The 288,358-nt window shown below is 48.0% G+C and overlaps 1 protein-coding gene, 1 long non-coding RNA gene and 1 other non-coding gene across 4 annotated transcripts; 1 reads left to right on the forward strand and 2 right to left on the reverse strand.

The window, feature by feature from the left end:
- Positions 1-1,695: 1,695 nt before the first annotated feature.
- On the reverse strand, positions 1,696-236,495 carry LOC135920485 (chymotrypsinogen A-like). Of its 2 annotated transcripts, none has more exons than XM_070529009.1 (9): positions 236,228-236,495; positions 208,974-209,140; positions 167,094-167,334; positions 161,535-161,654; positions 127,402-127,627; positions 76,106-76,205; positions 42,052-42,211; positions 32,924-33,075; positions 1,696-2,064 (listed from the first exon to the last, which is right to left on the reverse strand). In XM_070529009.1, exons 1-9 carry the CDS (start codon positions 236,265-236,267, stop codon positions 1,882-1,884), a joined length of 1,389 nt encoding a protein of 462 aa, XP_070385110.1. In that variant the 5' UTR covers positions 236,268-236,495; the 3' UTR covers positions 1,696-1,881. The 2 variants fall into 2 exon arrangements, with proteins under 2 accessions (XP_070385110.1, XP_070385111.1); XM_070529010.1 differs by lacking the exon at positions 236,228-236,495 and adding an exon at positions 214,169-214,311.
- On the reverse strand, positions 85,053-85,125 carry TRNAS-UGA (transfer RNA serine (anticodon UGA)). Its single transcript has one exon. It is a non-coding gene; the product is annotated as a tRNA-Ser (tRNA).
- Positions 132,579-153,312, forward strand: LOC139051956 (uncharacterized). Its single transcript, XR_011509629.1, has 4 exons — positions 132,579-132,703; positions 151,580-151,728; positions 151,854-151,938; positions 152,992-153,312. It is a non-coding gene; the product is annotated as an uncharacterized lncRNA (long non-coding RNA).
- Positions 236,496-288,358: the final 51,863 nt, after the last annotated feature.

Below are 288,358 nucleotides of genomic sequence, written 5' to 3' on the forward strand. Positions count from 1 at the left end.
TCTCAACGTGTAGACAGTCTTAAATATTACTGGTGAATAAATGACCAACCCTTAGTATTTCGACTCTGGTACGTACCCCAATAAATTTGCTGTAGAAACGTACCCACCTACTAGCAGGCACTGGATATCAGCCACACCTTCAAGTGCCACTTCATTATGTGCCTTTTCACTGCAAGGATTCGAAAAGTAACCTTCTGTGGGAGTGTAGTGCTCACAGGATTGACATAGCTACAATATGGGTAATAATGCACAACACAGTAAAGGCCCTTACCGTATGGTAAATAACGACATTAATTCCTCTTGCATCCTGCTTCACATAAGCAGTAGTAGATGAAATATCTTTACTTAGTTGTGTAACCTCTTTTATGTTCAGAAACAGCAACCAAAGCAGTGCATTATCCTGAAAATGTGAGCTGGCTTTTTTCTGACAGTTCTGTGAAACCAGTGTGGTGCATGGGTTTGAATGGGATCGAATAAAAAGCTTTTCCGCTTTCAGAGCGATTCGTGCAGACGGGAGCAGAGCACCTGGTCATTATATCATTCCGATGGGACTGCGCGGACACTGCGATGAACCAACTGTGAGATGCGCTGCGCACGTTGTGTTGTTTCTCCGCAGCTAGCGCGCACGCGAACAACGAACGCCAAGATCGGCCGGATTCGCTTTGAATTTGACTGGCGATAACTTGTGTCAATCCAGTTCGCTGCAGCGGCGGCGTCGGGAAATACAAAAATTGGCCCGGGCATCTGCTTCTCCGCAATGCACGGTTGCTTGACTACCACGTGATGACTCTCTGCCAATAGGGGCGCTAGCGGCGTGATAAAACAGACGCGCAGCTCTGCTACCTGCGGTAGCACATACAGTAACCCTAGCGAGAGTTAAGGCGATACATGTAAACGGCGTCGCATAGCCTTTCCCAAATGCGCTTGGAAATGCGATGCGCCACTGTCGCATTCATGTAAACGGGGCTTATCAAGCCCTTGTGAAGATGCGACGAGGGCTAGTAGCTGCGTGTGCGCTGTATTGTCGCCGCTTAGTTCGCGTTGAAGCGAGAGGCAGCACCAGGGTCTATTCGCTCGCTCCTGCTGCCGCGCTTCCTCACTCCAGCGTTTCGAAAGCGAGTTATGAAAGCAAGCCCGGTGTCGCGCGCGCGCAAGCGTGGACACCAGGCTTGCTTTCGCCAGGTTAATTCAGTTAGTAAGCAAATTTTTACAAATGTATGCGGCTGATACAGCTATTATCCTTACCTACTATAGCTATCTGCTACTTTGCTATCGCAATCGATGCTTCGCAGTTCGGGCGAAACTGTGACTGTTTCTCTCTGTTGATAGAGTTGCGCTTTCTATGATTACCTCAGTACTTACGCTGGAGTGTAAAATAATATCGAACGGAAACAGTACAAGTGGTTCGCAGATGGTTTGACGAAAGAGCAAGTACGCGTTCATTCTGCTTTAGTTTCAACAGTGTGTTTTGGTTTTCTTAGTTTACATGTTCTACTTATTACATACAGGCAAACGTTATTAACACAGTGTATACTACGGCAGAGTCGAGAATATTTGTCAGCGCTGTTTGTGCGGGCATGACCAAGTGTAACACCAAACCATGTAATTATTGCGTGACAGTACCCTTTCAGAAACTCGCACGGCTGGTGGTGGTACGCCAAATGTTTCTCTAGGTATTAATAAAAGACGCTGCAATAGTTTTCGAAATCCAATATTCCCGCAGCACTTTATTGCCGAAACGGTCATCTCTTCCTGCTAAAGAAAACTTGCCTAATGGCTCATTGACTCGATCATGCTAATCATAGTGCAAATTTTGCACGCCGGGCTGGCTGGACGCCCTGGATCAGCTATGGAACAACGCGCTACCAACTGAGGAAGGTGCTACAAAACGCGAATGGTACGGCGGATCCAGGTCAGGTGAGCGCTGACCCTGTTCCAGAACGAGTCGCTGCCAACGCCGCACAGCGTCCCCAAGTCGGTGCTCTTCAGGACGGCGTTGGCGACGCCCTGCACGCTCCAACCGGTGCCATCCTTGGCGCAGAACAGTGGGCCGCCGCTGTCGCCCTGCGTGAAAGTACGCGCTCCATGAGTGCAAGTTCGCACGCGCTGCTTTCCCATTTTACACCGCAAACGCGAGCTATCTAGTCTCTTCATCCTGATCCGATATACTAATAGTTACTGGAACGTGGCCTACCAATGACGTGTCTGACACCGAAGTTTTGGAAGACTTACCCGGGCCCGTATCTTCCGTAATATCGTCTACACGTGCCGGGAGGTGGCGTTCTTATTCCTTTCTGTGGCCGGCTGCATTGCTCCTTCATCGACAGTTCATTTGACCTCGAAATCCTATGGTTAATTTTTCGAGCTGCATCCCGAACTATCCTATACAATGCAATACAATAATAGTCAGGTAGCACTTTAGAAAAAAAGCGCGTTTACTCCTACGAGGCGGATGCACACGAGCCTCCAGCAATGAGCGACTAGACTGACGTCATGAGCCAGACGGCCGGTGACATCACCCCCGCCCCCGATTAACAAGACGGTCGCCCGCGCTTCGAGGCTGACTCGCGTCAGTCGTGCGCGTCTGCCCCTGGTCAGGGTGAGTTCCCAAACTGTTTGTGGTGGTCTGTCGCACCGATGCACAATTTGAGCCGCGTACTTTCATTCTGAGGCGTGATCCGGTGACGAAAGATTGCAGCGAGCATCGCTGACGCTACGCTACGCAAACTGGAGAAATTGCATGCTTAAAAAAAAATTGGAGGACGCTTAAGCTTCGCCTTCAAGAGTGGAACGCGACAGCGTTCCCGTCGACCCGCCAAGGGGTGTAAGACAATGGGCTACAGGGCAGCCATCACTTACGAGGCGCCCCGCATCGGACGCGGTGAGCGTCGAGCCATATGGTCGAGCAACGCGGCGTTCGGCGCAGCAACGAAACGTGCGCCTGAGCAAGCGGAACGAACCGAAGAACTCGGTATCTCGGAGGGGGAAATGATGCACGCCAGCCAAACGTCGTGATCGGCACGGGCAGAGAGATAGACAGATAGCGATCTAAAGAAAGGAAGGACGCTTGATTCTGCCGAGGGAGCAAGGCGAAGCGTTGTCAGGGGAGAGAGAGTCCGGGCAACGGCCCCCCTCGCACCGGTCCTTCCACAGCTCCAGTGCGCGCGTGGCGCACCATCTGTCGAGGCAGCGCCCTACATGGAGAGGAGGGGGTCTTCTGTGTTTGCCGCAAGATGGCTCTGCGTGTGCGGAAAGCGCAGAAGAAATGCAGCGGAAACGCACTTCGCTACTCTTGTAATTGCGACTTCTGTAAGTTACATGTTCATAATTATCTGTATACACTGCAGTATAACTTTCCACGGCTCGTTTCGAAGGCAACACCGCATTCACTAGAGGCGCGTTTGTACCGCTTGGAAGCATCAAACTCGTGGCTGAGTGGTAGCGTCTCCGTCTCACACTCCGGAGACCCTGGTTCGATTCCCACCCAGCCCATCTTGGAAGTTGCTTTTTATTTATGAAGTGCCTGCCGGTATTTATCGCTCACGGTCAACGCCGCGGACGCCGACACCCAACGCCGACGACACCGGCTTTTCTGCGACACGAGCTCCTTAACGCTATCGCGTTAAAATAAAATAAAACATGAAAAGGAAGGAAAGAAAAACCTGTTACATTCATGAAAATAAGTTTGTGAAAACACACACGCATACAAAATAATTCAGTGCCCTTCCACTCTGTAAAGAAGGATGACCAGCGAAGCTGTGTATGCGGGCCCCTTAATGAAGAACTGCATCTCCGCCGGGGGTCGGCCCGGCATTGCACTACGGGATCGGACCACGCATGGGGAGTGCTTAATGCTTGCTTCACCTCCGCCGCGGGTTGGCCTGACATTGCACTATTTTCAAGATCGGACCACATATGGGCAGTGCTTAAGGCCTGCGTCACCTCCGCCGCAGGTTGGCCCGGCATTGCACTATATTCGGAATCGCTCCATCACAGGCAGTGCTTAACGCCTGCTTCGCCTCCGCCGCGGTTAGGGCCAGTATTGCACTGTCTGCAGGATCGGACCCCGTATGGGGAGTGCTTAACGCCTGCTTCACCTCCGCCGCCCTTTGGTCCGGCATTGCAATATCTTTTGGATCAGATCACGTATGGGGAGTGCTTAAAGCCTGCTTCGCCTCCGCCGTGGGTCGGTCCGGCATTGCACTATCTTTGGGATCGGCCCACTTTTGGGGAGTGCTTAACGCCTGCTTCGCCTTCGCCGCGGGTCGGGCCAGTATTGCACTATCTTTGGGATCGGACCACGCATGGGAATGCTTAACGCCTGCTCCACCTCCGCCGCGAGTCGAGTCGGTCCGGCACTTCACTATCTTTGGGATCGGATCACTTATGGGGAGTGCTGAGCGCCTGCTTCACCTCCGCCGCGGGTTGGCCCGGCATTGCAATATCTTCGAGATCGGCCCATATATAGGGAGTGCTTATTGCTTGCTTCGCCTCCGCCGCGGGTCGGGCCAGTATTGCACTGTCTGTGGTATCGGACCCAGTATGGGGAGTGCTTAACGCCTGCTTCACCTCCGCCGCGGGTTTGCCCGGCATTGCACTATATTCGATATCGGCCCATATACTATAGGGAGTGCGTAACGCTTGCATCATCTCCGCCGTGGGTTGGCCCTGAATTACGCTATCTTTGGGATCAGCCCACGCATGGGGAGTGCTTAACGCTATTAGATTCGTCGGACGATCTTACCGCTGTCAAGCAGATGTAGGACTCGTCGGACTACCCCGCCGCTGCCACCATTTGAAGGAGTCGAAGGTCGTAGAGATGAATTCGGTGAACAGGATTTATTTACATATTAACATATTTTAAGACAAGACATACATCGGCAGTCTAGCGCGACTCCCATATGGAGCCCGCAAGATTAACATTCTGCAAACAGCATTCGAGCACACAGCTCACTACTACATTTTCAGCATAACAACGAGCACTCAGCTCCCAACGACGAGCACGACACGAGCACGAGCACGCTCTAGCAGCCGGCAAACGCTGCTTATAAGCCTCCGCTTGACGTCATCGTTCGGCGTGGACGGAGCACGAGTGGTCGGGAATGTTCGTCCAATCATTGTAAACTTGCCAGCGCCCCGCCGTTTAGCCCACACACAAAGGCTCCGGAGTCGACGTCAGAGGGCTTTGTAGAACTCTCGGTACAGCATAGCCCGCGGTGTCGTTGACCGAGGGCCTCGTAGAACTGTGCGACGTCCCGGGTGGCGCGGCGGCGCACCACATTCCAGAGCTGACCGCGTGCCACGTGGCCGCCGGTCATCCGTAGTTCTCAGAAGGCGCGTCGTCTGGGGGGGCTTGGAACACGCGCAGCGGGCTGAAAGCTGGCACGCTGCCACCCCGTACGGCCATTCCTAACAACGCCTGCTTGACAGGCGTTAAGCCGGTTAAGCCGTTAAGCCGGACGACGGCCGGACAGGCCGCCGTTGGAATAGGAAGCTGGCAACGTTTAACGCTAGAACGTTATCTAGTGAGGCGAGTCTAGCAGTGCTATTGGAGGAATTAGAGGGCAGTAAATGGGATATAATAGGGATCAGTGAAGTTAGGAGGCCAAAAGAAGCATATGCAGTGGTAAAAAGTGGGCAAGTCCTGTGCTACCGGGGCTTAGCGGAGAGACGAGAACTAGGAGTCCGATTCCTGATTAATAAGAATATAGCTGGTAACATACAGGAATCGTATAGCATTAACGAGAGGGTGGCAGGTCTCGTTGCGAAACTTAATAAGAGGTACAAAATGAAGGTTGTACAGGTCTACGCCCCTACATCCAGTCATGATGACCAGGAAATCGAAAGCTTGTATGAAAACGTGGAATCGGCGATGGGTAGAGTGAAAACAAAATACGCTACACTAACGGGCGACTTTATTGCCAGGGTAGGCAAGAAGCAGTCTGGAGACAAGGCATTGCATCGACCATTTGGGATATGGCATAGGCACTAGGAATAGCAGGGGAGAGTTATTAGTAGAGTTTGCGGAACAGAATAATATGCGGGTAATAAATACCTTCTTCCGCAAGCGGGATAGCCGAAAGTGGACGTGGAGGAGCCCGAACGGCGAGACTAGAAATGAAATAGACTCCATATCTGCGCTATCCCTGGCATCATACAAGATGTGGACGTGCTCGGCAAGGTGCGCTGCAGTGACCACAGGACAGTAAGAACTCGAATTAGCCTAGACCTGAGGAGGGAACGGAAGAAACTGGTACATAAGAAGCCGATCAATGAGTTAGCGGTAAGAGGGAAAATAGAGGAATTCCAGATCAAGCTATGGAACAGGTATTCGGCTTTAACTCAGGAAGAGGATCTTAGTGTTGAAGCAATGAACGACAATCTTGTGGGCATCATTAAGGAGTGTGCAATGGAAGTCGGTGGTAACTCCGTTAGGCAGGATACCAGTAAAATATCACAGGAGACGACATATCTGATCAAGAAACGCCAATATATGAAAGCCCCTATTCCTACAGCTAGAATAGAAATGGCAGAACTTTTCAAGTTAATCAACAGGCGTAAGACAGTTGATACAAGGAAGTATAATATGGATAGAATTGAACATGCTCTCAGGAACGGAGGAAGCCTAAAAGCAGTGAAGAGGAAACTAGGAATAGGCAAGAATCATATGTATGCGTTAAGAGACAAAGCCGGCAATATCATTACTAATATGGATAAGACAGTTCAAGTGGCTGAAGACTTCTATAGAGATTTATACAGTACTAGTGGCACCAACATCAATAATGGAAGAGAGAATAGCCTAGAGGAATTTGAAATCCCACAAGTAACGGCGGAAGAAGTAAAGAAAGCCTTGGGAGCTATGCAAAGGGGAAGGCAGCGGAGCAGGCACGTACCCAGGATTTTTTTTCGGGGGGGGCCCACCAGCTCCATCATCATCATCATCACATTCATCATCATCACCATCATCATCATCATCATCATCATCCTGTTTTATGTCCATTGCAGGACGAAGGCCTCTCCCTGCGATCTCCATTTACCCCTGTCCTGCGCCAACCGATTCCAACTAGCGCCCGCGAATTTCCTAATTTCATCGCTCCACTTATTGTCTTGTCGTCCTCGATTGCGTTTTCCTTCTCTTGGTACCCATTCTGTAACCCTAATGGTCCAACGGTTATCTAACCGGCGCACTTCATGACCTGCCCAGCTACATTTTGTCCTCCTGATGTCAATTAGAATATCGTCTATACCCGTTCGCTCTCTGATCCAAACCGCTCTCTTTCTCTCTCTTAACGTTATGCCTAGCAATCTTTGCTCGATCGCTCTTTGCGCGGTCCTTAACTCATTCTCAAGTCTCTACCCCATATGTCAGCACTGGCAAAATGCACTGATTGCACACCTTACTTTTCAATAATAATGGTAAGCTTCCAGTCAGGAGCTGGCAATGTCTGATGTATGCGATCCAACCTATTTTTATACTTTTGTGAATTTCCTTCTCATGATGTTACGAACTTCCAACCAGCGCCACCAGTGTTACGACATCCAACCGGTGCCGCCAGTGTTACGAACTTGCACCGCTGCACCACGAATACGGCTTTGTGGTCCCGTAGCGCTCGTCACCCGTTTCGTGACAGAGCGTTGGTAGCGAAGACTCCGAGCCTGGCGTCGATGAGAATAACAAAAGGGACTTTATACATTATATACAGGTTATCATACAGGACATGAACGGGTCGGCACTGGGGCCGAGTGCTCACAACAAACGCGACTGTTCTCGCACGACGACGTCCGGCGAAAACGCGTTACACATCTCACCCCAGTCGGGAGCGACACTCTCTCCCGGTGGGGTCGGCAGATCCTGTTTTCGAGCGGCGTGTCGCTGCTTTTATAATCCCCGAGGCCCATTGTCACTCAACCGGCCCAATACAAAGTCAGCACACGACGGTCGTCCGAGGGGTCCAACCAGCGACCGCGCTGGCCACCCGGTTCAAAGTTCGCGCGCGCGGTGACCTCCAGGCAAGGGAGGTGCGGCGCCGGGCCGTCTGGCACACGCGGACACGTCTAAACACGCTGCTTCGCCGAGGCTTCTCCCGCACGAAGGCGCAGCATCTTGACTTGTGAAGGGAGAATTATGGCGCTCGCAGGATAGATTCTGCATCTTGCAGATTCGGGATCCGGGCTTGTGGTAATGGCACAACAGCATCCCCGCCCTCAGATAAGGCGCCGGGAAGACGAGCTGCCTCCACGTGGCTCGGATGCCAGGCGCGCACGTTCGTCAGGCTCGTCCAAGTTCACGTCCAGTGTCGGGACGCCAGGTAACTTCACGTGCCCAGGTCCGACTCGCCAGGACAGGAGCTCTGCTCACCACGTCGTCGCCAAGGCACCTTGACCAGCTCCGCTCGGGTCGTTCCTAAGACCTTGCTTCTCGCCACTGGTCCCGCTTGGTCGTTCTGCAGCTTGCAAAACCGACCGGCAAAAGGCAACACCCAACACGAACAAGTGCCCTCTGTCTCCCGTCAAACACCAGACAAAGCCATAATTCAAATCAACCTAACTGAATCGCTATCCCCTTTTGCTCCCGCTGCAACAAGAGGCAGGTGTACGATCTAGCACACAAGGCTCAAACAATCAGTTTTCAAATTAACAACACACCAAAATAGAAACAATTAATAATCAGCAATAATAATGACAAATAGAATGGTCCCCTTGAAATCGCTTTGGACCGAGAACATACTACTGAGGAAGCAAATGAGGTCATTCATTTTTCCCGGCGATATTTTCGCGGAATCCGAAGCTGCTTATATTTGCGACCCTGCTTATCCGTGTAGCGGCGGTACGATAAGCCAGATTCTTTGCCAAATGAAACCCCCTTTTTTTTCACTCCCCGTTTGACGCTCTTCCTCAGATCGGCTAGTGAACAATCTTCCTGTTGCTCGCGAATCCGAGTTTCCCTTTCAACTGCAGCCTGCTCCTGCCAGCTGGCGGAAACCGGAGCGAGTGTGGAGCCCGCGTCGCCTAATTGCGGCGTCGCGTCTCTATCGCGGCTAGCACTGCACGCGTCACTCCCACTCACCTCCAGGACCCGCTCGCCTAGGCCAGCCTCCGAGCTCTGCCTCTCCCGCGACTGCTCGCCACTCAAGTTACCGTGATCGGTCCGTGTGCCGCACCGCCTTTCGCTCACCGACGCTAAGTCAAGTTCCCTCGACAGCGGGCGCGCTTTGGATCGCGTGGGGGCCATGTACGCCACGTCGGCAAAGAATGATTTGCCCTGATCCCTCAGCAGCTGCTCCGAGCTATTTGAGAAGAGGTAGGAAAATTGCTCCGGGAGGGCGGCTGACACAGCGGCTTCGGTGTTAAGTTTCCCAAACTCTCCTTCAATGATAACCGTTGCGATCGGTAAACAGACACTCTCCTTCTCGGCCACTTGCCGTATCCTAACGCACTCTCCAGTAAAATCACTCGAGGAGACGAAAGACGGGTGAACAACGTCCATAGTTGCTGCAGAGTCCCGCAGTGCTCGGCACTTCTTGCCGTTTACCTTAATTTCCTGCACATAGGGCTCCAATAGACGTATGTTCTTGTGAGTTTCCTGTATCGTTGCAAAAGCAATTCTCTCTGGGCAGCTTGCAGGGATGTGCCCTTGCTTTTTGCAATTGTAGCAGGTTAACGGTTTCCGTTTTTCAAAAGAACGCGTCATTTCGTTTCGCTGTTTCGGACCATCGTCATCATTCGGAGATGCATTCTGTCCATCCCTTACAGTTTCTTTGGGAAGCGACTCGTTTTCCCGAAACTCGCGACGCGTGATTTGCTTCCGTTCGTCGGGCTTTCCGGAAAACCAATCTCTCCTATCAGCTTTTTCTACGCGCACTGCCTTGCTGTGCAAGCTGCGGCGTGTGTAATACTCTTCCGCTAACTCTGCTGCCTTGTTTAGCTTAACATCCTTTAGCCTATCTTGCAGCCAGAGCCGGACATCCTCATCAATGCAACGGTAGAACTGCTCCAACGCGATGCATTCGACAATTTTGTCGCGGTCGTCGTAAACCTCTTCGCCCTTCAGCCATTCCACCAAGTCGGCTTTTAGACGAAACGCGAAGTCAACATTCGACTCCTTACCCTTTTTTGCATACCGGAATCTCTGCCGGAAAGCTTCGGGCGACAATTTGTACTTCCGCAGTAGCGCTTCCTTCACATCACTGTAGCTCTCAAACGCCTCTTTCGATAAGCAAGTTATTACGTCTGATGCCTCCCCAGGAAGCAACGCTAACAGATTCTGTGCCCAGAGGGATCGCTCAATGCTATTCCGTTCACACACGTGCTCAAATTTCACGAGGTATTTGGCCATATCCTCTCCGACGACAAAGGGTGGAAGTTGATCGCGTATTCTGGGAACATTAGAAGTGAGACTAGGCGCCGGCGAGTTATTTCGGTTCTCCAACTCTTTCATTTTAAGCTCGTGCTCACGAATCTCTCTCCTTTCCTCCTTTTCCTCCTCGCGACGTTGCTGTTCTCTCCTTTCCTCCCTTTCCCGTCGTTCATTGATATCCGCCCAGGCCTCAGCGGCCTCCTCAGCCGTTACGTCCCCAGTCCTCATGACCTCAAGGATCGCATTCTTTCTTTTGGTTGAGCCCAACTCAATGCCCAACTCCTCACAAATTTCGAGAAGTTCCTTCACCTTGTACTTCTCCATCGTTCACACTGTCCTCCTGCTGTTTACCCTTTTTGAAAATACCTGCCGTACGCTACTATAACACTACTAGTAAGACATATGCAAGTATTTCACACACTGCCCTGTTTTACCCCCTCAGCATCCCCTGGTTTTCAAAACACTCTTACTAGGCTTGAAACACACAAGGTTATCACAATGCAACACCAAATCCTTCCCTAAGCTACTATAACCTGTGTCAGAGAAAGTCTGGTGTTTGAGGTAAACTTCAGGCACTCACCGCGCCGAGGTAGCTGATGCCGGTCAATCCCGTAGCTGCCATCCAGTGTTACGAACTTCCAACCAGCGCCACCAGTGTTACGACATCCAACCGGTGCCGCCAGTGTTACGAACTTGCACCGCTGCACCACGAATACGGCTTTGTGGTCCCGTAGCGCTCGTCACCCGTTTCGTGACAGAGCGTTGGTAGCGAAGACTCCGAGCCTGGCGTCGATGAGAATAACAAAAGGGACTTTATACATTATATACAGGTTATCATACAGGACATGAACGGGTCGGCACTGGGGCCGAGTGCTCACAACAAACGCGACTGTTCTCGCACGACGACGTCCGGCGAAAACGCGTTACACATCTCACCCCAGTCGGGAGCGACACTCTCTCCCGGTGGGGTCGGCAGATCCTGTTTTCGAGCGGCGTGTCGCTGCTTTTATAATCCCCGAGGCCCATTGTCACTCAACCGGCCCAATACAAAGTCAGCACACGACGGTCGTCCGAGGGGTCCAACCAGCGACCGCGCTGGCCACCCGGTTCAAAGTTCGCGCGCGCGGTGACCTCCAGGCAAGGGAGGTGCGGCGCCGGGCCGTCTGGCACACGCGGACACGTCTAAACACGCTGCTTCGCCGAGGCTTCTCCCGCACGAAGGCGCAGCATCTTGACTTGTGAAGGGAGAATTATGGCGCTCGCAGGATAGATTCTGCATCTTGCAGATTCGGGATCCGGGCTTGTGGTAATGGCACAACAATGATCAGGGTTCCCTGTGATTAATTGACCTAAGTAAACGTACTCCTTCACAGTCTCTAGTAGCCGACTGGCGATACTGATCTCTTGTTCCTTTGCCCGGCTATTTATCATTATCGTCATCTTCTGCATATTAATATTCAACCCCACTCTTACACCCTCTCTGTTAAGGTCTCCAATCATTTGTTGTAACTCGCCTGCATTGTTGTTGAATAGTACAATGTCATCGGCAAACCGAAGGTTGCTGAGATATTTGCCGTCGATCTTTACTCGTAAGCCTTCCCAGTTTAATAGCTTGACTTCTTCTAAGCACGCAGTGAATAGCTTTGGATAAATTGTGTCTCCCTGTCTGACCCATTTCCCTATAGGTTTCTCCCTGCTTTTCTTGTGTAGAATTAAGGTAGCTGTAGAACCTCTGTATATATTCTTACGCGAAGGACGAGCCAGTAAGACGAGAAACTATTTACAGATTATATTTACAACAACGGTTGCAGCGCTGACCGGTTAGATTCACAGCGCAAGCCCAGTTCGTTCTTCCTCCTCTTTTCTGGAGTGATGGCGCCCACGCACCTCGTTCAAACAAACAAATACCAAACGCATGTAGCAATATTTTTCAAGCTTTTTACGTAAGCGTTCTGTAGTCCTTGATTACGTAGTGCCTCTATACTGCTGGTATCTCTACTGAATCATATGCATTTCCGTATTCTATATAAGCCACATAGAGAGGCTTATTGTACTCTGCAGATTTCGCGATAACCTAATTGATGACATGGATGTGATCCATTGTAAGGTATCTCTTCCTGAAGCCAGCCTGTTCCCTTGGTTGACAAAATCCAGTGTTGCCCTTTCTCTTGGAGATTACTTTGGTAAATATCTTATATGATACTGGAAGCAAGCTAATGGTCCGATAATTTTTCAATTCTTTAACGTCTCATTTTTTGTGGATTAGTATAATGTCTGCATTCTTCCAGTTTTCTGGGACCCTTGCAGTCGATATACACTTCGTATAAAGAGCCGCCAGTTTTCCAAGCAATATGTCTCCTCCATGTTTGATTAAATGAACTGTTATTCCACCTTATCCTCCCGCTCTTCATCGTTCCATGTCTTGCAGGGCCCTTCTGACTTCATCGCTACTCATAGGAGAGTTTCCGTATCCTGTTCATTACTGTTTCTAAGTGAGGTATCGGGACTCCTATGGGTACTGTATACAGGTCAGCTTAGAATTTTTCCGCTGCTTTTACTGTATCTTCGAGATTCCTTATGATATTATCCCTCTTATCTTTTAGTGCATACGTCATGGTTTGTCCTATGCCAGGTTTCTTTTTTACTGATGTCAGGCCGCGTTCATTTTTTTACGGCTTCTTCAGTCTTTCACATGTTATAGTTTCGAATATCAGTTATTTTCGCCTTGTGGATCAGTTTGACAGTTCCGCGAATTGCGTAACGCTCTGCGGCCGCCAGTCCCATACAAACGCGTAGAGCGCAGGACTCTGCGATTCTAGACGTACTGCGCTCACCGAGAAAGGTTAGAAAAACACCCACATAAGCACAGCAGAGAAGTGGCTGCGTGAGGCGGTTCGACCGATAACTGTAGAAGCGTCATTCAAAGCAAGTAATTATTCTCCACTTCCGGCGGCGTTTTCTCTACTTCCTTTTTAAATAAAAAGATGTTGATCCATAAATATTCTCATAAACAACGGTTAACATTTTTATTATTCGCTTTTGCTTGCGGTTTGGTTGTTGCGCGTTTGCTCTCTCCCTTTGTAGATCGCTTAATTTCTCAACTCCTTGCGATTTTTGTTTCCGGTTTCCAATTTTGCACGAAAAGTGCAATACAATTAAGGAAAAACAGACGAGGTAACTGGCGACAGTCATCTTGCTTATGGGTTTAAGGGTTATTGCAGGGTTTCATGATGGACGCTCTTTCACATCATTTTATTACCCACCTTATCTAACCCATATCACGTGTATATGGTTCCGGGCATCGGCCAGTCGCGGCGAGCCGTAACTCAAGGAAATAATGAAGCAAAGGGAAAAGTTAAACGCAATTGATATTTTCTCCGGCCGCAACTCGTTCCATGAGAGTACATACCAGCTGAGTAACAGCCGCATCCCTCTCCTGGTTCCAGGATAAGCCTAAACAAAGAAGGTTGAACTAACAAAAGCAACAGCTATGCGCGTGACGGTTGAATAGATGGTGACAACTGAGCGCATCTCGAGTTAATCGCGCGGGTGCGGAATCTATGAGAAAACTGTCCTTCACACTACAAGAAATGCCGATAACTACCGCCATCTAAAAGGAGTGAAAAAGGCAGCATAAGGCTGAACGATGAACCGCTGCCAAGTCTCAACATTAATCTGGCGGCGCTTTAGGAATGTGTGAGGAGTGGTGGCGTGGGCGGGGAGGAGGGGGGGGGGGGGGTATGCCACTTGATTTCGGGGGGGGCCCGGGCCCCCCCGGGCCCCCCCCTGGGTACGTGCCTGCAGCGGAGGAGGATCAGGTAACAGCAGATTTGTTGAAGGATGGTGGACAGATTGTTCTAGAGAATCTGGCCACCCTGTATACGCAATGCCTCATGACCTCGAGCGTACCGGAATCTTGGAAGAACGCTAACATAATCCTAATCCATAAGAAAGGGGACGCCAAAGACTTGAAAAATTATAGAACGCCTAGCTTACTGTTACAAAATAGAACGCCTAGCTTACTGTTACAAACTATTTGCTAAGGTATTCGCAAATAGAATCAGGAACACCATAGAATTCTGTCAAACAAAAGACCAGGCAGGATTCCGTAAACGCTACCCAACAATAGACCATATTCACACTATCAATCAGGTGATAGAGAAATGTGCGGAATATAACCAACGCATATATATAGCTTTCACTGATTACGCGAAAGCGTTTGATTCTGTCGAAACCTCAGCAGTCATGGAGGCATTACGGAATCAAGGTGTAGGCGAGCGGTATGCAAAAATACTGAAAGATATCTATAGCGGCTCCACAGCCACCGTACTCCTCCATAAAGAAAGCAACAGAATCCCAATAAAGAAAGGCGTCTGGCATAGAGATACGATCTCTCCAATGCTTTTCACAGGGTGTTTACAGGAGGTATTCAGAGACCTGGATTGGGGAGAAATGGGGATAAAAGTTAATGGAGAATACCTTAGTAACTTGCGATTCGCTGATGATATTGGCTTGCTTAGTAATTCAGGGAACCAACTGCAATGCATGCTCACTGATCTGGAGAGGCAAAGCAAAAGAGTGGGTCTAAAAATTATTCTGCAGAAAGCTGAAGTAATGTTTAACAGTCTCGGAAGAGAACAGCAATTTACAAGAAGTAACGAGGCACTGGAAGTGGTAAGGGAGTTGATCTACTTAGGGCACGTAGTGACGGCGGATCCGGATCATGAGACGGAAATAATCAGAAGAATAAGAATGGGCTGGGGTGCGTTTGGCAGGCATTCTCAGATCATGAACACCAGGTAGCCATTATCCCCCAAGAGAAAAGTGTATAATAGTTGTGTCTTACCAGTACTCACCTACGGGGCAGAAATCTGGAGGCTTACGAAAAGGGTTCTACTCAAATTGAGGACGACGCAACGAGCTATGGAAAGAAGAATGATAGGTATAGGTGTAACGTTAAGGGATAAGAAAAGAGCAGATTGGGTGGGGTAAGAAACGCGAGTTAATGACATCTTAGTTTAAATCAAGAAAAAGAAATGGGCATGGGCAGGAGATGTAATGAGGAGGGAAGATGAGCGATGGTCACTAAGGGTTACGGACTGAATTCGAAGGGTAGGGTAGCGTAGCAGGGGGCGGCAGTAAGTTAGGTCGGCGGATGAGATTAAGAAGTTTGCAGGGACAACACGGCCACAATTAGTACATGACCGGGGTAGTTGCAGAAGTATGGGAGAGGCCTTTGCCCTGCAATGGGTGTAACCAGGCTGATGATGATGATGTATGCACGACGTGAATTGCGCATTACTTTCTGGAAGCCACACTCGTACCAGCGATTACACTGGAACCTTCGACGAGTCGTGTATAACAGCCGACGCGTTTGACCCTCAGACCAGATTTTCGATGATCGCCGACTCCACCCACCGCTATCGTTGTGCTTGAGCGGGCCTCTTATTCCGTCCCGGACTGTCCGCAGACGGTCTGTTGCTTCCGGTCTGACAAGCGTTGACAAAAGAGCGCGTCTACAGTCACGTGATCCAGCTGTCAGAGATTGTCCGATGTTTCATTCAACATCACCGTGACTAGAAGTCATCCTCCTAGCTGCCGTCGTCTGCTTTTAGCTACTCGTAGATGTGCCAATACCCAGCGAATTCGATAGCGTGGCCTCCACAACGGTGCAGCGCCAGAGGCCGCGTCGCCGACACAATCATAAAGCTTGCATGATGGAATATAAGCAGCATGAGCGCATAATTCCCGCACGCACATAAGCAAAATCGCGGTCGTGCCACATCGCTGTTCTTGCGAAGAGCACCCACCGATATCCTCAAAGCTCGCGAGACCGTCTACTAAAGGCCCGACGCGTGTCTAGGACAGAGCGTATGTATACCGTCTACTAATCTTGCACGTCAAGAAGCAAACTCGAACATGGCCACAGAAGGGACCAACATACACGCATGTGAACAGCAACTGGCGAAGCACCGATGGCGTACCACCCCAGTTACCGGCGTGAAATAGCCACAAGCGATATGACATGCTTCCTCGCATTCCAGTTTCACTCACCTGAAAAGCAAAATCTACCTGTCTGCTACGCACAAAGCAATGAGCACGACAGCTTTCGCGAAACACATCAACAAAAGCAAGCATGGTTAATTATTCGCTGTGCTTCTCTCTTAAAAGGAACACGAAGACTAAAGCTGCAGCACTTAAAGCGCTCGTGAAAAAAAGAAATTGCATGATGGCACACAAAGCACAGATCTAATAGAAGCGATAGCTGAGTGTGCGATATTTGTCGTCTGGAACGCGCAAAGTACGCAGTCGCACACGGCATCTTTCATAACATGGCGTCAAACACCGAGCGCATCTTTTTACGACAGCCTTCGTCTCCTATCCCTCTGCGCTTGGTCAAGCAATATTCTGGTGACAGCTCCGCGAGTGCGCGGTCTGTCCGAGACTTCCGGTCCGTGAAAAACGAACGCCATTCTGGCAGCTCTCGGACTGGTGGGCAGAGCTTCCGCAGCTGTTAAAAAAATAAATTATGGGGTTTTGCATGCCAAAACCACTTTGTGATTATGAGGCACACCGTAGTGGGGTACTCGGAAAATTTCGACCACCGGCGGTTCTTTAACGCGCACGTAAGTCTACTAAGGTCACGGGTGTTTTCGCCCCCATGGAAATGCGGCCGCCGAGGCCGGGGTTCGATACTGCAACCTCGTGCTGAGCGGCCCAACACCATAGCCACTAAGCAAGCACGGCGGGTCGAAGCTGTTCGAGAAAATGGAATGCGGCACAGCACTCCCAAGTGGTCCGGCACTGCCATAGACTGATAATCGAAAAGGCCAAGTGCTACTTGTTTTGCGGAGCACAAGTTCGCCCAATAAAGAGTTAAACTTGTAACTCACAGTTTCGACGCTGTGTCGTTCTTCACTGTCGCTACCGGGTGTCAGTATAATCGTAATACAAAGTAGCGTCAGCAAGTTCCTTCTGAACAATGAGCTACGCAACCGGTTCTCGGTCCGCCGCCGCTTGTAATCGAGCAGAGGCTCAGCGCCGCCGAGAGGACCCCGCTGTCCAGAATCGAATCCTTCGCCACAGTACATCGCGAATTCGAAACACCTCAACAGCTACGCTCAAATTCGCGTTACAGAGTATCGTAATCGTCGGTGATCTTTTTTTAAAATTTTACTAAAGCATTCGACAAAGTACTTCACTAATGCTTACTACTAAAATTATCCAAAGTGAACTTGCACCCTGACATTCTAGAACAGATAGCACGCTACCTTACCAATCGTTCTGAGTCAGTACACGTCAATACCACTCCTCCATGTAACATAGGGCGTTTCCCGAGGATGTGTTCTCGGCCCGCTACTCTTCCCACTTTATACTAATGACCATACATCGTATTCAGGTTCTTAACAAACACGAAGGCTCGCACACGACTGCGTCATTTGCCGAGCAACCCGCAATAGTTCTGACCAACCGCAGCTACAGTTCGACCTTAGCGACGTACAAGATTGGGGTGGCAACCGGCTTACGGCCCTAACGCTACTAAAGGTAAAACAATGACTTTCTCTCGCAGCCAGAACCTTTTATCTCTTCCTTACTATATTAGAAATGCAGTCATTGAATTAGTCGAGTCATTTAAATATTTAGGCATGACCCTCTCCAAAAATCTAAACTGGTGAGCACATATCACAAACATCGTATCCACCGCTAATAAAATGCTGAGCTTTTTGAAACGATATCTCCGACACGTACCCAAACACGTTTAACTGCTTGCCTACAAAATACTCACGCGTCCCAAACTTGAAAATGGATCAGCTATATGGAGCCCGCACCAAACATATCTAATAGCAATATCCGAATCTGTTAAAAACCGTGCAATCAGATTCATTCATTCCTTATACTCGTGAGTACTGTCGAGTACAGAAGTCTAGAGACCACGGCCATATGCAAAAAAAGAATTAATTTTTTCTAGCACAGCCGTGCAACGTGAAATTGTATAAAAGCATGGCGCTGGTCAAGCTGGCGCACGTGGAATCAAGTAAATTTGATTTCAGCCTTTCCGTCTAGGCTGAGAAGAAAAAAACGTGGTACCCTACCACTCTATAAAAACAGGATAACCAGCGAAGCTTTATTGCGATGACTATTGTATTTACTATAATAATTTATATAGTTGTTGCTACTTCGTGGTTGTTATCGTCTTTTCTCTCATTCGTTACCACTGTGACCATAGCTTTATGGTCGCTGTCGTACACCGCCATCGGTTGTACTGCCATGATAGACATGCTTTTGCCAACGGTTAAATCTATACGCGACCGGTGACGCGTTGTTGGCACATTGACGTCCGTGTAGCACTCAATTCCAAACTGTCCCAATAAGAAGGACACGATCCACTTGCGTTAGGGTGCGCTGTGCCGACGTTAAAGTTCCACACTATGACGATCGACTTGTCTTCGATGGATGAGATCCAACCAAAGGCGTCTATTAGGAAGGTCTCAATGGCTTCTGTGGACGTGGCCGTAGGAACGTGGGAAGACGGCCTCCTGTACTTCGCCAACAGCGTCGACGGTGCCGACCCGTCGGTCGCTGCGCGTTCGTCGGCTTCCCGTCGCTTTCGCGCCCGTACGCGCTGTTGTTGACGTCGGCGCTCTTTGAGGGCACTTCTGGAGAGCGAACTACGCGCGTCCTGCAGGCACGTACCCAGGATTTTTTTTCGGGGGGGGCCCACCACCTCCATCATCATCATCATCATCATTATCATCATCATCCTGTTTTATGTCCACTTCAGGACGAAGGCCTCTCCCTGCGATCTCCATTTACCCCTGTCCTGCGCCAACCGATTCCAACTAGCGCCCGCGAATTTCCTAATTTCATCGCTCCACTTAGTGTTTTGTCGTCCTCGATTGCGTTTACCTTCTCTTGGTACCCATTCCGTAACCCAAATGGTACAACGGTTATCTAACCGGCGCATTACATGACCTGCCCAGCTACATTTTTTCCTCTTGATGTCAATTAGAACATCGTCTATACCCGTTCGCTCTCTGATCCAAACCGCTCTCTTCCTCTCTCTTAACGTTATGCCTAGCAATCTTCTCATTCTGAAGTCTCTGCCCCATATCTCAGCACTGGCAAAATGCACTGATTGCACACCTTACTTTTCAATACTAATGATAAGCTTCCAGTCAGGAGCTGGCAATGTCTGCCGTATGCGATCCAACCTATTTTTATTTTTCTGTGAATTTCCTTCTCATGATCAGGGTTCCCTGTGATTAATTGACCTAGGTAAACGTACTCCTTCAGTCTCTAGTGGCCGACTGGCGATCCTGATATCTTGTTCCTTTGTCCGGCTATTTATCATTATCGTCATCGTCTGCATATTAATATTCAACCCCACTCTTAAACTCTCTCTGTTAAGGTATCCAATCATTTGTTGTAACTCCTCTGCATTGTTGTTGAATAGAACAATGTCATCGGCAAACCGAAGGTTGCTGAGATATTTGCCGTCGATCTTTACTCCTAAGCCTTCCCAGTTTAATAGCTTGAATTCTTCTAAGCACGCAGTGAATAGCTTTGGAGAAATTGTGTCTCCCTGTCTGACCCATTTCCCTGTAGGTATCTCCCTGCTTTTCTTGTGTAGAATTAAGGTAGCTGTAGAACCTCTGTATATATTCTTACGCGAAGGATGAGCCAGTAAGACGAGAAACTATTTACAGATTATATTTACAACTACGGTTGCAGCGCTGACCGGTTAGATTCACAGCGCGAGCCCAGTTCGTTCTTCCTCCTCTTTTCTGGAGTGATGGCGCCCACGCACCTCGTTCAAACAAAAAAATACCACACGCATGTAGCAATATTCTTCAGGCTTTTTGCGTAAGCGTTCTGTAGTCCTTGATTACGTAGTGCCTCTATACTGCTGGTATCTCTACTGAATCAAATTCATTTTCGTAATTCATATAAACCACATAGAGAGGCTTATTGTCTAAAGCTCGTGGCACGGGGCGAAAGTGCGGTCGCAGCGAGAGCGAAACATTGTGCGCGGACATGCAGGCAGACGCACAGTCGGTCGGTGCACGCGATCGCCGCATTCAGGCTTCATCCTGTTGTGCTCCATTTAGTTATACAGAAAGCCCACTATAAGAACATATTTCACGTAGTTTACTCTCAGCGTTTGCCTACCTTTCACGCAAGGAACCGGTTCAGGGGACTCCATCGCGGCGACCGCACGCAATGGACGTTCACTGTACGTATTCGGCAAAGAGATAGAGGTTACAAACTATTCTGTGCTTTCTGTTTGCCTAAGATTGTTATTTTTACAGTAAAAAAAAAACTTGTGCCGTTGAGAGGATACTGACCGAAATGACCAGTAGGGCTCCCGCGCGGTGTTTTTACTGAGCGCCTACAGCCAAACCTATGAGGAGCGCGTCGCATTATCCCTCGTACTACGCAAGCGAGGCGCTTCCGACAGATGGCGACCCCGCAAGTCCTTGCCACCAAGAGGGAGCTTTAGGTTGGGGGACGCAAGCGGCTTGCGTACGGAAGAGCTAGGGGCGACGGTGCTGCGCATGCGCGGAATCTTACGCTTCGAAGGTCGAGTAGAAATGGTTGTTGCCTGCACGCATATTTTGTTGTCCCCACGCGTGTAGTGTTGGCGGTCGCACGGTGCCTAGCTCTCGCTCGCATTCCGACTGCGAATTCGGGGTCATTGAGTGAGAGCTATTAATGTTTCCTGAGCAAGCGTGACACCGATGAAAGTACGAACCTTACTTCGCTTAGTTGTCTCTACTATCGTCGTCATCAACGCTGCGTCTTTCTGGAGAAACTGTGACTTTTCCTTTTTTCTCTTTCTTTTTCTTTTTTACTCAGTACGAGTACCAGTATCCTTTTGCACTTTTGTTTTTAATATGCAGCCGCCGGTTGCGGCCACGGCATACAATGCATCCAAGATTTGTGGCCACAAATGACGCTCGGCGCAATCTGCGCTCATAACCTCGCTGTTATGGCCCAACCTTCTTGAAGTTTGTTTATAAGCGCTTACTAACGACATATTACCCAGCAGAAATGCTCTGTAAATTCGTCAAGTTGCTTTTAATGCTCAAGCTTTCAAACCTGGCATTAATGAAATTCGCGATTTAACCAAGCTTTTCGCTGCGAACTGTCACCTATGCCTTTGCGCTAGAGAATATCCCATAACAATTATGTAGAAATGCTGTCCGCTAAGGTATATAATCTGCGCTGCTGAAATATCTGTGAGCTCAGTCAGTACAAACATATCCTCCGAATGTTTGCCTGATCTGAGCCCATTCTTTAGTTCCGTCATTAGATCTCCACCCACGTCGACAGTTCTAATTTGATGGCTTGCATTGCCATTCTGCTGTACCAACGACACTGTAACTGTCCGTACGAGCACGTCCTATGTTCTTATCACATTTGCCTTTGGAGATGAGGTTCATTTCGCATTCACGCCATCCAACTGGAATTTTCTTCGTTTTAATCATTTGCTCTATGGCATGAGTCAGCACTGCCTCAGTGCACTTTGGAACGAGGTTTTTCATTAGCTGTATTGGGAGTTCATAAGGTCTGCGGCCGTGTTATTCAATTGTCGTCTGCTTTTTTCCAGTAAAAGTTTTCTATGCTACATTTTGATATCTCGGGATTCTCTATTGTTGCTAGACCTGTTCGAGTCTGAACTGCGCTTTCTCTTGTGCCTACGTTATCCCTCATAACGTCTCTGATGTAGCCCAGCGCATCGTGTCCTCCGAAGACGTTGCCGTATTCATCGCTTATAGCCGTTTGCGAATTTTGAGTTGGAGCTCCGAGTGTTGTTACATGGTTCCAGAATGTTTTTGGTGCTTCAATAGAGTACCATTGGGAATGTTATTTCAAAACTCTAACTTCTGCATTTAATTTTCTCTTGCGTGAGGTCAGTCGCCACCATTTTCCTTTCTCAGTATTTGTTCCATCTATGGAGCACCTTTTTTTCGTGTAATGACAACCTTTAACTTCTCCATATATTAGAATAGAATAAAATAGAAGTTTATTCGATGTGCATAAACTCCAGGAAGGAGTCTGCAAGGCAGAATGCCTAACTAAGGCTTTTCTTCCCATAGTAGGCATGTTGCAATCGGAGGGTTACAAACAAAAATAAATATACAAGCAGCCTAGCATATACGTCAGCACTTGTTGGCACAAAATCAATCCATGGTCATAAAAAAAAGAAAAGCTGCAAGGCACTCCCATGTCAGGTATCTGAGGGAGTAGAAATACAGCCGACATAGGAATACCAAGTGGACAAAAACACCGCATACCGCCGGTAATAACAGCAATTTAATAGAAAAAAAAAACAAGAACTGCATAACAGAGGTTAAGAAGCACTCTGGGCATAGAAAAACACGGGTTATAACAACACAACATGGGCACAAACAAAAATAAGCTGCCTTCTGACACAGTATATCGAATCTCACGAAATACGAAGGAACAAGCCAAATAACGTCATTAATAGTGCTGTTACTTTCTATCTTGTAAATTTCCTGGTTTTTACAGTCACAGATGTTTAAGTACATTTGTAGCGACCGTCCGTCACTGCAGTGTTCCCACTTCGCGGACATTCAGTTCACCTCACCTTGCCTCGCCGCCGGAGTCCCCCTGCTCTCTCTTGGAATCGATGTGACAGGGGTGCCACCACAGCCACCCGGCAAACCTGCTTTTACCTTTGAATAAAGTCAGTTTACTCTCCTTTCTCAACCTGTCAAAACGCGTATTCCTCGCCTTCGCTAAACTGAGACCCCCACAAGTGGTGACCCAGGGCATTTCTTTTGTTTTTCAAACACTAGCTATGGACGATGCTGCTCCTACTTCTGCTGACTGGGACGACGCCATGGTTACGTCTCCTGTCATCGCCGCAGAGCTTCAGCTTCCTAGCTTTTGGCCCAAGAGTCCCCGAGTTTGGTTTATGAAAATAGAGGCCCGTTTTCAAATTCTCAGACAGCAAAGTGCCTGCACGTCGTCGCCACGCTGCCCTCCGACATCGCCGATACCATAGACGACTTGCTAGCGGGTACGCCTTTGGCCCACGACGACCTGAAACGCACGGTCCTGCAGCGCCTCCAGCCATCGCAACAGAGCAGGCTTCCACACCTCCAGTCCGAGGAACTCGGCGACCAATGACCGTCACGACTCCTGCAGCGGTTGCGTCAGTTACTGGGTAAGCCCTCCGCAAATGAGAGCCAGCTTCCAATCTTGTGCGAGCTGTCCTTGCAACGCCTCGCACAGTCCACACTCAGGTGGGTTCAGGTGGGTTCCGACGAGACGAGACTCGATCGGCTAGCTGCACTCGCTGGCCGCATATGCGACTGCTCGTCTGCTGCGCAGATACCTTTCATCGCTGCGAGAGTATCAGAGCCAAGAGGCCCACTGTCGCGCCTGGAGGAAAAAGTCGACCGCCCTACCAGTGCACAAGAAAAGCTGACTACGGGTGGCAACACTGGCGACCAACTTCGGCGCAACTATTAGCCTTCACAGTCTCGCAGTGCACCTAGAGACTCGCCGCGGCAGTTTTACTGGTAGTACCGTCACTTTGGCGAACAAGCAAGTCACTGCACGCAGCCCTGTTCGTGGACGTGAGACGCACCGGGCAGTCGCCAATGGCGGCACGCGACATCGGCCCGCGCGCAAGCCGCCTATTCTACGTAGCCGACCGCATGCCCGGCACCCGCTTCCTCGTGGACACCGGAGCCGAGGTGCCTATCGTTCCTGCCACGGCCGCAGATCGCCAACGCGGCAAGTCCACACCCATGCACGCTCCACGCAGTGAACAACACTGCCATCGCGTCGTATGCGCTCCGGTCAACAACGCTAGACATCGGACTCCGTCGCTTGAAGAGATTGGTGTTTGTGATTGCCGACATCATCTTTGCCCTACTGGGAGCGGACTTCCTCCGCCTTTTCAACCTAGAGGTGAGTGTTCGCGATCGGCACCTAAAAGATAACGTCACATCCCTCGATGTACTTGGCCTACAGTGCAACCTCACCTCATCGGGCATCCGCACGTTTCGGCTGGTCTCAACGCACAAGATACTTGCTGTGTACCCGCTACGCACGAAGCTCCGAAACTAAGCGCTGCCCGTGAAACACAAAGGGACGCAACATATCGCCACCCGGCCACGGAGGCTCGCTGTACGGAGGTTGGAATTCGCCCGCCCCGAGTTCGAACACATGCTTCAGCTCAGCGTTATTCTTCCTTTCTCCAGCAATTGGTCTTAACCTCTCCATCTGGTTCCAAAGCAGGACAGTGGTTACTGGCGGCCTTGTAGTGATTACCGAGCTTTGGATGCCGCCACTACCCCGGATCAATATCCCCTTTGCCACATAACTAACTTCAACGCCTGTCTCGCAGGAACCAAAATAGACAGCAAGATCGATTTGATGAGCGCGTACCACCAAATTCCTGACGAACCCAGCGACACTTCGAAGACAGCAATCATTGCCCCATTTGGCTTATTTGAGTTTGCTCATATGCTATGGTTTGAAGAATTCTGCGCAAACAGTTCAATGGTTCATGAACGAAGCTACGCGCGGACTCCCGTTCATTTACGTCTACCATGTCGACATTATCGCTGCATGTCGCACAGAAGTAGAGCACAAAGAGCACATTCGCCTTTTATTTGAGCAACTGGATGAACACGGCCTAGAAACAGCCCTAGAAATGCATCTTTCGAGTTGAAGTCCTGAATTTTCTCAGCCATCGCATTTCACCAAAAGGCATCAAGCCAATGAAATCACGGGTGCGGGCAGTCGATGACTTTCTCTCTCCAACCTCCTTCCGAAAGTAGTGTGGATTTCTGGGGCTAATAAATTTTCACAGGCGCTTCATACCATCCTGTGGGCAAGTTACTCAGCCGCTTACCGACCTGCTGCGTCGCGACTCCAAAAAAAAAAGAACGCCTACCTTCCAATGGTCCTCGGAGCACGAAAATACTCCTTCAAGGAAGCCAAAACGCGGCTGGCAACTGCAGTGTTACAGATTCATCTATTGCCCAACGTGCCAACTCGCCTTATGGTAGAAGCGTCGATTGCGGCAGTAGGTGCAGCTGGTACTGCAGCAGCACGATGCCACAGAGTGGAGGCCGCTGGGCTTCTTCTCAGGGTGCCTCGTACCAACAGGAGCTCGCTACAGTACCTTTGGTAGGGAGACGCTGGCCATCGATTGCGATGCCAAGCATTTCCGTTTTTTTTCTTGTAGGCTGCAGCTTTTACATTCTGACCGACCACAAGCCGTTAACCTTCGTTTTCGAGAATAACAGTACCTCGTACTCAGGACCTGAGCTCCGGCAACTTTCCTTTATCTCCGAATTTTCTACGGACATCCGCCATATCTTGCGGACCGAAACTCAGGCAGCCGACGCACTGTCGCGGATTGGCGCTGCGGCTGCTGGCCCCGTGGATTTCCAAGCTCTAGCCTCGCCCCAGAAAAACGATCCCGAGCTGCGCCATTTGCGGGCAAAAGGCTCGTTGCTCCAGCATGCGGAGGGGCCGCTTCCCTATACAACATTGGTCACGTGCGATACATCGGAAGCAGCTGTTCACACGTTCGTATCTCATCAGTTTCGGCGGGCCAATATTCGGGCTAGGCCATCGCGACATCAGAGCGACACAGAGGCTTATCACAGACCACTTCGTCTGGCCAGGGATCAACAAAAATGTTCGAATCTGAGCAAGAAGCTGCCGAGCCTGTCGAGCCGTGAAAGTGACTCGGCACATGCGTTCAGCGGTGCAGCCGTTTCGATCACCAGAGAGCCGTTTCGATGACGTGCATTTAGACATGGTGGGGTCTCTTCGACACTGCCAAGGTTTCAGGAACCTCCTCAGGTGTGTCGACCGGTATTCAAGGTGGCCTGAGGCGACGCTTCTACAAGACATCACAGTCAAAACAGTTGCGGAAGCATTTGTTGCTACATGGGTGTCGCGGTACGGTTGCCCTTTGCGCATCACTACTGACCGAGGCCGGCAGTTACAAAGCTCGCTTCTGCTCTGGCGAGCCTGCTCGGCACGCGCCTTCATAACACCGCGGCTTACCACCCAAAGAGCAACGGCATTGTCGAGCGTATGCACCGACAATTAAAGGCGCCATTGACCGCCACACTCGACATACAGCAGTAAGATGTTGATGAGGGCTAAGTGGTTTATATTTATAATTCAGGTTGAACAGCGCGAATAAAACAAGTACACGAGGAAACAAGTTCCACAGACAGCTTGCTTGTCTGTGGTATTTGTTTCCTCGTGTCCTTGTTTTATTCGCGCTGTTCAACCTTAGTTCTCGACATACAGCACTGGGTGGAAAGGCTACACCTGGTACTACTGGGGCTGCGAACAACAATCAAAGGTGACTTCGGAGTCAGCGACACGAAGATACTCTATCGGTCAGCAATCCGCTTTCCAGCTCCTCATTTTGGGCACCCAACAAGGCACACCGCCGGTGGCCGCGCAGCACTCAGAGAAGCTACATTGCTGGCTCAACCAGTTTCGACCTACACCACAACGTATCGCCCGCGGGCAGCCTGTGTTTCGTTTCCCGACGATGGAGACAACCACGCACTTCTTTCTGCGACGCGACTCTATCAAGTCACCATTGACTCCTTCCTATGAAGGCCCCTTTCGTGTGGTTTCGCGTTCGGAGAAAAACCTTGAAGTTTCTCGTTCGCGGCAAAGAAGAGACAGTGTCTTGCGGCCACGTGAAAGCCTATCTTGAACATTAGCCGCGTTTACATGAATGCGACAGAGTCGCATCGCATCGCATTTCTAGCGCATCACATTCATGTAAACAGCAGTAATGCGCTAGGAAGGCGCATCGCATTAATGCGCCAGGCGAGGGTAGATTTACGGGCGCGAGTCGACTCTCGCGGGGCATGTAAACGCAGGATCGTCGCATTAGGAATGATGGGAAGGAATTACCAACCAACATGGCGGCGGTCCCGGCTGCCCGCTTCGAATTGAATTTGGCGTTGCTTTTGTAAAATGCACTTCGTTCGCAGCAAATGAATGTGTAAACGGCTTTCGCTTAGTCTCAGGCCGCTTCGACGACAGGGTATTATGGATAACCTTGTGGTGTTTTCGAGATCGCTTCTCGTTTCGAACAAGGCGAAGCCTAATGAAAGAAACATTCGAGATGTCAGCGCTACCTATCGCTATAGTCAGAAAATAGCCGCAACGACGACTAATGGCCTCCGAGATCCGAAAATCTCGCTGGCCAGCTAAAGCTGCAAAAAACGTGCGCTGCTTCGCGTCCGCTACACTATAGCGTATAGCATACGCTATAACTTGCGTACGCTAAACTAAAACTGTCTATTTCTCGGCACTCAACCACCAACGTGCACTCGGCCCACAACCGGAAACCAGTTGCACCGGAAGTCGGTTGCACTTCCCTTATACGACACCATGTGGCGCTACGTTTTTGCGAGAGTTAAGGCGCTACATGTAAACGGCGTCGCATCACCTTTCCCAAATGCGCTTGGAAATGCGATGCGCCACTGTCGCATTCATTTAAACGGGGCTTGAACATTAACTCTTCATTCCTTTCCCCATACACACCTAAGCCTCCGGCGGTCTGGCTTCCAGAGCCCTCGTAGCGACCGTCCGTCACTACGTTCTTCCCCGCTTAGCGGATATCCAGTTTACCTCACCTTGCCTCGCCATGAAGGTCATTGCTCCCTGCTCCTTTTTGAAATCGAGGTGGGTGCCCGACTGGGGTGCCACCACAGCCACTCGGCAAACCTGCTTTTCCTATGGGATAAAGCCAGTCTACTCTCCGTTCTCAACCTGTCAACACGAGTATTAACGCGACAGCGTTAAGGAGCTCGTGTCGCAGAAAAGCCGGTGTCGTCGGTGTCGGTGGCGTTGGCCGTGAGCAATAAATCCCGGCAGGCACTTCATGAATAAAAAACAACTTGCAAGATGGGCTGGGTGGGAATCGAACCAGGGTCTCCGGAGTGTGAGACGGAGACGTTACCACTCAGCCCCGAGTTCGATGCTTCAAAGCGGTACAAAAGTGCCCCTAGTGAATGCGGTGTTGCCTTAGAAACGAGCCGTAGAAAGTTATACTGCGGTGTATATCGGTAATAATGAACACGTAACTTACAGAAGTCGCAGTTACCCGAGTAGCGAAGTGCGTTTCCGTTACATTTCATCTGCGCTTTCCGCACACGCAGAGCCATCGTGCGGCAACACAGAAGACCCCTTCCTCTCAATGTGGCGCTGCCCCGACAGGTGGCTCGCCACGCGCGCATTGGGGCTGTGCGGGGACCGGTGCGAGGCGCGTCGCGGCCCGGACGCCCTCTCCCCTGACGACGCTTCGCCTTGCTCTTTCACGGGTTGCAGAATCAAGCGTCCTCCTTTCTTTAGATCACTATCTGTCTATCTCTCTGCCTATGCCGATCACGACGTTTGGTTGGCGTGCATCGTTTTCCCCTCCGAGACACCGAGTTCTTAGGTTCGTTCCGCTTGCTCAGGCGCACGTATCGTTGCAGCGCCGAAAGCTGCGTTGCTCGACGCTCACCGCGTCCGATGCGGGGCGCCTCGTAAGTGATCGCTGCGCCGTAGCCCATTGTCTTACACACCTTGGCGGGTCGACGGGAACGCTCTCTCGTTCCACTCTTGAAGGCGAAGCTTAAGCGTCCTCCAATTTTTTCTTGCCTCCGCTAAACCGAACTCTCTACATATTGTTTTCATTGAAAAAGTCAACCATCTCGTGTTTAAGGGTTTCGAAGCTCTAATTCGGTCTTGCTTTCGGTGCTTTTATTGCGGTGTGTCGAAATTTATATTGGTTCTAGGGAGCCTCTGCGGGCGGGTGAAAAGGAGGTTCATTATGAATTGCGTGAAATAAACCGAGCGCTAATTGCAAAGTAGTTAGCTGAAATATAGATATGTTCAAATGATTCCAGTAGTATATAAGCTGTACTTTCTAAATAACCCATGTTAGCGATTGCTCTAATGGCTTTCATCTGCAGGAGGAACAAATAATTAAAATATTTTAGTGTTTAACGCGCCTTATCAGAAAGTAATACTGAAGATGACATTATATTAGAGTGATGTACTCTGGTTTTCTAAGCCATGCTGGTAACAAAGGTCACGATTTATTTAATAAGCGCCCTGATCGCGAAACTTTCTCGAGTGGTTTACATGGTCGGTCTACAACAATTTCTCATTAAATATCACTCGAAGTAAGCACATCGACTGGACGCGTTGAATGGTGCTTGTGTTATAACATATTCCTGGATGATATTCGATTACTTTAGTTTTAGCTTTGAATATTATATGCTTGGTCTTCTTAACGTTTAGTTCTAACTTCTTGGCTATGCAGTCACAATGCTAATCTATGTAACCAATAATTTACTGTATTTTCAACTGCTTGCAAACTCGGGCCATTAAAGAAAACATTGGTGTTATCAGCGCATAAGGCTAATCAGAGCTGGGAGAAATATTAACAATATCATTAATTTGAGCAAGGAATAGTACTGGGCGTAGTATATAGCCTTCGGGCACGCCAGTACGCATAAGGCCGTAGCTGAAAGGCATGCCATTAACGCTTGTGAATTGCACTCTAGACGACAGTTAACTTGGAATAAGAGTCGAAGCGCCGCCTCAGATCCCATAAAACTCTAATTTAAATAGTAAGACTTGATGACTGACTGAGTCTAATGCTTTTCTAAATTCTAAAAATAATCACACCGTGAACATTTTGTTTTCTATGTTGTTCATTGTTTTCTTTTATGTGAAGTAAAGCCATTACGGTACATTTTTCTTTTTTTGGAAACCGTATTGTTGTGCTGCAATAGTTCTGGTCTTAATGAAACATGAAATCAGGTGAGTGCTGATATTTTGTGGAGCGATTCTTGAGAAAATGGGAAAAATGTGATCTAAAAATGATCACAATATGATGCCTAGATGCCTCCTTGCTCTCTTGCTTTATTTATTTGCTCTACTACGCACGACCAGCGCCGTCAGTGTTGCGGATGCGCGGAGGCGAGCGCCATCTGGTGGTGGTGCAAGGAGCGGCGCGCATACTCTGCTGTGATTGGTTGGCCTATTGGGCAAGAGAACACGGTCACAAAACCCACCGAGGTTCACAAGAAAAGGTTCGCTTTTAAAACGGGCAGATTTCCGAAGCTTTGCTCTGAAACTGTCAATGATTACAGAATAAAGGTTGACTTGGTCACTTGAACATATTTCGTTTGAATAGACAACTTACTTGCGCATTTTTTAACCAGTAATGAATAATTTTTCTTTCTAAGGTCGCGTTTTATCGGCTCCAAGTTGGAAATCATCCGAGAGTTTGCGCAGCTGCGGCGGTAAAAGCCGATAACGGCGCCATATATCAGGGTCAACATATAAGTGGCTCATATGCGGTGGCATAGGTTCAGCGGCATCCAGGAATTTCAGTCGTGCCATCATGGACTCCTTCGAAGGTCCTAGTTTTGACATCGTTGTTCCTACGGAAACCAGTGCTGACACCGTCATCGACGCGGCCGCCTCGGTAGTTGGCCACTCAGTAGTCTATTAATTGTGTACAGCATCAGGAAGTCAAATTTTTTAGAGCGCAGCTCTTTGGCGTCCGTTCCTGGGTTTCGCGTCGTCGTCGGCGTTGTCGGCCTCGTAACCAGCTCCGCCCCCTTTCATCCCCCCAGCGCTAGCAGCGACCGACTGATACCGCTGGATGCCGCTGACGCCGCTAGAGAGTCAAGATAACGTGACTGCATAGAACACCGTCGCCGCCATGCAGAAAGAGGAGGAAAGGGTCCCCCCCCCCCCCCCTGTTCTTGTGTGGCGGATGTGGCGTTGTCCCTGAAACCAACTCCGCCGCTGGGGTTGACTCACTATCGGCGTCAGCGGCATCAGTCAGTCGCTGCTATCTCTTCCCTCCTCCCTTTATCGTGTTGTCCGCTTGCTGCGCGCGCTTCTGCCCCCATCGTTGTGGTGCTCGCAGAGACCACAACAGAGCGGCGGGAGTCGCTATCTACTTGCGCACAGGTCTCTCTGCAATACCAGTCGAAATGTTTGGCACGTCACATGAAGTTGGCGAACTGTGCGCCGCAAAGTTGCCCAACGGCTTGCTGGTAGTAGCTGCCTACTTCGCCCCTACCGCACTCACGAAAGACGTCGTGCACTTCCTGCAACTCGCATTAACCGTCCATCGATCCACACCGATGTTAGTAGTGGGGGACTTTAATGTTGACATAAAGACAAACAGCAATTTCCTAACACTTATGCGGGAGAACATCCCGTTCCTCTCGCTCGTAACGCGTCCCACGGCTGTGACAACCTCGCGAGGCACTTGTATAGATCTCGTCTTTGAGAATCAAGCATTGGTGTACCAAGTCGAACATATATCAGTCTATTTCTCCGACCACAAAGCTTCCTTCATGACTGTCAAGAACTGTTAGTGGAGTCTTTGTTAAAGGAATACGTGTGAAAAATAAAAAAAAAATTCTGTGATAGCGCATACCTGTGTTGCTCGATTTCTTTGCCTCAATCTATGGAAAAGGTGAAACAGCTTATTTTCTGCGCTCAAATTTCGCATTAGGAAGTAACGTAATCGTCGGTAATTTTTTTAGTGAGCCTCAGGAGCTGGGCGCTTCTATATGGTCCTAATTGTCGGCGCTGGCTGTGTGGTCATCGGCAGCGAGCGTGTCCCAATCGTCCCTGTTGGTCCACAAGTTATCAACGTCGCTGACTTGTCTCTACCGTCCTTCATCTCGAACGACGCTCTTGTCCAAGAACACTCGCAACGCGGCAAGGTTCTCTCCGTCAGCAGTGGATTGATGAGCGGAAGGCAATGAATCCTTACGGGTACGCGCTTTGTCGGTATGGAAATGAACGCCGCGAACACTGTGCCCAACTATGTCTGTCATTGGCGTAGCCAGGGGGGGGGGGGAGGAGGCTGAGCGGACTTCAACCACCCCCCTTCCCCCCAAATTTTTTTCGGTCGGCGCCCTGCACCTATTTATGCATGGCACGTCGACTATGTACAAAGGCGCATGCCTTCGAAAGCCTGCGCCAGACCAGTACAGGGTGGTACACGCCTTCAGGAAGACCAAGGCTATTATTGCAGCCTCTTCGGCGCATGTTAATGTGGAATAAAGGTGCTTTCATTTATTTATTCAGATCAAGGATCTGTTGAAGGTAACAGTTTATACCAAGCATGTGAAGATTACCAGATAATAGTGAAACTGTAGAAGGAAAGAGAGGAGACAGGGATGTTAACTAGAAATGCGTCTGGTTGGCTCCCTAATCTGGGGGACGGGTAAGAAAGAATAGAAAGCCCCCCCCCTCCCCCTCCCCGAAATTCAACCTTAGCCCCATCCCTCCTTCCGCCAAAAACAGCTTGGCTACGCGCTTGGCGCAAAGGTTAATATTTGAGACCGCGGCTATCACTGGTGTGCGGTCATATGTCGCACACACACAACTGCGACTGTTGGCCTCTCCTCTCATAAGCGCATCAATCCGCTGTGTTCAGTTGCCGATTGTGCCGATTGAGGTTGATCCTGTGGTGTGACTGCATTAAGAATGGTGCAATTAACTCACGTGGCAAACGCCGTGCTCTCCGTGAGGGTCGCCTGCGCAGAAGGTGTTGTGCTCGTCCAGCTCCTTGAAGACCAGACCACCGGCGTTTCGGCACTCTTGGAAGGGCAGCTCACTCATGTGGGCTTGCTTGAGCGTCGCAAAACTTCCGCTTCCTGTGGAAAGAAGCGAAAGTAAGAGATATCTTATTTGAATATTCGTTAGAAACACTGAGCTTTGTAGATGAAAAGGCAACAAGATCTCAGAATCATTGACTTTCTCACTGCTATATTCTTGTGTGTAATACAATGGACAAGGAAACTTCAGTGCATCTGTAGCGGCGCCACTATTGCCGCCAAAGCAGGAGAAAAAGATGGACTCACGCGCAAGCAGGGCGAGAACACGCTGGCGAGCTCGACCTGAGCAGTGTCGGCCACCCCCGAGGCCCGGCTGCAGTACTGCCGGCCAGCCTAAACAGAAGCCCTGGCGGCTGCCTCTTCCCTCCGCCTCCCACAAGTTGGTGACCCAGACGACCGGGCCCCGCCACGTCAGCCTCAGCGCACTGACTTCATCAAAGCGAGTGACGTGGTCTCACGCAGTCCGGCAGACGTTCCGCGGTTGTAGGGTGTCCGGGAATTTTACATTGACATGCCGGACATCTGGTTCATCCAGCTGGACAGTCGCCTCCCTCTCAACAAGCTTCCAGGCTCCGGTTGTCACCCCCGAGTCCCGACTTCTAGGAGGACTCGCGGGCAGCCATCCTTGCTCACTACGTCACCTCGAGCGCCCAGTCACCTCCAGCTGGTGCTCCGTTACAGCATCTCTCGCCATCCGAACCACTGCATGATTCCGCGTCTTGTCGTCCCACATTGCATGCCTGCACCCGTGCCAATCGTCAGCACGTGCCGGGCCCAGCGTCAAACCTGTACTCGGTTCGTGAGCCTCCTGCTCAGCTCAAAGGCAGCTGCGCGACGACGCTTTCCAAGGAATTCACTGGGCCAAACGCGAGCGCTTTCAGCTATCTCTACGGCCCACCGCTCTCCTTCCTTGGACGTTCCTGCAGGTTGTCCGCTTTCCGTACGGGGGACTTCACTCATCACCGATATAGAGGCTCTCCCAGCGGTTCCAGTAGGCGGAAATTTCTTTCTCGCAGGCACGGCGACGCCACAGTCACAAGCTTGGCGATGCCTGCAGCGACCAACGCAGCCCCGATGCTATAGGTATTCGAGAAGTCGCCGCAAGCAGCAGCTGGCGAGCATACCGATGTCCTGCGGTCGCACCTTCCACGGATGCACGGCCTGCCGAAGTTTTGCAGGAGCAGCTCTGCCGTCTGATTTCTTCAGCTGCAAAATCAGCTCCCGAGATCTCACGGCACCATGACTGGCCAGCCTAAATAAACCGTGGCTACGGCGGCTACCTCTTCGCTCCGCCCTCCAAATATAGTAGATACTTGTTCGCAATCTACAAGAATAACAAGAAAATAAACTTTATTAAAAACAATGGTCCGACAGTTTTGGTTATGAGGGCCTCGGGTGACGCCTACAAGTCCTTGGACTCGGGCGGCATCTTCGGCTTGCCGGATGACACAGATCTGGTCTTCCAGCTCTGAACTTGTGAGAGCCGCCTCCCTGCGGCGGCAACGCCGACGGAGAAGATCCCCGGCGGCCCCCGCAGCTGGGGCATCGTCGGGGAGGAGCGAGCTCGAGGCGTCCGCTGCTAGAGGCCGCGGTTATGGACGCGTCGCGAACGGTGGCGGTTTCGGTATCATTGTTGCTGGCACATTCCCAGAGCATCTGTTGCAGCGTTGCTCTGGGTCCGCATGTTTTACCCGCATCTTTCGGCGTAGAACTGTCTACAGTAGCTGTGTCCGTACGCTTTACACGCATCATTCGGCGTATAACTGTCTACAGTAGCTGCCTGGATCTCATTTTTGTTTCACGGTCTTTCACCAGAAGGGATAGGTGGTTTTTACATATTGAAACGTGGGGAAGTGACCGCCTTCCCACCTATGACTAAAGAGCTGACGGACTCAAAGTTACTCGGAGTCACCCAATATATTGACTGGCCGATATTCAAATTTATTGTGGAGTACGGCTGTTGTCATGCCTTATCCTCTAGCCTAGAGGACACTACAAAAGGTGCCTAGAGGCGGCCACTCATTTGCTTTCGAGAACGTCTACATGCACCGACTACGATACTGAGCTTGAGAAGCTTCGTGCAATTCGTCACCGTGCAGAGCGACAATGTAGGCTTACAAAGCCCGCAGATTACTTGAGGTTTGTCAGGACGTACTCAAAAGAAAACTCAGTGTCGCATGGACAAGCTCGCATCGAAAAGATGGATGTCGTTCTGCGAGTATCTGTATCCGTAAAAGCCTTTTTCTCACATATGGAGAACTGTCACATTTCGTGTTCTTGGCCCTTCACCAGTAATGAAGAGACGTTGGCGTCGCTGACGATTTCTGCAGGACGACTGCTGGCGAAACTAGTTGCGCTGGAACATCGACGCTTGACCACTCGCCGATTTCACGCGGCCCTCGCATGGGCAGTCCTTTTACTATGAAAGAACTCGAATCTGCACTTGCCCTGTGCAGGCGTTCATCATCAACAGGACCCGATGGTATAACCTAGCGTGCTCTGTGTAATCTTGGCGAAGAGGCTGGGAAAATGTTCCCGCTATTGTTCAACAATTCCTCGCATACAGGGACGATTCCCGAGGAATGAAACACTACTCACTTAATTCCACTGCTCAAGCCTGGCAAGCTGCCTCTACACATTTCTCCATATCGACCGACTGCTCTTGCTAACTGTATCGGAAAACTAATGGAGAGAATGGTTCGAGCACGTATACAATGGTATCTTGAACAATAAGAGGCATATCCAGACGAAATGACCGGTTTCAGGCACGGTCATTCTTCTGTAGACAACGTTGTCGACTTGGTGACGTACGTCGAGCCCCAGAATTCCTGTAAATGATAATATGTTGCTTGTTTCTGGATGTTAAAGAGGCATATGATAACGTAACACACAGAGCGACCTTCCGCACGGTAAAAGAATTATGACTTGGCGGCAAGATCTACTTCTGGATTAGTAGCTGCGCATAACACGAGATCCTTTTTCATAGTTACCGAGGATACCGAACCTCACAGCATTACGGTAACCATAGGGTCCTTTAGGGCGGAGTGTGAGCCCAGCGTTCTTCAATCTAACACTCATTGGACTCGCCGACAACCTTCCATGCACCGTTCGGCTTTCCTTCTATGCCGACGACATTTGTACGCGTATGTGGACGTTGGGTGTGGCACGACTTCAGCTTCGCGCGCGGCTTCAAACGGCAGGCACTTTAAGATCATTATATTTTCGGGAACAAGGACTTCAAATATTATGTGAAAGTGAGCGGTGGTGGCATTTACCAGGATACCAGTGTCTCCACACGTGACACCCGGCGACGGGCAGCTGATCTCGTACAGCACAAGTCACATATTTTTGGAGGAGGGATATTGAAAGAAATCTCTTCTGGACCCCTCCTGTGAATTTTATAAATAAACATCTGACGAGAATTTGCCATATGTTTCGGTTCTTAGCAGGAAAGACCCGGGGAGTGTCAATACACTCTATGCTGCAACTGTACAGATTCCTCTTTATTGGATTCCTGTGATACAGCCTGCCGCTCAGCGTCAACCCGTCCAGAAAAAAATGGCTGTGGCTTAGGTAAGGTTAACATTTTCGTGACTGCGGGAAATTTGGTAGTTTTAGGGTAGTCTAGTAATTATTTTTTTTCCTGCCACAGGAAATAATTCATGTTGAAGTGTATGGTATCCAATTGTAGAAGAAGAAATTATCTTTCCAACGGTATTAATTTAAAACAACATTTTTATTAATAATAGTACGAAAAAAATTAAGCAAAACGAAAAAATTGCAACATAAATGAGAAAGATCGATAAAAACATCAATGCTGCTTTGCACAAAACAATATTTAAAAAAATCGAAATATACATTTTCAACAAAAGGGCCATATGAAATCAGCCTGCAAATATTAGCTCTGCATCTACAAAAGTTCTTCAGTTACACAAGAAAACATTACACCTAGTGTCGTCTATCGTGCCACCGTGCGAAGCAGTTTCTCGATGAAGTGAAACAGAGGTTAGCTGCACGTTTCGCAGATTTGTTTTCTGCGCAACTTTTCTTTATTCATAGCATAGTATACACTTTCTATATCTTTCCATTTTTTGTATTTGATGCTGTTGAAACTAAGGTGCGCTCCGAGAGGGAACAACAGGCGCAACTGGGGGGTCCGCAAAATGTGGCTCATCATATCCCAGCAGCTGGTCGATTAGTTCTAACCTGAAGGGAAACTGGTTGAAGTGCAAACTTCGCGATAATTCTGGGACTTCTGGATGCTGCTGATGATGCTCGTCAAACATCATAAAGCTATTTACTACAGCTATATCGATACAGTGGAAAAACAGTGTCTTCCACCAACGCACGGACTTCATAAGAATGTTGTAGGATCCGATGAGCTGGTCAGATTTATCCACTCCAAGCATGCCCACATTGTATTTCTTGATCAGCACCGGCTTTTTCACGGACACTTCTGTCCTCATATTCCCAACTTTCTTTCTTCGCTTTGTAAGGACGAGTTTATTCGCTGTCTGCGCGGTAGACATATTCACAACCCGCCTGTCTTTCCATTGCAAGTACAAAACATCCTGCTCCCGCAGCCATCGAACTCTGCCTTCTATTTTCGCTTTTCGCCTTCTTTTCCCACTGTGTGCCTTTGAGTTCACTTAGAAAGCCACGCCGATCTTTCCACATTATCCCACATGGAAGTGTCTTGCGCTCCACTAAATGAACAAACAAAGATGTGGAAGTGTAGGAATTGGCCAAAGATATGATGCAACCCTGATCACGATAATTTTCCACAGCCGCGTCACAACATCGAATGCCAAACCTTGCACGCTAGGTTCTTCGCGCTTTCCCGTATAGACGCTCAACTGAACAGTGTACCCCGTTTCTGAATCTGCCAAAACCCATAATTTGTAACCCCATTTGATCACTTTATCCCTCATGTACTGGCGAATTCCAGACCGACCTTTTGATTTCACCATTTTCTCCCCGACGGAGAGGTTCCGACGCGGTTGAAAAAATAACGTGGAAGAATCGTTGATGTGCTGAAGCAGAGAGGATATGCGGTGAAGCTTGCCATGGGATGCGACCGTCGTCTTCCCTGGATCAGACACCCTCAGGAAGGCAAGCAACGCCTTCAACCATTTCCTTGGCATCACTGTAGGCAGAAGAAGCCCGGAGAATAATCTGCATGTGCTCCAATAACAATGCAAGCATCGGACTTGCACGATTCCCATGTATACGAGATGTCTGATGAACTTGAGCACCTCCTCTTGAGTGACTTCCTTCCGCGATCTATCTCTCGCTGTACGTGGGCTTCTCGAAAATATGCATCCGCGCATACTTATTTGTGTTGTTGCATATATCCCTGATGATTTCGGCGGCGAAAAACAACAAGAAATTGACGGCTTTTACGAACCGCCGCGCAGCACTCCGGAGCGCGATTCCAAGGTCCACTCCCGGCGGTCTTCATATACAAAACTCCACTCTGCGTGGCCGCCGGCAAATGGTCCTGTCTGAATGACATTGACACCCTGCAGATAGGAACTGTCCCCTTTAGAACATGCCGGAAATCCTTACGATGCGATAACACGGTCCGAGAAGAAAGCAAAACTCACCGGCGGATACCTGTCGATGTTCCACGGCGGTTTGCTGCACTGTCGTCGTCCGTACTGAAGTCCGACGAATCGAAGTCGTCTTCCGAGTTTGTGGTGCTGTGATCATCCACAAATTCGAGCCCACATGCGTCGGAATCCGTCCAAACTCGCCATTTCCATGGAGCGGATGCACACGACGTAAATGCCATCTCGAAAACAACGAGCGCTCGTCACCCCGACCATGCAGGCGCTTTAAAAATCCCTACACAGTGGAAAAGAGAAACACAAATCTGAACCTGATAAAATAGTCTCTCGTTAACCTGTTCGAGGGCGCTAGCTGTCCTAAGCGCTCGGAGAGGCACCAAAATTCGAACTTGTACCATCGAGAACATACTGTCGACGGGAATAGGTGCGGTCACGAAAGTGTTAAGCCCAGGATGCGAAGCATACTAGCCTTTATTTTAGTTGTTGAACCACTGTTTAGCCTGGTGAACTGCTGTTGCTTGGCTATATTTGGTTCGGCTAGACGAAGAAACAACTCATGCGTTACTCTTCTTCGCCTTCAAGAGTGGAACGCGACAACGTTCCCGTCGACCCGCCAAGGGGTGTAAGACAATGGGCTACGGCGCAGCGACTACGCGCCCCGCATTGGACGCGGTGAGCGTCGAGCAACGCAGCGTTCGGCGCGGCAACGAAATGTGCGCCTGAGCAAGCGACGCACGCCTGAGCCTTAGAAACAGCTCGTTTCTAAGGCAACACCGCATTCACTAGAGGCGCTTTTGTACCGCTTTGAAGCATCGTACTCGTGGCTCAGTGGTAGCGTCTCCGTCTCACACTCCGGAGACCCTGGTTCGATTCCCACCCAGCCCATCTTGCAAGAGTTGAGCCAAAGCCACCTAGAAAATCAGTCTCTGTAGCACGCCGCAACCTTCGCTTCTCATTCCAACGAGCAGCTCTGTCTCCAGGAGGCATCTCACCTCGTCAGTGTCAAGCAGAGGCAAGCGCAGCTGCTTATATACCGCCGCGACGCCGCGAGCGACGGCGTGAGTTGGAGGCCCGTTTCTCCTCTGTCGTGACGTCACGGTGTCACGTGGTATTGAAGGCGACACCGCCGCGCCTGAGGAGCTGGGTTGAGCTCTCGTAATATGCTTCGCATAATAACCTGAATACAATGCAGGTACCAAAGTCCAAGCCCTCCGGACAAGCCTTGGTCTACCGCGGAGTACGTCAACGACAGATGTTATAGCAATCGCTTAGGATTACACTACCATAACGCATACTACCATTGGGACAATGCGTGTGCACATAAGACACTTCGCGGGGACCCCTGCCACCACCTCGCAAGTCTTCCAGTAGAAAGGTCCCACACGCAACTGTCTGCGCATCGTGCCTCCCTTACATCGCGGTACGCACCTGCGGTAAGGCCTTCGATTCCTCAATGGTGTGCGAGCCGTACTCAGATAAACCTCACAATCCCAGGACCTGAGAAAAAGTCGGACTTACCGTCATCTGCAGTTAAGCAACTTAGTTTACGTACGAGAAATACAGCGACTGCACACACGTGTATACTGATCGGCATTAACATCAATGAACTACCTCAACCAGTTCCGGTGGAGCTGTCGTTGTTCACACAAGGGGAATAACCCAATGGTTCAAGACTTCCCATGTCACTAGGTATACAGCTGCAGAGATCGCCGCTTTCCGCAGTGCGCTTCGGGTGAACTTTACAGAGAGTCCTGAAAAATGGGCCGTTTTCTGCTATCCAAGGCTGGCCTTACAATGTATTCAGTCGTTTTTCCGAAATTAAACGCACGGTCAACTGACATGCGAAGTCGTCAGTTGATCACTTTTGATAAATAGGCCATGATCTACTTTTCTAGACTTTTCTCTTTTCAGTGGGTACCAGGCCATTGCGGTATCATTGGAAATGATGACGCAGATACGGCAGCTCAGACCTAAAACCAATAAAACCGCTGCGTCCCCATTGCTATCTCAAAAACACACGCTGCGAGACAGCTTCGTATTCCAGAACGCACACTCGTTAGCTGAGCGGGATATGTTCTTGTGGGTGGGCAGCGCGACCCGGACGAAGGACAAAAGAAAGGACACAACACGAGCGCAGACTAACAATTGTGTTGTGTTGTGTAACAACGTGTTGTGTCCTTTCTTTTGTCCTTCGTCCGGGTCGCGCTGCCCACCCACAAGAGTATGTTCAATCACCAACTCGCCCAGCTTGCCGTCTTAATTCAACTGAGCGGGATACCGCACGTACAAGGTGCTGCAGAATGCACAGCCAAACCCTTCCCTGCAACTCGAACATTCGGCCGAACTGCACTGACGCAACGTGTCTTTCTGTGTCGGTTGTGGTTGGGCGTTGCCTTGACGAAAGCTTATTCGGCAGTAACTAGAAAAGCTGACTGAAGTGCATGTGATGTCTGCGGCTGCAAAGAACATTGACCACCTATTGTGGCACTGTCCTCAATTTGAAGCATAAATACCATGTATGTCATACGCATCAGGAAACTAGATCATCGTCCTCTAGTGAACAGACAATACTAGGACACCGTCCCCACCGATCATCGGTTCAGAAGGCAGTGACAGCACTTTTGTGCTTTCAGAGAACATTATGAAACATCGTTCCAGCGCAGAATTGAACACGAACGAGAAGGACAACTCGAACGCCGGACTTGAGATTTTGAACGCCAGAGATTTTCGAAGCCTTTTGTATCTCTAATGAAAACAATTACTGCATCAGTGCTCCTTCTGTTGTGCTCGGGAAAGAACTTAATTATCTCTGGGCAAACGCGTGTGTCGAATCGGCTTGGTAGGGCGGGTGATGAGCAAGATTGTACTTGAGTGATGAGGAAAGATGTGTGTACATAAAGTCCGCTTTTCCGCGAATAATATTTAGTTGAAGTCCGGCGTTCGTGTTGTCCTCTTCTCGTCTGTGTTCTATTGTGCGCTGTATCGATGCTTCATAATGGCAATCACAACCAACTAGCCCAGCTGTCCATACTTAGCTTTCTGAGAACGTCTGGCTTGTGCGAGCGCCTTCGATTCTGTAGTGTATACAGAATCGAATCGAATATGGTGTCTGCGCACGTATCTCAACCCCCTTCTTTCTCTTCCTTCTTTCTGTTACCTTTCTCCGTTCCCGCAGCATAGTTTACTCAACCGGACCGTTGACTGGTCAACATAGCCCTGCCTTGCTTTTATCTCTCTCTCTCTCTTGCCTTACATAGACAATCATCGTGGATGGTTTCTGCCTCAATTTCTTTCTTTCTTTTTGCATATATGTGACTACGGGACGTACAACTGACAAACTATTTGTCAACTTGTGAGTGCAACGATAGCGTATTTTGAAATTTCGTTTGCGGTTGTGATATACTGTACAAAACGGCACTCCACCCCTTTAAACGTTCACTCTCACCTCTTGTCTGTCCCCACCCAGTTGCAAAGCACTCGCCGTTCCGAAGCAAATCGGTGCCTCTTTCTGGCAGACAAATAGGCCTCACTTTGTCGGTGAAGTTTACGGGCATGTCAAGCTTGACCAGGCCAATATCGTAGTTCTTGTTGAAAGCGCTGAAGTTCTGAAAGAAAAATAGTATTCTTGAGAAATGTTTTTCAAATGAGGCATGATCAGTGCGAGATGCTTGTTTATTTATATGGAATTCCCTCAGGGCCGAAGCATTACATAAATACACAATCAGAAAAAAGAGCCATTACTGATACAACAAAAATATAAAAGAGAGGACGAATTACTAACGATTATTCGCAGGAAGAAAAATTTATCGTGTTTATACAATGTTACCTAGGGCATTAAGAAAAAAAACCCACAGACAAAAAAAAACGAAACGCAATAGGATTATTACAAATGAAGAAGCTAAAACATACACAAGTCTTTTCCAAACAATGTTAGCTAAGGTGTTTTTAAAGTATTTATGGTACTGAAGTGTTGCCATTTCCGTGGGAAGTTAATTCCATTCAACAAATGTGCATGGAAGAAAGAAAAATGAAAAGGAGTTTGTTCTGCAGGGTCGTATGCTGACCTTCTTAGCATTATCTAATATTCTAGGTACGAATTGCGGTAACAATAGCAATTCGCTTTGTAGCTGAGGCTGCTAAAATATTTTATGAAAGAGGCATAGACGAAGCTGCTTGTGAAGCAGTGCGAGAGATGGTAGATTAGGAGTCGATTTTGTTGAGGTTATGCTTGCAGTTCTGCTATAGTGAGAAAGAGTATGACGCATTACAGTGCGGTCGCAATGACGCAGCCACTGTATGTCAAGAATATTTATCTTTGTCATTAGTGGACGCCTCGCACGAACGAACCTCCAGTCATCGCGATTTCCTCTTGTTTGTATGGTGCTTCGACTTTCTTCTCTTTTTTTTGTCATGCATCGTCGCCCTCCTTGTATTCGGAAGAAATCAGCCAATCAACAAGCAAAGGAACTAGATTTCAGGATCGCCAGTCAGCCTATAGAGTCTGTGAAGGAGTACATTTACGTAGGTGAATTAATCGCAGGAAACCCTGATCACGAGAAGGAAACTCATAGAACAATAAAAATGGGTTGGATCACATATGGCAGACATAGTCAGCTCCAGACTAGAAGCTTACCATTATCATTGAAAAGGAAGGTGTACAATCAGTGCATTTTACCGGTGCTGAAATATGGGGCAGAGACTTTGAGACTCACAAAGAAGTTTGAGAACAAGTTAAGGACCGCACAGAGAGCCGTGGAACGAAGAATGCTAGGCATAACATTGAGAGACAGAAAGAGAGCGCTTTGTATCAGAGAGCAAACGGGTATAGCCAATATTCTAACTGACATTAAGAGAAAGGAAATGGCGCTTGGCAGGTCATGTACTGCCTAGGTTAGATAACCGTTGGGACAATGGGGGTTACAGAATGGGTGCCAAGAGAAGGAAAGCGTGCTAGAAAAATGCAGAAGACTACGTGGTGCGATGAAATTAGGAAATTCGTGGGTGCTGGTTGGAATCGGTTGGCGCAGGTCAGGGGTAACTGGAGATCGCAGGGAGAGGCCTTCGTCCTGTAGTGGACATAAAATAGGCTGATTGTTAATAAAATTATTATTATTTCCACAGTGTCTTCTTTTCTTCACAAATTTTCTATCCTGACCAATCAACAGTTTGGCTTTGTTTCAGGGCGTGGTGCTGTGGCACTGCTTGAGGCATTTTCAGATGAACTGTTCTCAGCATTCGATCAGAATCTTTTCACGTGTGCCCTATTTTTAGATGTAGCGAAAGCGTTTGACCCCCTGAATCATCAAATCTCGTTAAGCAAACTGCATTTTTGGCGATTTCGTGGGCTTTTTTTCAAAGCATATTTAGCGCCAGCAAACAAGGACGTAAGGGAGACGACAACACAATGCGCTAACTTCAACAACTTGATTTTCAGGAAGTACACCTATATAAACCATGCACAGTGACGCCACCTTATCCAAACCTTATCCATCCAAAAAAGGCGTCTCCTTATCTAACAGGTCGATTGAAGGGGCACTAACACACGTGTCTCCATTGCGCCAGATAGCCTGCGCTTCAATGATCTCGCAGATAGCGCAGGCTATCTGGCGGAATAGAGACACGTGTGTTAGTGCCCCTTCAATCGACCTGTTAGATAAGGAGACGGCTTTTTTGGATGGATAAGGTTTGGATAAGATGGCGCCACTGAGCATGGTTTATATAGGTGTACTTCCTGAAAATCAAGTTGTTGAAGTTAGCGCATTGTGTTGTCGTCTCCCTTCCGTCCTTGTTTGCTGGCGCTAAATATGCTTCCAATTTCCCAACACGCCCAAAAATGGCAATGCTTTTTTTCAATGTTCTCGAAAATTACTTGAGCAATAGATTTCAGGTGATCTCTACTGATGATAAGGGCGTTTTTAGTTCTAAGCTGTCGGTAAAAACTGCAGTTCCTCTGGGGTCCATTTTGTCGCAATTGTTGCTTAATATCTTCGTTAACGACTTCCCTTTGGTAATTTCGAAATGCTCAGTATTCCAATATGCTGACGACACTGTATATTATTGGCGAAACATCTATCCTATATAACGTCCACTGATATGTTGCAAAATGACGTGTACAAGGTAATGCTTTGGTTCTCTAATAATGGAATTGTTGTAAATGCCCAAAAACACAACTTGTTTGTTTTCGCTCCCCACTTGATACTACAGTTATTAACATGCCTGTCTACTTGCGTGAGTCGGACTGTGTTCATTGTAAATGTGCGCCTAAAAGCAGCATGCAGGGGCTTACCAGGTGATGTTGGAAGAAATCTACGCGCGCGCGCTTGCAAGAGCAGCATGCGCGTGCTTATCGCGTGGTTGGGCAGAAAACGATATGCGCGCGGAGCTAAAAGCAGCATGCAGGGGCTTACCAGGTGATGTTGGCAGAAATCGACGCGTGCGCTCTTGCACGAGCAGCATGCGCGTGCTTATCGCGTGGTTGGGCAGAAAACGATATGCGCGCGGAGCTAAAAGCAGCATGCAGGGGCTTACCAGGTGATGTTGGCAGTAATCGACGCGTGCGCTCTTGCACGAGCAGCATGCGCGTGCTTATCGCGTGGTTGGGCAGAAAACGATATGCGCGCGGAGCTAAAAGCAGCATGCAGGGGCTTACCAGGTGATGTTGGCAGAAATCGACGCGTGCGCTCTTGCACGAGCAGCATGCGCGTGCTTATCGCGTGGTTGGGCAGAAAACGATATGCGCGCGCAGCTAAAAGCAGCATGCAGGGGCTTACCAGGTGATGTTGGCAGTAATGGACGCGTGCTCTCTTGCACGAGCAGCATGCGCGTGCTTATCGCGTGGTTGGGCAGAAAACGATATGCGCGCGGAGCTAAAAGCAGCATGCAGGGGCTTACCAGGTGATGTTGGCAGTAATCGACGCGTGCGCTCTTGCACGAGCAGCATGCGCGTGCTTATCGCGTGGTTGGGCAGAAAACGATATGCGCGCGGAGCTAAAAGCAGCATGCAGGGGCTTACCAGGTGATGTTGGAAGAAATCGACGCGTGCGCTCTTGCACGAGCAGCATGCGCGTGCTTATCGCGTGGTTGGGCAGAAAACGATATGCGCGCGGAGCTAAAAGCAGCATGCAGGGGCTTACCAGGTGATGTTGGAAGAAATCGACGCGTGCGCTCTTGCACGAGCAGCATGCGCGTGCTTATCGCGTGGTTGGGCAGAAAACGATATGAGCGCGGAGCTAAAAGCAGCATGCAGGTGCTTACCAGGTGATGTTGGCAGAAATCGACGCGTGCGCTCTTGCACGAGCAGCATGCGCGTGCTTATCGCGTGGTTGGGCAGAAAACGATATGCGCGCGGAGCTAAAAGCAGCATGCAGGGGCTTACCAGGTGATGTTGGAAGAAATCGACGCGTGCGCTCTTGCACGAGCAGCATGCGCGTGCTTATCGCGTGGTTGGGCAGAAAACGATATGCGCGCGGAGCTAAAAGCAGCATGCAGGGGCTTGCCAGGTGATGTTGGAAGAAATCGACGCGTGCGCTCTTGCACGAGCAGCATGCGCGTGCTTATCGCGTGGTTGGGCAGAAAACGATATGCGCGCAGAGCTAAAAGCAGCATGCAGGGGCTTACCAGGTGATGTTGGCAGAAATCGACGCGTGCGCTCTTGCACGAGCAGCATGCGCGTGCTTATCGCGTGGTTGGGCAGAAAGCGATATGCGCGCGGAGCTAAAAGCAGCATGCAGGGGCTTGCCAGGTGATGTTGGCAGAAATCGACGCGTGCGCTCTTGCACGAGCAGCATGCGCGTGCTTATCGCGTGGTTGGGCAGAAAACGATATGCGCGCGGAGCTAAAAGCAGCATGCAGGGGCTTACCAGGTGATGTTGGAAGAAATCGACGCGTGCGCTCTTGCACGAGCAGCATGCGCGTGCTAATCGCGTGGTTGGGCAGAAAACGATATGCGCGCGGAGCTAAAAGCAGCATGCAGGGGCTTGCCAGGTGATGTTGGAAGAAATCGACGCGTGCGCTCTTGCACGAGCAGCATGCGCGTGCTTATCGCGTGGTTTGGCAGAAAACGATATGCGCGCAGAGCTAAAAGCAGCATGCAGGGGCTTACCAGGTGATGTTGGAAGAAATCGACGCGTGCGCTCTTGCACGAGCAGCATGCGCGTGCTTATCGCGTGGTTGGGCAGAAAACGATATGCGCGCGGAGCTAAAAGCAGCATGCAGGGGCTTACCAGGTGATGTTGGCAGAAATCGACGCGTGCGCTCTTGCATGAGCAGCATGCGCGTGCTTATCGCGTGGTTGGGCAGAAAACGATATGAGCGCGGAGCTAAAAGCAGAATGCAGGGGCTTACCAGGTGATGTTGGCAGAAATCGACGCGTGCGCTCTTGCACGAGCAGCATGCGCGTGCTTATCGCGTGGTTGGGCAGAAAACGATATGCGCGCGGAGCTAAAAGCAGCATGGAGGTGCTTACCAGGTGATGTTGGCAGAAATCGACGCGTGCGCTCTTGCACGAGCAGCATGCGCGTGCTTATCGCGTGGTTGGGCAGAAAACGATATGCGCGCAGAGCTAAAAGCAGCATGCAGGGGCTTACCAGGTGATGTTGGAAGAAATCGACGCGTGCGCTCTTGCACGAGCAGCATGCGCGTGCTTATCGCGTTGTTGGGCAGAAAACGATATGTGCGCGGAGCTAAAAGCAGCATGCAGGGGCTTACCAGGTGATGTTGGAAGCAATCGACGCGTGCGCTCTTGCACGAGCAGCATGCGCGTGCTTATCGCGTGGTTGGGCAGAAAACGATATGCGCGCAGAGCTAAAAGCAGCATGCAGGGGCTTACCAGGTGATGTTGGCAGAAGTCGACGCGTGCGCTCTTGCACGAGCAGCATGCGCGTGCTTATCGCGTGGTTGGGCAGAAAACGATATGCGCGCGGAGCTAAAAGCAGCATGGAGGGGCTTGCCAGGTGATGTTGGAAGAAATCTACGCGTGTGCTCTTGCACGAGCAGCATACGCGTGCTTATCGCGTGGTTTGGCAGAAAACGATATGCGCGCGGAGCTAAAAGCAGCATGCAGGGGCTTGCCAGGTGATGTTGTCAGAAACCTACGCGCGCGCGCTTGCAAGAGCAGCATACGCGTGCTTATCGCGTGGTTGGGCAGAAAACGATATGCGCGCAGAGCTAAAAGCAGCATGCAGGGGCTTACCAGGTGATGTTGGCAGAAATCGACGCGTGCGCTCTTGCACGAGCAGCATGCGCGTGCTTATCGCGTGGTTGGGCAGAAAACGATATGCGCGCGGAGCTAAGAGCAGCATGCAGGGGCTTGCCAGGTGATGTTGGCAGAAATCGACGCGTGCGCTCTTGCACGAGCAGCATGCGCGTGCTTATCGCGTGGTTGGGCAGAAAACGATATGCGCGCGGAGCTAAAAGCAGCATGCAGGGGCTTACCAGGTGATGTTGGCAGAAATCGACGCGTGCGCTCTTGCACGAGCAGCATGCGCGTGCTTATCGCGTGGTTGGGCAGAAAACGATATGCGCGCGGAGCTAAAAGCAGCATGCAGGGGCTTACCAGGTGATGTTGGCAGTAATCGACGCGTGCGCTCTTGCACGAGCAGCATGCGCGTGCTTATCGCGTGGTTGGGCAGAAAACGATATGCGCGCGGAGCTAAAAGCAGCATGCAGGGGCTTGCCAGGTGATGTTGGCAGAAATCGACGCGTGCGCTCTTGCACGAGCAGCATGCGCGTGCTTATCGCGTGGTTGGGCAGAAAACGATATGCGCGCGGAGCTAAAAGCAGCATGCAGGGGCTTACCAGGTGATGTTGGCAGAAATCGACGCGTGCGCTCTTGCACGAGCAGCATGCGCGTGCTTATCGCGTGGTTGGGCAGAAAACGATATGCGCGCGGAGCTAAAAGCAGCATGCAGGGGCTTACCAGGTGATGTTGGCAGTAATCGACGCGTGCGCTCTTGCACGAGCAGCATGCGCGTGCTTATCGCGTGGTTGGGCAGAAAACGATATGCGCGCGGAGCTAAAAGCAGCATGCAGGGGCTTACCAGGTGATGTTGGCAGTAATCGACGCGTGCGCTCTTGCACGAGCAGCATGCGCGTGCTTATCGCGTGGTTGGGCAGAAAACGATATGCGCGCGGAGCTAAAAGCAGCATGCAGGGGCTTACCAGGTGATGTTGGAAGAAATCGACGCGTGCGCTCTTGCACGAGCAGCATGCGCGTGCTTATCGCGTGGTTGGGCAGAAAACGATATGCGCGCGGAGCTAAAAGCAGCATGCAGGGGCTTACCAGGTGATGTTGGCAGAAATCGACGCGTGCGCTCTTGCACGAGCAGCATGCGCGTGCTTATCGCGTGGTTGGGCAGAAAACGATATGCGCGCGGAGCTAAAAGCAGCATGCAGGTGCTTACCAGGTGATGTTGGCAGAAATCGACGCGTGCGCTCTTGCACGAGCAGCATGCGCGTGCTTATCGCGTGGTTGGGCAGAAAACGATATGCGCGCGGAGCTAAAAGCAGCATGCAGGGGCTTACCAGGTGATGTTGGAAGAAATCGACGCGTGCGCTCTTGCACGAGCAGCATGCGCGTGCTTATCGCGTGGTTGGGCAGAAAACGATATGCGCGCGGAGCTAAAAGCAGCATGCAGGGGCTTGCCAGGTGATGTTGGAAGAAATCGACGCGTGCGCTCTTGCACGAGCAGCATGCGCGTGCTTATCGCGTGGTTTGGCAGAAAACGATATGCGCGCAGAGCTAAAAGCAGCATGCAGGGGCTTACCAGGTGATGTTGGAAGAAATCGACGCGTGCGCTCTTGCACGAGCAGCATGCGCGTGCTTATCGCGTGGTTGGGCAGAAAACGATATGCGCGCGGAGCTAAAAGCAGCATGCAGGGGCTTACCAGGTGATGTTGGCAGAAATCGACGCGTGCGCTCTTGCATGAGCAGCATGCGCGTGCTTATCGCGTGGTTGGGCAGAAAACGATATGAGCGCGGAGCTAAAAGCAGCATGCAGGGGCTTACCAGGTGATGTTGGCAGAAATCGACGCGTGCGCTCTTGCACGAGCAGCATGCGCGTGCTTATCGCGTGGTTGGGCAGAAAACGATATGCGCGCGGAGCTAAAAGCAGCATGGAGGTGCTTACCAGGTGATGTTGGCAGAAATCGACGCGTGCGCTCTTGCACGAGCAGCATGCGCGTGCTTATCGCGTGGTTGGGCAGAAAACGATATGCGCGCAGAGCTAAAAGCAGCATGCAGGGGCTTACCAGGTGATGTTGGAAGAAATCGACGCGTGCGCTCTTGCACGAGCAGCATGCGCGTGCTTATCGCGTTGTTGGGCAGAAAACGATATGTGCGCGGAGCTAAAAGCAGCATGCAGGGGCTTACCAGGTGATGTTGGAAGCAATCGACGCGTGCGCTCTTGCACGAGCAGCATGCGCGTGCTTATCGCGTGGTTGGGCAGAAAACGATATGCGCGCAGAGCTAAAAGCAGCATGCAGGGGCTTACCAGGTGATGTTGGCAGAAATCGACGCGTGCGCTCTTGCACGAGCAGCATGCGCGTGCTTATCGCGTGGTTGGGCAGAAAACGATATGCGCGCGGAGCTAAAAGCAGCATGGAGGGGCTTGCCAGGTGATGTTGGAAGAAATCTACGCGTGTGCTCTTGCACGAGCAGCATACGCGTGCTTATCGCGTGGTTTGGCAGAAAACGATATGCGCGCGGAGCTAAAAGCAGCATGCAGGGGCTTGCCAGGTGATGTGGCAGAAATCTACGCGCGCGCGCTTGCAAGAGCAGCATACGCGTGCTTATCGCGTGGTTGGGCAGAAAACGATATGCGCGCAGAGCTAAAAGCAGCATGCAGGGGCTTACCAGGTGATGTTGGCAGAAATCGACGCGTGCGCTCTTGCACGAGCAGCATGCGCGTGCTTATCGCGTGGTTGGGCAGAAAACGATATGCGCGCGGAGCTAAAAGCAGCATGCAGGGGCTTGCCAGGTGATGTTGGCAGAAATCGACGCGTGCGCTCTTGCACGAGCAGCATGCGCGTGCTTATCGCGTGGTTGGGCAGAAAACGATATGCGCGCGGAGCTAAAAGCAGCATGCAGGGGCTTACCAGGTGATGTTGGCAGAAATCGACGCGTGCGCTCTTGCACGAGCAGCATGCGCGTGCTTATCGCGTGGTTGGGCAGAAAACGATATGCGCGCGGAGCTAAAAGCAGCATGCAGGGGCTTACCAGGTGATGTTGGCAGTAATCGACGCGTGCGCTCTTGCACGAGCAGCATGCGCGTGCTTATCGCGTGGTTGGGCAGAAAACGATATGAGCGCGGAGCTAAAAGCAGCATGCAGGGGCTTACAGGTGATGTTGGCAGAAATCGACGCGTGCGCTCTTGCACGAGCAGCATGCGCGTGCTTATCGCGTGGTTGGGCAGAAAACGATATGCGCGCGGAGCTAAAAGCAGCATGGAGGTGCTTACCAGGTGATGTTGGCAGAAATCGACGCGTGCGCTCTTGCACGAGCAGCATGCGCGTGCTTATCGCGTGGTTGGGCAGAAAACGATATGCGCGCAGAGCTAAAAGCAGCATGCAGGGGCTTACCAGGTGATGTTGGAAGAAATCGACGCGTGCGCTCTTGCACGAGCAGCATGCGCGTGCTTATCGCGTTGTTGGGCAGAAAACGATATGTGCGCGGAGCTAAAAGCAGCATGCAGGGGCTTACCAGGTGATGTTGGAAGCAATCGACGCGTGCGCTCTTGCACGAGCAGCATGCGCGTGCTTATCGCGTGGTTGGGCAGAAAACGATATGCGCGCAGAGCTAAAAGCAGCATGCAGGGGCTTACCAGGTGATGTTGGCAGAAATCGACGCGTGCGCTCTTGCACGAGCAGCATGCGCGTGCTTATCGCGTGGTTGGGCAGAAAACGATATGCGCGCGGAGCTAAAAGCAGCATGGAGGGGCTTGCCAGGTGATGTTGGAAGAAATCTACGCGTGTGCTCTTGCACGAGCAGCATACGCGTGCTTATCGCGTGGTTTGGCAGAAAACGATATGCGCGCGGAGCTAAAAGCAGCATGCAGGGGCTTGCCAGGTGATGTTGGCAGAAATCTACGCGCGCGCGCTTGCAAGAGCAGCATACGCGTGCTTATCGCGTGGTTGGGCAGAAAACGATATGCGCGCAGAGCTAAAAGCAGCATGCAGGGGCTTACCAGGTGATGTTGGCAGAAATCGACGCGTGCGCTCTTGCACGAGCAGCATGCGCGTGCTTATCGCGTGGTTGGGCAGAAAACGATATGCGCGCGGAGCTAAAAGCAGCATGCAGGGACATGCCAGGTGATGTTGGCAGAAATCGACGCGTGCGCTCTTGCACGAGCAGCATGCGCGTGCTTATCGCGTGGTTGGGCAGAAAACGATATGCGCGCGGAGCTAAAAGCAGCATGCAGGGGCTTACCAGGTGATGTTGGCAGAAATCGACGCGTGCGCTCTTGCACGAGCAGCATGCGCGTGCTTATCGCGTGGTTGGGCAGAAAACGATATGCGCGTGGAGCTAAAAGCAGCATGCAGGGGCTTGCCAGGTGATGTTGGCAGAAATCGACGCGTGTGCTCTTGCACGAGCAGCATACGCGTGCTTATCGCGTGGTTTGGCAGAAAACGATATGCGCGCAGAGCTAAAAGCAGCATGCAGGGGCTTGCCTGGTGATGTTGGCAGAAATGGACGCGTGTGCTCTTGCACGAGCAGCATGCGCGTGCTTATCGCGTGGTTGGGCAGAAAACGTTATGCGCGCAGAGCTAAAAGCAGCATGCAGGGGCTTACCAGGTGATGTTGGCAGAAATCGAAGCGTGCGCTCTTGCACGAGCAGCATACGCGTGCTTATCGCGTAGTTTGGCAGAAAACGATATGCGCGCAGAGCTAAAAGCAGCATGCAGGGGCTTACCAGGTGATGTTGGAAGAAATCGACGCGTGCGCTCTTGCACGAGCAGCATGCGCGTGCTTATCGCGTTGTTGGGCAGAAAACGATATGTGCCCGGAGCTAAAAGCAGCATGCAGGGGCTTACCAGGTGATGTTGGAAGCAATCGACGCGTGCGCTCTTGCACGAGCAGCATGCGCGTGCTTATCGCGTGGTTGGGCAGAAAACGATATGCGCGCTGAGCTAAAAGCAGCATGCAGGGGCTTGCCAGGTGATGTTGGCAGAAATCGACGCGTGCGCTCTTGCACGAGCAGCATGCGCGTGCTTATCGCGTGGTTGGGCAGAAAACGATATGCGCGCGGAGCTAAAAGCAGCATGGAGGGGCTTGCCAGGTGATGTTGGAAGAAATCTACGCGTGTGCTCTTGCACGAGCAGCATACGCGTGCTTATCGCGTGGTTTGGCAGAAAACGATATGCGCGCGGAGCTAAAAGCAGCATGCAGGGGCTTGCCAGGTGATGTTGGCAGAAATCTACGCGCGCGCGCTTGCAAGAGCAGCATACGCGTGCTTATCGCGTGGTTGGGCAGAAAACGATATGCGCGCAGAGCTAAAAGCAGCATGCAGGGGCTTACCAGGTGATGTTGGCAGAAATCGACGCGTGCGCTCTTGCACGAGCAGCATGCGCGTGCTTATCGCGTGGTTGGGCAGAAAACGATATGCGCGCGGAGCTAAAAGCAGCATGCAGGGGCATGCCAGGTGATGTTGGCAGAAATCGACGCGTGCGCTCTTGCACGAGCAGCATGCGCGTGCTTATCGCGTGGTTGGGCAGAAAACGATATGCGCGCGGAGCTAAAAGCAGCATGCAGGGGCTTACCAGGTGATGTTGGCAGAAATCGACGCGTGCGCTCTTGCACGAGCAGCATGCGCGTGCTTATCGCGAGGTTGGGCAGAAAACGATATGCGCGCGGAGCTAAAAGCAGCATGCAGGGGCTTACCAGGTGATGTTGGCAGTAATCGACGCGTGCGCTCTTGCACGAGCAGCATGCGCGTGCTTATCGCGTGGTTGGGCAGAAAACGATATGCGCGCGGAGCTAAAAGCAGCATGCAGGGGCTTACCAGGTGATGTTGGAAGAAACCGACGCGTGCGCTCTTGCACGAGCAGCATGCGCGTGCTTATCGCGTGGTTGGGCAGAAAACGATATGCGCGCGGAGCTAAAAGCAGCATGCAGGGGCTTACCAGGTGATGTTGGCAGAAATCGACGCGTGCGCTCTTGCACGAGCAGCATGCGCGTGCTTATAGCGTGGTTGGGCAGAAAACGATATGCGCGCGGAGCTAAAAGCAGCATGCAGGTGCTTACCAGGTGATGTTGGCAGAAATCGACGCGTGCGCTCTTGCACGAGCAGCATGCGCGTGCTTATCGCGTGGTTGGGCAGAAAACGATATGCGCGCGGAGCTAAAAGCAGCATGCAGGGGCTTACCAGGTGATGTTGGAAGAAATCGACGCGTGCGCTCTTGCACGAGCAGCATGCGCGTGCTTATCGCGTGGTTGGGCAGAAAACGATATGCGCGCGGAGCTAAAAGCAGCATGCAGGGGCTTGCCAGGTGATGTTGGAAGAAATCGACGCGTGCGCTCTTGCACGAGCAGCATGCGCGTGCTTATCGCGTGGTTTGGCAGAAAACGATATGCGCGCAGAGCTAAAAGCAGCATGCAGGGGCTTACCAGGTGATGTGGGAAGAAATCGACGCGTGCGCTCTTGCACGAGCAGCATGCGCGTGCTTATCGCGTGGTTGGGCAGAAAACGATATGCGCGCGGAGCTAAAAGCAGCATGCAGGGGCTTACCAGGTGATGTTGGCAGAAATCGACGCGTGCGCTCTTGCACGAGCAGCATGCGCGTGCTTATCGCGTGGTTGGGCAGAAAACGATATGCGCGCGGAGCTAAAAGCAGCATGGAGGGGCTTGCCAGGTGATGTTGGAAGAAATCTACGCGTGTGCTCTTGCACGAGCAGCATACGCGTGCTTATCGCGTGGTTTGGCAGAAAACGATATGCGCGCGGAGCTAAAAGCAGCATGCAGGGGCTTGCCAGGTGATGTTGGCAGAAACCTACGCGCGCGCGCTTGCAAGAGCAGCATACGCGTGCTTATCGCGTGGTTGGGCAGAAAACGATATGCGCGCAGAGCTAAAAGCAGCATGCAGGGGCTTACCAGGTGATGTTGGCAGAAATCGACGCGTGCGCTCTTGCACGAGCAGCATGCGCGTGCTTATCGCGTGGTTGGGCAGAAAACGATATGCGCGCGGAGCTAAGAGCAGCATGCAGGGGCTTGCCAGGTGATGTTGGCAGAAATCGACGCGTGCGCTCTTGCACGAGCAGCATGCGCGTGCTTATCGCGTGGTTGGGCAGAAAACGATATGCGCGCGGAGCTAAAAGCAGCATGCAGGGGCTTACCAGGTGATGTTGGCAGAAATCGACGCGTGCGCTCTTGCACGAGCAGCATGCGCGTGCTTATCGCGTGGTTGGGCAGAAAACGATATGCGCGCGGAGCTAAAAGCAGCATGCAGGGGCTTACCAGGTGATGTTGGCAGTAATCGACGCGTGCGCTCTTGCACGAGCAGCATGCGCGTGCTTATCGCGTGGTTGGGCAGAAAACGATATGCGCGCGGAGCTAAAAGCAGCATGCAGGGGCTTGCCAGGTGATGTTGGCAGAAATCGACGCGTGCGCTCTTGCACGAGCAGCATGCGCGTGCTTATCGCGTGGTTGGGCAGAAAACGATATGCGCGCGGAGCTAAAAGCAGCATGCAGGGGCTTACCAGGTGATGTTGGCAGAAATCGACGCGTGCGCTCTTGCACGAGCAGCATGCGCGTGCTTATCGCGTGGTTGGGCAGAAAACGATATGCGCGCGGAGCTAAAAGCAGCATGCAGGGGCTTACCAGGCGATGTTGGCAGTAATCGACGCGTGCGCTCTTGCACGAGCAGCATGCGCGTGCTTATCGCGTGGTTGGGCAGAAAACGATATGCGCGCGGAGCTAAAAGCAGCATGCAGGGGCTTACCAGGTGATGTTGGCAGTAATCGACGCGTGCGCTCTTGCACGAGCAGCATGCGCGTGCTTATCGCGTGGTTGGGCAGAAAACGATATGCGCGCGGAGCTAAAAGCAGCATGCAGGGGCTTACCAGGTGATGTTGGAAGAAATCGACGCGTGCGCTCTTGCACGAGCAGCATGCGCGTGCTTATCGCGTGGTTGGGCAGAAAACGATATGCGCGCGGAGCTAAAAGCAGCATGCAGGGGCTTACCAGGTGATGTTGGCAGAAATCGACGCGTGCGCTCTTGCACGAGCAGCATGCGCGTGCTTATCGCGTGGTTGGGCAGAAAACGATATGCGCGCGGAGCTAAAAGCAGCATGCAGGTGCTTACCAGGTGATGTTGGCAGAAATCGACGCGTGCGCTCTTGCACGAGCAGCATGCGCGTGCTTATCGCGTGGTTGGGCAGAAAACGATATGCGCGCGGAGCTAAAAGCAGCATGCAGGGGCTTACCAGGTGATGTTGGAAGAAATCGACGCGTGCGCTCTTGCACGAGCAGCATGCGCGTGCTTATCGCGTGGTTGGGCAGAAAACGATATGCGCGCGGAGCTAAAAGCAGCATGCAGGGGCTTACCAGGTGATGTTGGAAGAAATCGACGCGTGCGCTCTTGCACGAGCAGCATGCGCGTGCTTATCGCGTGGTTGGGCAGAAAACGATATGCGCGCAGAGCTAAAAGCAGCATGCAGGGGCTTACCAGGTGATGTTGGCAGAAATCGACGCGTGCGCTCTTGCACGAGCAGCATGCGCGTGCTTATCGCGTGGTTGGGCAGAAAACGATATGCGCGCAGAGCTAAAAGCAGCATGCAGGGGCTTACCAGGTGATGTTGGAAGAAATCGACGCGTGCGCTCTTGCACGAGCAGCATGCGCGTGCTTATCGCGTTGTTGGGCAGAAAACGATATGTGCGCGGAGCTAAAAGCAGCATGCAGGGGCTTACCAGGTGATGTTGGAAGCAATCGACGCGTGCGCTCTTGCACGAGCAGCATGCGCGTGCTTATCGCGTGGTTGGGCAGAAAACGATATGCGCGCAGAGCTAAAAGCAGCATGCAGGGGCTTACCAGGTGATGTTGGCAGAAATCGACGCGTGCGCTCTTGCACGAGCAGCATGCGCGTGCTTATCGCGTGGTTGGGCAGAAAACGATATGCGCGCGGAGCTAAAAGCAGCATGGAGGGGCTTGCCAGGTGATGTTGGAAGAAATCTACGCGTGTGCTCTTGCACGAGCAGCATACGCGTGCTTATCGCGTGGTTTGGCAGAAAACGATATGCGCGCGGAGCTAAAAGCAGCATGCAGGGGCTTGCCAGGTGATGTTGGCAGAAATCTACGCGCGCGCGCTTGCAAGAGCAGCATACGCGTGCTTATCGCGTGGTTGGGCAGAAAACGATATGCGCGCAGAGCTAAAAGCAGCATGCAGGGGCTTACCAGGTGATGTTGGCAGAAATCGACGCGTGCGCTCTTGCACGAGCAGCATGCGCGTGCTTATCGCGTGGTTGGGCAGAAAACGATATGCGCGCGGAGCTAAAAGCAGCATGCAGGGGCTTGCCAGGTGATGTTGGCAGAAATCGACGCGTGCGCTCTTGCACGAGCAGCATGCGCGTGCTTATCGCGTGGTTGGGCAGAAAACGATATGCGCGCGGAGCTAAAAGCAGCATGCAGGGGCTTACCAGGTGATGTTGGCAGAAATCGACGCGTGCGCTCTTGCACGAGCAGCATGCGCGTGCTTATCGCGTGGTTGGGCAGAAAACGATATGCGCGTGGAGCTAAAAGCAGCATGCAGGGGCTTGCCAGGTGATGTTGGCAGAAATCGACGCGTGTGCTCTTGCACGAGCAGCATACGCGTGCTTATCGCGTGGTTTGGCAGAAAACGATATGCGCGCAGAGCTAAAAGCAGCATGCAGGGGCTTGCCTGGTGATGTTGGCAGAAATGGACGCGTGTGCTCTTGCACGAGCAGCATGCGCGTGCTTATCGCGTGGTTGGGCAGAAAACGTTATGCGCGCAGAGCTAAAAGCAGCATGCAGGGGCTTACCAGGTGATGTTGGCAGAAATCGAAGCGTGCGCTCTTGCACGAGCAGCATACGCGTGCTTATCGCGTAGTTTGGCAGAAAACGATATGCGCGCAGAGCTAAAAGCAGCATGCAGGGGCTTACCAGGTGATGTTGGAAGAAATCGACGCGTGCGCTCTTGCACGAGCAGCATGCGCGTGCTTATCGCGTTGTTGGGCAGAAAACGATATGTGCCCGGAGCTAAAAGCAGCATGCAGGGGCTTACCAGGTGATGTTGGAAGCAATCGACGCGTGCGCTCTTGCACGAGCAGCATGCGCGTGCTTATCGCGTGGTTGGGCAGAAAACGATATGCGCGCTGAGCTAAAAGCAGCATGCAGGGGCTTGCCAGGTGATGTTGGCAGAAATCGACGCGTGCGCTCTTGCACGAGCAGCATGCGCGTGCTTATCGCGTGGTTGGGCAGAAAACGATATGCGCGCGGAGCTAAAAGCAGCATGGAGGGGCTTGCCAGGTGATGTTGGAAGAAATCTACGCGTGTGCTCTTGCACGAGCAGCATACGCGTGCTTATCGCGTGGTTTGGCAGAAAACGATATGCGCGCGGAGCTAAAAGCAGCATGCAGGGGCTTGCCAGGTGATGTTGGCAGAAATCTACGCGCGCGCGCTTGCAAGAGCAGCATACGCGTGCTTATCGCGTGGTTGGGCAGAAAACGATATGCGCGCAGAGCTAAAAGCAGCATGCAGGGGCTTACCAGGTGATGTTGGCAGAAATCGACGCGTGCGCTCTTGCACGAGCAGCATGCGCGTGCTTATCGCGTGGTTGGGCAGAAAACGATATGCGCGCGGAGCTAAAAGCAGCATGCAGGGGCATGCCAGGTGATGTTGGCAGAAATCGACGCGTGCGCTCTTGCACGAGCAGCATGCGCGTGCTTATCGCGTGGTTGGGCAGAAAACGATATGCGCGCGGAGCTAAAAGCAGCATGCAGGGGCTTACCAGGTGATGTTGGCAGAAATCGACGCGTGCGCTCTTGCACGAGCAGCATGCGCGTGCTTATCGCGAGGTTGGGCAGAAAACGATATGCGCGCGGAGCTAAAAGCAGCATGCAGGGGCTTACCAGGTGATGTTGGCAGTAATCGACGCGTGCGCTCTTGCACGAGCAGCATGCGCGTGCTTATCGCGTGGTTGGGCAGAAAACGATATGCGCGCGGAGCTAAAAGCAGCATGCAGGGGCTTACCAGGTGATGTTGGAAGAAACCGACGCGTGCGCTCTTGCACGAGCAGCATGCGCGTGCTTATCGCGTGGTTGGGCAGAAAACGATATGCGCGCGGAGCTAAAAGCAGCATGCAGGGGCTTACCAGGTGATGTTGGCAGAAATCGACGCGTGCGCTCTTGCACGAGCAGCATGCGCGTGCTTATAGCGTGGTTGGGCAGAAAACGATATGCGCGCGGAGCTAAAAGCAGCATGCAGGTGCTTACCAGGTGATGTTGGCAGAAATCGACGCGTGCGCTCTTGCACGAGCAGCATGCGCGTGCTTATCGCGTGGTTGGGCAGAAAACGATATGCGCGCGGAGCTAAAAGCAGCATGCAGGGGCTTACCAGGTGATGTTGGAAGAAATCGACGCGTGCGCTCTTGCACGAGCAGCATGCGCGTGCTTATCGCGTGGTTGGGCAGAAAACGATATGCGCGCGGAGCTAAAAGCAGCATGCAGGGGCTTGCCAGGTGATGTTGGAAGAAATCGACGCGTGCGCTCTTGCACGAGCAGCATGCGCGTGCTTATCGCGTGGTTTGGCAGAAAACGATATGCGCGCAGAGCTAAAAGCAGCATGCAGGGGCTTACCAGGTGATGTGGGAAGAAATCGACGCGTGCGCTCTTGCACGAGCAGCATGCGCGTGCTTATCGCGTGGTTGGGCAGAAAACGATATGCGCGCGGAGCTAAAAGCAGCATGCAGGGGCTTACCAGGTGATGTTGGCAGAAATCGACGCGTGCGCTCTTGCACGAGCAGCATGCGCGTGCTTATCGCGTGGTTGGGCAGAAAACGATATGCGCGCGGAGCTAAAAGCAGCATGGAGGGGCTTGCCAGGTGATGTTGGAAGAAATCTACGCGTGTGCTCTTGCACGAGCAGCATACGCGTGCTTATCGCGTGGTTTGGCAGAAAACGATATGCGCGCGGAGCTAAAAGCAGCATGCAGGGGCTTGCCAGGTGATGTTGGCAGAAACCTACGCGCGCGCGCTTGCAAGAGCAGCATACGCGTGCTTATCGCGTGGTTGGGCAGAAAACGATATGCGCGCAGAGCTAAAAGCAGCATGCAGGGGCTTACCAGGTGATGTTGGCAGAAATCGACGCGTGCGCTCTTGCACGAGCAGCATGCGCGTGCTTATCGCGTGGTTGGGCAGAAAACGATATGCGCGCGGAGCTAAGAGCAGCATGCAGGGGCTTGCCAGGTGATGTTGGCAGAAATCGACGCGTGCGCTCTTGCACGAGCAGCATGCGCGTGCTTATCGCGTGGTTGGGCAGAAAACGATATGCGCGCGGAGCTAAAAGCAGCATGCAGGGGCTTACCAGGTGATGTTGGCAGAAATCGACGCGTGCGCTCTTGCACGAGCAGCATGCGCGTGCTTATCGCGTGGTTGGGCAGAAAACGATATGCGCGCGGAGCTAAAAGCAGCATGCAGGGGCTTACCAGGTGATGTTGGCAGTAATCGACGCGTGCGCTCTTGCACGAGCAGCATGCGCGTGCTTATCGCGTGGTTGGGCAGAAAACGATATGCGCGCGGAGCTAAAAGCAGCATGCAGGGGCTTGCCAGGTGATGTTGGCAGAAATCGACGCGTGCGCTCTTGCACGAGCAGCATGCGCGTGCTTATCGCGTGGTTGGGCAGAAAACGATATGCGCGCGGAGCTAAAAGCAGCATGCAGGGGCTTACCAGGTGATGTTGGCAGAAATCGACGCGTGCGCTCTTGCACGAGCAGCATGCGCGTGCTTATCGCGTGGTTGGGCAGAAAACGATATGCGCGCGGAGCTAAAAGCAGCATGCAGGGGCTTACCAGGCGATGTTGGCAGTAATCGACGCGTGCGCTCTTGCACGAGCAGCATGCGCGTGCTTATCGCGTGGTTGGGCAGAAAACGATATGCGCGCGGAGCTAAAAGCAGCATGCAGGGGCTTACCAGGTGATGTTGGCAGTAATCGACGCGTGCGCTCTTGCACGAGCAGCATGCGCGTGCTTATCGCGTGGTTGGGCAGAAAACGATATGCGCGCGGAGCTAAAAGCAGCATGCAGGGGCTTACCAGGTGATGTTGGAAGAAATCGACGCGTGCGCTCTTGCACGAGCAGCATGCGCGTGCTTATCGCGTGGTTGGGCAGAAAACGATATGCGCGCGGAGCTAAAAGCAGCATGCAGGGGCTTACCAGGTGATGTTGGCAGAAATCGACGCGTGCGCTCTTGCACGAGCAGCATGCGCGTGCTTATCGCGTGGTTGGGCAGAAAACGATATGCGCGCGGAGCTAAAAGCAGCATGCAGGTGCTTACCAGGTGATGTTGGCAGAAATCGACGCGTGCGCTCTTGCACGAGCAGCATGCGCGTGCTTATCGCGTGGTTGGGCAGAAAACGATATGCGCGCGGAGCTAAAAGCAGCATGCAGGGGCTTACCAGGTGATGTTGGAAGAAATCGACGCGTGCGCTCTTGCACGAGCAGCATGCGCGTGCTTATCGCGTGGTTGGGCAGAAAACGATATGCGCGCGGAGCTAAAAGCAGCATGCAGGGGCTTGCCAGGTGATGTTGGAAGAAATCGACGCGTGCGCTCTTGCACGAGCAGCATGCGCGTGCTTATCGCGTGGTTTGGCAGAAAACGATATGCGCGCAGAGCTAAAAGCAGCATGCAGGGGCTTACCAGGTGATGTTGGAAGAAATCGACGCGTGCGCTCTTGCACGAGCAGCATGCGCGTGCTTATCGCGTGGTTGGGCAGAAAACGATATGCGCGCGGAGCTAAAAGCAGCATGCAGGGGCTTACCAGGTGATGTTGGCAGAAATCGACGCGTGCGCTCTTGCATGAGCAGCATGCGCGTGCTTATCGCGTGGTTGGGCAGAAAACGATATGAGCGCGGAGCTAAAAGCAGCATGCAGGGGCTTACCAGGTGATGTTGGCAGAAATCGACGCGTGCGCTCTTGCACGAGCAGCATGCGCGTGCTTATCGCGTGGTTGGGCAGAAAACGATATGCGCGCGGAGCTAAAAGCAGCATGGAGGTGCTTACCAGGTGATGTTGGCAGAAATCGACGCGTGCGCTCTTGCACGAGCAGCATGCGCGTGCTTATCGCGTGGTTGGGCAGAAAACGATATGCGCGCAGAGCTAAAAGCAGCATGCAGGGGCTTACCAGGTGATGTTGGAAGAAATCGACGCGTGCGCTCTTGCACGAGCAGCATGCGCGTGCTTATCGCGTTGTTGGGCAGAAAACGATATGTGCGCGGAGCTAAAAGCAGCATGCAGGGGCTTACCAGGTGATGTTGGAAGCAATCGACGCGTGCGCTCTTGCACGAGCAGCATGCGCGTGCTTATCGCGTGGTTGGGCAGAAAACGATATGCGCGCAGAGCTAAAAGCAGCATGCAGGGGCTTACCAGGTGATGTTGGCAGAAATCGACGCGTGCGCTCTTGCACGAGCAGCATGCGCGTGCTTATCGCGTGGTTGGGCAGAAAACGATATGCGCGCGGAGCTAAAAGCAGCATGGAGGGGCTTGCCAGGTGATGTTGGAAGAAATCTACGCGTGTGCTCTTGCACGAGCAGCATACGCGTGCTTATCGCGTGGTTTGGCAGAAAACGATATGCGCGCGGAGCTAAAAGCAGCATGCAGGGGCTTGCCAGGTGATGTGGCAGAAATCTACGCGCGCGCGCTTGCAAGAGCAGCATACGCGTGCTTATCGCGTGGTTGGGCAGAAAACGATATGCGCGCAGAGCTAAAAGCAGCATGCAGGGGCTTACCAGGTGATGTTGGCAGAAATCGACGCGTGCGCTCTTGCACGAGCAGCATGCGCGTGCTTATCGCGTGGTTGGGCAGAAAACGATATGCGCGCGGAGCTAAAAGCAGCATGCAGGGGCTTGCCAGGTGATGTTGGCAGAAATCGACGCGTGCGCTCTTGCACGAGCAGCATGCGCGTGCTTATCGCGTGGTTGGGCAGAAAACGATATGCGCGCGGAGCTAAAAGCAGCATGCAGGGGCTTACCAGGTGATGTTGGCAGAAATCGACGCGTGCGCTCTTGCACGAGCAGCATGCGCGTGCTTATCGCGTGGTTGGGCAGAAAACGATATGCGCGCGGAGCTAAAAGCAGCATGCAGGGGCTTACCAGGTGATGTTGGCAGTAATCGACGCGTGCGCTCTTGCACGAGCAGCATGCGCGTGCTTATCGCGTGGTTGGGCAGAAAACGATATGAGCGCGGAGCTAAAAGCAGCATGCAGGGGCTTACAGGTGATGTTGGCAGAAATCGACGCGTGCGCTCTTGCACGAGCAGCATGCGCGTGCTTATCGCGTGGTTGGGCAGAAAACGATATGCGCGCGGAGCTAAAAGCAGCATGGAGGTGCTTACCAGGTGATGTTGGCAGAAATCGACGCGTGCGCTCTTGCACGAGCAGCATGCGCGTGCTTATCGCGTGGTTGGGCAGAAAACGATATGCGCGCAGAGCTAAAAGCAGCATGCAGGGGCTTACCAGGTGATGTTGGAAGAAATCGACGCGTGCGCTCTTGCACGAGCAGCATGCGCGTGCTTATCGCGTTGTTGGGCAGAAAACGATATGTGCGCGGAGCTAAAAGCAGCATGCAGGGGCTTACCAGGTGATGTTGGAAGCAATCGACGCGTGCGCTCTTGCACGAGCAGCATGCGCGTGCTTATCGCGTGGTTGGGCAGAAAACGATATGCGCGCAGAGCTAAAAGCAGCATGCAGGGGCTTACCAGGTGATGTTGGCAGAAATCAACGCGTGCGCTCTTGCACGAGCAGCATGCGCGTGCTTATCGCGTGGTTGGGCAGAAAACGATATGCGCGCGGAGCTAAAAGCAGCATGCAGGGGCTTGCCAGGTGATGTTGGCAGAAATCGACGCGTGCGCTCTTGCACGAGCAGCATGCGCGTGCTTATCGCGTGGTTGGGCAGAAAACGATATGCGCGCGGAGCTAAAAGCAGCATGCAGGGGCTTACCAGGTGATGTTGGCAGAAATCGACGCGTGCGCTCTTGCACGAGCAGCATGCGCGTGCTTATCGCGTGGTTGGGCAGAAAACGATATGCGCGTGGAGCTAAAAGCAGCATGCAGGGGCTTGCCAGGTGATGTTGGCAGAAATCGACGCGTGTGCTCTTGCACGAGCAGCATACGCGTGCTTATCGCGTGGTTTGGCAGAAAACGATATGCGCGCAGAGCTAAAAGCAGCATGCAGGGGCTTGCCTGGTGATGTTGGCAGAAATGGACGCGTGTGCTCTTGCACGAGCAGCATGCGCGTGCTTATCGCGTGGTTGGGCAGAAAACGTTATGCGCGCAGAGCTAAAAGCAGCATGCAGGGGCTTACCAGGTGATGTTGGCAGAAATCGAAGCGTGCGCTCTTGCACGAGCAGCATACGCGTGCTTATCGCGTAGTTTGGCAGAAAACGATATGCGCGCAGAGCTAAAAGCAGCATGCAGGGGCTTACCAGGTGATGTTGGAAGAAATCGACGCGTGCGCTCTTGCACGAGCAGCATGCGCGTGCTTATCGCGTTGTTGGGCAGAAAACGATATGTGCCCGGAGCTAAAAGCAGCATGCAGGGGCTTACCAGGTGATGTTGGAAGCAATCGACGCGTGCGCTCTTGCACGAGCAGCATGCGCGTGCTTATCGCGTGGTTGGGCAGAAAACGATATGCGCGCTGAGCTAAAAGCAGCATGCAGGGGCTTGCCAGGTGATGTTGGCAGAAATCGACGCGTGCGCTCTTGCACGAGCAGCATGCGCGTGCTTATCGCGTGGTTGGGCAGAAAACGATATGCGCGCGGAGCTAAAAGCAGCATGGAGGGGCTTGCCAGGTGATGTTGGAAGAAATCTACGCGTGTGCTCTTGCACGAGCAGCATACGCGTGCTTATCGCGTGGTTTGGCAGAAAACGATATGCGCGCGGAGCTAAAAGCAGCATGCAGGGGCTTGCCAGGTGATGTTGGCAGAAATCTACGCGCGCGCGCTTGCAAGAGCAGCATACGCGTGCTTATCGCGTGGTTGGGCAGAAAACGATATGCGCGCAGAGCTAAAAGCAGCATGCAGGGGCTTACCAGGTGATGTTGGCAGAAATCGACGCGTGCGCTCTTGCACGAGCAGCATGCGCGTGCTTATCGCGTGGTTGGGCAGAAAACGATATGCGCGCGGAGCTAAAAGCAGCATGCAGGGGCATGCCAGGTGATGTTGGCAGAAATCGACGCGTGCGCTCTTGCACGAGCAGCATGCGCGTGCTTATCGCGTGGTTGGGCAGAAAACGATATGCGCGCAGAGTAAAAGCAGCATGCAGGGGCTTACCAGGTGATGTTGGAAGAAATCGACGCGTGCGCTCTTGCACGAGCAGCATGCGCGTGCTTATCGCGTTGTTGGGCAGAAAACGATATGTGCGCGGAGCTAAAAGCAGCATGCAGGGGCTTACCAGGTGATGTTGGAAGCAATCGACGCGTGCGCTCTTGCACGAGCAGCATGCGCGTGCTTATCGCGTGGTTGGGCAGAAAACGATATGCGCGCAGAGCTAAAAGCAGCATGCAGGGGCTTACCAGGTGATGTTGGCAGAAATCGACGCGTGCGCTCTTGCACGAGCAGCATGCGCGTGCTTATCGCGTGGTTGGGCAGAAAACAATATGCGCGCGGAGCTAAAAGCAGCATGGAGGGGCTTGCCAGGTGATGTTGGAAGAAATCTACGCGTGTGCTCTTGCACGAGCAGCATACGCGTGCTTATCGCGTGGTTTGGCAGAAAACGATATGCGCGCGGAGCTAAAAGCAGCATGCAGGGGCTTGCCAGGTGATGTTGGCAGAAATCTACGCGCGCGCGCTTGCAAGAGCAGCATACGCGTGCTTATCGCGTGGTTGGGCAGAAAACAATATGCGCGCAGAGCTAAAAGCAGCATGCAGGGGCTTACCAGGTGATGTTGGCAGAAATCGACGCGTGCGCTCTTGCACGAGCAGCATGCGCGTGCTTATCGCGTGGTTGGGCAGAAAACGATATGCGCGCGGAGCTAAAAGCAGCATGCAGGGGCTTGCCAGGTGATGTTGGCAGAAATCGACGCGTGCGCTCTTGCACGAGCAGCATGCGCGTGCTTATCGCGTGGTTGGGCAGAAAACGATATGCGCGCGGAGCTAAAAGCAGCATGCATGGGCTTACCAGGTGATGTTGGCAGAAATCGACGCGTGCGCTCTTGCACGAGCAGCATGCGCGTGCTTATCGCGTGGTTGGGCAGAAAACGATATGCGCGCGGAGCTAAAAGCAGCATGCAGGGGCTTACCAGGTGATGTTGGCAGAAATCGACGCGTGCGCTCTTGCACGAGCAGCATGCGCGTGCTTATCGCGAGGTTGGGCAGAAAACGATATGCGCGCGGAGCTAAAAGCAGCATGCAGGGGCTTACCAGGTGATGTTGGCAGTAATCGACGCGTGCGCTGTTGCACGAGCAGCATGCGCGTGCTTATCGCGTGGTTGGGCAGAAAACGATATGCGCGCGGAGCTAAAAGCAGCATGCAGGGGCTTACCAGGTGATGTTGGCAGTAATCGACGCGTGCGCTCTTGCACGAGCAGCATGCGCGTGCTTATCGCGTGGTTGGGCAGAAAACGATATGCGCGCGGAGCTGAAAGCAGCATGCAGGGGCTTACCAGGTGATGTTGGAAGAAACCGACGCGTGCGCTCTTGCACGAGCAGCATGCGCGTGCTTATCGCGTGGTTGGGCAGAAAACGATATGCGCGCGGAGCTAAAAGCAGCATGCAGGGGCTTACCAGGTGATGTTGGCAGAAATCGACGCGTGCGCTCTTGCACGAGCAGCATGCGCGTGCTTATCGCGTGGTTGGGCAGAAAACGATATGCGCGCGGAGCTAAAAGCAGCATGCAGGTGCTTACCAGGTGATGTTGGCAGAAATCGACGCGTGCGCTCTTGCACGAGCAGCATGCGCGTGCTTATCGCGTGGTTGGGCAGAAAACGATATGCGCGCGGAGCTAAAAGCAGCATGCAGGGGCTTACCAGGTGATGTTGGAAGAAATCGACGCGTGCGCTCTTGCACGAGCAGCATGCGCGTGCTTATCGCGTGGTTGGGCAGAAAACGATATGCGCGCGGAGCTAAAAGCAGCATGCAGGGGCTTGCCAGGTGATGTTGGAAGAAATCGACGCGTGCGCTCTTGCACGAGCAGCATGCGCGTGCTTATCGCGTGGTTTGGCAGAAAACGATATGCGCGCAGAGCTAAAAGCAGCATGCAGGGGCTTACCAGGTGATGTGGGAAGAAATCGACGCGTGCGCTCTTGCACGAGCAGCATGCGCGTGCTTATCGCGTGGTTGGGCAGAAAACGATATGCGCGCGGAGCTAAAAGCAGCATGCAGGGGCTTACCAGGTGATGTTGGCAGAAATCGACGCGTGCGCTCTTGCACGAGCAGCATGCGCGTGCTTATCGCGTGGTTGGGCAGAAAACGATATGAGCGCGGAGCTAAAAGCAGCATGCAGGGGCTTACCAGGTGATGTTGGCAGAAATCGACGCGTGCGCTCTTGCACGAGCAGCATGCGCGTGCTTATCGCGTGGTTGGGCAGAAAACGATATGCGCGCGGAGCTAAAAGCAGCATGGAGGTGCTTACCAGGTGATGTTGGCAGAAATCGACGCGTGCGCTCTTGCACGAGCAGCATGCGCGTGCTTATCGCGTGGTTGGGCAGAAAACGATATGCGCGCAGAGTAAAAGCAGCATGCAGGGGCTTACCAGGTGATGTTGGAAGAAATCGACGCGTGCGCTCTTGCACGAGCAGCATGCGCGTGCTTATCGCGTTGTTGGGCAGAAAACGATATGTGCGCGGAGCTAAAAGCAGCATGCAGGGGCTTACCAGGTGATGTTGGAAGCAATCGACGCGTGCGCTCTTGCACGAGCAGCATGCGCGTGCTTATCGCGTGGTTGGGCAGAAAACGATATGCGCGCAGAGCTAAAAGCAGCATGCAGGGGCTTACCAGGTGATGTTGGCAGAAATCGACGCGTGCGCTCTTGCACGAGCAGCATGCGCGTGCTTATCGCGTGGTTGGGCAGAAAACAATATGCGCGCGGAGCTAAAAGCAGCATGGAGGGGCTTGCCAGGTGATGTTGGAAGAAATCTACGCGTGTGCTCTTGCACGAGCAGCATACGCGTGCTTATCGCGTGGTTTGGCAGAAAACGATATGCGCGCGGAGCTAAAAGCAGCATGCAGGGGCTTGCCAGGTGATGTTGGCAGAAATCTACGCGCGCGCGCTTGCAAGAGCAGCATACGCGTGCTTATCGCGTGGTTGGGCAGAAAACGATATGCGCGCAGAGCTAAAAGCAGCATGCAGGGGCTTACCAGGACATGTTGGCAGAAATCGACGCGTGCGCTCTTGCACGAGCAGCATGCGCGTGCTTATCGCGTGGTTGGGCAGAAAACGATATGCGCGCGGAGCTAAAAGCAGCATGCAGGGGCTTGCCAGGTGATGTTGGCAGAAATCGACGCGTGCGCTCTTGCACGAGCAGCATGCGCGTGCTTATCGCGTGGTTGGGCAGAAAACGATATGCGCGCGGAGCTAAAAGCAGCATGCAGGGGCTTACCAGGTGATGTTGGCAGAAATCGACGCGTGCGCTCTTGCACGAGCAGCATGCGCGGGCTTATCGCGTGGTTGGGCAGAAAACGATATGCGCGCGGAGCTAAAAGCAGCATGCAGGGGCTTACCAGGTGATGTTGGCAGTAATCGACGCGTGCGCTCTTGCACGAGCAGCATGCGCGTGCTTATCGCGTGGTTGGGCAGAAAACGATATGCGCGCGGAGCTAAAAGCAGCATGCAGGGGCTTACCAGGTGATGTTGGCAGTAATCGACGCGTGCGCTCTTGCACGAGCAGCATGCGCGTGCTTATCGCGTGGTTGGGCAGAAAACGATATGCGCGCGGAGCTAAAAGCAGCATGCAGGGGCTTACCAGGTGATGTTGGAAGAAATCGACGCGTGCGCTCTTGCACGAGCAGCATGCGCGTGCTTATCGCGTGGTTGGGCAGAAAACGATATGCGCGCGGAGCTAAAAGCAGCATGCAGGGGCTTACCAGGTGATGTTGGCAGAAATCGACGCGTGCGCTCTTGCACGAGCAGCATGCGCGTGCTTATCGCGTGGTTGGGCAGAAAACGATATGCGCGTGGAGCTAAAAGCAGCATGCAGGTGCTTACCAGGTGATGTTGGCAGAAATCGACGCGTGCGCTCTTGCACGAGCAGCATGCGCGTGCTTATCGCGTGGTTGGGCAGAAAACGATATGCGCGCGGAGCTAAAAGCAGCATGCAGGGGCCTACCAGGTGATGTTGGAAGAAATCGACGCGTGCGCTCTTGCACGAGCAGCATGCGCGTGCTTATCGCGTGGTTGGGCAGAAAACAATATGCGCGCGGAGCTAAAAGCAGCATGCAGGGGCTTGCCAGGTGATGTTGGAAGAAATCGACGCGTGCGCTCTTGCACGAGCAGCATGCGCGTGCTTATCGCGTGGTTTGGCAGAAAACGATATGCGCGCAGAGCTAAAAGCAGCATGCAGGGGCTTACCAGGTGATGTTGGAAGAAATCGACGCGTGCGCTCTTGCACGAGCAGCATGCGCGTGCTTATCGCGTGGTTGGGCAGAAAACGATATGCGCGCGGAGCTAAAAGCAGCATGCAGGGGCTTACCAGGTGATGTTGGCAGAAATCGACGCGTGCGCTCTTGCACGAGCAGCATGCGCGTGCTTATCGCGTGGTTGGGCAGAAAACGATATGAGCGCGGAGCTAAAAGCAGCATGCAGGGGCTTACCAGGTGATGTTGGCAGAAATCGACGCGTGCGCTCTTGCACGAGCAGCATGCGCGTGCTTATCGCGTGGTTGGGCAGAAAACGATATGCGCGCGGAGCTAAAAGCAGCATGGAGGTGCTTACCAGGTGATGTTGGCAGAAATCGACGCGTGCGCTCTTGCACGAGCAGCATGCGCGTGCTTATCGCGTGGTTGGGCAGAAAACGATATGCGCGCGGAGCTAAAAGCAGCATGCAGGTGCTTACCAGGTGATGTTGGCAGAAATCGACGCGTGCGCTCTTGCACGAGCAGCATGCGCGTGCTTATCGCGTGGTTGGGCAGAAAACGATATGCGCGCGGAGCTAAAAGCAGCATGCAGGGGCTTACCAGGTGATGTTGGAAGAAATCGACGCGTGCGCTCTTACACGAGCAGCATGCGCGTGCTTATCGCGTGGTTGGGCAGAAAACGATATGCGCGCGGAGCTAAAAGCAGCATGCAGGGGCTTGCCAGGTGATGTTGGAAGAAATCGACGCGTGCGCTCTTGCACGAGCAGCATGCGCGTGCTTATCGCGTGGTTGGGCAGAAAACGATATGCGCGCGGAGCTAAAAGCAGCATGCAGGGGCTTACCAGGTGATGTTGGAAGCAATCGACGCGTGCGCTCTTGCACGAGCAGCATGCGCGTGCTTATCGCGTGGTTGGGCAGAAAACGATATGCGCGCAGAGCTAAAAGCAGCATGCAGGGGCTTACCAAGTGATGTTGGCAGAAATCGACGCGTGCGCTCTTGCACGAGCAGCATGCGCGTGCTTATCGCGTGGTTGGGCAGAAAACGATATGCGCTCGGAGCTAAAAGCAGCATGGAGGGGCTTGCCAGGTGATGTTGGAAGAAATCTACGCGTGTGCTCTTGCACGAGCAGCATACGCGTGCTTATCGCGTGGTTTGGCAGAAAACGATATGCGCGCGGAGCTAAAAGCAGCATGCAGGGGCTTGCCAGGTGATGTTGGCAGAAATCTACGCGCGCGCGCTTGCAAGAGCAGCATACGCGTGCTTATCGCGTGGTTGGGCAGAAAACGATATGCGCGCAGAGCTAAAAGCAGCATGCAGGGGCTTACCAGGTGATGTTGGCAGAAATCGACGCGTGCGCTCTTGCACGAGCAGCATGCGCGTGCTTATCGCGTGGTTGGGCAGAAAACGATATGCGCGCGGAGCTAAAAGCAGCATGCAGGGGCTTGCCAGGTGATGTTGGCAGAAATCGACGCGTGTGCTCTTGCACGAGCAGCATACGCGTGCTTATCGCGTGGTTTGGCAGAAAACGATATGCGCGCAGAGCTAAAAGCAGCATGCAGGAGCTTACCAGGTGATGTTGGCAGAAATCGACGCGTGCGCTCTTGCACGAGCAGCATGCGCGTGCTTATCGCGTGGTTGGGCAGAAAACGATATGCGCGTGGAGCTAAAAGCAGCATGCAGGGGCTTGCCAGGTGATGTTGGCAGAAATCGACGCGTGTGCTCTTGCACGAGCAGCATACGCGTGCTTATCGCGTGGTTTGGCAGAAAACGATATGCGCGCAGAGCTAAAAGCAGCATGCAGGGGCTTGCCTGGTGATGTTGGCAGAAATGGACGCGTGTGCTCTTGCACGAGCAGCATACGCGTGCTTATCGCGTGGTTTGGCAGAAAACGATATGCGCGCGGAGCTAAAAGCAGCATGCAGGGGCTTGCCAGGTGATGTTGGCAGAAATCTACGCGCGCGCGCTTGCAAGAGCAGCATACGCGTGCTTATCGCGTGGTTGGGCAGAAAACGATATGCGCGTGGAGCTAAAAGCAGCATGCAGGGGCTTGCCAGGTGATGTTGGTAGAAATCGACGCGTGTGCTCTTGCACGAGCAGCATACGCGTGCTTATCGCGTGGTTTGGCAGAAAACGTTATGCGCGCAGAGCTAAAAGCAGCATGCAGGGGCTTACCAGGTGATGTTGGCAGAAATCGAAGCGTGCGCTCTTGCACGAGCAGCATACGCGTGCTTATCGCGTGGTTTGGCAGAAAACGATATGCGCGCAGAGCTAAAAGCAGCATGCAGGGGCTTACCAGGTGATGTTGGCAGAAATCGACGCGTGCGCTCTTGCACGAGCAGCATGCGCGTGCTTATCGCGTGGTTGGGCAGAAAACGATATGCGCGCGGAGCTAAAAGCAGCATGCAGGGGCTTACCAGGTGATGTTGGCAGAAATCGACGCGTGCGCTCTTGCACGAGCAGCATGCGCGTGCTTATCGCGTGGTTTGGCAGAAAACGATATGCGCGCGGAGCTAAAAGCAGCATGCAGGGGCTTACCAGGTGATGTTGGCAGAAATCGACGCGTGCGCTCTTGCACGAGCAGCATGCGCGTGCTTATCGCGTGGCTGGGCAGAAAACGATATGCGCGCGGAGCTAAAAGCAGCATGGAGGGGCTTGCCAGGTGATGTTGGCAGAAATCTACGCGTGTGCTCTTGCACGAGCAGCATACGCGTGCTTATCGCGTGGTTTGGCAGAAAACGATATGCGCGCAGAGCTAAAAGCAGCATGCAGGGGCTTGCCTGGTGATGTTGGCAGAAATGGACGCGTGTGCTCTTGCACGAGCAGCATACGCGTGCTTATCGCGTGGTTTGGCAGAAAACGATATGCGCGCGGAGCTAAAAGCAGCATGCAGGGGCTTGCCAGGTGATGTTGGCAGAAATCTACGCGCGCGCGCTTGCAAGAGCAGCATACGCGTGCTTATCGCGTGGTTGGGCAGAAAACGATATGCGCGTGGAGCTAAAAGCAGCATGCAGGGGCTTGCCAGGTGATGTTGGTAGAAATCGACGCGTGTGCTCTTGCACGAGCAGCATACGCGTGCTTATCGCGTGGTTTGGCAGAAAACGTTATGCGCGCAGAGCTAAAAGCAGCATGCAGGGGCTTACCAGGTGATGTTGGCAGAAATCGAAGCGTGCGCTCTTGCACGAGCAGCATACGCGTGCTTATCGCGTGGTTTGGCAGAAAACGATATGCGCGCAGAGCTAAAAGCAGCATGCAGGGGCTTACCAGGTGATGTTGGCAGAAATCGACGCGTGCGCTCTTGCACGAGCAGCATGCGCGTGCTTATCGCGTGGTTTGGCAGAAAACGATATGCGCGCGGAGCTAAAAGCAGCATGCAGGGGCTTACCAGGTGATGTTGGCAGAAATCGACGCGTGCGCTCTTGCACGAGCAGCATACGCGTGCTTATCGCGTGGTTTGGCAGAAAACGATATGCGCGCAGAGCTAAAAGCAGCATGCAGGGGCTTACCAGGTGATGTTGGCAGAAATCGACGCGTGCGCTCTTGCACGAGCAGCATGCGCGTGCTTATCGCGTGGTTTGGCAGAAAACGATATGCGCGCGGAGCTAAAAGCAGCATGCAGGGGCTTGCCAGGTGATGTTGGTAGAAATCGACGCGTGTGCTCTTGCACGAGCAGCATACGCGTGCTTATCGCGTGGTTTGGCAGAAAACGTTATGCGCGCAGAGCTAAAAGCAGCATGCAGGGGCTTACCAGGTGATGTTGGCAGAAATCGAAGCGTGCGCTCTTGCACGAGCAGCATACGCGTGCTTATCGCGTGGTTTGGCAGAAAACGATATGCGCGCAGAGCTAAAAGCAGCATGCAGGGGCTTGCCAGGTGATGTTGGTAGAAATCGACGCGTGTGCTCTTGCACGAGCAGCATACGCGTGCTTATCGCGTGGTTTGGCAGAAAACGTTATGCGCGCAGAGCTAAAAGCAGCATGCAGGGGCTTACCAGGTGATGTTGGCAGAAATCGAAGCGTGCGCTCTTGCACGAGCAGCATACGCGTGCTTATCGCGTGGTTTGGCAGAAAACGATATGCGCGCAGAGCTAAAAGCAGCATGCAGGGGCTTACCAGGTGATGTTGGCAGAAATCGACGCGTGCGCTCTTGCACGAGCAGCATGCGCGTGCTTATCGCGTGGTTTGGCAGAAAACGATATGCGCGCGGAGCTAAAAGCAGCATGCAGGGGCTTGCCAGGTGATGTTGGTAGAAATCGACGCGTGTGCTCTTGCACGAGCAGCATACGCGTGCTTATCGCGTGGTTTGGCAGAACACGTTATGCGCGCAGAGCTAAAAGCAGCATGCAGGGGCTTACCAGGTGATGTTGGCAGAAATCGACGCGTGCGCTCTTGCACGAGCAGCATGCGCGTGCTTATCGCGTGGTTGGGCAGAAAACGATATGCGCGCGGAGCTAAAAGCAGCATGCAGGGGCTTACCAGGTGATGTTGGCAGAAATCGACGCGTGCGCTCTTGCACGAGCAGCATGCGCGTGCTTATCGCGTGGTTTGGCAGAAAACGATATGCGCGCGGAGCTAAAAGCAGCATGCAGGGGCTTACCAGGTGATGTTGGCAGAAATCGACGCGTGCGCTCTTGCACGAGCAGCATGCGCGTGCTTATCGCGTGGCTGGGCAGAAAACGATATGCGCGCGGAGCTAAAAGCAGCATGGAGGGGCTTGCCAGGTGATGTTGGCAGAAATCTACGCGTGTGCTCTTGCACGAGCAGCATACGCGTGCTTATCGCGTGGTTTGGCAGACAACGATATGCGCGCGGAGCTAAAAGCAGCATGCAGGGGCTTACCAGGTGATGTTGGCAGAAATCGACGCGTGCGCTCTTGCACGAGCAGCATGCGCGTGCTTATCGCGTGGCTGGGCAGAAAACGATATGCGCGCGGAGCTAAAAGCAGCATGGAGGGGCTTGCCAGGTGATGTTGGCAGAAATCGACGCGTGCGCTCTTGCACGAGCAGCATGCGCGTGCTTATCGCGTGGTTTGGCAGAAAACGATATGCGCGCGGAGCTAAAAGCAGCATGCAGGGGTTTACCAGGTGATGTTGGCAGAAATCGACGCGTGCGCTCTTGCACGAGCAGCATGCGCGTGCTTATCGCGTGGCTGGGCAGAAAACGATATGCGCGCGGAGCTAAAAGCAGCATGGAGGGGCTTGCCAGGTGATGTTGGCAGAAATCTACGCGTGTGCTCTTGCACGAGCAGCATACGCGTGCTTATCGCGTGGTTTGGCAGAAAACGATACACTGTAAAAAATTTCCGTAATTTGACGCTCAAACCTGCCGTAAAAATTACGTAGACCGTTCCGTTTCATGAAAAACGGCGGAATTCTACGTAAAAAAAAAAAGGACGTGAGCTCTGTTTTTTTAAATACGGAGAGGCGTCCGTAATTTCATGTGGAGGGCAACTGAGCATGTTAAGAGCGAAAAATAAACACGCAATGAATATAAGGAAAACACACGGTCCACGCTCACCAGCAGTTACATAATATCCCAGTAGGTAACGCTGCTTGAACATTATTCATAAGGGAATCGTAAGTATGCATACACAAACGGAAGAGGTTTCAGGCGTCGAATCATGAATAACTATTTTTCTTTTGTCCCGACAAATCATGCATAATCAGAGCATGCGCGCCATATCAGAAGGCGAGGTATCGCGGTTTTCGTGCCGTCGCGTGACAGACATGTGAAGTGGGGGTATCCCAAAAAAGTTTTGACCCATTGCGGAGCGCTCATTGCAGAATTGGAATAGAAAAGTTTGGAATAGTTTTACGTTATAGGAGCCCTAGTTAACAAAATACCAGTGTTTAAGGGCTTGCTGTCAGCAGGGGCTCTCCCTTACGTATGCCTTCTAGAGGTGACACACGCCTGCGGCTTCCCACGCTTCCAGGGTCTGGGAAATTTGCAGTGATGTCGCGTACATATCGAATACGAGTACTTACGGAGTGCAACAAGCAATTGTGAATATTGACAAAGAAGGAAAATCTAGACCAGAACTAACACCCATATTTCTCGAAGTATAGCACACTCAGAATGTGTCAACCGTGGCGTCTCGACACCATGGCCTGCATGCGTCACGGGCGACCTTGCACACACTCCCTTGTCAAAGTGACGTTTCCATCCTTCTCTTTTTTTTATATATATATATATATATATATATATATATATATATATATATATATATATATATATATATATATATAAACCCACATTAACGCGCCCACTGTGATGGTACGCTCAACGCACATCGAGCTTTCTTTCCTCCAAAGTGGATCACGTCAGCCTCAAGAAACGTGTGGCGGCATCGAACCGAGGCCACGATCGCACGTCGTGCTTCTCGTCGCCAAGCGTTTGGCGCGTGCACCCGCCTAGACGGCCTCCGGTGGGCCCGCAGTGTCTGTCGGGCATGGTTCCAATACACGACACCCGCCGTGGTAGGTTGGCGGCTATGCTGCTCAGCTGCTACTGAGCGCGAGCACGCTGGATCGAATCTCGGCGGCCGCGTTTCGATGGTGGCGAAACGCAAAAACGCCCGTGTACTTAGATTTAGGTGCACGTTAAAGAACCCCAGGTAGTCAAAATTAATCCGTAGTCCCCAACTATGGTATGCCTCATAATGAGATCGTGGATTTCGCCCGTAAGACCCCAGAATTTAATTTAATTCTTTACTTCCAAAATGTGTGAAATGCGCCTGTAATGCTATCGCATAAGCAAGACATGCGCGTCGTACTTACAGAGTGCTTTAGAAGCGTGTCAGCTTTGCGTGTGATGACGTCGCCGATGTCTAGAAGACTGTGCGCTCCAAGAATAACAATGACGTCATCCGCGGTGCGACTGCAAGACAAATTTTAGAAAAACACAATTGGCATATGCGAATGGTTATGCAATCCTCGGTGCGAAAACCTCCAACTCACTCTAGCCAGATATGTTGCGACTGCTGACGCTTGGCGAAGGAACAATTAACTTGGTTTATTTAGCATTCTTGGCGGCATTAGGACAAGAAGAAAAATAAGTACGAAAAAAAAACATGAGACGGCAGCAAAACGAATGCTGGCTTGAAGATCTCATGAATGTTTTCCTCACACCTCCGCGCTGCGGCTTTTTATGGCTTTTCTCCTGCCGCAGGCGCTTTTTCATCATCGGAATCACTTTGACCGCCACTGGATAATCAATTTTGTCAACAAGCACCCCCCTGACCTTAATGGCATCAGCCTTCGTGGCGCTAGAGAACACACTGTCTCCCCCCGGAAATGGCAATCTTCTGCTTAGCATTAACGCAGCTTCAAGGGGAAATGGCGGCCCAGAATCAACGGTTACATATTTACCTAAATCTAACTACTTTTTGCTAAAGAGTGGTGGATGATTAAATATATTTACCTGATGGCTACAATGCACACTTTAATAAAAAGGTCTAGAAATGGCCTCCACACCACAGTTGGATCATCATCATCATCATCATCATCATCATCATCATCATCATATAGTTGTGTCCACTGCAGGACAAAGGCCACTCCTGCAAAAGTTGCCGAGATATTCGCCGTCGATCTTTACTCCTAAGCCTTCCCAGTTTAATCACTTGATTACTTCTAAGCACGCAGTGAATAGCATTGGAGAAATTGTGTCTCCCTCTCTGACCCCTTTCTTTATAGGTATCTTCTTGCTGTTCTTGTGTAGAATTAAGGTAGCTCTAGAACCTCTGTAGATATCTTGCAAGGTATTTACGTAAGCGTTTTGTACCCCTTGAATACGTAATGCCTCTATGACTGCTGGCGTCTCTGCTGAATGAAATGTATTTTGGTAATCTATCAAAGACATATAGAGAGTCTTATTGTACTCTACGGATTTCTCGATAACCTTATTAATGACATGGATGTGATCCATTGTAGAGCATCCCTTGCTGAAGCCAGCCTGTTCCCTTGGTTGACTAAAGTCCAGTGTTGCCCTTATTCTATTGGAGATTATTTCGGTATTTTATATAATACTCGGAGTAAGCCAATGGGCCTATAATTTTTCAATTCTTTAACGCCTTCCTTTTCGTGGATTAGTATAATGTTTGCATTCTTCTGGTCTTCTGGAACCCTTGCAGTCGATAGACACCTCGTATAGAGAACCGCCAGTTTTCCTAGCATTACGTCTCCTCCATCTTTGATTAAATCAACTGTTATTCCATCCTCTCCTGCCGCTTTTCACCGTTTCATGCTTTGCAAGGCCCCTCTGACCTCATCACTAGTTTCTATAAACCGTTCGAATAGAGTGCTCCCAAATCCTCTGGGTTCTGTGCAGCTCAGTATAGAATTCTTCCGTTGCTTTTATTATACCTTCAAGATTGCTGATGATATTACCCTGCTTATCTTCCAGTGCATACATATTGGTTTGTCCTATGCCAAGTTTCCTTCTCAGTGATTTTAGGCTGCGTCCATTTTTTACGGCTTCTTCAGTCTTTCTCACGTTAAAATTTCGGATATTACTTGTCGCTTTGTTGATCAGTTCTGACATTTCCGCGAATTCTATCTTATCTCTTGAGTTGGACACTTTCATTCTTTGTGATTTCTTTATTAGGTCTTTTGCTACTTGGGAGAGTTTGCCTACTGGTTGCTTCGGTGTCTTGTCTCCCACTTCAAGTGAGGCCTCTGAAGTGAGCCTGGTTATGGTTTCATTCATTACCTCTATGTCGTCTTCATCTTTCTGTTTTAAGACTGCATATTTGTTTGCAAGTACCAACCTTAATTTGTCTGCTTTTACTTTTACTGCATCTAGGTTGGCCTGTTTCTTCTTGACCAATTTTACTCTTTCTGTCTTCAAACTGAGGTGAATCCTAGCCTTCACTAAGGATCACTGCACTTTACCCTAATTATCAATTCTACATCCTGCACTATGCTGGGATCAGCAGAAAGTATGAAGTAAAGTTCATTTCTTGTTTCACCATTAGGGCTTTTCTAGGTCGACTTTCTGTTGCTACGCTTCTTGAAAAAGGTGTCCATTATTCGAAGCTTATTCATTTCTGCGAATTCTACCAGCATCTCTCCACTAGCGTTCCTAGAATCGATGCTGTAGTTGCCAATTGCTTGTTCACCAACTTGCCTTTTCTCCACTTTTGCAATGAAGTCGCCCATTACTACAGTATATATACTGAGGTTAAATAAGCTCAGCTGGACAAAATTAATCCGGAGTCTACCACTACGGCGTGCCTCATAATCACATCGGAGTTTTGGGACGTAACACCCCGGAATCACGTAAGACCGCGGATTCTTTTTTATTATTTATTTATTTATTTAACAACACTGTAGGCCTTTGCACAGGCCCAAAGAGGAAGTGGATTGTATAAATACACATGAGCATGGGAAAAACAGGAACAACCGAAAAAGAAGAAAAAAAAACTAAAAAAGATATAGAAAAAGATTGCCCAACAACAATACTGCCATTCAACACAAGACACTTTCTTTGTTTCTCATTAATCAAGGAATAACAGAAGGTGCTCAAAACAATTGCAATATTAGTCGTATAACATTCTTATATATATATAAACATATTAAAATTATAATAAGAAACCACTATTCAGCACATTCAGCAGGTTCATATTCCAATCCGGACAAGCCATTGGAATATGAACCTGGCAACGCTTAACGCTAGAACGTTATCTAGTGAGGCGGGTCTAGCAATACTATTTGAGGAATTAGAGGGCAGTAAATGGGATATAATAGGGCTCAGTGAAGTTAGGAGGCCAAAAGAAGCATATACAGTGCTAAAAAGCGGGCACGTCCTGTGCTACCGGGGCTTAGCGGAGAGACGAGAACTAGGAGTCGGATTCCTGATTAATAAGAATATAGGTGGTAACATACAGGAATTATATATCATTAACGAGAGGGTGGCAGGTCTTGTTGTGAAATTTAATAAGAGGTACAAAATGAAGGCTGTACAGGTCTACGCCCCCACATCCAGTCATGATGACCAGGAAGTCGAAAGCTCCTATGAAGACGTAGAATCGGCGATGGTTAAAGTCAAAACAAAATACACTATACTGATGGGCGACTTCTATGCCAAGGTAGGCAAGAAGCAGGCTTGAGACAAGGCAGTGGGGGAATATGACATAGGCTCTAAAAATAGCAGGGGAGAGTTATTAGTAGAGTTTGCGGAACATAATAATATGCGGATAATGAATACCTTCTTCCGCAAGCGGGATAGCTGAAAGTGCACGTGGAGGAGCCCGAACGGCGAGACTAGAAATGAAATAGACTTCGTACTCTGCGCTAACCCTGACATCATACAAGATGTGGACGTGGTCGGCAAGGTGCGCTGCAGTGACCACAGGATGGTAAGAACTCGAATTAGCCTAGACCTGAGGAGGGAACGGAAAAACTGGTACATAAGAAGCCGATCAATGAGTTAGCGGTAAGAGGGAAAATAGAGGAATTCCATACCAAGCTACAGAACAGGTATTCGGCTTTAACTCAGGAAGAGGAGCTTAGTGTAGAAGCAATGAAGGACAATCTTGTGGGCATCATTAAGGAGTGCGTAACAGAAGTCGGTGGTAACTCCGTTAGAGAGGGTACCAGTAAGCTATAGCAGGAGACGAAAAATCTGATCAAGAAACGCCAATGTATGAAAGCCTCTAACCCTACGACTGGAATAGAACTGGGAGAACTTTCGAAGTTATTCAACAAGCGTAAGACAGCTGACATAAGGAAGTGTAATATGGATAGAATTGAACATGCTCTCAGGAACTAAGGAACGGAGGAAGCCTAAAAGCAGTGAAGAAGAAACTAGGAATTGGCAAGAATCAAATGTATGCGTTAAGAGACAAAGCCGGCAATATCATTACTACTATGGATGAGATAGTTCAAGTGGCTGAGGAGTTCTATAGAGATTTATACAGTACCAGTGGCACCCACGACGATAATGGAAGAGAGAAGAGTCTAGAGGAATCCGAAATCCCACAGGTAACGCCGGAAGAAGTAAAGAAAGCCTTGGGAGATATGCAAAGGGGGAAGGCAGCTGGGGAGGATCAGGTAGCAGCAGATTTGTTAAAGGATGGTGGGGAGATTGTTCTAGAGAAACTGGCCACCCTGAATACGCAATGCCTCATGACCTCGAGCGTACCGGAATCTTGGAAGAACGCTAACATAATCCTAATTCATCGGAAGACTTGAAAAATTATAGACCGATCAGCTTACTGTCCGTTGCCTACAAAGTATTTACTACGGTAATCGCAAATAGAATCAGGAACACCTTAGACTTCTGTCAAGCAAAGGACCAAGCAGGATTCCGTAAAGGCTACTCAACAATAGACCATATTCACGCTATCAATCAGGCGATAGAGAACTGTGCGGAATGTAACCAACCCTTATATATAGCTTTCATTGATTACGAGAAAGCGTTTGATTCTGTCGAAACCTCAGCAGTCATGGAGGCATTACGGAATGAGGGTGTATACGAGCCGTATGTAAAGATACTGAGAGATATCTTAGCGGCTCCACAGCCACCGCAGTCCTCCATAAAGGAAGCAACAAAATCCCAATAAAGAAAGGCGTCAGGCAGGAAGATACGATCTCTCCTATGCTATTCACAGCGTGTTTACAGGAGGTATTCAGAGATCTGGATAGGGAAGAATTGGGGATAAAAGTTCATGGAGAATACCTTAGTAACTTGCGATTCGTTGATGATATTGCCTTGCTTAGTATCTCAGTGGACCAATTGCAATGCATGCTCACTGACCTGGAGAGGCAAAGCAGAAGAGTGGGTCTAAAAATTAATCTGCAGAATATTAAAGTAATCTTTAACAGTCTCGGAAGAGAACAGCAATTTACAATAGGTAGCGAGGTACAGGAAGTGGTAAGGAAATACATCTACTTAGGCCAGGTAGTGACGGCGGATGCGGATCATGAGACGGAAATAATCAGAAGAATAAGAATGGGCTGGGGTGCGTTTGGCAGGCATTCTCAGATCATGAACAGCAGGTTGACATTATCCCTCAAGAGAAAAGCGTATAATAGCTGTGTCTTACCAGTACTCACCTACGGGGCAGAAACCTGGAGGCTTACGACAAGGGTTCTACTTAAATTGAGGACGACGCAAGGAGCTATGGAAATAAGAATGATGGATGTAACGTTAAGGGATAAGAAAAGAGCAGATTGGGTGAGGGAACAAACGCGAGTTAATGACATCGTAGTTGAAATCAAGAAAAAGAAATGGGCATGGGCGGGACATGTAATGAGGAGGGAAGATAACCGATGGTCATTAAGGCTTACGGACTGGATTCCAAGGGAAGGGAAGCGTAGCAGGGGGCGGCAGAAAGTTAGGTGGGCGCATGAGATAAAGAAGTTTGCAGGGACGGCATGGCCACAATTAGTACGTGACCGGGGTTGTTGGAGAAATATGGGAGAGGCCTTTGCCCTGCAATGGGCGTAACCAGGCTGATGATGATGATGATTATGATGATTCAGCACATTGCAATATTTACATTTGAAATCATAAGGTAGTATACAATCACACGTGCGCTGGTGACCAATCATTCAACCAACTCATTATCTTTAAGCTACGCGCTCAAATACTTTCATGAGCAACCAAAATATGGCTCCAATTTTGCGACAATGCCATCCAGAGAATCGGATTCTATAATTTCCTTTGGCAACGCATTCAAGATTTCGATATCCCACGTGTTGCACTGTGTGGGATACTGCCCGATGTGTTTACGATGACCGGTTCTATCGGAGTTTCGGTGTGGTGGCTCCACGTAATCTCGCTTATAATATTACTATTGTCATTACATAGCATGAAAAGAAACTTCATGACAGCCACACGTCGCTGACAAACGAGGGTAGGTAAGCAGCGTAAGTGCTGATTGGTTTCTAAGAGCACTAACGCTTTCGTGTCGAGAATACTTCATCATCACCAGTATATAATTCGCAACGCTTTATTTTGAGTACTTTCTCATTAGTGTGAGAGACCTTTCTGGTACGGTTTAAATACTATGCTACCATACTCAAGAATAGGACTTACTAAAGTTTTATATGCTATTAGTTTAACATAGGATTGTGCTGCAGTTAATGTTCTTTGCAAGAAACCGAGTGTTCGGAAGGCCTTCGTACATGTGTTACCGATATAGGTATTCCATTTTAACGCACTTGTAAAAGTTATGCCTGAATATCTTACTGCGTCAGTTTCTATTAAACCGTTACCCATTAGTTTAGAATTGAACCTAAAGATCGCCTTTCTATGAGTTACGGTCATATACTGTGTTTTCGTAGGATTAATTTCTATTCCCCACATGTCACACCAGCGGGCTATATTGCTTAGTGTAGTATTTAGTCTAAGCTGGTCCTCGATTCCTTGCACGCTTGTAGAAATTACCAAGTCATCGGCGAAGAGCCGCAATTTTACTCCATTTTCTGCACAATCAGCGATGTTGTTAACATATATGAGAAATAATAATGGCCCCAATACGGACCCTTGTGGTACCCCTGAATAAACTTCGAGTTGGTTCGAGTCGTAATTATTTATGGTGAGATACTGAGTTCAGTTTGACAGATAAGCTTTTATCCATTCTTCAATATTCTGTTGAATTCTGACAGACTTTATTTCCTCGATTAGTTTACAGCGCACGACGCGATCATAAGCCTTCGAAAAATCAATAAAAAAAGCATCAGCTTGAAATTTTGAGTTAAACATTGATGCGAAGTCATGTGTTATCTCAAATAATTGTGTTATAGTTGACAAACCTTTCTTAAAACCATGTGGCTTAGGATATAATACGTTATTTTCTTCTAAGTATGTCATGACGGCTTTGCTATGTGTTCCATTAATTACAGCAGCAACTTGTTAGTGATGTTGGTCTATATGTTTCCACGTGTAATTTATTGCCTTCTGTATGAATGGGGATTACTTTGGCAAGTAGGCAATGCTTGCGAAAAGACGCTGTACTCAGCGGTTCGGGAAATATAATCTGCAAAAAAGGGAGACAGCTGCCACGCGCATCGTTTCAAAAATACATTCGATATATTATCGGGCCCCGGCGCATTCTTGGTGTCGATTTGCAAGAGCAAGATTAAAATGCCCGACTCACAACTCCGCCCATCCGGGCGTCAGCGACTGCCACGGGCGCACACGAGGTTGGCGAGCGCGTGAAAACGGATTGGAATTAGGTGTTAAATCTGTTTGCTACAACGCGCATGCCTTCTATGACCAAACTCCACACCGTAAACATCAACCTATTACGGCGAAATTATCGAAAATCCAGGTTTAAAAGAATTCTTTATCAGCTAAACTGATTCAGTGTTTCTGTTAGGTGTCCGTTTAAAAACGCGCAGTTATCCTGCATGCTCAAACAGGAGACACGTTTGCGCCTCGATGAGCTGTGAAAAACGGCATCTAGAAGAATCAATGCTGTGTTCTATTGTTGCCACTTCGCTGTGGTATTTGAGCTGGCCAAATTTTTGCGCTTCCTCGGCGTTAGGGCACCACGCTCGACCATTTAGGTTACATATGCGCGCGACTCAGCTGTAAGGCTAAGCGAGAATCTCGGCTTTCAGCAAGTCACTCAAGCCCCTGAGGGCAATAACACACAAAACATAACGTGCGCTTGCAGCGCACATAACGTGCGCTGCTGGGCGCAGCATTACAGGAAACTCAGTGAACGTGATGCGGAGGGAGCATCGATGAAGAATTGAAGGCTAATCTCTGAATGGCCAATACCTGCGCTCGTAACACGCTTGAATACCCCTTGCTGGCGGAAGCTTGTGCCACTAGCGCCACACAGTGCCTTTCGGATAAAATTTCCTGAAAAAGTTCTGCACTGGCCCTGCTTTGACGTCCAGCCTGTTTGCAGCGCATATATATATATATATATATATATATATATATATATATATGAACGAGCAGGAAGGTGGTTAACCGAGGAGCCCGATTTTTATTACTCATACCATAAGAAGCCACCAAACACTGACACCATAGAGTTTTCTACAAAATTCTAAGAGGGAACTCTGGCGCTAGTGTCTACGTGAGCCACAATGGGAGCGGTTGTCCCAGCATGGGAATTATGGGAAGTACATGGGATTTGCCTAAACTTCGTCTTTTTGGCTTCAAACGGCTTTGTGGCTTTGTAAACTCGTCATTTTCAACAGTTTATTGCGTAATAAATAAGTAAATAAACATCATTAAAATTGCCCGACGGCAGGATTCGAACACAGGGACTCGGGTACAGAGGCCTGATATTGAAACCATTAAGCCACGGATGCATGTATCGACAAGTGAATGAAACGCACTTATGAATTTATCGCGGGCATGCCAGTGCTTTGAGACGCTTGGCGCGTTTCGATTTAGGCACATAGACAAGCTCAATCGTTGCAGTTTATAGCAATTTTACGCGTTCCCGGCGTCTTCTGCACTTCAAAGAATATAGATTGCGCTGAAATATACGACAATAAGATTTATATAGCGTAATATACAGCGTAATATACAAAGCCACAAGAACGTTTGAATCCATAAGCACAAAGATCAGACAAATCCATGTACTTCCCATCATTCCCATGGTAGGACAACGACTGCAGCGCCAGAGTTCCCTCTAGTAATTTTGTAGGAAACTCTATGACTGACACCAAGGACGACATAGGGGAAATTACTTGGGCTTAATAAATGAAATAAAGAGACGATAAATTATAGGAAATTAAAGTGGATGAATAAACTACTTGCCGCAGGTGGGAACCGAACCCACAACCTTCGCATATCACGTGCGATGCCCTACCAATTGAGCTACCGCGGCACCGTTTTCCCGTCCACTTTCTTGGGTATTTATAAGCCAAACAATGAAACCCCCCTTTCCTCAGTAAGGAAGCCTTCATTGCGGTGAGGCCACCTTATGTCACTTTGAAAGCTTCCTAACTGAGGCGCCCTCGGTGAAGGCTTCCTTGGTACTTCCTCGGCATAAGAAGCCAAACAATGAAATCTTCCTTTACCTCACTAAGGAAGCCTTCATTGCGGTGAGGCTACCTTATGTCACTCTGAAAGCTTCCTTACTGAGGGGCCCTCGGTGAAGGCTTCCTTGGTGCTTCCTCAGCGTAAGGTAGCTCCAAAGCTACCTTCATGCGTCCTTACGCCGCTCCTGGCCCTGAACGAGCGCTTCACCTCACTGCTTAACCACGTGGCATTCGCTTGCGCATGCGCACTGTCGCCCACCTGCGGAGAAGCGCGAGCACGGTACGTCTTGCCAGGCATGTTCGTTTCAGTCACGCGTGCGGCATGAAAGCATTGCTAGGCGTTGCTAGGCGTTGCAAGACGCCGGCGTGCCAGCGTTGCTGGAGCACATCAAGTTTTGCACTGTAATGCTCAACTTTTTTTTAACTTTAGTAAACAAAACTAGGAGAAAGCGTCCACGTTTCTCTATATTAGCTATTCAATTTAAAGATTGTGCGACGATACAACATTTTTAATAGAATAATGGTGTTCGCGGAAAGATTTGAAGAAATAATCTCGAACCCAGGCACGCGGCAACCGCTCCTTAGGTGAGGACGGGTGAAGGGAGCTTTCAGAGTACGCTTGCTTCCTTCATCGGTCCTTCGCTGTAAGGAAGCCTCACGTAAGGTTAGGAAACGCTCGAGGGAAAGGAACGTTTTATTGTTTGGGCCAAGCTACCTTCATGGGTCCTTGCGCCGCTCCTGGCCCTGAACGAGCGCTTCGCCTCACTGCTTAACCACGTGACGTTTGCTTGCGCATGCGCGCTGTCGCCCACCTTCGGAGAAGTGCGAGCACGGTACGTTTCGCCAGGCATGTTCGTTTCAGTCACGCGTGCGGCATGGAAGCGTTGCTAGGCGTTGCTAGGCGTTGCACGACGCCGGCGTGCCAGCGTTGCTGGAGCACATCAAGTTTTGCACTGTAATGCGCTACTTCTTTAGGTTTAGTAAACAAAATTAGAAAAAAAGCGTCCACGCTTCTCTATATTAGCTCATCAACTTAAAGATTGTGCGACGATACAACCTTTTTTATTGAATAGTGATGTTCGGGTGTTCGCCTAAAGCTTTTAAGAGATAATCTCGAAGCCAGGCGTGGCGGCAACCGCTCCTTACGTGAGGACGGGTGAAGGGAGCTTTCAGAGTATGCTTGCTTCCTCCATTGGTCCTTCGCTGTAAGGAGGCCTCACGTAAGGTTAGGAAGCGCTCGAAGGAAAGGAACGTTTCATTGTTTGGGCATATGTGTCCTAGTAGAACCCTGGGAGCGTTAGCCAGCGCCACTACTCACAGACCTTGGCAACGGACGTGGAATGTCCATTTCGCCGCAGGCATCACGAGAACGTGATCTTTATGGGTGAAGGCAACTGGTCAATAAACCCACACATGCTACCTGAAGGCATCAATGTTTCCGGATTTGCTATATATGTTTTTAATTATGGGGTTTTACGTGCCAAAACCACTTTCTGATTATATGGCACGCCGTAGTGGAGGACTCCGGAAATTTCGACCACCTGGGGTTCTTTAAGCCGGATTTGCTATATATATATATATATATATATATATATATATATATATATATATATATATATATATATATATATTCACAGTGAAGTAGACGCGCGTATGAAGCGGTTTATTGACGTTTCGGCCGGGGTCCGGCCTTCATCATCTGATGAAGGCCGGACCCCGGCCGAAACGTCAATAAACCGCTTCATACGCGCGTCTACTTCACTGTGAATATTTACCCGGACCCAGAACTGCTTTTTTTCTGGTATATATATATATATATATATATATATATATATATATATATATATATATATATATATATATATATATATATATATATATATATATATATATATTGTGACGCGGCAGTAATCACGGCTTTTATTCCGCGTCAAAAGGTTAGGCGAACCGACCACGCCCACAACAGCAAGGAGCACACACGAGAGCCAGCCCCACAAGCGATGATGAAGAAGAACCCCATATGAGCCCCACATGATGATGATCATGTACAGATGACAAAGAATAGCTTATATCTCGCTACACTAATGTCCCCTCGCGCGAGAGCGGCCATCCTGGCCGCAACTCAAAGGGGCGGTGAACGTCTCGTGAAAGGTTTCATACGGGAAACGTGGACAATCTCAGCGGCGCGGCAGCGGCGGTCATTTGGAACAATAACTGGTTCCACGCGATAGTTCACTGGAGAAGTCTGCTCCATGACTTTGTAGGGGCCGATGAACCGAAGCTGAAACTTGTCACACAAGCCAGGAGTACGAACTGGTGTCCGGAGTAGCACTTCCGCGCCAGGGCGGAAGCACACGACGCGATGAGAGGCGTCGTAATGCTGCTTGCGGTCCTGTTGCCGTGCTTCGGTGTTGATGCGGGCGAGCTGGCGACAACGCAGAATGCGGGACACATATTCTTCGCAGGAGGAAGGACATGGATGGACAGTTGGCGCGAAGAAAGAGACGTCAAGACAGGAAGAGGGCGAACGACCATAGACAAGGTAGAATGGCGAGTAACCGGTCGTGCGTTGAACGGCGGTATTATATGCAAAGGTCACGAATGGTAAAATTGCGTCCCAGTTTCTGTGATCCGGGTCAATGTACATGGCTAACATGTCTGACAGCGTGCGATGAAATCGCTCTGTGAGGCCGTTGCTTTGCGGATGGTAACTGGAGGTAGTCTTGTGGGTGGTTCCGGAGGCTCTGAGTACTTCGTCTAGTAGTTGCGAGAGGAATGCTTTTCCACGGTCGCTCAGGAGGACGCGAGGAGCACCGTGACGCAGTATTAAGGATTGAAGTACGAATGCAGCAACTTCAGAGGCTGAGGCAGAACTCACACAAGTTGTTTCGGCGTAGCGTGTCAAGTGATCAACGGCTGTCACAATCCATCGTTTACCGGTGAGAGTCACAGGAAGAGGGCCATATAGGTCAACTCCAACGACCTCAAATGGTTGCGACGGACATGGAACCGGTTGCAGTTGTCCGCTTGGAGCTGATGTAGGGAGCTTTCGACGCTGAGATAGAGCGCAGGAAGCGACATACCTCGCTACACTGGCGGACAATCCAGGCCAGTAGAAGCGCCCTTTGATGCGGTCATAGGTTTTCTGGAAACCAAGGTGACCAGCAGACATGTCGTCGTGAGAAGCCCGCAGGGCATGAGCACGTAGAGAGCGTGGCAGAACAGGAACCCAGCGTTGACCGTCAGGGTGATAGACATGACGGTATAGGACGCGGTTGTCAATCTTAAATTGCGTCAGCTGCCGACGAAGGCGGGCGTTAGGCGGGCGCGAAGCTCCTTGAAGGTGGTCAATGATGCGCCGACAGTAAGAGTCGGCAAGTTGATGAAATTGGAAGGATTTGTTGTCGTGTGGAGGCATCTCGTCGACAGTGGCCAACAAGAAAGCATCTGAGGAGGGATTGAGCGAAAGCTTGTCACGGATGGTAGTTGGAGCTCCATTGCATGGTGTCGTAGGAAGCGGACAGCGAGAAAGCGCGTCTGCATCTTGGTGTTTTTTTCCGCACTTGTAGGTAATGGTAAAGTCGTATTCTTGCAAACGAAGAATCCACCGACCAAGTCGTCCAGACAAGGTCTTCAGCGTCGAAAGCCAGCATAATGCATGATGGTCTGTAACGACCGTAAAGTGGCGGCCGTGAAGATAAGGTCGAAACTTCTGCACAGACCAAATGATAGCTAGACATTCCTGTTCCGTGATGGTGTAATTCTTTTCGGCGTTTGTCAGAACGCGACTTGCGTATGCGACGACCCTCTCACCTAAAGTGTCGTCTCGCTGTAGGAGAATGCCACCAATTCCGTGACCACTAGCATCCGTATGCAGGAGGGTAGGAGCAGCTTCATCAAAATGGCGTAGTACTGGTTCAGATGTAAGAGCTTGCTTCAGATGGGTGAACGCAGATTCACATTCGGGAGACCACACAAAGGGAACATTAGAACCCAGTAATTTGTGCAGAGGTGACGCTATTGAGGCGAAGCCCCGTATGAATCGCCGAAAATAGGAAGCGAGGCCTAGGAAACTACGCAAATCTTTGGTCTTTTCGGGACGAGGGAAGTGCTGAACTGCGGAAACCTTGTCAGGATCAGGACGAATGCCATCTTTGCTCACAATGTGACCTAGAACTTTGATCGTCTTGCTCGCAAAATGGCATTTCTTGGTGTTTAGCTGAAGTCCAGCGTTGGCAAGGCACGTGAGAACTTCATCCAGACGTTGCAGGTGCTGAGAGAAGGTTGACGAGAAAACAACAATATCGTCGAGATAGCACAGGCAAGTCTTCCACTTTAGGCCACGAAGAACGGTGTCAATCATGCGCTCGAACGTTGCGGGTGCATTGCAAAGGCCGAATGGCATGACATTAAACTCGTAGAGCCCATCTGGTGTTGAAAACGCTGTTTTCTCCTTATCATCCTCATGCATAGGTATCTGCCAGTAGCCGGAACGCAGATCGATGCTGGAGAAGTACTCGGCACCCTGCAGGGAATCCAAGGCATCGTCTATTCGCGGCATAGGGTATACATCCTTGCGTGTGATCTTGTTAAGTGCTCGGTAGTCGACACAAAATCGAACAGAGCCGTCTTTTTTGCGAACCAAAACAACGGGGGAAGACCAAGGGCTAGCAGAGGGGCGTATTATGTTGCGTTGGAGCATGTCGGTGACGTTCTCGTCAATGACTTTCCTCTCGGCTAGCGATACGCGATATGGTCTACGGCGCACGATGGATGTACCATCTGTCTCTATCCGATGCGTCGTAATCGAAGTCTTTCCCAACGAAGATGAATGCGCGTCAAAGGAAGCTTCATGTTTTTGGAGCAAAGCAAGCAATTGTTGTGACTGCGAAGGTGTCAGGTCGGAACTGATGGCAGCTGCAAGAGCTGAAGGAGATGCGGCCCGGCCGGTACAAGGACCTTCAGAGGAAGCTGGTTTAAAGGAAATAACAGATATAGACTCTGATGCAGTGGCGCAAGCCAATGTAGTGCCTTTAGGGATGAGAATCTTTTCGGAAGTCGGGTTTGTAGCGTAGAGAAGTGCAGAGCCATCATCAAACCTAACGAGCCCTGATGCAAAGGCTATCCCTCTTGCAAGACAGCGTGCAGATGGTAAGACGAGCACGTCGCCGCAGTCAATCACATCAGACGTGATAGTAACGATGCTTTGATGGCGAGGAGGTAACGCGGTATTTTCTGCAGCAAGGAAGTGAAGGGGTGTGTCATCTGCATGAAGTGAATAGGTCGTGTCGGTCATATGGAGAACGCGTTGTCCACAGCAGATGGAGGCGGAGGCCATAGAAAGAAAATCCCATCCCAATATGAGCTGCTGGGCACACGAATTTAGCACTGCAAATTGTACGTGATGTAGAAGTCCATCGATGGAAATACGAGCTGTGCACATGGCGATAGGTCGAATGGAGGCCCCTTGAGCAGCGAGTAGCGTAGGTCCTTCATAGGGGGTCGTAACTTTCCGAAGTCGCGAACACAAATCACGGTGAATGACTGAAACACTAGCACCAGTGTCTATTAAAGCTTCTACTTGTACACCTTCTACTACAACCAATATCACATTGTACGGACGCGATGGAGGAATTTCTGTCCTGTCGTTCGATGCAGCTTTTCCTCCAAAAGCTGCATAATTTAGTTTTCCGGACGACGCTCGGCGAATTGAGAAGCAGGTCTCAGTGGGGACGTCGAGCGGCGAAGGGGGGACGGCGAGCGGCGTCTCGCAGGACGGTAAGCCGTCTCGGATGCTACAGTAGGCGATGGAGAGCGTCCGCGCGGTGGACCATAAGGACGGCGTTGGTCATGGAAGCTCCCTAGACGTTGGAAAGTAGCTCCGGGCGAAACGTCATCCCGTTCGTATACGTCATAGCCGCGACGCTCGTCTTGCTGGCGCTTGCGGCAAAAACGCGCTATGTGGCCGCGATAGCCGCAGTAGTAGCAGATGGGACGAGGGGGACGCCACTGCGGATAGCTGGTTTGGGTAGGTGCGCTGGTAGTCATAGAAGCGATGTGAGCCGGTGTTGGTTTTGGAGGCATCGGAGGGACGATTACTGGAGTAGCAGCGGCTACTTGTGCGTACGTCGATGGGGCCCTAGGTGTTAGAGGGTCCGTGTACGCTGCACCAGCCATGGATGCCAATTCCTCCTTGATGACATCTCGCAGATTGGTATCGGAGGCATGAGAAGGCATAGGTCCTGCTGCTAAGCCAAGATACTGGAGCTCTTCTCGAATTATTGCGCGTATCATTGCTCGTAACGTAGGGTCGTTGGCGCTAGTGTTTGCAGTGGTGTCCGGCTGCAACCGTACTGATTCTAGTTCGTCAAGGCGCTGGCAAGTAGCGACGATATCAGCGACGGTAGTGGGGTTCTGGATGGCTAAAGCATTGAAAGCAATAGCGCCGATGCCTTTGAGGATGTGGCGAACCCTGTCTGATTCGGTCATGGCCGTGTGCACGCGTCGACAAAGAGCAAGCACATCCTCGATGTACGACGTATAAGATTCACCGGGTTGTTGCTTGCGAGTGTCGAGCGTCTTTTTTGCGAGGGCAGAACGAACAGCCGGTGTGCCGAAGATTTGGCGGAGCTGCTGTTTGAAAGCACCCCAGTTCGTGAAATCAACCTCATGGTTGAAAAACCAAGTCTTCGCTACGCCTGTCAGATAAAAGGCGACGTGACGCAGCTTGGACGCATCGTCCCAACGGTTAGCCGAACTCACTCGGTCATAGTCGTCCAGCCAATCCTCGACGTCTTCACCGCGAAGTCCAGCAAACAGATGGGGATCACGCTGGTGCCCACTGACAACCCAATACGGAGCGGCTGGGGTAGTCGAGGCCGAGATGGTGGAAGTAGAAGTGCCTGTGGGCTCGTCCTGCGACATGTTGGCGGACAGCTGGCACAATCGGCGACCCGATCGAAGCTCCAGGAGGTTGAGCGGGGAGTCAGAGGACGGGGGACCGAAGAGCACACTCCACCACTTGTGACGCAGCAGTAATCACGGCTTTTATTCCGCGTCAAAAGGTTAGGCGAACCGACCACGCCCACAACAGCAAGGAGCACACACGAGAGCCAGCCCCACAAGCGATGATGAAGAAGAACCCCATATGAGCCCCACATGATGATGATCATGTACAGATGACAAAGAATAGCTTATATCTCGCTACACTAAATATATATATATATATAAGATCACGTTCTCGTGACGCCTGCGGCGAAAAAGACGTTCCACGTCCGCCGCCAAGGTCTGTGAGTGGGGGCGCTGGCTAACACTCCCGGGGTTCTACTAGTACACATAAATACCCAAGAAAGTGGATGGGGAAACACCGCCGCGGTAGCTCAATTGGTAGAGCATCGCACGCGACATGCGAAGGTTGTGGGTTCGGTTCCCACCTGCGGCAAGTTGTTTTTTCATCCACTTTCATTTCTATTAATTTATCATTACTTGATTTCATTTATTAAGCACATGCAATTTCCCCTATGTTGTACTTGGTTTCAGTGTTTGTTGGCTTCTCATTATATGACTTATATATATATATATATATATATATATATATATATATATATATATATATATATATATATATATATCTAGCACTGAAGTGAACAAGTTAAGTGAAGAGCGACTCCACGTCAAATGACACCATAATGTCGTCTTCATCCAGGAAAATGTCGCGCACTTTCATCACGAAGGCTGAAGAATTCGAAATGTGCGTCGATGTCTTGCCGGCGAGCGGGCCCAGCACTTGGTGTAGGTAACCTGATAACCGGTGCAGCGGGTGACCTTGTGATGTCTACAATGGGCCGTAGTGGAACACCTGGCTTGTGAACTTTCGGTAATCCGTATATTGCAGCTGCGGTATATTGCAGGTCTGACCGCCGCCGTGGTCAGTTGCTTCGCAGCTGCTGGGGACTGAGGGCCGGGGGCCGGGGAACTGAAGACAATTCGTCAGGAATTATCCAGGAACGGGTACCCCAAGAAGTTTAACAAAATGGAAGCCTGTGTCCTCCATTCAAAGCCGTCTCAAGGCAAGTCGTTCATGAAAGGCGCTGGCGTCCCATATGTACCTGGCGTCAGCGAAGCTCTTAGCCACGTATTCTCAAGATACGATCTTAGAATAGCACACATGCCATCCAACAAGCTGAGGAATCAGCTTGTTAACGTAAAAGATCGGCTTGAAAGCAATAATTACCCCGGTATCATTTACAATGTTCCATGCGAAGACTGCAGCTGCAGTTACATCTGTGAAACCGGCAAATTCATAAGAAGTTAAAAGAGCACCAAAGGCACGTCTCCAACAAGAAAAACCCTCGAACGCCCTTGCCGAACACGCCGATAATCGCAGTCACCGCATAGATTGGGGACCCTGAATTTCGGGACCCTGAATGAACGCAATGCCCGTCTCGTTAAACGTCGCAAGGATGCAGCTGAACGTCGCCGAAGACGAGCCGAAACGGATGCCTCATCATAATCTGCAATGGACAGTTGAACGGGTTCAACGAGTGGTGACGAGCGGGTGAGACGCGCGACCCACCAGAGGCTGGCCCAATGTGCGTCCGCAACGGCAATAACCGTTTCCCGAATGGGATGCTGAGCCTGTACGTTCGGCACAGTTTGTCGCATGTGTCGAACCTGTTTAAACAAGGCTAAAGTCCCACTATACAGCGTTAGCAATGGCTACAAGTATTCATCGATTACGGTTGGATTGCCGGTTCTGAACGACGTTGCCGAACGGCTGATCTCGCCACGGATTCCATTTGTCCAAATCCGTCGTCTGACGAATTGGTGTAGCGGTCAGTTTGGAATCAAGGGACCCATAGTTGCCGTGCCGGTTGACATGGACGAGATGCTCACGCAACGTCCCCAAGGTCTGGAGAAGGACAGGGCTGGTGAACATTAAACGCCAGAAGTTTTCTAAAACTACGTACCTGTCTAACCTCGTATCCCGCGGCGTGCTGCCTCCTTGGGTTGAAGTGCTGCGCGAGTCTCCGTTGTACCATCACTATAACATAGACGTTATAGACGTTGACAGAATCGGCGAGATTTGTGCGGAAGCCGCACAACCGGACAAGGTTGAACCGTGCGTTCGACCAACATACGCTGGCTTAGGACGAGGACTATGCGTTGACCATTGCGCCTGGCGAGGTCAGGAAACTGCTTAGCATTCTGTACTACTCGCATTCCGAAGAACTCTCGTTCTCGCAGATATATATCCGCCACGCGTGTAACATTCTGCCCGAGGCTAAGCCCACAGTGTTTCCATGGCCTCTAGCGTAATCCTTCGGCGAGACAGGCAGGGAGCTCTGCCTCTTCACGTGTTGTATATGGCGATGAAAATGATGCGGTACCGCGTGTGTAACCACTTGAACGTTGTCTACAGGAACAAAAACAAGAGGAAACAGTTGACGAGGGCCGACGTCGAGAATCCGAAACTCGTGCGCCAAATCGCGGAGAAAGATTTGGGACTCATGAACAGAATCCCAAATACAATGCAGTGCTGCCACTTGCGCAAGAACCAGCTCTTTGCTAGGATTTGACATGTAAATCGACTGTCTTTGCCCATTGGCCAGACTCATTGGCCCAAACTGCTTGACCTACTCAAGGAACTAAAGATTAGACCTTCGGAGATAGACGTTGACGAAGGCGAGATGACTCGCCACTATGCCGCAACGTTGGTGAACGAGGACCCGGCCATGTGTGTCGTATATCGGCCGCGTGTGTCGTATTCATGGCAATTCTGCGTAACCGCAGGATTAGCCCCTTTAAGGCTTACTTTGTCTTGGACAGTTTCCATACATTTGAGTTCCAGCATAGGGGAAGCGCTCACTCTCACATCTTGCTCTGGCTAAACGACGCTCCCAACGAGGTCGAGAATCACTATATGCCTAGAAGCGTGGCGATGGCTACGCATCTCCTCTCGGTAGACCGCTAGGTTATCACCAGGCCTAGGGCTCAGGAACACCAACTCATTCGCACCTGCTATAAGGGTAACCGGACTACATGCCGGTTCCGCGCCCCGTTCTGTCCCACACTCGAGATTAAAGTGCTTACTGCTTTGCTAGTTTCAGATGAAAGCGACGAGCAGGCCTCGCGCCGGTACAAGTTCCTAAAGTCCAAGCACGAAGCCATGCACGAAAAATTGGACACTACCACCTACCAGAACCTGAACGAAATGCTGAAAGACATCAGGGTCCTTTCCTACGACGAATACCTGGAAGTGGTTCGAGCCAGCCTGCTTAGACCGACGCTCCTGCTAAAACAAGGCGTTGACCAAACGAAGATGAACCTGTTTAACCCTCGGATGTCCTCTGTGCTACAATCTAATATGGACCTTCAGGGGATTCTGGACGTTACCGCCTGTGCTACGTTCGTTGTTGTGTACTTAAATAAGGCTAACAGAGAGGCTTCTCATTTAAGCCCGGTCATCAAGGCCATAATAGACGAAAGCCCCAAAGCCCGGGTTACATATGAGGAAGATATGCGAAATTTGGGCGTCCAGATGCTAAACGCCATCGATATGTCTGCACAGGAAGTGACTTGATTTCTGCTCAATCAAGAGTTGTGTTCGAAGAACAGTGAGGTAATCTACGTGAACACCCAGTTGACGGAAGAGCGTCACCGAGCATGAAATACCGAGGAAAAACTGGACGAAGAGGAGATCGGAGCCGCTAGCATAGACATTTGGCATAAAAGTCCAGTGGAACATTATGAAGATCAAGTTCAAGAGCTGGAGGACGTCACCCTGGCAGAGTACATGGTCGAGTACAACCGTCAGACGACTGCCAAGCGTCAACAGCCAGCTGTACTGCATCGCCGAAGCTACGACAAGGCCGATAGCATCAACTATAGGCGAGAACACGTGATGCTATTGACACGTGTATTTATATTTATCGGGCGACCAGGTTTCACCGCCTAACAAATCTTATCGCACAGCGCGGGACGCGCTTGCATGTATCCGAAGTTTCTGGAAAGTTATCGATGCTTCTATCCGCAGTCTGTTGTTGCCGAACCTTGTGTTATCTGATTTATTCGCCTGACGCGAATGATGTAGAACTTTATGGAAGGCACGCGGGTCCCAACGATTAGTCTGGAACATTCGACGATTGTGTATGAAAGCCGACGCGCTTGAACCGCTGATCAGATTTTCGACGATCGCCGACTGTGTTCGCCGCTATCGTTGTGCTATAAGTGTAGCCTGTTTTGTGGGCACAGGTTCGCCCAATAAAAGTTAGTCTTGTCTATCACAGTACTGCTACTGTGTTCTGAACGTAACCACCACGTGACATCTGGTGGAGGTGCTGGGTATCGCATCGCGGAGCCGCTAACACATCTAACGAAATGTGATGTCGAGTTCAAGTGGGAAACACCGCAGGCCGACGCATTTGAAGAACTCGAACGACGCATGCAGTCGCCGCTGGTACTTGCGCACTTCGACGAGTACGCCGATAAAGAAATCCATACTGACGCCACTAGCCTAGGCCTCGGTGCCGTTCTAGTCCAGAGGAGAAACGGAGTCGAACAGGTGATAGCTTACGCTAGCCGGTCGCTGTCAAAAGCGGAAGGCAACTATTCTACGACCGAAAAGGAATGCCTCGCCATCGTTTGGGCTACAGCTAAATTTCGCCCTTATCTTTATGGCAGGCCATTCAAAGTCGTCAGTGACCATCACGCGTTGTGTTGGCTAGCGAATATAAAGGATCCTTCAGGACGACTCGCGCGGTGGAGCCTCAGACTACAAGAATACGACATCACTGTTACCTACAAGTCCGGACGAAAACACTCGATGCCGATTGCCTATCACGCGCCCCCATTGACCCGCCGCCGCAAGACGACGAGAATGACGACGCCTTCCTCGGAATGATAAGCGCGGTAGACTTCGTTGCACAGCAACGGGCAGACGCGGTGCTAAAAGGCCTCGTCGAATATTTGGAAGGGCACACCGACGTTGTTCCCAGGGCATTTAAGCGCGGATTATCTTCCTTCACGCTTCAAAACAATCTACTCCTGAAGAAGAACTTCTCCCCAGTCCACGCCAATTACCTTCTTGTTGTCCCGTCAGGACTTCGTCCAGAAGTATTACACGCCCTACATGACGATCCGACTGCTGGACACCTAGGATTTTCCCGGACACTATCAAGGATACAAGAAAAGTATTATTGGCCGCACCTGACCGCCGAAGTCGCCCGTTATGTCAGAACATGCCGAGACTGTCAGCGACGCAAGATACCGCCGACAAGGCCAGCCGGATTACTACAGCCAATTGAGCCTCCTTGCCGACCATTCCAGCAGATCGGGATGAACTTGTTGGGACCCTTTCCGACGTCAACAACCGGAAATAAGTGGACCGTCGTGGCGACGGACTACCTCACCCGCTTCGCTGAAACTAAAGCACTGCCGAAAGGTAGCGCAGCCGAAGTGGCGAAATTCTTTGTCGAAAACATCCTGCTGCGACATGGTGCCCCAGAAGTCCTCATCACCGACAGAGGAACGGCCTTTACAGTGGAGCTCACCCAAGCCATTCTGTACTACAGTCAGACAAGGCACAGGAGGACAACGGCCTACCACCCGCAGACGAATGGTCTTACGGAGCGGCTGAATAAGACCCTCGCCGACATGCTAGCGATGTACGTGGACGTCGAACACAAGACGTGCGATGCCGTCCTGCCGTACGTAACATTCGCTTACAACACGGCTGTGCAAGAAACAACACAGATGACGCCGTTTAAGCTGGTTTACGGCAGGAATCCGACGACGACGCTCGACGCCATGCTGCCCCACGTCACTGACGAGGAAAATCTCGACGTCGCTAGCTATCTCCAGCGCGCCGAAGAAGCCCGACAGCTCGCCCGCCTGCGGATCAAGAACCAGCAGAGGACCGACAGCCGACACTACAACCTCCGACGACGCTTTGTCGAGTACCAGCCCGGTGACCGTGTTTGGGTTTGGACCCCTATACGCCGACGAGGACTGAGCGAGAAGCTTTTGCGTCGCTATTTTGGACCGTACAAGGTCATCCGACGTATTGGTGCACTGGACTACGAGGTCGTGCCAGACGGCATTTCGCTGTCACAGCGGCGCCGCTCACGACCTGAAATTGTCCACGTTGTGCGGCTCAAGCCGTACCACCAGCGTTGACGAACTTTGGGACTTCGCGTAACTGACCTTTGGACTTTATTTCTTTTCGTTGTTTTGTTACTTATGTTTAATAAGTGTCCCTTTGTGTTTCACTCTCTTTGTAGCATCGGGACAATGCTTTTTAAGAGGGGGGTATTGACACGTGTATTTAGATTTATCGGGCGACCAGGTTTCACCGCCTAACAAATCTTATCGCACAGCGCGGGACGCGCTTGCATGTATCCGAAGTTTCTGGAAAGTTATCGATGCTTCTATCCGCAGTCTGTTGTTGCCGAACCTTGTGTTATCTGATTTATTCGCCTGACGCGAATGATGTAGAACTTTATGGAAGGCACGCGGGTCCCAACGATTAGCCTGGAACATTCGACGATTGTGTGTAAAAGCCGACGCGCTTGAACCGCTGATCAGATTTTCGACGATCGCCGACTGTGTTCGCCGCTATCGTTGTGCTATAAGTGTAGCCTGTTTTGTGGGCCGAGGTTCGCCCAATAAAAGTTAGTCTTGTCTATCACAGTACTGCTACTGTGTTCTCGGTCTGCCATGCCCCTTGCCGTTTAGCAAGGGGCATGGCAGACCGAGCTTTGGCATGGTGTCTAAGCCTTTCTTCTGTATCGCGCAGGCTTTTCTGGTGAGCTTAGCCGGAGCGTCAACGCCGCTTCATCAACTGTCTGGCCCTTTCATGATACCGCCGGATGAATCTTGCTCGTTGACAGCGGGAACAGCGACGCAGTACTTCGTTTTCGAGGACATCATCTGCGACGCATCCTCAGCTCCACCTTGGGATCAAATGACGTCATCATGCCAGTCTATAAAAGAACAGCTGCAGCTCTGTGAGTTCAGTGGGCATGGCAGACCGAGCTTTGGCATGGTGTCTAAGCCTTTCTTCTGTATCGCGAAGGTTAGTTCATATTTTACTACGCTTAGAAGTGATTGCCGCAGTATATTGGTCGTGCTGTGCCCACAAGAGTGCATTATCATAGCGTACAATGTATATTGTGTGTGCCAGCTTCTTCTCTGCGGGGACGTAGAATTAAACCCTGGCCCACAGACAGCAGAACTTCTGAAAGAAATGCTGGAAGGGCAACACAAACTTACCGCTGAGGTGGCGGCACTTAGGACTCAGCAAAGCACGATGGAAAAGTTAATGTCAGATATGGCGTTACGTTTCGACGAAATCAATAAACAAGGTGCTCGTGTTGCATCCCTTGAACAATCGGTGAATCTTCTGCATAAAAAAATCATTGACCTAGAGGACCGGAGCAGGCGGTCAAATTTGATTCTTTTCGGGTTAAAAGAAGGCAGTGACGAAACTGTTAATGATTTGAAGCAAAAAAGTCTTGAGGGACATTTTTCCACAGAAACGTAATGTTACCTGCAACTCGGTAGGGGAGAATTCATCTGTTGGGCAAACCTAGCAAAAATAGGCCAGTCTTAATATATTTTCAAGATTAAAACGAGAAACATGGCGACAGCATGGCGACAGCATGGCGGAAGCGCTTACTAGTTTGCTACTGCTTACGCAGGTTGGTGCTCTCGAAACTTTTTGTAAAACACCGTGTTCTGTCATGCTGGTTCCGCCCCAAGTGCTGTTTTCTATGTTTGGATCTCGGTCGCATTCGATAAGGCAGCCGACATGGCAGCTTGTTGTTTTTCGTAGTTCAGTGCTTTATTTGCTGCTTTTATTGCTGTGTGGCGGGGATACTGAAGTTAACCCAGGACCAACTGGTGCGCAATTTTCAAAGCTCCTAGATGGTAAAAGTAAAATGAAGTCTAAGTTAAATTCTATCGAAGAAAAACAAAACCAATTGACCCTAGATGTCACAGACTTGAAGGCTCGTATTTTTAGAGCGCAGCTCTTTGGCGTCCGTTCCTGGGTTTCGCGTCGTCGTCGGCGTTGTCGTCGGCCTCGTAACCAGCTCCGCCCCCCTTTCATCCCCCCCAGCGCTAGCAGCGACCGACTGATACCGCTGGATGCCGCTGACGCCGCTAGAGAGTCAAGATAACGTGACTGCATAGAACACCGTCGCCGCCATGCAGAGAGAGGAGGAAAGGGTCCCCCCCCCCTGTTCTTGTGTGGCGGATAGGGTGCTCTTCAGTTGCCGACGCGCCGGTTATTTCACGTAGGCCCCGGCACGTCGACGAATACGTGACCACCTTCCCACGGCTAGACCTGGTTCTTAGCCCTGCGGAAGCGAGGGTATCATATTGTTTGTGTCGGCATCGGCGGCGTTGTCCCTGAAACCAACTCCGCAGCTGGGGTTGACTACCCGCCGTGGTTGCTCAGTGGCTATGGTGTTAGGCTGCTGAGCACGAGGTCGCGGGATCGAATCCCGGCCACGGCGGCCGCATTTCGATGGGGGCGAAATGCGAAAACACCCGTGTACTTAGATTTAGGTGCACGTTAAAGAACCCCAGGTGGTCAAAATTTCCGGAGTCCTCCACTACGGCGTGCCTCATAATCAGAAAGTGGTTTTGGCACGTAAAACCCCATATATTATTATTTATTGGGGTTGACTCACTATCGGCGTCAGCGGCATCAGTCAGTCGCTATCTCTTCCCTCCTCCCTTTATCGTGTTGTCCACTTGCTGCGCGCGCTTCTGCCCCCATCGTTTGCCGCTGGGTGTACACGCCGCCCCCTCCCCCCTCTTCCTGCGAGTCTCCGGTTGTCAAAGCGCCGGCTCGAACTTAATTCCTTTCTTCGCTCCTCCTCCAATGCAACCCCTGTGCGGTGGCAATCAGAGAGCCAGATCGGTGGCGGCGGATCTGTATATGTGCACCGCCCGAGCCGAAATCGCCGCTGCCGTTCGCCCTGTGCGGTGGCAATCAGAGAGCCAGATCGGTGGCGGCGGATCTGTATATGTGCACCGCCCGAGCCGAAATTGCCGCTGCCGTTCGCAATTTCCTAACACTTATGCGGGAGAACATCCCGTTCCTCTCGCTCGTAACGCGTCCCACGGCTGTGACAACCTCGCGAGGCACTTGTATAGATCTCGTCTTTGAGAATCAAGCATTGGTGTACCAAGTCGAACATATATCAGTCTATTTCTCCGACCACAAAGCTTCCTTCATGACTGTCAAGAACTGTTAGTGGAGTCTTTGTTAAAGGAATACGTGTGAAAAATAAAAAAAATTCTGTGATAGCGCATACATGTGTTGCTCGGTTTCTTTGCCTCAATCTATCGAAAAGGTGAAACAGCTTATTTTCTGCGCTCAAATTTCGCATTAGGAAGTAACGTAATCGTCGGTAATTTTTTTTTTCTTGAGAAGTTAAGATTGGCAAAGTCGATGACATGCGCAATGCTGTCGCAACAATGGCAGACCAACAAGAGGGTGATCGTGCTACACTGATGGCTCTCACCCAAAAGATTGACGATATCGAGAACAGGAAAAGAAGGAACAATCTGGTCTTCCGCGGGTTGGATGATTCATCCCCGAAAGAGGCAGCAGCCGAATCTGAAGAACTTATTGCAGAAGTATGCAGAAGCAGGCTTGGCGTCACAGGCCTGAGTATTCAGCGTTCGCATCATATAGGGACATATATGACGGGGAAGCCACGTCCTGTCACAGCAAAATTTTGTTGCTATAAATCCCGTCAGTCGGTGCTGTTGAACGCTTACAAACTCAAAGGAACCAGTCATAACATATCTGAAGATTTTTCACAATCTATCAGGGACAAAAGAAAGAAGCTATGGGACTATGCGAAGTTGAACAAGCGGGAATGGGACAAGGCTGTTTTGATGCATGATACGCTTTATCTGCGGGGAAAGCGCTTTCGGCTCGATAAGGCAACAGGACATGTAGTTCAGCAGTGACCTTCGCATAAGCGTACAACAGGATTGCCTCTCAGGGTTCTAATCATAAATTGCAGGAGCATAAAGAATAAAATTGACAAATTTCAATGTCTGCGACGTACCCTACAGCCCATGGTGGTGTTGGGCACTGAGTCATGGCTGGATCGTCCGGTTTTAGATTCTGAAAATTTTCTGGCAAGCTACCAGTGTTTTCGGCGTGATAGAAATTGTCACGGTGGAGGTGTCTTTATTCTTGTAAATAGTAGTATACATTGCGTTCATGTGGCAAGCTCACTACTTGATATCGAGGCAGTTTTTTGTAGGACTCGGCTGGTAAATGTAAAAAGCATGATGTTCGGCTCCTACTACCGTCCTCCAAGAGCATCGTATGAGCAGTTCATCAAACTTTCTGACTTTCTGGAGTGTTCAAAAATGACCATGTCTTGCTCGGAGGGGACTTTAACCTACCTGAAATTGACTGGTCATGTGCAGTTCTCAGGAATTATGTTTGTGGTTGTTTGTACTCCTCGTTTTTTGATCTAATGGACACTCATGCATTTGAACAATATGTCCTCAGCGCGTCGCGTGACGATGGTACTGGTATGTCTTGGACTTGCTGTTGTGTAATGGGTCTGGTATTGTATCAGACGTTAATGCACTACCTGGATTGAGCGACCATAATATTTTTATTGCTGACGTTAGTGTTACAAATGTGCGAATGGTGAAAAAACCGCCTAGAAAAGTGTTCTTATATAGTAAGGCTGATTACTGTTCTATAAATCAGTCGTAACATTCGTACTTCCCAACGTTTGACACATTAGCGGATCATTTGAGCGTTCAACAGTTGTGGGAAAGCTTTAAAGAAAAGCTCGTCTATCTTCGAGATAAATTCGTTCCAACTCGGATGCTTTCATCTAAACGTGATAAAGATAAACCGTGGTTTCGGCAGAAACAGCGCATCTTGCTGCGCAGGGTGCGGAGGGTATACTTGAAGTATAAAGAACGCACGTTACTGGAAAACTTATTAAAGCTAAAGAGGCTAAAGTTTGATTTTGAGAATTCAGCCAACTCGGCTAAGGAATCTTATTTTGCTCGTCTTGGGGAATGGTTAGTAGAAGATCCCAAAAAATTTCGGAAGTATATTCGGCGCGATGGACAGAACAGCAATTCTGTCCCTCCTCTTGAATACTTAGGCACGGTACTCGATGATGACAAACGCAAAGTTCAAGCATTTGGTAGTTATTTTTCTTCCGTATTTAGTAATCGCCAGTTTCGGGTTGTAAGTCTCGATTTTTCGCTATGCAATGAAGAAATGCCAGAAGTTGAGTTTGCTTTGGAAGGTGTACGAAAGCTATTCGCAAATGTTTCTCCCAGAAAGGCAAATGCACCAGATGATATAGTCGCAGCAATGCTTAGTAGTTGTGAATTGTTATGCCTGTATTTACGTCGTATTTTCCAAAAATGTTTAGACTTGGGTGCCGTACCTACCGACTGGAAATTGGCAAGTGTTGTGCCTGTATACAAAAGTGGGCCGAAAAACTGCATTGAGAACTACAGGCCAGTGTCTGACTAGTATTACATGTAAAATAATGGGACACGTTATACATAGTTGTATTATGTCACACCTAGTTAAACATAATCTATTAACTGCAAACCAACATGGATTTCGGCAGGGTTTTTGTTGTACTACGCAGCTTGTAGAATTCACTCTCGAGTTGGCCCAAGCAATAAACAAAACGCAGGTAATTGATTGCATCTTTCTAGATTTTCGTAAAGCATTTGACGTTGTGGCTCATGACCTACTTATTAGCAAATTACACGCCTACAAGTTGCACAAAAAAGTAATTGCATGGATATCTGAATATCTTTCACATGGACAACAGTCTGTGGTTCTCAATGGCACCTCGTCTGATCTTGCTGCAGTGACTTGTGGAGTACCCCAAGGCTCTGTCTTGGGGCCCCTCTTATATTTGTTAAATATAAAGGATATCACTAGTGGTATTACGTCCTCTTTAGGATATTTGCAGACGACTGCGTAGTATATAGGGTTATTGATAGTGATTGTGATTTTTATGCACTTCAGAGTGATTTATATAAACTTTCAACTTGGTGCGCGAAATGGGAAATATCACTTAACGTTTCAGAATGTTTAAACATCACCTTTACAAGGAAACATTCATACAGGACATACGAGTACAAATTAAAGAGCGTTACTCTAAACAGGATTACGGAATGTAAATACTCGGTAGTTTGGTTTACCTCGGATTTAAGGTGGAACAGGCATGTACAGGAGGTGAAAAAGAAGGCGGCACGAAAGTTGGGCTTCCTCCATCGAAATTTTGGCCAATTACCTAGTAAATTGAAAGAACGGCTGCATTTTACTCACGTACGTTCGGTACTTGAGTACGGTTGGATCTGCTGGGACCCTTATACCTTTCAGTTGATTTACTTGGAAAAATTCAGAATAGGGTGGTTCGATTCGTTCTTGGTAATTACGACAAAAACCTCAGTATTGCGGAAGGCAAGCGCAGACTTCATTGGCGAGATCTAAAGGACAGAAGAAAGTGCCTCATACTCAAATTTTTTCAGTGTTTACTATTCTAAAATAGGCATGGGCAGGAACAACTATATTAGATTACCATCGAACATTTCACGTAGAAGAGACCATGCTTTGAAACTCAATGAATTTCCTTTTAAGGGTGACGCCTCGCGTTAGGAATTTTTTATATGACCACGAGGGAATGGAATGCTCTCCCGTCAATTATTGTTGGTATACAATATAATGAAAAGTTTTACCGCGCTTTGTGTGTTGAAATGAGTGTCAGTTGATGTAGATATGTATGTACCCCCCTGCTGTAATGCCTTCTAAGGCGATGCAGGTAAACAATAAATAAATAAATAAATAAATAAATAAATAAATAAATAAATAAATAAACAGCAAGTATTGAAAAATGCATACAAGCTTAAAGGATCGAGAACGTCAGTTCAAAGCGAGTTTCCTCTGGACACGCGCAGAAAGCGGAAACTTTTGTGGGAGAGTGCGAAAAGCGAAAAATAACTAGGCAAGAAAGTAAAACTTATCAATGATAAGCTACGAGTCGATGGACAATTGTTTATGTGGGACGAAAATAATAACTCCAGAATAGACAGAATAGAATTAAATACTCGTCAAAGCTCATCCACCCCTCAATGAATTAGTTCGACTACTAAGAATCTACTGGTTTTAAACATAAACGTGCGGAACGTAGTGAACAAAAGTGCCCAGCTTGAGGCTGCCCTTTTAAGTTACGATCCACATGTTGTTGTGATTACTGAGACTTGGCTGCGCGATGACGTTGATAGCACAAGCGTTTTCGCACCTTCTTATCAAGTATTTCGACGTGACAGGCCTTCCAGAGGAGGCGGTGTAGCTGTACTAGTCAAACATAGCATACCTGCTTTTCTACTTCGGCAGATCGAAAATCACGAATGTATCAGCCTAAACCTTCGCCGTTGGGGGCGATCCTTTTTATTATTCCCTGTTTATCGCGCACCTGAGTCACCTACTCAGTTCCTAAATGTCCTTTATGAGCATATGTCGACTTTTTCTTAGGATAAAATACTTCTCGTTGGTGACTTCAATCTTCCTGGTGTTAACTGGGATCATGCTGCTTACAGTTACGATCGGAATGAGCGATTACTTGTTTGATATTATGCTAACTAATAACTTGCAACAAATTGTGACACAGCCGGCGCGCTTACAAGGAGATAGTGAAACTATGCTTGATCTTATTTTTATTAGTCGCTCTACTGAAAATTTGGCACCTCTCTAGGAAAAGGTATTTCGGATCATGAACTTGTCTACTTTTCATGTCCCATGGAACGTTGCGATATTGCCCTTGATAAAACAGTGATTGTAAAGGACTTTTGCCATGCCAGAGATTAAATTGTTTTGGGCTATTTAGATCACAGGCTGAGCGACTTTGATGGGAATGACGTCGTGGTGCTCTGGAATAAGTTCAAGGAAATGTGCCATTTCTGCCTCGATAATTTTATTCCAAACAAAGTTAAAAAGAAGTCCAAACGTAATCCGTGGGTTACACGAAAAGTACTGAAACTTAAACGAAAACTAGCAAGGCTAAAGCGACGGCATGCCCTTTGGACTGAAATCCAGAACATTCAAGAGGGCTTGAATCGGGCTGTATTCAAGACTACGTAACGGTATTTTCAATATACCCTGCTTCACTTTATGCCCAGTGCGCCAGAAAAATTCTAGAACCATGTAGCTAGCACAAGGAAACCCATTGACTGCCTTGTTCACAACGGTGTAACGGTTACTGGGAAGCGGTGTATAACGGAACCGTTTAATCAATTTTTTCGCAGCGTATTTTCAAGTATCTCGAACCATGTACCCTTCAGCCGTACCCCTTGTTATGTTGATCCTGCTGTTATATCGACGACTGGTGTGGTTTCTATGCTGCTAAATTTAAAAACTAAATCATTACCAGAACCGGATTACATCCCAAATGCTTTTTTGTGCCGCTATGCAGAAAATATTGCACGTTTTCTAGTGGACATATTTAGTGTATCTTTATCTCCCGCCACCCTTTATCGGCTCGGGTTGTACCGGTGCTTAAAAAAGGCAAAGGGACATTAATAACGAACTATCGATCGATTCCCCTTACTTCATCTTGCTGCAAACTATTGGAACATAGTATAGCTCACCAGATAAAACAATTCTTAGGTGACAACAGCATCATCACATCGGTACAACATGCCTTTAGGAAGGGGTTTTCCACCGTAACGCCGACACGATGGAAGGGCTCGGCAGGGATGTCGAGCGGCTGCAGGTAAACAGCGGGGAGCTGGGACGGCTTCTTGCGTCGTTGGCAAAGTTCACAAGCGGCGACGTAACGTCGTACGGAATGGGGAAGGCCAGGGCAGAAAAAACGGTGACGTACACGGTCGTAGGTTCGAGATACGCCGAGGTGTCCTACCGTTCGTGCGTCGTGAAGCTCTTCTAGAATGGTGGAGTGGAGATGTTTAGGTATTACAAGCAGGAACTCCGAGCCGTCTGGATGAAGGTTACGACGGTGCAGAGTACCGTCGCGGAGGACGAAGAGGCGTAGAGCAGCATCGGCCGGAGAGTGTTCAAAACGGTCGATGAGTGCTCTGATGTAGGCGTCACGGCGCTGCCCATCGGCGAAATGAAGCAGCTGGGATACAGAGAATGCGCAAGAAGCACTGGCTGTATTGGAGGAGTCAGAGTCGTCAACAGGGTAACGCGACAAACTGTCAGCGTCTTGGTGCAGGTGGCCAAACTTGTACACCACAGAATATGAAAATTCCTGTAGCCTCAAAGCCCATTGACCAAGCCGGCCTGTAGGATCTTTTAGCGATGAGAGCCAGCAGAGAGTATGATGCTCAGTGACTACGGAAAAAGGGCGACCGTAAAGGTAAGGACGGAACTTCGCAACCGCCTAGACAACAGCAAGGCATTCGCGTTCCGTAATAGAATAGTTGCGCTCCGATGGTGCTAGGAGGCGGCTCGCGTAAGCAATAACGAGATCCTTGCTGCGCTGATGCTGGGCTAAGACGGCACCTACGCCATGACCGCTGGCATCTGTACGTAATTCTGTAGGGGCATCAGGGTCGAAGTGGGCGAGAACGGGTGGTGAGGTTAGAAGAGTGACGAGACGAGAGAAGGCGGCGGCTTCTGTATATATAGTACCCCACGAGAATTGTACGCCTTTCTTCAAAAGATTAGTTAGAGGCCTAGCAATTGTCGCAAAATCTGGAACAAAACGACGAAAGTACGAGCACAGCCCTACAAAACTTCGAACGTCTGCGGCTGTCTTCGGAACCGGAAACTCTCGGACAGCGCGAGTTTTCTCGGGATTAGGCTGTACTCCGCAAGCATCAACGAGGTGGCCCAGAACAGTAATGTGGCGGCGGCCGAAACGACATTTGGACGAGTTAAGTTGCAGCTTCGCCTTTCGAAATACATCAAGTATAGCTGTGAGACGCTCAAGGTGAGTGTCGAACGCAGGCGAGAAGACGATGACGTCGTCGAGGTAGCAGAGGCATGTGGACCATTTGAAACCTTGGAGCAAGGAGTCCATCATACGCTCAAAGGTGGCAGGGGCGTTGTATAATCCAAATGGCATTACTTTAAATTGGTATAGGCCACCGGGTGTGATGAACGCGGTTTTTTCTCTGTCCATGTCGTCAACAGAAATCTGCCAATATCCCGAACGAAGATCAATAGACGAGAAATAGCTGGAACCGTGCAGGCAGTCAAGGGCGTCGTCTATACGTGGGAGTGGGTAGACGTCCTTCTTTAAATGCTGTTCAGATGACAGTAGTCTACACAGAAGCGCCACGTGCCGTCCTTCTTAACCAACACCAGAGGTGACGCCCAGGGACTCGATGAAGGCTCAATGATGTTTTTACCGAGCATTTTGTTCACTTCATCTTGAATTACTTGGCGTTCTGACACAGAAACTCGATACGGTCGTCGGTGAATAGGCGCAGCATCGCCAGTAAGAATCCGATGTTTCACCGCGAGCGTTTAGCCTAAAGGGCGATCGTCGAAGTCGAAAATATCGTGGTAGGTTGATAGTGCTTCGCAAAGATCTTCAGCCAGCGTAGACTACAGGTCCGTCGTAACCATTTTCTTTATGTTGGGATCGACGCCCTAGGCTAGCGCGAGGGACATGCTAAGCTCTCGAGAACCATCGGTCGATAACGCTGCCACGTATTGGTTGCCGAGACAATCAATGGTGGCATCAATGAGCCTTGCGGTAGAATTTGCTTTGCTAATCCAAAGTTACAGACAGGCATGCGAATGTGGTTCGCAGTAATAGTAAGTATACTGTGAGGCACGGTGACGTCATACTGTATTGGGATGTCGGGTAGAGGAGTGACGAGGTACTCGCCATCAGGAACTGGCGGGAAAGACAACAGTTCAATGTGGGCTATGGACTTCGGCGGCAGGCGAAGAAAGCCGGTGGAGCGTAAGGGGCAGTGGGGTGCATCAGAAGGTTCTGTGAGCATCGGCAACTCAAGGCGAAGGGTACTGGAAGAGCAGTCAATAAAGCAGAATGGGCGGAGAGAAAATCGAGGCCGAGAATGAGGTCGTGGGGGCAATGAGCAATTACGGTGAAGAGGACAGGAGTGTGGCGGCCGGCGATGCTGACACGTGCCGTACACATGCCGATGATAGGCACGTACCGCCATCCGCAACGCGGACGACACGTGCCAACGCTGGGGTGAGGAGCTTGTTCAGTCGTCGTAGGAAGGCAGCACTCATAATAGAAAGATGTGCTCCTGTATCGATGAGTGCCGTGACAGGATAGCTTAACGTCAACGTCAAGAAGGTTTCGGTTAGGAGGTAACATGAGCAGAGGATTTGAGGGCAGGGTCGACAACGCAGCTTCACCTCCAGAAGCTGCAGTGCCTAGTTTTCCGGCTGGGTCCGGGAGGCGATAGGTGGCGAAGAGAAGCGGCGGGCTTGGGGCGAACGAGACCGGTGGCGTCGAGCGGCTGTAGCGAAGGTTCGGAGCAAGGACATCAGCGGTAGTGGGTTCATGGCGGGTGGCATAGGGTACAGAACGTCCAAAGGTGCGGGAATAAGTGGCGGCGTAAGTCCGAGGAGGTGGTGGCCATCGGTTTCGGCAGTGACGGGTGACGTGGCCGATGCGACAGCAGCGGAAGGAGATCGGCCTGTCATCAGGGGTGCGTAATTCGGACGGGTTGTGGTGAGATGTGGCAGGAAAGGAGTGCCGCGCATGAGGAGGGCCGCTAAATAACTGGGGAACGCTGGGTCGAGACGTGGAACACATGGTGTTCAGACCCATGTTTTCAAATGCCTGTCTGACGACGGCCTGAATCATCGCAATGGTGGTTGCTGGCCGATCGGGAGGCGTCGTGGAGAAGGCTGGCGAACAGGCGGCCTCCAGTTCGCGGTGAACAATACTGGTGACGTTGTCACAGGTGGTGGTTTGACGCGGTCGACCCTCACATGTTGACGTAGCAGCAGTTAGGCAGCCGCGCAATGTGGTGTGAGATACGGCGGCTCTTAGCCTGTTCAAGGCGACGGCATTCTTTTATAATGGCGTCGATAGTCGTGACGTTGCCGAAAACAAGAAAATTGAAAGCGTCGTCGGCGATGCCTTTTGGCACATGTGCCACTTTATCTGCTTCGGACATATTATCGTCAGCTTTACGGCATAGAGCCAAGACGTCGAGGATGTAGGAAACGTATGGCTCTGTAGATGACTGAACACGAGACGCAAGAGCCTTTCTCGCGGCAGCCTTGCGCCCAATGGGGTCGCTGAACAGTTCCAGTAGCTTTACTTTGAAACTGTCCCAACCACGGTGTAAGAAATATACAGAGAAGTGTTGACACTCTCCCCTCGCAGCGTGCGAAAGCGCCGCCCGCTCGCGGCCACAGTATGTTCGGGGGTAGCGAGCCAGGAGATGGGGCGTGGTCACAGCCGACGTAGAGGGCGTTGTGAAATGCGGTCCCAAATCGTGGCGAGCTGCCACGCGCGTGCTGCGCTACCTCGCAGTTTTTGCTGGTGCGGCTGCACTCCCTTGGTGTTTTGAACACGTCTTTTCATTTCCGTGTTTGATGGCCTTGTGTTTGGCTTTCCTCGCCATAGAGGCTCACCTCTGGTGGGCATTGCGCAGAAGAAAGTGGCAGCGCTTTTTTTTTAGACGTGTTTGCAATGGGAAGACAGTGTTCCGTCCCGAACTGCAATTCGCGCTACCGAACTTGCACGGAGCGTGTGCCCCTATTCAATGCTCCGTCCGACAATGTTCGTTTGGAGCAGTGGCTTGTGCGATTCCGAGGGCAGACCGCACTTTGACACCTACCGACCATATGTCTGCGCAAAGGATTTTTCAGAGGACGTGATATCCCGGACATATTACGCGAAGCTCAATGGAAAAGTGCTGCTTAGCGACGAAAAGAGGCGTGTACTGTCTAAACACGCAGTTCCTACCTTATTTCCAAATTGCCCAAAGTACTTCACACGGCCAAACAGACCTCGAAAGCAGCCTTTTAAAAGGGAACCTCCTGGGCGAGCACCCAAGCGACGTCAGCCGAAAGTCGACGGCAAGAGCGCGACGCAGCAACCGGTAAGCTTCTTTGCCCGCTGCGACACCTGTGCACTCGGAAATAGCCTTGGAGCCAGCGGCTAAGCGACATCATCTTCAATATGCTGGGAGAAGCAACTTCAGTTAGGCTTGATAACAAAAGACATGTTCCTCACCAAGAGCACATCTGAGGACCTTCGCGTCACTTGAAAATCTACAAAAGAAGTTTGCAATGCTCTCCTGCTCGATTACAATTTTAAATATGTCTTGACAAGCAAGATGAATAAAGATCCAATTGAACGTTTCTTTGGTAAGGTAAGATTGGCTGGAAGCCAGAATGACCACCCGTCAATGCCTACTTTCTTGCAGCTGTAGCAGACATTATACATTTACAGCCTCCTCAAGCCTCCTAAATTTGGCAACTGCAGAGTAGTTAAGGGAGAGAAGCTGCTACTAGACATATCTGATTTCAGGGCCCTTATAAACCCGAACAATGTCACATCAGCAAATGACTTCGTAGATGCGGTGAAGCAGAAACTCGACAGCCTTATCTGTGTAGAGGACTGGGAATGTGATGGTGTCCGTTAAGAGCCAATTCAACAGTAGCGAGCGGTGCCACTGTGTGCAGCCGGTGCCCTCGGCGCCGGACATGCCCAACGTGTTTTCGAAGAGACAAAAACCCCGTGCACTTCAGCTGCTGCCACGCGGCTGCGCTACAGAACTTAGATGCGAAATCGCTGTGCTTCTTCGCCCGTTCCCACGGCCTGACACAGGCAACAAGCGACACCGCGTCTTGGGAAATGGGCTTTAAGTGCTTCGTGATCCGCATGACATCATTAACCGCTGTACAGCAGATACTTTCGTATCAGTAAAGCATTAGGCCTGACACACGCATGACTTTATTACATGTAAACCATTTTCTTAGCGCTTTCAGTTATACTCACGCTAATAAACTCGAAAATCGAGCGTCGGCAGTGGAATCACAAGGCGCCAGCCTACTGATCTGAGCCCGCTGGTCGAGGTGCCACCTGTCGTCTCACATTAGAACTACAGGGTGCGCCCCGCCGCGGCCGAACATACTATGGACGCGCCGGCGGGCGCAGTGTCAACACCTCAGTATATTCGTACACCGTGGTCCCAACTGATTATTTCGTCATCATGCGTTTGGTGCCACACGCGTGGGGTGCCACCGAGTTGAAACATGACATTGGGGAGCATAATCGTTGGGTCCCGCCTGTTCTTAGCACTGGCGTGTTCATACAGCTTGATCCAGTCGTCGACATCCTGTCCCTCCAGGCCAGAGAACACATCTGGGTCGCGATGTGGGGCAACCGTGACGATTGGAGCAGCCGGACAAGCCGAAGACGTTACCGAGGCGGGCTCGTCGCCGGGAGGCATGGTGACAAGCTCGGTGTGAAGACCACTTCGGAGTTCCGTGGTGAGGACGGAGATCGCTTACCTCCACCAGAAATGTTACGTGTGGAAAAGCACAGACGAAAGATGCTATTTACACGCTCTTTACACTGGAGCCAGGAAGCCAGGCTGACACTCGCTCGTGCCAAGGGCACCGACCAACTTCTTCGTCGTTCTCGCGGCGGCTCGTCTCTTGAGCGTCGCTCGATGATATCGTAATAATATACAAACACTAAAATTGCGAAGGAAAATTCAAAGGATTAAGTTCCTCTATCTGCTTCAGAATAATCAGCTATTTCTTAATCCGCAGCAATACATACAACCACTAACAGGGCGATTAACAAGGCACCGGCATGCCAAATCATTAACTCCGTATTTTCCAGGACCAACAGCTTTAAATATTCCTTGTTTCCTCGCACAATAACCGAATGGAAGAACTTGCCCATATCGCTTCTTATTAACAGTGACAGCATTGAATGCGTTGACAGCTGAACATGCGACAGTTGAAAATTGTTGTTTGCTTCTTTTTATCTTGTTTTGTTGCAGTGTTTCTGAAATTGTTTATTTTTTATTTTCCTGCAATCATTCCAATGTATTTAATTGTTGTTATTCCTGTTTTGCTACTCACGTACTCTTGCATTTCCTTGTGTTGCTATTTTCTGTACTTCTGCCCCTCCTGCAAGGGCCACTACAAGGCCTGTAGTATTTTCTAAATAAATAATAAAATAAATGACATACTGGATGGCAATGCGTTTGAACGACTCTTCGACGAAAACAGAAAAAGGATCGTGGCCATTAAGTGGAAATACACCAGTGGCGTAACTGTCCCAGAATTACTCTTTGCCTGCGAAGAGATTAGACAGGCAGAAGCCGTTGAACCTAAGCCTGTGCTCGAGCTCCAAGATGGCGTCGCTGGTGCTTCGCACCCGGACATAGTACCAACACTGGTCAAAACACAGACTTACTTCCAGAACAGCCAGACCCAGCTACTTCGGTGGTCCACTCGCATTGCCCTGGAGTGCGATGCCGGGGCGATTCATGCCTTCGCAATTATTCTACATGAGGATGAGCACGGTTAACGAACAACAATTCTTACTAATTAGGGAAGTCATTAACCCTGTGACCAACCCAGAGCCCAAGCAGTTACAGATCTTCACTGGCCCTGCCGGATGCAGTAAAACGTATACGCTCGGACTAGTGATGAACGTTTACAACAGATACTGCAAAAGCCGACGCATTAGCTACGATAGTGAGAATAGCGGCACAGGCCTATATGGCCTGTGCCGCGACTGGAAAGGCGGCAGTTGCCTTGAACGGCGCAACCGTACACTCTGCCTTCAAGATCGCCTTGACTAAACGTAGGGGTGAAGACAAGGGTCTCTTCTTTGTGGACCTGAACACGTTCCGCATACTCTTCAGGGACGTCAAGTGAATACTCATTGACGAAGTGAGTATGCTTTCGTCTGACGTTCTTTGACAAGTCGATCAACGGCTTAGGGAGATTAGGCCCACCCACATGCGTGATCCCTTTGGAGGCCTCGACATGATCATGTGCGGTGGCATGAGACAGTTACCGCCCGTTTGGGCTATTGAAGTGTACAAACGGCCAAATGCGCATGGCTGTGTATATAGCACGGGAGCCCTGACGTGGCACAACTTAAAGTACTATCCACTGACTGAAGTGGTTCGCCAAAGCGACGGCTTCTTCTTGGGGCTTCTCACCAAGATTGGAAACGACCAAGAGCTGACGGAAGAAGAGCTTCGGCAAACTTCGCCGACGCGGTTAGACTCTACTTTAGCAACAAAGACGTCGATGCCTATAAAATAGGGTCAGAGGCCTTTGTCAAGCATTTTTAAGCCTTTAGCCTCTGCCCCTCTAGCAGGCACTGTATTAGGTCAGTTGAAAAATAAAGCATTCAATTATTCAATCATGTGCGTAGGTGAAGGGAGCCTCAAGAGGGTTGTAAACACCACTAGAGATGCCGTGCAAGGACACAGGTCTACACAAGAGAAACGCGAAGCCGTACACAAGATGCAGGAACTAAGCCGGGTAGAGAGCAGAAACCTGCCGTTGTCCGTAGCATTATGCTATGACAAACCCTACATGCTTCTAAAGAACGTGGACGTGACTGACGGCTTGGTCAACGGTATGGTGGGAATCTTGCGAGACGATGATGTAGACGATGCCGTGATTAGAGTTTGGCTCTGGTGTCCAGAAAACGTTGGAAAAGTGGCCAAAGCAAAGTACGCCAGCAGAAAATTGGTCGTAAACATCACGCTGACTGGGTCCCAATTACTCCCATAGGGATGACTTTCCACACGAAGGGCAAGAACCTCAAGCCCGTGTTGGTCAAACGGACACAGTTTCCATTGGTTCCAACACAACTGGCAACGCTTTCGATAAAACTCTTAATATGTAAGCAAACGTTAGGTAGAAAAACATAGTTACGCTTAATTCCCAACCCAATCACAATGGCAATTTTGACAAGAGTCACATTCTGCGTGAACTTATCACACGTGAACTCTCACTGCGGGCATAGATGGGTTTGCAGCTCGAAATCAAGAGCTCCAAAGAGCAGACTACATTCGTGTTCATTGAAAACAGTCATATTTCCTCTTGTGGGATGTCGTGTCTGCTGAAGGACGAATCCCGACATAAAAGCGTTACAAATGTTTATTCGATCAGCGATGGCAGCGGGCGAGCATACCAAGGCTATGCTCCTCTCGGTAGCGGAAGGAAGAAAAGTAACTCCCAGCCGGGCAGCCTGTTTTTGTAGGCACCGTTGGTGACGCATACCTCGGGTGACGCAGCGGTGGTGCTGTGTTTTATCGGCAACGCAGTCCAGCGTGTAGCCGCGTTACGATGGGGCGGATGATAACAAGGCGGAGGCTGCGCGGAAATATGCGCCGAATGTCTTGTCACATCACACCACCCCCTCCCGCGGATTGGAGAGCTCTCAGGGCTTGTAAAAATCCGTGCAGCGCATCCGAAGTCTATAGCGTGTAGTGACAGAAGCAGGCTGCGATGTCTGGGGTCGTGGATGGACGCCTGTGGGTACAATGGCATTTCCTGGTTCGGCGGAATCGATGTAGGCTGGCTGCAGCGGGTCGATAGAGACGCGGACGTCGTTCGCGTTGACGCGCAGGGCGAAGGTTTTGTCGTCACGACGGAGAACTGGGTAGGGCCCGCTGTAAGGTGGCTGGAAAGGCCTGCGGACGGTGTCGTCGCGGGGAAAGGTGTGCGTGCACGCTGCAGGATCCTTGAAGACGAATAGGTCAGTCTTACAGTGGTGAGCTGCAGGTGACGCGCGGAGGAGCGATGGTGCGTCGGAGCTGAGCGACAAATCAGTGGGATCTGATGTCGCGGTGGTGGATGGTGGTGCAGCAAGAAATTCGCCTGGTAGACGGAGTGGTTCTCCGTAGACGAGCTCTGCGGGTGTAGCCTCAATGTCCGGCTTGAAGGTGGCGCAAAGACATAGGGCAACGGCTGGGATGGCTTCGAGCCAGGTTGAGTCCGGGTGGCGCATGATGGCACCTTTGAACTGTCGGTGGAAGTGCTCTATCATCCCGTTGGCGCAGCGGTGGTAGCTGGTGGTACTCGACCACTCAAACCCGATCGTGAGCCCGAGGAGCCTGAGAAGGTGCGATTCGAACTGTCATCCTTTGTCGGTAGTGACGCGGCGAGGGGGCCCGAAGCGAGCAATCCAGCCGGAAGAAGGCCAAAGCGACGTGTTCCGTGGTGATTCCCTCGAGGGGTCACGCCTGAGGGCGTGAGTATACCGATCGATGGCGATTAGGCAGTAGGGATAGGGTCCAGCTGAGGGAAAGGGCCCTATGATATCAAGGTGGACGTGTTGAAACCCACCAGTGGCCTGAGGGAATGCTCCGAGCGGTGAAGTGACATGCCTGGTGACTTTAGCGCGCTGGCATTGAATGCAGGAGCGCACTCAGGTGCGGCAATCCCGCTGCATGGAGGGCCAGACACAGCGGACGGCCACGAGGCGTGTAGAGGCGCGTATGCCGGGATGGCTGAGATCATGCACCTGGTTGAAGAGGCCATGGCGATGGGAAAGGGGCAAGTAAAACCTGATTCGTGCTGTTGACATGCCGCAGTAGATAGTCGTTGTTGATCCAGGTATGGGGACTTGTTGCAGCTGTAGTGAGGACCTGCCCTTAAGAAGTTCCTGCAGTTCGACGTCCGTAGTTTGAGCCTCGGCGAGGACGTCAGCTGCTACCTGCGAAGAGCTGATAGTTGCAACACGTGAAAGCGCGTCAGCGACCACGTTGTCCTTCCCGCTTACATGTTGGATGTCGGTGGTAAACTGGACAATAAAGGAGAGCTGGTTCTGCTGGACCGGCGGGAGTTCGTCGCGGCGTTGAGAGAAGTCGTAGGTCAGAGGTTTATAGTCGGGGTAGATAGTGCAGCGCTGTGCTTCGAGAATGTGGCGGAAATGTTGAACTGCTTCGTATATCGCCAGAAGTTCTATGTAGTAAACTGGCGAACTTGACGAGGTTTCGTAGGTGGGACTGGCTGCAGAAGGGGTCGTTTTCCGAGCTGAGAGTTTTTTGGAGAAGAACGCCAAGGAATGCCAGGTGTTGTGTACGCGTTGCATAGAGACGGCGCCGACGGCGAAGCTAGAGGCGTCCGTGAAGAGCCCCAAGGGAGCGTCTGGCACGGGATGGGAGAGTAGTGTGGTGGTGAAGAGAGCAGCTTTGCTTTCTTCGAAAAGTTGCGTTAAAGCCGGTGGCCACGTGACGGGTTCGTTTCCTCGTAGACCAGCCAAGGAATCATGGAGGAGAGCCTGGTAGACGGCTGCGTGAGGCAAGAAACGCCTGTAAAGGTTCAGCATGCCGAGGAAACGGTGAAGGTCTTTAGCGGTGGTGGGTTGAAGGTAATTTTACAGGTCTGAGATGCGTTGAGGCAAAGGTCGAGTCCCCACTGATGAAACTTCATAGCCGAGTTAATTTGAAGACTGAAGCACCGAGCGTGCTCTTTGGGACATTGACGAGTAGGCCGTGGTCATCGAGGCTTTGGAAAAGTAGACGAAGGCGATTGTGGTGTTCGTCGGCATTACCGGAAATGGCTAATATGTCCTCAAGACAGGCGAAGCAGAAGTCGAGGCCGCGAACGACTTCGTCGATGAAGCGTTGAAAGGTTTGTCCAGCGTTCCTCAGGCCAAAGCTCATGAAGGGAAACTCGAACAAGCCGAAAGGGGTAATGATTGCAGTTTTTGGGACTTCGTCCGGATTGACGGGTATCTGAGTGTATTCCGTCACCAAGTCTATAGCACGGAGAAAACGTGGCAGCCATAAATGCGATGGGCGAAGTCCTGTATGTGGTGAACGGCGTACCTGTCCGGAATGGTGCGGGCATTGTGGGCACGGTAGTCCCCACAGCCTTGGGTCTTCTTCGGGACAAGGTGAAGTGGCGAGGCCCATGGGCCGTCGGAGCGGCAGGCGATTCCCTTACAGAGCATGGCTTCGAATTCTGCTTTGGCTATGCGCATGTGGCACGAGGCAAGACGACAGGTGTGCAGAAAACCGGGGGGCCTGGAATGGTCCACATGTAGTGCACAGTGGTGTGCTGCACATCACGTGGCAACCAGCTAGGGCGCGTCAAACCGGGAAATTTGGAGAGGATGGCGGGGTACAGCGAATGATTATCAACACCAAGTACTTTGATGCTTGTCTCTAGGGTAGTGGTTCGCTGTCTTGGCGAAGAATGTCCCGTTGTCGCGTTGATGAGACGGTCGTGGCGGCAGTCTGGAAGGTGGTTTTAGTGCACCAGAAAGTCTGAGCCGATGATTAACTCGATGACGTCGGCGATGACGAAATTCCAATGAACGTCACGGCGCAGGTTTTTAAGGCGGACGTGCAGACGGAGCGAGCAGTAACTCTTGATTGTGGACCGGTTTGCCGGGCTGAGCTCGAAAGACGTAGGAGGACGGGTACACGCTCATGGGTAGCAGCAAATGTCGGAACCGCTGTCAACAACGAACCGCTGCTTTGTAATTTGGCCGGTGACGGAGATGCGACGGCCTCCAGGTTGGCAGCTCGCAGCCGTGCCTACGAGCTGCCGTTGGCATTTTTTCCCTTATGTCCAGTGGAGTAGGGTGTTCGACATAGCCGTGATCTGTTCCCGAAGCGTCGATGGTAGTAGCACCGGTCATCGTCACCAGGTTGCTGCGACGGGGTGGTGTTATGGCCACGGCTTTGCGAATGGCGCGTCGGCAAGTGTTGATCCAGTCGTCGTTGAATGGAGCTGAGCTGTCAATTTATATCGTCGATACGGCGCGCCAGCTCTGTGGTGTTCAGCGGTGCGGCGACAGCCTCGACGGTGGGCGACAACTGCGGCAAAGAGACCTCGATGATGCGATGAGCGATCCTGGCAAGTTGGTCGAGAGATAGCGTGAGCTGAGCCTGCAGAATTGCCTGGACGAGCGGTGGAAGTCGTTGAAGCCAAAGGGCTCGCAGTAAGGAATCCTGGACTTCCATGCTACCCGCGAGAGCACGCAAGTTGCACCTTCTGGTCTTCCAAAAGTGACGGGTGGCGGATGAGTTCAATCTTGAGGTGTTCGTAAAGATTGGCCGCTGGTGAGTTGGCAAGAATGTCGCGAACCTCGTTGGCGTAGCGGGCATCGAGGTGGGCGGCGATATAATCTTAGCGGGTCCGGTCTTGCGTGATGTGCGTGAGGGAGAATTGGGTCTCAACTTGGGCGAACCATACGTCGGGCGAGTCGGCTCAATACGGCGGAAGCTTGGCAGCGACACGCCAGACGCCGTGCGGGGCAGCGTGCGGGATGCCGTCTACCGGGATTATGACGTCCTCGGCGGAGCAGGCAGGCGCGGCCAGGGCTGCGGAGGCGTTGCCAGGATGCTGCTGCACGGAATCATTGAGTTGGCCGTGCTGTTCCTGAAGCTGTTGTTCTTGCTTCTGGATCACCTCCTGCTGCATGTGAAGCTGCCTCTGGAGAAGCTCTAGCTGCCGTTGAAGGGCGTCTTGCTCATCCATGGCGATGCGTTATTGTCCGTTGTCCGTGTTGCCAGATGTGGGATGTGTCTGCTGAAGGACGAATCCCAACATAAAGACGTAACAACTGTTCATTCGATCAGCGATAGAAGCGCACGAGCATACCAACGCTACCCTCGGCTCGGTAGCGGATGGAAGAAAAGCAACTCTTGCTAGCCGGGCAGCCTGTTTTTGTAGCCACCGCCGGTGACGCATACCTCGAGTGACGCAGCGGTAGAGCTGCGTTTTATCGGTAACGCAGTCCAGCGTGTAGCCGTGCTACGCTGGGCCGGATGATAACAAGGTGGAGGCTGCGCGGAAATATGCGCAGAGTGTGTCGCCACACTCTCTTTAAAGCCCGAAATGTAAAATATGTGGAGCCAGACTGGATCTATATCCTAATTGAGAGTGCAATTGAGGCTGCAAATTAAGTAGCACCTGAGGTTGCAACCTCGCATAAGGCGCTTCGGAGGTGCAGGTTACTGTCAGTCGACACATAGCTCACAAAATTATGAATTTTCCTCTTTATAGGCAGCGGTATGCTATGAGTGGCATACGCGGCAACTATATGGCATACACGGCGTACCACATTGATGCGCCAGCAACAGAGTTCTAAATCATAGGCAGGGTGCAGAATGCAGAGTGGCAACTCCCAGCTCAACACCGAGGGTGTTGAGCTGGGAGTTGGGAGATTTCTTACACGCGCTTCGCCCGTGTAAGAAATGCTAGAACAGTGAGCTGGCGACTGTAAAATAAAAGCAGCAAAACTCGTGGGAATTTGGTACTTCAGCACCATAAACTGCACAATTCAGAGGAATTCAACAGCGCAATGCTAAATCTGGTTAAAAAAGCATGAGGCTGACTGCTCTCTATTTAAATCAACGCTACTGCTCGAGGAAGAGCTTCTCGTTTTGCAATAAATGTGCCATTACGGCAAATTTTGCCCAGCTCATCATAAAAGCACATACCCGAAAGCACGACGAATTGGCAGTTAGCCGCTATGGAATAAAAACGAACCGTGACTAATGTTCTTACCTGTACATTTCAATAGTCCATGAAGGGCAGGTGAGGGACCGCTACACAAACATTATCCATGTGGAAATGCTGCTCTGGAGCGGTGAGACGCGGTGAATTCTTTCTCGTGAACTCGGCACAGTGCACAATGTATACACACACCAACCCGTTGTATGCCATGAATGTCTGTAGAAGTGAGCATGGCGATACACATCCACCCTGACAATTAGACCGGAAGCTCTGTGCTGCAATGTACGAAAGTCGATCGTGGCAGTCCGCCGGAAAATCCACACCAATAATGGCCGAGCGCAGTCTTCAAAACACCACGGTCACCAATAGCCTCCCCAAGAAAAGTTTCGCATTCCCCGCAGGGCAATGAGAAGACGCAGAGTGTTGTTATCCCTCGCACATTATCCCTGCCAATTCCATCACTGAAATTAAATGGTACCCAGGTGCCCGACCAAAATCTAGCGTACGAGTTTAATAAATATTTCCTTGGTCTTTCTTATGACAGAGACGTGGATAACGACTTAAATGACGTCCCACTGTTGGACAAAACGATATATCTTACACTTGTGACTGAAGTTGAAGTAGTGACAATTTTCACAGAGCTCAAAAATAGTACCTCCCGTGATATAGATGGACTACAAATACGGCCTATAAAATCAATTCTGGATATTATTTTGCCCTACATCACTCACGTCCTTTATCTCTGTATTGCAAATGCTGTATTTCCTCATGGAATGCCAGTTGCCCGCTGTTCTGTACTTTTCAAGAAGGGAGATAGGAACCAGTTAGGCAATTACCGCCCAATATCCATACTTCCAATATTCTCAAAGGTATTAGAAAAAGCTCTTCACAAACAGTTTACAGAATTTGAATCCAAACATTATATACTCACCAAATCACAATATGGGTTTAGAAAGCACCTTTCAACAGAATTCGCACTCTTAGAACAGAAGGAATATGTATTAAAGCACATTGAACAGAACAGTATAGTTTTGGGTATTTTCATTGATTTTACGAAAGCGTTTTACCTAATAAATCATGAATTATTTCTCCGGAAGCTTGAACGATACGGTTATCGCGGGCACGCAGCATTCATAGTCAAATCGTATCTGGAATATCGCCGACAAGCTGTAAGCGTAAATAGCTTCATCACCAAAACTCTCCCTGTCCGCTGCGGTGTTGCGCAAGGAAGTATACTCGGTCCATTTCTCTTCAATTTTTATATCTATGACATCGTCAACGTATTTCCCCTCGCAAAATCTATCATATACGCATATGATACGAGCATATTCTTATCCGGCGAAAATGCCAATGATCTAATGGATTCAGCAAACTGCATGCTCAAACACCTAGAAAAATGGACACAAAAAATGCATTGCAAATTAATGTGAGCAAAACAAAAGCAGTTGTTTTTCGGGCCAAGGATAAACAAGTTACTCTGACAAAACAAATATACTTTAGATCTTGTCCGCTAGAAATGATACCACAGTTTAATACTGTGGGCGTTGCGTTTAACCGGCAGATGTCCTGGGACGACCATGTGGCCCACATTACTTCCAAATTATCACAAATAGTTGGTCTGCTCTATTGCAACCATGAAATCTTACCCTCTTGTGTTATGATGTTAGTTTATTACTCTCTATTTAATTCTCGCCTTAACTATTGTAGCCTTATCTGGGGAAGTACAACACAGGCCAACCTGAGCAAATTACTTGTATTACAAAGAAAAGCAATGCGAATTGTTAAGAAATTACCGAGGTTGCATCATACAAGAGAAATATTTTGAGAACACAAAATAGTTCCAGTAACAAAAATCTATGACTATCACCTGAGCCGAACGCTCAAACAAGAACATTTAAATAAAACATCTTTTATTTAAACTCTTTCAGGCCTGAGGAGGCGCGAACAAAACTACAACACAATAAAGAAGGATATATGGGGAATTAAAGCATTTCGAACATATGGGCTACAAACGTTAGAACACCGGCTTCCACAACATCTTAATGACCTATTGAGACAGGATATAACACCTCAATATGTCACATTTCGGACACTCTTGGCTTACTTTCTTTCCTAAACTTTTTCTTGATATTTCTTTATACACCTAAAACCAAATCGCTTTACAGAATTATGGTGTTACTCGATGTTATTCCTGTTTTTTTTCTGTTAAAGTGCCTTTGCCATGTCATTGCATTGTGTAAACCATTAAAAGCCTTCATTTCTTTTTTTTGCCGTGTGTGCATGGCTCAATTCTTTTTTTTAATTTACGTACCAGATGCAGTCTTTATGTAATATATTTATATATCGTTCTGTAGTGTAATGTAACCGCCGTGAGCAGTGTTTATTTTGTTTATCTTCTTTTTATGTGACTTTGTATGCTACTGCCAAATAAGGGTTGCTATGTCAAGCTGTTGAAAGACAGCTTTTACTTCGGTCCCCCTGCATCATCATGTATGACGTGATGGTCGAAATAAACTTACATGCTCTGCGCAGATCACGTGATATATCACGGATCCTCTATTGGGATTTTTATAAGCGTGATGCGAAATTCCCGTGCGAGCGCTCCGCGGAAGGTAAAGCGTGTGATTTGCGTTTCTCGGGTGTTCGCGGCTCGCTCACGCTCGCACAAGACAGACTCATGGTAGGCATTTAGGTCGTCACGCTCACATGAAGGAATTTCACAATTATTTTCGGTCACGTGGTGCTTGAAACGTCATCAACGCCTTATTTACACGCGCGCCACGCTTAAACTTGCAGCTTAGCGTGAGATTAAGTGTGGAATTTTTTTAGAGTATACACTGGGAAAATTTTCCTGTGGCAATATGTCTTTTGCATTTGCCAAAACCTTTCTTAGTTTGCGGGTTGGCACATGCACAATTTTCACGTCATACCTGCGCATGATACGAGCGGTGTTCTCACTTGTTCCAGCGACATATAGAATGGCAGCTGCTCGCTTCTTCGGAGACGGCGTAGAACGCTGTCTCTCTCTGGGAGTGACACTTTTTTTTCCTTCCCGTGGACAAAAACGACGGAGGGTAGCCGCAGGCTCTTAAATCTTCACAGATGATCCCAAATCACGCGTGCAGTCCTCCTATCTTATGAAAACCGCTCTTGCTCGCTGGAACAGCGTAGCAGGAACAGAGTTTTTGGGTGAAAGCGGATTTACCCAGTTAAAATGCAAGTACCGGCCTGTATGTGTGGGCTTCCTGTAGACGTTGAAAAAAAGGCCAGAGTCAACGCGCTTGACAATAACATCAAGAATTGGTTCACAACTGTATGCTTCTTGCTTGACAGTAAACTGAATTGCCTGTTCGACGCTGTTAAGACGATCAGTGAAGGCAGCGAGGGAATCCTTGTGAATTATGCAGAAGCAATAATCTACATATCCAAGGAAAACCTTTGGAGAAGGGGCAAAGATGCAAACACCCGACTTCCTCCATGGCCAGATTCGCTGCAGAAACTTATATATATGCACCCATAGCCATACCATCCTTTTGCAGGTGTAAAAAGTCTGTTGGAAGACGAAGTATGCATTCGACAAATAGAACCTAAAGAAACGAGACAGGTCTGGAACGTCAATTGGAGATCTGTCGGGCAGCGACTCCTCAGCTTCGAGGGCGGCGGTGCAGAAGTTTTTACAGCCACTTCTACTGGAACGCTTGAAGATAGTGACTTAACATCAAATGAGATCATGACATCATCATGAGCAGGAACAACGTGCCGTATGTTTTCAATAAAGTCGCCAGAATCGCGTACGTGATTGCTGCTCTTTCCAAACAGTGGCGAAATGATCCGGTGTAGGAAATGGAAAGCTCGTACAGAGGTGACCGAATGTAGTCGAAAATGGGCCACATAGGAACACCTTGCTTGTGTATCTTTGGTACGCCATAAAGTGCAGGAGCAGACCCGTTGGGACAAAGTAGTCGGTAATATATTAATTTATGCAGGGGCGGGACCAACTGGAAGTCGTCAGCTAGAAGGTTATGAAAGTCCCTTTGCAGTTTTCCTGTGAGATCACGCGTCAGGCGAGTATAGGTATTGGCGTCACTTACCAATGCCAGCATCTTTTTGTTGTAGTCATGCCTATCAAGCAAAACAGTTTGCGTTTTCTTCATCAGTCGGAAGAATGACGATGTCGCGATTGCTTCGAAGCCGGTCGAAGCCGGCGATCGCTTCGAAGCTGTAGCTGGAAGAACATGAGGATAGCCTCATGTTCCTCCAGCTACACCGCGGAGTTTGAAGCGTTTTGAAGCCTAGAAAGCACGTTAATAACACTCGCGCGAAGTTCGTCACGTCTAGTGGCGTCGGCTTAGCTTACCCCCATCCATTTCAACAGCACAAATCAGCTACTCCTGCGGCCTCCCGCGTTCGCTCTTTCATCCTTCGCTCGTTCGCTCGGTTACGCCGCGGGACAACGTCGACGCCGACGCTCGCCGCAGGAATGGGTGCCTAAGAGCTGCGGTGTAATAAAGGTGTCTGCGACCACGGTGCTTCAGTTTTTTCCACAAACCCCCCGTGCGTGCGAGAGCGAACAAAGATCAGAAATGATCCCGGAAAGGTTAGTCATTTGAATTATTAAATGTCTCAACATTTCTATGCTTACACAACAAGAAAACCGACCATCCATCGCATAAGACGATCGCTTTTAAAATAGAGCCTGCAGCAGCGAGCGACTTTACCTTCATGCCGGCTGTCGCTTCAACGCGAATGAAGCGGCAAGAACACAGCGCTCATGAAGCTCTCGTTACACGCCGCACTCTGGCCCCATCGCAGATCACTTTCAAAATACGGGCCCGTTCGTCCCTTTTCAACGCCAAATAAGCGGTAAGAACACAGCGTCCGAACAATGGGCACTCTGTCCGCATCGCAGATCGCTTTCAAGTTATGGTCCGCTGTGCCATACGCAGTTACGGCGGCTGCCACACGCAGCCGCTGCCGGAGTACGTTTTTTCACTGTTCACAATGGTTCGACGCGTATGAATAAGGCGCGAAAGAGCGATAAAACCTTATAATGATCGGAACGTCATGAGCGCACCTGGCGCCGCCACCTGCCAGTGCTTCGCTTGCGTCACCAAGGCGCCTTGTGCCACCGTCTGCAGCAGTTTGTCTTGCCGCAGCGCTGTCGTTTGTACAGGCAGGATAAGTTTCGTGGCATTGATAATCACTCCGGGCTGCATGCAGAGGAGCAAGTTGCGCAATGCTTACGCATACTTAGCCAACTCCCAGAGGAGGTTCTGCATGAATGTTTTAAACCTCTTGTGTTATTTAACGAGCTTCCGTTTCAGAATTTCTCCCTGACCTATTCTCTATTTCTGTCGTCAGTAATGCGTGCAAACCTCGTACCTCCATTTGCCTTGACTATGATTAGTGGAACGCAAAGCTATGAGGGATGTTTTCTTCATTAGCGTAAAAAAAAATTTTTGCGGATCCCACACACTGTCGGAATGGAGTTAAGCGAAGCTTTTTGTGCTGTTTGCTTTGATTGACAATCATTGGCGATGATGCTGATGGCAGATGTTTACATTCTTCAACGTTTAGTCCAATATGAGACTGGTGAGTTGATTTAAACGTCACCTTGCGTGCACCACTGCAGTTAGTCGGCGTAGTACACAGTACACGCAGGAAGACGTGTTTGCTTCAGGCATTGTTGCGCGTTATTGTTCATAACCTATGAGAGGATTGAGCGTTCTCATTGCTTCACATGGTACATCGCATCGCGGTAGATCTATTAGCAAAATTATGGGGTTTTACGTGCCAAAGCAACAATCAGATTATGAAGCACCGCAATGGCGTCCTCCGGGTTAATTTTGACACCGTTGTGTTCTTTAATGGGCACCTAAATTCAAGTGCATGAGTGTTTCTGTATTTCACTCTCGTCGAGATAGTTAGTCGGCATCGAACCGATGACGTCGAGCAATGCCGAGGCGGACATAGAATAGTTAACATGACATGCAACTCCTTCTACAGTGACGCCTAGACCCAATAGTGATTTAATGCAGCTTTGCGTCTGCACGCCTTGCGTCAATTGTCCGCTTGACAAATTTCAATGGTGTGTAATGTTCAGAAGTTGCAGACGCGTACTGTACTGTACCTTCAGTTTGCCCGCAACCGTTGTCGTCTCTATAGTAGTAGTGTTTCCTCACATTCGCAGGTCGTCTTCTCCCTGTCCCGCGCTTCGCCCGTGTAAGAAAACTGTGAGCGAAGATTTGCAAGGCGTTTATTCACTCGTTTCGCGACTGTGCCGGTTCTACCCATTCTCTACCCCTTCTGCCTGCCTCCTCTCTACCATTCCATCTACATCTCCACAGGACTTACACGTTAGTTTAAGGGTAAGCGCTGCAGTTTCCGCAATGCTTTTGCGGGGATCACGTAGAATTACGGCTGTCAAGAGGCTAATGTTAAGAGTTAGAGAACATCAGAGGGCACATCGCACATGCGATGCGGGGGAAAGGTGCAAACGAGGTTCTCGCGTCGCCTTCCTTCTCTGCCACGCTCCTTCCATGTATATGCACGGTCTGAACTACCCCCCGACGTGGTGTGCAAGACAGCAGAAGCTGCGGCAGTCGAAGGAAGAGGCAGCGAAAGCTTCGCTTTAAAATCATCCCTTCGATGCAGATAGTCCACTCACTCCTCCAAGCAGTGCGCGGCGGTGAGCACCCACTGGCTGGAGATGAGCGATCCTCCGCAGAAGTGGCCCATCCCTTCGAACTCGGCCTCGCCGAGGCTGACTTGCCAGGGCCACGAGTGGGGCACAGCCTCGGTGCCTCCCACGAGCCTGTCCTCGGTGTGCTTGTTGGGCAGATGCACCGGCGTGCCGCACGGAACGTCCAGGATACTCTTCAGTGCTCCGTTGCCTGCATGCGTGAGCGACCATCCCAGCTTAAAGGCTTGTTGTGCACTGCACAGTGCGCGACATACTGCGCAAACGCCCCTGGCGGAAGCTGTGGTGTAGTCTAGAGCTGGACAGGTAAAATCATGGTTCAGAAAGAAGCAGATCACTGATCATAGTCAACGTGAAATGACGTTTTGTGGTCCGTACAGATCTCTCGTTCGCAATCAGAGGCTGGCTATGTAGAATGCTTCTAAGTTGTCTTGGGGGCACCACGGGACCACTTACGAGCCTTTTGCGTAGCCATCTTTTAATTGTGAACGAGTGATACGTACGGACCAGGAAACGTCATTCTCTCCTATCTGTGGTCAGTGACCTCATTCTTTCCTAACAGAAACCGGGGGGGAAATAAAGCTTAGCGTCCACGTTGACATGAGTCTTCATTAAACGGTCAATTGCGGCTCACTTATTCAAAGAATTAAAGAGAAATGAGAGCCATAGCACTGAACCATAGTAACCACCCGATTTGTTTCTCAGCATAGGGGAGAAGGGGAAAGGGCACAGAAGATGAGCAGAAAAGAAGATAGGAAGAGAATCTGTTCGCGCTACGAAGTCAACTAACACCGAGTCGAGCTTTTCATTCAGCCCTGATGCTTAAGAAAAAGAAGAAAAACGTGATAATGCTTTTAAGCAACTAGGGCTGACATCGGCTAGCACCAGAGTCTGATAATTCTTTGTTGAACAGCAAAGGGCTCTTCATGGGAACCGCTGAACTTGTTTCGATATTACTGACACATATTTTTAAAGTTCCACAAACTATCACACGCTCCTCCCATGAAACAAGGCATCGAAAAAGCACTGAATATATTTTGATTTGACACTAAAGTTCGTCTCAAAACGGTGAACATGTCGCCACTGATATTATCGCCAGCAACATGACAGAAAACACAATTAGAAGACGTAGCAACAACGCTAACTGCGAGGATTGAGGCTTATCATCTGCGAGAGCCAGTATATAGTACGCATGACTTTCAGTTGGTTCTCTCTCTAGCATGAAATAATAAGCTAACATTAGACGGGACAGTGAGTCGGACAAAGGACAGGCGCTAAACTCGCGAGTGAATTTTATGCGAAGCCACATGCGAACATAGAACGACACTGGGCAAGTGCGCGGGCCACACCATGTATAAGAGGTCACAGATACAGTGTCATCTTGAATGGCACGCAGTGGAAAAAACTAACAAAAAACAAATCATAACCGTGTTTCTAAGACAATTTCTTCTTTGCTACACAACAATACCTACATGGCACTTATACCCAGTGTACAAGTTAACTTGGACCGAGATTTTTAAAAAAAGGACAACCAAGAGCTCTAGAGAAATTGTACCGACTGCATAGTATAGCGGCAGCTTTGTGTACTTACAGCCAGTATTTTTTCGTCATGAAGCATAAATTAATTAATTGTTTTTATTTAGTTAACATTTTAATCATTGATTGAATCGCAAACATGTCAATTACAGTGTTGTAGGGCATCTTAAATAACCTCCGCATCAAACATTTATTTCGTGCTGAAGTGTGCCTGGTTGTTTTTTTCCAAGAAAAAACAAAATCCCGGAAAATATGAACTAGATGCGTGCTCGCGCACCACTACTCCAGCGCCTCCGAGAAAAATTTGAAAGATATACGGCCGTATTCGTTTATCGCCGAATCCTAGTAGGCTCCGTCATGTAAGATGGCTCGAGATGTTTCGCGACCGAACTAGCGTGGTGCGATAAGCGTCAGCTTCTACGGACGCAAGAATGTTCTCGATCAAGAGGCACTCGGGACAGCTTTAACTTTCGCGTATCATGAAACAAAGCTGCAAATAAAATTCAACCAATGTTTAAAAAAAAACAGTGCGAAAAAGAGCACAACGAAAGAAAAAAGGCAGCTCTCGGAAGAACAGAAAAGAGCTACTCAGGAGCTTACATCAATAGAAAATAAACCAAAAGCACGTAAGATGCCTCAGCCGCCCGCAAAGAAGCATCCAAAGGTGCAACTGATTTGGAAATTTACCTTTTCTCCGGAAAAGAGGCAAAACAAATCAGTTTTTTACATATATCTATTTTTGTCGCAAGCTTTTTATATGTAAAGATAGGGTGACATCATGAAGGCGCGTTAAACACTCAAGTTTTACACCAGTTCTGAGCGGTTATTTTCTTGCACGTGCTCAAACAGGTCATCGTCTGAAGCAATACAGCACCAGCGTCTTTCCAACACTTGTGGTGTTGAAGCTTTGACCAACGACGTTCGAATCTCGTGGCAGACTCTGCTTATTCTTGCCTTTAGGGAGTCTGGTGTGGTAGTTTCGCCGCTATACACGCGATCTTTCACGTATCCCCACAAGAAGAAGTCCAGTGGTGTCATGTCCGGCGACCTTGCAGGCCAGGGTACGCAGTTCCGTGCCGGTCAATCCACTGTCCAGGCAAAATCATGTCGAGCCACAGACTGACTACTACTGTGCGCAGGAGCATCATCATGTGGAAACCAGATGTCCCGATAGTGCGCAAGCCGGGGCCCTCAAGGATGTCGTTGGCGTAGCATTGCGTCGTTAGTGTGTTGTCAAAAAAGATGGGTGCAATGATGTTGCCATCAAAAATACCGCACCACACATTAAACGACAACTGGCATTGGTGTCGTGTTTGTGCCAGCCAGTGGGGATTCCTATCACTTCAGTAGTGCGGTTGTGAAGGTGAACTTCTGTGCTTTTGGAGAAATTAGCCTCATCCGTCCAAAGCGCTCGAGTGAGGAAGTCCGGTTCTTCTTCACATTTCGCGAAAAACGCATTGGCAAAGAAGTTCGTTTTCAAAATCTCGGTCTTCGATCTTTTGATGAAGATGTACATGGTACGGGTGTATAAGACCTTATTTTAACATTCTCCACACTGATGACCTTGACGTTCCGGCCTCCGCACCGGCGTCGCACACACTACCATTAGGGTTAGCAGCACATAATGTGAAAACATCCGTTTCCGCTTCTTGAACTACCGTCGCAGTCCTGTGCCGCTTTATCATGAAGCTACCCGTCTCACAAAGGACTCCCTAAGTTGTAAGTATTGTTGACGGAGTAGGGCGTCCTCCCCAATGCCACATCCGGAATGGCTTGGCTGCCTACCTCCTGTCGCCGTGCGCCGCCCCCAAAGCCAGGATCATTTTAACGCGATAGCGTTAAGGAGCTCGTGTCGCAGAAAAGCCGGTGTCGTCGGCGTCGGGTGTCGGCGTCGGCGGCGTTGACCGTGAGCGATAAATCACGGCAGGCTCTTCATAAATAAAAAGCAACTTCCAAGATTGGCCCGGTGGGAATCGAACCCGGGTCTCCGGAGTGTGAGACAGAGACGCTACCACTCAGCCACGAGTTCGATGCTTCCAAGCGGTGCAAACGCGCCTCTAGTGAATGCGGTGTTGCCTTCGAAACCAGCCGTGGAAAGTTATACTGCGGTGTATATCGGTAATTATGAACATGTAACGTACAGAAGTCACAATTACACGAGTTGCGAAGTGCGTTTCCGCTGCATTTCTTTTGCGCTTTCCGCACACGCAGAGCCATCTTGCGGCAAACACAGAAGACCCCCTCCTCTCAATGTACGGCGCTGCCCCGACAGGAGGCGCGCCGCGCGCGCATTGGGACCGCTGCCAGGCGCGTCGCGGGACTCCCTCTCCCCTGACGACGCTTCGCCGTGCTTCCGGTTTAGATTACTATCTATCTCTCTGCCCGTGCCGATCACGACGTTTGGCTGGCGTAGATCGTTTTCCCTCCGAGACACCGAGTTTTAGCCTTGTGATCATTCGCGCAGGGCATGACTGTGTTCTTGAAGAGCAAGTCACTGGCGTGGTACCATTGATCTTTCCCATTATTCCCGGCGCACTGACATGTCAAGCAAAAATTATTTACGTAATCGACAACAGCATGTGCTGCCCGTGCAAATCCGCCAAAATGCATGGAATGCACGTAGCCTGTGCAACGTTTGCTTTTATTGCGGAAGGGAACAAAAGGAACATTCGTTCCGGGTGCGCTGTCAGGCTATCCCGGCTTCGAAGTCCCCCCTCCACTCCTGCGGCTCCACTACGCTTATCATGCGTCAGCGGCGTGTCCTCATGATGCCGCGACCATCGCATAGCATGAAGCCCTGTATCAAGCTGCCGCCGCTAGTATATACCCGTGTATCCGTGGCTATTCTCTTGAGAGCGCTTCAGTAGCGGCGCGCGAGCGCGTATCTGTTTCGTATTTGGATGTCTCGCGCTTTTTTTTAATCTCGGATAAACCAATGAAGCAATGCTGAGGATGAGACAAACGCTTAATTCGGAGGTTATTTGAGGTGACCACCAACTCTGTAATTGATATTCTTGCGATTCAATCAATAATTAAAAAGTTCACCAATAAAAAGCTGTTATTCAACTAATACTTCGGCATGAATGGAATACCAACGTTAAATACACACGACTACGGCTACTCTGCAGTCAGTACGATTTCTCTAGAGCTCTCGTTTTTTTTTTCTTCAAAATCTTGGTTCAAGTTAACTGGGACATCCGGTGGCGTACAAGGGAAACATATCCCCGGGGCACCGGTGGGCCAAAGCTGCGCGCCTATGGGCGCTCGCCGCCAGCCACTTCCGCTAGCGTGGCGGCACCCAGGGCCGCGGCCTCAGACGTTCCCTCCGAGATTTAACTTCGTCGGCGCTCCGACGCTGGGCTGCCGTCGCGGTGAAAGCGATGCAGCAGTGGGCACTCACGCCCGTTTCGTGATAGGAGAACGCATCACTTGTGGTGTATGCGAGGCACGTCAAGCAACTTGACATGCTTCAAGAAACGCCTGCGAGACGTTGCGCAAGGGATGTGGGCAGCCCTTTAACAACGCTACGCCTCGCTGCCGAACGCCGCGTCACTCCGTTTTCAACGACGCTGAAAAAGCATTCATGCGGAACGTGGACGCGCGCCACAGCGACAAGGAAGAAGACGGCGGTAAGATCATGGAGCCATGTGTTGAGGCCACAGCTATAACGACGACACGTTAAGTTTTTGTTGCAGTCCAAAGCGCATATTTCCGAGAACGCTCGTACGACCAGGTAAGACTTAACGCCGCATACGTTACGCGGAGTGCGCACTTGTCCAAAATAATTCGACGCCATATGGAGTGACTGAGTGCATGTGACGCGGAATGAGAAGCGCGCATATATTTGCAGGTGTGCGTCCATAAGCCTTCAAAGCATGCTTCAAACCATAAGCACTTTCCTGCTGCCTCGCGTGCGGCTTAGCTATTACGCCCCATTCTTCGTGGGAAATGATTTCCTTATACCCGCTATGCGTGTTGAGCAGACAGCAGTGGGATGAGGTCTGCAATTCCGTGGATGGCCAGATGAGAGTTGGAGCTAAATTGAACCTACTGAAGCATCTACTCGATGACACCAACGCCAAGTCAAACCAAAGATAAGTGATAGCGAAGGTTCTACGCCAGGCATCACAATCAGAGACATTGCAGACCGAACTCGACAGACTTGCTCGCAAGTATCTGCCACTGGGCAACTCGAGTGACGAAGACTATCCCCCCTACAAAGGATCATCTTGCCCCGAGCTAGATTACCCCTTCAAGGCATGCGAAGGAAGGGGAGCTCTCCAGAATCTAAATGGTAGGTCGGCCCCTGGTCCTGATGGCATTCCCAACCGGGCCCTCAGAAACCTGGACGACTGCTCTATAGAACGGTTAACAGAGGAGAATAATGGAATATCCGAACGAGGGGTTGTCTCGGAGTCCTGGAAAATGGCCTCGGTTATCCTCATTCCAAAGCCTGGAAGGCCCCCGAGTCGCTCAAACCTCAGACCCATTTCCCTCACGTCCTGCGTGGGGAAAGTAGCGGAACATGTTATACACAATCGAATTTCCGAGCACATCGAGAAACAAGGATTGTTTCCGTAAAACATGATGGGCTTTCGTCCGGCCCTGTCAACGCAAGACGTGATGAAGCTCATCAAGTGTCAAATCATTGACAACACCACAAGAGATATAAGAGGCATCCTAGGCTCAGACCTGGAGAAGGCCTTTGGCAATGTATCCCATGCTCACATTCTGAACTCCATCTCGGAGCTCAACTTGAGAGACGCCTTCCGCAGATACATAAGCTCGTTCCTACGGGATCGTTAGGCCACGCTCAAAATCGGTGACCTCAAGTTCGACAATTTCAGTTTGGGCCCCAGAGGCACGCCACAAGGAGCGGTAGTCTCACCACTGCTTTTTAACATTGCCATAAAGAAACTATCGGAAAGCCTTTCCAACATAGAAGAGATCAATCATACGCTTTACGCTGATGACATAACAATCCGGTGCACCGGAGGAAGTCCAGGAGAGATTGAATTAGCCTTACAGGAGGCTGCTGATCAAACAGAGATGTACCTGGAAAATACGGGGCTTAGATGCTCCCCGAGCAAGTCTGAGCTCCTCCGCTACAGGCCAGTCAGGAGAGGTTCCAAACCTAGAGGCTGGAAACCGTTGTCAGAAATAAACATAAAACTCCACACTAAAAGCGGCTGTACCATCCCCATAGTAGACACCATTCGGGTGCTTGGCATGTTCATCGAATCCAATGGCAGTAACAATACGACGCTCAACAAGCTCACAGCCAAGACTGAGAACATGATCAGACTTATCAACAGAATCTCGAATAGGCGTGGAGGCATAAAGGAAGACAACCTCCTCAAGTTGTTTCACGCCTTCCTCATGAGTCATATCGTTTATGTCGTAGCCATGCACAACTAGTATAACTGCGAGAAGAAACGATTAAACACGCTCACCAGAAAAAGTATTAAAAAAAAGTACTAGGCATTCCGTCACGGGCGAGCACGGATCTCCTTATGCAACTAGGAGTGCACAACACATTCGACGAGATAATCGAGGCCCAGGAGTCAGCCCAACTGGCCCGTCTATCATGTACCCCGGCTGGAAAGAAGTTCCTAGCGGTTCTTGGGATCAACCCTATCCTCATGGAAGAGCGAAAATATGAAATTTCAGAAGATCAAAGGAACAACAAACGAGTTGCAGCGTTTCCCCGTAACGTTATTCCTCAAGACAGCGCAGACAGACGCAGGGCAAGAGCTCTCGCCCTCCTCAAGCGTACCAAGGACAATCCCTACTCGGCATGTTTTGTCGACGCAGCCCAATATGGACAGTCGTCTAACTTCGCCATTGCCCTCGTTGATCACAACGCACAGATAGCGAATGCGGCTTCCCTGAAGTGCTCAACGCCAACCAGAGCGGAGCAGGTGGCAGTTGCTATAGTACCTCTAGACAACAGCAGATCACAAATCTTCACTGATTCGAGACGCGTCGTCACGCGGAAGCGCAGAACTAGGCACGAGAGTCACCGATGATCCGGACAATGTTTCAGAACTTTCGTGTGTAGAAATCTTCGAACCAGCCATCCACAGAAATTCAGTTTCAGCCAAAGATAAACGTCTTCGTATCGTGAATTTTAATGCTCGTAGCTTGGTGAACAAGATAGATTCCCTAGAAATTCACTTGCTACAACACGAGCCTGACATCGCAGTCATAACGGAAACCTGCTTGCGCAGCGATATAACAAATGAACTTGCTTTTCCACTCCATTACAAAGTATTTTGTAAGGATAGACTGCGCAGAGGCGGAGGTATAGCGGTTCTAGTTAAAGATCAAATCAGAGCCACGCTTATCGGTGATACTCCCAAACTAGAGTACCTATGCTTCAGGTTATCGTGCTGGGGTCAATGTTTTGTGCTGTTCGCATTTTATAGACCACCTGATGCTACACCAGATTACTTGAATAAACTTAAAGAGCACATGTCTCTCTACCAAAATAAGAAAATTCTTCTGATTGGCGATCTTAACTTGCCTGGTGTCAATTGGGAGCTCCTGCAAGCAAACAATAAGGCTGATGCAAATGCTAACATTATTTTTGACATTATGCTAACACATTATCTTATTGAAGTGGTTAATGAACCTACGCGTGTGGAAGGGTCATCATGTTCTATATTACATGTTATTTTTAAACCCAACCTTTTCCGAGCATACCGTGTCAATAGAAGATGCCTTATCTGACCATTACCTTATTGCACTTTCCTTGCCCAATGTCAAAACTGCTGTTCCTAAAATTTCCAATACCAAATCTTTTAAAGATTACACCAGAGCGGATGACGCCAGCATAGTCGACTACATGGAACCTTGCCTTACGCGCTTTGCAGATAGTGGTAGTGATGTGCCTGCACTTTTGACCGCGTTTATTACAATGTGCAGGCACTGCATAGACACATTGATACCCACTAAAACTAAGAAAGTCAATAAAAGTACGCCTTGGATGATGCGTGGAATAGTACAACTAAAGCGCAATATCAAACGAATAAAAAAGAAGCATCCACGCACAGTCGTTATCACGGAACTCAAAAAAAAAAGAAGCTGTCATGCGCCGTGCACGAATCAAAAAATTTTTATTTTTCCATAACATTGCCCAACTTCATAAAAACGCACTAGATAAGCTAGATTAACCTTGGCAATAGCAAGAAGACTATTACGGAAATTGCAGTTAATGGAACCATTTTTAACGACTTGAATGTCATCGCGCAACATTTTAACACTCATTTTTATAGCGTATTCTCCCGTGCACCATCAGGCCCACCTTTGAGTTCTGCAGTGTTTGAAGAGCATGAGGCGAACTTTATATCTTACCATGGTATTGTGTCTATCTTACTCAATTTAAAAACCAAAACCCCTGGCCGTGACAACCTCCCGAATGTGTTTCTTAGGCGACACGTCGAAACTGTTGCCAAATTCTTAGTTGTATTATTAAGAGCATCTTTGTTATGCGCGAAAGTGCCTGAAGATTGGAAGATGGCTCGAGTTGTTCCGGCCTTTAAGAAAGGCGATCGATTATTGCTCGAGAATTACCGCCCCATATCATTAACGACATCTTGCTGCAAAGTTTTCGTGCATGTAATTGCAATTTGCATTAATGAATTTTTAAATGAACACTCCATACTAACAAGTGCTCAACATGACTTCAGAAAAGGTCGTTCCACTACCACATAATTAGTAACAATAATTTATTCAATTGCCAAAGCTTTGGATGCCAACGGTCACATTGATGCAGTGTTTTTGGACTTCAGTAAAGCATTCGATAGGGTAATTCACAAAGAGCTAATTTTAAAATTAGGGAGCATTAACCTTTCGGACATCCTAATTACCTGGATTACAGACTATCTAGATAATCGCCAACAGTATGCTTCAGTTGACGATCACAACTCGGGATATCTACCAGTCACTTCAGGTGTTGCCCAGAGCAGTGTCATAGGTCCATTGCTCTTTCTCTTATATATTAATGACATTGTTACCATCATCAAACCAGGAACACAAATACGGCTGTTTGCAAATGACTGCGTTGTATACCGTACTATTAAGTCCGTGGATGATCAGAAGGAACTTCTTAATGCCATATAGCTCCGCTGAGGTAGATGATGTCGCTCGCTCAAGACGAAACGAGAATCGTTGTCCTGTAGAGGGAACAAAAAGTCCGCATGATGAACGATGTGGAGTTGTAGAGCCATCTGTGAAAATGTGCGTTGCGGCTGCGTATTCTTTGTGCATATATTCTAAAGCTATCTGATAAGTCGCTGCTTGAGGCATTTTCTTTTTCGCACTGATTCCAGGTATGTATGGCACGATTTCCAGTGGGGACAGTGTCCATGGTGAAATGTTTCGCGGCATAATTTGTGACGCCTGAGCAGGAATCGAAATAGATATGCTTCCGACGGCCTGCCCAAAGCTAGATGTAGCACGGGTTCTGGAAATATCCTTTAAAAAGTGAGTCTTCGTATGAATGACGTGGCGGAGGTGTATCCGAAGTGTCTCCTGCGAACATAGCACTTCCAGAGGCAGGCATCCAGCTTCTGCTACAGTCCCTGAGCGGGACGACCCCTTCGGAAGGCCAAGACATACGCGAAGGCAGTTGTTTCGTGCTGCCTCGAGTTTTCTCTTGCTTGTGGGAGATATTTTGTGCAGGATCGGGAGGTAATATCGAAGTGTTCCATCGACGTAGGCCTTATGGAGGAGCACCATTGATCGACAGGTGCTGCCCCACTGTGATCCGGCTAGAAATCGGAATACGTGCGACGCCGAGGAAATCTTCTCACTCAGTTTTTTCACTTGGGGCGACCATGTGAGGTTCCTGTCGATCGTCACTCCAAGAAACCTTTGCGTCTTGACGTATGGAAGGGCGCGACCACCCAACACTAGTGGGTATTTTTCCATACACCTCCGCGTGAAAGCCATGGCAACGCTTTTGTCGGGGGAAAATTTCAGACCCCTTGGAGTTAGGTAGGCCGATATATTTGCGAGCGCTCTCTGGAGGCGTTGTTGGGTGGTACTGCGGGAACGCGCCGCACTCCAAATGCAGATGTGTATATACTTCGACAGCAGCCGCCAAAGACATGGGTGATATTCACAGACTCAAAAGCAGCCCTACAAAGTATATGGAACAGGCACAAGCGTTGCAATAATCAACCAGCAGCATTTGACATTGCTTATCTTCACCACAGGGCTAAGATTGCTGGACATTGCATAAAGTTCCAGTGGATACCTGGCCATGCCGGCATTTCGGGAAATGAAAGAGCGGACGAAGCTGCCAGAAATGGACTCCAATACCGCAAGTTCAGAAGAACATATTTTACAAAAGCCGACGCTTCAACCATGGCAAAAAAATATGCCTATCAAGAAAAAAAAACGCATCTTGAACCTGCCGCTTCACCAAGATAACTTCCTACGTTACATTGACCCAGAAATGAGACCGAAAATTCCACGACCACTTCCTCGACACTTAGAGACATTGTACCATCGTCTTCGACTGAACGTGGCATATACGAACAATTATCTGTACCGCATAGGACTTACCACTAACCCATACTGTGATAACTGTCGCAACTTAGAGACAATTGAGCACATATTACTAGAATGCCCCGCGTACCGCGACGAGAGACAATTTTTTGAGCACCAAATGGACATGATTCGCCACGAACCGTTAACATTACCGAGCATCTTAGGTCCAATGCCCGGCCCTTCAAAACAGCGACGGGTTTTGGATTTATTGTTCAAATACCTGACAGAAATTGGTCAAATAGGAAAACTTTAAAAATTGCATCCTCCCTATACAAAAGCCTAAATTAACCCGCCATGTCACGTGTAAAAATTAGTATCAGGTCCACTCGGACATTTCATATTTATTTTTATCTTTTTTTCTCCCACTCTCTTCGGGAATCTTTTAATCCCATTCCCCATCCCTATACAGAGTAGCATGCCAGCGGTTATATACGCGCCGGCAAAATTCTCTGTTCTTCTAATAAAGAGCCCTCTCTCTCTCTCAGAAGGAACTTAACTCTAGCTTGAATAATATATTTTTGTGGTGTGAAGAATGGGGCATGGCTGCAAACATAGATAAAGCTGTCTCTCTTCGCATAACGCATAAAAAGAATACCCTGGAGTACACGTATGAAATGGGATCTCTTTCAATAAAGCAAGTTGAGAATTACAAGTACCTTGGCGTAACGTTCAATAATAAATTTTCTTGGAATCTTCACATTGACAACACATGTTCTTCCACCTTTCGGAAGCTAACCTTTTTCGGAAGCGACACAAACTAAGAAATGCCACCTCAAACGTTAAGCTACTCACTTACCCAACCTATATCCCGCCAAAACTTGAATATGCTTGCGCTGCATGGGATCCCTATACTAAAGTCAATGTTAACGAACTTGTAAGTGTACAGAGGAAATCTGTTCGTTTTATTTATCCTAAGTTAAAAAGTTCGGATTCCCCGTCAGAGTTGATGTTGGCTAACAGCATTCCTTCGCTTGAACAAAAACGACTGAAACACAGGCTAGATTTTTTTACCTAATCTAATTAATCACAAATTGGCTCTGGACCATTCACTATATGTAAGTCATCTCTCCACAGGGTATACACGACACCGTCGTCCGGATACACTTACACCTATCTGTGCTAGTACAGACAGCTATAAGTTCTCCTTTCCCCGGACTATTTCTGAATGGAATTCACTGCCCGCCTCTTACAACATGTGACTGTGTTTTATGTAAGTTTTCATTGTCCTTTTTTTCTGCATAGAATGTGTTCTTCCTGTTCAATGAGCGGGGCAGCTCTTCGGCTCTCAAACTCCCTTGCCTTTGATGTGCAATTCCTTTGCCTTTTTTTTTGTTTTACATCGTTCTGTTTGCACCATTATTTGATTTAGGTATTGTGTTTCGATCTTTTTCACTAAGTGTTTCTGTGAGCAATATATTATTGTAAAGTCTATATATTTTATGAATGTATACGAACGTATCTTGTATATGTCTTATATTCAATGTCTGCCCGTCCTGCAAGGGCCACCATGTGGTCTGCAGTATGTACTAAATAAATAAATAAATAAATAAATAAATAAAACGGCTGGATGCAATAGAAGTTAAGTTAAATCAGATAGAAAAATCTATGTCAACTGTAAAAGAACTAGGCTCTAAGACTGCCGGTTCGGAAAGCCCTGTCCGAAGTCTTGAAAAAAAAACTGGTCGACCTCGATGATAGAAGCCGCCGCGATAATCTTATCTTATTTGGTATTAGCGAAAGGTGCATGAAAATTCGGCATCACTTTCTGCGACAGTGGTGAACTTATTTCAGGACAATTTGGGCGCACAGGTCTCCTCGATAGAAAGAATTCATACGGTAGGGCGCAGACAAGCCAACAAATCGCGGCCAATAATTCTTAAACTGTTCAATCACTTCGAAAAAGTGATTGTCACAAATTTAAGGCAGGGAAGATGTCTGTGTCTGAGGAATTTCCTGCGGCTACAAGGACAAGTACGAAAAACATCTGGGCAACTGCAGCTGATGACAGAAAAGAAGGCAGGAAAGTAAAACTTGAATACGAGAAGATTAAGATAGATGATGACATGTTCCAATGGCACAGCACTTTCGTGAAAAGGGTTCCAATCGTTTGAGAAAGCCGCAGTCGAAAAGGTGAATAAGTGACTGCTATAAAAAGACGTTCCGGTGCATCAATGTTAATGCCCGAAGTATAAGGAACAAGTTAAATGACCTAGAAAGCATTATCTTAGCACACTACCCTCATGTTGTAGTAGTGACGGAAACGTGGCTACATCCAGACATTTACGACAGTGAAGTAACACCATGCGGTTATAATATCTTCCGGAGGGACAGAAATGTTCGTGGTGGTGGCGTCGCAATAATATACAAAGAATCTCTGTGAGTGTTAATGTTATCAAGCATTTACGGGGTAGAAAGCGCAATAGTCAAAGTATTCCTTGAGAAATTTTGTTTACTTATTGGGGGATTTTAGCGCCCCCCGAACTCTAATAATACATTCGTAGAAAACTTAATGAATTCTTATGCCGAAATTAAATCCGTTCAGCTAACTTGTTGTCGACGGGGGTTTCAACTTTCCGTCAGTAAACTGGTTAACCGATAGTCCAGAGGCTTTCACTAGTGCCTGTCAATCATTGCTTGACGAGATGCTCTTGCATAATCTGACTCAACTACTCACTGAGCCCACCGGCGTACAAAATGACTCACAGTCAACTCTGTACCTCTTCCTTGTTACCTGCTACGCCGTAAGCCCCATGTGGATGTCTTAGAAGGAATTTAGACCATAAAATTCTAAATCTAAGCTTGGAACTGCATCCTACACCAAAGCTCCAGAAGAAAGAGACAGTTATTCCCTTGTTCTCACGTGCAAGTAACTTAGGTAATGTATGAATCGCAGAGTTCTTTTGTTGATCACATATGGGCCTTCTTCAAAAACTTAGTTCACCGATGCATAAATTATTTTGTGCCAAGAAAACGCCAAGTAGTGCGGAGCAGCGATCCATGGATTACAGAAGACATTGCGCGTCTGGGCGAACACTGGAAAAAGCAAGACGTCAACATACAAAACATATTTCATCGATCACAGCCAGTAACATTTCCGGAGTACGCCAGTCGTTACAGAACGCTATCTGTAAGGCTGAATACCATTTCCACATTGTGCGTATGAAAAACTTTCTTGTCTTATGTCCAAGTAAATTCTGGCAATATCTCGTGCCACGCAAGACATTGGTCCTTGACCTTTCTACAGATAGAGCGACTACGCACGACTAGTTAGAAATGGCACAGGCGCGCAACCAGTACTTCAGTTCGGTAGTCACACATGACGACGGTTTCACACCCCAGTCCTCTTCCACTGTTGATTTGCCTCGAATCACTGGCATTTGCATAACTGAGGAAGGCGTGTTAGCTCTTCTGCTCAACTTAGACACCAAGAAGTCGCCAGGTATCGATGAAATACCCAACACCTTTCGCGAAGTACTGAACTTTCGTTTTTAAGAAATCACTAAAAATCTGATTTGCCGACAGATTCGAAATTCGCAAAAATCACTAATTCCTAAAGAACGAAACCCTTCCGCACCTTATTCCTACAGGCCGATTTCTCTTTTGTGCACTTCCATAAAATTGCTAGAACACATCATCTGTAAACACATAACCAATCTTCTCGAGGAGAATCACGTTATCGATAACCGACAGCACGGGTTCCGTCAGGGTCTTTCCACTATTATGCAACTGATTGCAACTGCTCCCGACTTAGCAGGAGCATTAGATAGGTAAAGTCAAGTCGATATCATTTTTCTTGACTTCGAGAAGGCGCTCGACCGCGTATTGCCTCACAAATTATTGCTGAAATTAAAACCCATATTAAAACACGATTGCCTACTCTCGGGAATTGAAGCCAATCTTTCTACAGACGTCAAAGTGTAGCTATCAATGGCGTTCTTTTTGTTGTGGTCCCACCCCGCAGGGGCGTCTGCGTAAGCAGGCGTTTGGTGTGTTGCGACACCGCGTACCCGAGCACACGAGGGCTGGACCCTCCCGCGTGTAGCCATGCGCGGCTTAGCCGTGTCTGGGGAAAAGGGGATCCTGAGGGTTGAGCCGATGCTGGGTGTTTGGACCTTTAAGGCCCCCCGGCGGAGGCAACTCACCTCTTCGGCCTCTGCTTCGCATAGACGGCACCTCCAGACTGACCCACCTGGAGGAAATCGGCAGTCGCCTTTTCCTGTCTCTCTCCACCCTCATCTTCGCCTTTCTCTCCCACTTTTCCATCTTTCCTGTCTTCTATTCATTTCTTTAAACTTCCTATTTTCTGGGCGGCAAGGGTTAACCTTGTGTAATATATCCAGTCTCGGGTATATCTATATTAGGTTATAGTGGGAACGTACCGCTGACGTACGCAGAATAGAATTTTTCTAATCCTGTGACGTCCCCAGGTTGGGCTCCGAGGTGGGCGGCGGGCATTCCTACCGAATAAGGTAATCCTATATATGGCTTCTAGTTCCCCCCCACTCCCTGATCGCTCCCTGAAGAGGGGGCGCACCGATGAAACGTTCAACGTTTTGATGAAACCAAAAGAAATATTTCCCAAATACCACGTAATACATAGTCAACATGAAACCAAGACAGTCCGTACAATATCCCCATTTGTGGTTGCAAAATGTCTGACAGAAGCAATCGGCTCTGGTAACAAAGTAACTAAGATGGGAAGCGGCGACCTTCTTTTGGAAGTGCGTGACAAGCTTCAATACAGCAAACTGACTAAACTTGTTGCCTTTGGTGACATTCCTGTCTCTGTGGGCCCCCACCGGTCAATGAACACTGTGCGTGGTTTCATTTCTGATGACGACCTCCTTGAACTCAGTGAAAGTGAGCTGTTGGATGGATGGCAAGAACAAAACGTTGTAAAGGTGCAACGAATTAAGTTAAGACGTGATGACAAGGAAATCCCAACAAAGCATGTAATAATAACGTTCGGAACTAGTGAACTGCCTGATTCGATAGAGACCGGGTATTGTAAACTTCGCGTACGACCATACATCCCCAATCCGCGCCGATGCTTCAAGTGTCAGCGTTTTGGGCATGCATCTCAGAGCTGCCGAGGGCGTGCTACTTGTGCAAAATGTGCATCTAAAGACCACACATCAGATAACTGTTCTTCCGCAACCCACTGCACTAACTGTGATGGAGACCACCCCGCCTATTCGCGATCGTGTCCATCATGGAAGAAAGAAAAACAAATAATCGAACTTAAGGTCAAACTAAACATCTCTTTTCCAGAAGCACGCAAGCGTTTTTCTGTCCACCACCAATCGAATCTGTCCTACAGTGATGTGGCGCGCCGGAGGGCAGTGCCACATCCTCTGGCGGCCGCGCAAGTCACATGGAGTGTGACGGCGGTTACGCCATCAGCCCCCCTGGCGGGAGCAGCCACTGCTCTTCCGCCCCCTAGCACGAAGGGCCAGCAGACACCCGAGCCTGCCGGTCCCAGGGCCACTGCTCGTGCAGACAGGCCCCAAAACCCCCCGAGAGTGCCCGCTGAGCGGGCGTCATCCAGCGCCTCTGACGAGGCGATGGATGTAACAAAAACTTCTCCGGCGTCTCAGACGCCGTAGGAACGGCGCTGCTCCCTGGAGCGCGCCAACAAAAAAGAAATACCCCGCATCAAGGGGCCTGGAAAGGTCCCTTGAGCCAACCTAAGTGATATCTCTTGACACACAGCACATAAACACAAACAATATGGATACACAAATATTACACTGGAACGTGAGAGGTTTGATTCACAACCTCGACGATGTCAAAGAACTCTTACACAAATACAATCCAAAGGTGCTGTGTGTTCAGGAGACACATCTTAAGTCTACGCAAAGAAACTTTCTTAGGCAATACGCTATTTTCCGGAAAGACCGAGATGACGCTGTTGCATCGTCCGGTGGTGTCGCAATAATAGTCGACAGAGGCGTTGCTTGTCGGCAACTGCAACTCCAAACTCCTTTTGAGGCAGTGGCTATCGAAGCAGTTCTACTTAATAAACTAGTTACCATGACGTCTGTATACATACCCCCAAGTTATCAACTCTCTAGCGCAACATTTCAAAGCTTTATTGATGAGCTTCGTCACCGTTACATTGTCGTCGGTGATCTAAACGCGCATAACACACTGTGGGGCGACTCGCGCTGTGATGCGAGAGGACGGCTTATAGAAAACATCCTATTCACTTCAAGTTCCTGCTTGCTTAACAAGAAAAAGCCAACATTTTACAGCTCTACACATAAAACATTTTCTTCGATAGACCTAAGCATAGCGTCTAGTACAATTGTGTCATATCTCCAGTGCGATGTCATTAATAACCCTTATGGCAGTGATCACTTCCCTATCGTTCTAAACCTTAAAAAACAAAGTGAGTGTCATGCACATCTTCCTCGATGGAAAGTTGACTCAGCCGACTGGACGAAGTTCGGCGAACTAACGCAGCTGCCCTGGAATGATATCTGTGAGCTTAACTTAGACGACGCAGTAGCATACATAACCGCGTTCATTATTGAGGCTGCATCAGTATGCATTCCCCAAACAAATGGGTCGCCCTCGAAACGACGTATTCCTTGGTGGAATGAGGAGTGTAGGGAAGCCAGGAAAAAGCAAAACAAGGCTTGGAACCTCCTCCGTAACTCCCCAACCACAGAGAATCTGATTAATTTCAAGGCGATCAAGTCGCAAGGTAGAGGAACGTGCCGCCGCGCTAAACGCAAAAGTTGGAAAAACTACATGAGCAGCATCAATTCATATACAGACGAACGAAAAGCCTGGAACAGGGTGAACAAAATAAAAGGCCGCGAAACTCATTCCTTACCTTTATTAAATACACAAGGATACACTCTTGAGGATCAGGCAGATTGTGGGATCACATTTTGAGCACATTTCCAGTACATCCCATTACACGGATACATTTATAAAATACCAGCGGCTTGCAGAACAGATGAATTTGGGTCGGAACAGCTCATCCAATGAAGCATACAATCGTCCATTTGGCATGGCTGAGTTCCAAGCCTCACTAAACTGTTGCAACAAGTCCGCTCCAGGAAGTGACAGAATAATGTATGAGATGATCAGACACTTTCACCCTGAAACCCAAAAAACACTACTGTCACTCTTCAATTCCATGCTCTCTGCCGGCTACATTCCTTCTGTTTGGAAAGAACCAATCGTGATCCCTATCCTGAAAGAGGGCAAGGACCCTTCCTCACCCACCAGTTACAGGCCCATAGCTCTGACTAGTTGTCTATGCAAACTGTTTGAGAAAATGATTAACCGTCGCCTCATCCATTTTCTTGAAAGCAACAAGATACTCGATCCATTTCAGTGCGGTTTTCGGGAGGGTAGATCCACAACAGATCACCTTGTCCGCATCAAGACAAATATCCGTGATGCCTTTGTCCACAAACAGCTCTTCCTATCAGTATTTTTTGATATGGAAAAGGCATACGACACAACCTGGCGCTTCGGAATTCTCCGTGATCTCTGTGAAATGGGAGTTCGAGACAACTTGCTGAACGTGATTCAGAGTTACCTCTCCAATCGCACGTTCCGTGTTGGAGTTGGTAACGTTCTGTCTCGTCCATTTACCCAAGAGACTGGTGTTCCACAAGGTGGTGTGCTAAGCTGCACTCTTTTTATTGTCAAAATGAGCTCGATCCAGACTGCCATCCCGCATACTATGTTTTATTCTGTATATGTGGACGACATCCAGATAGGTTTTAAATCATGTAACCTAAGTATGTGCGAGCGACATGTACAGCTTTGCATAAATAAATTTTCTAAGTGGGCGGACCAAAACGGTTTCAAGCTAAACCCACAAAAAAGTACATGCGTTCTGTTTTCTAACAAGAGAGGCATACATGCGGACCCCGCAGTAGATCTAAATGGAGAACGGCTATCTTTGAGCCATGAACACAAATTTCTAGGAATCCGTTTAGACAGCAAGCTGACTTTTGTACCACATCTGAAGTATCTGAAATCAAAGTGCCTCAAGACTATGAATCTGCTGAAGCTCTTGTCGCGCACATCTTGGGGAAGCGACAGGTGGTACCTTTTAAAACTTTACAAAAGTCTAATATTAGCACGGCTTGAATACGGAGCAATAGTTTATAATTCTGCTGCACCTAGCGCTTTGAAAATGCTAGATCCTATTCACGACTTAGGTATCCGCCTTGCTACAGGTGCCTTTAGGACTAGCCCCGTAGAACTAGACTAGCCCCGTAGACTAGCCCCGTAAAGATGCGGAAAACGAAAGCTGGAGTGATTCTGAAAAACTTATAATTGATCACTGCCAGGAGAACCTGAATATAACCATCGAAAGCAATAACATCGAGCGAGCGCATCGTCTAGGCACATTCAAATGTGGAAAGCAACGCCCAATCATAGTCAAGTTTCTGCAGTTCAAGGACAAGCAATGCGTTTTCATCATCATCATCATCAGCCTGGTTACGCCCACTGCAGGGCAAAGGCCTCTCCCATATTTCTCCAACAACCCCGGTCATGTACTAATTGTGGCCATGCCGTGCCTGCAAACTTCTTAATCTCATCCGCCCACCTAACTTTCTGCCGCCCCCTGCTACGCTTCCCTTCCCTTGGAATCCAGTCCGTAACCCTTAATGACCATCGGTTATCTTCCCTCCTCATTACATGTCCTGCCCATGCCCATTTCTTTTTCTTGATTTCAACTAAGATGTCATTAACTCGCGTTTGTTCCCTCACCCAATCTGCTCTTTTCTTATCCCTTAACGTTACACCTATCATTCTTCTTTCCATAGCTCGTTGCGTCGTCCTCAATTTGAGTAGAACCCTTTTCGTAAGCCTCCAGGTTTCTGCCCCGTAGGTGAGTACTGGTAAGACACAGCTATTATACACTTTTCTCTTGAGGGATAATGGCAACCTGCTGTTCATGATCTGAGAATGCCTGCCAAACGCACCCCAGCCCATTCTTATTCTTCTGATTATTTCTGTCTCATGATCCGGATCCGCAGTCACTACCTGCCCTAAGTAGATGTATTCCCTAACGACTTCCAGTGCTTCGCTGCCTATTGTAAACTGCTGTTCTCTTCCGAGACTGTTAAACATTACTTTAGTTTTCTGCAGATTAATTTTTAGACCCACTCTTCTGCTTTGCCTCTCCAGGTCAGTGAGCATGCATTGCAGTTGGTCCCCTGAGTTACTAAGCAAGGCAATATCATCAGCGAATCGCAAGTTACTAAGGTATTCTCCATTAACTTTTATCCCCATTTCTTCCCAATCCAGGTCTCTGAATACCTCCTGTAAACACGCTGTGAATAGCATTGGAGAGATCGTATCTCCCTGCCTGACGCCTTTCTTTATTGGGATTTTGTTGCTTTCTTTATGGAGGACTAGGGTGGCTGTGGAGCCGCTATAGATATTTTTCAGTATTTTTACACATGGCTCGTCTACACCCTGATTCCGTAATGCCTCCATGACTGCTGAGGTTTCGACAGAATCAAATGCTTTCTCGTAATCAATGAAAGCTATATATAAGGGTTGGTTATATTCCCCACATTTCTCTATAACCTGATTGATAGTGTGAATATGATCTATTGTTGAGTAGCCTTTACGGAATCCTGCCTGGTCCTTTGCTTGACAGAAGTCTAAGGTGTTCCTGATTCTATTTGCGATTACCTTAGTAAATAGTTTGTAGGCAACGGACAGTAAGCTGATCGGTCTATAATTTTTCAAGTCTTTGGCGTCCCCTTTCTTATGGATTAGGATTATGTTAGCGTTTTTCCAAGATTCCGGTACGCTCGACGTTAAGAGGCATTGCGTATACAGGGTGGCCAGTTTCTCTAGAACAATCTGCCCACCATCCTTCAGTAAATCTGCTGTTACCTGATCCTCCCCAGCTGCCTTCCCCCTTTGCATATCTCCCAAGGCTTTCTTTACTTCTTCCGGCGTTACGTGTGGGATTTCGAATTCTTTTAGACTATTTTCTCTTTGACTATCGTCGTGGGTGGCACTGGTACTGTATAAATCTCTATAGAATTTCTCAGCCACTTGTACTATCTCATCCATATTAGTAATGATATTGCCGGCTTTGTCTCTTAACGCATACATCTGATTCTTGCCAATTCCTAGTTTCTTCTTCACTGTTTTTAGGCTACCTTCGTTCCTGAGAGCATGTTCAATTCTGTCCATATTATACTTCCTTATGTCAGCTGTCTTACGCTTGTTTATTAACTTCGAAAGTTCTGCCAGTTCTATTCTAGCTGTAGGGTTAGAGGCTTTCATACATTGGCGTTTCTTGATGAGATCTTTCGTCTCCTGCGATAGTTTACTGGTATCCTGCCTAACGGAGTTACCACCGACTTCCATTGCACACTCCTTAATGATGTCCACAAGATTGTCGTTCATTGCTTCAACACTAAGGTCCTCTTCCTGAGTTAAAGCCGAATACCTGTTCTGAAGCTTGATCTGGAATTCCTCTATTTTCCCTCTTACCGCTAACTCATTGATCGGCTTCTTATGTACCAGTTTCTTCCGTTCCCTTCTCAGGTTTAGGCTAATTCGAGTTCTTATCATCCTGTGATCACTGCAGCGCACCTTGCCGAGCACGTCCACATCTTGTATGATGCCAGGGTTAGCGCAGAGTATGAAGTCTATTTAATTTCTAGTCTCGCCGTTCGGGCCCCTCCACGTCCACTTTCGGCTATCCCGCTTGCGGAAGAAGGTATTCATTATCCTCATATTATTCTGTTCCGCAAACTCTACTAATAACTCCCCCCTGATATTCTTAGTGCCTATGCCATATTCCCCCACTGCCTTGTCTCCAGCCTGCTTTTTGCCTACCTTGGCATTAAAGTCACCCATTAGTATAGTGTATTTAGTTTTCACTCTACCCATCGCCGATTCCACGTCTTCATAGAAGCTTTCGACTTCCTGGTCATTATGACTGGATGTAGGGGCGTAGACCTGTACAATCTTCATTTTGTACCTCTTATTAAGTTTCACAACACGACCTGCCACTCTCTCATTAATGCTATAAAATTCCTGTATGTTACCAGCTATATTCTTATTAATCAGGAATCCAACGCCTAGTTCCCTTCTCTCTGCTAAGCCCCGGTAGCACAGGACGTGCCCGCTTTTTAGCACTGTATATGCCTCTTTTGGCCTCCTAACTTCACTGAGCCCTATTATATCCCATTTACTGCCCTCTAGTTCTTCCAATAGCACTGCTAGACTCGCCTCACTAGATAACGTTCTAGCGTTAAACGTTGCCAGGTTCATATTCCAATGGCGGCCTGTCCGGAGCCAGTGATTCTTATCACCCTCTGCAGCGTCGCAGGTCTGACCGCCGCCGTGGTCAGTTGCTTCGCAGCTGCTGGGGACTGAGGGCCGGGGTTTGATTGTGTTGTTCATATAGGAGGTTGTGGCCAAGTACTGCACCAGGGTGGCCAATCCTGCTCTGGTGAGGGAGTGCGTTACCGGTTCTGGTCACCGGGATCAGGCCACACTCCAGGCCTGTTTGTGCAATTTTAACAACACGCGGATTTTTTTTTAAATCCGGTGGAAAATTGCCGGCACCGGGATTCGAACCACGGACCTCTTGCACGCGAGGCGGGTGTTCTACCTCTACGCCACCGCTGCAGCTCCGCGTTTTATCATCAGCTTATAAGCTGAAATCGTCTGATTACGCAATTAGCGAAGACTTCTGACCTAACACCCGACTCGGCCGTAAACGCCTCATTGAATTTGCGAAAACTAACCACATACCCTACAAGCTCCGTCGCAACAGGCTAATCTCTAATGGTAAAACGTACAACTTTGATCACACCACTGAGAAAGTGCTCGAACGTAAATCATAGCAGCCACCACTTCCCCCAAGCAGTAACGTACGGCCCAAAAACGATCATCTGTCCCTTCTTTACACCAACATTCGCAGTATAATACCGAAGCGTGATTCCTTATGTAGTCTTATCAGCTCATCATCCAGTGACGTCGTTCTGCTGACTGAAACATGGTTAAATTCATCAATCTTAGATTCCGAAATCCTGCCCGAACTTCCTGACTTCAATATATTCCGAAAAGACAGACCTGACGGCTGCCGTGGCGATGGTGTTCTTATCGCTACCAAGCGCCTTCTAAATTGTTCAGCTGTTAACGTAGTAAGCTCGTTGGAAATGATTTGGGTGTGCTGTCATGCTTCATCCCCTCGCGTACTCATCGGTGTATGCTATCGACCGCCTGATACGGACAGTTCCTTCATAACGCTCTTTCACGACACGCTCGATTCCCTAATCGCATCTTACCCACGCACCCGAATTTTGCTTTTCGGCGATTTCAAGTTTCCGTCCATAGATTGGAATGATATGTCCCGCACCCTTACAAAAAGTCAGGCATCTAGTGAATTCCTAAACACATGCTTAACTATCGGCCTGTCTCAAATTGTTTCTGAGCCCACCCGCACGACTGACCATACATCAAACATTCTTGACCTCATTTTAACCACTCACCCTGACGAATTCTGTGCTCCTTCGTACATTACGGGCCTTAGTGACCACGTTGTACTTCACACTACCTTTTCTACCAGCGTTACCAAAAGTCCTAAATCCAAAAACGTACTAACGCTGTACGACAAAGGAGACTACACTAGCATGAATCGTGACCTTCTTGTTTTCCATAACCATTTTGCTTCTACCTACCACTTACGTTCTGCCGAGTCGAACTTGTCTCTCTTCGAGTCAGAAATGCTGCGTTTGATTCGACTTTACATCCCTACCATCAGCATAACAGACCGAAAACGTTCTCCGTGGTTTAATGTTAAACTAAAGCGTTTAAATAACAAGAAAAAGCACCTTTTCTGTTCTGCCAAGTTATCTAACACCAAATGTGCCTGGAGCAAATACCACACCACTGCCAAGCAATATTCCGATCTCTCTACCCAAACTAAGCTCCGTTTTTTTTCCACTACCCTCCCTGAAATGCTACAAAGCAACCCTAAGCGCTTCTGGAAAACCATCATCCCTGATGTTGATACTACTATTTCTCTCATTGACAGCACTGGCTCACCAGTAGGCGTATCCCACGTACCCCATGTCTTGAACCATGCATTCTCTTCAGTCTTTACTAAGGAAACAACTCGTGATTTCACTGATCCTGCGCCGTTGCCGCATCCACCAATGGACGGCATCACCTTCAACGCACATGGTATTGTTAATATTATCGACTCACTAAAATTTTCATCTTCCTGCTGTGTCGATGGAATTAATTCGAAAGTCTTAAAGAATACTAAACATGTTTGCAGTCTTATTCTTTCCCTCATTTTTCAACAGTCGCTTGATACAGGCACAGTTCCACATGACTGGCGAATTGGGAAGGTCATTCCGGTTTTCAAGATAGGTGACAGATCATCCCCAGGTAAAAACCGACCCATTTCGTTAACCAGTGTATGCTCTAAGATCACAGAACACGTCATTTACTCTAATGTTGCCACATTCCTAACATCGGCCAACTTTTTTCATCCAAACCAACACGGATTCCGGAAAGATTACTCATGCGAAACCCAATTAGCTTTGTTACTGCATGACATTCATTCCTATCTTGACCGCAATATCCCAATTGATGCGCTATTTCTAGATTTCGAGAAAGCTTTCGATTAAGTACGCCATTCCCGCCTTTTGCTTAAAATGTCCTTGTTAAACATTCATCCTAGTGTCTTGAACTGGATTCGAAGCTTTTTAACTGACCGCATGCAATTTGTCTCCGCTAATGGCTTCTCATCATCCTACTCACACGTTCTTTCAGGAGTACCCCAAGGCGCGGTTCTTGGCCCTTTGCTCTTTCTAATATACATTACCGACTTGCCTTCCACAGTAACATCTAGTATCCGCCTTTTCGCGGATGATTGCGTACTCTACCGCCCCATAACTAACGCCGAGGATGCTTACATCCTCCAAAATGACCTGGATAACATACAGCAGTGGTGCACTAAATGGCTAATGTCCCTAAATGCTACAAAGACCGCACAAATTTCTTTTCACCGCCGCCGAAATTATACTCCGCCTACTTATAAAATTAACGATACTACTATTATTTCCACTAACTCTTTTAAGTATCTTGGCATTAACCTTGCTAGTGACTTGACATGGCCTTGCCACATTAACCACATAATAAAATCATCTAATCAAGCAGTTGGGTATTTCCGACGTAACCTGCGCATGACATCTTCTTCCTTAAAATTACTAAAATTACTAAAACATTTGTACGGCCTAAACTTGAATACGCTTGCGCAATATTTGACCCCCATCAGTCTAACCTTATCTCACCCCTTGAATCTGTTCAGAATCGTGCCACTCGCTTTATTCTTTCAAACTACTCTCGATACTCTAGCATATCCGCCTTGAAATTGCAACTAAAACTTCCTTCTCTCGCTTCCCGTCACCGGATTTCACGTCTCTGCCTTTATCACAGGTTTTTCCATTGCTCGCCCCGTGACAGCAACCTCATCCTACCAGTACGTCGAACACCCCGCACAGGCCATCCAAACAGCGTCATCCCGCATCGTTCCCGAACAACTACATTTCAGAAGTCATTTTTTGTCGACACAGCTCGCGACTGGAATGACCTTCCCTGTCACTTAGCACAAATCCCTGATCCAGTCCATTTCAAGACTGCCATCGAGGAAGCCATGTCATCGTCATGATTCTCATGTAACATTCATTGTTAACCGCCGTTCTTGCGCCCACCCCTCTGTAATGTCCCGCCGGGGACCCTTGAGGTTCAAATAAATAAAAAAAATAAAGCCTGTATGCTGAATCTAACGAGTGGTCCCTGTATCTTCAAAGAACATATTTAAGTCTTTCTTACGCCCTCAAGGTGAAATCAGATTTGCATCATCCATGCCATTCAATTATTTACGACCTGTCTACGGCTAGGCTTTTCCGTAACCGCCCAGGCACTAGACCTCCTCTGTCCCTTCGGTTGGAAGCATTGTCCGAAGAAACGGGTGCGCCGATTCTAGAGAATGTCATAATGGCAACTACGCGGCTTCCACCTCCGTGGGAGTGGCAGACTATCGAATGTGACGTCTCGTTTGCAGAAATATCAAAACCAGCACCTGAGGCACACATACGGTCACATTTTCTTGAGCTTCAGGAGAAATATCCTTGTGCTGAATTTTACACAGATGCCTCTAAGTCTACGTCCGGTGTTGCTTACGCAGCACTAGGACCAGCATTTTTATTATCCGGTACATTGAACCCACATACATCTATCTTTACCGCGGAAGCATATGCAATACTCTCTGCAGTGAAGCACATCAAGCAAACAAATCTGACTAGGGCTATAGTGTTCACAGACTCATTGAGTGTAGTGCGAGCCTTAATGAATGTACGTAAACATAAAAACACTATCTTTAATGAACTGTATAATTGCTATGCTCAGCGTATAGTGCTAAACAAATGATCTTGCTATGCTGGGTACCTGGCCACTGCGGCATAAAAGGCAACGAAGCTGCTGACGAGAAAGCAACTTCAGTAGGTTTTAGTAAAGCCCCTCAATCTCCCAAAGTAGCGCCATTCACTTCCCTCCTCCTCCGCTCGGCGCGGCCTCGACGGTGGCGCCGCCGGTGGTGGGCCTGCCGTAGCAGACGACGGCTAACACGCTACGGGAGGAAATCCGCGGAAAAGTTCGTTCGAGTCCTGCGGAGCAGTTTTTTCAATCTAGATCTCGCTTTGTCAGTCGGTAACTGGCCTTAAGAATGTCGTGTCGGATTTGCGGAAGAAATAGAGAAAAGCACCATTATTCAAGGCGTATTCAAGGCGTAAAGCGCGCGCACGTTGAAAGTTCGTGTTGCTGAAACACGACACAAGCACGCGGTGTGCTCAGACACGCGAGTAATTACCAGAGTTTAAGGTTTTGACAGCGCGAAAGTATGTGCACGTGGTTTCGTAGGTTAATTTACGTACCTGCAGGATGCTTTTGTTCGGCCGGCGCGTGAGAGATTCCGACTGTCTGCGGTCAGCAATGCCTGGCAGCAGAGCCGTTTCTGTTCCGCGCCTTTTACAGATGTACGTAGCTCATGCACAGGTTGTGGTGGCCATGTGCAACGTTTTCACACATAGGCGGTATAGATAATTTGAACAACGTACCAGCATATGAAATCGTTATTTATTTATTACAGTTCAAATGGTTAGAATTTGATAGAAAAAAAAAGAAGGAACTTGATGGGACAACTGGAAAGAGGTTCAGAAAATAATTATCCCCCTCCCTCATTGGCACCAGCAACACTTTTGTTGAAGTGCTAATTTTATCTCTGTATACTACGTGCGTCTGTATTCTTTTGCGTTGTAAGTTTTTACAAGGAAGCAGTGTTGCGTTAACTGGAACAGTCAAGGCACACAAGACAGAAGAAAAGTTGATTCTTGGGTTTTACATCCCAACACCACGATCTCATAAGGCACCCCATAATGGGGGCTCCGGATTAATTTTTTTTCCAGCTGGGGTTCTTTAACGCGCCCCCAATGCACTGGACACGGGCCCTTTTTGACACGGGCGTCAAAAGAAGAGGTTGGAGGAGCCGTGGCACTTATTTCACAAAGCCGCGCGTTCTTTGCCACTTGCTCGAAGTCAGCCCGCCCGATCTTGTGAATCCACACTTTGCTTCGTTTTGCGTTGCGCCCGGCGGATGGTAAAGCAAAAAGCTTTTTGCCGTCACTGGGTCTGTTGTGGCAACCGTAGGCGCAGCAGCACGGCATCGCAATTAAGCACTCGGCCCTAATACATTGTATAAAACTACCGCGCTCCTTCAAACCGCCTGCCGTACTTCCGTCGCGCAGGCCCAAGAGTGGGGGTCGCAGGCCCAAGAATGGGGGCCGCAGCGCACTGGAAAAAAAAAGATATACAAAAGCGCGGCGCCTGCTCTGCGCCGGAAAGAAAAAAATATACAAAAGCGCGGGGCCCGCTTTCACGTGACACAGATTGGCCAGTGGGGGAGCGGAGGAGGTTGGGCGACAGGAGGAGTGGAGGAGGAAGCGCCTGGGTGAGCGGGGTGGCGGAAAGATCTAAGAATGGCGCTACTTTTGGAAAATTGAGGGGCTTTAAGTTTTAGGGACACGGACATAAACATACCCATCCCAGCCACAGATCTTAAAGCATACTTGCGTCACAAGCTCAAAATCCATTGGCAGCAACAGTGGAATGCTGAGATACCAAATAAACTACACTTGATAAAGCCCAAATTAGGAAATCGGGTGTCGGAGAGAACGTCACGATATAACGAAGTGCTCCTTTGCCGATTAAGAATAGGACACACTTACGGCACTCAATCTTACCTCTTGAATGGGGGGTATCCTCCCACTTGTAGTAAGTGCGGCCAAAACCTCACAGTACTGCACGTTCTTATTCAATGCCCGGCAATAGAAACACAGAGGAAAAAGTATTTCATTTCTGCATATCGCGAAAATATTCCTCTTCACCCGAAATTTTTTCTCGGCAATGAACCGCTTTTTAATCCGAAGCTAGTTTTAGAGTTTTTAGCTGAAACAGACACTCTTGAAATCGTTTGGCCAGGACATTTTTAGCTCACGTATAGCAGCCTTGTACTCAAAGGCTTTCTTGAATCTAAAGTGACAATGCTAATTTTTATTGCATCATGCTTTTAACGAAACCCCATTACCATAGCCCACAGCACTACTTAGGCAGAGTCATTATTTTAACAATTATATATTTTACGCCATCCACAGCGACCGATTTTAGGCGTTTTTACAGCCATGTCACATATACCATGAGGAACTCATTGCCTGCATCATTCACAATGCTCCGTTAACATTACCTTTGTCATGGCGCTCTTTGGCCATACCTGGCCCTTGCGCCATAAAACACTACACATCATCATTTGTTGTGGTCCCAGTGGATTCTGGTATTCCGAAGGGCTCTGTCCTAGGTCCCCTTTTCTTTGTAGTGTTCATTAACGACATTGGTGAGAGCATACATGTTAAAATGTGACTGTTGGAAAATAATTGCATAATTTATCAAGAAATTTCTAGTTCTAACAACCAATTTCCCTTAAGCGATTCCCTCTCTGCAATAGAAAATGGGTGCTCACCATGGCAAATGACTGTTAATTCCAAGAAGACCGAAGCAATGACTGTCACACGTAAAAAGAATTCTTTAAGTTTTACGTATCGCATAGACAACGAATCTCTCTGTTGTAGATACCTTTAAATACTTAGGAATGCACATAATCTCTGACCTTCGATGGAATGTGCATATCTCGTATATTGAAAAAAAAAAATGCCCTAATACAACTGCATTACTTGAGGAGAGCACTAGCACAATCAAATCAAGAAATAAAGCTTTTAGCTTATAAAACCTATCTACGACCGCTATTAGAATATGCTGTGGCAGCATGGGATCCCTGGACCGTACGTAACAAAGTGAAGCTAGAAAATGTCCAACGCAATAGGCAGTCGGATTTACATTTAATTGTTACAGCTGGACTATAACCCCAACAGCCCTACTACACACGGCAGGACTCGAACAGCTGGACATGCAACGCCACCGAAAACGACTAAAATGATTTCACTTCAATTATCATAATAAAATAAAACTAAGCAAGGCATTTTAGTTGAGCCCCTTACCCACCGCCCCTTGCGTTCCTATCATTTTCAAAAAGTCGGCGCATTCTCGTGTAAAACAATTTTTTTTAAATACTCATTTTCCCCGTACCATTGTTCAATGGAATGGTCTGCCTGGAAACGTGGCCAGTTCCGAAATGGTGAACTAGTTTCTACAAGCCTTGGGTGAAGCATAGGACACACGCAATCTGTTTTGAGCCAAGTGTTCTGCTTTTGTACTTGATTTTACGGTGTTTTGGACTCTGGTCGAGTCTCGTTGTTTCCTTCTTCTGTTGCAATGTACGTTCTCTCTGTTTTTATTATTTCTGGACGCCACTCCTGCCTACGGCCTGTAATGCAGGATGGTAGTGTTTGCTAAATAAATAAATAAATAAATAATGGGGATATTGTAGGTACACCCAGGCACTACCAAATGACATCTAACTGCTGTGTTTTCAGCGACGTAGTAATTGCGTGCATTTTTTTTCCGACTGGCAAACAAACCTCACAAAATATGAAAAACAACGTGACTGCGCAACCACCTCCATTGTAAGGCAGCGCCTTGAAACAAGCTGATTGAAAGCAATTGCATTGCCTCTCGCAAACCCGAAAAGACTGCGCATCACCTTGATAATGGTACGGAAGGAGCACCACAGCAGGTTTCGTGGCTTTGCACCGATTCCCTCCTCTCTACGTCACACTTATTATCCGTCTCTCAAGGCCGACAGATCACATTGATAACAAAAGCTCCTTGATAACCCTACCGAAGCGCCGCTCTGACCACGCACGAAACGCGAAAAGCAATGCAACAGGCGTAGCATGTTTCAAAACCCCGGCTTTGCTCGCGCCGCATCGACAGAGTGCGTGCACAGCTATATTTCACGCCAGAAACTTGCTTCGAACCAAAGTCAAATTAAAGTGACGGTTTTAATTTCCTGAGAATGTATACATGCTGCAAGAACAGGTTCAGGGCATAAAATAAAAGTGAAATAAACAGACCGGGAAGCGACATACGTGTTGACAAAACGCAAAACCGATGTTTTCAAGAAAGTAAATAACTACTTCTACATGAACTCAAATGGGGATCGGGATCGACGCCTGTACAAGAAGCAAACAAGAAATATATCAGATTTTAGTGTGTTCTTATTATTTATGAATTCGTAAGTGCCATTGAACACCAGATGCTGCCTAGAGGACGTATTCGAATAGGTCTCCTTTTGCAGCTACGCAGTACTGAGTCCTATTCCTTACATTTTCAGTGGCTTTCTTGATGACCGACGCTTGAATTCTACGGCAAACATCCGTTATTCTTGTCTTGAGCTAATCTGACTTCCGTCTCGATCATGTAAGCACGATCTTTCGCATAAAGTCAAAGAAATAAATCGAGTTTAGAGAGGTCAGGCGACCTAGCCTGCCAATTTAGAGGCCCGTGCCTTCCAGTCTATTGCGAATGAAAAGTCGCATCCAGACAGTTTCGTGCTCGGCTGCTCCTGTGTGCTGGTGCTCCATCTTGCTGATAGCACAGAAGTGAAAGACGTAAACGCGGGACTTCACTGAGAAATCCACCACTCCTTCAAGGACTTCGTCCACGTAACGCTGTCCAGTCAGTGTGTTGGTTAAGGTGATACGGGTGAAAGGCCGTCGTTTAGAATCCTCCAAACTGATGACGGAAATCGGTACCTGGCGGCTACGTCTTGTACGCTAGCCTGAGGCTTTGAGGCCATAAATGCTGGAATATACGTGCGTAGACTAGGACTCAAAGATAGAATCCCTCGCCGCTGTTTCTTGAAGCTGTTGGTGTGTCTCAGGTTTTCATAATTTCTTATGATAGTCGATGCGTTTGGTCTACCGCCACACTTTCATGATTGATGTATATTTGCGGCCCTCCTCTTGTGCCATTTGCGGCTCCCAAGACAAAGATAATGTTTTTCTTCTGCTTATTAGCCAAAGACGTGGCGACTGGGACGAAACAAAACGCACTTTTAAACATTTGGAACGACATTGTCAATTCGCTTATGCGGTGATAGGATTTGTGGCAAAAAAGAAAAAAACGATCTGTGCAATTTACCTACGCTAAGCCAACAGCTATCACAGCTTGTTTCCAACGATGACCAAACGCGACGTCTTACTTCGGCCTAGGCGTGGCAGATAAGGCAATAGCCCGATCGCGATCTTTTTCAGCGCAGCTGTATATGGATAGCCGATTCGGCCGTCCGTCCGCCTGTCGCCTATAAGCCCAAAACTCTTCGGTCGGAATCCCATGCGAATGCACAAAAAAAAAACGAGAGGTGCGCGATTGGCTGCGCCAGTAGTGATGCCGTTTCCCTCCGTCACAGCCCAAAGGGTGGGCATCAGTTTCTCCCCGACTCCGAAATAAGTAGGCCACCCGTCATACGTACTCCTGCGGAGCAGGCAGCTTTCGATCAGCAACACCGCGAGCAGAACCGGGAACGAGCTCGTCTACGCCGTCCCGGTGCCGCAGCCCGGCCCAAGAACAGCTAGGCTCGTGCAGCCGAGCGCCAGCAGCAACTGCGTACCGAGGATTGGGCAGCCTACCAAGCCGTCGTTTAATGAACCGTCGGGATTAACCCATTGATAAACAGCAGGCCTGCACATTTCAGCTTCACTGGTTAACCATATGCACGGAGCGCTTGGGCGGTGATCGTTTCTTTATTTCCTTCATTTCGTTCTGGCTTACTCAAAAGGAACCTGTTCGAGGGCGCTGCTTTATGATGTGGGTGGGAGCGCAGTCACGTGGTATTCGCCCTATTTCTCTGGGCTTATTTATTAGTAGGAGAATAATTAGTATTCAATTAATACGTCGCTGAACAAACCTCAGTTAGATGTCCCTTTGCTGTGCCTACAAATGCCTCATTGACACTTTGATAATTATGATAGTACGTCTCGAGTTACATAAATTACAATTACGTAATTAAATCTCAGTAACGAAAAAATTACTGGCAGCTACTCCACTGTACTGGAAAAAACATGCACTAGGTTTTCTTCGAGCAACGCATTGCTTTCTTTTTATCTTGGTGCATGATAGTTATTTGAGACACCCTTTATATGTTTATGACCTCTGCATGCAAGTGACGATGTTTCCATCCCTAATAAATTTTATAAATTATTAGAAGTATTTTTAATGAATCGTTAGCTTCGCTTACTGGAAAGAAAAGTGACACTGAGACAATAGTCATCCACATGCATTTAACACGCCTTTGATAAAGGACTGCCGAAGGGGTCACTAAGGTCTACAGGTATTTTTATGCCTCGTGTAGTACTGGGTGCCTTGTCGCTTACATAGTCTATGTAGCGGAGTTATCTATACTCGTATATGCGATCCGTTACAACCGCATCGCCAACATTTGACTCTTCTGTATCTCCTGGAAACTGAGAAGAGGAGAAGGGAGTAAAACTTACTCTCATAAGGGAGTAGCTATGTAAGACGACGGAAAAGGCGAAATTACATTCGAACTACGGATAGGGTGAGAGGAAAAACATTCTCACTAAAATTGCCGTATTTTTCTGTTTTTTTCTATAAGTATTTACAGATGTGCGGTTCACTAGACCCATATAAAAATGAAATAAAAAGGAAGTCTACTCAATATAGTTTTAGTTAAATGTCGGTTATTAGTTTTATTAAAAGGCAGTGGCCAGTTTTGTTAAAAGTCAAAATAAATGCTCAAATAACATTTATTCAAATCTGGGATCATTATATAGACCAAATTTAGTTAACTGTGAAATAAAATACAACAAATATATTTTATAATGGTTAGCCTAATAGGTGTAGGGGAACCAGAGCCAAGGAAACTAAGAAAGAATTTAACCGGTTTGCTTTTCTCCACTTAGCGAGCGGATTGAAAAATGAAATTACTGCTATTGAAAATTTGAACACGAATTTTCTAACTCTTTATGTGGCCTCAAAGCAAGAGACAGAGAAAGTGTAAAGGCAGGGTGGTTAACCAGAAGCCTCAAGATAACAACGCAACTGGTTTTATAGTTATGAAATGTTCAGTGCCACATGAAGCTGCAGCTTTCAGGAAGGGGACAACAGAATAATAATAATAGTATTTGGGGTTTTACGTGCCAAAACCACTTTCTGATTATGAGGCACGCCGTAGTGGAGGACTCCGCAAATTTTGACCACCTGGGGTTCTTTAACGTGCACCTAAATCTAAGCACACGGGTGTTTTCGCATTTCGCCCCCATCGAAATGCGGCCGCCGTGGCCGGGATTCGATCCCGCGACCTCGTGCTCAGCAGCCCAACACCACAGCCACTGAGCAACCACGGCGGGTTGGGGACCACAGAAACACCGCCAAGTGCTGCAATACTCATTGAACGTTAAATGACAGCATGCCAAATGGTTGGAATAGTTTAAAGCGTTGTTGGTGCTTACCTCCAGCTTTGCAAGACTTTTCGTCAGATCCATCAGCACAGTCGATGATGCCATCGCAAATGCCGGTGAGACGAATACATTGACGGTTCTCGCACTGGAATTGATCTGCGTCACAGAGGTCTGCGCGGATTGTGCAGGGTTTGAGAATGTTATAAACACGCAGGAACGGGAAAGTGACGCGAAAGACACTCTGCAAATTTAAGTTATTTTTTCATGCCGATTTGTAAGCCCACGTTTTCTGTGCCACTCTCTTTGTTAGCACAGCATATCTTATTTTATTGTAGCGCAAGCTGAACGACAAGGACAACAGAAAGGCGCATCTGACATACACAGCGCTAGCTTTCAAAAAAAAGTCCTCGTCGCTATATATACACCCTCGAAACGTCATACAACAGGCGTAAAATCTCGGTAAACATGAACAAAAACCAGGGAGTCACATGCAAGCGAATTTGTGCCACACAGATTGACAGACATGTTCAACGCACGTACACGTTCAGCGTGCGCTTCAACAAAATAAGACCTGCCTTACCAACGAGCCCTCATAGCACAGCGGTGCACAGCTGTGCAGAAGCCTTTTAACGCGATAGCGTTAAGGAGCTCGTGTCGCAGAAAAGCCGGTGTCGTCGGCGTCGGGTGTCGGCGTCGGCGGCGTTGACCGTGAGCGATAAATCACGGCAGGCGCTTCATAAATAAAAAGCAACTTCCAAGATTGGCCCGGTGGGAATCGAACCCGGGTCTCCGGAGTGTGAGACAGAGACGCTACCACTCAGCCACGAGTTCGATGCTTCCAAGCGGTGCAAACGCGCCTCTAGTGAATGCGGTGTTGCCTTCGAAACCAGCCGTGGAAAGTTATACTGCGGTGTATATCGGTAATTATGAACATGTAACGTACAGAAGTCACAATTACACGAGTTGCGAAGTGCGTTTCCGCTGCATTTCTTTTTTATCTAGCTGCCTGATAGAGACAAGCATTCCGTAGGGAAACCTGGCGCCGCATAATAAATTGGAGGGTCGTGCCAGTTCCTAACACGTTGCCAACGACTGTGACAAAAAAGGCAACGGCATCACGCGGAATTCACTACATGCAGGTTGGCAGTAAGTCTAGAAACTAGCTAATCATTTACTGGGCAATCTTGTGTCCAGGCAAACAACTCAGAGCACCTGTAGTGGCAAGCATTGAAGTGTGAAGGAATATCGGGTACACGCAACTCACATCTACGTATTATAGCACGTAATGAACAGCTGTTTCATTAAACAGCTCCTAAACAATGTATCCACGCAATGTTTGTGAACCTGTTGGCGTGACCTCTCGATATCTGGATGAACGTTAATTTTGCACCTCAACATACACACCACTAGCGTCGTTACTCACTTGTGCGTCACTTGTCAAAGCAACGTGATAGTAGGGACATTTAGCGGTGCTACGGAAAGTACGGTATACGGTACGGTAAGTGCGCAATACCGTACCGGTCGAGGACTGCGCGTGCGCGAACTGTACCGTACGGTATGACTTTCCGTACGGCATACGAGGCGGTAAGGCTCGGCTAGCACCGTGTGTCGCGAGCTGAGCTGCACCAAGCCAAAACAGTGAGAAGCTGATGTCGGCCACAGAGTCCACCTCTCGCGTGCTTTTTTTTACCACGATAATACCAAGGCAAGAGGTTACTTTAAACCACCATCTGCGGGGCGACGAAGTGACAACAAGTAAACAGTGGCATAAAAAAAAAACCCAGGTAGGTGGCGCCATCTAGTGATGCAGAGTTTACTTAGAGGGGACACAGAGTTTTTATTGCAGTAACTAACTATATTCAACTTATCTGCTGGTGTATATATTCAGCAGCGGTGCAATTTACAAGAAACAAACCCTTTTTTATGTATTGATTAGATAAAAACACCTATGTAACAAAAGGTTTCACGTGTTGCAGGACGAAGTGTCACAAGATGTCGCCACCGGCCTTGTGACTGGTGTCTAAGTTTGCCGTAACCGGGCCCTTTTGTAAAAAATGATGCGTGTATGAACAAGCTAAAGCTTTCTAGTATTCGTCAAAATGAATATTTCGCGCTCAGCGCATAGTTATTGTACTCTGTAAAGCCCCAATGTTAGCCGCTATCATCATTATCAGATTACCGTACGCATCGAGCGGCACACGCAGCTAAAACGTCTTCGGTCATTGCGGTAATTTAGTACGGAACAGTAATACCGTACCGTATACCGCGCTTACCGTACCGTAATAAGGCACTGCTAAAAGTCTCTATTAATTGCATAGGCCTTTCGTTATCGGAAGTTCGGAACTACGTCGCTTTCAGCACCATGTGTCGCTCAACAATGCGGCGAGCAAGAAGGCTGAAAATGTAACCTGGGGCGCTATTCTGGACATTCCGCCATTTTCTTCGATGCGTGACGTAGGCGCGACGCAAACAAAATGGCGCTGGTGGCCCGGTTTTGCTTACGTAACGTGACGCCAACTTGACGTTTTGCCTAAGAAACTGAAATGAAGGCACTGAATGTAGCGTTATCGGTAAAGTAGAACAGTTTTCCTCCGCAGTAAAAATAAAGCAGCTATCTCAAAGCGTATGATTATTCCGTCGAAAACGCTTCTCGCTTCCGTCGTCTGCTGCGTACAAGCCGTCGTCTGCTTCAATAGCTAGGATGCGTGTCCCTGGAAAATGGAATGAGTCACCGCATGTTGGTGCCAACGCGCTTGTTTTCTTTCTTGAGACAACATACGCGACCTACCAGTGGTGATGCGCGCACGTTCTAGGCCACGTTATCGCTATTTCGTGAAACGCAAGTGACTCAGCCCGACTCAGCTGGCTGAGAAACGGCCGAATATCACCGATAGCGTTGCGCGCGCCAGAGATATCCACTAGAGCGACGCAAGCGCCGGCGCTGCCATCTCTTGTTCATTTCGCTGGTTACTCGCACCGCGGGAGGAAACTTCAAGGCGCCGCTTTGCGTACATTTCTTTTTATAAATTAGAAAGAGGCCGTTGTCATAACGTCTGATTGTGCGAAAAGGCATTAATCTCGATTACAATACAAATGCAGCAGTGAAAAGTGGACAACATTGCTGAAAGTTTGCTATATTCAACCAATATTATTTCGTATAAACGCGTTCTTTTAAAGAACGATGGCCCTAAACACAAATGCCAACACCACCCGAGAGCGATGCAAATACTATGAGCACGCGTTATGAACAAAAGATTTTCGTGGCGCCAAACGACGGGGAAAATGTGGCGATACGCATTCCTCTCGGCTGCCATTGCATATGGCTACCCATTAGCATAATTCGCGCGGCTCGTCGCAGTAAAAATTATGGCGGAAAATCTCAGCAATGGCGGCCCAGCGCAACGTCACGCATCGTCAAAATGACGATTACGAAACAGCCCTTCCTGTGACGCTCCTCACGAGATATTCCTTCAGCCAATCAGCAAGCTGGCATGGCGCATATCTTGGATCGCCACCACATATTCGCGCAATTGCAGATGCATTGCACTCGCTTCTGCACGCTACCGCTCACATTCTTTTTGAAGCGCTAACATCACAATATATCTGCCAAGGACCACAAAAATGTATTAGTCCATAAAATTTGCAGCTCCACGTCACGTTTCGTCATCTTGATGAAAACGCGAAATTGCATTTTGCAATACTTCCGCTTCCCGGCACAAATTTCAAAGCACGTGACCTCTCGACAGCCAATCAGAGAGTAAACATGGCGGATAATGGCGGCCGTGCAGCCGCCATGCGTGTCCAGAATAGAGCCCCTGCCTTTTTTTTAGTTCGAACAATTTTTTTTTTGTAAATCATCGCATATATGACAGGTGGCTCTGTCATGCCTTTTTAGGTAGATTACCAAAAACGCAGCAATTGCCCCCACATTAAACCACAGTGCACACGTAGGAAATAAACATACCAGCCAAATAACTTTTAAAGGTACAGCTTTCTTTTTCTGCATGGCGCACTTGGAATGACTGGATAGTCGGCGTTCTCGCAAGATAAAAAGAGGGCAAAAGCTGCACAAAGTAAGACAAAAGCGTAACCATGGTAGGACGTGTGTGGCAGTGCGATATCTGATTTCACGATATTGTCACTGTTATTCAGTTATCGATCGGCGCAAGACGAGCCTGCTATTCAAAACTATGTAATTGTTGTCACCGATTTTGTACCGAAAGAGGGTTGTATCAGATTGCGCGCATAATGTTTCCGGTGAATCACGTAATTGTAGGGAGGTAGACAGCAAGGTCGCATAATGAAGCTGTCACTGACATTAGAGAGTTTTAGTATTGGGGACGCAAGGCATTGGGGACGCAAGGCGTTGGGGCCTCAAGCGCTTGGGTGCGTTTGCGTATGCGTACGCAAGCAGAAACACGTTATAGGTTAGCGGCCCCAAACGCAAACCGCAGTGAGGTCGCATGCGCTCGCAGCGCCATCAACGTCTGATCTTTGATGCATTATCATTTTTTTCAAACATGAAATCAAGCATATGAAGTAAAGCACATAAAACTATTCTTATTAAAAGCAGTTAATAGAGAGGTTTAGAGTGTCCGGTAATCAGGTAAACGCAGGTTGGGGCGTTGGGGCGGAGCTATGAACTAGAGCGGCCTGCATGGTGTTGCCACCTGGTGGCGCAAAGCTCAAACAGAGAAAAACAGCTAATATAGCAGTAACCAAGTGTATTTCACATTGCTGCGGGTATAAATTTTTGCAGCAACACAATTACGCCAGTACCGAAAATTTACACCAGCAACGAAGTAGAATAGACTTTGTTACAGCAATATTAGCTGATTTTGTCAGTTTGAGCTTTACGCCGCCAGGTAGATGCACCATGCAAGACGCTCCCCTTTGTGGCTCCGCCCCAACGCCCCAACTGCGTTTATCCGCATACCGGACATGCTAAGCCTCTCTAATATATATAAAAACGACGTCTGTCGACACTTGGCGAAAGACTTATTAGATTATCTACCCGCTAGCTACTCGGAAGTTCTCCTACACCGCCAGAGTCAGGACGCAAGTAGACGTAGCGGTCTGCGCATGCGCAGTACCGTCGCCTCTAGTTCTTGCGTACGCAAGCCGCTTGCGTCCCCTACACTAAAACTCTCTATTGACTATTGACATTGAATATTCTGCAATGGTTCCTGTCACGCTCTTTTAAAAAAATATTCACTTTACATCGCGTGTCACAATGTCAGAAACGGAAGCCCAGCAGACTGTTAAGTCATGTCTGCTTAGCAGAAACTAAAGACTACTTTAGAGATACTCGTCCTTAAAGTTGGCTGTGAAGAAAACAAAAAAGAAAGGGCTTTCAGGCATGAAATCGTTATTCACCACCAACCACACCCCTTTTGACAGCGAAAGAGCACCGCGCATGCGCTCTTCCGCGTGTACCTATTAACAGTGGTGAAGTCGAAAATGGATGGGTGGAAATTTGCCCAATGTACATTCCTAACATCTGTTTCAGTGACATCAATAAATATTTCGTCTCTGAAAGCGGTTACTGGCGCATATGTCGGCAATATAACACACGAAAAGTTGCAAGCGGGAAGCGAAAATGCGACTGACCTTTATCAGCGGTGACGTTGTACCGAATCCTGAACCCTCTTCCTGCCAACATTCCGTCTGTCTTGAAGACAATCTTGATGCTCCTGCCGCCGCGGGAGACCCAGGGTCGGGGCCGGTGCGCACCGCAGAAAGAGAGCTTTCGGTGCGTCGTGACGATCAAGGTTTCCCATATCTCGAGGCTGTCTCCGCTGCAGTAGTTCATCGCGTCGAGGTCCACGTCTTCGAAGTACAGTTTCACGTACTGGCGGCCGTTTGAGGAGAAGCATTAGAAAAACGCTGATGCTGGTACTCACTCAATGAAACAGTGCGTGATACCTAATTTTAGTCCGTGTTATACAGATGCTTATAGAGATTTTAGAGATGCTTATGTCATTACAAGTGTTAAGATTGCATCGCTGCATTGTTCAGCCGACAAATTCAAAGTTAGCTTTCACGCTGATTTCGACGCGAGGTTTGGAATGCCAGAGATGTCACGAGATACATAGCAGGTCAGTAATAATACAGCATGGATCCTGCCAGTCACAAATAGAAAAACGAAATTCTGAGAATTGCCTACTAAGTCGTAAACGTTCTTTGGCTCAGCTGTTACTTCGATATTGCTTATTTGCTTTTCCTAGCTTGTGCATGTCTGCGCATCGCTTTTCCACTGCTAAAGAAATGAAATCCGTGTACTGAATGGCGTGAAGATGAGTTGCCAGGAAGCTGCATGACTCCTTCAAAGTGATCGTATCAACTGAGCCGGAACGCCATCACAACCAGTTTCAGCACAGCTTTATTTTTTTCATTCTTTTTTCTTTTCCTTCTTTTTTTATTGCGATCCTGCCGGGGCGACAGCGACGTCACCAGTTTTATATGGTGCCACCAATAATTTATTATAATTGTGGTACTGTTATCGCACGTACAAATCTGTCATTCGTATTTTCATACTTGGCAGCCCCACAGTACGCTTGCGGGAAAGCAGGCAGCGCTGCTGCTGACATTTCCCTCCTGAAACTAACTTGACAGCAGCGACACCGCCAGCGGCGGGCGCTGCGCACGACACGCGTTTTAACGCGACAGCGTTAAGGAGCTCGTGTCGCAGAAAAGCCGGTGTTATCTGCGCCGGCGGCGTTGGCCGTGAGTGATAAATCCCGGGAGGCAATTCATGAATAAAAAACAACTTCCAAGATGGGCTGATTGGGAATCGAACCAGGGTCTCCGGAGTGAGACGGAGACGCTACCACTCAGCCACGCGTTCGATGCTTTAAAGCGGTACAAAAGCGCCTCTAGTGAATGCGGTGTTGCCTTAGAAACGAGCCGTAGAAAGTTATACTGTGGTGTATTGGCGGCTAGGAGTTATGGAGTCGCCATCTATCGGAAGCGCCTCGCTGGCGTAGTATGAGGGATCACTCGGCGCGCTCCTCATAGGTTTTGCTGTCGGCGTTCACTGAAAACACCACGCGCGAGCTCTCCCGGACATTTCTGTAAGTACTTTCGAAACGAGAGAAGTTTCTTACTAAATAAATAATAATCTTGGGCAAAGTGAAAGCACACAATCGTTTACAGACGCTATCTCTTTACCGAATACGTACAGTGAACGCCACTGCGCGCGGTCGCCGCGATGGAGTCTCCCGAACCGGCTTCTTGGCTAAAAGGTAGGTACACGCTGAGAGCAAACTATGTGAAATATGTTCTTATAGTGTTTGTATAACTAAATGGAGCGTAATAGAACGAAGCCTCAATGCAGCGATCGCGCATATTCGCAGCGACCGACTGCGCGTCTGCATGCTTGTCCGCGCACTGTTTCGCTTTCTCCGCGCGCTCGTTTTCGCACCATGCCATGAGCTTTAGGCCGCAGAATATGAGCATTTGACAGTATACAAGCAACCGTTGTTGCGTGGGCGCTATCAGAGCTGTTAAAAAATAATTTCATTGTAGAGACTTCGACGCCTACGGGGACTGTGATGTGCCGTCGCGACGATTCAATCTTTTTTTTTCTTCTAAATTCTTTGAACTTTCAATAATATTTCTCGAGTTGCGTCGCACTGAATGTTTATTGGTGTTCTCAGCGTGCAATTTCCCGCTGCTCCTTTTTTGTAATCCAGTGCATTAATTCATAACAGAAACATGATCATATGCCATGCTTTTTTTAAATGTGCTTCTTACCGCTGCCTTTCCACTCCACTGAACTTGCCAGTATCTATAGCATCGACAAGTTCATAGACCAAACCGTCATGACATTAGTCGGGCAGCGGACTCGGGCGAGCGTCTCAGTGCGCATTTTCAGAACATCGCAGACCGGTGCCGTAGCAAAAATCTCCCTCGCGTCTGTGCTTGCTGCATACAGGAGTTGTAGCCGATGACTGTTTGCCGGCTTTATGTTTCGCGAGCCAAGCTTCACGCAGCTTCTTGTCATGCTTCTTGTTCACGTGTGAATAAGGGTGACACGGCCTCCGTTACGTGCGTCCGGCCCTGCGGCAGTAGCCTTACCATGTTGCGCGCCTTCAAAGGCAGCCACTACCTATTGTAGTACTTTGAAGCGTACTGAAGGAGACACTCGAAGCGGGAAAATTTCGCCACTAAATGAGGACCGCAGCGTACGAGGGAATTTAAACTCGTTTTCAGCTCGCTTCGGCGCTACCGAAGCAGCCGACGCGGCCGCTATGTCCACGTGAACCCTCCTAGCACGTCACGCCGACGGTGGCGCCAGCTTTTCCAGTTGTGGAGCTCGAGGCCAATATCGGTAATTATGAACATGTAACTTACAGAAGTCGCAGTTACACGAGTGGCGAAGTGCGTTTCCGCTACATTTCTTCTGCGCTTTCCGCACGCGCGGAGCCATCTTGCGGCAAACACAGAAGAGCCCCTCCTCTCAATGTACGGCACTGCCCCGACAGGTGGCGCGCCACGTGCGCATTGGGAAGGTCCCCTAGGGGAACAGCAGAAGAGCATCGCCGTCGATAAGAGGAAAAGGAGGAAAGCAAGAACAAGAGCTCGCCATGCAATAGGCTACATAAACATGCAGGGCGGCAGAAGAAAGGAAAAGTGGGCAGAGATTGAGGAGCAGTTACATAGAGAACAAATAGGGGTATATGCGGTTACAGAAACGCACCTTAGAGACTCAGAAGAGCCGCCAGTTATTGAGAATTATGTATGGGAAGGGTGCAACAGAACTAAGTCGGAAAGAAAGGGAGGGGGAGTCGGAATGCTCATCCATCAGGGAGCCAAATGGAAAAGAGTAAATTCACAATGTCAAGAGCATCTTTGGTTATCAGGTACAATGAGTGGGAAAGAAACTTGGCTTGGAGTTACGTATTTGTGGACCGGAATAAATTGCACAGAGAAGAATAAAGAGTTAGTAGAATGCATAAGCGCTGATATTAGGGGTTTCGGGAATGGTGCTGAGATAGTCCTATTAGGTGACATGAATGCCCACATAGAGGATTTAGACGGCTATACCGACAATAACGGGAAGTTAATGCTAGACCTTTGCGAGCAACATAACCTCGGGATCGTGAATACAGGGCCTAAGTGTGAAGGACAGATCACGTGGGAAGTGGGAAACCGGCAATCGACCATTGATTACTGTCTGATGACAGAAGGAATTCAGGATAAGTTGAGAGAAATGGTCATCGATGAGGAAGGGTTTAGCAGCATAGGGAGTGACCATAAACGCATCATTTTGAAAATGGGATATGTAGTTGGGAAAGAGAGCAACGAAAGCAAAATGGCCAGCCCAAATTTGAACGCTGAACGAATAGCAAATATAGTCACTAGAGTGGAGGAAGAAATTGGCAAGTCGCCAAGTAAGGGGTGGGAATATGGTGAGCTTCTAAATGTAGTAACGACAGAAATACGGAAAGAGAAACAACACGTTCATTGGAAAGGAAAAAAGAAACCGAAAAGCTGGTGGAACAAGGAGATACGAGAAGCGATCGCCGAAAGACAGAAAGCATCTCGAGAGCACAGGCAGGCAAAGAAGGCGCAGTTGCCACAGGATGAAGTAACCGGTAAATGGGAAATATACCGGGAGAAAAAGTCTATGGTTCAAATACTGGTGCAAGCAAAATTAAAAGGTGAAAGTGAGAGTTGGTTGTCAGAAATACGTGAGAAAAAGAAGGCCGCACCTAGAATATTTTGGAATCACATAAAATTATTAGGCAGGAAATCAACAACAATACAACAACATATCCTAGACGAAGATGAAAACAGACTGGAAGGAGAAGCAGCAATAAATTACATCCAAAAAGTAACAGCCGAATCTTTCCAAGGCAAGGACGAGGTTGTATTTGAAGAGAAAAAGAGCATGAAAGAGACCCAAGGGGGAAAGGAGCTAGTGCTTACAAATTTAAACTGGAAGAAAGCGGAAGAGAAAATTCCTAAGCGCACAGCCACAGGGCTAGACGAGGTTCCCGTTAGGCTGATAAATGAACTGGGACCAAAAAGTAAGGAAGCTCTCGTGAAAGCAGTTGAAAAAACTTTAAAAGATAGACGAATACCAGACAGTTGGCGACAAAGTAGAATGAATTTAATTTATAAAGGTAAGGGGGAGAAAGACAGAATTCACTCGTATAGACCGTTGACCATTACATCGGTAATATACAGGCTAGCAATGCAGGCAATCAAATTAAAGCTTCAAGCTTGGGCAGAAAATAATGACATTTTGGGAGAGCTTCAGAATTGCTTTAGAATAGGTAGGCGTTTGGATGATAACTTGTTTGTTCTTACTCAGTGTATTGAAATATCAAAAGCAGAAAGCAGACCGTTGTATGTGGCCTTTTTGGACATTACAGGAGCATACGACAACGTAGACCGCAGCATTTTGTGGGATATTCTGGAAGGGGAAGGCTTAGGTAACGATTGTATACAGCTTTTGAGAGAGATTTACCTAGAAAATACTGTTTGCGTTGAATGGGAAGGGATGAGGAGCGCGGAGAAAGTTCATATCAACAAGGGACTGAGGCAGGGGTGCCCTTTATCCCCGCTGCTGTTTATGATGTACATGGTGAGGATGGAGAGGGCGCTGGAAGGAAGTAATATCGGGTTTAATCTCTCATACAAACAGGCAGGTACAGTAATAGAGCAGCAACTCCCAGGTTTATTTTATGCAGACGACATTGTGTTGCTCGCAAACAACCAAAGTGATTTGCAACGTCTGGCTAATATTTGTGGACAGGAAGGCAACAATTTAGGTTTGAAATTTAGTGTTAGAAAATCAGGTGTTATTGTATTCAATGAAAACAGTGAACAGACAGTGGAGATACAGGGCCAAGAAATACCTCGGGTAACAGAATATAAATACCTTGGTATATGGATAAACGAAGGCAACGGATATATGGAAACACAGGAAAAAACCATAACAGTCAAGGGGAAGAGAAATGCAGCCATAATGAAGCACAGAGCGCTATGGGGATACAATAGGTACGAGGTCCTCCGAGGTATGTGGAAAGGGGTAATGGTTCCAGGACTTACTTTTGCAAATGCGGTTGTTTGCTTTAAATCAGGGGTACAATCAGGACTCGACGGGAACCAAAGGTCAGTGGGTCGCCTCGCATTGGGCGCTCACGGGAAGACTACAAATGAAGCTGTGCAAGGGGATATGGGCTGGACTAGTTTTGAAGTGAGGGAAGCTCGCAGTAAAATTGAGTATGAAGAACGGCTGAGGAATATGGAGGAAAGTAAATGGGCTGGGAGAGTGTTCAGGTATCTGTACAGGCAAAACATTGATTCACAGTGGAGGAAAAGAACTAGGAAGCTTACCAGCAAGTATGCGGCCTGTGGGGTGGGCAACACAGCAACAAAGAAGGTCAAGCGGAAAGTCAGAGAGGCTGAATTAATCTCATGGGTGGCGGCAATGGAAAAGAAACCTGCCATGAGTAACTACTTAAGGGGAAAAAACGAAATTAGGAAAGAAACCATTTATGATAACTCAAAGGGAAGCTCATTACTTTTCGAAGCGAGATCGGGATGCCTTAGAACACGCACGTATAAAGCGAGATATAAGAAGGAAAAAGAAGCATGTGCTTGCTGCGGTAAAGCTAGGGAAACGACGGAGCATATTTTATTAGAATGTGAAGACATATATCCAGCGGTCGATTTAGGCACCACTGGCCTCCTTGAAGCCCTTGGGTTCAGCGGGAGCAGTGGAAAAGCAAACAGGTCCGCAATAGACGTCAGTAAGAGGCGATTGGAGGTTTGGTGGAAGAAAAGTAGGGAAACGACAAAGGACGGAGACGTACAAAAGCACAGTTCGCAATAGGGTATCAGAAAATTTGGACGTGGTAGTTCATAGTGTGTTTTTTTTTCTCATGGTTTAACCTAGGTAGGATATTAGGCAGCATAGTAGCAAGAGCTTGGTGGCGCAAGCCACCGCCCCGTTCCAAAGGGGACGCTCATAACATCCATCCATCCATCCGGAGTCGGAGCTTGGATTTTGTGGCGGATGGACGTGCTTTTCGGGGCTCCGTGGCGACAACGAAATCATAAGTTTTTGTGCATGCTTTGAGCTTGCTTCTGTTTTTATTAGCTGTTTTTTTTGTATTTAAATAGTAATTGGGCGTGCGGACGCTCCTGTGTCGAGGCTTCAGCGACTTCGTTCGTGGCTAGGTGGTCTTTTTTTTCTTCTTGTTGGCTGATGTTTTTGAAGAGTTTTGTTTTGCATGGAGCGGGGGCGCAAATTTTGAATTCGTGGTAAGCGTGGTAAACGTGCCGGCTTTGTCTGGGTCTGGCGGTTTCCCTCGTTGGGCCTGGGTGCTAGGCGGGACCTGTTTGATAGGCCTATGTAACTATCTCAGCTAGCTCTTCGAAGTGATTTGGCGGACGTGCTCGTTGAGCCTGAGGAAGTAGGCCTAGCGATGAAACCAAACAAAGGGAAGGCCGCGGGGGATGCGGAGCAAGTGCAGTGCGACGAGTGCCTGCGCTGGTGCTCCCTCGACGAGACCAGTTTCCAGAGCTTAGCAGACGCGGAAGAGTCTAGCTTTACGTGCAGGCTGTGCGAAAAGGTCAGGGAAGCAGTCCAAAAACTGGAAGGAAATTGGACAGCCAAGTTCGAGGAGCTGAAAGCAGACCTGAAGGAGGAGCGGGAGAGGCGGTTAGCTTTGCAGGCGAAAGTCGCCGAGTTGGTCAAGGTGGAAGCGGTGCAGGCCGCGCAATTAGTAAGAACCGTGGCCGAGCTTGGAGAAGAGAAGGAAAGGAGAGCAGAACTGCATAGGCGTCTCGATGCGCTTGAGACGCGCGCAGCGGAGAATGATGGGTCAGGACACCAAGCCGGTGGCAAAAGCACAGAAAGTAAGGTAGACCCTACATGCGAAGTCGGGGGCAGGGTGGCAGGGCAAGCGGTAGTCAGCTCGCCGCCGGTGAATCGGCGTAGTTGTAGCGAAGCAGCGCAACACGCCCCGCGGGAGGCGACGCTGCAGCCACAGGAAGCCGGGAAGCAGGGAGAGGTAGGAGAGAGGGAAAGGGTGATTATCGCTGGCGACTCAAACATGGCTGGGTGCTCAAAAGCAATTGTGGAGAGGGTGAAAGGCGACAAAAGAGTGGCGGTAGGGACATTTCCAGGGCAGACACTGGGTTCTGTCATGGAGCGAGCAAAAGAAAAGCTCACGGAAAATGCCCACGTGCGCAACCTTGTCGTAGTAGCAGGTGGGCTAAATGACGTCCTGAACAGGAAAGGGCCAGGACTAGCCCAGCGCTTGGCGAAGGGGGTGGACGACTTGCGCGAGCTATCCCCTCAGGTGCAGATCGTGGTGTGCACGGTGCCGGAGGTGCCTGTGCATGACAGTCACGTACAAAGAGCCGTAATGGCTGCCAATGAGGCAATATGGAAAATGAGCCGAGAGAAAGGCTTCGAGGTTGTCGAAGTAAACAGGGAAGTGAGAAGTTGTGGTGGTTTTAAACGAGATGGGATCCACATCAATTACAGGCTAGCACGAGAAGTGGGCTGGTTACTTGGGGGTCGCGCTGTTGCTTTTTTAGGGGGCCCGCGGGCGCTCGGGAGGTCAGAGTAGGTAGTAATAAAGAAGGTCCCCTAGGGGAACAGCAGAAGAGCATCGCCGTCGATAAGAGAAAAAGGAGGAAAGCAAGAACAAGAGCTCGCCATGCAATAGGCTACATAAACATGCAGGGCGGCAGAAGAAAGGAAAAGTGGGCAGAGATTGAGGAGCAGTTACATAGAGAACAAATAGGGGTGTATGCGGTTACAGAAACGCACCTTAGAGACTCAGAAGAGCCGCCAGTTATTGAGAATTATGTATGGGAAGGGTGCAACAGAACTAAGTCGGAAAGAAAGGGAGGGGGAGTCGGAATGCTCATCCATCAGGGAGCCAAATGGAAAAGAGTAAATTCACAATGTCAAGAGCATCTTTGGTTATCAGGTACAATGAGTGGGAAAGAAACTTGGCTTGGAGTTACGTATTTGTGGACCGGAATAAATTGCACAGAGAAGAATAAAGAGTTAGTGGAATGCATAAGCGCTGATATTAGGGGTTTCGGGAATGGTGCTGAGATAGTCCTATTAGGTGACATGAATGCCCACATACAGGATTTAGATGGCTATACCGACAATAACGGGAAGTCAATGCTAGACCTTTGCGAGCAACATAACCTCGTGATCGTGAATACAGGGCCTAAGTGTGAAGGACAGATCACGTGGGAAGTGGGAAACCGGCAATCGACCATTGATTACTGTCTGATGACAGAAGGAATTCATGATAAGTTGAGAGAAATGGTCATCGATGAGGAAGGGTTTAGCAGCATAGGCAGTGACCATAAACGCATCATTTTGAAAATGGGATATGTAGTTGGGAAAGAGAGCAACGAAAGCAAAATGGCCAGCCCAAATTTGAACGCTGAACAAATAGCAAATATAGTCACTAGAGTGGAGGAAGAAATTGGCAAGTCGCCAAGTAAGGGGTGGGAATATGGTGAGCTTCTAAGTGTAGTAACGACAGAAATACGGAAAGAGAAACAACACGTTCATTGGAAAGGAAAAAAGAAACCGAAATGCTGGTGGAACAAGGAGATACGAGAAGCGATCGCCGAAAGACAGAAAGCATCTCGAGAGCACAGGCAGGCAAAGAAGGCGCAGTTGCCACAGCATGAAGTAACCGGTAAATCGGAAATATACCGGGAGAAAAAGTCTATGGTTCAAATACTGGTGCAAGCAAAATTAAAAGGTGAAAGTGAAAGTTGGTTGTCAGAAATACGTGAGAAAAAGAAGGCCGCACCTAGAATATTTTGGAATCACATAAAATTATTAGGCAGGAAATCAACAACAATACAACATATCCTAGACGAAGATGAAAACAGACTGGAAGGAGAAGCAGCAATAAATTACATCCAAAAAGTAACAGCCGAATCTTTCCAAGGCAAGGACGAGGTTGTATTTGAAGAAAAAAAGAGCATGAAAGAGACCCAAGGGGGAAAGGAGCTAGTGCTTACAAATTTAAACTGGAAGAAAGCGGAAGAGAAAATTCCTAAGCACACAGCCACAGGGCTAGACGAGGTTCCCGTTAGGCTGATAAATGAACTGGGACCAAAAAGTAAGGAAGCTCTCGTGAAAGCAGTTGAAAAAACTTTAAAAGATAGACGAATACCAGACAGTTGGCGACAACGTAGAATGAATTTAATTTATAAAGGTAAGGGGGAGAAAGACAGAATTCACTCGTATAGACCGTTGACCATTACATCGGTAATATACAGGCTAGCAATGCAGGCAATCAAATTAAAGCTTCAAGCATGGGCAGAAAATAATGACATTTTGGGAGAGCTTCAGAATGGCTTTAGAATAGGTAGGCGTTTGGATGATAACTTGTTTGTTCTTACTCAGTGTATTGAAATATCAAAAGCAGAAAGCAGACCGTTGTATGTGGCCTTTTTGGACATTACAGGAGCATACGACAACGTAGACCGCAGCATTTTGTGGGATATTCTGGAAGGGGAAGGCTTAGGTAACGATTGTATACAGCTTTTGAGAGAGATTTACCTAGAAAATACTGTTTGCGTTGAATGGGAAGGGATGAGGAGCGCGGAGAAAGTTCATATCAACAAGGGACTGAGGCAGGGGTGCCCTTTATCCCCGCTGCTGTTTATGATGTACATGGTGAGGATGGAGAGGGCGCTAGAAGGAAGTAATATCGGGTTTAATCTCTCATACAAACAGGCAGGTACAGTAATAGAGCAGCAACTCCCAGGTTTATTTTATGCGGACGACATTGTGTTGCTCGCAAACAAGCAAAGTGATTTGCAACGTCTGGCTAATATCTGTGGACAGGAAGGCAACAATTTAGGTTTGAAATTTAGTGTTAGAAAATCAGGTATTATTGTATTCAATGAAAACAGTGAACAGACAGTGGAGATACAGGGCCAAGAAATACCTCGGGTAACAGAATATAAATACCTTGGTATATGGATAAACGAAGGCAACGGATATATGGAAACACAGGAAAAAACCATAACAGTCAAGGGGAAGAGAAATGCAGCCATAATGAAGCACAGAGCGCTATGGGGATACAATAGGTACGAGGTCCTCCGAGGTATGTGGAAAGGGGTAATGGTTCCAGGACTTACTTTTGCAAATGCGGTTGTTTGCTTTAAATCAGGGGTACAATCAGGACTCGACGGGAACCAAAGGTCAGTGGGTCGCCTCGCATTGGGCGCTCACGGGAAGACTACAAATGAAGCTGTGCAAGGGGATATGGGCTGGACTAGTTTTGAAGTGAGGGAAGCTCGCAGTAAAATTGAGTATGAAGAACGGCTGAGGAATATGGAGGAAAGTAAATGGGCTGGGAGAGTGTTCAGGTATCTGTACAGGCAAAACATTGATTCACAGTGGAGGAAAAGAACTAGGAAGCTTACCAGCAAGTATGCGGCCTGTGGGGTGGGCAACACAGCAACAAAGAAGGTCAAGCGGAAAGTCAGAGAGGCTGAATTAATCTCATGGGTGGCGGCAATGGAAAAGAAACCTGCCATGAGTAACTACTTAAGGGGAAAAAACGAAATTAGGAAAGAAACCATTTATGATAACTCAAAGGGAAGCTCATTACTTTTCGAAGCGAGATCGGGATGCCTTAGAACACGCACGTATAAAGCGAGATATAAGAAGGAAGAAGAAGCATGTGCTTGCTGCGGTAAAGCTAGGGAAACGACGGAGCATATTTTATTAGAATGTGAAGACATCTATCCAGCGGTCGATTTAGGCACCACTGGCCTCCTTGAAGCCCTTGGGTTCAGCGGGAGCAGTGGTAAAGCAAACAGGTCCGCAATATACATCAGTAAGAGGCGATTGGAGGATTGGTGGAAGAAAAGTAGGGAAACGACAAAGGACGGAGACGTACAAAAGCACAGTTCGCAATAGGGTATCAGAAAATTTGGACGTGGTAGTTCATAGTGTGTTTTTTTTTTCTCATGGGTTAACCTAGGTAGGATATTAGGCAGTATAGTAGCAAGAGCTTGGTGGCGCAAGCCACCGCCCCGTTCCAAAGGGGACGCTCATAACATCCATCCATCCATCCATCCATCCGGATAAACGAAGGCAATGGATATATGGAAACACGGGAAAAAACCATAACAGTAAAGGGAAAGAGAAATGCAGCCATAATAAAGCACAGAGCGCTATGGGGATACAATAGGCACGATGTCCTCCGAGGTATGTGGAAAGGTGTAATGGTTCCAGGACTTACTTTTGGAAATGCGGTTGTTTGCTATAAATCAGGGGTACAATCAGGACTCGACGGGAACCAAAGGTCAGTGGGTCGCCTCGCATTGGGCGCTCACGGGAAGACTACAAATGAAGCTGTGCAGGGTGATATGGGCTGGACTAGTTTTGAAGTGAGGGAAGCTTGCAGTAAAATTGAGTATGAAGAACGGCTGAGGAATATGGAAGAAAGTAAATGGGCTGGGAGGGTGTTCAGGTATCTGTACAGGAAAAAAACATTGATTCACAGTGGAGGAAAAGAACTAGGAAGCTTACCAGCAAGTATGCGGCCTGTAGGGTGGACAACACAACAAAGGTGAAGCGGAAAGTCAGAGAAGCTGAAATAATCTCATTGGTGGTGGCAAAAGAAAACTGCCATGGGTAACGACTTAAGAGGAAGCTTTAGCTCCGGTGCTCCTATCTAAATACATGTAAAAAGAGAATTCGTTTTTATCGGCAACTACTGCACCAAATTTGACGAAGTTTGTTGCATTCAAAAGAAAAACTTAAAATATAGTGACTGTTGGTTTCGATTGTTCGATTTGCGGCTTCAATTTTTTATTAAACAATGGGAAAAATCGCAAATTTTCAGAAAACCAAACTATCAAGTTTACAACTCCGTAACTCAGTAAGCAAAAATGATATCGCAATTCTGTGACTTGTGCCTAATAGCACATCTAAAGCGGACAAATTTGACATCTTACACATGAATCTTAAAAATTTTTATTAATATGTAATTACAACTTTTGCAGAACCCTTGTAAACAACGTAACAAATTCACATAAGATATAAAATGACATATGAAATTTGTCCGCCTTGAATGAAATAACAGATGCCGTTCACAGAACCATGATATCTGTTCTTGATGCTGAGATATTAGTTTGTAAACTTCGTACTTCTATTTTTTTCAAACTTCTGAATTTTTGAAAATCTTTTTAACAGAATTCACGCACTAAATCAAAATTCCGCTTCCTACAGTCACTAGGATTTAACTTTATCTCTCAAATGCAAGAAATTTCAATAAAATCGGTCCAGGGGTTATCTCGGAAAAGCGTTTTTGCGTTTTTACATGTATTTGAACAGGCCGCGTCGGAGTTCGGCCCGAGCTAAAGCTTCCTCTTAAGAGGAAGAAACGAAATCAGGAAAGAAACCATTTATGATAACTCAAAGGGAAGCTCATTACTTTTCGAAGCGAGATCAGGATGCCTTAGAACACGCACCTATAATGCGAGATATAAGAAGGAAGGAGAAGCATGTGCTTGCTGTGGTAAAGCTGGGGAAACTACGGGGCATGTTTTATTAGAATGTGAAGACGTCTACCCAGCGGTCGATTTAGGCACCACTGGCCTCCTTGAAGCCCTTGGGTTCAGAGGGAGCAGTGGTAAAGCAACCATGTCCGCAATAGACATTAGTAAGAGGCCACTGGAGGATTGGTGGAAGAAAAGTAGGGAAACGACAAAAGACGGAGACGTACAAAGGCACAGTTCGCAATAGGGGATCAGAAAATTTGGGCGTGGTAGTTCTAGTGTTTTTTGTGTCTTTTTTCATTGTTTAACCTAGGTAGTTTATTGGGCAGTATAGTAGCAAGAGCTTGGTGGCGCAACCCACCGCCCCGTTCCAAAGGGGACGCTCATAACATCCATCCATCCATCCATCCGGGTAAAACCATAGAGTTTCTCAATATATTACCTAGAGGGAAATCTGGCGCTGCTGCGCTGTGGTATGCATGGGAATGCCGGTATGTTGTGGATTCAAATTGGCATCGTTCTCGTAGAGACAGAACACCTTGAAGACGCGCTTGGGAAGTACCGTTCCGTCTGTCACAATGATTCATTTTCTACTAAAACAGCACGCGAAAAGCTGTTTTTGCTTTATTATTACGCGAAAACATGTTTTGTTTAACTATGAGAACTTGTTATTGTGTGTACGAGTACATGTTACGTAGAAAGTATCAGCGGGCCGCTAAAGTTGGAAGACAGACGACAAGGTTCGCGCTCGCTTCGAAACAGTTGGTCATCTGTTCTTGCTTTTCTTCGCTCGGTCATGCATCGTGGGTGAGTAAAGATGTAATATGCGTGAATGGAAACATTTTATGAAGATTTTACTTTGAGAACGCGTTATTTGCGTAGCCGTATCCACGTTTTAGACGAAGCCTCTTACAACACTAGCCAACACGAGCCTCGCAGACACATATACCGTGATTCCCATGACGGCACGGTGCCCCCTTAAGAAACTCCCATAGACGGTGGCGCCAGATTACCCTCTAGGTATTATAGTGAGAAACTCTATGGGTAAAACCATAGAGTTTCTCACTATAACACCTAGAGGGTAATCTGGCGCCACCGTCTATGGGAGGGGGCACCGTGCCGTCATGGGAATGACGGTATATGTGTCTGCGAGGCTCGTGTTGGCTGGTGTTGTAAGAGGCTTCGTCTAAAACGTGGATATGGCTACGCAAATAACGCGTTCTCAAAGTAAAATCTTCATAAAATGTTTCCATTCACGCATATTACATCTTTACTCACCCACGATGCATGACCAAGCGAAGAAAAGCCAGAACAGACGACCAACTGTTTCAAAGCGAGCGCGAGCCTTGTCGTCTGTCCTCCAACTTTAGCGTCCCGCTGATACTTTTTACGTAACATGTAGTCGTACACACAATAACAAGTTCTCCTAGTTAAACAAAACATGTTTTCGCGTAATAATAAAGCCAAAACAACTTTTTACGTGCTCTTTTAGTAGAATATGAATCATTGTGACAGACGGAACAGTACTTGCCAAGCGCGTCTTCGAGGTGTCCTGTCTCTACGAGAACGATGCCAATCCGAATCCACAATATACCGGCATTCCCATGCATACCACAGCGCAGCAGCGCCAGATTTCCCTCTAGGTAATGTAGTGAGAAACTCTATGGGTAAAACCTTCTGATACTGAAAGTAGCGACACTCTCCTCCACTCCCGCTCTTTCCTCCTCGATTCTCCTCGCCCGCCGGTGCTGCGCACGGCAAGCTTCGAAGGCCATCGCGCGCTCGCCGGCCCGATGCATTAGCTGGCCCCCGTGATCGCACCTAACTTCGGTTTCTTTTTTCTCGCTCTATTATTAAACGAAAGCACTAGAAAGGGATGCAATGTGCTTGACTCTACCATGACCTACATTTATCACCTTCTCGTTTGAGCAATGAAAGCGCTAAACGTGCGCGTTTGCGGCATGAATTAACAATCGCAGCGTACTGTATATAACCCACATTGGCTTTGATATCTTTATACTGGTCACTTCAACAGGGCAGAGCTTTAATTAGCACAGCATTTAATTTAAATGTTTACATTCTTTAATATTTTTCGACACAGTGACGCTCCGTTAAATGCAATTTCAACTAGCACTGCATTTTCGTGGAAGTACTTTTATGACACTATCTTTTTGCAGAAGTACTATAGCGCCAAACAGACGACACAGGAAGAAGAGACACGGACGAGCGCTCCTCCGTGTCTCTTCTTCCTGTGTCGTCTGTTTGGCGCTATAGTACTTCAGTAATGCACCAACTAGCCCAACAACAAGTTTTGCTGGTATATCTTTTTGCAGTCGAGCCAGGCAGAGACTGCGTAATTTAGTTGGACGTCATTGCGTGCGTGAAGCTTCAGAAGCAGGACAGTGGCCGCAAAAATGATGCGAAATTTGCTTTAACGTGATTATGGATCTTTTTTGGGGGGGGAGGGGCAGGGCGGGAGGGGTTCAGTCCTAAAAGGCTTGGGGCCTCGGTGTAAAGCATATGCCGCACATTTAATACCTGGGCTACAGAAATTTCATTCCTGCTTGAAAGAGAACAATTTTTTTCTAGTTTTTCGTGCTCTCAAGAGAGATATATTTTTATTGACTACTGTAGAAGTGAGCGTAGCCAAGGGTTGGCTTGAAATTTATGAATGATTGCTGACGGCAACGGACGACTAGATTAAGAGATGGGAAGGTGATGCTGTCTCTGTGGCTTATTCAGTGTAGCCCATCGAATGCATTCAATTAGTCCCTCAGACGCCCGTGATGATGCAATATTCAGCGCTGTAAAGGACGATAAGAAAGGATTTAGCCATTCTGTGACTGGGTCGGTTTCAAGGAAACAATTCGTACTATTTTAGAAACACACAGCTTAAGAATCTGACGTTATTTTGATAGCATAACTAAATATAAATTGTAAAGATTTGACCTATGGCGGATGAAAGTCAGCCTTAAAAGGCATCTCTGCTGACTCGCTTCTCACGTGCCGCTAGACCTCGGAATCGCGGTAGACTTTCACAGTCGCGGCGGTCATACGAAGGCCTTCATCGCTCTAAAGATCCATAGAAGGCAAGAAGATGCTCAAAGCTTATTTGCGCGAAGTTTTGGTCCTCCTTTGCACATTATTCTTCCAATCTGTGACATTAATGACTCTCCCAGATGTCATTCCTTTTGGAATTTGCCAATAAAGCTGTTTCGTAAGAGCTGGAAAAGCTGCCAGCCGCAGCCATTACCATAGATCTGAGAGGGCGGCAGGGTTTTGCCAGTTTTTTTCAACTACAAATATACTCACACAGAAAAATTCCCAAAACGCTATAAAGTTAATTCCAATGCACCTCGTGGAGACTTTCGCTTCAATCAAGTTTTAAAGCGTAGCTAATACTCGGCTGCTTAATTTATTCAAGCCCACTCGAAAAGACGCGTGAGACGCGTGATAAAGAAGGGTTTCAGGGTTTTTAGTGATCAAATAAACCAAACTGATAAGCCTAAATTATTATTTGAGGTCACGTGTACGCGCGCTAAGGAACTTCTAAATCACGCAGCCGTATATAGCGCCTAACGGCAATGTTTTTTTCGACCCCAGTAAAGCTCTGGGGCACACGGGAGATAGTCTGCCTTACACGATACGAAAATCGACATGCTTCCTATTCTGCGCCACCGTTAGAAGCACGTGTATGTACTGGAAAAAAAATTACGTACGTGATGGAAACATTTCAGCGGGAAACCCACACCGAGTCTCGGAAATTAAGGCGGCTGTAATGCTATAATAGGCGCAACACACAGCAATGCCATCAAGTGGAAAGGATAACATTCGAAACGACACACAATGATGAGCGAATTAAGCAAGATTGTCAGCCTCTTGACGAGCTCGCAAGAAGTTTCTAGTATACAGACTAGTTTATGCACCAATCAATGCACAGTACTTCGCAGAGGACGGTGTGATTCGTCGGAGTGATGTCCTTACGTCCGATGTTGTGAATCCGCTTTTTTCTACGACTGATGTTGTTCTTCCCTCGAGGAATCGTGAAAAACACGAAGCCATTTTCCCGCCGGCTTGTGCACTGAAATGCGCAGCAACCGGGCATAACGCGGTGCGAAATGCAGAGTTCGAATTAGCTGAATAAAGCTCGACCCGTGACAGAGGAACACGGCCTGCCCATGGCGCCGAAGAAAAACAACAACACAAGCAAACCGACGCTTTCGCGCGCGTTTCCAAGGCGATGGCTGGAGCCGGCCGGAGCGGCCAATCATCGGTCAGAAAAGCGCTGAGTGGAGAGGTGGGCGTGGAGGATGTGCGAGGGTTGGCGGCGCGGCGGCAAAGTTCACAGAATGGCGCTACTTTCAGTATCAAGGGGCTTTAGCATTGGGGCTGTGCGGGGACCGGTGCGAGGCGCGTCGCGGCCCGGACTCCCTCTCCCCTGACGACTCTTCGCCGTGCTCCCGGTTGCAGAATCAAGCGCCGTTCTTTTCTTTAGATTACTATCTATCTCTCTGCCCGTGCCGATCACGACGTTTGGCTGGCGTAGATCGTTTCCCCTCCGAGACACCGAGTTCTTTGGTTCGTTTCGTTCGCTCAGGCGCACGTTTCGTTGCCGCGCGAACGCTGCGTTGCTAGACACTCACCGCGTGATTGGCAAAATCCGATGTGGGGTGCCTCGTAAGTGATCGCTGTGCCGTAGCGCATTGTCTTACACCTCTTGGCGGGTCGACGGGAACGCTGTCACTTTCCACTCTTGAAGGCGAAGCTTAAGCGTCTTTCAATTTTTCCCCCTGGGCTCCCGCGGACGCGGGCCACATAATTCCGTGGAGGCGCGTTATTTCGGGCCAGTTGCGCACCCTTGTGATGGAAATTTTTGGAAATGCTGATAACAGCATCGATAATGCTGTATGCAACATTTGTGAGGAGCTTATTTTTTTCTTAAAGCCGTATGAACGGCGTATGGCGATGTAAAAGGAGCTCCTCTGCTCCAGATGATTATCCTGCCACATGATGAAATCATTCACTTTATGCGTCTGAGCTAGTGTTGCTTGTGGCACATCACTCTGATCCCTGTTTCAAGGTCGCGCTGCGTGGTACAGAAAATATCGCGGGACCTAAGGAAGGCCGGAAGCGAACTAAAGCATGTCCAGCCGTGTATTAGAGATTCGTACTAATTAGCAAAGTTAAATTATTGATTAGTGAGTGTAATAAGACAGATTAAGGTGTATTAAAGAGGATTAAGGTTTATGAAGAATTAGGGTCGATGTAGGTGGATTAGGGAGGAAGAAGGCGCATTAAGACGCATTAAGGAGGACTATGGTGGATTACAGTAAACGAAGGGTTATGTTGGATAAATGAGGATTAAAGTCGCTGAATGAGGATGAAGGTGGATTAGGGTGAAATACGTTGCACTGCTAAACATTACTGCCTGCAGAATATTCTCTGCATTACTACATCATGGCCACAATCATGATTGATTGTTCAACCTTCGTAGTCAAAGCGCATTGATGCAATGATTCCGGGTCGTGTTAAATCAATGGAAAGGGTTTCCTCACTGAACAAAACCGCACAAAGGTGGTTTTAACACATTCGCTATTAAAGCGAAGAGTCCCTTCCTTCGCCTAGATGTCGATATGAACCGCAAGCGTGCTCGATCATGTGAACACCCCCCGCGCATTCCCTGTATCCGGGAAAAAAACAAATAATAATCGTCGCCCACTCATGTGCGTGTGGAAGTGCAGATCAAAGCTTATTCTAAAAACCCAAGGTGTTTTTAGGTATCGCCTAAGAGACGCGAGTGCAAAGACCACTGTCAAAATCGGCCACTGTCAATCGGCCACTGTCGGCCACTGTAAATCGGCCACTGTCAAACTACGGCTTCAATGGGCACGGCGGCACAGCGTATGCAATGTCGCCTAACCGCCTTCTGTTGCTTGAACAGGTGATGCTGATCGCCGCATCATACCAGCTGCATGCGTGGAACCAGTGCGCCATCGGACCTTTGGACCGTACCGGCATTCAACTGGACCGTCCTATCAACTTTACCCTCGGACACGGAGACCACCGGCAAGAGACGGGAATCACGTCCGGCACTATAAATCGGCCACTGTCAAACTACGGCTTCAATGGGCACGGCGGCACAGCGTATGCAATGTCGCCTAACCGCCTTCTGTTGCTTGGATCGGTTAGTTATTACAATTTTTATGGCTACAAGAATGATAATCGTTTTGCTGTTGTGCTGCCGTGCCCAGAAGTGATTTTTTCCGGCTTTGCATCTTTATGTCTGTTGCTATCTGGCGACGTAGAAATGAATCCTGGGCCAGAAACGAAGGTGATGTTAAAGGAATTGTGCGATGGCCAAAAGGCAATACAATCAGATCTAGACAGCTTGAGCAAGCGGCTGAAGGTGGTTGAAAACAGTCTTAAAATATTTAAAGAACAGGCGAGTACAATTGCTCAACTGTCTAAAACAGTAAAAAAGTTAGAGAGTACATTTCGGCAGCAGCAGGAAAGAATGGACAGCTTTGAGGAGAGAAGTAGGCGGAATAATCTAGTGATATTTGGAATACCAGAAGGCGTGAAGGAATCCGTAACTGACCTTGAAACGAAAGTGTTAGAAGGTGTATTCGAAGAAAAACTTGGCGTCAACTTGAGTACCGTGGAACGAATACATCGGATAGAAAAAAAGAGCGCCCGGCCTCGACCTGTAATTCTCAGGTTGTACGACTCTAGCGAAAAAGCTAAAATTTACAAGCAATGCAGAAAGCTGAAGGGCAGCGGCGTCTCCATTTCTGATGATTTTTCAACAGAAACGCTGGCGAAGCGTAAAATGCTGTGGGATGCCGCGAAACAAGAAAGGGAGGACGGGCATCGCGTGCGCTTGAATTACGACAAACTCTGACGTGTACACGTGGGATCAATCAAAGCGCAGCCGTGTGAAGGTTCCGTATCCTAACAGACGCCCTACTGCTGGTACGGGTGACTGACGGAACACAAAATGTGATTCGAATGCCTTCCACATGATCAATTTGAACGCTAGAAGTTTAGTAAACAAAATTGGACACTTAGAATATATCCTGGCTAATTACGATCCCCATGTGCTTGCAATAACCGAAACATGGCTGCGGCCCGAAATACAAGACCAAGAGCTCGTACCACCTAATTACAAAATCATACGAAGAGACCGCGATGCTCGTGGGGGCGGAGTTGCTATTGTATTCAAGGCCGATATTGACTGTGTGCAAATTACTGGCATTCCAACACATGAGAGCATATGGTGTGAAATTAAGCTAGATAAAACAAGGATAATTCCTGGAACTGTTTATAGACCGCCTAAATCACCCATTTCCTATCTTGAAGATATGCAACTTTACTTAGAAAGCCTTAAAAAGCGCAGCTGCCGCATAATCATTGCTGGTGATTTCAACTTACCAGGGATTGATTGGTACACGCTTAGCGCTCAGCCTCGTGAAGATGCCCATTGTGAACTACTTCTTGAAATAGCTTTCAGTAAGGATTTACAACAGGTAGTTCATGAGTGCACACGCGTAGTTGGGAAATCAAGATCTGTGTTAGACTTGGTGTTCCTAGACGGGCCATTTGAAGACTACGACGTATCGGTTGAAACCAGCCTCTCGGATCATATATATATATATATATATAAGCTAGTTTATGTGGAGATAAAGTCTACCGCTGTACACCCGAAGGCTGGTAGTACTACGCATGTTCTGTGCTTCGATAGAGCCGATGACACAAGCATTATTGATCATCTTTCGCTGTGTTTTGATGAATTCACTTCAATGGATGACGTCAATGCGATGTGGATTGCGTTTAAAGATATTGTTTCTTACTGCGTAAACAGATTTGTGCCAACTCGGAAGAAGAGAATAAATAAACGGAACCCGTGGATAACCCGCGAAATTATACATTTAAAGCGGAAAATTAACCGTGAGAGACAGAAGTCAAACAAAGATCATAATACAATTTCGGCGCTAAGCTCTATATTGCGCACAAATATGGCTGCTGCTAAAACAAATTACTATGACTAGACATTACCTAATTTTATGAAGCACGATCCGCACCGTTTTTGGCGCCATTTGTCGCATAATAACGATGGTCCAAGTGTCATTGTCGCTAATGACGAACCTGTGTCGGAAACCTCGCGTATGGCAGTATGTTTTAATGATTTTTTTCAATCTGTCTTTACTGACCCTTCTACAGATGGTCTTTCTCCCCTCTCTCTAGAATCCCCGTACACATCACAAATGCCTAATGGTCAGGTTTCGCATGAATTCATTGTAGCTCTTTTGCTTAAAATTAACGATAAGAAATCTGTAGGTCCAGACGGCATACCAAATGCCTTTCTGCGCAGATATGCGGAATGGGTAGCTCACTATCTAGAGATCATTTTTAGTTCTTCGCTGAAACAAAAACGGGTCCCAGATGATTGGCTGGTCGCAAAAGTGGTTCCGGTTCACAAGTCTGGTGAAAGGCAACATATTGGAAACTATCGGCCAATTTCACTCACGTGTGTATGCTGCAAGCTACTTGAACACATAGTTTCAAAGTCAATCTACACCTACCTTGAAGACAAGAAAGCTTTTTTTCCTAACCAGCACGGGTTTAGACAGCACCTTTCGACTGCTACACAGTTGATAGAAACGATAACGATCAGCGATTTTTCAGCTTCCTTGAACAATAGAAAGCAGGTCGACGCTATATTTTAGATTACTCGAAGGCTTTCGATCTGGTTATACATAATGAATTAATTAAAAACTGATGGAAATGAATATAAATTATGATGTTGTTAAGTGGATCCGCTCATATCTTACAGATCGGACACAATACGTTGAAATAAATGGTAACAAATCTAACCAATTAAAAATAACCTGAGGCGTTCCACAGGGATCTGTTTTAGGACCACTTCTTTTTCTAGTTTACATAAATGATATTGCTCATAACATAAGTAGCGACATAACCATCCGGTTATTTGCAGACGATCGTTTATAATATCGTGAAATCAATAACCAAAGCGATCAGGCGTCACTTAGTCAAGCCCTTAAAGCTGTAGAAGTCTTGGCCGCAAAAAATAAAATGAAAATTAACGAATCTAAATCAGTCATGCTCAGAGTTACAAACAAAACAAAGCATGTTATTGAGTGTAATTATGAGATGAACTCAACAATTCTTACCGAAGCTGAAACGATAAAATACCTAGGTTTAACAATTTCGAAAGACTTCAGTTGGAAATCACACATAGACAGAATTTGTGGAGCTGCAGAAAAAAAGTTAAGGTTCCTTCGCCGAAAATAAAACTAGCAACGACACCCGTCAAACTACTTGCATATTTAACTTACATTAGACCAACGTTAGAGTATGCCAGTGTCATTTGGGATCCGTTTCAATCCGGAATTATAAACCGCATTGAGAAGATACAGAGAAAATCTGCAAGGTTCATTCTTTCCCGGTATTATCGTACTGACTGTGTTTCCGAAATGCTTCGGTTGCTTGATTTGCCTCCACTGGCTCAACGGCGGAAGTTAGCTAGACTTAAATTTCTTTTTTTGTTGTCGAAAGGCCACTTCAATATTGAAACCACGTCCTATCTTGCTCCCAGGCAGGCTAGAAACGTCAGATCAAGCAATCATTGCATGTTCTCAATTCCAAAAGCATATCTGGACAAGTACGCTTATTCATTTTTTCCGCGAACGATTAAGGAATGGAACAGTTTGCTGGCGTCTGTTTTGTAGTCGAGTAGCATTGAAATCTTTGAGGAAACACGTTAAAAATCTTTTATGAAATTTAATCTTAGTGGTGCCGTGCAAACATTGTCACACTATTCTAGAAATACATACAATAGTCTTTCTTTCATGCTGCTTCCAATATCACTGTCACAATGTTAGAAACATGTATTTCTTAGCCAAACTATTGTTTTTGTATTTCATTATTTGTTTGGCATTGTATTTCCAACATTCATTGCTTCATGTCCAATTTACGTTTGTATAGTGTTTACATTTTTTTACGCTATGTGCAACCCAGCTGTACCCACCCTGTTACGGCCAAGACGGCCAACAGTACTTGAAAAAAAAAATTAAAAAAAATAAATAAACAGCGCTACCGGCATGGCTCTTAATCGTTTCCTTTTCGTGATGCAGGTTGGTGCACAATTATCATTAAACGCTAAACGGTCGAATTCCCTGGGTCTGCTACTGTTCCCATGCCCACGGGTATTGCGTGAGATGTTATGTGAATGCTTCTCTATGACTTTTATACTATTATGCTCCGGTGACATTGAGACTAGCCCTGGACCTCATACTCGTTCCGAATCCCTTTTAGAAAGTGATTCCCTCCCTAATGACCCCGCTGAGCAAATGCAGGTTCTCTTTGACTTTATTAAATATGAGATTCCAAGCTGAATTTTCTGCAGATAATAAGACGGTCAAGAACGGACAGAAAAGCATAGATCTTAAAATTAGTGAAATGAACAAAAGACTACAAGTGCTTGAAGAAAAAAAAAACACTAGACCGGCACACGGAACAACTCGTAACAATGCAAAGATCACTTGAAGAGGTCACTACTAGAAATGAACTGTTAGAATCTCGACTGAATGAACCAGAAGACCGGCCACGTCATGACAATTTAATCATTTATGGTCCACCGGATGCCAAAGAAACTTGGCAAGAAAGCGAACAGAAAATAGTTGCACCTTTTACCGCAATTCTTGAATGCTTTTCTGCCAATCCCATCGAGTGAGCACACCGAATTGGTCATTTAGCACCAAATAAATGTCAACCAACAATGATACAGTTCAGCTGTTTTAAAACCAAAGAAAGGCTTCTTTCGATGCAGCACCAGTTCAGCGAAAATTGGACAAACGAAAATTGCCCTCCGGCTGGTTAAGAGCGAAAGTAATACCTGTTCACAAAACCAGTAATAAACATTGTGTTGAAAACTACAGGCCAATTTCAATCACGTCCACATGCTGAAAAATACTAGAGCATATAATATCGCCAAGTTTATTTGATTACCTTGAGGTCGAAAATCTGCTTAATCCTAATCAACATGGCTTTAGACGCAAATTGTCAACGATCACCTAGCTAGTAAAAACAGTTCACGAGCTAGCAAAAGCAATCAACGTAAAAATCAGGTAGAGGCGATTGGTCTTGGTATGTCGAAAGCATTCGATCGGGTTCCACACATAAAACTTATAAGGAAACTAAAGAATTCCGGAATAATTAGTACTATTGTCGCTTGGATTAAATCGTATCTTAAAAATGTAGCGCAGTATGTGGAAATCAACAGCGCGAAATCCGGCATTCTGAGTGCTTTATCAGGTGTTCCCCAGGGCTCCATGCTCGGTCCCGTCTTATTTATGTGTTATATCAACGATATTGCAGAGACAGTTTCCCCGGGTGTTAAGGTTCGGTTATTCGCAGACGATTGCCTGCTTTACTCACATATAACACCCAAAGAAGATCAAATTATGTCAAGCATGGCATTAAGTAGTGTCCATGACTAGTGCACAAAATGGAAAATGAAAATAAATCATAGCAAAACGTCTTTTATAAGAATAACAAACAAAATGAAAATATTCTTTCGTTTGAATACGAAATTGAAGGACACAGATTACAGAAAGCAAGCTACTTCAAGTATCTAGGCAAAACGATAAGTGAAAATTTAAATTCGGATAGGCGCATTCATAACGTATATATGTAGTGCAGCCGAGAGAAAAATCTCGACTTGCGCCGGAAACTAGGGCAGGCAACCACGACAGCGAAACTAACCGCCTATTTGACACCTTTAAGGCCAACTTTGGAATACGGCTGTATCGTATGGAACCCCTACAGGAAAAACCAGATAGCAAGGATTGAAAAAGTACAAAGAAGGGCGGCTAGATTAATTCTGTCTAGATATAAGTCCATGGATTCAGTCTCAGGGATGTTGTCAGAACTTAAATAATCTCAGCTGCTAGAGCGGAGAAGAGTTGCTAGACTTAAATTCATCTATCTTTTGCGGGGTAACTTCTTTAACATAAACACCGGACTGTACATAACGCAGCGCTCGGCCCGAACATTGAGGAACAACAAGTTACACAACCAACAAGTTACACCCCTCCAAGTTCGGATCAACACATTCAACTATTCATTCTTCCCATGAACAATTGAAGAATGGAACTCGCTGCCATAGCACATAACGCAAACAGACTCTGTCAGTTTGTTTGAAAAATCTATATATCTTTACCTTGACCTGCCAAATTAACCACGACAGATCGTTTGTAGCGAATTTCACCTACTTGGAAATATTGATGTTACTGTGTGTACTTCTACTACCACATTTGTATTCTGTTGTGAGCCGCAGGTTGTGCACATTAATTTTATTTTGTATCTACATGTCTACAACGCTATGATTGCCAATGCATTTTCTGCATTGCAACAAACATTTTCCACCCTGTAACGTCCCAAGAAATGGACTAACACTATTAATAAATGAAATGAAGTGAAAAGGCACGACTATAAGCGAAGACTTTTCACCTGCTACACGCATCGCTAGAAAGAAGCTTTTCGATTTGAGAAAGACAGGCTTCTCCTTCTGAACCTTTCAAGCTTCGTCACGAGAAGCTGTATCTGAATGATAAGTGTTATTATTTAACACTACCACTGCCTCCGTTCCGGAATTCGTGACACATCGCGACAACAGAATCAACACTGACAATCATCCACGCATGCGACACGTGTATCATTGTACGAAAACGCGAGGGGTAGTAGTTGTGTATACCCTCATCAGATCCTCCGACATCGGTCCTGTTTACCAACGTTCGCAGCATTCTTGATACGACCCCTTATCATCCGCGATAGACTCATGCGATGCCCAAATCGTTGCTTTAACCGAAACATGGTTGCCACCTGATTTCAGTGGCGTTGAACTTTTTCATTGCGCACAGAACTACATTTTATACCGTTGCGATCGCACTGCGCACAAAGGATGCGGTGTTCTCTTCACTGTATAAAAAGAAACACCTCCATCAGCGTCATCGGGGCCCTGGAAGCTTTCTGGGCTTCCATTACCCTTGGTTATCAAACAATAATAATCGGTGTGTTCTACCGCCCGCCCTATACGTCATCTTTATTTGTCAGTGAATTTCATGACACTATTTACCACGTACGCAATCGATTTCCTTCATCATCTATAGTAGTCCTCGGCAACTTCTACCCTCGCTAACCCTCGCCAATGACCAACCCTCACTGTAACCTTTTTCCCAACAAGCAAAGGAGTTTGTAGACGCATGTTCTGCTCTTTCGCCAATGTAGCAAATACGCTTGACTTAATTCTAACCTCTCATCATGATCTGATACCTTCAATCACACATTTACCTGGCATAAGCGATCATTGTCTTCTTCATTTCGCTTTCAACTCAAGTAGTCCGAAAGCCACTAAAGAGCGGAAGATTATACACGATTACAAAAACGCCAACTTTGATGCAAGTAACGGAAAATAAACCTAATTTCTAGATGACGCCCTCCCTGATTTTGACAACCGTTTAGTCCAAAGAAACTGGAACTTGTTCGTTCCTAAGGTGAACCAACTAACCAACAAACATATACCGACTGCCAAAATTGTTTGAAATCCACAAACGCCCTGGTATGGCCCCATATGAAGCGGCTTGCAAACCGAAAGAAGTTTTTTTCCGCTTGGTTAAAAGTTCACCTGCCGAATCGAGGTAGGCTACTTACAAATTAAGATTGGGTGCTTACATACCTGCAGTAACTGTTGCTACGCATAAATGTTTGTCTACCACTCTTCCATCAATGCTAACAAATCGACGTTAAAAATTTTAGCGAACTATCAATCTAGTGACTACATCGCCTTGGACGACTCTTCGGGGTCCCTTCTTCCACGCGAGCAATGTGCTACTCTCTAAACGACACCTTCGTCAAAACTTTTCCACCAAGTGTAAAAGTGTTCTACCTGCCACACGTGAACATGACTATATACAAATGCCTCCAATTATTGTTGTAACATCTGCTGTCCTAAAGCTAATTAATTATCTCGATATTAACTCTTCTCCCGGCTATGACTCAAATAACACAAAATTCCTAAAAGGTACGAATGCTGTTAACTCACTTGTTCTTACAAAGCTTTTCAGTAGTCCCTAGATACGTCAACACTACCTAAAGAATGGACAATTGGGAAAGTCATTCCCCCTACATAAGTCAGGTAACAAAAATTCACCAAATAATCACCGTCCCATTTCGTTGACTAGTACGGGTTGTAAACAACTTGAACATATAACTTTTTTTCAACATTGGTAAACTCCTCGAGAACAATTCATTTTTCATCCCAGCTCAGCACGGCTTTCTTTCTCATGTGAAACACAACGGGCTTCATTCACTCACGAGCTGCATCAAATTTTGGATCGTTCTTCTTTTGCCGACTGTATATTTTTAGATTTCGCTAAAGCGTTTGGCGATGATCGTAACAGACCTCTCTTGTACAAATTAAATAAACTAAATCTAGATCCTAACCTTATCACGTGGATTAAGCTCTTTCTATCAAAGCGCACTCAGTTTGTTACAGTTATTGATTCTAATTCTTTCAGCGATGTACATTCTGGGGTGCTCCAAGGTTCAGTTCTGGGCCCTCTCCTTTTTCTCATATATATTAACGACCCTCCTGCTGCACTGTTTTCTAACGTACACTTGTTCGCTGATGACTGTTATTTTTCGCGAAATCACCAAAGAAATCGACGTTAACATGTTGCAGCTCGACCTTGACGCAAAATCTAGCAGGTGTAACTCGTGCTTAATAAAACTAAATATTAACAAATGCAAAGCACTACATGTACCCCGTGTTTACCACCAACATGCCACTTAACGCTTAAACAGCGCTGCTTCAGAAATAGTTGACTTTTACAAGTACTTAGGTGTACATGTAACTATGAACTTGTCATGGTCGATTGACACCGAATACGTTATTAACAACGTTAACCGTATGTTAGGCTACTTGTGTCGGAACTTCGCTAGCTCACCTGCTAACCTAAAACACCTACTCTATAAAACTCTTATACGCCCTAAATTAGAATACGCTACTTCTGTATGGGATCCTGGTCAAGATAACCTGAAAACGGCTTTATAACTTGTTCAGAATAACTCAGTTCGATTGATCTCAGTTCGAGTGATCTCAGTTCGAAGTTCAAACCAGTTTTTTCATAACAGTCAACATGGGTTCCGTAAGTCCTTCTCATGCGAAACGCAGTTATTAACATTTTGTAGCGATCTCCATACTTTCCTAGACGCTGGCTTTATAGTAGACTGTATATTTTTAGATTTTGCAAAAGCCTTCGACAGAGTTAACCACCACTTACTCCTACTAAAACTCGGCCAGCTAAATATTGATCCCCTGGTCTTCAACTGGATTCGAGACTTCCTTTCTAACCGTACACAATATGTAAGCATTAATGATAATGATTCTCCTGAAGTTCCGGTCGGTTCAGGGGTACCTCAAGGCTCTGTTTTGGCACCCTTACTTTTCTTAATTTATATCAATGATCTTCCTAACCAAACTGCAAGTTCCATTTGTCTATTTGCTGACGACTGTGTTATATACCGCAAGATTGAAAGCACTAACGATACTTTAACACTCCAGGATGATCTCAGTAACACTGCAGCATGGTGCAAGCTTTCGCTAATGGAACTAAACACTTCTAAATGCAAAACAATGAAAATTTCCCGTACCCAGTCAGCCTGCCCCGCCTACATACTTAATGATACTCCCCTTGACCCAGTACTTTTTTAGAAATATCTCGGTGTGTATATTGCTAACAATCTTTCATGGAAAAGACACATCGAATACATCACGTCGAAAGCCAACCGCATGCTAGGCTATCTCAGACGTAACTTTTCTTTAGCTCCACCGAAACTAAAACAACAACTCTACGTCACTTATGTCAGGCCTAACCTCGAGTACGCATGCTCGATGTGAGACCCTGGGCATGCTACTCTAATAAATATCCTTGAAAGTGTCCAAAATCGACCGGTCTGTTTCATTCTTAACAATTATCACCGTACTTCTAGCGTTACTAACATGAAACTTGCTCTTGACATTCCCCTTCTCTCTTCCCGAAGAAAATTATCTCGTCCTTCGCTCTTTCATAAAATTTAGGATCATAAGCATGAGCTCAAGTCCCGGTACATTACACCAGCATCTTATGTCTCCGCACGTATCCATCATCGCTTCAAAGTTCATGTACCTGCGCAGCGCACAGTCACCTACACACACTCATTCTTGCCGAGAACATGTCTTGAGTGGAACCACCAGCCTGCGTCACTAGTCGCTATCACTGATACAGACCGTTTTCGCAGAGCACTGTCAAACGAATTATAAGCCTACTTCAAAACTGCGTCACTATCACGTTGTCACCTATTGCTATCGTTTTCTTTCATTGCTATTATTCCATGTTTTCGTTTTAGAGCGCAGCTCTTTGGCGTCCGTTCCTGGGTTTCGCGTCGTCGTCGGCGTTGTCGGCCTCGTAACCAGCTCGCCGACGAATCTGCTCCGCCGCCGCGCATGCGCGCTGTCGGCTCTCCGGGCGAGGGAGGATGATGGAAGGGAGGAGGAGAGACTGTGGAGGAGGGCTGGCTACACAAATGGCTCTTTGGCGTCCGTTCCTGGGTTTCGCGTCGTCGTCGGCGTTGTCGTCGGCCTCGTAACCAGCTCCGCCCCCCTTTCATCCCCCCAGCGCTAGCAGCGACCGACTGATACCGCTTTCGTGAGTCCGCTACCGCACTCACGAAAGACGTCGTGCACTTCCTGCAACTCGCATTAACCGTCCATCGATCCACACCGATGTTAGTAGTGGGGGACTTTAATGTTGACATAAAGACAAACAGCAATTTCCTAACACTTATGCGGGAGAACATCCCGTTCCTCTCGCTCGTAACGCGTCCCACGGCTGTGACAACCTCGCGAGGCACTTGTATAGATCTCGTCTTTGAGAATCAAGCATTGGTGTACCAAGTCGAACATATATCAGTCTATTTCTCCGACCACAAAGCTTCCTTCATGACTGTCAAGAACTGTTAGTGGAGTCTTTGTTAAAGGAATACGTGTGAAAAATAAAAAAAAATTATGTGATAGCGCATACATGTGTTGCTCGATTTCTTTGCCTCAATCTATCGAAAAGATGAAACAGCTTATTTGCTGCGCTCAAATTTCGCATTAGGAGGTAACGTAATCGTCGGTAATTTTTTTGATATTCTTGTTACTTGATTTTTAAGTGTTTGTTTTTGCTTTTTTACTTTAGCGCTTTATTGTTGCTTATTTGCTTGTTTGTTGCTTTATTGTTATTATTGTTGCTTTATTGCTGCGCTATTGTATTTGTTGCTGTATATTATTTGCGGTATAACTGTTCTTCACTTCTCCTTGTATATATTTTATATGTACTGATATTCTAATGCCTCTCCCCTCTATAATGCTTCTTGTAAGCCCTGAGGGTAATAATAAATAAATAAATAAATAAATAAATAAATAAATAATAGAACTGTGATCATTCACTCTAAACCTGAGACATCTGTATGTTTCATACAACAAATAAATGAAATGAAAATGAAATTTCTTCTATGAAACATAATCGTACTCTTCCTTTGCTTTCTGTGCGACGTAGAATTGCAGGTCTAGCACCCTTTCATGGGATTCAACATCGTTCTACACTGCACACGCAATTCTTTACAAGGCCCCATTATGTATCACAGCGTGTTGATTACTGTCATAAAGTTGCGACCTATCTATGCCCCAGAAAGCATATTTACCAGTCTTTTTCTTTCGCACATGTATAGATTGGAACCACCTTCCCGCTGATATCGTAAATACTACTGATAACAGCCTTTTTGCCTGAAACTTTAGCTAACATTGTATAACCAGGTTTTGTGACACAGGAACTAACATTGTACAGAAAGGAACTTCTTGTATTATAGCATTATGTTTTGTCCATAATATTCTCTGCGCTATTCTGCGCCATAATAATCTCTGCGCTAATAATCTCTGCACATATTATTTGTACCACTCCCCTATACAATGCCTCTGGCCCAGAAGGTATGATAAATAAATGAATATAAAATACACCTTAACCCTTATTTATGCACCTTAATCCTCCTTCATACACCCTTATCCACCCTAAACCATCGTAATCTTCCTTCATCCACCTTAATCTTCCTTAATACACCATAATCCACCTTAATCAAATTTAATCCTTCTAACACACCGTAATTCAACCACTAATGAATCATTAATTAACTTGGCTTGATTCGAATTTAACTTGGCTTGATTCTTTATTTGTTGATTTAAAGGTACAAATATGGGCCTGTCCAAGCCAACAGATGACTTGTCGGGCAGTGCCCGGCAGCAAGGGACCAGTCAGAGCATACACCACTGTCGGTTCATCACAAAAATAACTGGACTAAGCAGGAAGAAAAGCAATATAATCAAGCATACAAAACAAAGATAACAGACTTTACGTCTTTCCTACTGCCTAAAGAGAACAGAATAATTGGGAGGTCACTCAGAGCACTTGGCACATAGAAAGCGCGAACACGTTCCCCATATCTAGCCCGCACTCTGGGCAAAATGAAATGATCTCGGGGACGCAATGTTCGAGCAGGAATATATGGGAGGCAAAATTCATTATTCCACAGGTACGTAAGAACGAGTTTTTTTTGAATAACAACCTGAACGAAGGCAAAAAAAATGCCAAGAAACAGACTAGAATTGTTGGGAATTCGAGCATCATACATCACGGCACGAATTATAGATTTTAGCAAGTAATCAACCTCATTATGCCAAAACACTGAACAAAAGTAAAAAGAACAAATTCGATAGCGCAGCACACTGCATCCTAATGCATGAGCTATCATTTTCCTCATACAAATTGGGCATAACGCTTTGATAGAGTATAGCACACACGCTGCCTTGCGCAGCCGTTCACAAACGTTAGCCAAATGAGCATGCCAAGACATGCTGGAATCAAAATGAACACCCAGATATTGGACACTTGAAAAGCATGGAATGGAGAGCAGGCGCAATTATAACTCTGAAGGCAATGAAGAAACAAAGGAATGAAGACACGAATATGTATCAAGGGATTGTGGAAAACATACGAGTGTAGTTTTACTTGGATTCATAGAAATTAAATTATGGTACCAAGTCATGACGTTTACAGCGTCAGTTTGTAAGTCGGCTACGGCTTGATCATAATTAGCACGACTTTTTTGTCCTCCGTCTATGTATGAGCTGTAAGTGACGCTTGATAATATGGAATACCAACTAGCCCGTACTCAAACCTTGCTACGGGATACTAGAAGCGTGTCGTCAGCGTACTGAAAAACTCGGCAATGAATAATTGAAAGTGAGATCGTTAACATATAAGTTAAATAAAAGCACTGCTACAATGAATCTCTAACGAACTCCACTGGACAACTTTGCGGGCCTACTTTTAATATTTCGATTACTACAACTTGAGTTCGACCATGCAAATAATGCCCAAGGATAGATAAGAAAGGCCCTCGGACATCATAGCTATGAAGTTCGCAAAGTAGAACATCATGATTCACGAAATCAAAAGCTTTTGATACGTCTAAAAATAATGCGCGAGCGCATTCGCTTTTAGATTTTTAGCGCCCAAAAAGGGACGAGAGCCAGAGGTACGACGCGGACACAGTGCTAATTTCCAACAATTGTTTTATTCTACGAAACGGTACACATATATATAGGTAACAGACTACAGCAGCATACGCTTGCGCATATGCACTGATTTCTAATAAAATGAGACAGCAACGAGACATGTGTAATGGAAAGCGAAGATGATATAGAAGATGAAAAAGCGACCATGCATAGCCATTTTTTTTTGCAATTGCAAGATTAAACTGCCGCCTCCATCAAGCCACCCTCTGTGATACGTTTAAAAAATCGAATTCTTTTTTGAAAGACCGATTGAAGGCGCGATAACAAAAGCGTTTCTCAACCTAGCGATCTTCGCCCCTTTAATAATCTCACGTGTTGTTTGTGTTGGGCTTCTTCCTATCACAGTGCACTGATTATAAATGGGACTGCACCCATGCTTTCTGCAGTGAAAAGCCCGATGCCCCACTCCTCCAGTTCGCAGATTATTTGCGTGTTCAGGCAACCTATCATTTACGCACCTTCCCCTTTGGCCGATATATCTTTTGCCCCACGACAGGGGCAGTTGATACACGGTATTTTTGGCACAAAGAACATAGCCTTCCTTTTGATTTGTACGGCAACTGGGCTTCTCATAACCACAGTAGCTGGCCTTGCACAAGTTGGACAGCTTGATTGGCGCTGAAAAGATGACGCTTACATTTGCATTATTGCCAATCTTCTTCAGTCTGTGCGAGATATCGTGGATGTACGGTACTATTGCGCGTTTCCGCTTCACTCCCGCATTTTCCGGTGAAGTACACCGCTCAACCTGTCGCCCGCGTTTTGCGGTCTTAAGGAAACCTTCGGTCACAGCTGTGTTAATATGCTGCGAAAAACCGGCCTGTTTCAGGCGATCCACTTGCGCCAGAAAACTGGACAAACACTTGTGAGGACATGAGGGGCAAAGCGCATTCATTAGGGTTGGCTTCGCGATGCCCCTCTTAACCAACTTAGAGAGGCCCATTACACATGTCTCGTTGCTGTCTCATTTGATTAGAAACCAGTACATATGCGCAAGCGTATGCTGCTGTTGTCTGTTACCTATATATGTGTGTACCGCTTCGTAGGATAAAACAATTGTTGGAAGTTAGCGCTGCGTATACGTCGTGCCTGTGACTCTAGTCCCTTCTTTGTGCGCTAAAAACCTAAATGTTATGGAATACCAACATGCCCAAACCTACGCTCTTCGAATTCGCTTAACACGTAGGTGAAGAGCGAGCAGCGTGCGTAGTATTGAACTGTGTTCATTAGTGACAGGCCGTTCAATCACGGACTCAGTTCTGGTTCCATGTCATAAGCAGTTGGCGGTAGTCGTCGGGGAGGATGTACCGTTTGAGGACGTTCTTAATGACACTAAATGACACTATATTGTCACGTGGTAGTGATGGTTGAAGACACAGTAACAAAACTGTGAATGGCGAAACTAACTTAATTGGGCGAACCTGTGCCCACAAAAACAGGCTACACTCAAAACTCAACGACAGCGGCGAACACAGTCGGCCATCGACGAAAATCTGGTGAGTGGCTCAAGCGCGTCGATTTTTATACGTCAGTCGTCGAATGTTCCAGAGTAATCGCTGGGAGCCGCGTGTCTTCCAAAAAGTTCTACACTATTCGCGTCACACATACATGCAATCAGATTACACAAGGTTCGGTGACAGACGACATATGGAACCATCGATAACATTTCAGAAATTTCCGATACATGCAGGCGCGTCCTGAGCTGTGCGATAACATTTGTTAGGCGGGGACAAGCGGTCAGAGGTGCAGCGGTGGCGTAGAGGTAGAACACCCGCCTCGCGTGCAAGAGGTCCGTGGTTCGAATCCCGGTGCCGGCAATTTTCCACCGCATTAAACAAAAAAAATTCGCGTGTTGATAAAATTGCATAAACAGGCCTGGAGTGTGGCCTGAGATCCCGGTGACCAGAACCGGTAACGCACTCCCTCACCAGAGCAGGATTGCCCACCCTGGTGCAGTACTTGGCCACAACCTCCTATATGAACAACACAATCAAACCCCGGCCCTCAGTCCCCAGCAGCTGCGAAGCAACTGACCACGGCGGCGGTCAGACCTGCGACGCTGCAGAGGGTGCTAAGAATCACTGGCTCCGGACAGGCCGCCATTGGAATATGAACCTGGCAACGTGTAACGCTAGAACGTTATCTAGTGAGGGAGTCTAGCAGTGCTCTTGGAGGAATTAGAGGGCATTAAATGGGATATAAAGAGCTCAGTGAAGTTAGGAGGACAGAAAAAGCATATACAGTGCTAAAAAGTGGGCACGTCCTGTGCTACCGGGGCTTAGCAGACAGAAGGGAACTAGGCGTCGGATTCCTGATTAATAAGAATATAGCTGGTAACATACAGGAATTCTATAGCATTAACGAGAGGGTGGCAGGTCTTGTTGTGAAACTTAATAAGAGGTACAAAACGAAGATTGTGCAGGTCTACGCCCCTACATCCAGTCAAGATGACCAGGAAGTCGAAAGCTTCTATGAAGACGTGCAATCGGCGATGGGTAGAGTGAAAACTAAATACACTATACTAATGGGTGACTTTAATGCCAAGGTAGGCAAAAAGCAGGCTGGAGACAAGGCAGTGGGGGAATATGGCATAGGCACTAGGAATATCAGGGGGGAGTTATTAGTAGACTTTGCGGAACAGAATAATATGAGGATAATGAATACCTTCTTCCGCAAGCGGGATAGCCGAAAGTGGACGTGGAGGGGCCCGAACGGCGAGACTAGAAATGTAATAGACTTCATACTCTGCGCTAACCCTGGCATCATACAAGATGTGGACGTGCTCGGCAAGGTGCGCTGCAGTGACCACAGGATGGTAAGAACTCGAATTAGCCTAGACCTGAGAAGGGAACGGAAGAAACTGCTACCTAAGAAGCCGATCAATGAGTTAGCGGTAAGAGGGAAAATAGAGGAATTCCAGATCAAGCTTCAGAACAGGTATTCAGCTTTAACTCAGGAAGAGGACTTTAGTGTTGAAGCAATGAACGACAATCTTGTGGACATCATTAAGGAGTATGCAATAGAAGTCGGTGGTAACTCCGTTAGGCAGGATACCAGTAAACTATCGAAGGAGACGAAAGATCTAATCAAGAAACGCCAATGTATGAAAGCCTCTAACCCTACAGCTAGAATAGAACTGGCAGAACTTTCGAAGTTAATCAACAAGCGTAGGACAGCTGACATAAGGAAGTATAATATGGATAGAATTGAACATGCTCTCAGGAACGGAGGAAGCCTAAAAACAGTGAAGAAACTAGGAATTGGCAAGAATCAGATGTATGCGTTAAGAGACAAAGCCGGCAATATCATTACTAATATGGATGAGATAGTACAAGTGGCTGAGGAGTTCTAAGGAGATTTATACAGTACCAGTGCCATCCACGATAATAATGAAAGTGAAAATAGTGTAGAGGAATTCGAAATCCCACAGGTAACGCCGGAAGAAGTAAAGAAAGCCTTGGGAGATATGCAAAGGGGGAAGGCAGCTGGGGAGGATCAGGTAACAGCAGATTTACTGAAGGATGGGGGGCAGATTGCTCTAGAGAAACTGGCCACCCTGTATACGCAATGCCTCATGACGTCGAGCGTACCGGAATCTGGAAAAACGCTAACATAATCCTAATCCATAAGAAAGGGGACGCCAAAGACTTGAAAAATTATAGACCGATCAGCTTACTGTCCGTTGCCTACAAATTATTTACTAAGGTAATCGCAAATACAATCAGGAACACCTGAGACTTCTGTCAAGCAAAGGACCAGGCAGGATTCCGTAAAGGCTACTCAACAATAGATCATATTCACACTATCAATCAGGTGATAGAGAAATGTGCGGAATATAACCAACCCTTATATATAGCTTTCATTGATTACGAGAAAGCATTTGATTCTGTCGAAACCTCAGCAGTCATGGAGGCATTACGGGATCAGGGTGTAGACGAGCCATATGTAAAAATACTGAAAAATATCTATAGCGGCTCCACAGCCACCGTAGTCCTCCATAAAGAAAGCAACAAAATCCCAATAAAGAAAGGCGTCAGGCAGGGAGATGCGATCTCTCCAATTCTATTCATAGCGTGTTTACAGGAGGTATTCAGAGACCTGGATTGGGAAGAAATGGGGATAAAAGTTAATGGAGAATACCTTAGTAACTTGCGATTCACTGATGATATTGCCTTCCTTAGTAACTCAGGGGACCAACTGCAATGCATGCTCACTGACCTGGAGAGGCAAAGCAGAAGAGTGGGTCTGAAAATTAATCTGCAGAAAACTAAAGTAATGTTTAACAGTCTCGGAAGAGAACAGCAGTTTACAATAGGCAGTGAGGCACTGGAAGTCGTAAGGGAATACATCTACTTAGGGCAGGTAGTGACTGCGGATCCGGATCATGAGACGGAAATAATAAGAAGAATAAGAATGGGCTGGGGTGCGTTTGGCAGGCATTCTCAGATCATGAACAGCAGGTTGCCATTATCCCTCAAGAGAAAAGTGTATAATAGCTGTGTCTTACCAGTATTCACCTACGGGGCAGAAACCTGGAGGCTTACGAAAAGGGTTCTACTAAAATTGAGGACGACGCAACGAGCTATGGAAAGAAGAATGATAGGTGTAACGTTAAGGGATAAGAAAAGAGCAGATTGGGTGAGGGAACAAACGCGAGTTAATGACATCTTAGTTGAAATCAAGAAAAAGAAATGGGCATAGGCAGGACATGTAATGAGGAGGGAAGATAACCGATGGTCATTAAGGGTTACGGACTGGATTCCAAGGGAAGGGAAGCGTAGCAGGGGGCGGCAGAAAGTTAGGTGGGCGGATGAGATTAAGAAGTTTGCAGAGACGGCATGGCCACAATTAGTACATGACCGGGGTTGTTGGAGAAATATGGGAGAGGCCTTTGCCCTGCAGTGGGCGTAACCAGGCTGATAATGATGATGATGGTGATGATGATGATGATGAGAAGCGGTCACCCCGAAAAGATAAACAAGTACACGTGTCAATATTGATAACGCAGGAAGTCGGTCACGCGGATGGTCTCTTTGGTTGTTACAGTCTGCGTAGTTGTGTGGGACTTGCGCAAGCTGCGGACGACGTCGAGGGGCTCGCATAATCGGGAGCTGGAGGTATATACCATTCTTCCGGCAGAGCACACTTGCACGACCGACCTGGCCATATAGTATATGAAAGCCTAAAGAAGCACCATAAGTGGCAGTTCCTTTCGACAGACAACTGTCAGATTAAAGCACGGAAGACTGAAAATAGCAAAATGTTCTTCATAAGCTCTGAGTCTGACCTCAGCGTCATCACTTAAGCTGATTTGCGATTAGTCTGTGTTTTAGTCATTCAGTCATTCCCTCAAACATGTCTTTGTTTTTACCTTCTGAAGCTACAACACTGCTTAAATCTGCTGGTTGTTCATTGTTCCACGCGAAGTTTGCGTAAGAATCATCATAACACATCTTCATTCATCGGCTCTCTTTCCCACACTTTTTAATTCATCTGCATAACTGAGACATGGCTTGGCCCGGCTGATAGCAATTTATACGGGGTGCATGCCTATCAGGCTGAGTATTGTGACCGTGTTGCATATCAACATGGTGGTAGCGCCATTTTAGTCGCACCCCACATAAAATATAAACGTAGACTGGACCTTTCTATAGATCTAGTTCACTGCGAAACTGTTTGGATCGAAGCCGTTGCCTCAATTGTTTTTTCCAAATTATTGTGGCGGAATTATTGGCTGTATTTACCGTTCTCCATCTTCTTCCATACCCGATTTCCTACGTCATCTTAGCTTAGTTCTTCAAACAATTACCAGTGAAAACAAGCCTGTCCTAATTGTAGGTGATATAAGTGACTTGCTCAATGTCTACAATAGTACTGTATGCGCTCATTCGGACTGTTTTTCTGGCTTTGGGCTTGAGCTAATAATAACTTCAGCCACAAGGATTTCCACTCAAGGAAGCAGCTCCCTCTTAGACCATGCCCTCACTAATATTTCGCCTTCACCAGTGTGGTGTAATTGACATAGACATATCAGACCATTACCCTGTATTCGTCACTTTCAAATCTAAGCTTCCCAGGTCAGATCCCTGTTATGTTACGTCTCGTCTGGATAATATAAATTTTGTTGATGCAATTGACAAAATTGACTGGACAGTTATAGCTACCAAACTAAATCTAGAAGAAGTGCTTTAGTTATTTTCCTCTATACTTTTAAAAGCTGTTCATGTTAACACTGTCACTGTTAGGTGCAAAAAAAAAATTGAATTTCCGCACAATCCTTGGATCACTAATGGGCTACTTGTGAGCATGAGAAAAAAAGAAAACATGTATAGGAAGACTAAAAAACAGCCTTTCAATGTTAATTTAGCATTACGCTATAAGAAATATTGCAACATGTTGAGTAATTTGTCGAAGAAATCAAAAAGGCAATATTACGAAAATGAATTTATGGAAAATAAGTTTCACCCAGAAAAACAATGGCAACTTATCAACGAGTTTTTGAATGCACCGCATTCTGGCAGTTCCATTGAAAAAGTAATTTACAATAATGTGCATATCACTCACCCGCCCAGCATTGCTCGTGCGTTCAGTAATCACTTTATGAAGTTTATAATACTACCCATGTTCCTTCTGTTTATCGTACGAGCCGATGCGCCAAATCTTTTTCTTCTGAAGAAGTCCTTACTGAGATTTACAACTTAAAGGACACAAGTCTTGGTTTTGATACAATTTCCGCATTTCATTTAAAGCTTCTTGCTCCGACTATTTCTGATGCTCTCAGTAACTTAATTAACCTTATGTTCAAAACCGGTATATTCCCTAGAAGCCTAAAAAAAAGCTAAAGTCATTCCTCTTCATAAAAAAGGTGACACAGCTCAAGTCGCGAACTATCGTCCTATATGTATTGTACCTTGAATTGGTAAAGTTGTAGAAAAATTAATACTTCGTCGTATTAACATTTATCTTAACAAATTTAGCTTGCTGAAACCCTGTCAGTTCGGTTTTCGTTCAGGAAGCTTGACTAACTTGGCTTTGCAGGCATTACGTGATTATGTTCCACATCATTCACTTGATCTCGGATACTTTGTTGGCTCGGTCTTTTTAGACTTTGCTAAAGCCTTTGATACAATAAACCACAAAGTTCTGTTTACTAAACTGGAGTCTGTTGGCATTCCTGGTCCAGCTCCTAATTTACTAAAAAGTTGTCTATTTAATCGTGAATTGACAGTGTACGCAGGCGGGGTTTTCTCTGAAAGCAAAATTATTAACCAAGGAGTACCTCAGGGCTCGATTTTAGGTCCACTATTATTTTCCATATATATAAAAGATTTACCTGAATGCCTTAAATATGTCTTACCTATATTATACGCAGACGATACGACTGTTGCCCTCTCGGATAAATCATTACTTTCGCTAACTTTGAGACTAAACAGTGATCCGTCAAAAATTACTGAATGGTGTAACGCCAATTTTCTAGTTATAAACCCTACGAAAACACAATTCATGTTATTTAAGTCGTCACAGAAACATTTACTTTGCTCTCCGACCATAACTCTGAATGGACACGACATTCCTGTCTCCACTTGTGTTTCTTTCCTCAGCATCAAATTAGATCCCCACCTTAAGTTTACTAACCACATGGCACACATCACAAAAAACAGCATTTGGCATTAGAGCACTACTCAAATCACGTGAATGTTTTTTTCCAAAGAAGCATTATTATCGATATCTTCGCTTTCATTCATAGTCACATCATTTATAGAGTCGCTTTCTGGGGTAATACTTGTCATCGCCATCTTTCCTCTATCCAGCACATTCAAAATCAGGATATCCGCATTATAACGCGAAGCCATTTTTTCACTAACGCCTCTTCACAACTACGAACAAACCGCATTCTACAAGTTACTGATTTGTTTAACTATCATTTAGCGATATTATATTTCATATTGCTAACTCAACAAGTTCCTTACAACTTCGTTAGTTCTGATCTGCCTTTTAATCCCAATAACACAAGGTTTGCAGCACAAGAAAATTTCTTGTTGCCTTTATGCCATACTAATTACGGAAAGATGCCTTCCTCTTCTTGCTCGCTTAAACTTTGGAACAGTCTTCCATATTCCATTAGGTTGTCATCTACCTTGTACTCTTTCAAATATGAACTCAAGAATTATTGGCTGTCTGATTAATTTCCTACAATGTTATTTTGCTATTTAGAAGCTATGTAATTACCATTGATTGTGCATCTTTCCTCTTCCTTTTGTGTTTTATGTGTGTCGTCACTCAGTTTCTTGGTTATATTTTGCTTATTTCATAATTTGTTTCTCTGCTGTGTATTCCGCTTTATTTTTTTATATAACTTTTAAGCCAAGGGTCCCGGTGCAGTCTCTGACTTTGGTTCCTTTGTCTGTATACTATTTTTTGTAACAAATTGTTATGAACCAATATTAAACTGAAACTGAAACCAAGTACGAAGATATCTTAATTTTTAGCGCTTCGCATTGTACCGAATCGGAAATTTCATTGCTCGCCTGTCAAAACTGGTCTACCACGGTGCGGTCTTGTTCCAGCAAGGCATCTCTCATCTCTCCGAGAGAGACATGTTTAGAAAGTGTGATTAGGAATTCGCATTGTGGAAGTTTTTATCATCGTCATCATAACCATCCTCTATTTTCCCTCCACGACGTAGGCCTGCGACATAGGCCAAATACCCTATCTTGCGCTAGCTTATTCGAACTTGCCCATGCAAATTTGCTCCGTTCATCATTCCACATTAAAAAAAATGCCGAGAGCCAGTGGAGCATACTAGTCCAGATGCAAACAATTTAGAAAGGTCCACAAAGCTTCAACAGATACTCGTTCACCAGAACAGGAATTTGACTCCCTGGGCCACTAGCTACCTCATCACTCTTAGCAACGTGGGAGCTTTGCGTCCTTACAATAAATAAAGTCAGGATCATGGATATTTAGACTCCTATCATTATTTTTTTGCATGTATAAACGCAAATCTTAACAAACTCACGTAGTCAACCAACAGACTGTTCGAGCTCTCCTTAAAGTTATGGAGAAAACTTATATGGTAAATTGAAATAACTGTAGTATGTAGACCGAAAAAAGAAAAAAAGAACACATTCGATTGCAGCTATACATACCTCACGCCTTTTAATTCGAATTGCAAAGCATAACCGTGCGTCGTTTTCGCAATCCGCAAAAATTTAGTAGGAAAGCCTTACCCTTCTGCGTCTTGTCGATTCAATCGTCACACTGCCGTAAAAATCTTCCGGGTAACTCGTGCCGTTCGCGAATCCAGGACTGACCACGTATCCCTCAGTCGCTCCAGTGATAAGCACATTCGTGCTATCTTTAACAGTCACCTCGGTGGATTTGTACGCCGAGCCACCTGAAAGGGCAAAATACCGGCATCACATGCACGTCTCGTAGTGCTCCCGCATGGGTTGCAGAAGACAGTGCCAGCCTTTCGTCCTTTCCCCACAAGAACCACTTCTCATAGGCACCAACTACAGTCGCACTCAGCCTCGAAGTGACTTAAGATAAAACGAGTATTACCAGCTGAACTGAAAATCTGGAACAAACAGAAATAGTCGAGAATGTCGCTGTTCACCAAGAATCAGCAACGTCCCTGTTTGTCTTCTTTTGTCCCGCGCTCTCAGTTCTGCGATCATAACTCGTCTTAGCTATCAACGATCATACGATAGAACATAAAAACAACAGTTGGCAACCAAGGCACACGGACCTCGCGGGGTTGTGTTACTACGCCAGCCAATTACCGAAGCAAACACAATAGTCGTCATGAGACCTTTTCAAAATGGCGTAATACTTGATACCTCCGGAGCGTCTGCTGTTCTTGAGTCTTTTCCTTGGCAGAAGCGACGAGGTGTGCAACAGACATGGTAAAGTGTATGGAGTCCGAGAATTTCACTCTTCAAAAGTCCGCGGTACAGTTTATTTCAGTGCTGAACCCGTTTTACTCATGAAACTTCCCTGCCAACTAAAGTGAAACTTGACAATAAATTGCAGGGAAGCAAGCGTTTTGTTTCCGTTCATTAAAGAATTAGGCTTTCACCGTTTCGCTATAATAGACGATTGAAAACGTATAAAAATTACGCGCTTATAATTTTATTTTTGTGGTAACCGCCTTATTTAGGTAACAGCGAAAGTTTGAAGTACGAACTATTTGCAGCCTCGCGGAGGGACAGTGGCTAGCGGTTATAAGGGGGTGAGCGGCGCTTTACTGCAGACTTAAGTGACAACATCCGACTATAGCTCATTATGCATTATATGCATTTGCATTATAGCTAATGCAGCGAAGGTGTAAAAGTAAAGCTTCCGCCTCGCGTGTAAGAGGGCTGTGGTTCAAATCCCGGTGCCGCGCTATCTTCCAGTGGATTAAAAAATGCGTGCCTCGATCAAATGTCATAAACAGGCCTAGAGTGCGGAATGATCCCGGTGACCAGAACTGGTAACGCACTCCCTCACCAGAGCAGAATTGGCCACCCTGGTGCAGTACTTGGCCACAACATCCTATATGAATACAACAATCAAACCACGGACCTCAGCCCCTAGCAGCTGCGAAGCAACTGACCACGGTGGAGGCCAGACCTGTGATGCAGCAAAAGGCGCCAAGAATCTCTGGATCCGGACAGGCCGCCATTGGAATCTGAACCTGGCAGCGTTTAACGCTAGAACGGTATCTAGTGAGGCGAGTCTAACAGTGGTATTGGAGGAATTATTGGGCAATAAATGGGATATATTAGGGCTCAGTGAGGTATGGAGGACAAATAAGGCATATACACTGCTAAAAAGGGGGCACGCCTTGTGCTACCGGTGCTTTGCGAAGATACGAGAACTAGGAGCCGGATTACAGATTAATAAGGATATAGCTGGTAACACACAGGAACTCTATGGCAGTAACGAGAGGGTGGCAGGTCTTGTCAAACATGATAAGAGGTACAACTTGAACGTCGTACAGGTCTACGCGCCTCTACATCCGGTCGCGAGGACCAGCAAGTCGAAGCTTCTATGAAGACGTGGAATTGGCGATGAGTAAAGTCAAAACAAAATGCACTATACTCATGGGCGACTTCAATTCCAGGGTAGGCAAGAAGCAGGCTGGATACAAGTCACTGGGGGAATATGGCATAGGCTCTAGGAATAACAGAGGATAGTTATTAGTAGAGTTTGCAGAACGGAATAATTTGCGGATAATGAATACCTTCTTCCGCAAACGGGATAACTGAAAGTGGACGTGGAGGAGCCCGAATGGCGAGACTAGAAATGAAATAGACTTCATATTCTGCGCTAACCCTGGCATCATACAAGATGTGGATGTGCTCGGCAAGATCCGTTACAGTGACCATAGGATGGTAAGAACTCGAATTAGCCTAGACCTGAGGAGGGAACGGAAGAAACTGGCACATAAGAAGCCGATAAATGAGTCACCGGTAAGAGGGAAAATAGAGGAATTCGAGATCAAGCTACAGAACAGGTATTCAGCCTTAACTCAGGAAGAGGACCTTAGTGTTGAAGCACTGAACGACAATCTTGTGGGCATCATTAAGGAGTGTGCAATAAAAGTCGGTGGTAACTCCGTGAGACTGGATACTAGTAAGCTATCGCAGGAGACGAAAGATCTGATCAAGAAACGCCAATGCATGAAAGCCTCTAACCCTACAGCTAGAATAGAACTGGCAGAACTTTCTAAGTTAATCAACAAGCGTAATACAGCTGACATAAGGAAGTATAATATGGATAGCATTGAACATGCTCTCAGTAACGGAAGAAGCCTAAAAGCAGTGAAGAAAAAACTAGGAATTGGCAAGAATCAGATGTATGCATTAAGAACAAAGCCGGCGATATCATTACTAATATGGGTAAGATAATTCAAGTGGCTGAGGAGTTCTATGGAGATTTGATGAAATGAGCGCTACGAAGACGCGGACGAAAGAACAAGTACGACAGACAAGGCGCTACTTCCAACTAAATGTTTTTTCAGTAAGCGTCACTGAAGGGCAACTAATGCACGTGCCCTCGGCCTTAGCAATGTAAAAGGCTTCCAATATCTCCCGTTCAAGTCTATCTCTAGACCATGCCAGAAACCTGGTGTCGCGAAGATACGGACGGCAATTGTGACGTCCGTATGTGACGTCCTACCTTCGTCACTGCAAGAGGAAAACCTTGGATGTGTAACGAAGAAGAGTAGCCTGCCTGCGCCACAGCACCATTGCTACCGGCATGAGCTCGTGGATGTTGTCTTTCGCCGAACGCTTGTAACGGCTACCCGTTCGCGCCCGTTGCTAATAAATCTCTTAGCAAGTGGTGGACGTGCTGGGTTTCAACCACCCTGGAACTTCGGGGTCGCACTCTACCCCCCATCATGCCCGACGACGCACGCACTCCTCCAGCTCCTCCAATGGCGCCGGCCACCTTGGTTTGTACCGGTTCCTTGCGTCAGCGAGATCCCCCTATCTTCTCCGGCACAGATGACAAAGACGTTGAAGATTGGATCTCGTCTTATGAGCGAGTGAGTGCCCATAATCAGCGGGACGACGTTACCAAGTTAAGAAACGTCGCATTCTATCTTACGGACGTTGCGAAACTATGGTTTCTAAACTATGAAGCCGACCTCACTTCGCGGTTGGTCTTCAAGACCAAGTTTACCCAAGTTTTCGGTCGGCCTGCAGTAAGAAAGCTTTGTGCAGAACAACGTTTGCGCACACGATCCCAAGAGGCCGCAGAAAACTTCACGAGCTGCATTGAGGACATTGTCGACCTTTGCAAACAGGTGAATGCGTCGATGTCAGAGGAGGAGAAGATCAAACATATAATTAAGGGTATTCAGGATGACGCGTTTCAAATGTTATTATCGAAGAGTCCTCACACTGTCGCTGAAGTGATAGAATTGTGCCAGAGTTACGACGAGTTGCGCAGGCAATGGCTTCACACCCGACGTCCCACCCCGCCCGCCGACTCTCTATCAAGCCTTGGAGTCGACGACAACGATACTGCTCTCTTCGTAAAAATTCAGGAATTCGTTCGCGCAGAGTGCGCCCGCCAGCTATCTTTGATATCTTCTGTACAGGAACCACCACCTGCTTTGCATCCTACGATCCGCGACTTCATTCAAGAACAAGTATCTCAAGCCGTTCCTCCAGCCGTTGAGCAGTCACCAGTCACGCCTCCTCTTACTTAAGCTTAAGCTCGCGAAACGCTTAAGCAGTTTCCCGATATCGTCCACAAACGCCCCTGCCGCCCTCTATGCATTGATCACCGACATTTTTGCCGCCATCTATGCCGCTTCACGACCAACGGCATTTTCCTCCTATGCCGCTGCCCGACCGATAGCATTTTCCGAATCCTCAACCGCGACTCGGACCTTGCCCCCACCAGCGGCGCACCTTTGATGACCGCCCAATATGTTTTGCTTGCGGTGGTGCTGGTCACGTGGCGCGCCATTGTCGTCGTGGCATGCTTCCTCTTCAGAACATCCGGCGAGCGCCACCTTTCCCCGCTCCGTTTTCCTCTTCGCCTTCCAGCCTTCCTACCTCTTCCTTTTCCCCTGACCGCCCAACCGCCTCTACTCGCCGCTCACCATCTCCCCGTCGTCGCTCGCTTTCTCCGATGTGGTGCCGTCCCGTGTACACTGAGCAGGAAAACTGATGGCCGCAGTTGCCGAGGCACGAACTGCGTCCACGTCGCAATGCCCAAGTCCTCGTCCCTCTCCAGCCAACATAATTGAAGTCTCTGTCGAAGGAATCGCCGTCCCGGCACTTGTAGATACAGGAGCCACCGTATCCGTAATTTCCGCCGAACTCTGCCGCACACTACGAAAGGTTTTGGCGCATCTCTCCGACTTCTCCCTTCGAACCACGAACGCTCAAAATATAACGCTTCTCGCTGCCTTTACTGCTCACGTCTTCATTCAAGGTCTACTGTATACCGTCGAATTCGTCGTGCTGCCCACATGTTCCCATGACATCATATTAGGCTGGGACTTCCTTGCAAATAATAACGCCGTTATTGACTGTTGTCACGCCGAACTCGAACTTTCTGCAGTTCCAGACGTCGAGACTATCGAGAACGACCCTTCCAGTGTTAAACTGTTTGTTTCCGAAGACTATTACGACCCTCCACGCTCTTCCCTGCTTGTGCCTGTGTCGTGCGCCACTATTTCTGATGCCACTGTTCCCTTTACGCCCTCTGAGCTGTTCATTCGCCGCCGATGTTCTGCGCTGCCCTTCGCTCTCCTTACTCTTCCCTATGGCGTCACGAAAATGGTCGTCGATAATCCCACGGCCTGCCCTTTAGCTTTATTTCATGGTGAATGCCTATGCCTTGTTCAACCGGTCGACACCTTTTGCATCTTCGACGCTCCTGCCGTTTCTACTTCTGCGGGCCTTGGCGTACTTACTTGTGATTATGCGGTTGATCAGTCAGTCCTCGACGCTTTCCACTGCTCCATCGACGATGGCACGTCATCTTCAGAACGAAGCCAGCGTATTGCTCTCCTGCAGAGGTTCAGCGCGTCTTTCGACAGCCATGCTTCCGGTTTGGGCTGCACATCGACCGTTTTTCACCAGATACCGGCATGCCATGCACCTTTACGGCAGCGCCCTTACCGAGTATCCGCCTCTGAACGCCGTGTCATTGACCACCAGGTTGCTGACATGATCAAGCGTGGCGTTGTGCAGCCTTCCCACAGTCCCTGGCCATCACCGGTCGTCCTCGTTAAGAAAAAAGATGGCTCTATTCGATTCTGCGTGGACTACCGACGTCTGAACAAGATAACGCGCAAGGACGTTTACCCGTTACCGCGCATCGACGATGCCCTCGACTGTTTGCAGGGAGCTGAGTTTTTTTCTTCGCTGGATTTACATTCCGAATACTGGCAAGTCACCTTGGCACCATCTGATCGACCTAAAACAGCATTTGTAACACCTGACGGATTGTACGAATTCATCGTGATGCCTTTCGGCCTGTGTAACCCTCCAGCCACTTTTGAGAGAATGATGGATAATATTTTACGCGGCCTCAAATGGAACACATGGTTATGCTACCTGGATGACGTAGTTGTCTTTTCCGCTGATTTCCGAACCCATCTCGGCCGTCTCGAGCAAGTTCTGAAATGCCTTACTGACGCGGGACTTCAACTTAACTTTAAAAAATGTTGTTTCGGCGCCCGAAAGCTCACTATTCTTGGCCATGTTGTATCGCGAGCAGTGGCGTAGCCAGATCGTCTGGCACCCGGGGCGCATAGGTCTTCTGTCACCCCCCCCCCCCCTCCTCGGCTATAGTCGAGGAAGGCGAGGATATCAAGTTCCGGGTGTCTTCAGACGTATATGACACCCCTCCGCCCCCCCCCCCCTCTGGCCCTTTGCACCCGGGGCCCACGGCCCCCCGGCCCCCCCTGTTGCTACGCCACTGATCGCGAGACGGCGTCCTTCCGGATCCAGCCAAGCTCCGCGCTGTCACCGACTTTCCGCAACCAAAGAAGTTAAAGGAGCTTCAAAGTTTCCTTGGTTTAAGCTCATACTTCCGACGTTTCATTCGAAATTTCGCTTCCATAAGTGCACCCCTGACAGCCCTTCTAAATGGCGACAAAAAACTTTCCGCTTGGTCACCCGCCTGTGATGACGCCTTCACGAAATTACGCCGCCTGCTAACCTCGCCACCTATCTTCCGCCACTTCGATTCTGCAGCGCCCACAGAGGTCCACACCGATGCCAGCGGCGTCGGACTTGGCGCCGTACTCGCGCAACGAAAAGCGGGGTTTGATGAATATGTTGTTGCCTACGCGAGCCGAACTCTGACAAAGGCCGAGGCTAATTACTCTGTTACAGAGAAAGAGTGTTTAGCCATTATTTGGGCCCTTGGAAAATTCCGTCCTTATTTGAATGGTCACCCTTTCAATGTCGTCACTGACCATCACGCCCTTTGTTGGCTGTCTACCCTTAAGGACCCATCTGGCCGACTTGCTCGCTGGGCCCTTAAGCTACAGGAGTACGACATCCGCGTCCTCTACCGTTCCGGCCGCAAACACACGGACGCTGACGCCCTTTCTCGCTCACCGCTCTCCGCTGACTGCGCTTGCCTATCCGCCCTTGAGCCCACAGTTCCATCTCATGCACTGCGCAACATTCCGTCGGAGCAGCGAAAGGATCCCTGGATCAGTGCTCTCATCAGCATCCTTTCTGATCCATCCACCTCTTCACCATCTCGCGCTGTTCGCCGCCAGGCTACCCACTTCTGCATTCGCGATGGCCTTCTTTATCGTCGTAATTATCTCTCTGACGGTCGCAAGTGGCTTCTCGTGCTACCCCGCCATCTCCGTGACCATATCTGCGACGATTTCCACGCAGACCCTCAGTGCGCACATGCCGGGCTCTTCAAGACCTATGCTCGACTACGCGTCCGATTTTATTGGCGCGGCATGCATAGACTGTTTCATCGGGCGAGGAGGATAGGGCGCGCGGAGAGCCTTTCCTCCTCTCTGGCTTGGGCGATCCGGCGCGGCGCTGCTTGAAAGTATTGCTGTCGCGTGCTGCGGAACGACTTCGGGATGTTTGAGATCTTACTTTGCGAAATTTACGCCATGTTCGTTCATATAAGGTCGTCAGGGAAGCCTTTCGGTGCATCGGTAACTACTGTAGGCAGAAATATGTCTTGAGGCGCAAAAATGTGACGCGCATAATCAGCCGCGGTGTACGCGCATTATCAGTCGCGGTGCGTGTATGTGTTGTTTATATTTTGCTTATATCGATTTTAATTCAACAAAGAAAACCGGCATCTCTGTATTACCAGCATTAAATGGTAAATCAGCTCACTGTCTGATTGATTGGCGTAGGGAGTAAAACATAAGAGCGCATGCTCGTGCACGGCCAACCTAAGGCAACCACGAAGCATCTGAGTGGCAGGCGCTATTAAATATTTGTGATACACTGGCATCGTTCTCACACATTTCAAGTGTAGTATGCTTGAAATTACCATATGTCTACGCTAGCCTTGTTGCATGAGGCCCATAGCGCTGCTCAACACAGCGATCACTGCGGTTGGTGAGCCAGCGCGATACATGTATAAGCTATGTGCTTCCGCATTGCCTTTCTGGCCTTATACAGCCATATTTTATGTGAGGGTTCGCATAAAAAGAATGCGATGGCTATTTTTCAGCGAAAATTTCCGTAATACGTGTCAGTGCGTCGTAGAGAACTGAACGAACACAACCGAAAAAAAAAATTCGGTTATCATCCTCTTTCTCTAAAAAGCAAGAGAAAACGGGCTAACACCGCAGAACGTTTATAAATATATAACTGCTGATGCCGTATGCTTGGACCATGTGCTTTATAGAACAAAGATATCTGTAATCCAGCACCTACTACTGCTTAGGACGCTCGCGCAGTTCGTAAACGGTCGCTTTGCTGGACAAGCTTAATTCAGACTGTAAGGTATGCTGCTCTTACTAGCCAAAACTATTTTATTCATGGGTGGAAACCTCATCCATCCAAACAAGTAGTCACGCAATGTAACCAGCAGCGAACAGTTTGAACGCTTGTCAATGTATAACAGCACAGCTTTTACCGTAGCAGAACGCTACCCACGCTGTTACGATCATCGCGTATGTTTCATGGCTCCTAAACCACAGCTTCGAAATAGAGGTTAATACTGCAATAAGGTCACATTAGTGATTGGAACATTCATAAATAGACAATTGACCTCCGAGGCTGATCGTAGGCTCAAATATGCGCGCACACATCGCGCTGCGTGTTCCGTCCACCTCAACGCCAGCAGAAATTTCGGCCGTGACTTCTTAAACCACTTCAGCGCGTCTCACAGAACCATTTACCACGTAGAAGACGCACGTCATACTAAACAGACCGCACGACCGCTAAAACAAACGCCAGAACATACCGCCGATAGAGGCCGCGCCTTTCTTTCCGGTGCTTTGAAGGCACTACTCGACGAATGCCGAATCGTTCACCGCACCAGTACAGCGTACCATCCGCAAACTAACGGCATTACCGAGCCCTTCAACCGTACTCTTGGCGATATGCTCTCCATGTACGTCGCCTCTGATCATTCAAACTGGGACCAAGTTCTCCCTTTCGTGACGTATGCGTACAATACTGCGGCCCAAGCAACTACTGGTTTTTCCCCTTACTTTCTCCTATACGGACGAGAACCTTCTACTACGCTCGATACCATTCTGTCATATACACCTGACGCGTCCGAAAGTACTCCGCTATGTGAAGCTGCTCGTCATGCCGAGGAATGCCGCCAGCTTGCCCACTTTTTTTCCACCGAGGACCAGTGGCAGCGGCAATCGCGTCAACCTGCCGGCCGTTCTGCACCAACTTTTTAACGCGATAGCATTAAGGAGCTCGTGTCGCAGAAAAGCCGGCGTCGTCGGCGTCGGGTGTCGGCGTCGGTGTCGGCGTTTGCGGCGTTGACCGTGAGCGATAAATCATGGCAGGCGCTTCATAAATAAAAAGCAACTTCCAGGATTGGCCCGGTGGGAATCGAACCAGGGTCTCCGGAGTGTGAGACGGAGACGCTACCACTCAGCCACGAGTTCGATGCTTCCAAGCGGTGCAAACGCGCCTCTAGTGAATGCGGTGTTGCCTTCGAAACGAGCCGTGGAAAGTTATACTGCGGTGTATATCGGTAATTATGAACATGTAACGTACAGAAGTCACAATTACACGAGTTGCGAAGTGCGTTTCCGCTGCATTTCTTCTGCGCTTTCCGCACACGCAGAGCCATCTTGCGGCAAACACAGAAGACCCCCTCCTCTCAATGTACGGCGCTGCCCCGACAGGAGGCGCGCCGCGCGCGCATTGGGACCGCTGCCAGGCGCGTCGCGGGACTCCCTCTCCCCTGACGACGCTTCGCCGTGCTCCCGGTTTAGATTACTATCTATCTCTCTGCCCGTGCCGATCACGACGTTTGGCTGGCGTAGATCGTTTCCCCTCCGAGACACCGAGTTCTTTGGTTCGTTTCGTTCGCTCAGGCGCACGTTTCGTTGCCGCGCCGAACGCCGCGTTGCTCGACGCTCACCGCATGATAGGTGGGCGCTAAGTCCGATGCGGGGCGCATCGTAAGTGATTGCTGTGCCGTAGCGCATTGTCTTATACCCCTTGGCGGGTCGACGGGAACGCTGTCGCGTCCCACCCTTGAAGGCGAAGCTTAAGCGTCCTCCAATTTTTTGCCTGGCTCTCTCGTATGGCTTCGGGTACCCGCTACTACACCCGGCCTCTCCTCAAAACTTGTCGCAAGGTACCTAGGACCCTACCGCGTTCTGGAGCAAACGTCCTACGTCAATTACATCGTAGAGCCCCTCACGCCATCGACGGACCTACGCCATCGCGGCCGCGAACTTGTCCACGTCTCTCACATTAAGCCGTCCTACGACCCAATAGTAGTCTCTTCGCCTTAAGCCGCCAGGATGGCGGCTTTTTCTGCGAAGGGCGTTTGTAACGAAGAAGAGTAGCCTGCCTGCGCCACAGCACTATCGCTACCGGCATGAGCTCGTGGTTGCTGTGTTTCGCCGAACGCTTGTGACGGCTACCCGTTCGCGCCCGTTGCTAATAAATCTCTTAGCAGATGAAACAATTCATAGCTGTCATGGAATGTGCGCTTGAAGTAATGGACGGTTAATTTGGCTGCAGAGACAAAGTAATGACAATAACAGGGTGTCTACCATCTGGGAAGCCGGGAAGGGAAACCGGCAATTATCAGGGGTTCTGAATAGTCTGGAAATACTCATGGAAAACTCAAGGAGTTTCTGCTCCTTACAGGGAAAATTAGCTGTATAATGGGGGCGTTTGGAAACTACTCCTTTTATAAAACAGATACTGTCGTCAGCGAACCGACAAAGGCAGGGAACAGCGCCAAAGCCTCTAGATTCTCAACCGTGATCTTCTTCTTGCGTGAGTGGCGTACTCTGCCTCTTCAAGTATCGATAATATTCTTCACTGCATTTACTTCCCCTCCGGAAAAGAGCCAGCGACTTAGGGACAAGACGGAACAGTAGGGTCATAGTAATACGGTTTTCGCCGGTCTATATGCACGATCTCACGCCCTCGGCGTCGATGATCTCAAGACGGCTCAAGTAATAATAATAATAATAATAAAAATAACTTCTTTATTTCCATCAGTGATGGAGGAGACTGCGGGTAAAAGTCGCTTTGGGCAAGCGACTTGACTAGAGCCCGCAGCCTCAGCAGGGTGAGCAAGTGACTCGATGACCTAATTCCCTGGTGAAATTTGCTTGACAACACGGTAAGCAAAAAGAAATGGGCATGGGCAGGACATGTAATGAGGAGGGAAGATAACCGATGGTCATTAAGGGTTACGGAGTGGTTTCCAAGGGAAAGCGTAGCAGGGGGCGGCAGAAAGTTAGGTGGGCGGATGAGATTAAGAAGTTTGCAGAGACGACATGGCCACAATTAGTACATCACCGGGAGAGTACATGACCGGTTGAAGTATGGGAGCGGCCTTTGCCCTGCAGTGGGCGTAACCAGGCTGATGATGATGATGATGACGGCAAGGGTCGTGGTACTTGAAAACAAGCTTTGTCGACTGACCCGGGCTGGTATGGATCGAGAGCCATGTAAATGAGTCGAGGTTATAAGACATTGGAGCCTCTGATACAATGCGATGGTGTTTCTGGCGTTGCTGATCAGCAGTGGTGAGGGAGCGAGCAATCTGGCGACACTCTTCAGCGTATTTAGCGGCTTGAGAGACTGTCGTCGACTCACTCACGTCAGAGTGCTACGGAAGGATGGCGTCTAGCGTGCATGAGGGCTCGTGTCCGCAAAGTAAGCAGTATGGAGAGAATCCAGTCTGCGTAGCGGTATTACGGGTCAGGGGCGTAGCCAGGGCTTATAGGGCTTCAGCACCCCCCCCCCCCTTTTCGCGCTGTCATGCACTGCCGACCAAAAGAATCCCCCGTGCCGGAAATCATTCTGGATTTTGTCTAGAATGTCCTGAGCGCATGTATTGATATTCTGAAACTTTATGGGTATAAAGATCTCATAAACATTTGATGTGAAATGTACATTCACATTTCCAAAGTCGTGCTTTAGATTTTCAATTCCGGAACTTTGTGAGTTTAATGTTGTCATAAACATTTGTCGCAAAAGGTGCATTGGCTTTTCTAAACTCGCATATCGGACTATGCAACGAGACAATCCGTGCTACACCATCACCGTGCTGCAAAGGCTAGCGCCTGCTTGTGCGTTCGGCGCTTGGCACGACGAGTCCTCCAAGGTGTCGCATCCACAAGAATTAGAGAAAGGTATACTCTACGAAGGAGCGTCCCTCACGCTCAAGAAGGCCCAGGAAATTGGACGAACCGTACAACAAGTTCACCAAGAACTTGAAGTCTTCAACAGCTCGTTTCTTCAGCGCGTCTCGACGCAACGCCAAGATGGCGTCGACGGCCATCGCCTTCCTCGCCCGGGCGCGGAAGATGGCGATTCCCGCCGCCCTTCTCCCTCGACCCGGCGGCTTCAATATGGCGCTCGGCGGCATGGCGGAAAGTCGGCCAACAAGGCGGCCAACAAGGCGCGCGGCCCGAACTCCGCGAAGCCAGTCGAGACATCGTGGGCCATTGCTACAGATGTGGTTCACCTCACCACATCGCATCTGATCCAGGCTCTCCAGCCAAGCACGTTTCCTAGTAGGGCGTTTCGCTTCAGTTTGCCTTTCGAGGAACCGAAAGCATCGACAGTCCCCTGCTCGTACGCAGCTTGTTTTCGCTGCATGCCAACAAGTGTCAGGAGCTCCAGCTGACCCAAGCATTCAGCTTCCCTCTCTTCCGCATAACGTTCCCTCGGAGTTTGCCCAGCCGTACTCTGGACAATCGGGACTTGTAAAGGACTTCATCCACGACGTTCAACTTCGAGCTTCAATGCAACCAGCCTCGGCGAAACTGCGTCCTCAACCTCGGGTTCTCCGTGAGCAAGTCTGCGCTGTAAACGCTATTTCGCCCCTGGAAAACAAAGTTCAGTCAGTTGTTGAGGCACTGCAGCCAACTGACAAGAAGTCGCTGCATTCATTTCTCGGTGTCACGCCATACTACGCTAAACTGATCCCCCAGTACGCTGAATTGGTAGAGCCGCTTGGGAAACTGCTAAAGCAAGGACAACCGTCTGTCTGGGATCAGGATACCGAGTATAGCTTCCAGACTATTAAGGAAGTGATTGCATGCGAATTCGGCTCTTACGCAAAAAGTGTTAAGACGTGCGTGGACCGTCGTCATGCAACAAAATGTCCTCAATTTCGTCCAGGAGATCTTGTCCGAGTATGCAACTCGAGAAAGTCCGATCCTAAATACTCGGGACCATTTAAGATTTACCGTAGGGTAGGTCCCAATACTTTCACGCTTGAAGATGGCAAACGATGGAATGTATCCAAACTTGTGAAATGCCCTGCACTACAGGATTTTCTTGGAAAATTCACTGAAAAGAGTCACTCCAGTGACTACCCCTCCCTTGATGATTGTCTCCAACCTTTTCTTCTAGTTACTACTGGTATAGGGGATACATTACGTTTCTTGTAGCGTAATCGTGCAGTACGCACATCATTACTATGGTGCTGACCGCCATACTAATTTGTCTTTCAGGTCAAAAAGTTTTTAACATTAAAAGTCGTTAGCATTCTTACGGGGGGGGGGGAGGGACTATGGAGTGTAAAGTGCTTTTACGCACAATGCCCAATCCACGACAGCCACAGAGACTGTCTCAGTCGGGCTCAGAGCGAATGAGGCACCCACCAGTGCTGTTCCAGGGTGCACACAGATGCTTGTTACTGTATACTTCTGTACTTTGTGAATTTTTTATGTGTTATCTGTGCGTGCAAGGCTGCATCTCGTCTTCCCAAGACGGCTACTGAAACTCTGCAGAACTGGAGTGCAATAGTTCATATTCAGTTTTCATGTAGTGCGTTTTACTTAAGTGGGGAAGCCAAAGATGTCATTTTCTATTGTGTAAAAATGTCATCACTAAATATGTGTGTTACAGTGCTAATATGTGTTCTTTGACTCGTGACTTACTTGTTGCAAGGAGAGCGAGTAGAGCATTTTTCCTTTCAAGGGAGAGGTGATGTGGTATCCTGTGTTAACTTCTGGATTCGGTTTTGGGTCGTTAGTCAAGGCGTCACTCAGCGCCAAACGCTGCAAGTTGCCTCCAGTAAGTTGCCTCCGCAAAAATAAACATATTCATTCTTTGTCTGGTCCCTGACTGAAGCAGTCCGGCTCTTTCTTGCAGCGCTGCGTGCCCCGGCCGTTTAGGCCTACGCCGTAAACCTTTCATCCGGCCGCCCCGTCGAGGCTACAACAGGGGCGAATCATGATGCCACCATTACGAGCCTGAAACACGACGGCAAAGCTTACAGTGGAAGCATTCGAATTCACCACACTCAAAGAAAGCAAAGGTCGTAATTTCTGTCGGAAATATGTTGTTGACTATTTTTCGATCGTCAGGGGCCATTATTGATCGACTTCGCTAAACCTGTAGTGATTATCAATTGTTTCCGATATTGTGAAACGCCGGATCGGCTACGTCTCGCAATCAAGAACAAACGACGTGGAAAATTAAGGAATGGGATCCGCTTGCTCCACGACAATGCCCGGCCCCATGTCGCTGATGTGGTTAACATAAAACTGGCAAAGATCAAGTGGGAAACGCTGCAACTCCCGCCTTACAGACGAAACCAGTCGCCTTGTGGCTTCCAAATTATGGGGCATTTGAAAAAACAGCTCAAGGGAACCAGATTGGTGCCAGACGATGACGTGAAACAGTCAGTTACAGATTTTTTGAAGCAGTATCCCAAGGAGTTTTATGAGACGGGAATCACGCGATTCGTTAGTCAGTGGGACAAATGTCTAACTGCTCATGGTGACTACCTATAAATAAGGTACCCCGTTTGTCATGTATTCGCACTGCCTCACTTTCATTTGACTCGCCCACGTATATATTGCAGAACTGCTTTTCGCATGTGCTCTCTGTTCCACCTTTATAATTTTGGTGCAATTACTGAATACACGACCGGTGACAGCTGCTCCGGCGCAAAATATTGTAATAAAGGACAGCGCCATGGAGATTTTCTCCCTGGCCATTGAATATGCACAAAAAACGTAAACAACGTTCTTGAATGACAAAGTTTCATTAATTATTTGTCCTCAACTTGTTCATTTCATAGCCTTTTCATTTTTCCTATCAGCGGCAGCTGGTTTCAAACTGATATAGTTCTGAAGTTCGTGTGACATTTTGTTTACTTATTAAATAGAAAAATATCATGGAAGCATTGACATCAGTTATTTCGGGCACAACTTTTGAGACATACGAGTATATTCTTTTGTGCAAAAATAATACTTTACTTGCCTTGAGAGTGCATAGCTTTCAAGAATTCGTTTGCAGCATCTTTGGCAATAGCAATGCAGGTATTATTAATGTATTAGATCCCTCGACAAATTTTATAAGGAAGAGGCCGAGCTAAAAAACATTTCTTTAAATTAAGTAGTAGGCCACAACGGAACTGAGGCAAGTGAGGACAGCTTCAGGCGTTCGGGGTGCACCTTGACATGCGAAAAGATCACGATATCGTCCAGGTAAGATAGGCACCACTTGAGGCCGCGGAGGATATTATCGACATGTATTTGAGAATAACTTCTTGGGCGAGTTGGTGTTTACTTAAATGTGGCTCTTTTCAGCGCGAAACCTCCAAAAAAGAAAAAGACAGTGAGAGCCGAAAGGAAAGACGAGCGCTACTTACAACTGTTTATTCCGAAGAACAGAGCATCCCACATATACACAAGAATGCACATGCGCAAACGCATAAAACAAGCAAATTATGTCAGTCAGCTCAAGGTATTGTTATCCATTTTATGTGCTTCGCAATCTGAATTCTGAATCGTAAAGCACAACAAAAATTTGACTTACGGAAGCTATGCCAGTGGTATGGATATGGAAGGTTTCTAAGAGTTCACGTGCGGTTTTGTTTTTTGCTTCTGATTAGGATCCTGACATTAAAGAACAGTGGTAGACAGTTGGTACAAGACCTGCAGTGTGCAGACAGGTGTGTAGCCGTATCTTTCTTTAAAATATTTTAAAAAATATTTTTTAAAAAATATTTCATTCAGAATTCAGATTGCTAAGCATATAAAATGGATAACAATGCCTTCGGCTGAGTGACGTTTGTTGCTTGTTTTATGCGTTTGCGCATGTGCATTCTTGTGTATATATCGAATGCTCTATTTTTGGAATAAACAGTTGTAAGTAGTGCTCGTTTCTCCTTTCGCCTCTCACTGTATTCTTTTTTTTTTAGTTTTTGCGCTAAAAAGAGCAACATGTTATGTTATCGGTCATGCGCTCAAAAGTGGCAAGTGCGTTGCAGAGCCCGAAAGGCGTCACATTTAGTTCATATAAGCCATCGGGAGCAACAAAGACTGCCTTAGGGCGGTCGGTTTCAGCCGTCGGTACTTGCCAGTAGCCGGAGCGCAGGTCTAACGAAGAAAATAATTCGGCTCCTTGTAACCAGTCCACGGCGTCATCTATGCGAAGCAGTGGATAGATCTCCTTGCGCGTGATGTTAGCCGGCGGTGGTCAAAGACGTTCCTTTTCTTTACGAGAACAACCGGTGAGGCCTATGGGCTATTTGAGGGCTGTGTGACGCCGCGCTGAAGCATGTGATCAAGTTGTTCAGCGATGATGTGGCGCTCAGAGGCTGACACACGATATGGGCGCTGACGTAAAGGAGGTTGGACACTAGTGCCGATGTGGTGAGCTACGGTTGTAATACGGCCCAAAGAAGGTTGAAAGTCACCGAAGCCGGCGCGAAAGCAGTAAGTAGATGAGCTTTGCACGTTGCTGCTGCGTAAGATGGGCGTTGACGCATCGAGAAAGGGCGTCAGTAAATCATGGAGGAGAGGAGAGAAGAGATGCATCAATGACGCCAATCTGAAGAAAAGATGGGGGGTCAGAAACGACATATGTAGAAAAGAGGTCGAGTTCGTCAACACTGCCAAGCCACTCTCCCCGCAGTAAATTGGAGGGGCAGGGAAACGGATAACCTACATGGCAGTATCGTCAATTGTCAGTACGGCAAAGGGAGCCAGAAACCACTTGCAACGGACAGCGGTTTCAGAAGCAGTAGAAAGTACGGTTCAGCCTTAGGGACGTCACAAGAAAGAGATACCAGAGGGATGAGAAAGGGATAATCGCACTGTCAGCGGCAATAAACACTTTTGCCGGCAGAGGCGGCGAGTCGACAAAAGCGAGGTCACACAACTGCAAAAACTCGACTTCGGCGCGAGCACAGTCGATGACGCCATGGTAAGTGAAAAGGAACTCCCAGCCCAGTATGACATCGTGGGAGCATTGCGAAAGCACAACAAACTCGAGTGTGCACATAACATCTTGAATAATGACGCGTGCTGTGCACGCCGCAAAAGGTAGGATTCGTTGTGAGCTTGCAGTGCTCAATGTAGAGACACAAAGCGGCGTCGTTACTATTCGGAGTTGACGGCAAAGTTTTTCAGTCGTTACAGAAACCGCGGCTCTTGTGTCAAGAAATGCTAGAAGGGGCATACCTTCGACGCCGACGGAAACAACATTGGAAGGGTACAAACATGTCTTGAAAAGTTCGAAAGCTGCCCAGTTCGTGCCCCCGGAACTGCGGCTTCTAGTCTTCCTGAGGGACAGGCTGAGGGCGTCGCAGCATTCGTGAAAGGGAACGGCGACTTGGTGAAGGCGACCGATGTGCGTTGAAGGTTCGGCGAGTCGAGGAGAAGGAGCATATTGTCACGTGGTGGTGACGTTGAAGAACGCAGTAGCAATACTGTGAACGACAAAACTAACCTTTATTGGGTGAACCTGTGCCCACAAGACAGGCTACACTTATAGCACAACGATAGCGGCGAACACAGTCGGCGATCGTCGAAAATCTGATCAGCGGGTCAAACGCGTCGGCTTTCATACAGCAGTCGTCGAATGTTCCAGACTAATCGCTGGGACCCGCGTGTCTTCCACAAAGTTCTACACCATTCGCGTCACGCGATGCAACCAGATACCACAAGGTTCGGCGCTAACAGACAGCGGATAGAAGCATCGATAAGATTCAAGAAACGTCCTATACATGCAGGCGCGTCCTGCGCTGTGCGATAGCATTTGTTGGGCGGTGAAACATGGTCACCCGGAAAAGATTAACATGTACACGTGTCAATATGGAGGAGTCTCAGGTGTTGATGCAAAAACGTGGTGATTTGGCCGTAAATATTCACGAGAGGGCTGCGGTTTGATTGTAGTGTTCACATGGGAGGTTATGGCCAAGTGCTCCACCAGGGTGGCCAATCCTGCTCTGGTGAGGGAGTGCGTTACCGGTTCTGGTCATCGGGACCAGGCGGCACTCCAGGCCTGTTGATGCAATTTTACCAACACACACATTTTTTTTTAATCTGGTGGAAAATTGCGCGGCACCGGGATTCGAACTACGGTCCTATTGCACGCGAGGCGGATGCTCTACCTCTACGCCACCACTGCAGCCGCAATTGGAATCTGAACCTTGCAACGTTTAACGCTAGAACGTTATCTAGTGAGGCGAGTATAGCAGTGCTATTGGAGGAATTAGAGGGCATTAAATGGGATATAAAGAGCTCAGTGAAGTTAGGAGGACAGAAAAAGCATATACAGTGCTAAAAAGCAGGCACGTTCTGTGCAAGCGGGGCTTAGAGAAGAGACGAGAACTAGAATTCGAATTCCTGATCATTAAGAATATAGCTGGTAACATACAGGAATTCTATAGCATTAACGAAAGGCTTGCAGGTCTTGTTGTGAACCTTAATAAGAGGTTCAAATTGAAGGTCGTATATGTCTACATGCAGTCCCTACATCCAGTCATGATGACCAGGAAGTCGAAAGCTTCTATGAAGCCGTGGAATCGGCGATGGGTAAAGTCAAAACAAAATACACTATACTGATGGGCGACTTCAATGGCAAGGTAGGCAAGAAGCAAGCTGGAGACAAATCAGTTGGGGAATATGGCATAGGCACTAGGAATAGTAGGGGAGAGTTATTAGTAGACTTCGCAGAACACAATAATATGCGGATAATGAATACCTTTTTCCGCAAGCGGGATAGCCGAAAGTGGACGTGGAGGAGCCCGAATGACGAGACTAGAAATGAAATAGACTTTATACTCTGCGCTAACCCTGGCATCATCCAAGATGTGGACGCGCTCGGCAAGGTGCACTGCAGTTACCATAGGATGGCAAGAACTCGAATTAGCCTAGACATGAGGGGGGCACGGAAAAAACTGGTACATAAGAAACCGATCAATGAGTTAGCGGTAAGAGGCAAAATAGAGGAATTCGGGATCAAGCTACAGAACAGGTATGCGGCTTTAACTCAGGAAGAGGACCTTAGTGTTCAAACAATAAAGGACAATCTTATGGGCATCATTAAGGAGTGTGCAATAGAAGTCGGCGGTAACTCCGTTAGACATGATACCAGTAAGCTATCGCAGGAGACGAAAGATCTGATCAAGAAACGCCTATGTATGAAAGCCTCTAGCCCTACAGCTAGAATAGAACTGGCAGCACTTTCGAAGTTAACAACAAGCTTAAGACAGCTGACATAAGGAAGTGTAACATGGATAGAATTGAATATGCCTTCAGGAACGGAGGAAGCCTAAAATCAGTGAGGAATAAACTAGGAATTGGCAAGAATCAGGTGTATGCCTTAACAGACAAAGCCGGCAATATCATTACTAATATGGATGAGATAGTTCAAGTAGCTGAGGAGTTCTATAGAGATTTATACAGTACCAGTGACAACCACGACGATAATGGAAGAGAAAATAGTCTAGAGGAATTTGAAATCCCACAAGTAACTCCGGAAGAAGTAAAGAAAGCCTTGGGAGCTATGCAAAAGGGGAAGGCAGCTGCGGAGGATCAGGTAAAAGCAGATTTGTTGAAGGATGGTGGGCATATTGTTCTAGAGAAACTGGCCACCCTGTATACGCAATGCCTCATGACCTCGAGCGTACCGGTATCTTGGAAGAACGCTAACATAATCCTAATCCATAAGAAATGGGACGGCAAAGACATGAAAATTATAGACCGATCAGCTTACTGTCCGTTGCCCACGAAGTATTTACTAAGTTAATCGCAAATAGAATCAGGAACACCTTAGACTTCTGTCAAGCAAAGCACCAGGCAGGATTCTGTAAAGGCTACTCAACAATAGATCATATTCACACTATCAATCAGGTGATCGAAAAATGTGCGGAATATAACCAACCCTTATATATAGCTTTCATTGATTACGAGAAAGCGTTTGATTCAGTCAAACCCTCAGCAGTCATGGAGGCATTACGGAATCAAGGTGTTGACGAGCCATATGTAAAAATACTGAAAGATATCTATAGCGGCTCCATAGCCACCGTAGTCCTCCATAAAGAAAGCAACAAAATCCCAATAAAGAAAGGCGTCAGGCAGGAAGACACGATCTCTCCAGTGCTATTCACAGCGTGCTTACAAGAGGTATTCAGAGACCTGGATTGGGAAGAATTGGGGATAAGAGTTAATGGAGACTACCTTAGTAATTTGCGATTCGCTGATGATATTGCCTTGCTTAGCAACTCAGGGGACCTATTGCAATGCATGCTCACTGACCTGGAGAGGCAAGGCAGATAGGTGGGTCTAAATATTAATCTGCAGAAAGCTAAAGTAATGTTTAACAACCTCGCAAGAGAACAGCGGTTTACGATATGTAGCGAGGCACTGGAAGTAGTAAGGGAATACATCTACTTAGGGCAGGTAGTGACCGCGGATCCGCATCATGAGACTGAAATAACCGGAAGAATAAGAAAGGGCTGGGGTGCGTTTGGCAGGCATTCTCAAATCATGAACAGCAGGTTGCCATTATCCCTCAAGAGAAAAGTGTATAACAGCTGTGTCTTACCAGTACTCACGTACCGGGCAGAAACGTGGAGGCTCACGAAAAGGGTTCTACTTAAATTGAGGACGACGCCATGAGCTATGGAAAGAAGAATGATGGGTGTACCGTTAAGGGATAAGAAAAGATCAGATTGGGTGAGGGAACAAACGCGAGGTAATGACATCTTACTTGAAATAAAAAAAAGAAATGGGCATGGACAGCACATGTAATGAGGAGGTAAGATAATCGATGGTCAGTAAGGGTTACGGACTGGATTCGAAGGAAAGAGAAGCGTAGCAGGGGGCGGCAGAAAGTTAGGTGGGTGGATGAGATTAAGTTTGCAGCGATGACTCGGGCACAATTTGTACATGACCGGGGTAGTTGGTGTAGTATGGGAGAGGCCTTTGCCCTGCAGTGGGCGTAACCAGGCAAATAATGATAATGATGATGATTCACGAGAGAGGAATCCATGCTGGTGGCAAAACCATGCTACGTGGCCTGGGATGCTGCACGAGTAGCATATGGGGTGGTTGCCGGGGGTACGCCACAAGTTATGAGAACGAGCGCTGCTGGTGAGTTAGGACGGACAGCATGGTGCGCAAGTTGAGGTGACTCAAGAAAGGTGTGTGTTGGCACGTAGGAGTTGGCGACGGGCAGAGGCCGAAATGTGACTACGACTTCGGCGTAGGTGCGCGGAGGCAGAGGCGTGACGACGGATCCCGCGTAGCTGAGCGGAGCAGTCACTGGTAGCGCCGGCGGTGCGGTAGCACCTCAGAGACTTGCTCGTGGCCGACGCGCTGTATGAACAGCGGCAGCGTAGAGGGGGCAGTAATAAGGGTAGAAGGCACAAGAGACAGCAGGCGCGCAAACTCCTCGCGCACGAACTGCTTAATTGTGTTAAGTGACACTGAGTGATCTCCCGCAAAGCCAGCAGTTGTTCAAGCCGAAATTGTTTCTTTGAGCAAGGAGGAACCGCGAATAGGTCGCGTTGGTTCCGGAGCTCGTCATAGCTCTGACACAGTTGAATAACGTCAGCTGTCGTTAATAATAATAATATACGGGGTTTTACGTGCCAAAACCAGTTTCTGATTATGAGGCACGCCGTAGTGGGGGACTCCGGAAATTTTGACCACCAGGGGTTCTTTAACGTGCACCTAAATCTAAGTACACGGGTGTTTTCGCATTTCGCCCCCATCGAAATGCGGCCGCCGTGGCCGAGATTCGATCCCGCGACCTCGTGCTCAGCAGCCTAACACCATAGCCACTGAGCAAGCATGGGGGGTCGTCAGCTGTCGTTTCCGTATTCTTGGCGACAAGCATCTGAAATGCAGCGTCATTGACACCTTTCAATATGTGTTTGATCTTGTCGGCCTTTGTCACTGATGGGTTGACACGTTTGCAAAGGCCGACCACATCTTCAATGCAACTTGTCCAGGTCTCGCTATATTGTTGAGCTGGGCTGCGCAAGCGCTGCTCGGCACGGAACTTGCGAACGGCTGGACTACAAAATAGCTCCACGAGTTGCGTTCTCAAGGCCAACCAGGTGGTAAGGTCAGCCTCCTGGTCGCGGAACCGCCGAATGACGACGTCAGTCAAGTAAAATATGGCATTGTTGAGGTTATGCGTGTCGTCCCATTTGTTGTGCTTGCTTACCCGGTCGTATGATTTAAGCCAATCCTCCACGTCGTCGGCTCCGCTCAAGAAAGCAGGGTCCCGTTGCCGAAAGGTGCCGGAGCAGAACACAGTCGGAGGCTGGGAGGCAACCGGCTGCTCTTCGTCCGTGGCCATCAAAAAAACAGGAAGCAAAATACGCAGGGTTGCAGGGAACCATCAAACTCCACCCAATGGGGTTATTTGGAATCTACTGCTTTTTCAAAACTGACACTGTCGTAGTCAGCGAACCGACAAAGGCAGAGGAAAGCGCCGAAGCCTCGGTAGGATAGGATAGCATAGGATATGCTTCTTCGATGGCGCGTACCCGCTGCGGGGTATTGGCCGAGATAGGAATATTATTAGGGAGATGTTGATATTACAAAAACTGGTAAAAGTGTCAGATTTTCAACCATCATGCTCTTTTTGGATGAGCGGCGCATTCTTGTTCTCGAAGTTTCGATAATATTCTTCATTACAGCTGTAATATTATTGAAAGGGAATGAAAGTGACGGTAATGCTGGCTCAAGTAACATACAGAAATCGTAACAAATCCTGTTCGACGACGTGTCGTCGGTTTGAGGCGTTGTCTGTGTACATTCAACAAGTGACTTTTCGGACGCCCGATAATTCGGACAGCTTCGCAGCACTACAACGTACCCCATAGAGTCAATGCATAAGAACGTCTGAAATTTCGGGTGCAAGAACCCTTGGCCATCCGATTTTCTGGAAGTTATTCCGTGACCGCAGGTCCGAAACGACATATTCGAAACGGCTTTCCGTATGTGCCTGCACATGCATTCTTTGTTTCGAGATGCCCAATTTTCGGACGTTTTCGCGGCCCCCAGAAGCCCGAAAAATCGGACGTTGACTGTGCAACTGACCAAGAGGATGCTTCAAATGGTCCGTGGGGCGAACGCACGGTGGAAGGAGGACGAGGACAGAATGGAGCTACGCAATGAGAACTGAACGGGAAAGGAAGCGTGCTCGTGCTTTGAAGGAGCATGAACCCAAAAAACAAAGTGTTGGCGGATGCCGAGATGAAGGTGTCCCTCATCTACACCAAAATAAACTCTTTAAAGCAGTGAAACGCAACACAGCCGTTGTGCGCGGGTTGAGAATACGTCAGGACAGTTGAGGCTGCTTTACCAGCTGTTGAGAAAGAATCGCACTTGTGACAATGTTCGGGTCTTACACCAATGACACCCGAGTTGTTTCTGCCAGTTAATAGAAATAGCTAATATCCACTTCAACTGCGGCGTCCACGTTTGTGGACGCGACCTACTTTTGCCTTTTCTGTGCAGCGGTAGTAAGGACTAGAGCGCAATCGTTAACCTTAGGGTAAACTGAACATTCTGATAATCTAAATTACTTCCATTTTGCTTCTGAGTGATATGTATCGCTACAGAGTATCGCGTTGGTGAAGGCGCTACTGTATTTCACGTCATGTTTTAGGTGGGGCATGTCGGCAGCAACTTTGAAATATATTTCTTTCTTTGTTGAAATGCTTGAGGCAAATGAATAACTTGTGCATATAATTCGAGCGGGGGATTTATTCCTTTTTATGAAGAAACGTAACATGGCTGACTTTACAATATTCAAATATTTGGTTACTCTGTAATTATGATGACTCATCATAAAATGTTTAAAGAGTCATTCTACTGTCTTGATTTGCTTTCAGTGGAGTCTCAAGCACCATCTATGTTTCACACATGTACCAACAGTCGTTTATAATTGGTGATTGAAGGGCATATTCGAAAATATTTGCTTCTGTATGCATGTCCTTTATTTCCGTATTTGAGAATGTTGGCATGGAATTGCAATAAATTTTTTGCCATTTTTCAAATATATTTTATTTTTATTAACCCGTCCCGTCTGATTTCTTTTTGAATAAAATAAGCGCTACTGCTTACTATTCAAACTAGAATAAGCAGTTTTTTTTTAACATGCTGACTTGGAAGTGACAGCTTCGGACGACACAGTGTCAGCCCGTCTTTACATAAAACAAAGTTCTGTGTCACTCAGGGAATTTCGCAAAGGCACTCGGGGAAAACGGGGAAAACTGGGGAAACCCGGAAATGTCAGCTTGGTAGACACTCTGAATATATTTGAGGCAAAAAACAAGGCTTAAGCAAGGTCCATTTTGTTAGTTGAATAGTAAGCTATCGCATTTAAAATGCCTCCTTTACGCGAGCCAGTGCAGTTTGAGGCTTTTAACAGTGAATGTGCCACTATTTTGCTACGGTAATTTAAATAGTGCGTGCTACCTGCATCAGCTGATCAATGTTTTCTGGATTTCAGACGCGGCTAGGAACAACCCAACGTGAGCTGATGTGCTGTCACTGTCAAAACAGCGGCAGAGCAGCTGACAAAACTGCTGCTTGAGCGCCATGTGCGCCTCAGAGGCATAAGTGATGCATTTTATGGCCTTAATTAGATATATGAGAGTGGGCTATGCTTCCATTTATTGGTGGAAAATCTCTAGCGTTTTCATTTATTCATAAATATAAGTTTGAACTCTAGCTTGAAAAGTTGCAACGTTTAAATGGCTCGAGTCTCGAACCAGGACGAATTCTTCTTCATCTATGAGGCTTTTGTTTCGAGGAACCTGTATGGGTTACCTTTGTAGCAATCGATATGAACAGGTGGGTGTCCGATTTTCCCTTTAATAATTACTTCTCTCCACCTTCCGGGTTTCCGCAGAACTGTTACGTCAAACTCTTGTCTTCGCTTCGAGTTGTTGACAAATTTGACTTCGTCCTGCCATCTGCTTGCCGCCTGGTTAGCGCAGACGGTAGAGCGGGTGCCCCGGAAAGGTGGTGGTCCCGGGCTCGAGTCCCGGACCAGGACAAACGTTTCTTCAACTGCGAGGCTTTTCTTTCGAGGAACCCGGATTGCTTTCCTTTGTAGCAATTGCTACGAACGGGTGGATGTCGGATTTTCCCTTTATTATTCATTTTCTGTATAGAAGTCGCCGCGTCTTCATCGTTGCTTTCACGCTCATAAAAGATGCTCCCGCAGTTCACCTGTGGCTCTACCCAAAGTCTGTTGTTTTCTTGTCTAATGATATACAAGGCTTGTTGTGTTTAAAAGCGCCCGAGGAACCATTCGTTTAAAAAATAACCGAGATTCTGTCGCCCAGTACTATGGCCTTGATAATTAGGTTAACGGTGTTTGCAATATGGGCCTCTTGGTAACGCATCTTGAATAGGTGTACGGTAGCGCGGATTACAGACAGGACAAAAGCAGACACACACAGGGACACACACAGCGCTGCGAGTGTCCCTGTGTGTCTTCTTTTGTCCTGTCTTTGAATCGCGCTACCGTACACCTATTTATTGATAATCCTAGGTTCCCTTTTGCAATTTCATGATTTTAATTGGATATTTAATTACTGCAAATTTTCTAGCTATGACCTAAATTTGCTTGTGGACACACACATGCGTGGTATGGAATTACACCTACATAAAAATGGGTCACAGCAGCTGCCTCTAGATATCAAAACAAAGCAGAGCGCAAGATTAGATTATCGGGCGACTGATGAGGCAAAGAGGTAATGAAAGGCCGACCGAGGCAATGAAATTCGACTGCTCGCTTTCGTCCCAATCGTGTAAATGCAGCTTCTTCGTAACTACAAAGACTGAACAAGCACGGTTTGTGTACAACATGGAATAAAAAACGTTGACAGGTATTTTAGCGTACGCTGAAGAGGATGAAGGGGAAATTTAGCCTGCCCGCTCAGGAGACATTTGTTAAATTACTTGACATTCCCATTCGAATGAGTTGTTACTTTCTATTTGTTTTTTTTTTCACCAAAGATCGTGGTTCTGACTCCTGCCTGTGGTTGTGGATTCGACCATCAATGGTGGCACCATCAGTTTTGATGCCATTGAATTCTGTTCCCACCAAAGGTCGTAGGCTCGAGTGCCTTAATTAACCATTTAATTAACTCTACCTTAATTACCACCTAAGTTCGTCGGTTCGACTTTCACCGAAGATAATGGGCTCTAGCACCTTAATCAACTCTATCATAATTATCTGTCTTAATTAACTTCGCCCTAATTAACACCAAGGGCCGTGCGTTCGACTCCCAGCAATGGTCGCGGGTGGCACCATCAAATTTGGTGCCATTGAATTTTGGTGCCATAACGCCGGACGGTACATTTTTCGATAACGCCCGGACGACGTGTTGTTCGACTGGTGAGGCACTTAAGGCTTTCGCATTAATGATAGCCGCTCAAGCACCGTTTTGTTGCGCACTGTTCTTCGTTAGGTTTATTAGGTACATTGCTCGCTCCTGCGCACCACATTGTTCTCTGGGAAGTGGCGCCACAATGCTGCAGTGAGGTCCACCCAATCACGCGGTTGTCAGCTCATGCCGTACCGGCTTCTTTTCGTCGAGCGCCACCGTGTTGCTCTGTACGCGGCTGTGTGCATATATCCACATTCACGAAGTCGCACCACTGCGATATCGTTTGTCATCTCTCGAAGCGAATGTGCCGACACACCGCATTTTCTTATGTGTTCATGCTTTGTCAATAAGTAATTGTGCCTCAGAGGCAAATACATTGCTTATTATGCTGTGTCACGTGTGTTTCACCCCGAAAGAAAAAGCAGGAATACACCGGAGCCCTCCGAGCTCAGCTAGTTCGATCGTTCACGCGCTGACCCATCTTATCCGTGCATGAGTTCGCGTAACCGTGTTTGCAGCTTCCGATTTTCGGCTTTTTCCCGTTTTAGAAGTCCATATAGCGCTTATCAAGGTTATTAGCACATACAGTATGTCACCTGTAAGAAAATCACTTTGAAATTCTTGACAGGCTGCTAACTAACCGGAGAAGTGGAATTTCTCACGAGCTTCACAAAATTTTTCGAAGCTAACTTACCTATCGCGGAAGCGATGACGAATATGAGCAGGATCTTCATAATTCTGGCACGCAGTATGGGGCTCGTCTAGTTGCGACTCGGGCTTATGCTGCTGTGATGTGCACGTCTCTGTACACCCACTGCTCACGCAACCGCGCGATAGAACTGTCGCCACGAAATCAATGTAATGACGTCAGAGGTTTCAGCATTATTCACTTAATTGCGTGCATGCTACGCTGCAGCCTTTATGGCGTATCGCATAGATAGGGAGCCCGGCAATCGTCCACGTTAAGTGATGATATTCCTTCACAGCCATTTCGGCTTGGCGAAGCGTTCTGATGAGATAACATTGCCGTGATTACGGAGAACTTATCATCAGGTGAGATATGTGCCCTAGTTCGACGTGCGGGTGACAAACACGAGTGGGCGTCGCTTCCTCTGCAGTTTTTGCTCCGGTGTACCTGAAGCTGTCATTTGGATCCATTAAGAGCAGAAAGCGCGAAATAAGTTATATGCCGACGTTTTAGTGTCGAAACCCCGACCTGATTACACGAGGGACGCCGTACAGTTAGGTACTCTTGAATAATTTGACGTGCAAACGTGCATTGACGAGCACGTTTTTTGACGCCGCCGAAATACGGCGGCCGGGACCGAACACTCGAGCTCGTGAAGCGGCGCGATGTCGCAGCCACTGCACTTGCGCGACGGGTAGAAAACGCAGCGCCATGCAGGCAGGGACACAAGTGTGCCCTGCCTCTGGTTTGCCTCTGTCCGCAACGCACTGCATTTTCTGCTCTCATATCGGGAGTCGTCTATGCGATCGACAGTTCACCGAGCTCGCAGCCACAAAAAAAGAAAAGCTCGAGAGCATAGCACGAACGACCACCTCTGTTAGAGCCATGGCATAGGTAGCGCCTATGGAAAGTAACCCACAGCGACGAATCCGGAGAAGCGCCAGGGAGCAAAGCAGTGCCCGCCCGTTTTCTTTATATTTGTTCACTTTTTTTTAATTCGAACCATTCCTGTATTCTCCTGCGACAGCTAGATGGCATAGTTCCGCGTTTACAGTTGCGCCTACGAAGAAGTAGGCGGAAAATTGTTTGCACGAGAAATCGGAATCTTCAGGTATCTAATTGAATGTATTCGCTAATTAAAGTTTCGATTATTCACACTGGCAAATATTATCATTAAAAAACGGAAACTTCGTCCTGGCTTTAGCAAAATGGTGGGCGCTTGAATTTTTTTTTTTTAGGATTTGCCACGTTTTAGTTCGTGTTTTCTAAAACTGCATGTTCAATTAGTTTCTGTGGTTGCAGAATCCTCTTGAAAGCTTCATCACGTCACAGCGGAGTAAGAAATTCCTCGTTCAGGATTGATCGTGGATTTAAGCAAATGGAGAAAGCCAGAGTTATTACTTTGTGAAGGGCTGTAAATTGAAGTCGGGAAAAGTCAAGAAAGCCGCAGCTTACTGACCTGATTGAGAAGTGCGGCGCTCTGGAGAATGAAATTTCAGAAGCATGGGAAGATATAGAGAAATGAGCTGAGAAAGCAGAAGAAAGGCAAAAGGCTGCAGAACAAAGCCAAAGAGCTGAGAAAGCTAAACAAAGAGCTGCAGAGGAAAGACAATAAGCTGAGCAAGTCGCTTCAGAAGAAAGACAGAGCTCACGAAATAAGGCTAAATGAACTAGACGTGCAGCTGGATCTGGCCACGCAATCGGCAAATAACATGTCATTAAATGAAATGCGAGTAAAAATAAGGGATCTTTGCCGTCGTACAAGGGAAGCGATGACTTAGGATCGTTCCTCGTTGTTTTTGAACGAACCTGCGAGAAAAACGGGTTGGCACTAGAGAGTTCGCCACAAGTCATTCTGACTGTCCTTCCTTGCGAAGCAATCGAAATAATTGCAAGGCTAACGAGAGGCGATGCAGATGATTATCAGAAAGTAAAAGTTGTGTTGCTAAGGAAATACCGGCTCTCAGCGGAGGCTTTCCGTCGTCGTTTTCGGGAGGCAGCTAGAACACCAGGCGAATGTTTTCGAGATTTCACTTATAAGTAGAAAGTCAATTTATTCAGAGGCTAAAAGGGGAAGACGCGTTCGGTTGTTACGGCAAGGTGATTGACATAGTCTGCTTAGACCAGTTCTATGGCTCCTTGAACGAAGACATGCGCCTGTGGATTCAAGATAGGTCGGGCGAAAAAGACTCGGAAAGTGCTACAGTGCTAGCAGATGAATTCGCCGCAGGTCGGGAATAAGAGAAAACACGTGTCAGGCCATTCACTAAATTCAGAATAAAAGTAAAACAGGTGCCCCATTAAAGCTTGAGGTGGGACAAAATCCGTGCAGCCCGATACTTCAGGAGGAAAAAACGTCACAGTAAAAGAGGAGAGAAAAACAGAAAAAGCGTTTGAGGCTAGTACACGGATCGTTTGTTTCCGTTGCCAGGAGCCTGGACATCTTGCGATCGGCTCTAGGAAGCCTAGAATTGTTTTTTTTTATTTTGTGAAACCTGGTGATGACAACTTGGCCCTCTTATAACCCTACTTTCACGACATAGTAGTAAATTGAATGCCGTGTAAAGTACTTAGGGACTCAGCTGCGACGATGGACATTGTCCACCCTGCCTTTGTGAAACCTGCGGATTTCACCGGGGAATATGCGTGGATCCGGCAGGAAGTCTAGAAGAACAGTATTTGCTTGCCCATAGCCAGGGTAAAGATTGAATGGCCGTTTGGACTATTGCTGATTGAAGCATCAGTATCGCCATATCTGTCGAAACACTATCCCAACTTATTTTCAAATCACTCGGAGGTACTTTTGAAGAACAAGTGCCCGAGTTTTGGCGACCATACATTCCCAGCTCTCACGCGTTCCAAAACGCAGGAGATCGCAGCAGAGATAAATCACGGCAAGAAGACAAAAATATGCCTCGTGACAGTGACATTCAGGAAGCACAGCCCATACCTAGTGAAATAAGTGAAAAAGGCGCTAGCGAAGAGGCATTCGGGTCAGTGAGAATACCACAGCAAGGGCTAGTAGAGAAATTAGAGACCAATTCGGAACTAACACATTCGGAAAGCTCTTCAAACTTACTGCCGGTGGTAGATGGAATCGCAACGGAAGAAGAGAGTGATTACGTCGCAAAAGTAGAAACACAGTAGAAACATTGAAACGTTTGCAGAACGAAAAGAAGCGTCTTTAGCGTTCAGCCAGGTCTCAGGGAACGCATAGCGCATGGGTGAAATATGGTGAAGCTGAACGATCATATCTCGCCGCTATTTCTGATGCCAAGCATACCTTTTTTCACTCGGACTTGCCGAATATGCTAACTAGTAACCCCAGAGAGTTCTGGCAAGTTATCAATCCGCATCACGCACCAGAAATAACCCTCACAGATGAGTCAGGCACAGTCTTCACTGATGCTGAGTGCGCTACCATGTTTAACTCTGCCTTCTCATCCGTATTTACGAAAGAAACTGAAATACCGCCATCATTTTCAGCACCACCCTCAGTAATAAATTATGCTATGCCACCAGTTGTCTTCACGTCATCTGGCATTTCGTCCCTAATTGAAACCATGAAAATTTCATCTTCATCCGGTATCGAAAATATTAACCCAAAGTTTTTGAAGAATAACAAAGATATTAGTGTGCAATTTTTATGCTTACTTTTTTCACAGTCACTGTTAACAGGTCAACTACCACGCGAGTGGAAAAGCGGTAAGGTCGTTCCAGTCTTCAAATCAGGTAAAAAAAATTCACCCCTTAACTACCGTCCCATTTCCCTTACCAGCGTACCCTGCAAACTCATGGAACACGTCATCTACTCCAATGTCATGAGCTTTCTCGATTGTCACAACTTTTTTTCCTTCTGCGCAACATGGTTTTCGAAAAGGTTTCTCGTGCGAAACACAGCTGGTCATTTTTATTCATGATTTGCAGGCTAATCTTGACTCTAACGTACAGACCGATGCTATTTTTCTAGACTATGCAAAAGCGTTTGACAAGGTTTCTCACAAACGCCTACTACTTAAACTTTCATATTTGAACCTGCCCTCTAATATCTTTAAATGGGTAGAAGAATTCTTGACTAACCGCTCACAGTACGTTACCGTTAACAATCACAACTCCAGTCCTATCCCAGTAACGTCAGGTGTCCCGCAAGGGTCTGTCCTCGGTCCGCTTCTGTTTCTAATTTATATTAACGATTTACCAACGCATGTCTCTAGTAATATTCGCATGTTCGCCGATGATTGTGTAATTTATCGCAAGGTTAATAACGCTTCTGAGCAAACATCTCTTCAAGACGACCTTAACCGCATTCAGGAATGGTGTGCCAATTGGTTAATGGAACTTAACCCTCAAAAATGCAATATCTTGTCCTTCACGCGTCGCCGTAACCCACTTCATTTCCCATACGTCATAGCTAACGTCCCTGTACAACCGGTTCTATCCTACAAGTGCTCAGAGGCATTACCTTGTGTGGCGACTTGTCCTGGAGTACACACGTTACGAACATCATTTCATCCGCTAATAAAGCACTTGGATTTTTAAGACGTCATCTCCGCCAGGCCCCTAAACATGCGAAATTATTAACGTACAAATCCCTTGTCAGACCAAAATTAGAATATGCCTCACCCATTTGGAACCCGCACCAAGCTTACCTTATAAATGCACTCGAATCAGTCGAAAACAGAGCAGCCAGATTCATCCATTCATCATATTCTTACGACATCAGTGTGTCAGCTTTGAAAGCTGAATCCGACTTATTGCCCTTATCACTTCGTCGCCGCATTGCCAGCCTTTGCTTGTTTCATAAATTTTTCCATAGTTCACTAGGTTGCGCACCCTACATCGCCCTCCAGCCCGCATATCTCATCGCACTCGTCATCCGCTTCAAGTTTCCCGACCTCGTGCCCGAACTACCACTTTTGCCGCATCATTTTTCTCCCGTACTGCAGCAGATTGGAACGACCTACCCAACGACATCGCAGCCATCACGTGCTCATCCAACTTTGCCAATAATGTTACCAGTCATGTTTCGTTCTGTTAACACTCGCTCACCAAAATATATGTACCCACCCCTTATGTAATACCCCTCGTGGGTCTTTAAGGTAATAAAATGAAATGAAAAATGAAATGAAACGGATTATCCCGCAAGACGTTCCTTGCGGAGACGAGACCACTTTGGACAGTCCCAAAAGGTTCAAGGCGGCGCTTAAAAACTCCCCCATACCTCCGCACTGGGGCCACATTCCAGAATCATCAAAAAAAGAAGGACAATGCCAGGGCGTTCCAGCAGGGCAGGAACCCAACGCTCGGGAACTTCAGAGGCGCATTAGGCAATCGCCTGGCAAGACGAAAATTGATTAAACAGCGCAAGATCAAGCGAACTTGATCAAGCGATCAAGCGAATTTGGCTCAGCAAAGGATAGAGAAAGTCGCCGCACCGCAGCCCGTAAGATAAGTGAACAGGCCATCACGCAGAACTTCAAAGGGCTCGGTGAGAAAACGAAGGCGTCACGTAACAACAAATCAGAACGTGTCTCCGCGAGTAGGGGCGCGGCTGAAAGGTTCAACCGGGCGGAGATATAGGTGTGCGAACAGGACAAGTCACTAGAACAGCAGCTAGGGCTTGTTGGGTTTCCATCCTGGTGTTAACAGCGCAAAACCTGTTGTCTTATCGTCTCGTGTCTCGTCTACGTTTTGCGCTGTTAGCACCAAGACCAGTCAGACTGTCACTGCAGCAGAATGCGCCGTGAGAATGAGGGAAAAAGGAGGCTGGCAATTCCTCTCGCGTTTACGGCCTCATTTTCGGGGATGAAAAAGCAAGTCGCGGGCACACAAAGTGGCGCCCTTTTGTGCCTTCGGCGAGGCCCGAAAGCTTTCAGACAACGATCCAGTCGAGTGCGGTATAAGCGTTATTAATTGTCAAAATACACGCATCTATACGTTTCTTGTTTGTTGTTAAGGTCCCCTTTTGTTCTTTGCTTTTCTTCGAGGGCATTTTGTCTGTTTGTCCGTGTTGAATTGAGGATTAACTCTATTGCTGGGTTTCAATGCTTTCTCAGTCTATCAACAAACGTGGCTTTCTCGGAAAAAGGAAATACAAATACGTTAGGCATTAGGCTGGTTGAAATATGCACTGAAGTCTGGTTTTCGCCTTTGTTAGTTTACAGAAATCTCAAACTAGGGCTGCAGGTACAATTCTGCTAAGGTTATGTGAAGAACGTGTGAACTTGGCAGTTCTCGTGGTTGGTTCAGTGCTCTCTGCTTGTTGTGCATTGGGCTGGGCGTGTTTTTTTTTTTCCGGAAGGTGTCACCAGGCGGGCCTTGGAACGATTGGCGAAAACGAAGCAAGAAGCACGGGGTCTACCGGTCTCTTCGAGGTGCTCGAATACTGCAGCCCCTTCGAGACCTCCTGTGGCAGCCGACGTGCTGTTATGATCGACCTGTCAGGTGTGAGAAGCATTCAAACAGGCTTCCCCACGTCAACATAATTGCTCTCTTCGAACCGACGCCACCTCGTTCTCCACGAGCTGACACAAAAAGATAGAAGCAGAAACCAAAAATCACGAGGACGTCACCCCTTTTCCCCGAGCTGTCACTAAGGATGGGAAAAAGAGAAAGACAGACCGCGGAGGAAGACGGCGATGACGACAGGAGCACCAGTGGTGATTTGGGGCCGTGCTGGCCCACGTGTTAATAAGAACCGCTCGAGACTCAGATGAGAGTCGCATCCATGTATCAGCGAAGTGAATACAATCTTTTTCTTCTTTCGTTTCATCATCACGATGCCCGGCTTTGTCGCTGTTTCCTGATTCGTGCGCTGAGGACCCACCTAACCCTGTCGAGACTATCACTCCGGCTGCAGCTGCGCATTAAAGGGAAGCTGAAGAGTCTGTCGAATTCAATAAGACGCTCATATACGGATGTGGGAACCTTATAAACCATGAAGGTAAAATTTTGGGGGGGATTTTTCACTTAGGAGCGACGCAATCGTCAGTTAAAATTGCACTGTAGCTCCGCCTCCCGTCGAGCGCCGCGTGCTGCTGCTGACGCTGGCGATGCGAGCGGAGACCGGAAACCGCGGCTTAGTGACGTTAACACTGGTGTTCCGCTCCTTCGCAGTCTCCGCGACCGTGCCTGACTGGACTTATTTCTGCGTGCGTGCCGTCCTAATCAGCTTCGCTCGACCCTACATTCCTTTATTTGTGTGTATATAGGAGTGGTAGTTGACGTGCGTAGCATCAATTGAACTTGTAGGCCGATCATGCCGGCGTTCTGTGCAGCCTGCGCTTGCATGAACACCAGCGGCCGCGACGATGTTCCGATGTTCCATTAGTTCCTGCAAGACAAGAAGCTTTCAGCTAAGTGGGAGGCTGCTGTGAAGCGAAACAACTTCAAGCGCTCAAGAACAAGTGTTGTGCTCTAACCACTTCCGTGACGATTACTACCGGAGTTTATCAATAATGCGTGCTTTGGTTTCTCCTAAAAAAAATAGTTAGCACGCTGAACGGAAGGTGCATGTTTATCGCCCACCCTTGACGCAGGTTTCATCGCCAAGCGCCACGAATTTTCTATTCGCTTCTATTCTTTCTATTCGTGTTTAGCGGAATGTGGTCTCCCAGATAATGTTCAAAGGGTTTTGAGCGGCGGGCCTAAATTTTGTAATGAGGTTAACGAGACACCGCTTGGGCTCCTTACTATGGTTAGGAAAGTTGGGCAATGTGCAGATGCAGAAGAGAAAGCTAGATGTATTTCTGAAGGTGTCGACTGTCTGACAAGTAGGAAACCATGCTCACTTGGGGCAACGCTAGCGGTGAGCAAAACTATTCATTACCTCAGGAAGAATAATCTCTCTTTGCTGACTGCTGATAAGGAGGGTGGTTTCGTCGTGTTGCCCGAAATGATGTATCTTGAAAAGGCTAAGCAGGCTATTGAAAAGAATTTTGTTCCCTTGGAAAGATCTGGCAGGAAAGTAAAGGCAGAGGCACTAAAACTGTGTGAACAGATCGATTTGACAGGACTACACAAGTCTGTAAAAGCTGCGAATATGCCGGGGCTGAACGTATTTTTTTCTGCAAAAACCCACAAGGAAGGCATGCCTCTCAGAGCAATTGTATCCGAGAAAGAAGCCTGGCAAGGTCTGGTATCAAAATACCTACAAAAGCATCTTAGCCAAATAGACATAGAAGATCCTTTTCGTGTGAGCAACTCAAGGGATGTGATTGAATTTCTGGGTGAGCAAGATGTTGCTTCACAAGCCAATTTTGCCTTTTCAGTTGATATTGAGGAGCTCTTTTATTCCATTCCCCAGACAGAGTTGTTAGAAGCAGTAAAAGAGCGGATTTAAAACTGGGAGGCTGTCCAGTTCCAAAATAGTAGCGGGGTTTCCGTAAACGACTTTGTAGCATTAGTTGAGTGCTACCTCTCTTCCACCTACATTTGTTTTAACGACAAGTTGTTCGTGCAGAAAGATGGTATTTGCATAGGCTCCTGCATAGCTCCTATACTTAGTGAAATTTTTTAGGCTAATTTGACAAGCGCGTGGCAGCGTGCATAAAACGGGAAAAACGTGTTGTGAGGTGTTTTAGATATGTCGATGATTTTATTGTGTTTGTGAATGTTGAAAACGAGAGCGACAAACCACAGGTTGTAAAACGTGTTTTAGAAGTTTTCCGTGATTCTTCTGGCAAATTAAGGTTCACGCATGAAGTCCCGATGAACGGATGTCTCCAATTTCTCGAGCTGTGTTTGCACTTTGGCACAGGGCACATATGCTGGTCGTATCAGCCTCGCACAAAAAAGGAAATTCTAGTGTACAATTCGGCTCACTCAAAATTGGTTAAGAGGGGCATTGCAAAAAATTGCCTGCGTGGTGCTCTCGAAAATCCTGCCACCATAAAATTGAGGTTAGCTTGCAGATGCAGGTGCTCCGGTTGCAGAATGCCGGTTTTCCGAAAGAGATCGTGACTGCTGTGGCGGAATGCCTCCTGAAAGAAATCAGAGCAGGTGGACGCCCTGGCATAGCAGCCGAAAAAAGCTGCAAGAAGCTAAAACGTACAGCTATACCGTACATGCACCAGCTATCGCACCGGCTGAAAAAAGTTGGTGAGAAGTGCGGCGTGGACGTGATGTTCCCTGCCCCCGAAAAGCTGGTGCGCATGTGCAAAGCCGTAAACGAGAAGAAAAAACCGGTCTGCGCAATAAAACATGCATGCAAGTTTGTACCCTGCATTGTTGGGGTCGTATACCGCATACCTCTTTCATGCGGTAGATGCTACGTGGGGCAGACTGGCCGCTGCCTAAATGAACGGCTACGAGAGCACCGAACGCTGGTAGATTCATTAGCGGGGGGCGGCCATTTGGCCATGCACTGTATGCGATGCGGGTGCGTGCCTGCGTTTGACGCCACGTGTGTGCTTGATAGGGGAGGCACAAGGTTGGGGCGCGAGATTTGTGAGGCATATCACATTGACAGGGAGGGTGATAGCTGTGTCAGCACGGCTTCACTTGCCTTGTCCAAAAAAGACAAAAATGTACTTACAGAACAGTCTGCCACATTTTGATTAGAATGAAACTGTACTATTTTAACTATGTGCGCATGCACCAGCGAAATGTATATATGTACCTTCGCTCGCAGTAAAAAACCAGTTGATGTTTAGCGTTCGTCCTGTCGTCCTCTCTTTCTTTGTCCCTGCTATTTTGCGCTAGTCTTTTGAATAATGATGACACACCAACTAGCCCAGCTTTCTGCCTTGATCATAAACACAAGAAAGCGAGCGCACAGCCAGAATGACAAGGAAGCTGCGCCGAAAGAACACTTTGTTGTGTGAACATGAATGCCCGCAGCATTCTCAGTAAAACGGCGGACCTTGAAACTATTGTGATCACTCATAACCCGGATATATTAGTTATCACTGAAACATGGCTGCACTGCGACATTAGTGACTCGGAAATTACACCAGTCGGGTATAGAATTTACAGGAAAGATTGGGGCTCCCACGGCGGTGGTGTAGCAGTTGTGTTTCGCGAATATCTGAATGCCACGAGGTTACCCGATATCGCGGTCGTAGAATGTGTTATAGTAAAATTTGTTTCAGGCATTTTCACCTTCTGGTTGGGGCATTTTATCGCCCACCAAGTTCACCCAGTGTTTTCTTTGAGACACCTAATGAATTCCTGTGTGTACATAGAAACAGTAAGAGCAATTTATTATAAGTCGGAGATTTCAACGTTCCAGATGTCAGCTAGGCAGACGAGTTCCCTGATGCACTTTCCGCTTCCACTGAACCTCTTGTTAACATCGACCTCCTCCATGCTTCAACCCAACTTGTAAAACTAGCAACGCGCATCAATGGAAATAGCGCCTCTGTTTTAGATTTATTTCTCATTAACGATACACTACTCAAGCGAAACCCGACAGTGCATCTTTTTGAGGGAATATCGGATCATAAAATGACTTGTCTCACAATCCCAGTTAACGTCATGCCGGAAAAACAGAGAAAAGAGAGGCTAATTCCCTTGTTTTCACAAGCCAGCGATGTTGACATACTAGATACATCAGATTGTTCATTTTCTATTTTTGTGTCGCAGTACGAATCAAGCTGCATATCTGTCGACAGCCTGTGGCGTTTTTTCAAAGAAACGGTCTGGCGATGCATGAACAATTTTGTACCTTGGAAGCAAGATACCGGCGTACTACGAATTCTTGGATAACAAAAGATATTGTTCGACTGGGAAGAAAAGTAAAAAAAGCAAGCATGTAAGCAGCACCGGCGACGCCCCTCTGCTCGCAGTGCCCATAATTTATCTCAACTGCGAACTCGACTAAAGCACGACATGAAGAGGGCAGGGGTCTATTATCGAAATGTGTCCTTAAAACGTGTTCTTTGTACATTCCCGGAAAAATTCTGGCGACACCTATCTCCGAAGGAAAAAAAAAATCTATCGCGAGTCTCCTAATTAACGGTACGGCTAGAACTGATAAGAAGGAAATGGCTTATGCGCTTAACAACTACTTCTACTCCGTGTTCACTGACGACGACGGTATCGTTCCATAATTTTTGACGCTTGAAGAAGTACCACCCATTGATGACATCACTATCAGGGAGGAGGGAATAATATCAATTTTATTTAAACTAGACGTCAAAAAGTCATACGGGATAGACGGAATCCCTAACGCTTTCTTACACCGATATGCTGAGTGGTGCGCAAAATTCTTATGTTTAATATTTAGGAAATCGCTGTCACACGGTGAAATTCCCAGTGATTGGAAATGCGCCAGAATAACTCCAATACCCAAAAAAGGTGATCCATCCATTGTTACCTCTTATAGACCAATTTCTCTTCTCTGCACTTGCGCCTAAGTATTCGAACAGATTATTTTAAAACGCATTTCCAGCTTCATTGATGATAATAAAATCATCGATAGTCGCCAGCATGGTTTCCGACGAGGAGTTTCTACAAAAACGCAACTGCTAGAGAGCATTCACAAGTTTACCGCAGCGTTGGATAAATCTGGTCAGGTTGACATCCTATTCCTCGACTTCGAGAAAGCTTTTGACCATGTATCGCATCCTCATTTTCTTTTGAAACTAAGACCTCTACTTAAAAACAATTCCCTCCTTGCATAGATCGCAGCATAGTTCTCTTTTAGGCAACAATCAGTGTCCATCAACGATGTCAGTTCAGATTCGGCCTACGTTCATTCAGGTATCCCCCAAGGTCCTGTTCTTGGGCCGTTATTCTTTTTGATCTTCATAAACGGCATTGCTCAAGACATAACGGTAAAAAGCCGCTTATTTGCGGACGATTGCATTCTACATATCGAAATCCACAGTTCTGATGACCAGCTTTCTCGTAACAAATCTTTAGCCCAGATTACAAATTGGTGCACTTCGTGGCAGATGCAAATAAACCACAGCAAAACGATAGCAATGAGACTTACGCGTAAGCTGAATCCACTCACTATCACTTATAGTATCAACGGTAACAATCTCTCTGTAGTTTCAAGGTACAAATACCTACGGGTAACTATTACATCTGATCTTCGATGGAATGGTCACATAACATATGTACACAAGAAAGCCATGAGGCAACTTGGCTACTTACGGCGACCACTACCCAAGGCATCAAGCAATGTAAAACTTTTGGCCTATAAAACGTATATAAGGCCAACACTGGAATACGCTGTGGCAGTATGGGTTCCGCATACAAATACAAATATAAGGAAACTAGAAAACGCTCAGCGAAAGGCAGCTAGATTCATTTTTAATCCACACAGCAGCAAAACATCCCCGACTGCTCTATTAATTTCTGCAAATCTAGAATTCCTGCAAACCAGATGGTACTGCTAAAGACTAAAAACATTCTACATGATATACAATGATAACCTTGGAATCTACAAAAGTACGTACTTGAAACCTCTTACGCAGCGTCCCACTCATTCTTTCCACTCAAAAAAAAGTTAGCGACATTTATTGCAGAACTAACACTTACATGAATTTTTTCTTCCCCAGTACCATCCGTCATTGGAATCGTTTGCCCAGAGAAATCATCGAGAGCTCTTCTGTTGCCGCTTTCACTGCCGCACTTCAAAATGTGAAATGATAGTGTCTTATCACCAATGGTCTAGTAACGTTTCATGAAGGCGTCGCACTTATATCCTGCTTTTCTTTATTTTGATGTTTTTACAATTATGTTTTCTTTCTATTGTGTATCGCATTGACATGTCTAACGTATCGAACCAAATACTTTTTTCTTGTTTTCTTCACATTACCAATTGTTGAGCAATGCTCTTGTCTAATATGTCTTCATGTGTGTTCATATATCTACTATTTTACCATTCGAAATTTTATTATTCAGCGCCGTACTTGACACACCAGTCGCTTTTCTCCAGTTCCATTTGTTTGTATGGGTGCTCTTTTTGTTGTTCAGGTACAATTGTACCGAAGTGTAACCCACGCCTGCTTAAGGCTTGGAATTCAGGCTAGCAGTACCTAATAAATAAAATAAACTAAATAAAAAATTGCGGATGAGGAGAACATTGGCGGGAAGGTCAGTCAATGGGTGCACAAGCTCAGCGCAGTGTGGAATAAAGCGTCGGGAGACATTCGCTAGGCCCAGGAACTCGTGCATCTGGCATAGGGTAGTGGGTGCTGGGAAGTCTTGCACGGCCTTGACGTGGGAGGGCAACGAAAGAATTTCCAGTGCCGTGATGGTGACCCAGTAACTCTAGCTCGGAATACCCAAACACGTATTTCTGGGGGTTGACAAGGAGGCTAAAGTGTTGAAGGCGTCTAAAGAGTTCCCGGAGGTGACGCTCGTGATCTTGTGGATTGGGACTCGCGACGAGGATGTCATCGGTGTAGGCAAATACAGCCGGGAGTTCACGCGTTACCTCGGCAATGAATATTTGGAACACTTGAGCAGCGTTGAGTAGCCCAAAGAGCATGCGCACATACCCAAACAGGCCGAAGGTTGTAGTGATGGCCGACTTCGGGACATCGGCAAGCTCAGTGGGGATTCGGTGATAGGTCTTGACAAGGTGCACTTTATCGACCTCGGCAATGAATCTTTGGAACACTTGAGCAGCGTTGCGTAGTCCAAAGGGCATGCGCACATATCCAAACATCGGCAAGGTCGACGGGGATTTGGTAATAGGTCTTGACAAGGTGCACTTTATTGAGCGGAAAAGGACACTGGGACTACGTTTCACTGGTAAGAGCCCATTTTGCGCTTCATGTAACTGCTCTGCCTGTCGCAACGCATGCGGACAGCTCGCAATCTGTCTCCAATTTCACATCTCACGATCGCTGTTTTTTCCCAAGCAGGTTTTCTAAAGAACCAAATGTGCGAAGCACGTGGGAGCGAGCTGCTTGGCGAGAAGGCTGGAAGATAAAATACGGCGATTGTTCGAGGAACGTGACACCCGGTTGTTTCGACCGGACCGGACAGACGATACGGCTGCGACCGGGAAGTTGTCCGACCGTGTTTGGCGCATTCCAAGGCACCAGCAATAGCCGGTGAGCACATATTCTTGTGCTAGTTGGTGTCGCCGGTGTGGAGTGCGAGTGGGAAAGGAACGTACGTTTGTTATTCACTGAAATTAAATAGACCACTCTTGGTTTCGCCATCGGCTGTTGTGTTCTCTTAATTACAAGGTTTGCTCGCAACTACGAGGTGTTAAGTAGCGCCGTTTGGGCAGTATACGAGCAGCTGCGTTGACTTACCTAATTGTCTAACATTTGTGCATTTTCTGTTGTTATATTTGTGTTTGCTTCACGCAATGCAGCGAGCGAATACAGTAGTTTTACACCGTGCAATTATCGTTCCAGATGAAGCGAAAGCGACTATCCCCGAGGCCACAGAGTACTCCAACCGACAGAGGTGTTGAAGTTGACAAAGTTGTTGAAGGCGTAGTAGTTGCATCACCTACAAAGCAGCATTATAAATAAATACTTCATGTTTTTCAAGAGAAGCTAACACAACTCAACAAGATCAAAAGTCTGCAGCAGAGCAAGGGGAGATTGACCGATATCGAAAACGAAAAGCTCATGTCTGGGCGCAGCATGAAGGTGTTCACTGCAGCTCCTTTTCTCTTGATGTACACCAACTCCTCAACAGGGCAGGAAAAAACCAGAAAGGCGTGTGCCCATCCAAGCTGCATGCATTTTCGTCAACGCTGCACTTCTGTTCTCCGTCAACTTATGAGTATGTATGCTCGAAGTTTAATGGAGCACTGCCAACAGAGCGCACAGTACGAGCTTGTCTTCACAAAACAAATGGGTTTCAAGCCTTGATGAGCATATCCTTCACTGTGATGCTTTGGACAAGCACATTTATATTCTGCTCAAGAAAGTGGCCGAACACTACATAAGCATCATATTCCATCCCATGACGAAATAGAGAAACAGGAAAATGAGCGCCGTAAAAGTGAGGTCTGCTCTTACAACGCTGATTATCTTAAAAAACCAGTCAAACAGAGCTAGACCTTTCACCCGTGTTCATGCTTGCAAGGGGAACGCCAAAAGAAGCAAAATTAAGTTGATTGCATTGTTATCTGCCGTTTGAGTTTTTACTATGACCACTTCCCCCTTAGTGCCTGCCATAACCGTAAAAAAACCACGCAGGGGAGACGCAGTCAGCGCGTCGGGCACGCTGAGGCTCCCGCCCATTGGACCACAAATCTCCAGTGAACATCCAAAGGACATCCTACAACGGATATTTCGACGTCCGTCGGATATCCACAGAAGCCCCAATGATGTACTACGGATTTATTTATTTTATTTACTATTTATTTAGTCATACTGCAATCCCAGGAAGGGATTTTTGCAGGGTGGCCATACAGATACAAGCACTGGTCAAATTATTTACAAAAGAAGCCAGAAAAAAAAAGGCCGCAAATGATTAGTGAACAAACAAAAAGGATCAGCATTTGAGAGAACAAAGTTCAATGATGGCCGTGCAACATAGGAGTAGACATAGCAGCACTGTAAGGTTTATGACATATCTTAATTATTCAGGAACATATAAAATATTGAGTAATAGAGTATTACAAAATTTAAGGGGCATAAAGTTGATAACAAGAAGAAATTAATAACTATATGGGCAGCAGAGAATGAACACAACAGAAAATAGATGTTAATGGACACTGAGGCTTCTGGTGAATGACGTCAGAGATTGCTATAGTACTTGATCGTTAGTAAGTCGATTCCATTCCGTTACTGTTCTTGGAAAAAGTGAATATTTAAAGCAGTTACTACGCTGACGAAAGGGGTGATTGTGAGATTATGACGTTGTCTTGTAGTGTAACCAGAAGAGAAGGATATTAGTCCATCAATATTAATCTTAAAATGACCTTTGATTAATTGGTATAAAAACTTATGTCGGGAAACGCGATTTCTTTCGGATACAGATATCAAACCAGCCCTATTTAAGAGATCAGTTACTGATGTGCGTCCATAGTTATTGTAAACAAAACGAACTGCTTTCTTTTGTACTTTTTCAATTTTATTAATGTTCATTTTAGTAAATGAATCCCTAATTATCGCCGCATAATCGAACATTGGAAGGACAACCGATTCTAAGCTAGGAGCCGGACTCTGGGTGTGGAGAGTTTTAGCGCTCGCCTAACAAAAAAAGTTTACGGTTAGCATTGCTTATAACCTGATGAATGTGTTTATTCCAGTCAAGGTCATTAGTAATCCATAATCCTAGACATTTGTATTGTGCAACTTCGGAAAGGATATTGTTAGCAAAGGAATATTGGTATATGAGGGGATTTTTCTCGCGAGTTATTCTCATGTAAACAGTTTTTGAATATTTATCGGCATCTGCCAGGCATCACACCATTCAGTAATCTTTTGGAAGGCCTCGTTCAGCCTTTTTGTTCTGCTATGGTTCTGGTTTCTGAGTAGAGCACGCAACCATCAGCGTATGATTTAATATGAACTGGAATGTCTTTTACGGTGTCGTTTCTATAAATGTTGAATAGAAGTGGCCCAAGCACCGAACCCTGAGGGACACCAGATTTAACAGAAAGAGACTGAGATGAATGATCACGAAAAGTGACATATTGTTCACTTTTTGTTCAATATATTGATCACAAATATATTGTTATTAATTTTGGAAAGTAGCTTTTTGTGAGAAACATTATCAAATGCTTTCGCGAAATCCAAAAATAGGGCATCTGTTTGGTTCCCATTATTAATAAAGTTAGCAAAGTCGTGTACAACTTGGACTAATTAAGTGCAAGTAGAATAACATTTCCGGAATCCGTGCTGAAGATTTGTAATGAAATCATGTTTTTCAAAAAAAATCAGAGAAGTGGGTATGTATTATGTATGTGCTCCATAGTTTTGCAAGTTGTCGATGTTGGTGCGATTCGTCTGTAATTATTGATGCACTCTTTTTACCGTTTTTATGTACTGTTGAACTGTGGCTGCCCTCCAGTCGTTCGGAACCTGTCCTTCGTTTAGAGACCTTGAAAATAATATAAACAAGTACTTGGCGACCCATTGTGCATACCTAGTTAGGAATGCAATTGGTATGTTATTGGGCCCGGGGGACCTCTTGGTATCGAGATTCAAAAGCATTTTAATAATACCTTGCTAAAAGACGACGAAATGTGGCGACGGGTTGGATGGGCTCCACATCTGCTCCGCACAGAAGCTACATTTTCGGCGAAATCACCTCCGCATCCAGATTCTCCGTAATCATCGTGTGCCTGAAGTCAGCCAGAGCACGTCAACACCAAACTTGAAGGTGTAAGTGCAATATTTTGCATTTTGCGACCACATCAAGTTTCGAAGCAAAGGCTTCGGCCGCCGCACCTCTGCAGATGGCGAACGCGCTGCTCAATGCCGACGCCGACAAAGCCCACCAATCGTCTACCGGGGCCCCGGAGGACGAGGACATGGAAATTCGCGAATCCCGAGGACTCCTTCGGGCTGCTGAGGAGAACGAAGAAGACAATGAGCCGTGGATCATTGTTACCAGTCGTGCCCGTCGCCGTCGGCTGCAGACACGCTCGACCACGCCCCAACTTTCGCGAATGCCACCGAAGCCCGTTCTCCGCCACAGCCGACTGGCGATGCGCAAGCCCTGACACCCCCCCCCCCCCCTTCCTGCCGATGATTACAAGTTGGCGGTTCATCCACGGAACGGCCTGCAGCTCAACAAGGTGAGCCCAGGGAAGTTAGTGGACGCCATCACAAATGAGGCAAAGCTACAAATCGGCCCAACCGGATTCAAAATACGCATCGACGAAGACCAAAACATCCTTGTTCTGAGCACTGCCTCAAAAGCTACGGCCTCAGCACTAAGCAAGATGCAAAAAATTACAATTGATGGAACAACATATGATATTGCATCATACGGAATTTCTCCGGATAACTCTTGCAAAGGGGTAATATACAACATCGATCACGACACCACGCCCGAAATGTTACTTAAACGCATTGAATCTACCGGATACGAGGCGCTAACATGTAGAAGACTGGGAAACACAACCACCATGGTGATCACATTCTTGGGAAAAACACTACCATATTACATCGAATTTTCCGGCCTTTTTCTACGGTGCTACCTCTACAAGAGAACCGTGCCACATTGCCGAACCTGCAACGAGACAGGCCACAGAGAGGATGTCTGCCCGTGGACCCCCGCCACACCCAAGTGCAGAGAGTGCGGCACTTCGCTAGCAAGAGCAGCACGAGTGCTGTTAAGAATGGCGAGCTGCAAGGCAAAATTGCCACCCAATTACGACTGGGGGCAAGACACGCATCCCCCACTCTCCGTCGCCGCAGCTAGGAGGCGTTCGAAGAAGCGGGCTTTATGCTGAAAACCGCCTCCATCCACCAGCCCCATCGCCGTTGTGACAGAACGAGTTCGGTGGGCGAACAATGGTGCTGGAGCTCTCCAGCGCGGACCTGATCTGCTACGCATGAGCAAGCTGCCGCGGGAAAGCCGTTTTTTGTTGCTTCCCACACGCCGTGACCGGGACGCAAGACAACGAGCTACCCACCTTTGGCTCCGATACTTCCCGGAACGGCACCCCTCCGACGCCGGCGTCGGGCATCGGAATGTGTGTGCCTTTGTGAACGTAAACTGTTCTGCGGGGCGGCGGCAAGTTGACGATGAGTAAACGAACATTCGCCGCCTTGTATCTCCGGCGTACCGAGTGTATAAAAACTGCTGTTGTGTGGATGCTCGATACACTTCCCTTGGGCAGTCATGTTAGACTGATACACTTCTCTTGAGCAGTCATGTTAGACTGATACACTTCTCTTGGGCAGTCATGTTAGACTGATACACTTCTCTCGTGCAGTCATGTTGGACTGACACTCTTTTTCTCAAGCAGTCATGTTAGACTGATTTAATTTCTTTAAATAAACCCATATTCCTCGTTCTCGATGAGAAGCAGTTCTTCCCTTCATCAACGTCCTCAGTGTGGATAAGTTGGATGACGGCATGGGCCAGCTACCTTCGAATTCATGCCGGACTCCAATCTTGGTAACGGATCTCGAGCGATGGGATTGAGCCCCAAATCCTGACAACTGGTGGCAGTGGTGGGATGGACTTTGCGACATGGTGCTGTATCTGCGGTGAGTGCTTGGTTCTTGCTTTGACTCTCTGGACTTCATTTTGCGGTTGTTCTGTTTAGAACTGTAGGGAAGCTAGATTGTTGAGTGTTAGCTAGGTTGTGTTTTCCTAGCTAGATTTAGAGAGCAGAATCAAGGCAGTAAAGCAGCAATCATGGAGTTAAGGACACTGCTGAGAGACGAGTTGTTGATTGTTGGTGAGGAACTGGGCCTAGATGTACGCAAGGAAATGCTCAAATCGGAATTATTGGAGCTAATTTCCAATCAGGCAGGTGAGGAAGATATTGAAATGGGATTGGAACTTCTCAAAAAGAGAGAGAAACGGAAAAGAGAAGGAGAAGAACGGGACAGAGAAGAACGGAACAGAGAAGAACGGGAAAGAAAAAGAGAGGAACGCGATAAAGATCGCGAGTTAAGAAAACTGCAACTTTAACTTGAAAGCAAACGTTTGGATTTCTCTCAAGGAAGTGAAGGCGCTCTGGGACGATCAAGTGAGGCAGAATCGTATCGCATGCACAGGCTATTAAAGCCATTTGAAGTCGGGACCGACATAGGCTTGTTCCTAAGCAATTTTGAAAGGACTTGCGATAAGATGAACTTCGGCCCGAGTACATGGCCACAGCGGTTGCTGTCTATGTTGCCGTGTGAGGCAGCGGAAGTAATCGCCAGACTGAGTGCACAGGATGCATATGATTATGCAAAAGTTAAGGCTAGTCTCGTGAAGAAATACCGCCTTTCAGCCGAAGCTTTTCGGCAAAGGTTTAAGAGCACAGGCAAAAAAGATAGCGAGGGCTATCCGCAGTTTGCATATAGCTTAAAGACCAACCTAGTCGAGAGGCTTAAAAGCGCGGAAGCGTACGACAGCAGAGACATGATCATTGAATGGATGTGTCTAGAGCAGTTTTACAAAACCATCCCCCAAGCTGTGAAACTGTGGGTGCAAGACAGAGGTAATGTAAACACTGTGGAAAGGGCGGCTGAATTAGCCGAAGAGTACGCAACCCGTAGAAAGTTGAACGCCGAGGAGGGAAACTGGGATGGTCGAAATGGACCGCGGAAACCATTTCCGTTCAAAAAGGGTGCGCAGACTAGACGATCGGAGCCTGTAGACATGGCGGAAAAGCCCGCAGAAAAGAGCGAGGAGAAACTTAATGGAGAAACCGCACACAAAGAACAGAAAAGAAAATTCGAATCTTTTAGACCAATTCGCTGTTACAAATGCCACAAACTGGGACATATAGCTGTAAACTGCGAGAAGTCTAGCGTAGTTTTCTCCTACGTGGAGGAAAAAGATGAGAATATGGAACTTTTAAATCCATATCTCCACGACCTGCAAGTTAATGGAAAACCATGCCGAGTGCTAAGAGACAGTGCCGCCACGATGGACATTGTCCATCCGTCTTACGTGACGGTAGATGACTTCACCGGAGAAGTACCATGGATAAAACAGGTTGTAGAAGAACACAGCGTGTGTCTGCCCATGGCCAAAGTCAAAATCAGTGGACCATTCGGGGAGCTAGAGACTGAGGCTGCAGTTTCAAAATTTTTGTCACTGCAGTATCCTTACATCTTTTCGAATCGTTCGAATCAGTTACTGCGTGACAAAGGGTTCAAACTGGGAGAGGGCATAGTACAAGCATTGACCGGAGGCCAAGCTCGTAAGATCGCGGCGCTTTCGGCTGAAAATGCTCAAGCTCCTCCAGCGGAAGCAGAAAAGGAGATAACTTCAATACGCGAATCCGAGCTAGGCCTGAGGGACACAAGAACAGTTGAGGAGAGCCTGCCAGCTGACCAGCTCAATGAGAGCGTAGCACTAGAGTGTCAAAGTTCTAGCCTGCAGGAAGAGCAAGCTGACGCACTCACATGCGAGACATGGTCGTTAATACCACCGGCCACAAAGAACTTTGATCAGCTCTTACGTGTGGATAGAGAGTCACTGGCAGCTGAGCAAAAGAATGGTGAGAGCTTAGCTAAATTACATGACACAGCTCAAGAAGCATGTATGTATGTATAGCATGTGTCGTCACAGCTAGGCGCAACGTGACGATACATGAGCGTGGAGGATTGTTGTATCCGCACTACAGAGATCGAAAGGGTAGGATTTTAGATCAGTTAGTCGTGCCTACTAAGTATGGGGAGGACCTTTTGAGTCTCTGTCATGGAAATGGGTGGTCCGGCCACCTAGGTATAAACAAATCAAAGGAAAGATTGCTTATGGAATACAACTGGCCAGGTTGTTTCAAAGACGTAGAAAACTTTGTAAGATCATGCGACGCCTGCCAGCGTTCTGGTAAACCAGACATGGAAAGCTCCACTGAAGGTAGTGCCCTTACTAACAGAGCCTTTCAGACGACTTGTAGTAGACACGGTAGGGCCTCTTCCAAAAACAAAATTGGGCTACAGGTACTTGTTTACCATGCTGTGTCCGGCTACCAAGTTTCAAGAAGCAATCCCTTTGAAAGAGCTCAGCTCCAACGATGTAGTAGACGCGCTTTTGACAGTGTTTGCACGAGTTGGGTTTCCAGCCGAAATTCAGGCAGATCAAGGGTCAGTATTCACGAGCGCACTGACTTCCACATTCTTGCACAAGTGCGGGGTAAAGTTAATACACAGTTCTGTCTATCACCCTCAGTCAAACAGTGTAGAGAGGTGGCATTCGGTGCTTAAGCGAGTTTTGCGTGCGCTCTGTTACGAGCACAAGGAGGACTGGGAGACCTGTCTGCCGGCAACATTGTTTACTTTGCGAATGGTTCCACATGAAGCGACAGGGTTCTCACCAGCAGAACTAGAGTATGGGAGGACACTCCGTTCTCCACTGAGAATGTTAAGAGAGATGTGGGAGGAAAGAGGGGAGAGTCCAATAGTGGTTGAATACGTGCTAAATTTACTGGAATGGCTAAGCGCAACCCAAGAACTAGTCGGAAAGAACATGGCAATAGCTCAAAAGAACGCCAAATTCTATTACGACAAGAATGCGAGGCTTCGTACGTTTAAAGCCGGAGACCAGGTAATGACCCTCAAACCTTCAAGAAAGAACAAGCTTGAAGTTCACTGGGACGGGCCCGTTAAAGTGTTGCACAAACTTTCAGATACTAACTATGCTTTGAGAATGCCCGGTCGCAGGAAGGAAGTGAGGATATATCACTATTTTGATGAAGCCGTATGTAGAGCGGAGCGGAGTCGTTAACTATACCATCAAAGAGCCGGATGGCACTAGTACCAAGTTTAAGGAGTATAGGGCGACCTCCAACTCTGAAATCGGCCTAGAAGAAGTAGTAAAACACTCGGTAAGCTCGCACGCTCTAAGACCCGAGCAGCTAGATGAGTTAAAAGAGGTGTTAGGGGAATATCTCGACCGATTCAGCGATCGGCCGGGTAGAACCGAACTAATAACGCATGAAATTGAGCTGACATCAACCGAACCAGTAAGATCAAAGCCTTACAGCGTGTCCCCAAGACAGAGAGAGATTATGGAGGCAGAGATACAGCGGATGCTAGAGTTGGGAGTTATTGAGCCCGCTGAAAGTGACTACACGTCACCGCTAATACTCGTAGAAACCCCTAACAAGGACCCTCGTCCGTGTGTTGACTACAGGAACGTAAATGCCATCACTAGGGATCAGCTGTACCCGATACCCAACAATGAGGAACGAATTGAAAGAGTTAGCGCTGCTAAATACATTTCAACTATAGATCTCGTGCGGGGGTACTGGCAAGTTCCCCTTTCAGAAAGTGCCAGCCGCTATGCCGCATTCATCTCACCTGTAGGCACTTTTCGCCCTCTCGCACTCAGCTTCGGGCTGAAGAACGCGCCGTGTAGCTTCTCTAAGTTAATGGATATCGCCCTAAAGGACTTGCAGGAGTTCGCCTTTCCCTATCTTGATGATGTAGCCATTTTTTCGGACAGCTGGGAACAACACGTATCGCACCTCAAACAGGTGTTCTCACAGTTGAGGGAAGCTGGCTTAACGATGAAAGCGGAAAAGTGTAGGTTTGGTTGTTCGCAGGTTACTTATCTGGGTCATGTTGTCGGTCAGGGCATGAGACGGCCGGCTGAGCTGAAAATAGCTACGATTGGAGAATTTTCTCAGCCACGCACGAAAACGGACCTTCGTTCATTTTTGGGACTTGTGGGGTACTATCAACGGTACATTCCGAATTACTCGCATTTGGCAAGTCCATTAACAGATGCCTTCCGAAAGGGAGCACCGAGTAACGTACACTGGGATAAGGACAAAGAGAACGCTTTCGAAAGTTTGAAAACGCTATTGGTTTCTCGTCCTGTGCTTCGCGCGCCAGACTACACAAAGGAATTCATAGTTCAATGCGACGCAAGCGACAGAGGTATGGGCGTGGTACTTAGTCAGGTCGGCGACGATAACGAGGAGCATCCTATTCTCTATGCCAGCCATAAACTAAATGTAAGGGAGGAAGCCTACAGGGCTTCAGAGAAGGAATGTGGTTGTTTAGTTTGGGCCGCCCAGAAGTTGTCGTGTTACTTGTACGGAGCGAAGTTCATCTTCGAGACCGACCACTGTCCTCTAACGTGGCTAAATCAAATGTCACACAACAATGGTAGCTTGCTCCGATGGAGCCTCACTCTCCAAGAGTAGAACTTCTCCGTTAGATATAAGAAGGGAAAGTTGCATAGCAATGCGGATGGTTTGAGCAGGCTAATTTGAATTCTGCGTTTGAGGGTCCCGCCTAAATTTTAGGGTAACTAGTGTTAGTTTTATTAAGCGAAGAAGATCCCCTCTCATTTAGCAGAATTCCCTCCATGATTGCTGAATTTGTCAGCAGCAATTTGCTTCAGAAATTGGCATAGTGAAATGCAGCATTTTTTTGTGTCCGCACATATGCTGTTTTTTTTTTAAGCCTAGCGAGTCTAAAGCGAGAGCCAATTGACGTCATCTCGGCGCAGAGCCATGTTGTGGGGTTCACTTTGCAGTTGACTGTCCTTGTTCGATGTTTTGGGGTGGTGACATCAATACACAAGTGGTCGCTGCGAGCCAAGACATCAATCCCCCCCTGACCACCAGCCGTTCTCTTCCTGCCTAGCGGTTGTCGGCGCTAGGCAGTCGAGATTTTTCGGGCCATGGAGGCGCTGTTAAGAATGGCGAGCTGCAAGGCAAAATTGCCACCAAATTACGACTGGGGGACAAGACACGTATCCCCCACTCTCCGTCGCTGCAGCTAGGAGGCGTTCGAAGAAGCGCGTTTTGTGCTGAAAACCGCCTCCATCCACCAGCCCCATCGCCGTTGTGACAGAACGAGTTCGGTGGGCGAACAATGGTGCCGGAGCTCTCCAGCGCGGACCTGATCTGCTACGCATGAGCAAGCTGCCGCGGGAAAGCCGTTTTTTGGTGCTTCCCACACGCCGTGACCGGGACGCAAGACAACGAGCTACCCACCTTTGGCTCCAACACTTTCCGGAACGGCACCCCTCCGACGCCGGCGTCGGGCATCGGAATTTTTCTGCCTTTGTGTACGTAAACTGTTCTGCGGGGCGGCGGCAAGTTGACGATGAGTAAATGAACATTCGCCGCCTTGTATCGCCGGCAGACCGAGTGTATAAAAACTGCTGTTGTGCGGATGCTCGATACACTTCTCTTGGGCAGTCATGTTAGGCTGATACACTTCTGTTGAGCAGTCATGTTAGACTGATACACTTCTCTTGGGCAGTCATGTTAGACTGATACACTTCTCTCGTGCAGTCATGTTGGACTGACAGTCTTTTTCTCAAGCAGTCATGTCAGACTGATTTAGTTTCTGTAAATAAACCCATATTCCTCGTTCTCGATGAGAAGCAGTTCTTCCCTTCATCAACGTCCTCAGCGTGGACCAGTTGGACGACGGCATGGGCCAGCTACCTTCGAATTCATGCCGGACTCCAATCTTGGTAACGGATTTCGAGCGATGGGATTGAGTCCCCAATCCTGACAGTGCCACCCTCGGTGCTCTCTGTGCAGCGGGAATCACCCGACAGCAGCGAAAGCCTGCCTCAACAGGTTCCTGCCGACCGCCAACCGCCGGAAGCCGCAGCAGACCCTGAGAGCAGGCTCCTCGTCTCCGAGGCCGCGGGCGAGCACTCAGCATCCCGCAAGTCGCGGTCCCCGAAATGACGCGGAGTTGTCCAGGGGAGGAGCAGTTCCAGGCCGCCTTCCGGCTCCAGGCGTAGGACCTCATCGCGACGACGGACGCAGATCTGGCACAGGCACATACCCAGATTAGGCGTCTCACTGAAGAAAACGCAAAACTCAAATCAGAAATCACTAGCGTACCCGCAGAATTCGTAGCACTTAAAGATGAATTGCTTGGAAGAAATAGCACTGCCCCTACACAAAACACTTCAACGCCGCCCCCGGAGAAGCGGAAACGGGAAGAACAGCCAGCTCACACAGTCACTTCAAACCCGACACCGCAACAAGCAACCGCGCAGCCCACTGCACCGCAGGGAGTCATACCCGTCCAATATGCCACTCTCCAGAAGGTAGGAGAGGCAGTAGCAAAATCTATTCAGAGCCTTCAGACATCCCTACAAGCCACCATGCAGCAACAACTCACAGCTACACAGCAGTCAGCGGCACAACAACAATTCGCAACCCAACAACAACACTCTAACAGTTGGCGGAACGCATCATGAGGCTAGAGGAACGCATACTAGCACTGGAAGCTCGTCAGAGCCGGCGCCCCAAGAAAACAGCTCATCAGACCCTACCAGAATTGCCAGATTCTTTGGGCTCCCCGGAACCCTATCTTGTGCACGCATCACCACCCCTTGATAACCAAGATAGCTCCGCCTCAACATATATGCAATAAGCGCGGGGCTCCCCAGGCGAAACCACGGTGTGGCAGTGTAATTGCTGGGGCTACAAGAACAAGTATGGATCACTGATACAATACATCGCTACATCAACAAGACCACCTGAAATCATCGCACTGCAAGAAACAAACACACAAGTCCGCCTACCCGGATACGTCACTTATGGCACCGATACAGGAAGCAGCCTTCACACCCTGGTCAGTAAGAAGCTAGTGGCCGTTCAACACCATCTCCAGCAATCCGAACCGCTTGCTATTCTGCTCGAAGTTATCCCACAGGCAACAAAGAAGAAGGGTCCCATGTGTGTTCTAAACGTCTACTGTCGGCCGAAAAGCGCGCCATCGGTCCTCAAACAGGTTTTGGAGCAAGCCACGCACGCAGCAGGCAACCATCCGCTTCTAATTGTGGGTGACTTTAATGCAGCCCACCCCCTCTGGGGTTATACGTACACCAACCCCAAAGGAAACATGCTTCGCAAAGTTATTGAGAACATGGATCTCACACTCTTCAACGATCGAAAGAATAGCACGAGGCTCGGCACAAGTGTTCAAAGAGACACGAACCCCGACTTAACCCTCACCAGAAATATCCCCAAGCTTGCTGGACCAATCTGGAGGAGTACCTAGGCAGCGACCACACGCTGCTAGCCACCACTCTCCATGGGCTCGAGTACAAAGCCAGGATAGGCATGGCTCGCCTCACAGATTGGACCAAGCTGCGGGAGATAAGAGAACAAAGAGCTGCGAACGAGACAGAGCCAACAGCTTCAGTCAATTAAGGACTGGATCACTCAGCTTCAGAAGGATGTGAAGGCGCACACCAAAATGCTTGAAACATCCACCACCACTCCAAGCATCGACGCTCGCTTGCTCCACATGTGGAAAGCCCGGCGTAGCCTGCTGAAGCGTTGGAAAAGGCAAAGATTAAATCGCAAGCTCAAGAGGCGAATAGCACTACTCACACAAGAGGCTGCGGAATACGCTACCACGCTATGCCGAGAGAATTGCTATCCCTCTGCGACAGCTTGAGAGGAAGACTGAGTACTTCCAAGACGTGGAAGTTATTGAGGTATTTACTCAACCCGGCCAGCAGCAAAACGGAATCCCACCACAATATGGCCCGAGTAATTCACCAATTTCCTGGAAACGAGGCGGACCTCCTTTTGACTCTCAAAGCCGAGTACTTCCCCACACAGCCATCGGAGCCTCTGCCACCCTACACCGGCACCCCAACGAGCTCCTAGATGAGCACATTCATCTACATGAGGTAACAGCGGCGATAATGCATGGGCTTGAGACGCCACACAGCCCCGGGAATGGACCAAATTACCAATAAGGCACTCGTAAATCTTGACAGCCCCTCGCCACTAGAGCTTATCGCTCTTCTTAACGAAGTATAGAGGAAAGGAAACCTTCCCGAGGACTGGAAAATAGCCGAGGTTCGTCTGATACCGAAGCCAGGCAAGCCACCAGCCATTGAGAACCTACGATCGATCTCCCTCACTTTGTGTGTAGGAAAGCTCCTAGAGCACATCGTTCTCAATCGGTTACAACCATTCCTGGAGGACTCGGGGAAACTTCCAACAACGATGATAGGATTCCGTCCACACCTCTCATCTCAAGACATCCTATTTCAGCTGAAAGAGGAGGTGATTGCTACCAGCGACACGCAACTCCCCCACGGCTATCCTCGCCTTAGATCTTAAAGGGGCGTTCGATAACGTCAAACACACAGCAATCTTAGACAGGCTAAACGCGCTAGGCTCTGGGGCCAGGACGTCCTCCTACATCAGAGATTTCCTCTCAGATAGAAAAGCCATCCTAAAGGTCGGGGACAAAGCCACAAACCCCTTCCTACTGGGTGGGCGCGGCACACCACAGGGTGCAGTCTTATCCCCTCTCCTTTTCAATATCTACCTAATAGGCCTACCGCCGCTCCTCCTGGTCTCTCCTGGCTACTCCTGGTCTCACCGCGAAAGAAGCACACATCCGACTCGCCCACTATCAACATACAACTGGAGGGACACACCATCGTTCCGTCTCAAAGCGTAAAGATATTGGGAATGGTTTTCCAGTCGGATCGCACCAATACAATATTAATTCAAAAGCTTAAAAATACAACAGCCCAAGTTACGCACATGATCCGGCCGATAACAACCAAGAGAAGAGGCATGGGGGAGGCGGACACGCTTCGGCTTGTCGATGCCTTCGTCGTGTCTCGAATAACTTACGCTATTCCATACGCACTACTCAACTAGACGGAACTCAAGAAAATCAACACAATGATCAGAAAGGCATATAAGCAGGCGATGGGCCTGCCAATCAGTACGTCCACAGAACGCCTACTACGACTAGGTGTGCACAACATGGCCGATGAGCTGATCGAGGCACATTTATCCAGTCAGCGAACAAGGCTGGCGATTACGGAAGCAGAGAGGTCCATTCTCTTACGCCTGGGGCTCTCTGCCCCTCTGAGCCATCCGCCGCCTCAGACTGTGAGCTTACCCCACGCCATCCGGAGAAACATCACCTTACGTCCTCTACCTCGCAATATGCACCCACTGCGCCACGCAGAGCGAAGGTAGGCCCGCACCCTGGCCATACACAAGCGATACGGAACTTTACCCTCTACAGCCTACACGGACGCGGCTTCTTACTCCAGAGGCGCAGCCACAGCAGCCTCCGTTGTCGTCAACACAGAACATGGGAGCAGCATTTCGCTCACACGAAACAATCCCCTCCAAGCCGAGGAAGCGGCCATAGCCCTGGCGCTCTCCCAAACAGAGGTTGAAGTCATAGTGACCAACTCCCAACAGGCGTGCCGCAACTTTGCTAGCGGCAGAATTCATACCACTACGCTCCGGATCATCAATCAAAAGCCGCCAACGAGATCAGTCATGATCATCTGAGCGCCAGCTCATCAAGGCATTCCTGGCAACGAGGTCCCCAACCACGTGGCTCGAGATCTGACCCACCGAGCCGACGCCGAGGAATCTGAACCCGAGTGCATGCACTCTCTAGTCTCTTACCAAGACATCACATAACACTACAAGCTAACCCGCAGAACATATGCACCCCCACACAAGTCACTACCTAGAGAGCAGGAGCGATTCCTCCGAGCTCTACAGGTTAATACATTCCCCCAACCAACCAGAAATCACCTCATAGACCCTGCAAAATTCTCTCCGCAATGACGCTTCTGCGCAGAGCCCGGGTCCCTCAGGCACATAGTAGGGGGTTGCAGAGCGGCACTATTAGATCCTCCGAACCCTTACCCCACTACGGAGCTTTGGGAGAGAGCCTTGGCCAGCTCCAACCTCGATGATCAGCAACGGCTGATTGCGAGGGCCCAGGACGCGGTCCGAGCTCAAGGCATTCTGGAATGAGGACGCCTCTCCAAAGGTGCATTTACCTAATAAAAATGTTTATTCTATCTCTCTCTCGCTGATGACAAGATCAGGCATCGGAGGTAAACATGTCTCGAGAGCGGGCAGTATTGAAAACAGATTTGAAGTATTGATGATAAGCAGATGACATTTCTTTTTCGTCATGGGTTGGAGTTCCGTTGACTCCAAACGCATGTGAATCTCTGGAGACCGGAGAGATGGAGCACCAGAATTTCTCTGGTTAAGTTGAAATGAAGTTAGGCAATAAGTTGCCAATATAATTTTCTTTATCGAGTGCTATCTGACTTTTATATTGAACAGTAAAACGGAAATTGTTTCTTGCAGACACCTAGGACGGTTAACTGCTTGCTTTCTCTTTTTCAATCGTTTTAACTTTCTGCGCATTTGTATTGAAGTACGAGAAATCCAGGGATTCTCACGTTTTACCTGTTTAATAATGCTTGGCACAAAACGTTCAATACGCATCAATACGAGATCCTTGAAGGAAATCCACAAATCGTCTACATTTGCTGTTGACTTTGAAAAACTATCAAAATGAAAGGATAAGACATTGATTATCGATGTGTCATCTGCACGTGAGAAGTTAGAGTGTTTTCGATTTCTGTCGATAGCAGTGTCAGATAAGGTAAGGTGTGTACGGCCTGGTGGTCGGAGATTCCCGTGACAATTTCGCATTTTAATTTAGTACTAATAGATCCGCTCACGAAGAAAAGGTCTAATATAGATTTAGAACTGTCGTGTATGCTAGTGTACTCGTCAACAACTTGAGATAAATCAAAAGCAAATGCTATATCCAGCATAGCATCACCTGTTTTGTCGTTATGGTTTACGAGGGACATTGTGGACCAGCCAATATTAGGCAGGTTGAAATCGCCAGCAAGAATTATCCGATGGCCAGGTTTTATATACGTGTTCATGTAAATTTTTGAATCATCCAAAAGCGACAGGGAAGAGGAAGGGGGCCTGTACATCACGCCTATGATGTACCTTATTCAACAAAATAAGCTTTACTAAAAATGCACTCAACATTTGACACATCAGGCAACCTGAAAACTCGTAATGATTTTCTGTAGATAATACAGACGCCACCATCTCTACCAATGTGGTCTTTCCGGAGTGTATTGCACCCAGCAAGCACGAATTCGCTGTCAAAATTTTCATCATGTAACCAAGCTTCAGTCAGCCCAGCAATATCAGAATTGTTAGAAAGAAGAAGCCCCTCAAGCTCGGTTGCCTTATTAATTACACTTCTGCAGTTAACGTTATTAACGTTAAGACGTAGTATCGTGTTGTTTCTGTCACTTTTTTCTTTTGGTCAATCTGATACACTCTCTTTTTTCTGTATCTCAGGCATACAGAACACCATCTATGCCTATTTTATCGAAGACCAGCTTTACTTTAGCGCCGTTTGCTTTTTCTTCTGTTGCACTGTCCCACAAAAGCTTACGCACCTCATGAACGCGCTTTGAAAAGTCTTCGGACAAAGACAACGACGAGCCTTTTAAACTGTGGGATGCATGTAAAATGGTCGTCTTTTCCAGATAGTCAAGAAATTTGAAAATAATTGGCCTGGATTTCCCATTAGATTTACGGCCAAGCCTATGAAGTCTTTCAATACCTGCAGGCGTTATACCTATCTTCTTTGTTATTAGGTCATCCCTTATCTTCTTCGCCAGTTCTTCAAACGTCTCGTTTCCCGACTCTTCAAATCCATAAGCAATAAGGTTATTGCGACGGCTACAGTTTTCTAGTTCATCCACCTTATTTGTGAGAAATGATAATTGACTGTCAAACTCTGCAATTGTTTTTTATTTCACTTACCTGTTTTGGCAGTGGGCCCAAACTGGATAACTGTTGCTCAATGTCATCTATTTCATTGCTTAATGTCGAGATTTGCTCTTTGATTTCATTCTGTGTAAAGATAATTCCTTCAATAGTTCCTTGGACCTTCTTTTGGCCATCTAGTATTTATGAAAGCAGTTCCTTTTCAGAAGGTCCTGGGTTTGTCTCAATGTCGCCCGAAAGAAGTAGGTTAGTAGGCAGTAACGCAATATTTGTCAAGATACATTTGATACACTGTGGGCAGGGCAGCAGCAACAAAACCCGGTCATCGCTACGGTAACAGTACATAGGAATGTTACTGAAGCAAGACTGCGAGTCGGCCTAGTTGGAACAAATTCATCTTAAAACTTATTGTGCGCAAACAAACAGGGACAAAGAGGACGTCCTTGTGTTTCTTCTATTCTTCGTCCCTGTTTGTTTGCGCACAATAAGTTTTAAGATGAATAGGAATATTTTTACTAACCTGTAGAGCAAAGCAGAAGCGATTGCTGAACATAATGCCGATACTGCTGCTGTCCTGCCCACTGACGAAAGGCGATGTTGCTCGGACTTTTAAAGGCGCTCGGCGAGCCACGTGATGTGACGTCACAGTTATCAAGAAAGAGCAATACGCTCTCACTTGTGGAACGTACGGCACCTCATCACCGTGCCAGAGTTTCTGCAGTCCGTCCATTGAAAACATCCACGTCGATTGTCGTTGATGCGCTGTCGCAGGGCCACCGATAATTCCCGCGATGTATAGGCTCGTAGGTCTGGTCCATGCACGTAGCCTCTGAGTCGCGTCCATGCAGTGGAAATGGTCCACTCAAAAGGGTCACCACAACCTGTAGAGCAAAGCAGAAGCGATCGCTGAACATGTTGCCGATACTGCTGCTGTCCTGCCCACTGACGAAAGGTGATGTTGCTCGGACTTTTAAAGGCGCTCGGCGAGCCACGTGATGTGACGTCACAGTTATCAAGAAAGAGCAATACGCTCTCACTTGTGGAACGTACGGCACCTCATCACCGTGCCAGAGTTTCTGCAGTCCGTCCATTGAAAACATCCACGTCGATTGTCGTTGATGCGCTGTCGCAGGGCCACCGATAATTCCCGCGATGTATAGGCTCGTAGGTCTGGTCCATGCACGTAGCCTCTGAGTCGCGTCCATGCAGTGGAAATGGTCCACTCAAAAGGGTCACCACAACCTGTAGAGCAAAGCAGAAGCGATCGCTGAACATGTTGCCGATACTGCTGCTGTCCTGCCCACTGACGAAAGGTGATGTTGCTCGGACTTTTAAAGGCGCTCGGCGAGCCACGTGATGTGACGTCACAGTTATCAAGAAAGAGCAATACGCTCTCACTTGTGGAACGTACGGCACCTCATCACCGTGCCAGAGTTTCTGCAGTCCGTCCATTTTGAAATCATCCACGTCGATTGTCGTTGATGCGCTGTGGCAGGGCCACCGATAATTCCCGTGATGTATAGGCTCGTAGGTCTGATCCATGCACGTAGCCTCTGAGTCGCGTCCATGCAGTGGAAGTGGTCCACTCACAAGGGCCACCACAACCTGTAGAGCAAAGCAGAAGCGATTGCTGAACATGTTGCCGATACTGCTGCTGGCCTGCCCACTGACGAAAGGCAATGTTGTCCGGACTTTTAAGGTGCTCGGCGACCCATGTGATGTAACGTCACAGTTGGGTGTTCCTAGGATCGTCCGATGCAAAGAAAAAGCACATCCAAAGAGCGTCCATCCTACATCAAAATCGGATATTCGGACGTATGAAGATAATCCATTGGACCACCGACGTCCTAGATGCCCAGCAGAGATCCAAAACGGGAAATTCAAACGTCCCTGGATCGTCCATGGGATCGTCCCAAGCACGCAAATTTACGTTCATAGAAACGTCCCGCGAATGTCATAATTGTATGTTCGGACGCCCAAGAGATGTTTAAATATGGATTATTCGTATTGCAGAATCCCGAGTACATCCTAAGGACATTTTTGTCAGGATGTAGGACGCTTCTGGGACATGTTAGCAATCGCCCAAAGGACGTTTGCGCGAAATTTGGTTGAGCATTTAGGATATCCGCCGGACGTCCATATTGATTATAAATTAACACAAAAGGAACGTTCGTCATCATGTGCCCTAGCAGCGCAGCAGGCCTGCTGCATTTTACATTATATTAAAAATGTAAGTTTGCCCTGGTTTTGTGTTGGCTTGTGGGACAATCATGAAACCAAATTGCGTGACTCTTGAAAATCCATCCCAGTGATCCAATAAGGCAATCAAACATTTTTGTCACTCAAAAGATGAAGTACCAGGAGACCGGCCAGGAATACAGCCCAGCGCATCTCAAAGCTCGTTAAAAGAAGGCTACAGTGCAGCTAAGCATTGTGGACATGATCTCTTGCTACGGTAAACTGATACACAACACACAACTTGATCAAAGTGCATTGTTCAAAACCTATAGACATGCAAGCTATACTTTTTCGGGCTAACAGGACCAAAGCAACAGAACGAAGTTCTGCAGGCTGCTGAATCATTTGACAATCTCATTAAAAATACAGCATTTAGTTCAATAAAGCAGTTGCAGGAAGATCACGAGCTCTACTCTCAAATGCACTCAGCAGTTTTCAATAAAGCGCATCAATGTAAACAAATAAAACTCAATAATTTCTCCATACAAGCTCAGCCATTAGGAGTTGTTAAGACGCACCATGTTTAGTAAAAGTGCGCATGAATTAAACTGTTTACAAATGCACTTTGGATAGCCAGAAAATTTAAGAATTTGCAGTGTGGCCACTACGGAAGTTATCATGAGGCTTGCAGTGGGATTACTTCCGTGGTCGCAAGCACATCAATGCAAAATTTGCTGAACAGTTAAGATATGTTAGGCACATTAAGTTACCAGAACCTTTCTCTACGCCACACACACTAACACGACTAATGGTAAAGATGTCACAACTACATCAGGCACTAACGAAATTACTTGATACTAGTTCATTTGTCCTATACAGACAAAAACAGCTGCTGTATGATCATCTATTTAAAACGCAAATGCGCTATGCATCCACAAGTTCTGGTAAAGGTCACCAGAGCAAACATTCACTTTTTCATGTAGTGATAAGACCATTTCACTTGAGCTAATATGTTGCAGATACATCTCGGCCAGTAAAATAACTTTAACAACCCTCTGCAAAGGTGGGGGGTACAAAGGAGGTTAGTTGGAGGCCTACTGCAGGCTGGTTCACTTCAGCGTGGTCGCAGTATTGTGCAATATTTGCTAAAAAGTTCACAGGTGTCTTAGCCATGAAGGAAGCTACTCCAGACATACTGCGAGCCTGCTTCAGTGGTCGCACACAGTAAAAGTACTAAAGATTTGATAAGCTGGACATTAATAAAATTGCTAAACAATCATTTAAGCAGTTGCAGACAAGAACTTACTGGAGATTCACAGGTACAAAATCAATTACAAGACACTTGCTTCGGCACAAAACAAACTTATTTCACAGGTACTGGAAGTTAAAAGATACTTGATGTACTTGAGTGGTCACAAACATAAATTTATTATATGTTCACAGGCTCGAAGGCCTCTAAGCAATTAAACAGAAGCTGAATGAGACCTTTATGCGGTCGCCGCCAAATATTGCTGAAGCCGTCACAGGTACCTTAGTGACTACACAATTAACTAAAGACTTCTAGCATGCTCGCTTCAGCAGTCATAGACACAAAAATGCATTTTATGAGTTAACCTGTACCAAAAGCTAACAGACGATTTGATTGGCTTGCTTCAGCGGCCACACACATACACAGGTTCACCCTAAAAATTCACGGGTATCAGACAACCTCGAGGAAAGTTAGCCGAGGCAGAGCGTGGCATGGCAGCAGATAAAAATACTTCTGAAAAGTTTACAGGCACCTTGACGACTACACTTTTTACTAAGGCTAGCTGCAGGCTTACTCAGCGGTTGAAGACAATTACATTGAAATTCACATGTACTAAGGAATTTAGTGGGGCGTTTCTGTAGACACTGGTGGCAGAGACGGCGCCACACGCATTGCCTCAGGTATTTTTTTCTCAATGTGCAGCTATCGTCACCTGCTGCCTATTATCATACGCACGTGGTAATCAAGCACTAATTTCCGTGGATGACAGCTTCCTGCAAGCCCAACAGGTGTCGTCGGCTTCGTTGAGCACTGATCACAACAAGCAGAACCATCCTCGAGGCTTCACTGGTGGTAGCGATGGCACAGAAGGCATTGCCTTACGTATTTTTTCTGAATGTGCAGCTATCTTCGCGTGCTGCCTATCATCGTTCGCACGCGGAAACCAAGCACCCATTTCCGTAGATGACAGCTTCATGCCAGCCGAACAGCTGTCGTCGGCTTCGTTTAGCACCGCTCACAACAAGTAGGACTTCCGTTCCCTCCTCAGGTCTAGGCTAATTCGAGTTCTTACCATCCTATGGTGAATGCAGCGCACCTTGCCGAGCACGTCCACGTCTTGTATGATGCCATGGTTAGCGCAGTGTATAAAGTCTATTTCATTCCTAGTCTCGCTCTTCGGGTTCCTCCACGTCCACATACAGCTATATCCCACTTGCGGAAGAAAGCATTCATTATCCGCATATTATTCTGTTCCGCAAAGTCTACTGATAACTATCCCCTGCTATTCCTAGTGCCTATGCCATATTCCCCCACTGACTTGTCGCCAGCCTGCTTCTTGTCTACCTTGGTATTGAAGTCGCCCATCTGTATAGTGTAGTTTGTTTGCACTTTACCCATCGCCGATTCCACGTCTTCATAGAGGTTTCCGACTTCCGGGTCATCATGACTGGATGAGGGGGCGTAGACCTGTAGGACCTTCATTTCGTACCTCTTATCAAGTTTCACAAGACCTGCCACCGTCTCGATAATGCTATAGAATTCCTGTATGTTACCAGCTATATTCTTATTAATCAGGAATCCGACTCCTAGTTCTCGTCTCTCCGCTAAGCCCCGGTAGCACAGGACGTGCCCACTTTTTAGCAATGTATATGCTTCTTTTGGCGTCCTAGCTTAACTTAGCTCTATTATATACCATTCACTGCCCTCTAATTCCTCCAATAACACTGCTAGACTCGCCTCACTAGATAAAGTTCTAGCGTTAAACTTTGCCAGGTTCAGATCCCAATGGCAGCCTGTCCGAATCCAGGGATTCTTAGCACCCTCTGCTGCGTCACAGGTCTGACCGCCGCCGTGGTGAGTTGCTTCGCAGCTGCTGGGGACTGAGGGCCGGAGTTTGATTGTTGTATTCATAGAGGAGGTTGTGGCCAAAAACTGCACCAGGGTGGCCAATACTGCTCTGGTGAGGGAGTGCGTTACCGGTTCTGGTCACTGGGATCAGGCCGCACTCCAGGCCTTGTTTATGCAATGTTATCAACGTGCGGAATTTTTTTTAATCCGGTGCAAAATTGCGCGGCACCGGGATTCGAACCACGGTCCTCCTGCACGTGAGGTAGTTGATCTATCTCTACGCCACCGTTGCACAGCAGCTTGACTAAGTGCTAAAACCCATTTTATGGCTGCAGCAGGGGGAACAGCAGTACATGAGGGAATGATAACAATAAAGCAGAATAAAATGAATAAAATAACGCAAAATAAACAAACACAAAAATTGATAAACCAAAGCAAGTTACTTAGCTTACATATTAAGAAATCAGCAGTATGGTGAGAAATAAAACGAAACTGAGATCATTCGCGCGTACTAATAACAGATGATGTAGCAAAAGTAATATTGTGATCTACAAGTACAAATTATTAAGCATAAAACCAGCGCTAGCAGCAATAATAACTATACAGACTAGTTAACGAAGACTGTAAAACATCGATATCTTCTTCAATCAGTGTGTTGAGCAGGACAGGCAGCGTATAAGCAATCATTTGCTTTTCGTAATTAGTGCGTGGGTGCATTACGTAGCAATATTCTGGAGATCGTGTTTGATAATGGAGTATGTTCTGTTTAAGGTTAGCTATGTAACGGATATAACAATTATTCGATTTACACTCCCTAACGTATGCGCGGACTAACCTGTAAGTGTATAAACTACGCACTTTGTGTATATTCAGTTCTTGGAAAAAAGGTTCACTTGGGGAGTCCCATGGTACATCATATATCACACGGAGAATTTTTTCTGAAGGATGAATAATCTACCCATATTTGTGACATGTGATACCCCAGACAAGGCAGCAATAATTCAGATGACTGATGAAAAGGCAGATATATATAAGCATTTTTACATTGCCTCGAAGGTACCTAAGGGAGAAAACCAGTCCAACTATCTGTGAATGTTTAGTGACAAGTGATAATATGTGGCTGTTCCATGACATCTCGCGGTCAAAAATAATCCCTAGGCTCTTAACTGGGCTCGCTAGTACAACTTCCCTCGAATTAAGTGTGATGTCAGCAGGCAGCGTGGCGTTTTTGTTCTTGGCTTGGAATAATATGGCTTTAGTTTTAGTAATATTATTATGAGAGCATTTTTAACGGACCATACATGTAGTTTATCTAGTACTGCATTAGCAGTCCTTAACGAGTCTGAGGTATGATGAGAGGAAAACAGTAGTGTAGTGTCATCAGCATAGATGATGTATTTGGTGTCATTGTTAATATTGACCATATCATTAACATCGACATTGAAAAGGAGAGGGCCAAGTAGGCTCTCTTGCGGAACTCCTATCCATGTGTTCCTTAACTGAGAGGAGAGGTTATTTACACGTGTAAAGTGAACTCTGGAGTTTAGATATGATCTAATTAAATCAAGGGCAATGCCACGAATTCCATAGTTAAACAATTTATTGAGTAGAAGTTCGTGATTAATGCAGTCGACTGCTTTCGTAAAATCTATTAACACTGCAAGTGTGAGCAAGCGCTCTTCGATGTTTGAGAATAAATTATTTTTGATCCAACAAAGCAAGCTGTGTTGACCGGTTTTCACGGAAGGCGTAGTGACAGTCAGTTAACATATTTTCATTTTCCAGATATGTAGAAATACCCTTAAATATAACCTTTTCCATGCCTTATTGAGAAGACTGGCAAAATGGATATGGGCCTGCAATTTGTCATAAGGGTCCTGTCACCACGCTTGAATAAAGGGATTGCTTTAGTGACTTGCATTTTATGTGGGAAGGCTCCGGCAGCGAGGCATAAGTTGTATATGTATACCAGCAATGGGACAACAATGTCTAGGGCATACGTAATTGGCTTTATCTGCAGATTATCTACATCCAGGCTAAGGCTGTTGCTCAGCTCAGAAAAAAGGCATAATAACTCTGATTCATTGTTCGGGGGCAGGAAGATCGTGTCTGCAACACTTGTTCTTATGAAATCGCAAGCACTTATGCATACGAGAATATTATTATTGCTGACTAGAAAATGATTCAATGCATCAGGTAGTGACTCATCGGTTATTTGAACACCATTGCTGACAATGTGCATAGGTGACTGGGAAATATGTACATGGTTGCGCAGAACATTCAGCTGTTTCCATATCCTCTGGCTGTCACATTCACAAAAGTTGAACAAGTCAGTATGACAACGGTTTTTCACGTTGCGCAACTCGTTCGCGAGACGATCGCGAAAACGTTTAAACTCGTTCCAGTCGTTTGGATCTCGTAACTTGATAAACTTACATAAAGGCTATTTTTTTTCTTTATTTGATGGAGAAGCTTGTTTGTGATCAATGGCTTGCATATCCTGGAAGGTTGTTTTTTCTTAACCCATTAAAGACCAGCGTGACCATATGGTCACGGTAGTCTGCACAGTGGATTTCAAATAATTACGATTACCAAAACACCACCAAAATCGCCTTTGACGCGCCGTTTGACAGATTAGAGTTCCCTTTATGGATACCAAGTGGCAGCAGCTGTCAGTCGTTTTGTGGGAGCCCCTCGCAAAGGAGGGAATAAGTGTTGCTCTGAGAGTAGCGTTGCCATGCATTGCTCCAAGGGGTAAGCGTGTTTTTTTTCACTACTTCTTTAAGCAATAGTCAGATATCCTTACCTCCGTATTGTTCTTTGAATATGTGACCTTCGATGAGCAGTTGTGAAGGATTAATGTTTGATTTATCCATGAACGAGCGTGTTGTCTTGCGCGTTGCCATATGGTCACGCTGTGACTTTAGGCTACCTAACTTTTTATTTATTTTTAACTGCATTCTCATCTCTTGCACGGCTGTTGGCGCGTTCTCGCAGTGGTTATTTCTTATTTTATTGTCTGAATAGGTTGATGTTGGAAGAAATAGCGAAGCAGTCTTAGAGGAACATGACGACGTGTCAGTGATTTATATCGAGCCGCCAGAGGCTAGCACCTATTCGGGTGAAATCTCGGCCGATGAAGACTCAGGTGGGCTCCTTGAAATTCTAAGCAGGGCTCATTGACATTCTATTAGCGGGCGCTGAAACTGTTTTCTCTGACGGACGCCGCATTGGTGGATGCAACTCGGACGATGACGACCCCGGCGAGAGAGGTGACAGAATATCAGAGGTTTCTTCTTCTGTGGTTTATCTGGCCATTCCGGCAAAATTATCCACTGCTTTTAAGTGGACGAAGGGTGATCTCCAGACAAGCCCTGGCATATTTCCCGACCCAAACTTTGTTGCTTAGAGGGACTTTTCACCTGTTGAGTTGTTCGATCTTTTTGACAATGCCGTACTCGATAGGGCAAGTACTCGTATGTTGAGAATAAGCGAATCAAGGTGGCTCATCTAAACACTGTTGCTAAGTATAAGATTTATAGGAGGTACGGCCCAGATGGATGCAAATGCAGGCGCCTATAGGATTTCAATCCGTGGCAAAAAGTGGTGGTGGCCGATTTTCACTTCACTTTGTGATGTATCTATCAGCAACGCTTGGGCGCTAATTCGTAGCACAGGGTTCAACGTCACACAGGTGGAATTCCGCAGGCAAATTGCACAAAGCTACCTGATACGATGGGACAATAAACCTAGAGGACCTGGTCAACGCAGAATACCAAAGACTGGTGATGCCCTGACTGGTACGCGGTGTGACCAAGTGGCCCACTTTGTTGCACCGATACCTAATGGCAAGAGGGGGAGGTGTGCATGAGATACTTGCAACAGCGCAGTGCACACACAATGCACAAAGTATGACGTCGGCGTGTATATTCCAAGATTTAAACCATATCGCACTAAATAAGTGCTCGACTATTCGCTATATATGTTTTTTGTGATGCTTAATGGCTTGAAATGAATGTTTTTAACTTCGCGTATTTTGCTGTAGCGTATGGGCCCAGTGTGACCATATGGTCACGGGCTGTATTTCAAAAACAAATTAGGCAAGAGTAATAATTTCTTGCATGTGAATTATTAGTATATATGCAAGTTAAGATATGACATTTATTTCAAGATAGCAAGAAAATAAAGAAACCGGTCCCTAATGGGTTAATAATAAAGGGGAAATATTTGTGGTAGCATGAGGAAAAGAGCCTGAGGAAACATTCATATGCGATACCCAGTATTTCCGTAGCATAAACGTCCTTCCAGTTCGTGCTTCCTAATTCGGCACGGAAATTTACTAACGCATTTTGCGTAATCGCTTGCATGAAGGTATCAGTAGCAGTTGATCGCTGACTTGCATGTTTCAGACTCAGAAATATGGCCATATGGTGACTAAGGCCACAGGAAAACAGCCCTAATTTGATCTTATTTAAAGCAATGCTTGTGATGAATAGGTCGATACACGTAGATGTATTATGAGTAGTTCTGGTAGGTGATGATATGACATTGCAGCAACCATATGCGTGCCATGTGCGTGCCTCAAAATTTCGCCTCATGGGGTTGTCGAGCATCATATTGATATTGAAACCACCCACCCAACACGAGTTTAAATTGCAATTCACCCACATAAAGCAAACAGTTTTCAAGAAACTGGAAGACATGGTCTACATTACCGCTTCGTGGCCGGACGGTAGAAAACTGAGTGGACAGTTCGAGCACTCAAGACTGATAGTACTTCATAGTCATCAGTAATGCAGGAAAATTCATTGATGCACTTTGCATCAATGTTATCACGGACAAGCACACACCACCGCCTCGCGACGCTTCTCTGTTTTCAGTACAGCATTGATATTTAGACAGTTGCCATACGACTGAGTGCTGGTCAAACCACGTTTCAGAGAGCCTAATGACATCCAACTGAAGGGTCAAGCTGCTGAAAAAAATGTCGAGCATGTCATGCTTGTTTTGCACTGACTGGTAATTGAGATGGAAGCATGGAGTGGATTTTTATGGTCTGGTCCAACAAAATGCAAAAAAATCAGATGGGGATAACGAGTCAACAGAAGCCATGTCAAAACGGCAAAACGTGGGGCCAGCACTTCAGTGCAATTCAACTTTCAGCTTTTCGAGATCGGTTGCGGTCCTTATACATGTACATGGCCATGTTCTGCTTTCCAGACCAATATTCTTCCGTTGCGATGCCACACAAATTTGAAATTTGTTTACGAGTGCCCATTCCTTTGCAATTTAGTGCAACGATCTATTATAACCGGTTAGATTTTCGGATGCCTAGGCATCAAATTCTACCGTTGATATAGCTTTCTTTTTTTTTCAAACCATTTGTGTCTTGTCGACTGTCGCGTGAAGCGAACAAGCACGGCTGGTGTCTCATCTTTCTGTGAAGGAAGACGGTGAATGGCGGAGACGGTCCGCCCCTTAAGAGGATCAGGATCCAGTTTGGCAGCGAGGACGTTTATTCTGGTCATGAGGCATGCATTCTCATGTTTAGCCTGCTCATGAATTTCAAGGTACAGTTTTCGACTGTGGTATTCAAGGTGCTTTACAGCCGCAGGCGTTCTCCTGAGTTCAGCGCCTGTTCTAACTTGTTGAAGTTCTGAAACGCTGTTCTTTATTTGCCTAATTTCGCCTGAGTGCTCTACGACGGTGGCGAGCACCGTGTCATACTGGGCGGACATGTGCTTTATTAAAGCCTCCATATCATTTACAGTGTTCTTCAGAGGAAGCAGCTCATTTAATTTCCCCTTCATGTCGAGCAGAAGCGCCGTGACAGTGCTGTCATCGGAGGAGGAGGAGAAACATTTATTTTTTTTTTAAAAAGAAAGGACAAGCAGGTGTCTTTCTGCTTGTGCGGAAGGCTCTTGCTGTCTCCAGGGCCCACCGCACCAGTTGCTGCTGGTTACGAGGGTCCGAACTAGTCAGCACGGCTTCCCACTGCTCGGGTGTGGGGTTGGGTATTTGTGGGGCCGCCTTCACGTTGGGGCACGCCCATGTGGTGTGATATAGGGAGGCGTAATCATTACAAAAAGGATATTTGTATGAATATAGTGTAGGGTGGATTGCGTGTAGTCTGCTTAAATGTAGGTATGTATTGGTTTGTAGTTGTCTCCATGTTACGGCGTCTTCACGTGAGAGGGTCTTGTGTGGAGGTGGGTATTGTCGTCTGTTCAATCTGTGGTGTTGTAGTATGGCGTTGTATTGTAAAGGTACGGGCTCCATGGATGCGTCCGTATCCTTCTCTTGTGGCGCCCGGGTGGCATCAGCTCGGGCTACAGCGTGCGCATGCTGATTTCCACGGAGAGACTCGTGTCCTGGAGTCCACACTATTTCAACGTCCGGGAATGCGGAGGCCTGTTTGAGGAGTCGGTGGGCGATTGAAGATATTCGACCATTCGCGTAGCTACGGCAAGCTGCCTGGGAGTCGGTAATAATTGTGATGTACTCGTTGGTCAGACTAGAGGTGATGGCCAAGGCGATGGCTGTCTCCTCCGCTACGAGAGCGTTGGCAGTGCGGACAGTCATCGAGACCACCTCTTGTAGGTTATAGTCGACAACGCTGGCCGTTATGGCTGCTTTTTGGAGGTACTGCGCGGCATCTGTGTATAGTGTGGTGGGGAGACTGCCATATCTTGTCTGTAGAGCTTTTGCGCGAGCTTGGCGACGAACGGCATGATGTTCCGGGTGCGTGCTTCTGGGGATAGGGGCTACCTTGATGTGCTCTCGGAAGTTGGGAGCCATATGGATTGCTGGTTCGTGGCCTTTGCTGTGTGTGGGGTAGCCTAGGCGCGCTAGGACTGTTCTTCCTGTTAGTGTGAGGGCTAGTCGTTCTCGTTGTCTTGTGAAGTGGGCGTCTATATTTTATCTTATAGTATTATGGACTCCTAGGGCTTCAAGCTTGAGTGTCGCTGTTCCCGGGGGTAGGCCGAGCGCTTGCTTGTAGGCTTTCCGAAGAAGTACGTCTAATTGATCTATCTCCTTGGGAGTGAGGGGCAAGTACGGGGCAGCGTAGGCAATGCGGCTGATTATCGGGGCCTGGACGAGCTGTATTATGTCGTCTTCTTTCAGTCCGTATTGTTTGGTGGTGAAACGGCTGACCATTCGCATGATCTGGAAGGAGGTCTGCTTGAGACGTTGGATGGTGTATGCGCCTCCGCCGTCCTGTTGTATGTGGAGTCCGAGAATGCGGACGCGGTTTACTGTGGGTATTTCTTCGTCGTCGAAGGTGAGTGTGATGTTCGGTAGTTCATTGAGTTTTCTTCGGGATTTCTGTCGAACGACTAATAGTTCTGACTTCTCGGGGGAGCACCGGAGACCACTTGATTTTGCGTATTGCTGGACGACGTCGGTCGCTTGTTGAAGGGCGTCTTGTTTCTCTCCTTCGGAACCACTGGTGGTCCAGATAGTGATGCCATCGGCGTATATTGCATGCCTGATTCCTGGTATTGCGTTGAGTTTGTCAGGCAATTTCATCATAGCAATATTGAGCACGGTGGGTGATAGAACAGCACCTTGTGGGGTTCCTGTGTTGCGGGTAGGTAACGTCGGGGTTCTGAGTGAGCCAATGCCTATTGTGGCCGCGTGGTTGCTTAGAAAGGCGCGTATATAATTGTAAGTATTACGACCACAGTTCGTGAGGCTTAGGTTTGTAAGGATGGTATGGTGAGCCACATTGTCGAAAGCGCCTTTGAGATCGAGTGCTAAAATCGCTCCGGTGTTGTGCGGTGAGATGTGTTCAAGGACTTGTTCCTTCAGCTGAAGAAGGATGTCGTGGGTAGAAAAGTGGGGCCGGAATCCGAACATTGTTTCGGGAAAGAGGTCGCTGGATTCTAGGTAAGGTTGAAGCCGGTTCAGAATGACATGTTCCAGAAGCTTGCCTAGGCATGAAGTCAGTGAAATTGGTCTCATATTTTCTAAGCTGGATAGTTTGCCTGGCTTCGGAATGAGTATGATGTCCGCGTGCTTCCAGTCTGCTGGTAGTGTACCCGCTTCCCAGTGATGATTAAAGAGGTCAGTAAGAGATTGAATGGTGCCATCATCCAGATTGCGCAGGAGCTTGTTATTTATTTTATCCTTGCCTGGGGTGGTGTGTCGTGTGAGTACATGGAGTGCTTGTTGCACCTCAGTGATAGTGATCGGGTTCCCTAGAGCTGGGCACAGTTGTCTTGGTTTTGCGGCACGCCGTATATTTCCAAGACTGTTCATAGTCATCCCCTTTAGATTTATATCTGGATTGTGAGACGCCAGAACAGGAACCTAGGTGATACTGCCACAAACAGTCACTGGATCTTAAAGGGGCACTAAAGGTTACTATTAAGTCAACGTGGACTGCTGAAATACCATCACAGAAACCTCGAAACGCTTGTTTCGTGCCAAGGAGAGACTTATTTTAAGAGAAAATGCGTTCTGAAGCGTCCGCGTACCTATAGCGCAGTTCAAATCGCCCGCCCTCCGATCGAGGAGTACTGACATCATGGTCTCATAGTGACGTTGCTATGGTGACGTTGCGCCATCGGTGAGTAGAACGGCGTCCGCAGACGGCGCTACGGCTTTTCTGCGCAAAACGCAAACGCGCGGCCAGAAACATAGCCAAGACAGAGCCGACAGCACAGCGAAAGCGGGAGTACGGTGGCTAGCGGAAGGAGAAACGAATTACGTCCCACGGCACACGGAGAGTCAGTTTTCGTTAAACTATTAGCGGCGAGAATTAGGAGTGGCGCCCTCTCGCGAGTGACGTCACGGCCAGGACGCCGCTCGCTCCGGCTTGCTCGGCTGCCGCGCGCGCTCGTTCCCTTCGTGTATGCTTGGGGTATAGGTGGCTCGAGCCGTACGTATTGAAGAATACGTCGGCTTCTTTCAGCTGCCATACCTTAACCACAGTTTCTTCTTCAAAAGCGTGTGAGTCGAGAAACATTGCCGCTTGGATATCGCAAGCTAAGTAGCGTTAAAGGGGTCTACTAGGTTTTGCAATGCATATATGCGCCGTGTCTATCGGTAAATTTTGACTAAAAAAAGAATAAGTGCAAATTCAACGCGCGAAGTTGTTTATGACGCTTCGCTAAACACTTAACATTCCTTTAGTATTTAGCTATGAGAGGCATTGCATTTTACGTGGAAGAAAAATTTGGTAATTGGCGTCAACATGTTATCCGATGTTAGAAAGACACTGCCCAGCGAAGCTGTCATCATGATTCCTATTACTCTGGTGTGTTGTTCTATTCAAATATGGCCATTCATTAATGCGTAAAATATAGTTAGGCGCGCATTTCTCATGAAAAAGTTTGCTGCTGCTTTCATCCCCCTCTGAAACAGGCCTCCAAAAAACGAATTGCTCATGGCTGCTAACACGACGGTGCGTCATGTAGAGTATTTACATAGTTAATTCACAAACACCATAGTAGCAATCACCTGAGAGAAAAGTTTCCTTGTTAAGATCGAGAGCCACTCAATTGAAAGTGATGAAATGTTTCATAGTGGCCCTCAGTAGCCTTTATCGACAGTATGGCACACCCCTGATCACGTAACCGTAGCAATCGACTGTCCGTATGGCGAGGCACGCTATGTTCGCGAAACCAATCAGTTCCCTACAACTTCGAATTAAAACTATAAAGCATGTTTTTACAGCGCCAACTGGAATGGCTAAAGTATTCTCGAGCTACTACACCGCAGCTTAGATTGTCTACAAAAGGAAAATTCAAGCACCTTCTGTCTCACCATGTCTCGATCCAGCGTTATTTAATTATACAAACGGATAACTATTCGCTTCGTCGGTACGTAAAAGAGAACCTTGCAGGCTAAATTAAGTTTGCTACAATCCAATCGCAAACATTCATAAAGAAAGCACACAAGCCTTGCATATACTCTCACTTGATTTCTGACCCTCCACCGGGTGAATTTCGATATCTTCAATATGTCCCATACTACTAGTCATTGACGCTTCGACTTCTTTCTGGCTGCAGCTATGCGGTCCAGCAGGCATACTTCACTAAAAAATTGGGCCGAGCAGCCTGTGTCAGTTCGCCAAACAGATTCGTCATGTATACTCCTCAAGCAACAAGCACCGGTAAATTTCTCAAGTGAGTTTGATTTGAAGTATTAATTTCCATTTACGCACACACATGTACAGAGGAGTGGTAAATGGAGGTGGATGAGGGAAAAAAGCCGCACAGACGCGGCTTGAGGTAACCTCACCCCCTTAGGTACAATATGGCTACATGGGGTAACACATCAAGTGCCATATAAATTACATTTATATAGTGTCTATAAAACATTGCAGTTATACAATATATGAAATAACAGTGAAATATTTCCACAATACCAATGCAAAACACACTGCGGCATTGAAATATATAAATTATATACACTTGGTAACATAGACAAAAAAGAGGAACATAACATACATTATTAATCATTAACAAATGTGCTCTAAAGAGGTGAGTTGACCGTGTAGCACAGAAAAGGGAATATATATTGGTACATTCCTATTTGTACTCTGTAAATAGCTGTAAGCCTTCATTAACTTTACTTCAAATTTCCGCCGCTTAAAAAAAATAAACACGTGAAGAAACGCCTAATGTTGACAAGGAGTTAAAGAAGCAAGTGAGGCGTGTATAATTTAAGCTCCAGTTTTAGTTAAGTCCCGTGCTACAGCCGAGCGTTTCTGTGAGGAAATGCAAAAATTAGATATTATACTATGAACTACTCGTCGTGAGCAAACCTGTTTTCGCGGAATAAAATCAACGTAACTGCTATAGAAGTCATTTATAGACGGCTTTGTGACATACTTGTTGCACCGCGGCAGGTATGGTATCATAACTGTATTCCTATAGGTTATGCTTTTGCGATTGTCTATCCGCGTATGAAAAACCCGCAATGGGCTGGTCTGGGTCGCCATCTTGCCGCCGAGCAGTGCGTACGTGTTTCGCATGGGCTGCCGACTTTCGACCGATTTTTGGCAACTTTACGGACTACGACGACCCGGGAACATCACGCCGAGGTCAGTGAAGGTGCTGTGCACCCAACCGCTACGTTTTTGGAGACAAGACCTGCTCATAGCCAGATTTCGGGCACTTCTCCCCCGAGCCGCACGTAGTCGTGCTGGGCCTACTTTAGGCCTAACGCGACTAGGGCCTCTCCCTGCCGCCGCCGGCGAAGACCGCCGCCGCCGGCGCCGAGCCCGAATGGAATGTACCGTGGATGGGGAGGATATCTCCCCGGAAGAATACAACAACGAAAAGCTCTGGACCTCTGCCATCAAGGCCCACGACCGCGTCCACCCTAGGAAGAAGAATGCGACGCCACTTGCGTCATCCATCACGACCGACGACGGCAACGGCAAGGCCGCCGAGAAAGAGAAATCGGCCGCTGGCCGACGAACAATCAGAAGAAGGAGACCGCTTCCTCGCCTCCCGGCCACGGATTATAAAGTGGTTTTCAGACCGAAAGGAGGCCTCGATCTCCGTTTCCACACCGCCACCACCCTCCTGCAAACGGTATGCAAGGGGTCCGACACGGACATCGCTACAGCTCGAAAGCAAGACCAGGTGCGTGTCAACCCAACCAATAATTCTTTCACCGTGAGCTCTCCATCGGCGGAGAGAGTCAAGAAATATGTCAGTCTACAAAACCTCAGAATCATCGACCAGATATACCCTGTCAATGCTTACATTGCGGCCCCGGACGAAGCCATCAAGGGAATCGCCTACAACGTGCTCGAAGACCAAACCCACGAGGAAATCCTCGAAGACATCCAGGACCTCAACAAAGGGTGCCAAATTGCAGACGCAAGAAGGCTAGGTAAGACCTCATCGGTACTAATAACCTTTACTGGAACCCAAAAGGTACCCAGCCAAATCCGTTTGTTCGGAGGACTATACTCGTGCTACCCCTTCCGTGCCAAAACGGAAGTCTGCTTTAACTGCCGACGGGCCGGACACAGAACCGACGTCTGCCCGAGGGAAAGGACCAACCTATGCAACCGCTGCGAGACGCAACACCGCGCCAAGGAGAAACCGGACTGCACCCCAAAATGCATCCTGTGCAACGGAGATCATTTCACGGGCACCAGAAGCTGCAAGGCCCGCTTCGAAAGACCCCACTACAGGGGAAGAAAACCCACCGAAAGCCAATGGCAACGCGGACAACAAGACAGCGGAAGACACCATTCCAGGAGCTGGGAAAGGTCCAACTCCAGCCAAAGAAGCTGGAGAAGCCGGAGCCGCTCCATCTCCTTCCCTCCACTCCCGAAAGCCGACAGTCAAGAACGCCCAAAACAGGTGAGCTGGAAACCGCAGACCTCCCTAGAGAGAGATAGCAACGCAGAGCTCAGGGCTATGATTGAAAGGCAAAATGAAACAATCAAGGAGCTTAAGGAAATCATTGTAAACCTACAGGGTAGAAACTCCCCCCAGAAGGAAACACAAAGTTCAAAACAACGCACCCCTTCTACGATACCCAACAGCTCAGTACCCCCCTCTGCGGCATCCTCGCGTGCCTCGTCACCACAAAGAAGCCCCCCGGCTAAAAAGAGAACGATCGAAACGGTCAAAGACGTGGAAAGCCCCACCCTAAACGATGTAATTCACCTAATCCAAGGCATGAACACCCGACTTGATCTCATGGAGGAGAAGATGACAGCAACCGAAGACAGAATCAGGGCAGACATGAAGGAACAAATTGGTGCATTAGCTACGCAGCTAAACGGGCGCATGGACGCCCTCGAGACCACACTAAGCCAAACAGAGGCTACCGTAGCCACGATACAAACTCAACTCGCAGATCATGCTGAGCAACTTGCAGCGAACTCAATATCCAAATCCGGTCTCATCAACACTCAGGTACAAAGATCAAACCAGTATGGAGGGAAACCTTAAGGAAATCAAAATATGGCAGTGGAACTGCAGGGGCTTCCGCCCAAAGCGGGAGAACCTACAACTCCACATCCAAAACTTAGACAAGCCGGAAATACCGGACATCATAGCACTGCAAGAAACGCTAACTAAAGCCAAACTCAGAAACTATAAAACGTACGAAAAAACGGGAGCGCATGACCCGCGTGCGGCCGTCTTGGTCCACAGAAACCTGACCGCTGTCGAACACGAAATTGACACGAAGGGCGCGGACTGCCTCCTCGTGGAAATAATTCCACAGAAAAGAAGACAAGCGAGCCTATTTATTCTCAACATATATAGCGCCCCCAGATCGAACCACCCCCCGATTATAGAGGCAGTTAACAAAACACTCAGGCTGTGTGGACACAAGCCGCTATTAATAGTAGGCGACTTTAACGCCAGGAACATGGCCTGGGGCTACAAAATAAACAACAAGAAGGGCACCGCCATATGGAATTACATACAAGACGAAGGCCTAACATTACTGAATGATCCGCTACAACCCACGCGAATGGGAAACAGTGTGGAAAGCAGGAGGCGGAGGGTGTGGAGGGGAGGCAGGACCGCTCCCATCCTTCCCCCGCATCACTTTTGCGACCGCCTTTTTCCTAATAGAGACACGCTGTGCGTCGGTGTCTGACAACTCCCCCGCCCAACTCGTCTCCGCTCTAACCAAACCATCCTCATACTGCCCCCCAATCATCGTGTTTCACCAGTCGCCGGTGCAAATGTGTCGCACGCGCCGCGAATCCCGAGGCTTGGCACAACTGAGAACAATAAAGCGGCGCGGGCTGTGAATTCGAGGCGCCACGCGGCGCTATACAGAGTGCACGTACCGAGCTAGAAAACGCGCGCACGTCGCCTCTTCCCGTTTTTGTTTCGAAGCGAGGCCCAGATCGCTGCGGGAGCAGCAGGCGCAGGAGAGCAGGAACAGATGCACCTTGCGTTTCCGCCTGCCTTTCGCGGGTGGAGGACAGGGTGGAAGGCGCGCGTCGTTTTGGCTTTCGAATTTCCTTTTTCTTTTTTGGAATTTTTGAATGCACTGAATACCTTCCGCTTTGTTCTACAGAAAGCGTAACCTTTCGAAACGACAGCTCGGCTGCAGTGCTCGCGGAAAACATCGATTCCAACAAACAGCGCTCGTTTTATCGAAGCGACATTTATAAGTTACACGTCTGTCCCAAGCGACGCGCATAACCTGGTCCAGTGGAAGCTTGACAACGGACGAGTAAAACCAACTGCAAAAATTAAATCGTTTACTGCGGCCTTTGACTTGGCTATTGTGTGCTCGACCACTAGTGACACCGGGACAACTGCGACGTCGGTCTGCTGGATGCTGCACCGCATTGCTTCAAATCTGTGAGGTGAAAGGATTCCTTCGTCATCGTTCTGCCAAAATTTTGTAGTGTCACCAGTCTCACGGGTGCGGCACGAAGCAAACAGGATTTATTCACTTTAGCGATGACAAAATTTCAGCTAATGATGCGAGTTGTTTCTTCGGTGCACATGACGAGGGAATCTGACGTAGTGTCAAATGACCACGTCTGTCCGTGGTTTCGATCTTCTTTTCATGGTTCCAGTTTCACTGGTGGAGCTTGCCCAGCTACATGAAATTAAATGGACGACATTCAAGGCAACCTTTCTTTTTCTCCGTGGTCTGTTATCTTGATTTTAGTCGGTGTTCCAGATTGCTCGCAGAAACCGGAAACCTGAGGACGAGGCTAAAATAACAGAAGAACGTCCCCGCCTGGTCCCGTGTTATCGTTATTATCTCGGGCCCATGGGTATATATGCCCACTCTTGGCCGCTGCCCTCAGAACAGGTATGTACCACTGGACATGCACCCAAATAAAAGACAAGCAGTAAACGAGGCAAGATGTGAACAAGTGTGCAATAGGAAGTGAAGTGAACAAAACTGGACCGTAGCGTGCATTCAGCGAGGAGCTGCAGAGAAGTCTGGAATGAGTCGGCTACAGAGAATAGTGTCAAATTCCGTTCCATTCGCGTCATTTTGTACAAACGTTTCCGTCATCAGCTTTATGTTTGCAAAACGCTTCTTCAACACTAGCCCAAACACCAAAGAAAGCTTCGCGTAACACCGATTACCACTTAAACGCTGGAAACGCTGAACTTTTCTTCTGTAAAACTCTCCCCAGGTGAATTAGTTGGCAGTTGAGCTGTATTGACACCACCAGAAGTTAGCGCACGCACCTGAAGGTAACAGACTTGAGTGCCCGACTATAGACATCCTACACCTAACTTAGTGCATGTGAAAGTGCGGTATAGACTCATTTTCTCTCTCTCTTTCACTCCCCATTCCGCTCCCCACGTGTAGGGTAGCAAACTGGACTCAGTCTGGTTAACCTCCCTGCCTTCTCCCTTTTCAGTCTCTCTGTCTCTAGCGCGCGAACGTCGAACAGCAACGGCTCATCCAGCGGGCTCGCGAAGTCGCGCATGGCAACGGAGCCCTGGAGCCCCAATCATCGAGGAAATTACCCACCTGTTTTGCCAATGAAATGCGTGTTCTCTCGTTCTCTTGCCCTCACCGACAGCGACAGCAGCGCTGTCGCCGTCGCATGTTTTCGTGACGTCACGCTTTGCGCAGTTCGTCTGCACCGGGTGTCCACCTCCTGCACCGCGGCGTTCGGACCCGCCCTGACAGAAGGCGCTCCCCGGTTCGTCTCAGCGGGAACGCGCGGCGTCCCGCTGCGCCTTCCCGCACCGCGTCTCTACGTCCGAGCGGAGCTCGAGGGGCTCGGTCAAAGGGGGGAGCGGAACCGCGCGGACGACTTGAGGCGCGCGCGCTG

The sequence above is a fragment of the Dermacentor albipictus genome, unplaced genomic scaffold (assembly GCF_038994185.2).
Source record: "Dermacentor albipictus isolate Rhodes 1998 colony unplaced genomic scaffold, USDA_Dalb.pri_finalv2 scaffold_16, whole genome shotgun sequence".
NCBI classification, from domain to species: domain Eukaryota; kingdom Metazoa; phylum Arthropoda; class Arachnida; order Ixodida; family Ixodidae; genus Dermacentor; species Dermacentor albipictus.

Bases quoted from the DNA above. Each gene is read 5' to 3' on its own strand.
- LOC135920485 (XM_070529009.1), bottom strand. From the start codon at position 236,267: ATGAAGATCCTGCTCATATTCGTCATCGCTTCCGCGATAG. The intron at 33,076-42,051 runs GTGAGAGTGAAC...TTCTTTCCACAG, and splicing joins TGGGTGGGGACAGACAAGAG to GAAGCGGAAGTTTTGCGACG. The intron at 2,065-32,923 runs GTGAGTTAATTG...ACTTTCACGCAG, and splicing joins GAGAGCACGGCGTTTGCCAC to GGCGACAGCGGCGGCCCACT.